Raw genomic sequence first — 274,028 nt, 5'->3', positions numbered from 1 at the left:
CATAGGCATGTAGTAAAAAATAGTTATGTCAATATTACAAACAGACGCTCGAATTTTATTTATATGTATAGATTGTATGTTAGTATTAAAATTAGTTGCAATAAGCAGTGAATGAACAATATATAACAAGACTTAAAAGTTTTATTTACATATAAATATTATATGAAATATTGAATTCATAATTCAATATATTGAATTGTGTTCATTCACTGTCCAATATAGTCTTCCGAATATTAAACGCAGATAGAAAAGACCTTGCTGTTATAAATATATAAATGGTATTATGAATAGAATAGAATAGAATAGATGTTTATTGCTGAGTGGCTACATTGATTTATTAGGTGATATAACAATATATATAAATACATAGTATAAAACAAGGTCGCCGTCGCTGTCTGTCCGTCCCTATGTATGCTTAAATCTTTAAAACTACGCAACGGATTTTGAAGCGGTTTTTTTAATGGATAGAGTGATTCAAGAGGAAGGTTTATATGTATAATACATATACCCTTGCAAAGTAGGCCCGGGTAGTTAGTTACATATATAACATTGGTGATTCAAGAGGAAAGTTTATATGTATAATACATATACCCTTGCAAAGCAGGCCCGGGTAGTTAGTTACATATATAACATTGGTGATTCAAGAGGAAAGTTTATATGTATAATACATATACCCTTGCAAAGCAGGCCCGGGTAGTTAGTTACATATAAAACATTGGTGATTCAAGAGGAAGGTTTATATGGGCGGATAGGCAGTTACATATAAAGCATCGTCCAGTATTTCTATCTGTGGTTTAAACCTATGTCTTCTTTGATAATATTTTTTATACAATATTTACTAGTATATAAGACTGAATATTAAGGATACAAGAAAATGTTAGTATAATAAAGTTGTGTTAGATAATTAATTAATCTAAAAAAAGACACGAATATAAGTTTAATATGAAATTTATTTGTAAAATTTCGGATATATACGTATTATAATTATATCGTAGGGACATATTGATGACAAACTAGTGGTGCAGAATTCAAGTTCAAAATCATTTATTGACATAGGATCTTTTGGCTAAATCAATTCAATTGGTATATTTACTAAAGTAGATATATTTTTTATAATCATTGAAGGTACATCGTCATATAAGCTTTAGTCTTATAGTCAGATAACAAATAATTAAAAAAAATATATATATAACTGTTTGGCTTTAGTTTCGATGTCATAACATTAAAAAAAAAACTATTAAAATTTCCTTTTAAAAAGTTAATTGTTTGTATTAATGTAATTGATTCTCTTTGGTAATAAATAATTAATATTTAAAGAAATTATAAAGGAAATAAAATTAAATTTTTAGCACCATCTAGTGACAGCTGAGAGGAAGTCATAAAGCAATTCGTTGATTAAATATAAAAATGTCATTTTTCAAAATTAGAAGCTAGAATTGCCGCCTTTTATATAAGTCAATTAAATTAACCACGACGTCTTAATCATTATATAAATACTTTTAAAATTATATATAATACTTAATTTTGTTAAAACTTGAAAGGAAAAGTAATTTAAATAAATTTAAAAATGTTTGTGTTGTAATAAATGTACATTTTGATTGTGCCATTTTTCTATTTAAACGACGTATTGTTTTATTATAATAGATCGTGACATTTGTAACTACGAATTTTTATTATAAGTTTTGCCAGTATGTGCCTTATATTGTAAGATTATATATTTATTTTTTAGATTGTTCGTCACATAACTTGGGTGCTGTCTATACAAATAACAATAATGTTTTAGGTTTTTTAATAATAAGTATTTGACGTTTTTGTGTCGTAGACCACATATTTTTCGGTTTTCGGTAGACCCAAGTGGGTCTACCTTGTCCGGTCCGGTACTTCCTGTATACCGGTCTTATCTGGTATTGATTTTTTCTAAATTTCTAACTGTAGTAAAGTTTAGTGTTAAAAACAAAGTAAAAACAACAAGATGACTTGATCTTGATCTTGTTGTTTTTAACATTAAACCTTTCTACTGTTATAAATTTTCAAAAAAAACAATATCAGATAAGAATGGAGGTCTACCAAAAACCGAAAAATATGGCAAAGGGTCTACTACACAAAAATGTCTGGTCTAGAGACTTATTGTTAAATTCAGCAGTCAAGTTAAGTGATATTATTATATATACTTTAATACATTTTAACAATTAAATAATTAGGATTGTTATACAAAAATATGAACTATTATATACATTGCCAAGTGATGTCTTCCAAAAGAACTATAAATATACATCAGTTTTATATTTTAACTGGCAACTTACACTGGCCATCGAATAAATAAAAATTGTTTCCTTCGATTTTTTTCCATTTCTACCTCGTATTATTTGAATATGGCAACAATTTTTCTCTCACAGCTTTCGTTTTTTAGTTACAGCTAACTTCCCTCATTTACTATGTTCAACTTAGATTTGCGTTTTTATTTTGGACACTGAAATATATTTTGCTGTTGTTTTCGATATGGCTTCGTCAACAAGATGTTGTGTAATTAATCCCGATATAAATTCACCACAAATATGTTTTTACTATATTTGTGGTGAATTTATATGTAGAATTTAAAAAAACTAGATCGCACTCGATATTTTTTCGTCAAAATGATATCCCAGTATTTTTTTCATACTCGGAGCCATAAAAACACTCAGAAACAGAAATAAAATTAAGGAAACAATACTTGTGTTGACCAGTGTAAGTACGTTTGTTACGCCAGTTTAGTATATAAACTATAAAACGCGTTTTTGTTCAGGTATTTTAGCATTACAAATATTAAGAAATAAAGTTTTATTATATGAGATTGTATTGTTTTATTTAGTTACATGTAAATGTAACATATAACCAATGACGTTGTCTGAAAAGATTCGAGGAGAGAGATATTGAACATATTTCCGTCAGTCTTTGTATGCAGATGGGTACCCTGTTGGTGATCGCCGAATGCTGTGTATATCAGGAGCGAGAAATATGTTCCAAACAGGGTGGGAGCCAGGACGCATCCCTGCCGCACACCTCTGCGAGCGTCAAACGATTTAGACGACTGACCGTTAAACTATGTTGCCCTCCATATCCTCGTGGAAAGATTTAATGAGGCTCAGGAGTTTAGGGAGGCCTTTGCTTCGCTTTAAGGATTGGGCCAAACGTGACATGACCACATTTCAAATAGACCACCGTGGCTGGGAAAAGCTCGCAACCAGTAGATCAGATTGGCCAAACGCGTAATGCAGGGTCGAAGGGTTTGCGATGATGCCTGGCTTCAAAGGCTTGCTGACAAGAGACGGAAGCGCCACCTAGGCGGCTCAGGACAGACTACTGCCGATAGTTTCCCTTGTCGGCCCTGTGGTAGGCCATGCCGTTCTAGTATCGATTTATACAGCCACGAAAAAAGCTGTTCACGGACCATTACGCTATAGGCCATTATATATGTCTGAAAAGACTAATGAAGAATAGACATACAAATTACATTGTTTTTTATTTACAACGTGATATGCAACCTTTAATGTCCTACCTTTATACACTGAAATAATGCCAAAAACAACACTCATGTGTACTTATGATAACATCTAAATATATATAACTTAAAGGTGACTGACATAGTGATCTATCAACGCACAGCCCAAACCACTGGATGGATCGGGCTGAAATTTGGCATGCAGGTAGATGTTATGACGTAGGCATCCGCTAAGAAAGGATTTTGATTAATTCTACCCCCAAGGGGATGAAAGTTTGTACGAAACTCAATTTTAAACCGATCGGGCTGAGACTTTGCATCCATAAAACTACTATGACGTAGACATGCCTTAAAAAAGGATTTTGATAAATTCCACCCCTAAGGGGATGAAAGTTTGTTATACAAACTCATCCTGTTGTCAACTTGTTATACAATCTTAGATGTTCGACTGATTGAACTGAAATTAAAGATTGGAGCTACTATGATGAAGACGTTCAGTTAAATAGGATTTTGATAAATTCAACCCCCATGAGGATATAATTAGGGATGATACAGAATGTAAATGTATTAGTTTGAACCTATCAGTACCTAATGGAACAAATAAATTAAGACGAACAAAATATTTTTTAGTTCTTTAGGCTACTTTTATTTTAGAAAAATAAAGTTAAATTCTACGCGGACAAAGTCGCAGGAACAGCTTGTTTAATTGTAGGATCCTACAGAATATCAGCGCTGCAGACTTATCTGTAGCTTCATGCTGAGTTGGTTGCCTCTTCATCATTGCGACACATAAAGCCACCTCCATTTTTTAATTTGTAATATTTATATTCCTGCATCTTTAATTTGTTAACTTTATTTATATTTATAAAATGTATGTCACGTATGCTATGTGTTTGTAATTGTTGAATAAAGTTATCTATCTAATAAACAAATAGTAATTATCTACTTTTCCACAATCTATAGTACAAATAACATTCAATGAATATTAGTCTTTATGTATACTTTATTGCATTCAAATTAGCAAATATTACACCGACATCTGATATACTTTCTAAATGATAAATTGCTATAGTCCAGGGGCGGATCGTGAATTTGGGGGCCCTGGGCTAAAAATAGAAATAGAAATAGAAATAATCTTTATTCAAATAAACTCATTACAAGCACTTTTGAATAGTCATATTTTGATTCTACCACTCATTCGGAATGCAGATTCATCACAAGAAGAATGAGCAAGAAACTTGTGTGTTGCTCTTTTTAATAGATGTTTTTTTTTATATAAATAATTACAGTATAACAAGTAAGAGGCATGCGACAATCAACATAGAAATCGCTACGCACTCATTATTAGTGTAATCAGATAATATTGTCAGAGCTAAGTATTTAAAATTTTTCTACAAAAACATTATTATCGTTAACGAATTCTTCAATTTTATAGTAATCTTTTTTTTTTTTTTAAACTTAGGGGCCTACCTAATTATATTACTCAACTAGCTGTACCTGCGACAACGTCCGCGTGAAATTAAACATTATTTTTCTAAAATAAAAGTAGCCTAAGTTACTCATTCTTACATCAGCTATTTCCCAATGAAGGTCCCGTCAAAATCGGTTCAGCCATTTCAGAGATTACCCGGAACAAACAGACAGACAGACAAAAATTGTAAAAAATGTTTTTTGGTGTTTTTTTTTCGGACTACTCTAATGCTGTTGGCCGTAGCTGGCCTTTACAGCTTCACCGTACGTTAGGGGCGAGTGCAGATGGCGCTCCAAACCCGCGGAAGGACTTATGGAGCGGCTTAAGGCCATCTCCTGCCTGACGGATATGACTTTAGTCTGAGGGCACCACTAGGGGTTCGAACCTCGGCTCAGGCCGTCGTAATTTCGATCCCCATTTGAATTGAACGGGGGATTGGTGTATGTGGTTGATTATTTTGGTGTATGTTCCGTATTTATATTCATATGCATGTAGTAAAACACGGTTATTTCAATATTACAAACAGACACTCCAATTTTATTTATATGCGTAGACCAGAAACAAGCGACAGGGAAATCCGCGTTCTGCTCGTTAGACACTCGCATCTAGGGGTTGATTAATCTCAGGGTTGTCAACCTTATGATAGATTTTTTAATATTATACATTTTATATTGTAAATATCGCCTATAGTTTTCATTGGGGGCTAAGGGCCCTTTATATCTACGGGGCCCTGGCCTGCAGCCCATAAAGGGCTATTCAAGTATTACGTAAGCAGATTCATTACATTTATTTACCTCTCCACCCCCCATCAGTCAGCAAAAGTAAGCAAAGCTCCCCTCCCCCTATGCTTACGTAAACATTTTTCAATTAATGCAATGATTTTTTAGCAAAGACAATGAGGGTTGCCATTCTTGTAAAAAAGTAAATAACTACCGATGACGTAATCATCATCTAGACTCCCCCACCCCCCATGCCATCCAAAATAAGCAAATAGAATAGAATACAAAATCATTTATTCAAATAAACTTACATTGAAACACTTTTGAATAGTCATTACATTTTTTTTAATCTACCGCTCATTCGGAAAGCTGTCTCATCACAAGAAGAACGATCAAGAAACTTGCGTGTTGCTCTTTTAAATAATTTTATTCTTACTTTACAATTTAAGTTTAAGTGTGTAAATACAAACTACCAATTAGCACTAATTCAATTAAATAATCAAATAGAAAAATATTGAATACACAACTGGTCAAACAATTAATAAGAGGAAATCAGTCATAGTGATTAGAGCAGACCAGTCCCTACAAGCAGCACCCGTCCACGAGTATGACGGATGAGCCAGCCATCACTGTGCTCGACTATATTTTAGGGAGCAAAGCATAGCCCCCGCCCCCCATATCAGGTTGACCTCCACGTGGTTCCCCCTGGAAATCATCGTGATAAATTCCTAGTGAATTTGTCACGATGAGCTAACTGACCTGACCTCATGCTCATCTTATCATCCTCCACTGGTGCCCCGCCAGCGTAAACCGTTAGCGCAGGCGGGTGCACCATACCATTATCATCCATAAAAAAAAAAAGCCCCCGCCCCCCCATAGTGCTTACGTAACACTCGAACGGCCCCAAAAACCCAATGTAGATCCGCTCCTGTTCTAGTGAATATCAGTTTTAAAATAAACATAAATGTATATATAATGACACAAACAAGAGCTGTCAGTTGCATAAGAAAATAACTACGGGGCTTAAATCTAAAATGGTTAACGAAATCGTGAACAGTTTGTCAAACATACAGGAGATTTTAAATGACAAACAATTGCATTCAGTTATAGATCTTTCATTAAATGGACAGACTGATTGGAAACTGACAGGTGCAGATGTACGACCGGCGTGTGAAGGACTCGCTGGGTTTCTTGGAGACCATCTCAGGGCTTCTTTGCAGGTGATGGTGAACGGGTCCATAGAGAAGATACACCTGTTCATAAAACGTGTACCGCCTGGGAACAAACCGAAAGCGGATTTTATTGAAGCCAATCATTATTTCAGACGGGAGCAACTGATGTTTCAATTAATTGATGAGATGAACGCTGGTAACGGTAAGTGATATCTATACATATAAACAAAGTTGGAGTCTGTTTGTAATGGCTGGACCGAATTTGACGGGACTTTTATGGGCAGGTTGTTGATGTAATAAGGAGTAATTTAGGCTACTTTCATTTTAGAAAAATTCTTTTATTTTAGAAAAATAAAGTTAAATTCCACGCTAGCGAAGCCGCGGGCAAAAGCTAGCACTTAATATTTTTTCTATTTGAGTATTTAATTGAATTAGTGCTAATTGGTAGTTTGTACAGTTAAACTTAAAAATGTAAAGTAAGAATAAAATTATTTAAAAGAGCAACACGTTTCTTGCTCGTTCTTCTTGTGATGAGATAGCTTTCCGAATAAGCGGTAGATTAAAAAAAATTCTATTCAAAAGTGCTTCAATGTAAGTTTATTTGAATAAATGATTTTCTATTCTAAAAATATATCACGAATGTGGTACAGCTGAAATACTAAGTCATAATTTGTAAATCGCGGCAACTTTTAAGAATGAAGGCGCCCCCGATCGCCCTTCGGATCGATCCCCCGTCCAATTCAAACAGGGACCGATGTTACGACGGCCTGAGCCGAGGTTCGAACCCCTAGCGGTGCCCTCAGACTAAAGTCGTATCCGTCAGGCGGGAGTTGGCCTTCATCCGCTCCATAAATCCTTCCTTGATTTGGAGTGCCATCTGCACTCGCCTATCGTCCGGTGAAGCTGTAAAGGCCAGCTGCGGCCAACAGCATCAGATTAGTCCGAAAAAAAACCATGCGCGCTGTACACATGGTATAATCAACAATTCATTGATTTCAGAACCAAATTCCTGGTGTGCAAAAGCATTATTATACAACAAATTAATACTCGTAATGCCAGACTTGGGTGTGCAGGGATACACCACTCGTCCCACATTGCAAACTTTTGATTTGCCACACGTACTGGTCACCACCACGACCATCGCTCGTTACCATGCCGACTTACTCAACTATCAGACCAAGAAACGCATCAATGGCAACAAAACATGGTCGTTTCTCACAGAATACGAACATGAACTATTGGAACCGACTTTTAAAGACTCTCCGTGGATTCGTTGCGCTGCTAAACTAACGTCAAACTTCCTGAGAGTGTTTTCAAAAAAATATAATAACTTAGCAAATATGGAGTCGAGGCTAACGGAGCTGTTTATCAAAGCTTGTAATAGCTTTAAAGAATATAATAACACCTTGAATGTGTTGAATCATAAGGATTTGTGGGCGAATAACATCATGTTTCGATACGAGAATAGTATTCCTTGCAATGCATTGCTCATAGATTTCCAATGCTTACGGTATGGCCCACCGGCTTTTGACGTCACTCTGTTATTATACTGCACTACTTCTAGAACCTTCCGGAAGCGATACGAAAGTAATATCTTCCATCATTACTACACAGTCTTCTCGGAGCGTCTTGAAGACTGTGCCAGAGAGGAAGTGACGCGTTTGGGATACGACGAGAAGGATTTTTTGAATTGGTGCGAGAAAAGTCGCATGTTTGGACTAGTGTTCGCGGTTACTGTGTTCCCGTATGTGTTAATGGAGCCGAGAACAGCTCAGAGGACGTTCGATGACCCGGAGACATATGACAGGTACTTGGGAGAAGACCGGACGGAGCCCGTCATGTCGCACTGCCATGAGTCCGCAGAATACATGTCGAGACAACTGGAAGTGTGCGAAGAGTTCGTTGAGAGATACGTCTTGAATAAGTATTGTAAATAATAATTGAAATCTCTTCATAAATATCATTTGCAGTGCAGTATTGAATAAAACAACGTTTGAATATGCTCCTTTCCTGAGAGCGGCTAACGATATTATACCTACACATTTACATTGAGTCTTGAATCGTCCCTAATGAGACACTTATGACAGTTACTACATTATCTATTATATATATATTGTATATACAGATGTCATGTAACAATTGACATCTATTTTCGTGCTTTGTTAGAACATATTAATATAATAACTGCTTCACATCTAGAGACATCTTAGCCTAGTCTTAAAATAGCACAAAGAATGTTTTAGGAAGGAACCATTTTCTTGTAATACATATCTGTAATACAATTTTAATAATACGGACTTAGTTACACGCGTGGCCAATTTGTACTGTATTTAAATAATAATAATAATATTTATTTCCACAAAAAACATTGTATAAACTATATAAAACAAAACAAATATTTTTCAGGTATACAGTTAAAAAGCAAGGTAAGAAACTCACACTATATGAATAGGGCTCATTTTTAAATGGCATATCAAACGGTTTTTATAATCGTCAGCCGGCAACATTTTTTTTAATGTAATGATAACTTATTACAGTATATGTTAACGATACAGATAATTTAAGTATTTTTTTAATGAATTTATGTTAAAAAAAGAACACATAAAGATAAAATTTCTAATTCATGCTCCATATATCAAGATTAGTATTTATCCTATACATTTATATTAGTATAAAAATGTACATTATATTATAATATACTACATCATATTGTAAATGTATGTATATATATGTAAATATATATGTATGATAGTTATTGTATTGTAATGTTAGTCTATTATGTAACTCCGAAAATATTGATTTAAATAAAAACTTAATTTGCATTTCACATTTAATTTGACAGTTCCCGCCATTTTACAATACAGACTCTGTCAACTGCACAGAGTACATTATAAACGTCAACATTAATTATACCAAAGACTATATATACAATAGATAGTGAATTTTCGAATATTTCTATTGTATATTACACTGGATATAATATTTAAAATCTGTAATTATTTGTTCTGTAAATAAATAATTTGATTCAATAATATCTCTGAACAATTCACAGAGTGCTATCTAGTCTCAAGCCACAGATAATGTAATATTACGTACACAGGCTAAGCAAAGAGAGCTTGTATTATGGGCACTACACAACCGATACAAATACATAGATAGTTTTTTTTTAATACATACGATACATAGAACACTTATACGAATATAAACAAGTACACAAATGACTACCACACCTACGTGTAGTTCTCGATTACGAACTGATTTAAGGGGAAAAAATACATAAAAATATAGATAACACTGTTTAAGTTTTTGTACCTACTATGACTATTAATAGAATCATGATTATTTACAGGGATTTTGGGGAGCTCCGTAATCGTAAACGAAACTCTCCGATATAAAAAAATATTCGTAACCGTAACCGAATCCGAAAAAAATTTTATTTATATATAATAGTTGTGTTTTCGGATAATATCGGATTCGTCAGCGTGGTATAATGAAATTGACCAAATAAAGGAAATATATTTAGATTATAACGGTTTATCTAATTTTTAAGAACCATTTAAAATGAAATTCCTTAAAAAAATAATATCCGTAACCGAAATTATCCGAAACTAACGGATAATCCGAAATAATTTAATATCCACATCCGTATCCGTATCCGGTATAATAATCATTCCTATATCCGAAACCTATCCGTATCCGAAATTGCATATCCATAACATCCCTGATTATTTACAACTATTATCTAAGTGGGTACTTACATTATATCTTGCAGTAGATATTTACATTTGCAGTTGATTTATTATACAAACGTTAAAACTGTCTGCTTAAATTGTAATAATCAATGTTCAAATATGCAGTTCTATATAAGTTTTGATCATCTCTTAATAATAATTATAGAAATAGAAATAATCTTTATTCAAATAAACCTAATATAAGCACTTTTGAATAGTCACATTTTTTTATTCTACCACCCATTCGGAATGCTGACTCATCACAAGAAGAATGAGAATGAAACTTGTGTATTGCATTTTAAATAAATATTTTTTTACATTAACAAGGATTAGGTATGCGACAATCAACATAGAAACCGCTACGCACTTAATCTCTGTTAAATCAGATAACTTTGTCAGCGCTATGAATTTTAAGTTAGATATTTTCTACAAAAACATTATTATAATTTATAAATTCTTCAATTATCAACATAATATCTTATTTAGTTCTACCGTCATATCAACAATGTTGAATCAGCAAAAGACTATCAGCATTGGTCAGCAACTTAGTGTCCATTTCAATTGCCAATTTGCCAGGTTTCTTTACTTAGCACAAAACAAAGTCTTTCCCGCATTGACTTATACGCAGAAGTCTTACCTTCCATAATAAATAAAATAAGATTTTTTTTGTATTGTTGCGGGTGAGTGATACTATGTTGTTGGTCGAGACGATGTATATTACAGATGATAATAAACTGACAATAAGAACATATAAATATTGATCTTATATACTAAATGACAATAGGAAAATGTAAGGTGGGGTGACACAGTTTAGACACGGCAGTGCTTAGTAGACAATATTGAATTTGTCTTACTAGACATTATTAAATGCAATTATTATTTTGATGTATCTAGGTGACTGTGTCCCATATCATCGTATAGTTTAATTATAAGTGGATATAGTCTAAATATAATTTGTAATAAATATTTTTTAAAATTAGATTTACAAACAAGAAATAAAATCAACATAGAAACCGCTTTTTTGTAATTTTAATTTAATTTTAATAGTCTAAATATATGTATATAACTCAAAGGTGACTGACATAGTGATCTATCAACGCACAGCCCAAACCACTGGACGGATCGGGCTGAAATTTGGCATGCAGGTAGATATTATGACGTAGGCATCCGCTAAGAAAGAACTTTGATTAATTCTACTCCCAAGCGGTTAAAATAGGGGATGAAAGTTTGTATATTTAACTTCTAAATATCAACGCATGAGTGTTATTAGTATTACGGATATCACAGTCATGATGACATATCCGTGGTTATATACACAGTAGTTACCACCTACCATCAGGTGGGCTATCACTGGGTCTCTATTTTATTTTACTCTCATCTTATACATTTCAATACTTATAAAGATAACATAATTAAAAGAGCAACACACAAGTTTCTTGCTTATTCTTCTTGTGATGAATCTGCATTCCGAATACGCGGTAGAATAAAAAAAAACTTGACTATTCAAAAGTGCTTATATTAAGTTTATTTGAATAAAGATTATTTCTATTTCTATTTTATTTCTATATCTCTCATTTCAGGCCAATTATTATAACGAAATAAAACATATTTCCCTTAAGCATCACACCCCAATGATGCAAGAGGCCATCTGTCGCTCGCCCGGTATGGTAACCACGATCTGTGTCACACACAGACACACAGACATTCCACGACAATGTCCACAAACAAACTTCACCATATTCAGAATGAAAAATATCCATTCTCAAAGCAACTAAGTCTGTTTTAGGCGCATAACATGTTGCAAAGTTCCTTGGTATTGATTTAATATATCACTGTAGTATATCTATACATATAAATAAAATTAGAGTATCTGTTTGTAATATTGAAATAACCGTTTTTTTATACGTATAATTAGTAAAAATCACGGGATCTTACCACGTTTTATATTTATTTGCTGAGTTTTTGAATTTTTATTTGGTTGAAACACTACCGAAATATCGGGAACTCAGCAAATAAATATAAAACGTGGTAAGATCCCGTGATTTTTACTAATTATATCTGTATAAATAATGACCGCGTCAAGTTTAAAACGGTATATAACCGTTTTTTACTACATGCATATGAATATAAATACGGTACATACACCAACATAACATTTTTTACAATTTTTGTCTATCTGTCTGTCTGTCTGTTTGTTCCGGCTAATCTCTGAAATGGCTTAACCGATTTTGACGGGACTTTTTTGGCAGGTAGCTGATATAATAAGGAGTAACTTAGGCTATTTATATTTTAGAAAAGTTCTTATATTTAAAAAATATAAAATTAAATTCCATGCGGACGTAGTCGCGGGAACAGCTAGTAATTAATATAATTAATCTAATGAAAGTGCTAATGGCAATAATGTGTTTTTATAGCAAGTATTAGATATATGGCATGATTTGTCATATCTGTCTGTATGTACTTTCATATCAACACTTTAGTTAGTTTTTTTAATCTCGGACACTAAATTGAAAGAAAGAAAGAAAATTGTTTATTTGTTACACTGAATATAATTTTTAAATTTTAATTTACATTTTTATATTAATTGATAGGTGTGAATGTTAAATTTTCAAATATTATCTGTAGCGGGGTACCTGCTATATATAGATATGTTCACTATATTCTCCCACATTTTAATTTAAATAATAATAATAATCTCAGGACAATTCACACAGCGCCATCTAGACCCAAGTTAAGCTAGCTAAAGCTTGTGTTATGAGTACTAGATAACTGATACAAATACATAGATATTTTTTTCTAAATATATACATATTATACATAAAAAACACCCAGACCGACATAAACAATCATACTCATGAATACAAATGTTTATGCCGTGCGAGGAATCGAACCCGCGACCATCGGAAGTAAGACAGTGTATTAAACAACTAGACTACCGAGGCCGTCAAATAAACATGTATTATTGTAAAGATGTACAACATTTATTTGAAAAGAATACGAGCTGAGTTTCTTGTCAGTTCTTCTCATCTCGAAATCATTCCGAACTGACGGTAGATTTGACATATCATAAGAGTCTGGTGACTTGTGACGGCGTGGTGGGCCGGGTCATTGGGCTCCCTAAAATATGGTCGAGCGCAGTGATGGCTGGCTCATCCGTCATACTCGTGAACGGGTGCTGCTTGTAGGGACTGGTCTGCTGTAATCGCTATGACTGATTTCCTCTTATTAATTGTTTAACCAGTTGGTTATATATTCAATATTTTTCTATTTGAGTATTTAATTGAATTAGTGCTAATTGGTGGTTTGTATTCACAAACTTAAACTTAAAAATGTAAAGTAACAATAAAATTATTTAAAAGAGCAACACGCAAGTTTCTTGCTCGTTCTTCTTGCGATGAGACAGCTTTCCGAATGAGCGGTATATTAAAAAAATGTAATGACTATTCAAAAGTGCTTCAATGTAAGTTTATTTGAATAAATTATTTTCTATTCTATTCTGTAATAGACCAACATGAATAAAGATATTTTGAATTTGATTACCGATTTGTTTAACTGTAATTTATCTTATTTTAGATGATTAATTTACAAGTTTATACGAAATTGTAACACACTTATGTTTTCATAATTTATGTAAATACACTGGTATTCTCATAACTGCCTTTATGTACACACTACACACCAACATTTTTTCTTTCAAAGAGATGTCTTAAATGGATGTTATATGCGGGTAAATATTTATCTTAATAATGTATCGATAAATCATCTTATTTGGGAGTTGTTGGCGTTGAGTGAATCGCTCTTAGTTATTATTTATATTTAATTTGTAAATGCATTGTTATATAGTATGTTGGGCATGTAATGTTGGGCCGTAAAGGGGATGGACGACAGGCGTGTGCATGTGGCAGAAATGCGAATGTTAAGATGGATGTGTGGGGTTACCAGGAATGACAGAATAAGGAATGTGTATATACGAGGAAGTCTGAAAGTAGCGCCGGTTATAGAAAAGTTGCGAGGTAACAGATTGAGCTGGTATGGGCATGTTATGCGGAGGAATGAGGACCATGTCTTATGGAAAGTATAATATGAATGTGGATGGATGTAAAGGGAGGGGACGCCCTAAGAAAAGATGGATAGATTGTGTGAAAGATGATATGAATAAAAGAAGAGTATGTTCAGATATGACGACCGATAGAGAGCAGTGGAAGAGAATGACATACTGCGCCGACCCCAAATAATGGGATAAAGGCAAGGCAATGATAATGAATGTTATATAGTACATGCATGTACCGCCCCTGGCTCGAATCTGCGAACGGTCACGGGCTGGCGGCCGCGGGGCTGCTGAGCCGGTCCAGTGAGATCCATCCGGCTGACCTTCATCACACCTACTGCTCCCAGCGTCTGACACCACAGTATCATAACACTGCATGTCCCGTCCCCACACAGAACGTGTTACTAGGAAAGTTTTCTACAATAACTAATTATATATATATTATGTGAAGAGTTCTGGACATTATCCATCGGCAAAGTTTGCATACCTGATGAAAAAAAGCAATTCACAAAATTGTGAAGTATGTGGTACAATAGAGGATAAAATACAATAGTCTAGCTATTCAAAGAGGGAACGCTGCCAGTATCTTCGGAACGTTGCCTAAAGGGACCCCTTTTAATAATATATTTTAGTCATCATATTATATTTTTTTTAAGCTTTTTAATTTTAGGTTCTTAGTTGTACAATTAGGTTATGTAAATACTAGTAATAAATAGAGGATGTATATCATTTGCTGATGGAGTGTGTGACGAACGAGAGTCTACGACATGGAATAACGTCAGACCATGAAATAAATATATTAGATGTTGGTGCCATACAAACTGGATTAGCCGATCCTTCGGGCGGTGCGGCAATTTGTTTTTTTTTTCGGACTACTCTAATGCTATTGGCCGCAGCTGGCCTTTACAGTTAGGGGGCGAGTGCAGATGGCACTCAAAACCCGCGGAAGGACTTATGGAGCGGCTGAAGGCCAACTCCTGCCTGACGGATACGACTTTAGTCTGAGGGTTTCGATTCCTACACCTTGGTTTCGATTCCTCGCACGGTGCAAACATTTGTATATTCATGAGTACAATTCTTTGTATCAGTCTGGGTGTTTTCTATATACATTAAATGTATGTATTTGTACATGAGAAAAATATCGGATAATCCGTATTTATATCAGCATCCGTCTATCCATAATCATTCCTGTATCCGAAACCTATCCGTATCCGAAATTTCATATCCATAACATCCCTACTATCTAATTAAACTCGAATTTAATTCAATATCTTATATATAAAATATTAACATCCATTAAAAGAATAGTCCGAGCACATTAAACCGAAGGTTGCAGCTCGTACAATAATATAAGAAATACATTGCAAACACAACTATAAATCTCCAAGTATTTGGCGAGATCATCTTAATTCTCAACTTACGTTTATATGGCGTAATTAAATGCATACTGTGATGTAGGGCTGAGAGAACGCGTTGTGAAATCCTTGATGCTGGATGCCACACCAATATGGATGTTCAGCTCTTAAAAAGTTTTATACATTCCTACACATAAAATTTTATATATAATATTAAATTCTATATGAAAGAATTTGTATTTAAAATATCATTAAATATTTTTTTATTGACTATCTCGATGGTCTAGCGGTTGAGTACACCGCTATCCAATGGTCGCGGGTTCGATTCCTCGCACGGTGCAAACATTTGTATTCATGAGTATGATTGTTTGTATCGGTCTGGGTGTTTTCTATATATAATATGTATGTATTTACAAAAAAAAAATATGTGTATTTGTATCAGTTATCTAGTACCCATAACACAAGCTTTAGCTGCTTAACTTGGGTCTAGATGGCGCTGTGTGAATTGTCCTGAGATTATTATTATTATTATTAATCATTTCTATATTCATAAGTATAATTATTTGTATTTAAGTATAATTATTGTATTTTGTTTTCTATATACATTAAATGTCTGTATTTACAGAAAAATATCTATGTATTGCATCATTTCATTATGTTTGACGGCCTCGATGGTCTAGCGGTTGAAAATTTATCCGATGGTCGTGTGTTCGATTCTTAATGAAAACATTTGTATAAATGAGATAAATATAAATAAAAATTTTGTTTTCTATATACAAAATGTATTTATATCAAAATATAACACAAGCTGTTAGTGAGATGGACCCTGTATTAATTGTCGAATTTAAATATATAACATCCATTAAAAGAATAGTCCGAGCATATTAAACCGAATTGCATGCATAATAAAATTTCAAACACAACTCTAAAATGTCCAAGTATTTGGCGTCATTCTCAACTTACGTTTATATGGCGTAATTAAATGCATACTGTGATGTAGGGCTGAGAGAACGCGTTTTATATATATATGTTCAGCTCTTAAAATATATATATAAAATTTTATATATAATATTAAATTCTATATGAAAGAATTTGTATTTAAAATATCATTAAATATTTTTTTATTGACGGTCTCTGTGGTGTAGTGGTTGAGCACACCGCTTTATTTTCGATGGTCGCGGGTTCGATTCCTCGCACGGCACAAACATTTGTATTTATGAGTATGTTTGTTTGTATCGGGTGTTTTCTATGTATATGTATGTATTTACATAAAAATATAGATAATATGAAATGTAATATATATATATATATTTGGCGCCATAATGATAAATGTTTTATAAAAAAAACTTGAATTTTCAAAAACAACTTCGTTTCTAACTAGGATTATATGAAAGAAAGAAAAAATATATATTTAGTGCTTTTTGGTTATTTAAAAAAAAAATAGACATAAAACAAAAAAGATAAAATGAAATATATTCTATAAAACATTTACCATTATGGCGCCAAAGCCCAAACTAAATTTGCACTTATTCTGCCTGCAACATATGTTATCTGTGGTTTGCAACTAAAGATATAATAAAATTATTTATGACAGTTCAGAGCAGTGAATGTCACGAAACTCTAAATAAAACGACTACAAAAATGTTAATTTAGAGCACAGACAATTACAACGGCGCCATACTGTTTTTGAGGTTAATAAAAAATAATTTTAATTTATTAATATTTCATTAATTTGATGCCTAATTTGGAGTCTGTGTATATTACAACATCATTGAACATGTCGTGGGTACATAATTGGGTTTGCATTTGAAGGGATTGCAGCAGAGGAGCCACGAATATTCTCGAAATCCTCCCGCGTACACTTAGATTGTGGAATGAACTACGTTTTTAGGAACCGAATGGTCTGAACATTGGCTGTTTATATTGACTAATTCATCCCCACACGCTAGAACCTAAGTGGTCTCGGACAGTGCGGTTTCAGAGGAGCTTCCTCCCGCGTACACTTAGATTGTGGAATGAACTACCTGTCGAGGTTTTCTCACGAGACTACAGCATGGGGTTTTTCAAGAAGGGTATATTAAGGTTTCTTAAGGGTCGGCAACGCGCACGTGACACCCCTGGTGTTTCAGGCTACATACAAGAAGAGCGACACGGAAACCATATGATGTCCGTAGAACCGTAGAATCTTATGAGTTGCCATTCCTGAAGAATATATGCTACCGGACCCTGTTACTAGCATATCACAACTTCTCAACCGAAATACAGCGGAAGCTATGGTGACCAAATTCAGGAGAATTTGGTCACATACACAGTGAACTTTTAAAATGCTTAAGGTAGTTGTATCATGGAACCTAGTGAACGTCAGCTGTGGCTCGACAGTGCGGTTGAGTAGCAGCACCCCTCGCAAAATTAAAAAATCTGATTAAAGTAGACCTGCACTATAACTTGGACAGGAAACGATTGACGATATTAGACTCTGGCTCGTGGACTACTAATTTGTGATATAGTGGGGTAACACTGAGGTTGGTACCTGGTTGGTAGAAGACTTTGTTAAAAACTTTAAATATAAAATTCCAGCGTTTTAGCGTTGATTTTCAATTGTTTATCAATTATTTCAGTTTAATAGTATAATAATAATAATTTATCTCAAGAATAGTTTATTTTGTTAGTGTCAATTACTTAATCTGTGTTAGTAAACAAATGTGAGGACAAATGTGGGAATATTATCCCCACCGTTAGAACCTAAGTGGTCTCGATGATGAGATCACTCATCTCACCCAGTCTCTCAGAATAGGACAGTCCATTTCACAAGTAATTTTTGTAATGCATCAAATAGACTATATCAACCAGGCGTTGAAATTAAATATGTTAGACATAAAGAAAGAAAGTAAGTAAAACATTTCTTTTAGAATAGAATAGAATAACATTTATTACATCACACATCACAACACAATAAAAACAATAAAATAAACGTAAATAAAAAACAATTCATTAAATTAGAGATGAAATCATTATATACAAAAAAAAGAACAAAATAGTAACAAACAAATAAATAACAATAATAATAATAATAATAAACCAATACTAAGTAATAATGATAAAGTAAAATGCATTTCCTATCCACCATTGCGGAGCAACGCCATATGCGCGTCACTGTACTGATGTGTGTATAATGAAATCTCAGCTGTTTCTGTTAATATAAAATATCAGATTTTTCGACAATATCCATGTGAATCCTAACACGAAGAGACAGCTTCTTATGAGAAGTTATTGTACTGGCTGGTAAAAAAAAAGCAATATTTTTTTATAGCACAAGGGACAAACGAATTTGCAGCCTTGCTGATGCAATATATAAAGAAAGTAATTAATAAAATAGTTTATAATGTTTGTGTATCAGCCCTGCCATTCACCCCCGGCTGAGCAGTTGAGCAGGTAGGTGACAGTGCAGTAGGACAAGGGCGGCCTGTCTACAACGGGTACACCCAATATGGACGCACGCTCGAGTCGCTCTCGTGTGTGACAGTGGATTCGTAATCTATACATTTATACATATAAATAAAATTGGAGTGTTTGTAATATTGAATAACCATATTTTACGACATGCATGTGAATATATACGGTACATACACCAAAATAACATTTTTTACAATTTTTGTCTGTCTGTCTTTTTGTTCCGGCTAATCTCTGAAATGGCTGGACCGATTTTGACGGGACTTTTATTGGCAGGTAGCTGATGTAATAAGAAGTAACTTAGGCTTTTATTTTATAAAAAGTCTTTTATTCAAGAAAAATAAAGTTAATGTCTACGCGGACGAAGTCGCGGGATCCGCTAGTAAGTAATAATAATAACCCAGGATTATTCGCACGACGCCATCTAGTTAAAAGATAAGCTTGTGTTATGTTGGTACTAGACCACTTATAGAGACCTACCATTCCAGGGTGGACGGGGTCGTCCATTAATCACGTGATCTTTTTTGCAGCATTTTGGCGTGAAAGCCCCTCCCGAGACAGACAGAGTTACTTTCGCATTTATAATATATAAATATAAATTAATGCTTTAATAAACATTTACCCTCCGTGGCAACTCAGCATCGTGTGTATTTTTAGTACCTGCAAAGAATCTTAAAACAAACAAAGTTTATTGTACCTGTAATTAATTTTATATTTTATAATCTTATTTTATTTTGTTGGTCGCTCAAATAAATAAATAAAAATATAAATGGATCACGATAAAAATTTCAAGAGGTCAGGTCAGAAAGGTCGTGCAGATTGTTTTTCAAGATTGGCATAAAATAAATACATTGCTAGCAATGGGGATTACTAGTGCCCATTACTACCAGTCCCCTTCGGGGCCATCCATTAATCACGTGAGGCTTGAAAGGGGGGGTTTGACAAAAATCACGAAATATCACAACGCTGGAGGGGGGGTCCAGTAAGACATCACGTGTATTTATTTTATGCCAATCAAAAACAATCTGCAACCTTTCTGTCTAGAAATTTTTATCGTGATCCTTAATTTCAAAATAAAATAAGATTATAAAATATAAAATAATATAATATAAAATAAATTAAGATTATACTTTGATTTTTACCTGTATTTAAAGATAATATTCTAAAAATTTTAAGATTCTTTGCAGGTACTAAAAATATATTTAAGCATATTAAACTTAGATAGTTTCAAGAAACTTAAAGACTGTACAAGTAGAAACTTACTAAAAATAAGCTCCTAAATGCCTCCACAAAGTTAGTAATTCATTTTATGGTAATTGCGTAAGATTCTATAATAAACTGCCAGAGTCTACGCGCGGGCAGAGAGGCAATTCAAATCTTATATTAAACAAATGTTTTAAAAAAGCCTATTATAAGATAGATGAATTTATAGATGATAGCAATATATAGCAACAATAAGTTTATTTGTGGACAACGTTATAATTTTAATTTTCATACTGCTTTCTTGATATATGATAGCGTAGCGTATATAGTGATTGATGCATCCTAATTAAAGGCAATAAGTAACTACCATAGTAATTTTTGTAGCTGTGACGTGGTCGTGTGGAATGAGTAGTCATGCTCACTAAAATGTCCAGACATGTGGTGGCGTGGTGGGCCGGGTCAATGGGCTCCCTAAAATATGGTCGAGCGCAGTGATGGCTGGCTCATCCGTCATAAAAAAAAACTGATCTGCTCTTATCACTACGACTGATTTAATCATAAAATTATATTTGACCCAAAAAATTAGTGCTTGTTGGTAGTTTGTATTCACACGTTTCGTCTTGTAAATGTAAACTTACAAGGATATTATAAAAGAGCAACACACAACTTGCTGTTCTTCTTGTGATGAGACAGTCTCCGAACGAGTGGTAGATAAAAAACAAATTGTTATGACTATTCAAAAGTGCTTAAATTAAGTTTATTTGAATAAATGATTTTCTATTCTATTCTATTCTATTAACCCCCCTCCCAAGGGGGAGAATATTACATATTACTAATAGTATAAATGCGAAAGTAACTCTGTCTGTCTGTCTGTCTCGCTTTCACGCCAAAACTACTGCACCGACTTAAATATGTTTTATTGAAGTATCGACATTTTTAAAGGTAAATGCTTGAAACTTATTTTTTAAGCTTTTGACTATAAATTTGACATTCAAAATTAGTACGAATTTTACCCTTAAGGGGGTAAAATAAAATAGGGGGTGAAATGGAACTTCCTCAGTCGTACTCTATGCCTTTTTTTTTTTATTGGTATGTTTGGGCTATTGTCAGATGTGTAGCACCTGTAGCACTGCGACCTACATAGATCTATTGTGTTCGCCCTTTTCAGAGTTCCTCTATGCCTTGCGAACTGTTGTGCCCGAATACAATATAAAGAAAATACTGAGCCTAAATAATTTCCGATTTACATCGTTATATAAAAACAGGCCTATGTCCAGCAGTGGACGTCTTCCGGGCTGCGATGATGATGATGATGATGATAAAAACAGTTTAGACAGTTAGTCAAATGAGTCCGCGTCGATAACTTATTTCACTTGCACCTACATACCTTGGGATAAGTTTGTTAATATAATAACTTGTGAAACCACATTTTCGAAATAAACTATCTGAAATTAAGTGACTTTTATGTTGTGTATTAAAAAGGTTTTTTTTTAAACCCAAACGGGGTCATTCGCCTAACAGATCCAATTTTCCTATTTACGGTGTTCTACGAACAGATGTTTTTATATGAACTTATGACTTGAGAAGGCAACAATATACTATTACTATTTTGTGCGTCCTTGTTGCTGATATGTTAATAACAAGCTTAATTAGTTTGTTAAGTAACTATAATAATTCATATTTCTTAATACTTACTAATATTATTAATGAAAGTAACTCTGTCTGTCTGTCACGCTTTCACGCCAAAACTACTGAACCAGTTTAAATGAAATTTGGTACACAGGAAAATTAGTATAAAGGACATAGGCTACTTTTAAATGCGAAAAAAGGGTCGTAAGGGGTTGAAATGGGAAACGAAAGGTTGTATGAAAATATCGACATCTTTAAAGCTGGAAACTTATTCTATAATTTGATTAAATATAAATTAAAGCTTGAAACTCTGTTTAAAAATAAAATGTTTAAATGAAAAATCTTGTTGTTTGGTCAAGTGTCAATAAAAATCATAGACAGCCTCGGTGGCCTAGTGGTTTAGCACACCGCTTTACTATCCGATGGTCGTGGGTTCGATTCCTCGCACGGTACAATTGTATTCATGAGTATGATTGTTTGTATCGGTCTGGGTGTTTTCTATGTATAATATGTAATTATTTACAAAAAAAATGTATCCATGTATTTATATCAGTTGTCTAGTACCCATAACACAAGGTCTCCTTAGCTTGGGACTAGATGGCGCTTTGTGAATTGTCCTGAGATATTATTATTATTATTATTACATATGAATTTTGACAGATTAAAAAATGACTTTTTTTCAATACTAACACAGAACAATACCAAAATAGGCTAAATGCAAGTAATAATTAAACAAGCTTATTGTTTAATTTGGTTAAATATAAATAATATATAAAATATGACATTAAAAGTTTGTAAACATTTTACCCTTAAGGGGGTACTGGGTAAAGTTTGTATGAAATTCGTTATCCGTCATCTTTTCTACCCGGACGAAGTCGCGGGCACGACTTGTTGATGTATAACTTTCAATGTGACATAAAATTGATTTCGTGATTTATTTTGATCAAAGCCAGCTGCCAGCTTGATGTCTAATGTAGTTGTCCAAATAAGGTGCACTAGTGTCACAAACAAGAATAATACTCAATGTGTAACAGAAGCGTAGTGCCTTGTCGGGGCCCCGTATAAAAACTTACGAAGGGTAAAGATTTCTCACAGAAGAAAAAAAATTGCATTGCAGATTAAAAGAAATATTTATTGATCATAATTACCATTAATAATGAGTGCTGTGATTCTATTTTGATTATCGCATGCCTCTTACTTGTTGTACTGTAATTATTTATATAAAAAAAAACATCTATTAAAAAGAGCAACACACAAGTTTCTTGCTCATTCTTCTTGTGATGAATCTGCATTCCGAATGAGTGGTAGAATCAAAATATAACTATTCAAAAGGGCTTGTAATGTGTTTATTTGAATAAAGATTATTTCTATTTCTATTTCACTCTGTCACTTTTTCAAAACTTTTTCAACCAATACAAATGAATAAATACACTCTCCTTGCATTTTTTTCGGTAAACTAATTTATTAAACCATATATTACTGACGCGTTAAAAAAAATGCTTTTTTTAATTTTGTCATTTGTGAATTAAATAAAAATTTGGGAAGTTAATTATTGGTTACGCGCGTTGGGGCCCCGTGGCCCGGGAGCCCCGTGTAATTGATACAGCAGATACTACGTCCCTGATGTGTAACCACGCTAGCAGGAAAATGGTTAATTTCTAGAATAACTGCATCGTCCGAGCGTCGTATGATCTCACCGGCCCTGGCCTATTTATAATCTTAAAAATATGTTTTTTGTTGTGACTTACTTCATCGAGTAATGTGAAGGTAAGAGAAATACCTACTACCGAGAAATATGTACGGTAAGGAAAAATATCTATCTATATATATATAAATGAATTGCTGTTCGTTAGTCATGCTAAAACTCGAGAACGGCTGAACCGATTTGGCTAAAATTAGTCTTGAAATATTCGTGCAAGTCCAGGAAAGGATTAGACGATTATGATATATGATGAAATTGCAAGTAAAATAGTAAAAACAACAATTTTTTTTTACCTAACAAACAGCTGATATCTGTCAAACAGGGTGCGTTTAGAAATTTATTGCGTAACTAAACTTAAAAAAATATTTGGCAGATTTAATTCTGAGGCGGAACACAGTTCGCGGGGTCAGCTAGTCTATACATATAAATAAAATTGGAGTGTCTGTATGAAATAACCGTTTTTTACTACTATATGAATGTAAATACGGTACATACACCTAAAAAACATTTTTTACAATTTTTACAAAGGTTTTTGATAAATTCCACCCCTAAGGGGATAAAATAGGGGATGAAAGTCTGTATAAATCTTCTTACATTTTTGACTGATTGAACTGAAATTAAAAATTGGAGCTACTATGACGAAGACTTAAATAGGATTTTGGTATATTCAACCCCCATGATGATAAAATAAGGGATGTAAATATATTAATGTGTAATTTAAACCTATCAGTACCTAATGGAACGAAAAAATGAAGATGAACAAAATAATCTTTAGTTCTTTAGGTTACTTTTATTTTAGAAAAATGATGTTAAATTCCACGCGGACGAAGTCGCGGGAACAGCTGTCGATTTTATTCTTGTGTTTTATTCTCAACTTAAATTATTATATGAACTAGAGTATTATATTAAGCATACGCTTTGCCACAAAATTTTTTAAATGTACTTTTTTTATTATTAATTTTATCATTTAACTTCTTAAATATTAAAAATAATTTAATTATCATTTTCAATTTTTTAAGTATTTAGTATTCAGAATACCTGCGTGGCCACAATGAACTACATTAAAATGTAGATTTTTATTTCTTTTTAATTTTATCATTTAACGTTTTAAATATTAAAAATAATTTAATTAACATTTTCAATTTTCTCAACATTTGCGAGGGAACCTTCAAGTGAGTGTTTAGTATTCAGAATACCTGCGTGGCCACATTTAACTACATTAAAATGTAGAATTTTTTTTTCTTATTAATATTATCATTTACCTTTTAACTTTTTAAATATTAAATTAAATTAATTAACATTTTCACTTTTTTGAACATTTGCGAGGGAACCTTCAAGTGAGTATTTAGTATTCAGAATACCTGTTTGGCCACAATTAACTACATTAAAATGTAGAATTTTTTTTTCTTTTTAATTTTATCATTTAACTTCTTAAATATTAAAAATAATTTAAATAACATTTTCAATTTTCTCAACATTTGCGAGGGAACCTTCAAGTGAGTATTTAGTATTCAGAATACCTGCGTGGCCACATTTAACTACATTAAAATGTAGAATTTTTTTTTCTTTATAATTTTATCATTTAACTTTTTAAATATTAAAAATAATTTAATTATCATTTTCAATTTTCTCAACATTTGCGAGGGAACCTTCAAGTGAGTATTTAGTATTCAGAATACCTGCGTGGCCACATTTAACTACATTAAAATGTAGAATTTTTTTTTCTTTTTAATTTTATCATTTAACTTCTTAAATATTAAAAATAATTTAAATAACATTTTCAATTTTCTCAACATTTGCGAGGGAACCTTCAAGTGAGTATTTAGTATTCAGAATACCTGCGTGGCCACATTTAACTACATTAAAATGTAGAATTTTTTTTTCTTTTTAATTTTATCATTTAACTTCTTAAATATTAAAAATAATTTAATTATCATTTTCAATTTTCTCAACATTTGCGAGGGAACCTTCGAGTAAGTATTTAGTATTCAGAATACCTGTTTGGCCACAATTAACTACATTAAAATGTAGATTTTTTTTTTCTTTTTAATTTTATCATTTAACTTCTTAAATATTAAAAATAATTTAATTATCATTTTCACTTTTCTCAACATTTGCGAGGGAACCTTCGAGTAAGTATTTAGTATTCAGAATACCTGCGTGGCCACATTTAACTACATTAAAATGTAGAATTTTTTTTCTTTTTAATTTTATCATTTAACTTTTTATATATTAAAAATAATTTAATTAACATTTTCACTTTTCTCAACATTTGCGAGGGAACCTTCGAGTAAGTATTTAGTATTCAGAATACTTGCGTCTGCGTGGCCACAATTAACTACATTACTGTGACGGTATGGTTAAACACAAGCATATAAATGTCTGTTTATTTGAGGAAGGACATTTTATATTTAGTCTTAAATAACAAACTTAGGTAACAAACCTTTTGTCTTTATATGCATTTTAATTGTCCCTTCAACTAGAGAAACAGAGAGAGAGAATAAGAAATTCCTTGTATCGCCTGTATTATCTATTTTTTTTGTATTTATTTACTAGCTGTACCCATGACTTCATCCGCGTGGAATTTCACTTTATTTTTCTAAAATTTTTATTTTAGAAAAATGAGTGATTTTAGAAAAAATTAGTAACTTAGGCTACTTTTGTAGCCTAAGTTACTCATTACATCAGTTACCTGCCAATAAAAGTCCCGTCAAAATTGGTCCAGTCAGTCAGGTCCATTTCAGAGATTAGTCAGAACAAACAGACAGATAGACAAAAATTGTAAAAAAAAAATATTTCGTTGTATGTACCCCATATTGTATGGTATTCATATGTATGTAATAAAAAACTTTTATTGTATAAAAAAAAATATATTATTTTATCTTATACATGTTAGTCTATAAGTTATTTATAATACATTGGACCCGCGGTAATCCGGCCCCTCTTGTAATCCGACATTGTCTATTATTTGTTATTGAATATTACTTTGACAATATACTTCAGAGTGCATATACATAAATACATATATAACATAGAATCTTATCACTGGATCTGTAATTTGTCGGATTACAAGATACTCTTTTGTAAAAATTCCGAACTATAAGCAGAGGACCCTTAAGCAGCACTCTATAATCCGACAAATACGATGGTCCGACACTGCCCTGTATGTATATAATATAAAGAATCATCATTGGATCTATAATTTGTCGGATTACAAGGTACTCTTTTGTAAAAAATTCCGGACTATAAGCAGAGGACCCTTAAGCAGCACTCTATAATCCGACAAATACGATGGTCCGACACTGCCCTGCAAAACGTTTGTCGGATAACCGGGGGTCCACTGTATATGTATATAACATAAAGAATCATCATTGGATCTATAATTTGTCGGATTACAAGGTACTCTTTTGTAAAAAAATTCGGACTATAAGGGGTCTTAGGCAGTACTCTATAATCCGACAAATTCGATAGTCCGACACTGCCCTGCAAAATGATTGTCGGACTACCGGGGGTCCACTGTATATGGGCATATATGGGTAGATATTTATAATATGTAGCCTGAGCGACATCTATACATATAAATAAAATTGGAGTGTCTGTTTGTAATATTAATTACAAACGGACACTACAATTTTAAAAATATCAATATTATAAATATCTTATAGACTAAATTGCATAAGATATAATAATAAAATTTAATTCAAATTGTCTGTGTGGTGATGGTACTGGAGACGGTAATCTGCCACGGTAGCGTCGATACACCAGTTCTTCGGCCAGTTCTTCTCAAGTTTCTTGCCAGTTCCTCTCAATTGGATCTATATACTGAACTGGACGGTAGGGAAAAAATATCTTATATATAAAATTTTCGTGTCCCAATGCTAGTTACCATACTCCTCTGAAACGGCTTCACCGATTTTCATGTAATTTTATATGTATGTGCAGTAGATCTGAGAATTGGTTACTATTTTTCATATCCCTAAGTGATAAGGGTTGTTCACCCCTAACATTTATTTTTTGGACCAAATTTTTATTTTTGTTTTATTTATATATATGGCATTAAAAATACATACAACCCTAAATTTTCACCCTTCTATCACCAACCCCTATTTTTTAATACCGATTTTAATTTATATGCCAAAACAACGTTTGCGGGATCAGCTAGTAATATATATAAACATTGACGTTCATAAGCGGCTAAAATGTCCTACATAAATAAATGATTTATGAATTTGAATTTTTTTTTTTAATCGATTATACTATCGAAATCAATCGATTAATTAATAACGGTTTTTTGACAAAGACTGTCACAGCCCTATGTAGAAGCACAGATAACATAATTAGTGAACAGACCCGGTTCGCAATTACCGTATCGTTTATCACGCATCGTGATCCGCCGCTGAGTGTGCGCCTTTTTTTGTCATTCAACCACTGTCACTTTCGTCCAGCTTTCTTAAAATCTATCATATGGAATGATAATATACTTAGAAAGTGATTTATTGTTCGTGTTAAAAGCTTTTATCTTTGCAAAACAGCGTTTAGTGTTATCGCGTCTTTACACTGATAGATCGGTGCTCGGTGTTTGACTAATTACACTCGTAGATTAAATTTATAGGTATATGTTTAATATATATATATTAAATGGCATTAATAAATTATTATTTCACTAGCTACTCCCCCCAACTTCGCACGAGTGTACATGTATTATTATATATATAAACCTTCCTCTTGAATCACTCTATCTATTAAAAAACCGCTTCAAAATCCGTTTCGTAGTTTTAAACATATAAGCTTAAATATGTATATAGGGATATAATACATAGGGACGGACAGATAGCGACAGCGACTTTGTTTTATATTATAAAGTCCCGTCAAAATCGGGCCAACCATTAGATAAACAGATAGATAGACAGACAGGCAAAAAAATTGTAAAAAAATGTTATTTTGGTGTATGTACCGTATTTATATTCATATGCATGTAGTAAAAACGATTATTTCAATATAACAAACAGACACTCCAATTTTATTTATATGTATTGATTAGTAAGTTTAGTAAGATTGATAAATATATTTCCTTTCATTTTTTTTTAATAAATAATATATTTTCCAATATTAATATTCTTTTGTATTAACTAAAAATAGGTTGTGATATTTGTGGTCGTAATTTGTAGTTCAACGTTGGATCTAGTTACAATGTTTGCAATAAGTTGCAACACAAGGAGACCGTGCGGCTGTGCTTGCGACACCGAAACTAATCCTTTTGGAGACTGCACTGATATATGGCCACATACCATACTCGTATTGTGATCTCAATGAAGGCAGAATTTCATAAAGATATATAAAACAACCTAGAACATCGCCATTTTGAAAAAATCGTTTTATCACTAAGTGGGAATGTAACGTGGGATTACAGAATTACTATATAATCACTACATCACTGAGGTCATCATAAACCAGGCATCGAAGAATAGAAATATAAGATGTTTATTGTAAACATGTACAACCTTATTTATAAAGAATATGAGCTGAGTTTCTTGAGTTTTTCTCTTCTTGTCAGTTCTTCTCGTATCGAAATCATTCCGAACTGACGGCAGATTTGAAATAGAAATAGAAATGATCTTTATTCATATAAACTTAATATAAGCACTTTTGAATATATCACATTTTTTTTATGCTACTCATTCGGAACGTATACTTCGCATACACAAGTTTCTTGCTTATTCTTCTTGTGAAGACAAGAAGAATAAGCAAGAAACTTGTGTGTTGCTCTTGCAAATTGCTACACACTTAATCTCTGTTCAATCAGATAACATTGTCAGCGTTATAAATTTTAAGTTAGATATTTTCTACAAAAACATTATTGTCATTTATAAATTACTCCTTATTACATCAGCTACCTGCCAAAAAAAGTCAATCAAAATCGGTCCAGCCATTTAAGAGATTACCCGGAACAAACAGACAGACAGAGAGACAAAAATGGTAATAAATGTTATTTTGGTGTATGTACCGTATTTATTCACATGCATGTAGTAAAAAAACGGTTATTTCAATATTACAAACAGACACTCCAATTTTATTTATATGTATAGATAAAGTTTTTTACAAAGAAAATATTTTATAAGACATTTAAATATTTTTTCTGGCAAATTGGGTACAGACTCTGGCAGTTTGTTTTACGAATATATATATATATATATATATATATATATATATATATGTATATTGACGACGAACGTTTAAATAGTTATTTATATACAAATATATATTTACATTCAAATGTTTGTGTCAGCCTGAAAAAAAACTGGCATTGCTACACAAATCATGTACATTCTTGATAAGGCATCGGTAAGGTACGTATTATTGAATGGGAGAAATCCGTCATAGACACGAACTTGTGTAATCGACAGATGGTCGAGCAGATACGAATTAGGAGATCTGAAAGTGGATGCTGTGTAATTGTAAAACAGGTAGAGTAATAATGATATCCCATCAAAAACATAAATGTGAAATGATAGCCGAGTTTAATATTATGATATATGCCTTGATTGTTGACTTCTACGACAAAAGAGGTGAGATCTAAATGGGTGCCAAGTTCAATGGTATGTCCTGAAATGTATTTATAACAATACACTCCTTATTACATCAGCTACCTGCCAAATAGAGTCCCGTCAAAATCCGTCCAGCCATTTCAGAGATTAGTCGGAACAAACAGACAGACAGACAGACAAAAATTGTAAAAAATGTTATTTTGGTGTATGTATCGTATTTATATTCATACGCATGTAGTAAAAAGCGGTTATTTCAATATTACAAACAGACACTCTAATTTTATTTATATATATAGATTTTCAAGATGTTCATTACGTGCTCCACCTACCCTTTTCTTATCTTAATATTACTTTCTCTGCGGACAACAGATTTCCTCCTGTGGAATGAACTACCTGCCGAGGTTCTCTCACGAGACTACAGCATGGGGTTTTTCAAGCAGGGTATATTAAGGTTTCTTAAGGGTCGGCAACGCGCACGTGACACCCCTGGTGTTTCTGGCGTCTATAGGCTTTTTTTTATTATATGACGCTCTTGCTTTCTATAGACCATAAAGTCTATACCCTTTTGCCTTTACTTTTAGAATCTTTTTTTTCTTCCTTTCACCTTCTTCACGAAAATATTATATTGTATATGTGTGTGGTAGTGTAAGTTTTCCTCTTTTCCTTTATACACTACTAGGTTTTGGCCGCGGCTTCGCTCGCGTTAATTTATTCCCTTAGGGATAGAATTTATCAAAATCGTTTCTAAGGGGATGCCTACGTGATAGTAGCTTTATGCATTCAAAATCTCAGCCCGATCGGTTTAAAATTGACAAAGTTTCATACAAACTTTCATCCCCTATTTTATCCCCTTGGGGGTAGAATTAATCAAAATCCTTTCTTAGCGGATACCTACGTCATAACATCTACCTGCATGCCAAATTTCAGCCCGATCCGTCCAGTAGTTTGGGCTGTGCGTTGATAGATCACTATGTCAGTCACCTTTGAGTTATATATATTTAGATTAATTGATGGTGTTCTGAGGCACACTTCAATCTGTCCGGTACTGTGACCATTTACCATCAGATGGGCCGTATGCTTCTTTGCCACCGTAATAGTATAAAAAAACTTTTGTTATCAATGATCCACCTGGCTGCGCTGCAAGGTCGCGCCCACACGCTCCAGTTGATTCATCCGAATCTTGTGCCCATAAATTATATGATAATTAATGTATTTATTCATTCTTGTAATATATTATTGCTTTTGGTTTTTAAATGAGACATTTGCAAATATTTCCGTCTGTGAAATATACTCGTATGTTTTTTAAATTTATGTTTACTACCTGACTCCTGCATCTTCGTCTGCATCCACTTTGGTGCTTGATATTTATCATTACATTTCGCTCAATTTATATAATATCTTTTTAAATTATAGACTATATGTTATTCTGATGTGTAAGCTATATTATTGTAAAGTTTCGTCAAACTCCGTTCAGTAGTTTTTGCGTGAAAGAGTAACAAATATTCATCTGTACTCACAAAGTTTCGCGTTTATAATATTACTCTAGCTGTGCCCGCGGTTTCACTCGCATTAAATTTCAATATAAAATATAGTCTATGTGTTATTTTGATGTATAATGTATATTACTGTAAAGTTTCATCAAAATCCGTTCAGTAGTTTTTGCGTGAAAGAGTAACAAACATACATACTTACAAACTAAACTTAAAACTAATATTACTAGGAGTAGCCGCGTTAAATTTCAATATAAAATATAGTTTATGTGTTATTCTGATGTATAACATATATTAATATACAGTTTAATTAAAATCCGGTCAGTAGATCTTACGTGAAAGAGTAACAAACATCCATCCAATTATACATCTATACTTAGAAACTTTCGTGGTTATAATATTAGATTTTTTTTATTGGGTTGTATGGGCTATTGTCAGGTGCATGGACCTGTAGCACTGCGACCTACATAGATCTATTGTGCTCGCCTTTTCAAAGTTCGCTACCTAGACCCGTCAGGGACAAGAATTGAAGGATATTCTTAGGAGCGATGGTTTTATCTCCTCGGGATAGAGTGTAAAATTTCCAAAAGAGATATTTTGTTTATGCATGAGTGGGCTACAACCACTTAGGATGTCATGTGAAAATCTGCATATATTATTAAGAAGTAAGAAAAGATGGTTATGACTATGACATATTCTTATAACAATTGTTATATAAAAGCGAGGTGTAACCAGCACGCACCAAAACAAACGGACGTGCGCGCGCGGAGGCGCCGGCGCGGGCACGTCGTGCGCACGCGCACACAGCGCCAGCACGCGACGCTGCGCGCGCATTCTATCCAAGTACAATAGACTAGCTACTCGCCCCGGCTTCGCCTGGATGTACATGTATTATATATATAAACCTTCCTCTTGAATCACTCTATGTATTAAAAAAAAGCTTCAAAATCCGTTGCGTAGTTTTAAAGATTTAGGCATACATAGGGACAGACAGCGACAGTGACTTTTTTTATACCATGGAATGACTAGCTACTCGCCCCGGCTTCGCCTGGATGTACATGTATTATATATATAAACCTTCCTTTTGAATTACTCTATCTATTAAAAAAAGACAATTGAAAATCCGTTGCGTAGTTTTAAAGATTTAAGCATACATAGGGACAGACAGCGACAGCGACTTTATATTATTACTATTACATCGTTTTCGGCGTACAATTTACATCCATAGACTCATATGGACGACTCTAGATTAATGTTGGTCATTTTTTACACCATATTATACATTTAAACATTTGAATTTCTATTGTGGTCCATAAAAGTTAATAACAGTAGTTAATGCTAGGTCGGTGCGGGGCGCGGGCGGGGCGAAACTGATGCGTGGGCGCCGGTGACGTCAGAACTGCCGCAACCCTTATATGGCAGCACTCTCGTACAGCCTGTCGAACCCTAGCGGTGCCCTCAGTCGTATCCGTCAGGCGGGAGTTGGCCTTCAGCCGCTCCATAGAATAGAATAGAATAGAATAGATAATCATTTATTCAAATAAACTTAATTTAAGCACTTTTGAATAGTCATAACAATTTGTTTTTTATCTACCATACCATACCATAAGTCCTTCCGCGGGTTGTAGTGCAATCTGCACTCGTCCTCTATCGTCCGGTGAAGCTGTAAAGGCCAGCTGCGGCCAACAGCGTTAGAGTAGTCGAAAAAAAAAATAAGTCTCCATACTGACAATATCTGAATAATGAATTGAATGATGCTGGGTATGAACACTAGAAATATACATGAACTAGCTGACCCGCCCAACTTCGTCTGCTCATCCTGCACTGAGCCGTAGTGCTGCATCACACTTACTTGACATTTATCATTATATTTCACTCAATTTACATAATTAATAATTTACATATTTTTAAATTATAGCCTATATGTTATTCTGATATATAAGCTATATTTCTGCAAAGTTTCATCAAAATCAGTTTAGTACTTTTTGCGTGAAAGAGTAACAAACATCCATCCATACTTCACAATTATTTCGTTTATAATATTAACTAGTTGACCCGCGCAACTTCGTCTGCGTTTCATTTTCCCACCTTTTGCAATATTTTTCATTGCAGCTCCGCTCCTATTGGTAGTAGCATAATGTTATATACATTAAAACCTTCCTAGACAAATGGACTATTCAACACAAAAAGAATTTTTCAATTCGAACCGGTAGTTCCTGAGATTAGCTCGAACAAACAAACAAACAAACTCTTCAGTATTATTAATATGGATTAGTATGGATAAGATTATTAATTATGTAAATAGAGAAATTAAAATAGAATTTACAACACAAGCGCATGACAATATTATAAAAAATAGATAAATAGCAATTTTTTATTTATTTTTTTATAAGAAAAGTACAATCTACAACCATTACGCCCGGTGATTTAACATGTTCTTTCACTGTCAGAGAGAAACATTATCATGACCTTTTGGCGTTTTTTTTTTACAGTAGATACCTGTTTAAGAATACTATTTTGATATTCTATATTAATATGACCTTGTTTCCTCAAAAGCTTATATAATCCTGACGACTCTATTCAGAGACGACAATCCTCTCGCAGAACAAGTTTTCGTGACAAAACAAAAAACATTTTTAGCATGAATTTATTGTTGATTGTCATCTCTCTGACAGTCTGTGTAAGTAGTGTGTCCGTATGTGTATTTATTATAATTGTTGAATAAAGAATTTATCTATCTATAATAATAATATAATAACATAATAGGCTGTTATCTTAGATATGTGCAATAGTCCGTTGCTTCCTAAACGCCATATAATGAACCATCAAGCAAAATAAAGTAATGAGAGACTTGACATGTACCGTCCTCGGTACTAATCACCAGCTTCAGCTGTGAAAAATAGATAATTAGAATCTCAGGACAATTCACACAGCGCCATCTGGACCCAAGTTAAGCTAGCTAAAGCTTGTGTTATGGGTACAAAACGAAAAAAATTTTAATATTTGTATCAGTTATCTAACTGATACAAATATTAAATTTTTTTTCGTAAATACATATTGTACATAGAAAACACCTAGACCGATACAAACAATCAAACTCATGAATACAAATGTTTGCGCCGTGCGAGGAATCGAACCCGCGACAATTGGACGTAAAGCGGTGTGCTAGACGCTAGACCACCGAGGTCGTCATATCTGTCTATCCTTGATCAAACATACAAAAGTAAATATATATTCTTTTATGAATGATAATGGAATGCGCCTGCGCTAACGGTATACGCTGGCGGGGCACCAGTGGAGGATGATAAGATGAGCATGAGGTCAGGTCAGTTAGCCCATCGTGACAAATTCACCAGGAATTTACCATGATGGTTGCAGGCGAACAGCGTGGAGGTCAACCTGACACGGTACATGGTACATCGCTGTATCTTCGCGAGTGTACATATATTATTCATATAAACCTTTCCCTTGAATCACTCTATCTATTGCTAAAAACTGCATTAAAATCTGATGCGTAATTTAAAAGATATAAATGAACAGACAGCGAAAGCTATTTCATTTTATACTATGTAAAAATATCAGAATCGAAGTATGTATCTTTATTCATGTAGGTCTATTACAGACTCTTACGATAGATATGTCAAATCTATAGTCAGGTCGGAGTGCTATCGAGCTGAGAACTGAGTTTCTTACTCAGCTCGTATTCTTTTCAAATAAATACATACATCTATATATCATTATCATTACACAGTATAAAACAAAGTCGCTGTCGCTGTCTGTCCGTTCCTATGTATGCTTAAATCTTTAAAACTACGCAATGGATTTTGAAGCGGTTTTCTTTAATAGATAGAGTGATTCAAGAGAAAGGTTTATATGTATATTATATGTACACCCAAGTAGCTAGTTATTCATATAAACCTTTCTCATGAACCACTTCTATATACAGCTAAAAACTTCATTAAAATCCGTTGTGTAATTTATAAGACAAAAACGAACAGACAGCGAAAGCTATTTCATTTTATACTATGCAAAAATATCAGACACAAAATATCTTTATTCATGTAAGTCTATTACAGACTCTTATGATATGTCAAATCTACCGTCAGCTCGGAGTGCTTTCGAGCTGAGAACTGACAAGAAACTCAGCTCGTATTCTTTTCAAATAAATACATAATGATATAAATACATACAACAGAGATTAAGTGCGTAGCGGTTTCTATGTTGATTGTCGCATGCCTAATCATTGTCATTACAAATATAATTAAATGAATATTTATTTAAAAGAGCAACACACAAGTTTCTTGCTTATTCTTCCTGTGATGAATCTGCATTCCGAATAATAATGATAATAATAATTTAATTTGCTCAAAAAAGGCAGTATAAAAGTTGGTAATTAAAACTTAGTATCATGTGTTTTGCCATAGTAGTGGCATGCAAAATAGTATTGTTTAAAATTATACATAATTAACTATACAGAGAGTTAAATAGGTAAATAGGTAGTAATAATAGGTAAATAGGTAGTCTCTCTAGTCAATATTTATATATTGTCAAAAATTTTCTTTAAACTGTAAAATTCCTTATTTTTTAACCATTCCCGTGATGTCTTATTAAATAATATTTTGTTATTCGTCTTCAATGTCTCAGGAATACAATTATAAATTCTTATACACATATTTTCACAGTTTTTTATGTACTGTGTCATTGTATTGGTTTTTGCAAGTACTATTAGGATTTCTGGTATTTCTAGGATAAATGTCCTGAGCTTTCGTAAATGAATTTAGAAAGAAGAAAGAAAGAAAATTTTGTTTTACAAAAACATCTACCTCCTATATATAAAGCGATGGAAGAGTCAATAGTCCAAGTTCTCTGAAACGTGCCCGACATGACTGAGCGGTAGAATAAAAAAACTTGACTATATTAAGTTTATTTGAATAAAGATTATTTCTATACATCTATATAGATATGTGATAATGACATTTCAATATTGGCAGCTTACAAGGCGTCAAGTTAAACGTTGGCGATTGTAGGAATAACTTGTGACTTCAACGCATGAATAAAGTCATTGCGTGGGCGCTGCCTGCCATGAACACTTCCCTTGTGCATAAGATTAAGTGATGTTTGCTTATTTTAGGATTTACGACTATAATGTTAGTCTAGGATAAGCCATTATGATTTATGACACAAGGTAACTGAGATGTTTTGTTTATAATAAACTAAACTAATCTACCCACCCCAGTTTCGCTATATAAATAAAATTGGGGTTTTTGTAACCGTTTTTTACTACATGCATATGAATATAAATACGGTACATATACCAAAATAATATTTTTTACAATTTTCGTCGCTCTGTCTGTTTGTTCCGGATAATCTCTGAAATGGCTGAACCGATTTTGACGCGACTTTTTTTGGCAGGTAGCTGGTGTAATAAGGAGTAACTTAGGCTATTTTTATTTTAATTCCACGCGGACGAAGTCGCAGGAACAGCTAGTTATTCATGTAAACCTTTCTCTTGAATCACTCTATTAAAAAGAACCGCTTCAAAACCATTGCGTAGTTTTGCATGCTTAAATCTTTTGAGCATACATAGGGACGTACAGATAGCGACTTTTTACTATGTAATGAAATAATGATGATACGTTTCGTCAATCGTTTGATATCATAATGAAGTATATTTTGCCTGATTTTACATCATAAAGAATGCTATTTATTTTTTCGAGTGGATTCACTGAAAATCAGCGCTGCAGTGACACGCTGCGGCACCAGCTGAGTGGAGGCCCTTTCAGCTCATAGCGCGATATTAGTTTTTAAGTTTTCTATATTTTTACTCTGTATTATAATGCTAAATATTTTTTTTTCATACATTTTGTATTCTCGAATTACTTCGATATTATTCATAATATTTTTTTTTTCTTCATACATTTATTATGTAGCGGTTATTATGTAGTGGTTCTGTACACAACCTTACTATCGAAAGGCTGGATCCATTTAGAAGGGACTTTCATTCGTAGTTAGCTAATATTATAAAGAGTAACTTAGGCGTAATTAATTTAAGAAATTTTAATAAAATAAATATTAAATTTCACGACGAACTCGCTAAGAGACATAGTCGGGATTCAAAATTGGGAGAATAGAGTGACCACCAGCATAATCATTGCGATACAAAGAACAAAAAATTTAATCAGTGTTCATAACCTGAACAGACAGACCCGTTCACGAGTATGACGTATGAGCCAGCCATCGTTGCACTCAACCATATTTGAGGGCCCACCACGCCGCCACAAGTTTGAACTTTATAGCGAGCATGACTGTTTCAGGTTAGTCCACTACGTCAATTATATTATTATATAGTAAATTTAAAACTTAAAAAAAAAAGTAATTCAATTGAAAATCTTGCCAGTTCTTCTCATTTGGATCTATATACTGAACTGGACGGTAGGAAAGAAAATATAATATTGTTCATATATGTGTGTGTATGGTATATTTTTGTATATATATATATATTTGTGTATATTTGTAGGAATATTTATGTATTTACATGTGTATATTTATATATTTATTCATGTATATTCTATAAAATATTATAATATTGTTTTGCACCGCAAAATTGGGAGAATAGAGTGACCACCAGCATAGGCAACTTACCTCTCCACAACTCATGGTTGACTGGTAGAAAATGCCATTAGGTGTTAAGTCCGCCATATGTACTTTTTACCTGTGTATGACGTGCATTAAAGTTATTAAAATAAAAAATAAATAAATAATATATAAAAAAATTACGTTCATAAGCGGCTAAAATGTCTTGCACGAATAAATGATTTTTGAATTTGAATTTGATTTACCTATTAAAAAAAACACTGTATAATTTAGAAGTAGGTACCTAATTACTTTTTGATGTCGTAATTAACTCGTGCTGGTGGTGTAACCAACAGCAGGTACGATGTTCCTGACAGTGACAATAGCTGGTCACCGTTATTGCGCACTGTCCAGTCGCAGTTCCGTCCAACAGCACCTTGTATAATTACCACACTATTGTCTAGTGGTATTTCTTCGTGGTAGTTTTTGACATTATTAGTAAATATAGCCTTTTATGGGAATTAAAGATATTAAAACTATATAACTCAAAGGTGACTGACGTAGTGATCTATCAACGCACAGCCCAAATCACTGGACGGATCGGGCTGAATTTTGGCATGCAGGTAGATGTTATGACGTAGGCATCCGCTAAGAAAGGATTTTGATTAATTCTACCCCCAAAGGGATGAAATAGGGGATGAAAGTTTATATGAAACTTTGTCAATTTTAAACCGATCGGGTTGAGATTTTGCATGCATAAAGCTACTATGACGTAGACAACCCCTAAGAAAGGATTTTAATAAATTCCATCCTTAAGGAGATAAATTAACGCGAGCAAAGCCGCGGGCAAAAGCTAGTTATTATTATATGACGGTACTTATATAACCCTTGAAGGAAGGAATTCTCAAAGTAATAAATATATTAAACAAAATATCTATTCCTATGTATATAGGTATCCTAAAAGTAATAAAGGATGTAGTAAAAAAAATAACATTTACTAAATAATAAATAAATTATTCTGTGATTAATCAATTTTAGAAAGACATAGGATGCCACTGTCCGATATTAGGCATGTTTTTAGACGACAACATATTGATATTGTTGTATGTATAGATTCGAAGTCTAATATAATAAAACATCAATGATTTAAACACTTTATTGCCATATCAATAAAGTGTTTTATCTAACATTTATGGACATTTTGTTACACCTATGCATTTTTGGATGCCATATTGACAAGACCCGTTCTCGAATCGGTGCATGCTTGGCCTTTATCGAATTGAAATAAATAACATACTTATACTAATTACGGTTATATGTGTCGACTCGCGTCGCTTTCTAAGAATGCGGCCGATAAATTTTATCTGTGGACCACGAAACCTGTGGGAGAGGGATGAGGGAGGAGTAGGTGCGCGGGCGCATCCCACGGTAGACTTCGACGGCGCTCCGGGGCCGACTCGCAGGCTCCACTCGAGTCAACGCTCAGTGATCGCTCGGACGCAACGAGTTACACACGTTCTATAACGCCTGTCCCCACCGCGAAACCGACCGACCCCGAGTGACCTGTACATACCGAGCGGTCGACACGAACGAAACGACTTCGCAAAGACGTTTAAACATTTTTATTAATACTAACACGCTTAACTTTAACAACGTGAGCTTATTTAACTGTTTATTATAAGTTATAATTAACATAAAGGTGAAAACGAAATCAGCGAACTGTGCACTGGGAAACGCTGGCGATTTTTAAATGGTCGACTGTTGGGACTGAGGGACAGGGGAACGACTCGCAGCCAGTGCCGGGCAGGCGACTCACAGGTGAGTGAACATACTGGTCTATTAACATTATATGAGTTTTTATGTCACCCAGCTGAGTGGCTGAGTACATAGTTGTTTGGTTTGTAATGCAGTTGCAGTTCATAATTCCATAGTTTTGATATTTATAAATTATTTGACACTTGCAATTGTGGCGTACCTAGTTCATATATGCAATTGTCAAAATGTTTTTTTTTCTCTTTTTTGGCTCCGGTGTCAAATTGTTAATCACAAATCTTAAATAGATAGAAATCTTAAAAAATAGATTCTATTTATAGTCTGAAACTTAATATTGATAGAATTCTTCAATATTTAGGTACTATTTATTAATTTCACGTTTAGTTTAGAAATATTAAAAAATTCTATTTGTAGCCTCAGTTGATAGGGTCAATGTTACTATTTATTAATTTAAAGTTAGTTATTGTCTTAAATCTACATACAATACACTCACTGAAATATTATGCAGTCATATTCGTGGAAATATTTAATTTTAATCCATACTATTTACGATTTTATTTTTACCTAGACTATTTTTTTTTCATTTTATTTAATATTTTACGGCTCTGGATATAAGTCCTTTTTAGCCCAACATAAAATACAATTTTTTTATTGTGTTGCCAGCTGTTAGTAGCTGAATAATATTTATTTAACTATATTATCTTAAGAAGTAATTATAATTGTAACCTACGTTAAATAAATCGTCTGATGTCGCGCCATCTTTACAATAATATCAGTTTCGTGTACGCGCATACATTATTCTTTTTCGTGCATTTCTCCATGTTTTCTTTGTGAGCCGTGTGTCGTATAGGGATGTGACAGTCTGTGTAAAAATCGATTATTATTTTACCGATTATTTTTGATAGCACAATCATTCAATTAATTCATAATCGATTATTATTCTGCATCCCTAATTTTTAGACACTAACTTGTGTGTTGGTGTAGTTTTTTTTTAGATCATTAGATTTTTTATAGATAACAACATAACAATGTTGAATTTTTAATTTTGAATAATTAGTTGTATAAAAAATTAATGTTTAAATGAAAAATCTTGATTTTGTTTTATCTAAGTGATCTTCTCAAAATCACATTTTAATTTGACATATTAAAAATTACTTTTTTTCTTAATACTGGCATATAACAATACCAAAAGAGATTATATATATATTGTTGCCGATACTATCCTTTTATATATATAGTTATTACTTTTTTATTACCTTTTTATAATTGACATCCTCTTCAAACATATAAATGCTATAACATCTGAACGTAAGTTTCGTTCCTAACACATATATCAATTAAACATAGTCGATTTTTAGAATATTAAAATCAAATCGATAAATCACATTTTTATTGGACAATAATCGATTTATTTTCTGTAATCGATTAATTTTCCACGTCCCTAGTGTGGGCTAATTAGATGCACGTATTCATTATTGTTATTGTGACTGGTTATGAATATCTTTCGAGTGGTTTTGGCTTTTGGTATTCGGATGCTTGTTTGCACACTAGCGTACGCGGCCGGCTTTGTTCGGCTACCGCTAAAACAAACACCATTGTCGACCGATAGCTGTTTACTCGTTTACTCATCTGTTTCTTGAATTCTTGTGATAATTGTTGTTATGTGTGTACGTACGATGCTATCTGTTGTCATTTTGATGTCAATTTAGTTATTATTTTATCAAATTCTCTAATAGATACTTAACTAATTTAATTAATGATAATCAAACAAACATTTATTTAATTAATAAGTAGGTATATAATCTACTAGATGTGCCCGCGACTTCGTCCGCGTAAATTATCGATACTTATATGTAACCTTTCATGTCCCCTTTCAACCCCTTACTACCCTTTTTTCGGATAAAATATTTTTTTAGACCTGAAGAACCTGAGAAGTACAAACGAAAGAAACCTGAGAAAGTACATAGGGTTATGTACTTTCTCAGGTTCTAGACTACCTATGTACCAAATATCATTTAAATCATTTAAATTAATCTATAGTTTTGGCGTGAAAGCGAGACAGACAGACAGAGTTACTTTCGCGTTTATATTATATATTAAGGATATATTATTACTGGTAGTCGTTTTTACGAAAATTAAAAAGTTGGTTGGTAATGTATATTAATAAGTAAGTAAAGCAATAACTGTACCCATTTGTATGAATTTGCGCGGACGGAGATGTATGACATTTGGCACATTATAGCAAAATACAATTTTTTTTTATTTGGATAGTCAGACGGCCTCGGTGATCTAGCGGTTTAGTACATCATACATAGTAGTGCGGTAGATTAAAAAAAATGTGATGACTATTCAAAAATGCTTCAATGTAAGTTTATTTGAATAAATTATTTTCTATTCTATTCTATTCTAATTTCTTTATATGTAAATCCATCAAAAACTACCGTCTCTCGGATTAAGTTGTGTTTGTTACCCGTAATTCCATCACCAGAGAGTCAGTATACCTATTAAACTACAGCAATATAGTCAACTTTTTTTATATGTAAATCCATCAAAAACTACCGTCTCTCGGATTAAGTTGTGTTTGTTACCCGTAATTCCATCACCAGAGAGTGTGTGTTTATTCAAAACATTAAACATATGATCGTGTGATGTATGGTTATTGTAACATTACGTGTTATATCAACAATTTGGAATCATCCGAGCAGAAATGTAAAATCCAAACTGAAACATATCCGGACGGCCTTCGTCTACCGGGTTAACATACCGCTTAGGGGAGAAGGGGGCTGTTTTTTTTTAAGGATGATAATGGAATGTTGCACCCGCCTGCGCTAACGGTTTACGCCGGCGGGCCATCAGTGGAGGATGATAAGATGAACATGAAGTCAGGTCAGTTAGCCCTACGTGACAAATTCACCAGGAATGTATCACGATAGTTTCCAGGGGGAACCGCGTGGAGGTCGATCTGACATGGTACATTGCTAGCAATGGGTTCATTAGTCCACATTACTAACAATGCCCTTCCCCCGGGGGCTGTTAGTAATGGAAACTAGTAATTCCCATTGCTACCAATATACCATGTTAGGTCGACCTCCACGCGGTTCCTCCTGGAAATCATCGTGATAAATTCCTAGTGAAAATCTCACGATGGGCCAACTGACCTGACCTCATGTTCATCTTATCATCCTCCACTGGTGCCCCGCCAGCGTAAACCGTTAGCGTAGACGGTGTACCATTTCATTATCATCAAAAAAAACACTCCGCTTTACTTCCTCGACCATATGGGTTCAATTCCTCGCATGGCACAAACATTTGTATTCATGAATATGATTGTTTGTATCGGTCTGGATGTTTTCTATGTATAATATGTATGTATTTACAAAAAATATATATCTATGTATATGTATCAGTTATCTAGTACCCATAACACAAGCTTTAGCTAGCTTAACTTGGGTCTAGAAACCGCTGTGTGAATTGTCCTGAGATTATTATTATTATAATGTCAAATTTCATTCAAACAACAAATAGACACTTTTCATTTAAATTACAGAATCAATAAGGTTTGGAAATCATATTGTATTGATTATTATCTTAACTGTATTTCACTGAGAAACGTAACAGAGAAAAAACGTGACGAACTGACGGAAAGTCACAGATTATTTGATAATAGCGTTGCATCCTTGTAAGCAATGAATTGTGAAACTGCATTCCATACGGCAGATAACAGTACAAATGTCAGGTTGGTCGAGTGGTCTAAGGCGCCAGATTCAAGCTCTGGTTCCCGAGAGGGAGCGTGGGTTTTTTTTTTATGGATGATAATGGAATGGTGCACCCGCCTGCACTAACGGTATACGCTGGCGGGGCATCAGTGGAGGATGATAAGATGAGCATGAGGTCAGGTCAGTTAGCCCATCATGACAAATTCACCAGGAATTTATCACGATGGTTTCCAGGGAGAACCGCGTGGAGGTCAACCTGACATGACATTGCTAGTAATGGGGTCATCAGTCCACATTACTAACAATCTTCTTTCCCCCCGAGAGCGTGGGTTTATTTTTTTTTTGTATATGATAATGAAATGGTGTACCCGCCTGCGCTAACGGATTACGCTGGCGGGGCACCAGTGGAGGATGATAAGATGAGCATGAGGTCAGGTCGTAACAAATCCACTAAGAATTTATCACGATGGTTTCCAGGGGGAACCACGTGGAGGTCAACCTGACATGGTACATTGCTAGCAATAAGATAATGAATCCACATTACTAACAATCCCCTTTCCCCCCGATGAGTCCGTTTTTTTTTTTATGTGATAATGAAATGGTGCACCCGCCTGCGCTAACGGTTTACGCTGGCGGGGCACCAGTGGAGGATGATAAGATGAGCATGAGGTCAGGTCAGTTAGCCCATCGTGACAAATTCACCGGGGATTTAACATGATGGTTTCCAGGGGAAACCGCGTGGAGGTCAACCTGACGTGGTACATTGCTAGTAATGGGGTCATGTGTCCACATTACTAACAAGTTATTTATTAGAGCGTGGTTTTTTTTTTATGGATGATAATGGAATGGTGCACCCGCCTGCGCTAACGGTTTACGCTGGCGGGGCACCAGTGGTGGATGATAAGATGAGCATGAGGTCAGGTCAGTTAGCCCATCGTGACAAATTCACCAGGAATTTATCACGATGGTTTCCAGGGGTAACCGCGTGGAGGTCAACCTGACGTGGTACATTGCTAGTAATGGGGTCATGTGTCCACATTACTAACAATCTTCTTTCCCCCCGAGAGCGTGGGTTTTTTTTTTTATTGATGATAATGGAATGGTGCACCCGCCTGCTCTAACGGTATACGCTGGCGGGGCACCAGTGGAGGATGATAAGATGAGCATGAGGTCAGGTCAGTTAGCCCATCATGACAAATTCGCCGGGGATTTAACATGATGGTTTCCAGGGAGAACCGCGTGGAGGTCAACCTGACGTGGTACATTGCTAGTAATGGGGTCATGAGTCCACATTACTAACAGTCTTCTTTCCCCCCGAGAGCGTGGGTTCGAACCCCACACCTGACAGTAGTCGTTTCTTTTGTTGCGGTTGACTGTCATCGATCCCGCGACTACGGCATAGGCTTTGGGTGAGGGACATCTTGGAGTTTTTAGTGAGTAGGAGTCTCACAGTACCTGCGGGCTTCCCCCGGGGCCGGCGGGTCTCCATGAGGGATTTTCTCCAAGTCAAAAAAAAAAATAACAGCACAAATGTTTATAAAAATAATCATTCTAAATGCTGGCTTTTTAAGGCAATGCAACATTTTAAGTGTGTTTAAATTTAAAATGACGACCTCGGTCTATCGGACTAGCACACCGCTTTGCGTCCGCGGTCGCGGGTTCGATTCCTCGCACGGCACACATTTGTATTCATGAGTATTGTTAACTATCGTGTGACGCATTAATTAAGAATGATAAAGTCAGTAATCATGTAACCTGAAACGGAACGTCAGACGCCAGAGCCAAAGTAATCTATGTGACATTGACAAGTGGATGACGGATGATTGAACTTAAGCAGCGTGAGTTTTGGAGCGAAAAAGTTAGAGTGTTTATATTATTATAAAAACAAGAGATAGGTAATTGTGAATATTGTAGGCATTGAGGTGTTTCTCTCCCTGACCAACCGGCATTACGCCTGAGTCATCAGGATACTAGTGATTTTTATAGTATGAAGTATGATTGTTTATTATAACCTTAGGACAATTCACACAGCGCCATCTATACCCAAATTAAGCTAGCTAAAGCTTGTGTTATGGGTACTAGACAACTGATACAAATACATAGATATGTTTGTAAATACATACATATTATACATAGAAAACACCCAGACCGATGCAATCATACTCATGAATACAAAAGTTATTGCCGTGCGAGGAATCGAACCCGCGACCAACTGACGTAATGGTGTGCTAAACCGCTAGAGCACCGAGGTCGTTATATTAAACCATCTCTTTTTACCAGTCAGTTTAAAACGGCATAACTAGATCTTAAGAATTGTGAAAGTTACATTTTACTATATCATATGCATTTGTGGTTTACGGTGAATGTATAAGCAAATCTTAATTAAGTAGGTAGGTACTGGGATGCTGCATAACTGCGTTTATAATTGTCTTATGTAATTGCAGTTAATCCGTTACAATTATAAATATATACGTAATGTAGATTTGATTTTGAAAAAATAATAAAATTTGTGTAAGTAAGTAAGTAAGTCCTTTATTCGCATTACAGACAGATATCTACATAACAAAAAAACACACACAATATCGCGCATTCAACCGGGCGCCTGCGCGCGCCCGGGTGCTCCACACCGGCGCCCCCGGGCGCCCCTCCGATCGATCCTCTGTCCAATTCAAACGGGAACCCCTAGTGGTGCCCTCAGACTAAAGTCGTATCCGTCAGGCAGGAGTTGGCCTTCAGCCGCTCCATAAGTCCTTCCGCGGGTTTGCAGTGCCATCTGCAGTCGCCCCCTAACGTCCGGTGAAGCTGTAAAGGCCAGCTGCGGCCAACAACATTAGCCTAGTCCGAAAAAAAAATAACAATAAAGCCCCAGTGACAGTAGCAGGCTGCGCTGTAATATGCCTTTTTTCAGTAGGCATGCAAATTTTATTAATAAACTTAATAATTACATATATTAATATCTACATTATAACAATTAGATTAATATTACATATTTAAAATTATAGATTATTAGCATTATTACAATTATTATTACTTTATTATTATTTATAATTGAAATAATCGTCCAAAGAGTAAGGAAGTTGTGTGTACATAAGAGAGAATAGAGTAGATCGAGAGAATAGCGTAGCATAGAGGAGTACAATAAAGTACTTTAGCATACTACAATAGAGTAAAACAGAATATATAAAATCCTGAACAACCACGTAGATTCTCCCTTCTTGTTGTCTAAAATTAATTTCTTAGCTAAAGTTCGTATTCCTGTTCGGACCTCTCGTACAATCGCTACGTTTGTACCAATCTTAAAAAGAATTATACACGTAACAATTTCTTTTTTATTATTATTATTATTAAAGCTTTATTGTCCATATATTACAATTATAACTAATATTTTAAGTTAGGATTAATTTATTTTCTTTATATATATGGTCCCATGTGGGTAAAAGCCTCCTCCAGCTTGTTCCATTGTCCTCTACTCACAGCCACGCTCATCCATTTTTACCCGGCCACTTCTTTAATGTCATCAGACCATCTCTCTCTCTTTCGACCTACTCGCCTTTTTCCTGTCGGTCCCCGCCACTTTGTTAGTTGGTAAGTCCACCTTTTGTCTTTGTACCTAGCTACGTGACCTGCCCATTTCCATTTCTATCTTAGGCCATGTTGAAGTGCATCTTTTATTTTTGTCTTCTCGCGAATGACTGTGTTCCTTATTTTATGTATTCTGCGTAGCTTTAGTACACTTCTGTCCATTGCGTGCTGACAGGACAGGACTTTGTTTTTTAATTTTTCCGTATATACCACAGATAACATAATATTACATACAGATACCCCATCCCATACAAGAAAATGGTTCCTTCCTAACTCGGGCTATTCTTCGGGCTATTTTATTTCGGCACGATCTGAAGCAGTTCGGAGTACAAGTGGGTGCTTAGTAATAAGTTATGAAAATAGATGGCAGGCAATTCAGCTTACATGACAGCTGTTTTGCAAAGATATGTATATAATAGATATGTAGGTTACTGTATCGTGTACCTCATTAGGGACGATTCAAGATTCAATGTAAATGTGTAGGTATAATATCGTTAGCCACACTCTGCAGATATACTTACAATGTATATACCTATTATTTTATGGTTTATAATTTACATTCAATGCCTATTTTTTTATATGTTGTAACGCGTTTATACGTTTTTTCTCTGTTTTGATACGTTTATACTCGTACGTATCAAAATCGGGCTTACGATTTTTTATTTCAATCGTTATATGTATGAGACTGATTTTAGCTACAATTAATTTACTGGTATATATATGTATTCTACGATGTATTTTTACCTAATGAGAATTCCGCTATATCTTATATTGTTGGATCGTCATAAAAATAATTAAAATAAGTTGAAGACTATTGCGCTGCGTGCGGTATTCAACGACCAACTGCCGCCGGCCTCCCGTTGCCCAACCGCTACCGGGGTATATTGCTTAGCAACGAGCCAACATACATAGATATGTTTGCAAAGCTATATATATATCTACTTAGAGGTATTATTACAATATATAAATTTTGTATCACAGTGTTAGTTGCCATACTCCCATGATGAAAATTGATATGTATACTTGCCAGGTCTGAGGTAGGGTTGTTATCTATTTTTTATACCCCAAGTCATAATGGTGGCCTACCCCGAAAAATATTTTTTTATATTATGGACAATTTTTTTTTATTTATAATGTTACATTGAAAATACATACGCGCCTAAATTTTCATTCTTTCACCAACCCCTATTTTTAATAGCGATATTCTTAAAAATATTATAAATGCTAAAGTAACAGTCTGTCTATTTGTCTCGCTTTCACGCCAAACATTCTGAATTACTCGTATATCTTTCAATATCTTTAGCGGTATAAACCAGGTTATGTATACTACTAGTATTGTTAGTGAGGGATAAAGTTGATGAACAAAAATAATTTACGTAATTATTCGTATTAAAAATATATTCATCTAATATTTTTGGCATTATTTTTAAGTTTCTTCCAAATACACACACAATATCGGTTTAACATGGGGTGTTATGTACGCTACATTAAAAGATACTTTTTGACATGTATGAAATGTATGTACCTACATTAAAATATAATTTTTGAAATGTATGAAATGTATGAAAGAGGTTCGAACCCCTAGTGTATGTATGTACCTACATTAGAAGATAATTTTTGACATTTATGAAATGTATCCACATTAAAATATAATTAAGTATAAAGTATGAGATGTATGAAAAAAATGTATGTACCTACATAAAAAGTTCATTTTTGAAATGTATGAAATGTATGAAATGTATGAAAGAAATGTATGTACCTACATTAAAAGATAATTTTTGACATGTATGAAATGTATGAAAGAAATGTATGTACCTACATTAAAAGATAATTTGTGACATGTATGAAATGTATGAAAGAAATGTATGTATACATTAAAATATAATTTTTGAAATGTATGAAAGTAATGTATGTACCTACATTAAAATATAATTTTTGAAATGTATGCACCGTAAATAACAATACACGTTAAACATCATACCACAGAGTCATACGCAAGTTAAAAACAAACTGCTATGATATTAATGAGAAAGGAAAATCAATTTATATAGGTATTCGAATTAGGATCGATTTCTCTCTTTTTTTTAAATACTAATTTATTCTTACCTGTTACCTGTTTTCGAAGACAACTACGATTCGTACTCGATATTTTAAATTATTAGAGAAATCGATTTTTCAGTACAAGATGCAAATAACCAACGACACTAATAATGTACTTTAGCATACTATATTCCGTTCTAAAACGGAATATATAATACAAAAACCATGTAAATTTACTTGTTCACAAAATTAAAAGCATCATCGAATAATGCGTAATAAAATCCTGTTATCGATTATTAAAAAAAATCGATAATACATGTATTTATTTATAATATGACAACACTTCATACATAAGTATTATTGGAAATATTATTACTTGCTTGTTCGGCTATTTTTAATTTACTTAAAAAAATTTTATATGTTTAATTTACAATAATTATATATTATGTGTCTTATTATTGGAAAATATAAAAAAGACATGTTAATTAGGCCGATACAAAGACGACAATCCAGTCTATGAAAGCATTTTTAAAACATCAGACCCATATTTCTCACTGATTAAAGTGTTTAAGTACTGGAAAATAACAAAATGAGTAAATATATGAAAATTACTTTTCTAAACGCATTATTTCATTTTAACATGTATATATAACTTTTTAAAAATCTGATTAAACATTTTTGAAAACACAGTTTTGTTTTTAAAACGTTTGCAAAACTGTCCTTAAGTATTCTCGATACCAATCACGCCATCTATATGCAACTTTTAGCAATAATAATGGCTACTTCCTCATTGAGTGCCACTGGTATATACCCATGTTTGGCTTGCATAAGTTTCTTTTATCGATGTTTAAATTTGTACAACAAGGAATACTCAGACCTTGACTTATTTAATAGCTCTCTGAGAGCATTCAAACACAAGATTATAAAAATACAAGAAACTGTTAATATGTAGGCATAACTTTTATTTTATTTTACTTTATTTTTATGTTTTTTTTTTATTGTCATCATTCTATTACAGGACTTTTAAATCTAACACACATATATATTTTCACACACATATCCACATATACAAACTCAACAACTGTATATATTGTATACTAAGATTTATATCCTTTCAACAAGTGTAATAATTACTTATTTGTTTAGTTTAAGTTTCGGCCCTGTTTGGTCTTTTCTATCAACATATTGTTGTATTATATTACTTGTATATTGAATGTTATGTGCCAAAATAAAATAAAAAAATATATATATAAAAATAATTGAAGCGGAGGTATCTAATGTGTCTGATGATTGAGAGGTGCTAAGGGTTTTAATAAGGAAATTACGGAGATAAAAAAAATGCGACTCATGCGACAGCGGTATATAATAGAATGTAACAAATAGAATATGTCAAAGAATATGATTAAAAAATTAAAAAATAGTATAAAAACTTATCAAGGAGTTCGCTACAATAATCTTTATTCAATTATAGTAATGTATGTTCACATAGGACATGTTAAATTAAGTTTAATTATATGTACATTTTAGTGATTATATGTATGTAAAAAATGATTATTTTTAATTATCTACATGTTAAATTAAGTTTAATTATATGTACATTTTATTTTTTCTTTTTTTTTTCGTTTGTTTATTATATTTAGTTAATTAAATAAAGCTTTACGTTTGATGGTCATTAATTACGATTAGTTTAGCACGGCACAAACATTTGTATTCATGAGTATGATTGTGTGTATCGGTCTGGGTGTTTTCTATATATATTGTGTATATATTTACGTAAAAATATTATATATGTATATGTATCAGTTAAATAGTTTATAACAAATATTGTCATTTTTAAAGCTAGAACTTGAATCTGACGACGTTGGATGACGTTGTGTGAATTGTCCAGAGATTTGTATCCCATCGAAAACATAAATATGAAATGATAGCCGAGTTTAATATTATGATATATGCCTTTATTGTTGACTAAAATATTCTGGTCAAGGTCACTATTTTACGCGGACGAAGTCGCGGGTACAGCTAGTATAATATAAGTATATAATTATATAATATGAGTATATAATTTAGCAGACCTTGTTCATGCAGCATCCATGCAACGCAAGGGCAGGTTGCTATAAACCGATCACACCCACGCCCTCCAAGATTGCACTCGCATTAAAACTTATGATGTGATAATACCTACTCATCTCACAGGGTCGGGCAATTATGCATCTTACAGATTTTTTTATGATAAAGGTGTCATGCCTCCGTACCTAGAGATTTCACTGCAAAATCTGATAGAAATAGAAATAATCTTTATTCAAATAAACTTAATATAAGCACTTTTGAATTGTCAAGTTTTTTTTTATTCTACCGCTTATTCGGAATGCAGATTCATCACAAGAAGAATAAGCAAGAAACTTGTGTGTTGCTCTTTTAAATAAATATAGTTTAGAATGTTTATAGGAAAGGATATTATGAATGTTTAAAGGAATATTGTTGTAATCTATATATTATACGTAGAGCAAAAACTTTGTAATTTTTTTTCAAAATAAAACTGCCGCTCTATGTGGTGACAGCCTCGGTGGTCTAGTGGTTTAGCACACCGCTTTAATATCCGTAGGTCGTGGGTTCGATTCCTCGCACGGTACAAACATTTGTATTCATGAGTATGATTGTTTGTAACAGTCTGGGTGTTTTCTATGTATATTATGTATTTATTAAAAAAAAAGTGTCCATATATTTATATCAGTTGTCTAGTACCCATAACACAAGGTCTGCTTAGCTTGGGACTAGATGGCGCTGTGTCAATTGTCCTGAGACATTATTATTATTATTTCGACGTTCCTTTTTCAAAATTATGCAGTTTTTTTAAGAAATGTATAGAATAGAAAATCATTTATTCAAGTCAACTTACATTGAAGCACTTTTTAATAGTATCCTTTTTTTTAATCTACCGCTCATTCGGAAGGCTGTCTCATCACAAGAAGAACGAGCAGGATACTTGGGTGTTGCTCTTTTAAATACCTATTATTATTTCTAAGTAAACATGACTCTTTACGTGTCTCAGCTATCCATAACTCGGTAACTTTGTAACTGACCATCTCAACCGTGTTCGAGTACAAGAAGACTGCTTATCCCCTCCTAGAGGGCGCTAGTGTGCCAACCAATCAGAGCGAACGATCTTATACTCGCTCACAGTTTAACAAATCTTTATAATTATAGATTTCTTAATTGCTACAATTCAGCTTGTTATAATTCTCTAAAATAATATCAAGAATGATAGTTATTAAATTGCATGTTTTTGCTGCAATATTTAATTAATTTTGTTGTTACTTTACATTTTTAAGTACACGTCTATATATATACAACTACCAACTAGAAATTTAATAGTTATTTGTGTTCGGTGAGATCTTTCAACGTATGTACTCTTGGACAGATGGACATACAGATCCTTAATGTGGCGACCTAGGATAGGAAGCAGAAGCGTAGGCAGACAACTGCCAGATGGTCTGATGATATCAGGACGACGACAGGACCGACCTGGACAAGACACGCCACAGACAGACTGAAGTGGAAAATTATGCAAGAGGTATGTCCAGCAGTGGACAAAGATATGCTGAAAGAAGAAGAATGTACTCCTTCCCAGCAAGAAGCAAGCAAACTTAAGAAGCAGCGAAAGGCGTCGGTTCTAAACATGATAAAGCTACAGTCAACAAACATTTAGGAGAGTGACAACCCTATTGCGTCTATGGACCACTAGATGCTGCGTTTGGTTTAACGAGATTATAATCGAAGCCGGTGGCGTCATTTGCACCGAGATGTACTCGAATGTAGTCAGGTGTGTGCAGCCGGCTCGGTTCACATGTCGCTTAGCATTTATTAAAGACTTTGTTTCAGAGATTAGCTGGAACAAACAGAACGACAGACAGACAGACAAAAATTATAAAAAGTGTTTTTTTGGTGTATGATCCGTATATATTCATATGCATGCAGTAAAAAACGGTTATTTCAATATTACAAACAGACACTTCAATTTTATTTATATGTATAGATTGTATTCACACGTTTCGACTTGTAAATATAAACTTACAAGGATTATTTAAAAGAGCAACACACAAGTTTCTCGCTCGTTCTTCTTGTGATGAGACAGCTTTCCGAACGAGCGGTAGATAAAAAAAAATTGTTATGACTATTCAAAAGTGCTTAAATTAAGTTTATTTGAATAAATGATTTTCTATTCTATTCTATTCTATCTACTACCTAAGAGTTACTGTTTTCTTCTGACCTTTTAACCAATACCTAGATGAGTCATAATTGGTTTTTCCATAAAACGTCACAAAGAAATCAAATCACGATTATAAATAGAAATGTTAAACGCTTCTACTTTTATTTGCGCATAGATTATAGAGTTGTATATGTATTTTTTTCTTTAATTTAACACACGCCTATAAATACATACATACTCTACTTTTGAAGAATTATTTATGCAGTAATAAATATTTTAATTTTTGACGACCTCGGTGGTCTAGCGGTCTAGTCTACCGCTTTACGACCGATGGTCGCGGGTTCGATTCCTCGCACGGCACAAACATTTGTATTAATGAGTATGATTGTTTGTATCGGTCTGGGTATTTTCTATGTATAATATGTATGTATTTACGAAAAAAAAAAATATATCTATGTATATGAATATTGTCTAGGACCCATAACACAAGCTTTAGCTAGCTTAACTTGGGTCTAGATGGCGCTGTGTGAATTGTCCTGACATTATTATTATTATTATTATTATTATTATTTTAAATCTATTGAATTATGGGAAAAATACATATGTTATCTATGGTTTCATTAAATTGGAATTGTGTCAATGAAATGTATATCTATACATGTATGTATAGAACATATAAATAAAATTGGAGTGTCTGTTTGTAATATTGAAATAAGCGTTTTTTACTACATGCTTATGAATATAAATACGGTACATATACCAAAATATCATTTATGTCTGTCAGTCTGTCTGTTTGTTCCGGCTAATCTCTGAAATGGTTGGACCGATTTTGACGGGACTTTTATTGGCAGGTCAGCTACCTGCCAATAAAAGTCCCGACAAAAGGAGAGGAAAAGACGAAGGAGTATGAAATTTCTGACACTTATAGCTTATATAGAAGAGGAGTGCAGAATATATATATATTTATTCACATAAAAAGCCTATTACTCACTAAACGATTACTTGAATGACGAGCGTGCATGGCAATAGTTGTTCATGCACGGGATTTTCATTTAATGTTATACATAGACACCTATACAAATATACATTGTAAATAAACTGGCTCTTAAAAAAAGTAATTCAATTGAGTTTCTTGCCAGTTCTTCTCAATTGGATCTGTACCGTACAATTAGTACTGAACTGGACGGTAGAGAAATTTGACGTTCATAAGCGGCTAAAATGTCCTACATGAATAAATGATTTCTGAATTTTAATTTGAACATAATTGTAATACTATAGTAGTATATAGACAACTGTTACAATCTACCATCAGGTTATCAATCTGTCAGTTAGCTTACCATTCAAATTGCATTAAAAAAAGGTAAGCAAGATATAAAATGCCGTTTAGTGCAATCAGAGCTGTTGTAAAAGAAATTGAGACGTAGAGCGGGGTTCCTCGAATCTTTATCGATTTCGTGGAAACGTTCGGCACCTAAATACGTCAACAACACGTAACTGTGGTAATAATAATAATAATAATAATAATAATAATAATAATAATAATAAACTCTTTATTGTGCACATATAAGAAATATAATAAGAAAAAAAAAAACAATAAATAGAAAATTATGAACAAAAGGCGGTCTTATCGCTATAAGCAATTTCTTACAGACAACCTGCAACCTGCTGCTGGACTAACATACACAGAAGAGGTAGATGGCACACACAAGACACTAGAATTATCAATCTAATTAATAGACATACATATATATATATATATATATATAAATAAATATACATACATATATTCAACATATTGGAAGATTTCAGAGTTAAATAGGAAAAAAAAATTGCTTTAGGGACAGACAATGAGACCTTAGACGATTTTTAAATATTGTATGAGGTTGAGCGGATCGAATGGAGAGTGGTAGAGAGTTCCAAAGGCGAATGGCTAATCAGTGAAAGAGTTGGAATAATATGTAGAGGAGTAAAATATTTTTAATTCTGGAGTAGAGGGATGGAAACTGTGGTACTGTTACCACTCTTAACATATTCTTGCAGCCTAACTAATATTATGAACTACCTGATCCCGCGAACTTCCTTCCTTAAAATTATATAAATCAAAAAATTTTTTAAGTTTACTTACGCAATAAATTTCTGAACGCTGTTTAACAGATATCAGCCATTTGTACATAATCTTCCATTTGTTTTTTTAGGGATATTTTTCTTTTTTTTTCTACGACCAGTAAATATTTAGAGCTTCAAATAACCATTTATTAACACATATTTGGACAGTAAAATATAAAATTTCATATTCAGTCAAACTAGAACAGCGCTCTGAACACCCCCGCCTCGAAAAAAAGAGCTAATAATTCCGGCTGATCGCCGATACAATTTGTAGGCTTAAAAGCACGGAATGACCTATAATCAAATAAATAAAAAAAAATTGGATTTTTGATAGACATTTGAAATAAAAAAGTTGCAAATTAGGCGTTTTTTTTTTTGTTTTTTCTATAAAAATCGAAGTTTTCTAAAATTTTCGATTGATAATAGTTCATTCCATGATTATTGAGTGTGACGTTCAAGTAATTCGGTCCAGCCGTTTTACAATGGAGGAAAGTTTGAAAAACAAGAAAAACGCGTTTAAAGTTTCAAGTCCGTTAAAAACTATTAAAATATCAACTTACTCTCAATCGGCGATGCCTGGTCCATAGAGTATTCCTTCCTCTTCCTCGTGAAACTCTTTTAAAGCAGATTGTTCAGCTCTTGAGTCAATCCTGGCTTGTTTAACGACATCACTTACGAGCGTAAGATTCGCTTTTCATCCCTTTTCTCAACATACGCTTGGGCTTCACGACCAACAGGGCATCCAATAATCGACATAACTTTTAAAATACCTTGAAAACCTTCATTAAAGATAATAACTGCTAAGTAGCTAGCAATTTCAACAACTTTGGAAAAAAATGTTTAGGAGCGAAAGTTCAAAGAATTCAAAGATTCGTTATTGTTTTGTGTCTCTGCTCCTTAACAACGAATTAATAATTCGTCTTTCGATAAATCTTCGAAAACCGGTTTGATAGCTTCTTGGACTTGCGGAATTAGAGGTGGTTTATCGTGTGAAATTGGTCCAGATTATTAGCTTCAGCCTTACGCCATTTACACCAACTGTCTAGCCTATGCTATCAGAAGAACATATGATAGTACGTTGCTACCTTTCTCATATCTTCAAGCGATAAATTGGAAACTAAAATATCTATAAACGTATAAACTTGTATAAACAAATATATTAATAAAAGGGAGGCCAGGTCGACGAACGGGTAACTGCCAACTCACCGCTTGTATCTTTAAAACGACTGGTCTGCTCTAATCACTATGACTGATTTCCTCTTATTAATTGTTTAACCAGTTTTTTATATATAATAAATACAATATTTTTCTATTTGAGTATTTAATTGAATTAGTGCTAATTGGTGGTTTGTATTCACACACTTAAACTTAAAAATGTAAAGTAAGAATAAAATTATTTAAAAAATCAACACGCAAGTTTCTTGCTCGTTCTTCTTGTGATGAGACAGCTTTCCGAACGAGCGGTAGATTAAAAAATGTTATGACTATTCAAAAGTGCTTCAATGTAAGTTTATTTGAATAAATGATTTTCTATTCTATTCTATTCTATTCTATAAATGATTTTCTATTCTATTCTAATTTAATTTACTTAAACTTAATTTTATTTCTCCATATTATGATGCAAGAAACTCAAAATGGCGATGCAGTGCCATCTAAAAAAGGGATTAATTAAAATAAACGTTTAATTAGTGCTGTCATCACTGACTTCTCGTAACCGTCCGCTGTCTGAAACATTAAAAATACCAGTTTGTTTACTTCGAACATTAATTATACAATAATATTCTTATTAAATAATATATTAGAAATAAAATATTGTTATATACACAGTTCAACTTAAAAATGTAAGTAACAATAAAATTATTCAAAAGATCAACACGCAAGTTTCTTTCTCGTTCTTGTTGTGACGAGACAGCTTTCCGAATGAATAGTAGATTAAAAAATAAGTTATGTAAGTTTATTTAAATAAATGATTTTCTATTCAATTCTATTCTATTGTTTTTACTTCAAGAAATAGGTTTCTTGAAGTAAAAACAATAGGTTTAATTCAAGAAAGAGGGACTACGAAACTTTAAAGGCAAAATACGAAACAAGTTTTAAACAGAGTCAGAGATATATTTGAAACTTTATTATAATTAAGTATTAGACGTAAGTATAGCTGATAAACAGTTCAGGTTATTAAGTTAAATTAATAAGTTTATGGTACGGTTTACTTAATAACAGAAATAGAAATAGAAATAGAAATAATCTTTATTCAAATAAACTCATTACAAGCACTTTTGAATAGTCACATTTTGATTCTACCACTCATTCGGAATGCAGATTCATCACAAGAAGAATGAGCAAGAAACTTGTGTGTTGCTCTTTTTAATAGATGTTTTTTTTATATAAATAATTACAGTATAACAAGTAAGAGGCATGCGATAATCAACATAAAGTCGCTACGCTCATTATTAATGTATATAATATTGTCAGTGCTAACTTTAAAGTTTTTCTATAAAAACATTATTATCGTTAACGAATTCTTTAATTTTGTAGTAAGCTTTTTTGCAAAGGCACTGTTTTATTTGACATTTAAATATTTTTTCTGGCAGATTTATAACAGACTTTGGTATTTTATTGTAAAACCTTACGCAATTGCCATAAAACGAATTACTAACTTTAGTAAACGATTTAGGTAAAATCAGATTGTTACGTAAGCTTTTATTAGTGCAATCACTAACTCTTTTGAAACTGTCTATATTCCTTCTGGCATACATGATATTTTAATAAATGTATTGAGAAGCGTAACATTTTATGAACGTCAAGTTTTCATTATTAATCATTTTTCCCTGCAGGAGAGTATTATAGATTCAATTGAGAGGAACTGGCAAGATACTCAACATTATTTTTTATTTAATGAAATTAGAATTTGACCAACTAATTACTTACTAGTTTTTGAAACTCGAAAATTTATACTTAATTTCATAAATAGATTAGATTCTTGGTTGTAGTGTTCACACCTAAACAATACACAACCGATTTATAGAAATAGAAATAATCTTTATTCAAATAAACTTAATATAAGCATTTTTGAATAGTCAAGTTTTTTTATTCTACCGCTCATTCGGAATGCAGATTCATCACAAGAAACTTGTGTGTTGCTCTTTTGAATAGATGTTTTTTCTTATATAAATAATTACAGTATAACAAGTAAGAGGCATGCGTTAATCAACATAGAAATCGCTACACACTCATTATTAGTGTAATTAGATAATATTGTCAGTGCTATGGATTTTAAGTTTTTCTATAAAAACATTATCGCTTTTTTGCAAAGGAAGTGTTTTATATGACATTTAAATCTTTTTTCATGCAGATTTATAACAGACTCTGGTATTTTGTTGTAAAACCTTACGCAATTACCATAAAGCGAATTACTAACTTTAGTTAAACGACATTTATGTAAAAAATTTATTTATATATTTTGTTTTGGTATGAGTTTTTGCGCGCCATGTCTGCTGCGAGCGCGGTGTAGGCGAACGATCAGCGATTGTTCCATCTTACCACCCCCGCTTGATTATCATTGCCTACACGATCTGAACTTGGTCACTCTGTGTTCTGTGCTCGTGCGCAGCTGTCTTCCTCATCACCTATTGGTGAGTAACTAACTGTATTCACTAGTGCTTGAAATTCCACCATAATCAATTTCAATTATAAATTTGAACATACTTTTGGCTTTTACCATATCAATATCCTTATTGCTTATGCAGTATGCAGTTTAATTACACAGTTAATCACATTAGAGTGGACCCCCGGTAGTCCGACAATCATTTTGCAGGGCAGTGTCGGACTATCGAATTTGTCGGATTATAGAGTACTGCCTAAGACCCCTTATAGTCCGAATTTTTTTACAAAAGAGTACCTTGTAATCCGACAAATTATAGATCCAATGATGATTCTTTATATTATATACATATACAGTGGACTCCCGGTTATCCGACAAACGTTTTGCAGGGCAGTGTCGGACCATCGTATTTGTCGGATTATAGAGTGCTGCTTAAGGGTCCTCTGCTTATAGTCCGGAATTTTTTACAAAAGAGTATTTTGTAATCCGACAAATTACAGATCCAGTGATAAGATTCTATGTTATATATATGCACTCTGAAGTATATTGTCAAAGTAATATTCAATAACAAATAATTTAGAATAGAATATTTACATTTTAGAATAGAATTTATTAACTCGTTTTTACAGTAATAACATAAGAAGTACAAGAATAATTTACACATTAAAAAAACAGAGTCAATGTGGACCACAACTCAGCATAATGCTGGAAATAGTTTCCAGCGCTGATTTTCAGTTTAGCCCTCAGTATTTTATTAATCTATACATCTATACATATAAATAAAATTAGAGTGTCTGTTTGTAATATTGAAATTACCGTTGTTTACTACATGCATATGAATATAAATACGGTAATCACACCAAAATAACATTTCTTACAATGCTTGTCTGTCTGTCTGTTTATTCCAGCTAATCTCTGAAATGGGTGTACCGATTTTGACGGGACCATTTTGGCAGGTAGCTGATGTGATAAGGAGTAACTACTTTTATTTTAGAAAACTTTCACTTTTTAAATTCCACGCGCGAAGTGATTGCAAGTACAGCTAGTATTTTATATTATTGTTTTGATAATATGCAATTAAATAGTTCGCTCATCGAGAGTGAGTCCACCCTCTCTTCTATTCTGTTATCGCCTTTACCAGTAAATTAATACAATAAGAGACTGACGACGATATCACTTAAGTTCAAAACTTATTAATTTAACTATTGTCATAAAACATGGTAAATCTTTCGAGGACATCAATTCCAAGGTTGTATGAGAGGTCAGAAATCATTGTATCTTTTGAATATTGGTCACGGCAGGCTCCGAATGATAGCCATACATGCAACATATTTGGTTGTATGGATACATCAAAATACCGTGGCTAAATATTTAATGTTCAAATATCCAAAATACTTGACATCATCCCGGTAACTTAACTAACTTAACTACTAAGTTACTTAAGTTAGTTAGTTACTAACTTAACCAACTTACTTAACTCTGAGTTAAGTTTAATACTAACAATAAGACATTTTCATGTCTATTTATATTTCTAGCTAAGTCTCTGGTGATGGTAGTACTGATGAATCAACCATAATTCAACCTCTTACGTAGTATGTGTCTAAATGTTGCTGTGTTGTATTAAAGTTATAAAAAAATGAAATAAAATCTATAATATGTCTAAAATATTTATGTCAATGCTAAAAATTTATCGTCCAAAAGCCGCATGCATTTTTAATTAAAATTAAAAAATATATTAATTAAGATTAAAATTAAAAAATATATAAATTAAAATTAAAATAAAAAAATAATAAATTAAAAAATATATTAATTAAAATTAAAAATGATATAAATTAAAATTTTATGGGAACCACCCCAGATCACCCCTGTTATTTAGGGTCATGAAAAACAGTTAACGTCCTATTCTCAGACCTGCCGAATATACACACAAAAATTAATAAGATTCGCTAAAGCCGTTTTAGAGTAGTTTTGTTACACGTTTTTCGTTACATGTTGTTGTTTGCCACGAGTATTTTCCTTGTAGATACTAAATGTAAAGCCGAGATGTTTATTTGGTTGAACGTTTTAATCTCAAGAACTACTGATTCGAATTGAAATATGATTTAAGTGATGGATCATTACATAGTATATAAGAAAGTCGCTGTCGCTGTCTGTCCGTCCCTATATATGCTTAAATCTTTAAAACTACGCAACGGATTTTGAAGCGGTTTTTTTAATAGATAGAGTGATTCTAGAGGAAGGCTTATAAGTATAATACATGTACACCCGTACGGAGCCGGGGCCAGTAGCTGGTTGGCCACAAAGTTTCTGCTTCACCTATTAATATAATGATAATGGGACATAAAAATCTTTGTGTTTGACATTTTATCATACATACTGCACTGGACGTGATGTTTATTGAATTATTTATCGTTTTGTAAACAGAAACCTTTCCTTATCTGTTGCATTAGAATAAATCTGTAATAATACTTACCTTGTTGCATTACTATCATTGAATGTTAAAAACATATTTTATTAGTAAATCTTGAATGGAAACTTTGTTCTAACAAGAGTTTAAAAATAAATAATTATACTGTATTTAAATTCAATATATCTTTATTCATGTAGGTCTATTACAGACTCTTATGATATGTTATATCTACCGTCAGTTCGGAATGATTTTGAGATGAGAAGAACTGATAAGAAACTCAGCTCGTATGCCTTCTCTATATGTTTCAAATTTCAAATTTAAATTCAATATATCTTTATTCATGTAGGTCTATTACAGACTAGATATACTCTCAGTATGATATGTTAAATCTACAAATTTCGTCAAAATATCTTTATTCATGAATGATTTATGAGAAATGAGAAGATTTCTGATGAGAAGAACTGACAAGAAACTCAGCTCGTATTCCTTCTCTATATGTTTCAAATTTCAAATTCAAAATATCTTTATTCATGTAGGTCTATTACAGACTCTTATGATATGCTAAATCTGCCGTCAGTTCGGAATGTTTTCAAGATGAGAACTGACAAGAAACTCAGCTCGTATTTCTTCTCTATATGAAATGGCTGGACCGATTTTGACGGGACTTTTTTTGACAGGTAGCTGATGTAATAAGGTGTAACTTAAGCTACTAATAATAAAAAAAAACTTAATTTTTATTTTAGAAAAAACGTTTTATTTTAGAAAAAAAAAAATTCCAGGTGGACGTACCATATACTTATATTTAAAATTTCTAGTAAGTAAACAATAGTTATTCCTTCCCTGGAATCTGTACAAGGAAAACGGTTTTACTTGAAACTGCACTTGCATAGGTGTTTTAATAACAGCGTAACGTGATTGTTTCTATAATAATTTAAAAGTTTTCCCTGTTGCGATTCAGTAATAATTTTGATGTCATTGATTCCGCAAAACATTAATCAACTTAACGGAATGATGTCATGAACTATATAAATATACTGACAGTCAGTCAGTTTGTTTACTAAACTTGGGCCTAACTTAAAGTGGTCACGTGGGGTCGGGTGACGCCACTGACGATCTCGACAAACATGCAGGACCTTGATGTAAAGTAGACAGAACCTGAGTGTTCTCTGACTAACATTTATATCTGTAATCTATACCTATATATGTATATTATGTTATTATAGAAATTTATATATATTTTTACATTACTCGTTAATATTAGTGCACTGCCAACAATCTTTCTCTGCACCACTCATGGTTGTCTGGTAGATAACGCCGCAAGGTGTTAAGTCCGCCATATGTACCTACACATTGTTTTGTGCATTGAAGTTAAATAAATAAAATGACTTACCTTACCCCCCGTACCCAAAACCGAAAAATATGGGTCTACCACACATAAAAGTTTGGGAACCTCTGATGTAGATACTGATACTGTTGTCAACATGTAGGACTAGTTTATCCGGTCCAGAGCTGGCGTCTCCAACCAGTAGTCACATTGTAATAACAACATCATTACTTGAACACTATTATATAACAAAATAACATATTTATTGCTATATTAGGATCCAACGCGTGACAACCCTGGTGGTTCAGGCGTCTATAGGGTACGGTAACTGTTTACCATCAGATGGGCCGTATGTTTGCTTGCCACCGTAGATTAATAAAAAAAAAGAGGTTTAGTACACATAAAAGCAATAAAACTATATAACTCAAAAGTGACTTAAGTGACAGTCATAGTGATCTATCAAAGCACAGCCCAAACCACTGGACGGATCGGGCTGAAATTTGGCATACAGGTAGATGTTATGACGTAGGCATCCGCTAAGAAAGGATTTTGATTAATTCTACCCTCAAGAGGATAAAAATTTATATGGAACTTGAGACTTTGCTTGCATAAAGCTACTATGACGTAGCCATCCCCTAAGAAAGGAGTTTGATATATTCCACCCCTAAAGGGATAAATTAACGCGAGCGAAGCCGCGAGCAAAAGCTAGTATATAAATAAAATTGGAGTATCTGTTTGTAATATTGAAATAACAGTTTTTTTACTACACGCATATGAATATAAATACGGTACATATACCAAAATAACATTTTTTACAATTTTTGTCTGTCTGTCAGTCTGTTTGTGCCGGCTAATCTCTGATATGGCTGGACCGATTTTGACGGGATTTTTTTGGCATGCAGTCTGATGTAATAAGGAATAACTTAGGCAACTTTTATTTTAGAAAAATAAAGTTAAAATCCACACGGACGAAGTCGCGGAAGCAGCTAGTCTGTACTAATATTATAAAGCTGAAGAGTTTGTTTGTTTAAACGCGCTAATCTCAGGAACTACTAGTTCGAATTGAATTTTTTTTATGTTGGATAATCCAATGGCGTTCTGTTAATTGTTCAGAGTTATTTATACGACCTCGGTGGTCTAGCGATCTAGCACGCCGCTTTACGACCGATGGTCGCGCGTTCGATTCCTCGTAACGCTCAAACATTTGTATTCATGAGTACGATTGTTTGTATCAGTCTGGTTGTTTTCTATGCATAATATGTATGGATTTACAAAAAAAACATCTATGTATATGTATCAGTTATGTAGTATTCATAACACAAGCTTTAGTTAGCTTAACTTGGGTCTAGATGGCGCTGTGTTAATTGTCCTGAGATTATTATTATTTTTTTCCAAAAATTCTACTACCCTCTTAAGGAGAGGAGATGGCAACATACCCTCGGTAGAAGCATATTATTATTATTATTATTTCAGATCTACCGTTAGTTAGGAATGATTTCGCGATGAGAAGAATAGCTAAGAAATACATCTTATTCTTTTCAAATGAGCTTGTACATGTTTATAAAATACAGACTCATTTTTAATTTTTTTTTTGTTGGTATTAAAAATACATTTATATGAAGAAAACTTTATCAGCCCTGTGTGTTTTAATACTGGCGCCGCCTCTGAGAGCCGATCGGACGAGTTGCAACTTGATACACTGCGTTGTAATTCTCAAAACACAAACCTAAACACAAAATGCAATGTTTAATTTCCACTAGGAAGCGATAATGCACCGAGTGAACTGTACTACACGGCTGTAAACTATGTTAATGTTTATGTTCAACGGATAGACAGAATAGAATAGAATAGAAAATCAAATATTCAAATAAACTTAATTTAAGCACTTTTGAATAGTCAAGAATTGGGGGAAAGAAGATTGTTAGTGATGTGGACCGATGCCCCCATTACTAGCAATGTCATGTCAGGTTGACCTCCACGCGGTTCTCCCTGGAAACCATCGTGATAAATTCCTGGTGAAATTGTCACGATGGGCTAACTGACCTGACCTCATGTTCATCTTATCATCCTCCACTGGTGCCCGCCAGCTTAAACCGTTAGCGCAGGCGGGTGGGCCATTCCATTATCATCCATAAAAAAACAATAGTCAACAATTTTTTTTTATATCTACCGCTCATTCGGATAGCTGTCTTATCACAAGAAGAATAAGCAAGAAACTTGTGTGTCGCTCTTTTAAACAATCCTTGTAAGTTCATATTTTACAAGTCGAAACGTGTGAATACAATCTACCAACCAGCACTAATTCATTTAGCCTCAAATATAAAAACACAATAAGATTAAATCAGTCATAGTCGAGCAGACCATCACAGCACTAGAAGAATATGAGCAACTGCGCTCGACCATATTTTAGAGAGCCCAATAGTGCAGAGAGTGGGCTCCAATGTCACAAATGATTAATGAAATCTGTGTTATATAGATATTCGTTTACATTTCTTAAGCCTTACTGAAATAATTTAATCGAATTAGTTGTTATTTTACGGAATTCCATTTCACTACTCGATGGATTTATATTATTTTGTTTAATTCCGCTACATTTAACATGTGTGAGACTACGAATATTACCAACCAGCACTAGTGGCGATCAAATTATTTATTGAGTCTACACCCATATCGCGATGAAAATCATCAGGCTGGCGGGGCACCAGTGGAGGATGATAAGATAATAATAATAATAATATCTCAGGACAATTCACATAGCGCCATCTAGTCCCAAGCTAAGCAGAGCTTGTGTTATGGGTACTAGACAACTGATATGAATACATGGACACATTTCTTTTGTAAATAAATACATATTATACATAGACACCAAAAACATCCAGACCGATACAAACAATCATACTCATGAATACAAATGTTTGTACCGTGCGAGGAATCGAACCCGCGACCATCGGATAGTAAAGTGGTGTGCTAAACCACTAGACCACCGAGGCTGTCAAGATAAGCATGAAGTCAGGTCAGTTAGCCCATCGTGACACATGCTAGTGATAGTTTTCATATTGTCAGATGTTTGTAGCACCTGTAGCACTGCGACCTACATAGATCTATTGTGCTCGCCCTTTTTCAAAGTCCGCTACCTAGACCCTTCAGGGACAAGAATTGAAGGATATTCTTAGGAGCGATGATTGTAGCTATAAAATCTAGTATATTCTTTAGCTGACTATAGTAAGAGATGTGGGTGTAGCCGTCGTGTCACAAATGGCTGTTGACTTACAATATTTGACCACGCATTTTTTTATTTGCACATCCTCATATATCCTCGCCAATTGTGGAAACTGAGCGCTTTTATTGAATTTCAAACTTTATTTTCAAATCTAGTAAGTTTCTTTTTGAATGGATTGTTAAGGCTAAGTTTAGGTATGTGTTGTTTAAATGTTAAAAAGAGGAATGGTGTGTTTTTTGTTTATAGAGGATTTGAACTCGAAAAATTCTTTACTTACAAAAATTTTCGCATCCTATGCCTAAATATCTGTTTTATTTATCTATACATATAAATAAAATTGGAGTGTCTGTTTGTAATATTGAAATAACCGTTTTTTACTACATGCATAGGAATGTAAATACGGTACATACACCAAAATAACATTTTTTACAATTTTTGTCTGTCGGCTTGTTCCGGATAATCTCTGGAAAGACTGGACCAATTTTGACGGGACTTTTATTGGCAGGTATCGGATGTAGTAAGGAGTAACTTAGGCTACTTTAATTGAAGAAAAATTCTCGAACTTTTTTTATTAAATTCCACGCGGACGAAGTCGCGAGTACAGCTAGTTTACAAATATAATGTACGATCAGTTAGTTAATCAAGAAATCTTCTTGTGAAGAATAAAATGAAATATTAGTTATTCGGTAAACATTCAACAAAGGTGACACACAACAACCAGAGACCTAATACGAACGAGCAATGATAATAAAATCAAAAACAAACCTTTAAAATAACGTAAGACCAAAATGCAGCTCAAAAAGAAACAATAAATAAATAAAAACATAAAAGAAACTTGTATACATAAACAGAAATAAAAAAAAGTTAGTAAGTAATGTTGAACTTTTAAATAGCTGTTGTTCAGAATTACATTTTAAATAATTGTGTGTTTATATATATATATAGCAACGACCTCGGTGGTCTAGTGGTCTAGCACACCGCTTTACGTCCGATGGTCGCGGGTTCGATTCCTCGCACGGCACAAACATTTGTATTCATGAGTATAATTGTTTGTATCGGTCTGGGTATTTTCTATGTAAAACATGTATGTATTTACGAAAAAAAATTATCTATGTATTTGTATCAGTGGTCTAGTACCCATAACACAAGCTTTAGCTAGCTTAACTTGGGTCTAGATGGCGCTGTGTGAATTGTCTAGAGATTATTATTATTATTATATATAAACTTACATAAATATAGATAGATACATAGGTCACTAGTCTACTTTACTAAATGGAGACAGACGCCATCTTTATAATTATTATTATTATTACACAACCAAAAACACGATCACGAGAATAACAAATTCGCGCCGCTGTGTTGCCAGGATTAGGTATAAAACAAATAAAGATCCGTCCACAAGCTCGTCCCGCGGCCGGTCCTCGTAAACCAGTTCTGCTATACATGATATACATGCATACAATAATATTATTTATATATATTTGCGTATTTGCGCAGTTTGCAGAATCTGACAGCGTTCAGTGCAATATTGCATCCAGTTTATAATATGTAAGACATATTTCGCGTGTAATGAAATGAAATGTTTTGTAATATTTTCGTAATTCGTGTGAGCATCTGTTTAATTACCTTAACTGTGTGTGGCTGGTAAAAAAAAATGAAATAGAACAGGAGGGAAGCTGATCCTGGTCCATAGGCCAGGATCACACAAGACAGAACAGAGTGGAAAAGACCAGAACCCTTTTCTTGGAAGCAAGCAGTCGACCAAGAACTAGATATAGTATAGAATAGAATAGAATAGAAAATCATTTATTCAAATAAACTTATATTGAAGCACTTTTGAATAGTCATTACATTTTTTTTAATCTACCGCTCGTTCGGAAAGCTGTCTCATCACAAGAAGAACCAGCAAAAAACTTGCGTGTTGCTCTTTTAAATAATTTTATTATTACTTTACATTTTTAAGTTTAAGTGGTTTGTATTCACACATACAAACCACCAATTAGCACTAATTCAATTTAGTACTCAAATAGAAAAAATAATAATATAAACATAAACATATATAAGTATAAACAGCAAGAAAAAAATAACTTAAATAAAAAAGTCTGATCAAAGGGCTATAATAAAAAAAAAACTATGTGGCAATTTTTTTGTACAATAATAATTTATGACTTGTATTTTAATTTATTGTGTCCAATAAAATGAAAATAATCCAATAAAATGAATAATTTTCCATAAATATTACAATGTATAGTAAATATTAATTTTTGATATAAGAATGTAATTTCAAATTGGTTATAATTTTGCATACAAGAAAGCAATGGAATTTTTCATTTGAAAATCTTTTTATACCTGATATGTTAGTAGGCTAGAGTCCTTTGAATTTTTCACTTTGAGGTTTTACTATTGTTTTGAAGTGAAATTGTTTAGTATTGTAGGTACTAAGGCTAACGTTTGTTGATTGACAGACCAGGGTGTTGCAAATAAAAGTTATATTTGTGAACGTTTGTGGGGATTATTTTCTTTTAACAAAATTGCAAAGGCATATGCTGGTGGTCACTCTATTCTCCCAAATTTGAATTTAAAAATGAGTCTGTATTTTGTAAACATGTACAAGCTCATTTGAAAAGAATAAGAGCTGTATTTCTTAGCAATTCTTCTCATCGCGAAATCATTCCTAACTAACGGTAGATCTGACATAATAATAATATAATAATAATAATAATAATAAGTGATTCTGCCGGGGGTATGTTGCCATCTCCTCTCCTTAAGAGGGTAGTAGAATTTTTGGAAAAAAAAAATAATTTCAGGACAATTCACACAGCGCCATCTAGTCCCAAGTTAAGCTACATCAAGCTTGAGTTATGGGTACTACTAGATAACTGACAGATACATAGATATTTTTTTTCGAAAACACATACATATTATACATAGAAAACACCCAGACCGACACAAACAATCATACTCATTAATACAAATGTTTGCGTCGTGCGAGGAATCGAACCCGCGACCATCGGGAGTAAAGCGGTGTGCTAAACCGCTAGACCACTGAAGCCGTCGAACATATGCAGTGACGGCTGGCTCATACGACATACTCGTGAACGAGTGCTGCTTGTAGGGACTGGTCTGCTCTTATCACTACACTGATTTAATCTTATTGTGTTTTTATATTTGAGCCTAAATGAATTAGTGCTGGTTGGTAGTTTGTATTCACACGTTTCGACTTGTAAAGTGTGAACTTACAAGGATTGTTTAAAAGAGCAACACACAAGTTTCTTGCTTATTCTTCTTGTGATGAGACAGCTTTCCGAATAAGCGGTAGATTTAAAAAAATGTTGACTATTCAAAAGTGCTTAAATTAAGTTTATTTGAATAAATGATTGTCTATTCTAATCTATCATAAGAGTCTGTAAGACCTGCATGGATAAAGATATTTTGATTGTATCATCGTTTTATTTGATTGATGATGATGACTACCGACGCTGTCAATGAATCAGTAGTAGCGACTTCAAGTCAAATTGGCGCATTTGATTTTTCTTTTTATGATAATGGAATCCCCTCCGTTCGATCCCCGTCCAAACGGGGTTCGATATTACGACGGCCTGAGCCGAGGTTCGAACCCCTAGTGGTGCTCGGACTAAAGTCGTATCCGTCAGGCAGGAGTTGGCCTTCAGCTTTCCATAAGTCCTTCGGGTTTGGAGTGCCATCTGCACTCGCCCCCTAACGTCCGGTGAAGCTGTAAAGGCCAGCTGCGGCCAACAGCATAAGAGTAGTCCGAAAAAAAAACATAATGGAATGATACACCCGCCTACGGTAACGATTTACGCTGGCGGGGCACCAGTAGAGGATGATAAGATGAACATGATGTCAGGTCAATGACATCGTGATAAATTTACATGAAATTTATCACAGTTTCCAGGGGGAACCACATAGAAGTCAACCTGACTTGGTGCATTGCTAGTAATGGGGCCATTAATCCACATTACTAACAATCTCGGTTCCCCCGTATTTGGTATTAGCGACTTCAATTCAAATTTATTTATTATTACATTACATCACACATCTCAACACAATAAAAAAAAACGTTGCCGACAGCTGCATATAAATTATTATATAAGAAAACCGTAAATAAAAATAATTCATTAAATTAGGGATGAAATCATTATATACAAAGAAAAAAAAAAATAAAATAATAATAATAAATAAAAGAACAACATAGTAACAAACCAATAATAATAATAAAGTAAAAAATGCATTTCCTATCAACCACTGCGGAGCATCGCCACCGCGTCACTGTGTAATGATGTGTGTGTAATGTGTGCATAATAATGTGCATATAATATAATTAATTTAATACAATATCATATATAATAGACTACATACATAGTTTAAAGGGTATTTAGAAATTGTCGCATTTGCTCGCATTACCACTTTCAATGTACTCGGCCAGGAAATCCTGCACCAAAAGAATATCAAAGTAATTATTCATTATAATTAGCATCCAATCAATCAATTGTAGCAGGTGACACAATGGCAGCAGTGCAGTGGGCGGGTGACTCAGCCATGTCCTCAGCTCCATTCAGTTGTTAACCGGTTGTGAGATCAGCTCTTGGAGCGGTCTAGGTCCCCAACGCTAGTTACGTCACCACACTTACATTGCATCCTGCTGTGTATATTTCAGAATTATACTTATTTCTTCTTTTATTACCTGTTCTTATACGTATAGGATTTGATAGGTTGATGCATGAAGCAGAATGGGTGAAAAGGAAAGACAGATAGATGTATAGATGTGAGAGAAATAGAAATAATCTTTATTCAAATAAACTCATTACAAGCACTTTTGGATAGTCATATTTTGATTCTACCATTCATTCGGAATGCAGATTCATCACAAGAAGAATGAGCAAGAAACTTGTGTGTTGCTCTTTTTAATAGATGTTTTTTTATATAAATAATTCAGTATAACAAGTAAGAGGCATGCGATAATCAACATAGAAATCGCTACGCACTCATTATTAGTGTAATCGGATAATATTGTCAGTGCTATGGATTTTAAGTTTTTCAATAAAAACATTATTGTCGTTAACGAATTCTTAAATTTTATAGTAAGCTTTTTCGCAAAGGAAGTGTTTTATTTGACATTTAAATCTTTTTTCTGGCAGATTTATAACAGACTGCAATACGCAATTGCCATAAAACGAATTATTAACTTTAGTAAGATAGAGATTTAGGTAAAGAGAACTCTGGACATGTACATGTAAGATTTGATAGGCTCATGCATGAATCAGAACGCGTGAAAGAGAAAGATAGATGTAAGAGAAAGCGAGAGCGAAAAAGAAAAGAAGGAAATAGAACGAAAAGCAATAGAATAAGTTATATTACCTGTTTATATGAGATTAGATAGGTTGATGCATGAACCAAAACGCGTGAAAAAGAAAGATATGTCAGGGATAAAGCGTGCGCAAAAAATAAATGGAAGTTTGGTAGGCAGTACAAACAATATATGCATCATGACTAGGGCCCTTGAAGGACCCTGCAAATTGAACAAACATGGCAAACCTAAGCCTGTGCACAAAAACTCTGAAGATTTTTCGAAACTAAAGTGGAAACGCCACTACACATCCTATGTGGTTATAGCCCACTCATGTATAAACGAAATATCTCCTTTGGAAAGTATACACTCTATCCTGAGATAAAAACAATTGCGCCTAAGATATCCTTCAATTCTTGTCCCTGACGGGTCTAGGTAGCGAACTCTGAAAAAGGGCGAGCACATTAGATCTATGTAGGTCGCAGTGCTACAGGTCCAAGCACCTGGTAGTCCAAACCCCCCAATAACAAAAATAATCGGTAGACAGAAGAAAAAGCTATTATTTGCTCAAGTTAAACTTAAACTTCTTATGTAAACATCACAAGTTGATGGTTCTTGTTACCATTTCAATTTATAAAAAAAAAATACACAAACGAATTGAAAATCTGTTTTTCTTTAAAACAAAAAGTAATTCAATTGAGTTTCTTGTCAGTTCTTCTCAATTGGATCTATATACCGAACTGGACGGTAGGGAAAAAAATTATAATCTAAAAAGTTTGACGTTCATAAGCGGCTAAAATGTTCTTTTTGAATTTGAATTTGAATTTGAAATCGGTTAATATATTCAGTAGCAAGCAGTTATGCAATATATAACTCAACAACGACGCGTCGCTCTGCGTAATATTTGCATGACCTCGACAGAGATGCATCTGATGCGTCGGCGCATGTAACAGCGCAGCCTCCCACTCAAGGTCACGGACTTGCTAATGTGAAGGTGTTCAGATATGTATAATTTCCGTCTGTTTGTATTTATATATATGTCTTTTTCTCCTTCGACATTTCCAAAATAGTATTCTTTGTTTTTATTTATTGGACAACTAGCTGTGCCAGCGATTACATCCGCATGGAAAAGTAACCTTGACTAAAGAATAAAAGTTAATAAACTAATCCAAAAAAAAAAACAAAAAAAAATTTCTACATTCTAACTTCAAAACTGCCGAATTTACATACAAATTTTCACCCCCTATTTTACTCTCTTAAGGGTATGAATTTATGTAATCAAAAGTCTAAAAATATAAGTTTTAAGATACTAGCTTAAAAAATCACTATACTTCCATACAACCTTGCATCACCCCTTTCAACCCCTTACAACCCCTTTTTCACATTAAAAAGTAGCCTATGTCCTTGATATAGGCTATAAATTTCACGATGAAACCGTAATTTTATATAACTAAAACTATTAATATAACTTATGATAATTATTATTCATTATTTGCGAACAAACGAAATCATGGCAATCGTACCACTCGATAATTACACATTCCACTAAGGTTGCCTTGAAAAGATTGCTTCTAGCAATAAGGCCGCCTTATTGTAACGATACATGTGTCCTTTGTTATATTGTTTGTGCTTGTTCTTTACTGTACGTTACAAATAAAGTATATGTGTATAGTGACAGTTAGTTCTTTCAAACATAAATTATTCACTCACCTCTTTAAAGAACAAAAATCATTGTAGCAGGGAACACATATAATATAATAAGCATCTAAAACATGTACCAACTACACCATTTATGTACGTTATATATTTAAATATTATTAATAAATTTTATTATAATAAATATCTCATTACATAGCAATATACCTACTTAAATAATATACAGAATATACTAAATACATACATTAATTAAAATTGCATTTATCTTTACATACATTTTCATACCTATTTATAAAATGGTCTTAATTTTAACATTTTTTTTTCTTTAGTAATCTTTACGTACGTGTGGTGGCCCCATGAAAATCAGCACTTGCAGTATAAATGCTGAGTGGGAGTCACATTCAGCGTTACTAGTATGTTTTAGCTTTTAGCTTTTAAGTTGTATAGTATATAAGATAGATAGCATCTAAGAATACTGTAATGCTGAATAAATGCTGAATAAATGTTATTATTATTATTATTATTATTATTATTATTATTATTATATTCTATCTATCTATCTATCTATATTCGAATCAAAACTATACCTACATTTAGAAGTCCATTGCTATACCACGCGCCATATGTCACGTCGTAATGACGTCATTATAAAAAAAAAGAAGTGGATAGGTAAAAGCTATACGCATTGCGAATAGCAACTCCGATTTGTGATGCTGAGTGGAATGACTATACCACCCGGTATTGTAGACAGTGAAAGCAGGATATTTGAAAATTAAACTTTTTAAATTTCTCTTTAAAATTTAACCGAGTCGCTAACTGGATTTCAATATTCATTGTTGTTATGTATGGATTGGAAGATGGGGTTGGAAGATCCATATGCTATTATGAATAATAATAATAATATCAGGACAATTCACACAGCGCCATCTAGTCCCAAGTTAAGCTAGCTAAAGCTTGTGTTATGGGTACTAGATAACTGATATATATACATAGATATTTTTTTTGTAAATACATTACATATTACACATACAAAACACCAATACAAACAATCGTAATCAAGAAAAAAATATTTGTATCATGCCAGGAATCGAATCCGCCACAATCGGAGGTGAAACCGTGCGCTAAACAACTAAACCACCAATTAAATTAAATATATAAATTAACTAGCTGTACCCGCGACTACGTCCGCATGGAATTTAACTTTATTTTTCTAAGATAAAAGTAGCTTAAGTTACTCCTTATTACATCAGCTACTTCCCAATAAAAGTCCCGTCAAAATCGGTCCAGCCTTTTCAGAGATTAGCCGGAACAGAGAGACAGACAAAAATTATAAAAAATGTTATTTTGGTGTATGTATCGTTATATTCATATGCATGTAGTAAAAAACGATAATTTCAATATTACAAACAGACACTCCAATTTTATTTATATGTATAGATGAGATAAAGAATCAATAGAAGTAACACGTAAGGAGATACGCTCTCCGATCGATCCCCCGTCCAATTCACGGGGATCGAAATTACGACGGCCTGATCCGAGGTTCAAACCCCTATAGTGCCCTCAGACTAAAGTCGTATCCGTCAGGCGGGAGTTGGCCTTCAGCCGCTCCATAAGTCCTTCCGCGGGTTTGGAGTGTCATCTGCACTCGCCCCATAACGTCCGGTGAAGCTGTAAAGGCCAGCTACGGCCAAAAGCATTAGAGTAGTCCGAAAAAAAAGTAAGGAGATACAATCAAACAAATAGACAGAATGAATTTCTCCCGACCTTCAACCATTGATCTACGCCAGCAAGAACATGGCGATATTAATGGTAAACATAACATCTTATTCGGTGCCCAATGTTTCGAATTTTTGAATTTTAATGGCTCATTATCAGTAATGTATAATTTATAACTTACGGTCAACTATGGTCAGCCATAGTTGACCGTAAGTTATAGATTATATAAAGCCAAGCAAGAATCTTGTACCACTATTTTTCAGTGCATTTCCAATTATATTAAAAAAACTGGCTGTACGCGCGACTTCATCCGCGTGGAATTTAACTTTATATTTCTAAAATAAAGGTAGCCTAAGTTACTCCTTATTACATCAGCTACCTGCTAATAAAAGTCCCGTCAAAATCGGTCCAGCCATTTCAGAGGTTATCCGGAATAAACAGACAGAGAAAAATTGTAAAAAAATGTCATTTTGGTGTATGTACCGTTATATTCATATCATCATCTGCTTCTTCCTTATCCCATTTATTTGTGGTCGGCGTAATGTTTTTCTCTTCCATTCATCTCTGTTCGCAGTCATCGCGTTATTTACTCCCTTTCTCACCATATCATCTTTCACACAGTCCATCCATCTCTTTTTCGGTCTTCCTCTACCCTTATAACCATCCACATTCATATGTACCGTTATATTCATATGCATGTAGTAAAAAACGGTTATTTCGATATTACAAACAGACACTCCAATTTTATTTATATGTATAGATATTATTATTATTATCAATCTAGCGATACTCACTAACTTTCGCGTTCACGATATTACTACAGTACGGTTTGAACTCAATAATCTAAATATATATAACTCTAAGATGACTGACTGACATAGTGATCTATCAACGCACAGCCCAAACCACTGGACGGATCGGGCTGAAATTTGGCATGCAGGTAGATATTATGACGTAGGCATCCGCTAAGAAAAGATTTTGATTAATTCTACCCCCAAAGGGATGAAATAGGGGATGAAAGTTTATATGGCACTTTGTCAATTTAAAACCGATCGGGCTGAGACTTTGCATGCATAAAGCTACTATGACGTAGGCATCCCCTAAGAAAGGATTTTGATAAATTCCACCCCTAAGGAGATAAATTAACACGAGTGAAACCGCGGCCAAAAGCTAGTTTCACTATAATCTTATTCTTTAAACCAAATACAGGTCACAAAGCAAGATGTCGGAGGTTGTGGTATGTGCTTTAGGGCTCGCACCATAAAGGACCACCCGCAAGTCCATTATCACAGCTGCTGTGACGTCATACTGATAACGCCCGACAGCCTGCCGAAAGTGGGACAGTAGACTGTAAATGGGCGATCCACTTTGAGTGCAAACAAAGGAGGATCTTAAGCTACTTATACCATACCATTATACCATATAGTAATTTTAAGTAGCTGTGACGTGGTCGAGTGGAATGAGTAGCCATGATCACTAAAATGTCCAGATATGTGGCGGCGTGGTGGGCCGGGTCTTTGGGCTCCCTAAAATATGGTCGAGTGCAGTGATGGCTGGCTCATCCGTCATACTCGTGAACGAGTGCTGCTTGTAGGGACTGGTCTGCTCTTATCACTATGACTGATTTAATCTTATTGTGTTTTTATATTTGAGCCTAAATAAATTAGTGCCGGTTGGTAGTTTGTATTCACACGTTTCTACTTGTAAATGTGAACTTACAAGGATTGTTTAAAAGAGCAACACACAAGTTTCTTGCTTGTGATGCGACAGCTTTCGGAATAAGCGGTAGATTTAAAAAAAATTGTTGACTATTCAAAAGTTTATTTGAATAAATCATTTTCTATTCTATTCTACTTTTATTTTAGAAAATTTCTCTAATTAGCTTTTTTGTTGAATTCCACGGACGAAGTCGCGTGTACAGCTAGTATATTATAAAATATTTTTATTACGTAACATTTGTCTACAGTTAAGTTAACCTTCGGAGGTGATCGTTCCGTTACTGTCTTATCATCCCATAAAAACAACTATAATATATTATAACCACAGTGCCGTTAATTTTCCCATAAACATATACAATACTAGCTATTCACGCGACTTCGTCCGCGTGGAATTTTACAACATTACTTTATTTTTCTAAAATAAAAGTAACCTAAGTTACTAATTATTACATCAGCTACCTGCCAATAAAAGTCCCGTCAAAATCGGTCCAGCCATTTCAGAGATTAGCCGGAACAAACAGACAGACAGACAACAATTGTAAAAAAATGTTATTTCGGTATATGTACCGTATTTATATTCATATGCATGTAGTAAAAAACGGTTATTTCAATATTTCAAACGGACAGTCCAATTTTATTTATATGTATAGATGTATAGATAAACATTATTTATTTGTATTGGTTTTTATTATATTTGAGACAAATAAAAATTATTAATATTATATTATTATTATTACTATAGTAATTGCAGTCGTGTAACACCGGAGGAAGTTACTAGTTACTAGTACTCTTAAGTACAACTATGTAATATTATATTATCTGTGGTACAACTATTGGTTCAGTGTCAATTTAAATACAAATCCATACAAACATTTCTCGTGGAGTAAAGGTGATACATGTAGACAATGACTTGACTGTGACGTCACACTGACTCAGAGATCAACGACCTTACGATACTTATATGAACCGCGGAATCTTTCAAAATATTTGAGGTGTCACAGGATATTGTTGTACACGGTTCAGAATTTTTTTTTTTTGATATCCGCCTAGATCTATGTAATATAAATAGAAATAGAAATAATCATTATTCAAATAAACTCATTAGAAGCACTTTTGAATAGTCATATTTTGATTCTACCACTCATTCGGAATGCAGATTCATCACAAGAATGAGCAAGAAACTTGTATGTTGCTCTTTTGAATACATGTTTTTTTTTATATAATAATTACAGTATAACAAGTAAGAGGCATGCGATAATCAACATAGAAATCGCTCCGCACTCATTATTAGTGTAATGAGATAATATTGTCAGTGCTATGGATTTAAAGTTTTACTATAAAAAACATTATTATCGTTAACGAATTGATTTATATGATTTATTTGACATTTAAATCTTTTTTCAGGCAGATTTATAACAGACTCTGGTATTTTATTGTAAAACCTTACGCAATTGCCATAAAACGAATTACTAACTTCAGCCAAACGACATTTAGGTAAAATCAGTTTGTTATTGTTACGTAAGCTTTTATTAGTGCAATCACTAACTGTTTTGTAACTGTCTATATTCTTCCTGGCATACATGATATTTTAATAAATATATTGAGAAGCAACGGTGAGGATATTTGATTCCTTAAAACACTATCGTAAAGACTCCCTGGAACCCATACTATAAATGGAGCGAATGACCCTCTTTTGTAAAATACATATTGTATCTATATCTGCTGCTTTGCCCCATAACAAAATACCATACGACATAATGCTATGGAAATAGCTAAAATAGACAAGTGTATGTGTATTATTATTTTATTATATTTATTATATATATGAAGGTATTCTTTTGAAATGAGCTTGTACATAATTACAAAAACCGATTTTTTTAAATTCTATCAAGGAGCATGTATGACCACCAGCATATGCTATTGCATTTTGTATCAGAAGCTCCTTCTGGTAAAAATGCCTGTCTGTCTGTCCATTTGTATGCTCAAATCTTTAAAACTACTCAACGGATTATGATGGATTTTTTTAATATATAGAGTGATTCGAGAGGAAGGTTTATACATGTAATATACTAGCTTTTGCTCGCGGCTTCGCTCGCGTTAATTTATCCCCTTAGGGATGGAATTTATCAAAATCCTTTCTTAAGGGATGCCTATGTTATAGTAGATTTATGCATGCAAAGTCTCAGCCCGATCGGTTTAAAATTGACAAAGTTTCATACAAACTTTCATCCCCTATTTTATCCCCTTGGGGGTACAATTAATCAAAATCCTTTCTTAGCGGATGCCTACGTCATAACATCTACCTGTATGCCAAATTTCAGCCCGATCCGTCCAGTGGTTTGCGCTGTGCGTTGATAGATCACTATGTCAGTCACCTTTGAGTTATATATATATATATATATATATATATAGAAGATGGACACCCGTACGAAGCCGGGCGAGTAGCTAGTTAAAAATAATCACTTTAGACAGATATGAATCTGCCACGACGGTACATAATTAAACAGATAGAAATAAAATAGAAATGTAGACAAAGTCGGGGACTGCGTTTAGTTAATATACAACAAAACCAATCCATTAGCATGTTTAGAAGTTCCTATTACAAATCGTTAAGTGTCAGGTGTGGCGCATAGTGTCACAATTGACTGTCTCATGCCAAAATCATTTGTCACGTCACATTGTGACAAGTGTGACCAATACAAGTCATTAGTGACACGCACGCACTAAATCTTCTGCAGATTACGCAATAGTTAGTAGTTTTGCTGTCATACATATTACCAGAGAATACGTACAAAATGTTTTTTTACTATCTGCACCCTAAACATTTAGGGGGATGAAAAATAGATGTTTTGCCGATTCTCAGACCTACTCAATACGCTCACAAAATTTCATGAGAATCGGTCGAGCCGTTTCGGAGGAGTATGGGAACGAAAACTGTGACACGAGAATTATATATATAAGATTAAGTTTACTTTAGTTATTATTACGTAACTAGCTGTACTTGCGAGTTCGTCCGCATGGAATTTAACTTTATTATTCTAAAATAAAAGAGTTTTCTTAAATTAAAGTAGCCTAAGTTACTCCTTATTACATGAGCTACTGGGGCTTCGCCAGCGTCAGCGCAGACGGGTGCACGCAGATATTAAAAAAAAACAACAACCGTCGATTGTAAGGTGAACCACTTACCATCAGGCGGGCCGTAAGCTTGCTGGCATTGCTACATCTATACATATTTATAAAATTGGTGTATCTGATTGTAATATTGAAATAACCGTTTTTTACTACATGGATATGAATATATATGCGGTATATACAAAATAACATTTTGTACAATTTTTGTCTGTCTGTCTGTCTGTCTGTTTGTTCAGGCTAATCTCTGAAATGGCTGAACCGATTTTGATGGGACTTTTATTGGCAGGTAATAAGGAGTAACTTAGGCTACTTTTATTGTAGAAAAATAAAGTTAAATTCCACGCGGACGACGTCGCTGGCACAGCTAGTAGAAAATATAACCTTTCTCGCCCGTCAAGCGTGGTGGGGAATAGAAAATATTAAAATGTGCTGAAAATCGAGTTTATCTCAATCTAAATATATATAACTCAAAGGTGACTGACATAGAGATCTATTAACGCACAGCCCAAACCACTGGACGGATCGGGCTGAAATTTGGCATGCAGGTAGATGGTATACCGTGGGCATCCGATAAGAAACGATTTTGATTAATTCTACCCCCAAGGGGATAAAATAGGGGATGAATGTTTGTATGAAACTTTGTCAATTTCAAACCGATCGGCCTGAGACTTTGCATGCATAAAGCTACTATGACGTAGGCATTCCCTAAGAAAGGATTTTTATGAATTCCACTGCTAAGAGGATACATTAACGCGAGCGAATCTGTGGGCAAAAGCTAGTATATTACATTCCTATTAATATCTACAGATAAATTCTAATTCTATCTAGTGTTATGAGTTGTTTACCGAGCACAAGTAATGACTTAATGAGTCACCGACACGTCTGTATCAGGCAAATGGAATAGACATAACGCCAAGTATGGAGCTACGTGGGCGGAGGTGTTTCACCATATTTGACACAGTCGTAAGGGGTGGACCGGTGTTGTTTTGCACTTTCCGAGCGATGCTGACGTGAGATGCAGCCATATTTACCTAAATCACCGGAAGGTTTGACCTTATAAGGAAGTATATGTAATTATCATTTTGCATTTCTTCAGTTTTTTTTTATTGTTCATGTGTGCGAAGATAATTGTTGTTCTGTTATATTCAAATTATAGCCATATTTAGTTTCAATACCAGAGAATTTATAAAATGTAAATATATATTGGATCAAAACACAAATTATGAATCTGGATTAAAAGAAGATATTATTCTATTCTATTGTAATTACACGCTAAACTAATTTTTGTACTATTGGTAATCAGTTTTTTGTGCTAAATAAATAGAAACTAACCTTCAGCGGTTTCTCAGGCACCTGATGGATGGTTCTCCAGTTGCGACGGTAGCTACACAATCTGTTTATTACCACAGATAGTGTAAGTAAGGTCAGTCCCATATTGGGCGTAGTACAGCATCCCGCCGCCCTTGTCCTGGTTTCAAGTGGTTAAGATTTTTCCATATATGGTTTACTTGTTCAGTTTTTATGACAATCACATATCATGAGCATATGGAGTTGTAAGTATTGCGTCAGTCTGAGCAGTAACACCTGTCGTCCATCTGGTGGGTTAGGCTTTAAAATGAGGTTATATATTTTATTTTATTTATTTATTTCAGGCTCCTAGACCTGTATTATAAATTGTATAGTTGATTTTTTGTAAATTTCTAATTGTAAAGCTTAGTGTTGAAAACATAAAGTAAAACAACATGGCCACATTTGACCGCTGTCGTAGAGTCCTTGCAATTTGTAATAAAGTCCTGGGGGTTGATATAGCACGAAATGCTAAGTAATCTGACTTCATACTCAGCTTTCATTACCACCCTGCCATCGTATGCACATGAAATCATCATTACATAGTATAAAACAAAGTCGCTGTCGCTGTCTGTCCGTCCCTATGTAGGCTTAAATCTTTAAAACTACGGAACGGATTTTGAAGCGGTTTCTTTTAATAGATAGAGTGATTCAATTATCTTTATGTATTGGAAGGTTTATAATGTGTAATACATGTATCACCAGAGAAGGTCCAAACCTATTTGTGGTCGATAATTGTAACTAAAATAAATCTACCAAGTGATATTATAAGAAGAATTGTTACACTACCAGCCCATCTTAGCATTCTCATTATGCTTGTTTGCCACCTACGTAGTATAAAAAAAATCTTTCTTCTTTTGCCTCACCTTGGTCCCATTTATTTGGGGTCGGCCCGTCTGGTCAGTCTTCGCAGGACGTTCTGTCCTGGATCGTCTGGGATGTTACTTTGGCGCTTTTTATATTCCTATCAATAATGGACATCCATGTGATACGGGGTCTGCCGCGTTTTCTGTGCTGGATACTTATGTCAAGCACTGTTCTTGTCATGTGGTCTGATGGTCGCCGCATGACATGTCCATACCACCTTAGGCGGCTCTCCAAAATCTTCTCCTGTCACCTTAAAACAACCTCGAACTTGGATGTTTTTGATGTGGCCCAGTATTGTTACACCACCAGCCCATCTTAGCATTCTCATTTCTGCGACATTGAGTTGTTTTCGGTTTTTTGGACTACTCTAATGCTGTTGTCCGCAGCTGGCCTTTACAGCTTCACCGGACGATAGACGAGTGCAGATGGCACTCCAAACCAAGGAAGGACTTATGGAGCGGCTGAAAGCCAACTGCCGCCTGACGGTACTTTAGTCTGAGGGCACTGCTAGGGGTTCGAACCTCGGCTCAGGCCGTCGTAAGATCGGTCCCCGTTTGAATTGGACAGGGGATCGATTGGAGGCGACATTGAGTTGATGATCTTGGTGCTTTTTTTAGCCCAGCATTCAAAGCCGTACGTCATGAACTGCCGCTTTGTATACTCTTATGCCTAATTTACACTCAGCCCGAGTGGGCAGGGAAGTGAGCATCGCGAGAGTGTAAACACGAGTGGAAACACTTCCAATGCCATTGGCGCTGCCACTCGCGCTGCCCGGCGCTCCCTCGATTGTCTGTTTTTCGTGCGCGAGTGGCAGCGTGTTTTTACATTCGGCCCTCTCGCTCAGTTGTCGCCCGGCAATATTTACGGCAGCGCGAGTGGCAGGGGAAGCGGCTGAATATAAACGTAGCATTACGGTCATTAAACTCCTGCTCCTCCTGCATTAGGATCCTGTTATCCTTGTAGTATTATTCCTCCATCCAACCACCTCTATGTATCTGAATTTCCTTGTTGATTTGTATAAATTTATAATTGTATGTGTATTTGTATGTATGTATGTATGTAGGTACGTACGTGTATGTAGTTATATTTATATATGTATAATTATTTATTCATATTATGTATTATAGTTTATATGTATATTCGCATATGTATTTATATTTAATCATATTAAAGTGATCTTCTTATTATTTTATTTTTTTTAGATTTGAATTTCATTTTCTTAATGCACCGCCAACATGGATCTCTGTTTGCCCAATGTTTGACTGGGAGAAAATGCCTCAAGGTGTTAAGTCCGCCATGTGTACCTTTATTTATGTATTTGTGCATTAAAGTTTTAATAAATAAATAAACTAGAGAGAGAATTAAACTCAAGTAGTAAAATTTTGACGGGCAGCGATACCAGCTGTCAAGGAAACTACTTAACAGAAAAACCATTAGCAATGACGTGATAAATAATGTGAATATAATGTTTGTATTGGCTGATAACAGACTGTATTGGCCAGGCAGGCCAATAAAACTTATCAATATAGAAACGTGCGTGCATGCACTTCAATTGAAGAAACTAGAAATAGGTATGTCTAGTGTTCCTAGTTTACAAGAAGTCAATTAATCGGTTAAATTATTACAATGTTCATTGAAGAAAATTATAGAAATACTAGCTACTCGGCCCGGCTTCGCACGGGTGTACATGTATTATACATATAAACCTTCCTCTTGAATCAGTCTATCTATTAAAAAAACCGCTTCAAAATCCGTTGCGTAGTTTTAAAGATTTAAGCATACATAGGGACAGACAGCGACAACGACTTTGTTTTATACTATGTAATGTTAAGGTTCCGGTTTTTTTTTATACATTCTTCAATTACTTTTTAATATATTGTGCCTACATCCATCGCCCCGATAACGCGTTATATAGCGCACGGGTGTACATTTTAGTATTATACATTTTTCATATATTGTTCGTAGTGTTACATATATATTATTGAGAGATTGAAGAAACTGAGTTTCCTAAATTGCTTGGTTCCTTATCTATTTCATGTTTGGGGAATGCAATAGCATGTCTGGCCTCGTGGGCTCTTGGGCTATAAAGTCAGTCCACGTTACGACTGCGCGTCGAATATACGCGTTACAAGTCATGTAGCGGACTACCAAATAAACTTACTAATGTACAATAAATAGTGTAGTTATTACACCTGTATACTCACTACCTACATTACAATAAACAATATATTATGTGGCGACCTCATCACATCTATATATAAATAAAATAGGAGTGTCTGTTTGTAATATTGAAATAACCGTTTTTTGCATGTAGTAAAAAACGGTTATTTCAATAGTTACATACAGCAAAATAACATTTTTTACTATTTTTGGTCTGTCTGTCTGTTTGTTCCGGCTAATCTCTGAAATGGCTGGACCGATTTTGAAGGGTCATTCTTTGGCAGGTAACTGATTTAATAAGGAATAACTTAGGCTACTTTTATTGTAGAAAAATTCTCTAATTAACTATTGCCTTTCACGGGACGAAGTCGCGTATACGACAATATAACGCTACAGCCCTGATACCACCCCGTTTCAATATAATTGGATAAACAAACAAACTGACAATCCACCTAACAGTACACGCTTACATTTGACGGTCTCAGTGGTCTAGCGGTGGACACCGCCGTTCTTATGATAGTCGCAGGTTTGATTCCTTGCACAGACAAAAATTAATTAATATCTATGTCTTAGTGGACTCTAGTGTAATTTGATTCATATTACAAATATGCCTATGATTGTTTGTAATAGTGTGTGTTTACTATATATATTATGTATGTATTTGCAAAATAAAATTATTTATATCAGGCCCTGATACAGTCTTTATCTTGGGACTAGATGGAGCTGTATTCACTTATATCTTTTAAATTATGCAACAAATTTTAATGCTGTTTTCAGCAATAGATAGAGTGATACAAGAGGAAGGTTTATATGTACAAAACATCCATGTTACGGTATACAATATGAGAGAAATTCAATGATTTTTCCTGCATCCGTGCGAAGTCGAGATAGGTCGCTATTGTTTCATAAAGTGATTTTTTTAATTTTCTATGACAATAGCTTTTTTCGTCACAGACCACGCGGTCCATTCTGGAAACCATCGTACAATTCTTGGTAAATCGTCAGCCCTGATACATGCTCATCTTATCATCCTCCACTGGTGCTAAACCGTTATGTAAGGACCCCATTGCTAGAACGTTCCATGTCAGGTTGACTTTCACGCGGTTCCTCCTGGAAACCATCGTGATAATCTTTTGGTGAATTTGTCACGATACAGTCTTATCGTCTTATCATCCTCCATGATGCACCAGGGGCCGAACAAGGTATTAGAGTATTGCATTACCTCGGGGACCCGACATGGTAAATCCGGCCCTGTTACAGTCTTAGGGCCCTATGTAATGCAATAGCATTGCCTAGGGGACCCGATACGGCAAATCCGGCCCTGATACAGTCTTAGGGCTCTATGTAATACAATAGCATTGTCTAGGGGACCCGACATGGTAAATCCGGCCCTGATACAGTCTTAGGGCTCTATGTAATGCAATAGCATTGCCTAGGGGACCCGACATGGTAAATCCGGCCCTGATACAGTCTTAGGGCTCTATGTAATACAATAGCATTGTCTAGGGGACCCGACATGGTAAATCCGGCCCTGATACAGTCTTAGGGCTCTATGTAATGCAATAGCATTGCCTAGGGGACCCGACATGGTAAATCCGGCCCTGATACAGTCTTAGGGCTCTATGTAATGCAATAGCATTGCCTAGGGGACCCGATACGGCAAATCCGGCCCTGATACAGTCTTAGGGCTCTATGTAATGCAATAGCATTGCCTAGGGGACCCGATACGGCAAATCCGGCCCTGATACAGTCTTAGGGCTCTATGTAATGCAATAGCATTACCTAGGAGACCCTACACGGCAAATCCGGCCCTGATACAGTTTTAGGGCTCTATGTAATGCAATAGCATTGCCTAGGGGACCCGATACGGCAAATCCGGCCCTGATACAGTCTTAGGGCTCTATGTAATGCAATAGCATTGCCTAGGGGACCCGATACGGCAAATCCGGCCCTGATACAGTCTTAGGGCTCTATTTAATGTATTGCCTAGAGGACCCGACATGGTAAATCCGGTATATACTCGGTTTACTCAACGAATCCCTTTTACGGTTAACACACCTTCAAACGTATATTATCACATATTACGCTCGTACTCACTGCGAACGAGTTCTCCACAACTACTTTAAGTGACATCGCCAAATACGTGGAGTAATTAACATCAAGTATACATAATTAAAATATTTTATCTTTAAAATTACTGAAACATCACATCTTTACCTAATTAAACGTACTAAATGTACGATAATGCTGTAAGACACAATTTAAAAGTAAAACATTATGACAGCCCCAATAGTCTAACGGTTTAATACATCGCCTTACATTTGATGGTCACGGGTTGAATTCCTCGCACGGACAAACATTTGTATTCATGAGTATGATTGCTTGTATCGGTCTGGGTGTTTTCTATGTATAAATAAAAAATATTTATGTTTTTATTTATATAAGTTGTCTAGTACTCTCTCTAGCAACTTGAGATTAGTCGGCGCTACGTAAATTTCAGCGATATATTTTTATTTTTCGGTTTTTCAACTAACATGTGTAATAATAATAATGATTAAAAAAAAGGGGGGGGGGTTGTTAGTTATGGGGAGTGATGACCTCATTGCTAGCAATGTACCATGTCAGGTTGACCTACACGCGGTTCCCCCTGGAAATCATCGTGATAAGTTCTTGAAAAGAAAGAAAGAAAATTGTTTATTTGGTACACTGAAAATAATTTTTAAATTTTAATTTTATATTAATTTTACAGTACCAAATAGGTCTCCGCTCAGCATATGTCGTGACGGGGTGTCACGACGCTGGTTTTCTGTGGACACCTTCATATATAATAAATATAATAAAATAATAATAATAATACACATACATACATAAATCTAGGCGGATAACAATATAGGAAATCTTGGTGACTTTGTCACGATGTGCTAACTGACATGACCTCATGTTCATCTTATCACCCTCCACTGGTGCCCCGCCAGCGTAAACCGTTAGCGCAGGCGGGTGCACCAAATCATTATTAAACATTAAAAAAAAATTTTTGTACGGCCAAATTAAACCAATATATTGCTTTCTCACAAGGTATGTATGAACATATAGTACAATATGCGACTGCAAACAATCAATCGGTTGGCCTCGTTTTGGTAATATATAGACGTGACTCATACATGTAATTCATCGTATCAATATTTTAATTGCTCCCGCAATATGCAACCTTGGACAGGTCCCTGTTTATTTATATGTCATACTATATTCTATATATATGTATCATCTGATAGCATAAAGATGGATTCTTTAGTTTAGCGGTTTATTAATAATAATAATAATAATCTCAGGACAATTCACACAGCGCCATCTAGACCCAAGTTAAGCTAGCTAAAGCTTGTGTTATGGGTACTAGATAACTGATACAAATACATAATATACATTGAAAACACCCAGACCGATACAAAGAATCATACTCATGAATACAAATGTTTGTCCGTGCGAGGAATCGAACCCGCGACCATCGGACGTAAAGCGGTGTGCTAGACCGCTAGACCATCGAGATTGTCGCATGCCTCCTCCTAATGAATCTATATTAAAAATCATATGAACATCTCGGTTAATGAATTAATTAAAACAACATTTTTTCTCTTTCTGCTTGTGATAAGTCTGCATTGTGAATGAGTGGTAGATAAAAAGAAAAAATGACTATTCTTACTTGAAATAAAGATTTAATTTAATTAATAGTGAATATCACCAGTTTTTTTTATTATATTATTGAAATGCTACCGGCCAGCCTTATGGCAAGTGGTAACTGTTGTCTATTATACATGATTCAATTTATCACGTAATCCCACTAATATTATATTATCTCGGTCTCAGTGGTTTAGTACACACCGTATCTCACTTCCGACGGTCGCGGGTTCGATACCTCTAAAAATAACATTTAAAATAGTAAAAGTATGTACTAGTGTAAGTTTAAAATAGTATTCAAGTAAAATATATTTTGTTTGTTTGTTCGCAGTATGTCCGAGGGGGACGTGTCGTTAATACACGACGAGGACGTGTTACGGCGTATGGTGAGTACACTACACTAAATTACACTATACTACACTACACTACACTGCACTAAAGTATGCTAAAATACAGTAAGTGGTACAGTACCACTTTAGTGTGCTTTAGTGTTAGTTCCAATTTTATTAATTCATTCTATTTTATTAATAGACATTCAAATGTATTACATTTAATGTAATATTTGAATGTAATGTGTAAACTTCGTATTTATATTTACTGATATGTCAAATTACCGTCAGTTCGGAGTGATTTCGAGATGAGAAGAACTGACAAGAAACTCATCTCGTATTCTTTTCCAATGAGATTGTACATGATTACAAGTGTTAGATTTATTTTAAATTCAATTAGAGATTATGTATGACCATCAGCATGTGCTATTGCATTTTTGTGAGGAGAAAATAATTCATTCACTGTTTGTAACTCGAACAGATCAGTTCCCACAAGCAGTTCATTAATAATTTATAAAGCTTTACATGCCGGTAAAGTTATTGCCACTTATCACGATCTTCTGTCATTTTCTTTACGTCATGATACGATACATGTGTTTGTAATATATAAATAATCATCATCACTACATAAATGTAAAACAAAGTCGCTGTCGCTGAGTGTCCGTCCGTACATAGGGACGGACACACAGCGACAGCTGTCTGTCCCTATGTATGCTTAAGTCTTTAAAACTACGTAACGGATTTTGAAGCGATTTTTTTTAATAGATAGAGTGATACTAGAGGAAGGTTTATATATATATATATATTACATGGGAGAAGCCGGGGCGAGAAGCTAGTAAGTTATATTATAAGAAGGGTCTGATAACGCCTGATTAAAGTTAGTTAGCAATAATGTTCAGATTTACACCTTTTCTAATGGTTTATTTAAGAAAATAAGAAATCCATATATACCTTCACGACTATTATCCAAGATGGTGTTAATAGAGACATTGTCAACTATTACCTACATATATGCATTACTTACTTTACTAGTAGCTTGTTTTACTCTTGGTGATCATACCTACCAAGTAATTAATAAATAAATAAACCTGACCAATTAACACAATGCCATCTAGTCCCACGGTAAGCAGAGATTGTGTTATAGGTACTATTAGACAACTGATATAAATATTTAGATATATTTATATATTTCAATACATACATAATATACATAGAAATCACCCAGGGAATTGTACTATATTAACATTATTCTCTTACATATCAAATGCATGATGCTATTACTGAGGGAACCCATTATCGTGTTACAATGGTCTAATTTAGCACTGAATTTACTCCGCTTTACTTCCGATGGTCGCGGGTTCGATCCTGGCATGGTAGAAACATTTGTATTCATGAGTGTAACCGGTCTGGGTATTATCTATGTATATCATGTACTAGCTGAATTTACTCCGCTTTACTTCCGATGGTCGCGGGTTCGATCCTGGCATGGTAGAAACATTTGTATTCATGAGTATACGTAGTTTGTATAGGTCTGGGTGTTATTTATGTATATCATGTACTAGCTTTTGTCCGCGGTTTCGCTCGCGTTAATTTATCCCCTTAGGGGTGAAATTTATCAAAATCTTTTCTTAGGGAATGCCTACGTCATAGTAGCTTTATGCATGCAAAGTCTCAGTCCGATCGGTTTAAAATTGACAAAGTTTCATACAAACTTTCATCCCCCATTTTATCCCCTTGGGGGTAGAATTAATCAAAATCCTTTCCTAGCGGTTGCCTACGTCATAACATCTACCTGCATGCCAAATTTCAGCCCGATCCGTCCAGTGGTTTGGGCTGTGTGTTGATAGATCACTATGTCAGGCACCTTTGAGTTATATCATCTTATATATAAAATTCTCGTGTCACAGTTTTCGTTCCCATACTCCTCCGAAACGGCTTGACCGATTCTCATGAAATTTTGTGAGCCTATTGAGTTGGTCTGAGAATCGGCCAACATCTATTTTTCATCCCCCTAAATGTTAGTGGTAGTCCACACCTAAATTTTATTTTTATATTTTTTGACAAAATTTTTAGTTTTTTTTTTATGATACAACATACAAAAATACATACAATCCTAAATTTTCACCCTTCTATCATCAACCCCTATTTTTTTATAGCGTTATTAATTTATATGACAAAACAACGTTTCCCGGGACAGCTATTATATATATAGATGTATTAAATGATGTAAAAAGTATCTATATATTTATATTAGTTGTCGATAACACATACACAAGATCTGCATAGAGTGGGACTAGATGGCGCTATATTGATATATTAATTGTCCAAGGATATAATACAATTAATTACAGTTTTTTTAATAAAATTGCAGTGGCAACAGACGGAAGACTTTTCACGCAAGAAAGAAATCCGTGCACACATGTACAAGCTACGGGAGGAGCGCCTGCGCAATCTTTACTCACCGGAGCCACAAGCTCGCTCCGATAATAAAGGTGAACTATCTTTTTTAGGACTACTCTAATGCTTTTGGCGGTGAAAGGACATTGTTAGTAATGTGGACTGATCTCATTGCTAGCAATGTATATCAGGTTGACCTCCACGCGGCTCCCCCTGGAAACCATCGTGATAAATTCTTGTTGAATTTGTCACGATGTGCTAACTGACCTGACCTCATGCTCATCTTATCCTCCACTGGTGCCCCGCCAGCGTAAACCGTTAGCGCAGGCGGGTGCATTATATCATTATCATCTATAAAAAAAAACGCTGTTGGCCGCAGCTGGCCTTTACAGCTTCACCGGATGATAGGAGTAAGGTTGCCAATATTATACTGTTTTTCAGTAAATTATACTTTTTACTGTTGAACAAAAATAAGGTATACAATATATATGTATATATTATTATTATATATTGTATGTATTATATTTATGTATATATATTTGCAAGTATTTTTAAATACCTTTATACGTTAGTCCTTTCCCACCACTGACCATCAACCGCTTTCTGTTCTTACCTAATGTTGCCATATGACATTAAGCTCGCCCAATTGTACAATTTTTAAGAGTGCAATAAAGAATAAATACTGTTTTCAGCAATAAAATCTCAACATTTACTGAAATAGTTTTTTCAGTAATGAATGCTAAGTGGCGGGTTGATAGAAATAGACCATCTATTAATTTAGTAAAAAACTGAGCATCTCATTTATTTTCATTTCAATTATATTTGTGGTGAGGCGTATGAAGTTTTTAAGAAGGATTGTAAATTAGTAAGTTGAGTTTTGGTAACCCTAAAACTATGTATTTAAAACAATAAATAAATAAAAAAGTTTTAAACAAAGTTCATTTTTCTAAAATACTATTTAATATTCTTCACACACCTGAATATACTTTATTTATTCTAAGTAAGTTGGTAAACCTGGATAGGGATCGAGTGCAGATGGCACTACAAACTGCGGAAGGACTTATGGAGCGGCTGAAGGCCAACTCCTGCCTGACGGATACGACTTTAGTCTGAGGGCATCGCTAATATAATGTATAGTTCTGATAATGGATGAATATCCAATGGACCCGCCTGCGACGTTTGCTTGCACCAAGCGAGGATAATAGGATGAGTATAAGGTCAAGTCAATTTGCAATCGTGGCCAACTCAATAGGAATTAACTACTATGATTTTCAAGAGGGCGTGCACTGCTTTGTTTTTATACCACATAGGTGGCAAACAAGCATACGGCCCATCTGATGGTAAACGGTTACTGTAACCTATAGACGCCTGAAACACCAGGGGTGTCTCGTGTACGTTGCCGACCCTTAAAAAACGTTGATATACCCTTTTTGAAAAACCCCATGCTGTGTAATCTCTCGATATATTTGATATTATTATTCGTCTAATTTTAGACTTAATATGAGATGTCATTCAATAGTAGGTTTATAATTTTTATTTATTCATTTATTACACTTTATTGCATCTAAAATGAAATGCAACGAATAACATTTATAGAAATGAAGGTACAAAAGGCGGTTGTAAAATCTCGAGCAAAACCTTCCAGATTTTACTGATTGTGAATGATTTTATTTGTGTATTGTTAATAATATTACATCAAAATTGCAAACGTTTTTGTGTTTAATATTGCCAGTACATTATTAGTTATTTTAGTGGCCATCACTTGATAGTATTATCGGAACTAAATCAATGTTTAAACAAGAAGGAGGCCAATCTGTAAATAATATATATACTTTAAGGTAAATTTATTAAATAATAGCTGTCCCCGCGGTTTGACCCGCGTGAATTTTATAGCCTATATGTAATTCTGATGTATAAGCTACATTACTGTAAAGTTTCATCAAAATCCGTTCAGTAGTTTGTGCGTGAAAGAGTAACAAACATCCATCAATACACACGAACCTTCCACGTTTATAATATTAAATATATTTGGTTGCCACCGGCCTTTGTTTGTCTTCTTAGTTATTAAAATGAGACAATAATTATCTGCTAGAGAATGTACTAGAGTAGTTGTGCACGAATTTGGCAGGTTGTGAGTTCACGGCACCGCAGGGGCATGTGAAATCCTTCGCGGACCAGACCTTCCAGTCCATGAAGAGTAAGGAGGTGCGCGACGCGGGCTCCCCGCCCAAGGAGTTCACGTACCACGGCCAAGGTGCCCAACACTACGTCCATATAATCCTAACAGAACTAACGCTTATTAACCGGTAACACTCGCAAATGAACCAATACCTTCTATTTCATGGGATATTTCCTTTTACAGATCTCAAGGCGCTCTCTAATGCCGGATGGAACGTAGAATCTGAGCAGAAGACCACTGACGATGGACACACTCACGTTAAATCTGTTAACGCCAATATCGAGGGAAAGTACGACGTGGAAGGCGGGAAAGGACAGTTCGCTGCCGTCGACCAACATAAGCATGCCGTTACTGAGTACCACGATGATAACACCAGCCTAAAGAGGAACGAAAGTTCGTCAAATACGGCTGCACGCGAGCACGTCGTGCGGCAGACAGATGATGGCACTCAGATCTCGTCGGTGACGAGCTCCTCTACTGCCACGTCCAAATATCAACAAACGTCGTCCACAAAACAAGAATCAGTGCCATATTTGACTAATGATGACTATGACCAATTTCGACAAACTTCATACGACACTAACCGTAACGAAAACTTGACTACTACAAAACAAGTTACACAGAATGACGATTATGAGCACAGTTTAAGAAAAAGTGATCGTGTAACTGGGGAATTAGAATCGAGGAAAGTAGAATATCCTGATGAGAATACGAAAATTGTGGTAGAAACAAGATGCTTACCAGATGGTACTAGAGTGACAAGCACTCGCCGCGAATTTAGAGGACCGGCAGTACAGAGTACTCGTTCAGAACAACGCTCACAGCAAACTAGGAGTGAAAACAGATCTACTTACTCCACTTCATCGCAACAAAACACCGATTACAAGGAATCTACGTCTAAAATTATTAATGACAACTTTGACAGTCGTGTTGCCGATATCGTCGATTCCCAAAAACAGGTTGATGATTATGATTTCAAAAATAATCATCAAACTGATATTTTACGTAATGACAAAGTACATAGTCATAATGTTACAAAATCAACTGCAACGCATACTGAGCACCATGAACACCATGAACCTAAAAATCGTGAGCGTACATCCCCTGTACCTGTTACATCACAGAACAAACAAAATATCCAATATATTAATAAAGATGTGGAAGAAAAAGTTCGTGACATATCCACAGAAAGGCGAGTTGAAGAAACAACTCAGAAAAAAAGCGATGAGTACCAAACAACGTACCAGGCTGAATTCACGCAAAAAAATAAAGTGAGTAATGACTGGAGTCCAACTCATCAAGCTTGGGCTAGTACTCTTCGAGCTGACACCCCTACTTCCACTCGTCCATCAACTAGAGCTTCATCACCCGGTGGTCGCAACTTTCAATCAAGCACTTCTTCTTTAAGAAGTAGCGTAAGTCCTGATAAAAATTATAGAAAACCTTCCAGTCGTGGTGGAAGTCCAAACAAATTTGATCGATATTCACCGACACGTAATACGTCTGATAAATATTCTAGTACTCACTCTACTTACCATGTTACTGATGCTAAGACGACTAGATATTCTAGCCCTGAAGAACGTCCACTAGAAAGTAATTTATCTTCAAGTCCTAATCAAAAACTTCATGATAATGGCCGTCAAAGGCCAAGTGTTAGTCCCGATAAATATCCCCGTAGTAGCAGACCAAGTGAGAGTCCTGATCGAAAACATACATATAGAACTAGTCCTGTTAAGGAAGTATCTAAAGTGAGTCCTTCTTCAGAACAGGAAGTTATATATAGATATAGCGCAAGTCCTGAGAGAAAACTGGCTAGTAATACAAGAAGTAATATCACAACGAAAAAAAGTACTTATACCAGCCCAGAAAGAAAGCCAAATGATAATTCTCCAAAGGCAAGCTCTCCTACAAGGACCTTAACTAGAGATGAAATCCCATTAAGATCTAGTCAAAGCCCTGATAAAAAATCTAGCCATCAACCATCTCTGAAAGATAAACCACACAATGATTCTAAAAATAAAACACCAATTGAAAATTATTCCAGGGCAACGTCACCAAAACGACCTTTAAAACAACATGAAAGTTCTGTGCGACCAAGTTTGAGTCCTGACAAAAATCAAACTGAATATCCCAAGGAGAGTTCATCACCAAGAACACAAAAACCTCCCGCAGGTGAAAAACATATAGAGAAATCTCCAACCAGATCTCAGCCTTCAAAACCAAGCCCAAGTCCTGAAAGAAAACTCACCTCTCAGAGTCCTGATCGCAAATCTACCGGAATAAGAATGATCAGTAAAATTAAAGATGATCATTATAAGTTTGTCGATGAAGAAACGAAAGTATATGATTATACGAAAAGTGATACGAGAGATGTAATGAAAGACACTTTCTCAACTCCGAAATACCCTGGTGTTCATCAAAAAAGTCCGTCTCCATCCAAGAAATTACCTCAAGATGTAACTGACTTCTGTCATCCTGATTCACCTCCTCGCTCAACACTTCGGAAACAATCTAGATCGCCATCTCCTTCTAAAGGTTCAGTTTCGTTCAAACAACATTTAGACCATGTTGAGAATACCGAAAAAACTTCGTCTATAACTAGTGTTTCTACAAATTATAATGAGAACTCCACTATAACAAAACATGAAGTAACAAAGAATAGTGGTGCGCCAACGCCAGTAAATGATTTTCCTAAAGAAATGTCTCCATCCAAATTTGGAACGTACGATAAAAAACAACGTCATTCTCAAGACTATCAAGATACAGAAAGTATAACAACTAACAATACAAAATATGATTCTTTAACACGTCGGAATAAATCAAATTCACCTACTAAAGTATATGATTCTCCTGTTTCTCCTAAAAAATCACCAAGAGGAAGTATTTCTCCAGTTAAATCTGTGAATAAAGACAGCCAATACAATCAGACAAATGATTTTATATCCACAGAAAAAATCAGAGAAGAAAGTACTAGGACTAATAAAAGTCATGCAAGACAGTTGGTCACACCATCCACTAGTCCTACTAGAAAGCCTAAACCCTCTGAACAAGAACCTTCCACTGGCCAAAGTTCACCTACAACATCAGTTAGTGGATTTGTTTACTTTAGCAGTCCCCAAATCGATACTGTTGTAACCGATATAGATGACAAAGAATTCTGCTCTAAAGCAGATAATATTGACGAGAGTACTATATCAAAAAGACCAGAAAGTCTACACATAAATAATAAACGTTCTCCATCACCATCTAAAATACCATGTAGATCTCCAACGCAAGACAAGCATTCTTCATCTAGAGATACGCTTCCTAGAAAAAGTTCACTAAAAAAGCCTGTAACAAATGATAATTTAATATCTCCAATAGAGAAGCCACCATCCAGTTTCCAGATATCTCCAACAGTTGAAGCACAGAACTTACCTGAACACAAAACTGTTAAAAAAGAACATCCAGGAAAGCCTGACTCTGAGTCACCAGCAAAGTCAAAACCTCCATTGAAAAGGCGAGAAACTTATGATGAACGATGTAGAAAGATTCTTGGCATGCTTGATGATCAAACAACATCAACCACGACTATCGTAAAAGAGACGATACAAACACCAGTATCTAACAAGAATACACCCAGCATGTCACCTTGCGGTAGTCCAAAACAGCAATCTCCCTATAGAGATGTTGAAGAGGATACTAATATCAAAACGAAGAATTTCATAACTCAGGAACAAGAAAATATTCTGAAGACTCGTCATAATGATATTATACCGGGAAAGAAATCTAAAATTCCCTCAAGGGAGAATTCCCCTACTAAGGTTCACGATGACATTATTCGTACTCGTACTACGACTACACAAGATGATAAATCAACTTCTGAGGATTTTTATGAAAATATTACAACAGTAAATAAAAATTCATCATCAAAACACAATATTGAACATACTACTAATAATATTAATATCGAGAAAAAGCAAGTAGAAAGCAATCCTAAGAATGAACTTTCATCAAGACCAGAGCGTTCTCCAGAGCGTCCTCGATCAGGTTCTCCTTCGAAAACTTTAAAACACAATGAAATAAAACCTACATCTAGGTCGGATCGTGATCAGCCACTGACTACAAATATAATTCCTGAGAGTGCTCATTTAATAGAAGATTCTGCTCCTGTTCATCCTAAATCTACAATTATATCTAAGACTGACAAATATGACACCACACATCTGGCACTAGAAGAAGAAAATATTTCAAATAAAATTACTATAAAGAAACATTCATCTACACAAGACACTGCTCATAATATATCTACCAAGCAATCTCAAGAACCTAAACATTCTCGGACTCCTTCTCCGAACAAAACAAATTATATTAATAATAATGAAAATAATACAAGTTTCATAACATCGGAGAGAGAACAAGAAATATTGAACAGAGTCCAACAATCTCTTAGAAAATTGTCACCAAAACGCAATGAAAGATCACCGAGTCGAGAAAACAGTCCAACTAAAACGACTACTAGTTTACAAGATTTAGACATAATGTCCACTCAGAAGACAAATACTGAAGACATTAATAAAGAGAAAATTAGTAGTGATTTGACTGTAACAGTAAAATCGACTGTAAACAACGATAAACCGAAAGAACAAAGATTATCCAATAAACCTTCAAGAAATATATCTCCAGTAAAGAAAGCTACAAACATAGCATCTCCAGCTAAAGTAGGCAAGTCTTCCGATTCTCCGACGAAATCTAGAAGCATATCGCCCAAAAAATCAGTTAGCGTTGAAAGACCTCAATCGCCACAATTATCTAAAATAAGTGGCATCAAACCAAAGGAGACTACTCCTTCTCAGTTGGCTCGAAAACCTGGATCATTATCACCAACAAAAATAGAGAAAACATCTAGTACTGATAATAAAAAAATTATAAAGCAAAATAGCTTCACAAAAGCTACCTGTAAAACAACAACAAATAAAGTTGTTCATTTGCCAACTAATAAATCTGTTGAACCTGATATCAAACGTACACCTGTAACCAAAGGAAATAAGGAAAATACTAGTCCTAAGGCAGATATTAATAATGTAGTAACAAGAAGTTCAAGTGATGTTGCCTTAAAATATAAGAAGCCTTCACCACAAAGAATAAAATCTAAACCAGAAATACAAGTAAATGATATATCAACCACCAAAACGAAACAAATAAATTCAAATGTTAATAAAACTCAAAAATTGTCGACTAAGGAAGCTCATACAAAATTACCAAATAAACCTAAATCTGCTACAGCGTTGAATACACCTATGGATGATGATGACTTTATTATTGATGTTCAACAAGCTAAATCATCTAGAGAAAATTCTCCAGACAGGATTTGTCCCACTCCGGTCGGTTTCAGTGAAGACATTGGAACACCGAGATTTCCTGATGAAGTAAGTGAACCAGATGATGATTTTCGTAAAAGAACTCACCACGTAATTCATGAAACGGAATCTATTGTAGATGATATTGTCGAAATATCTGAAGACGATGAACTCTTCGTTAAGAGGTTAAATGCTGATAACACTATAGAAACTGACGAATGTCTTTTAAGCGTTAATGATAAAGTTTCTAAATTCACAAACAAAATCGAAAATATAACTAAGCCTAAACAGTCAACTATGCAATTCAAAGAAACGGAATGCAGAGTCCATTCAGATTATACATCTGAAAAAGTTGGCTCTGATGAATGTTTACTTTCTGTTTCCGAAAAAGTCAATAAATTTGCTAAAGGTCCACGAGGTATACAAGATAATAGAAGTCCAACGCGTAGGATCGTTGACGAATATGACACAAATACAATTTACCAGGATGATTACACCAAACTTAGTGTCAATGATAAAGCTCATTTGTTTATAGAAACAGCTGAAAATTCTAAAACCTCCAAAATTAAACCAGCACTAAAAATCGAACGTCCAGATATAAGTGACGTTGACGAATCCTTAAAACGTGATGATTGTTTACTTAGTGTGTCTGATAAAGTAAACAAATTTGTGAAAACTGCTGAGCAATTTTTAAATGAAGCAATTGAAGTTGACGAAAAAGAGATAAAAATAAAAGAAAAACATGATAAAATCATGAAAAAAATTACTGATGAAGCATCTGAGTCAAGTAATGTTATTGTTACTGAAGATATCGATAGGGCTAATGAAGTTATTAGAAAACAGGATCAGCATATAAATAAATTAGGCTCATTTACAAAAGAAACTATGTCTTCTCAAGCAAAATCAAAAGATCATATTAGCAGTCACCTAAAACCGACTGAAGGAACGCCTCCTGTTAAAATAACAACTCGCAGCAATGTAGCTGTAAAACAAGCAAAGGCTTTATTTGAAAACATAGCATCAACAAATCAAAAAAATGCCGATATTAAAAATACAACAACAAAATTGACTGACATTGGTGTAATGAAAAAATCTCCAAAAACTGATTCGACAGTAGTTCTTCATCCTTCTTTGGACGACTCTCCTAATATCACTGACATTGATAGTGAAATAGATGGCGTACCACATTTACAGCCGGAGCCAAAAAAGCAGACTATCACTGCACCATCACCACAATTTTCAAATAAAGATCACGGACGCTTAGCCCAATCGCCTGAAGTACCAAGAAACAAATCTCCAATTAGACAAACAATTCAATCAACTAAAACAGTATTTTCAAAATATCCAGTCACGGATGGAGTTGAATCTCAAAAACATGTACAATCCGAAAACGACAAAAATGAGAAATTGCAAGATAAAGTGCCTGGTTATCTAAGACCCACTAAAACTAGTCAGTATAAGGAAGAAGTTAAAATAACTGAGGAATCTGAAGTTAGTAGTCGACGTGGTAGTGGGAAGTTTGGGGTCGAGCTTAGGCGTACTAGTGTGGAACGATCTAGTGCAAGTAGTGAACGACGTCGCAGTGTTGACCACCATCAGCCATGCATTGAAGATATTTTTGATTTGGACCTCCTTGAACAAATGGTCAGTAAAAATACAATTTTAGTTCTTATCAATATACTGTTTATTTTCTTAATTTACTTGTTATTTTACTGACTCTGTTCGAATTTTCAGTTGGAAAAGGTCGTGGGTTACGAGCAGCGGCGACGCATTAGAGCACAAATTCGAGTAGCAAGGAAAAAACATGAAATTGATACGAACATGAATACAACTAAGCGGACAACTATAAGTACCCCAAAAAACAAATCTCCTGAACGTCAAACGACAACGCATGATAAACCAAAATATATACTCCATAAAACACTATCGCCTGATCGCCACACAAAAATAGAAACAGTTACAGAAAATCATAAACAATCTAAGGAATCTCATCTCAGGGTTGTAAATGACTATTCTAAAGAGCAAGTTAAAGAAAACTATGAGAAACGTTCACGACCCTCAAGCCCGGAAAAAATTGCAAATAAATCCATTTCTAAGGCAAAAAGTCCTGTGCGTCATCCAAGTCCAGAAAAGAAAACTAGACCACTATCTCCAAGTAAAGCGGCTACACCTAAATCCAAGCAAAATCGCTTTAATGAATACGCGTCAGCTTACATGAAGAAAGTTGGCTTAAAAGACTCTGATAAAATAAAGATTACAGATGTTAATACGAAAAAATCCACTGAAATCCGTGACCATAAAACGATAAAACATGAAGAACATTTGACTCAATCAAAAGCAACTAAAGAGACGACTACGACAGTATCTCGCAATATAACTGAAAGAACAAGTTCCAAAGATTCTATAGAAATTGTACATGTCAATGGGAAGCGGGCTACTTCGCCAGAGAAAAAATCTAGTCCGGAACGAATAATCGAAATACAAGTTGAGAAAGAACCTCGTCGCTCTTTGAGTCCTATTCTAAAGAGACAGAGGTCAGACATAAAAAAGAAAGAGTCATCAGTAAAACAATTATCAGATTTGGGAAAGAAAATTCAATCAACAACTCACGAGGACAAACCTTCGTGGGTAACAAATAGGAATTTAAAGAAGGTCACTGAAACGCGAACGTACAGCACAAAGAAACTGGAACCTGAAAAGCCGAAGTACCGAGCACCGAGTCCTTCCAAAGTCATCTCGAAGCCCACAGATGTCATCACATCGAGCTACGGTCCAGGACCACTAGATGCCAATGGGAAACCACTATTCGGGATCAAAGCGTTGAGAAACGGAGCCTCTAATTACCAAGGTAGGTTATTACCACTAAAGTAAAACACTTGAGTCATAGGTGATCATATTTACTCAGCTGCAAACTACATATAAAATACACGTATTCATTTATCAACTAACTTAACTTTGAGATCGACGTTTAAAGGTTAGTTTAATTTTATTACTAAAAGATCCATAAATTATTTTGTGTTGTCTAGAATAATTTTTAAAATACATACAAAATTAAGTTTTTAGTTATAAATTGTTCAAATTACATAAAAAAATACTTCTAAATTAACATTATGAAAAGTAGTCTTGATTTTTTATTATAAACTCAAATATATACATTAGCAAGTGACATTTCCAAAAAAATTATGGAACTTTACAATAATTGAATAAAATCAAATACAAATATTTTTATGTAGGTCTATTACAGACTCTCATGATATGTCAAATCTACCGTCAGTTCGGAGTGCTTTCGAGATGAGAAGAACTGACAAGAAACTCAGCTCGTATTCTTTTCAAATAAGCTTATACATGTTTACAATAATACAGATTCATTTTAAGATAAAAATTTGGGAGAATAGAGTTACTACCAGCATAATTTATAACAAATTTATCGATACATATAAATAAAATTGGAGTGTCTGTAATATTGAAATAACCGTTTTTTACTACATGCATATGAATATAAATACGGTATATACACCAAAATAACATTTTTTACAATCAGCATAATTTATAACAAATTTATCTATACTTAAATATATAAATAAAGTTGGAGTGTCTGTTTGTAATATTAAAATAACCGTTTTTTACTACATGCATATGAATATAAATACGGTATATACACCAAAATAACATTTTTTACAATCATTTTATAACAAATTTATCTATACTTAAATATATAAATAAAGTTGTTCTGTTTGTAATATTGAAATAACCGTTTTTTACTACATGCATATGAATATAAATATGGTATGTACACCAAAATAACATTTTTTACCATTTTTGTCTGTCTCTCTATTTGTTCCGGCTAATGTCTGAAATGGTTGGACCGATTTTGACGGGACTTTTTTTTACTAAGGAGTAACTTAGGCTACTTTAATTTTAGAAAAATAAAGTTGAATTCCACGCGGACGAAGTCGCGGGAACAGCTAGTAATAAATAAATTGAGACAGGATAACACTATACATATAAAACATTTATATTCATGAGTATGAATGTTTGTATCAGTTTAGGTGTTTCTATGTACAATATGTATTTAGAAAAAAATCTATGTATATGTATCAGTTATCTAGTACCCACAACACAAGCTTTAGCTAGCTTAACTTGGGACTAGATGGCGCTGTGTGAATTGTCCTATAAGTTTGTGAGTGATGCCTAATGTATGACAATAAGATGTTAGAGACAATGACAGTACGATCTACCTTACACAAACTCCAAACATGAGTGAGTCATTCGACATATTCTAGTGAAAGGCACGGTGATCCGACAAGAGTTTCATTCGCGGAACGGCGGCGAGCCAGAAGGCACGGTGTCAGTGACAGCGTATTCCAACGAGCCTGAGGAACTGGAGCGGCTGCTGCAGGTGCAGGGCGAGCGACCTTCGAGGATGCACGGGCTTGCGGCCATCACGACCACCAAGAAATTCGGAGGCCACACCGGCACCACGATGCGGGAAGCTCACACTGTAAGTCAGTTTATTATTACTAGAAAGAAAAAAGATTTATTCATTGCTTTTTAACAATACATATAAATAAAATTTGGAGTGTCTGTTTGTAATGTTGAAATAAACGTTTTTTACTACACGCATATGAATATTAATAGGGTACATAGGTACACCAAAATAACATTTATAATTTTTGTCTGTCTGCTTTTTCCGGCTGATCTCTGAAATGGCAATAAAGAAGTAACTTAAGCTACTTTTATTTTTAAAAAATAAAGTTAAATTTCACGCGGACGAAGTCGCGGTTGCAGCTAGTCTATATATATAAAGAAAATTGGAGTATCTGTTTGTAATATTGAAATAACCGTTTCTTACTACATGCATATGAATAAATACGGTACATACACCAAAATAACATTTTTTACAATTTTTGTCTGTCTGTCTGTTCCGGTTGATCTCTGAAATGGCTAGTCCGATTTTGACAGGTAGCTGATATAAAGAGTAACTGAAGCTACTATTATTTTAGAAAAATAAAGTTAAATTTCAAGCGGACGAAATCGCGGGAACAGCTAGTATAAAATAAGAACAGTTACTTTAAAGACCGCCAGTATACGGCCTCGGTGGTGTAACGGTTTAGCACACCACTTTACTTCCGATTGTCGCGGGTTCGATTCCTCGCACGGCACAAACATTTGTATTCATGAGTATGATTGTTTGTGTCGGTCTGGGTGTGTTCTCTGTATATTATGTATGTTGTAAAAAATGTTCTAAGTATTTACATCAGTTATTTTGTACTCATAACACAAGCTCTACTTAGTTTGGGACTGGATGGCGCTGTGTAAATTGTTAGACAATTATATATTTCATAATTTTACTTTTTCAACTGTAATCTATACATATACCTAAATAAAATTATTTCTAAAAATAAAAGTAGACTAAGTTACTCCTTATTACGTCAGCTATCTGGCAGTAAAAGTCATGTCAAAATCGGTCCAGTCATTTCAGAGATAAGCCGGAACAAACAGACAGAAAAAATTGTAAAAAAAATTTGTGCTGGTTTATGTACCGTATTTATATGCATATGCAAGAATACGAGCTGAGTTTCATGTCAGTTCTTAGTTCGAAAGCACTCCGAGCTGTGGCTTAAAGATATTGTGATTTGATTTCATCTATACACATAAATAAAATTGGAGAGTCTGTTTGTAATATTGAAATAACCGTTTTTTACTACTTGCATATAAATGAGTACATACACCAAAATAACATTTTACAATTTTTGTCTGTCTGTCTGTCTGTTTGTTCCGGCTAATCTCTAAAATAACTGAACCGATTTTGACGGGACCTTTTTTGTCAGGTAGCTGATTTAATAAAGAGTAACTTAAGCTAATTTTATTTTAGAAAAATAAAGTTAAATTTCACACAGCTAGTAAATATTATAAAGCAAAGTAGTTAACATCGTCTGCCAGTTCATCCGCTTGCTTCTAAATCACGCAACTGTTTTCATACGGTTTTCCCTGTCATTATTATAATGACTTCCGGGATATGAGTCCGTCACACATTCTCTACAATCGTTGCTAAGTGGAAGTGAAAAATTACACGGCAAAAAAATACATACAAAAAGTTCATCAGTCTTATAAGATGACTAGCCGACACCGCAAACGTTATATATATATATTTATAAATTAAAATCACTATTTGAAAATAGGGGTTGGCGGTAGAAGGGTGAAACTTTAAGGGTGTATGTATAATTAATGTCACATGATAAAAAAATTTGTAGAAAAAATGACAAAAAAAATTTTTGGGGTGAGCAACAATATATATTTGTAAATTAGAATCGCTATTTGAAAATAGGGGTTGCTCGTAGAAGGGTGAAAATTTAAGGGTGTATGTATAATTAATGTCACATAATAAAAAAAATCGAAAAAATGAGGTGAGCTACACACCTCGGAGAATTAGTTAAAAAAACCTATTCTCGGACCTACTGAATATACATATAAAATTTCATCAAAATCGGTCAAGAGTATATGTTGAATTGGGAAATACCGAGTGAAATGATCTAGATTTTAAAGGATATTTTTAATAAAATACATGATAAACGTAACTTTTAATCTATCAATATATTTTTTTAACAATGACAGAATTTATTACTCAAATACAATTATGTATATTAACGGTCTATGTTCATTCAACAGTATATACATACACGAACTTGTGACACGAGTTGTGTGTGGTTTATATATTAGATAATAATAATAATAACAACACTGCACAATTCACACAGCGCCATCTAGTCTCAAGTTAAAAAAAGCTTGTGTTATGGGTACGAAACGACTGATACAAATTCTTACATACATTTTTTTTTCTAAATACATACATAATATACATAGTAAACAAACACCCTGATCGATACAAATAATTATACCATAATTGAATACAAATGTTTGCACCGTGCAAGGAATCGAACTCGCGACAATTGGAGGTAAAACGGTGTGCAAAACCGCTAGCTCATTTACTCACAAATTACGGAGGCCACAGACAGAGTTTCCAAAAAAATGCAAGTTCTAAATATATATTTAATTTAAATATATAAAACTCAAAGGTGACTGACATAGTGATCTATCAACGCACAGCCTAACCCACTGGACGGATCGGGCTGAAATTTGGCATGCAGGTAGATGTTATGACGTAGGCATCCGCTAAGAAAGGATTTTGATTAATTCTACCCCCAAGGGGAAAAATAGGGGATGAAAGTTTGTATTCAACTTTGTCAATTTTAAACCGATCGGGCTGAGACTTTGCATGCATAAAGCTACTATGACGTAGGCATCCACTAAGAAAGTATTTTGAGAAATTCCACCATTCCAAGGGGATAAATTAACGCGAGCGAAGCCGCGGTCAAAAGCTAGTTATAATATAAAATGGTTACATTTTATATTCTTATAATTAATTAAAACTATGCGATCCTTCCACGATAGATGAATCAAATCTGCTGTATTTCTGTGAGGTGCCCACCTGGGCGAGGGAGGTCAGGTGTTCACGGTGGTGCCTTTGATACGGCAACTTTCTTAGAACGATATTGATGAGGCAATATGACAGGGATGCCACTGTTTGCAGATTCAGGGTTGTCACTCTATATAACCCACATTTAAATTTGTTTTATTTTATATTTGATGACGCATACGTGTACTAAATAACAAAAATAAACTAAAAATAAGCTTAAAAAACTTAAACTTATGTCATACCACCCAGAACAACTTGGCTGCATCGGTAGCTTCTGCCAATGTTTCATGGAATACTCCAATGTCTAACACAGTGGTTCCTAAATAGTTTTTGCTGCGTACCACTTCAAAAGAGACCTCTAACCTTGTGTACCCCTTATTGTAGCAATCACACTAATATTATAAAATTGCTGCGCCCGCGATTTCATCCGCGTAAAATGACGATACTTACATATAACCATTCATCTCCGCTTGCAACCCCTTGCAACCCTTTTTTCGCATTAAACTAAGTAGTCTATGTCCTTTGTCAGGGGCTAGACTATCTGTGCACCAAATTTAATTTAAATCGGTTTAGTGGTTTCGTCGTGAAAACGAGACAGACAGACAGAGTTACTTTCGCATTTATAATATTAAGAAAGGTAGTAAGGATGAGAAAGTTAGTGTGTATGTTTGTTTCACTGATAGCCGCGCCCCTTGATGCAACTTCACGTACCTCTGGGGGTACGTGTACCACTGGGGGTACGCGTACCACTGGGTGTACGTGTACCACTGGGGGTACGCGTACCACTGGGGGTACGCATACCACTGGGGGTACGCGTACCACTAATTGAGAAACACCGGTATAACTTATTTAACTTTAAAGCTTGAATGGTATATTCTCTTTTAGACGCATTACGAACATATCCCATCAAATTGTGATGCAGATCTTCTAATTAAATTTATAGATAGATAGATGATAGATAATAGTTTTTATTTGTATCTTAGTACACACATATAGGCTTAATTATAACATCACATGACAAGTACCTAGAATATAACAATTCAATAAGGATAAACCTGCACGTGTGTGCTACAGCAATACAAAATTGGTACATAGCTCAGTGTGGAGAATCACTCAAGGAGCAAAACACAGATTTTCAGCTATGTCCTCGAGGGTGAATAATGTACCTTGTATTTTTTTTAATAAACTAAAATGTACTGAACGAAATAATGTGAAATAAATAAGTAATAAAAGAACTTGGAAAGTAGGAATTACAGTTAGAGTACCAGAACTTTATAAATACCGAGATATTATAATTTAATTTGATATATATGAATACTATGAATAGGAATATAATAAATGTATAAAAAAATAAACATGAAGGAGTGAAAAATGTATTATTGGAAATGAAAACAATTAGAATGTTACTGCGCTCTGTCACCAGAACAACTTAGTTTTTGTTGCTGTAATAGGTGTGTTTTTATATGTTTTTTTAATGTATATTGAGATGTAATATTTCTGATGCGTGGTGGAATATTTTTTTTTTTATTTATTTATTTAATTCAGGCTACATGGCCCATATTATAAATACCTTATAGACTAACATACATAAGAAATGATAATAAAATATGTAAAATAAAATTGTCTCTATGATCACGGCACTGATGACGGCAATCTGCTACGGTAGCGCCGATAGACCACCCCTTTGGGCCAGTAATCCTCCTTCATGAAGGTGGGCAGCATGTTGGTGGGGACCAGGGCCACGAACGCTTTGAAGCTCGCGTTGTGGCTCGATTCCAACTGCGTCACCCTCAATGTCAGGTTGCTTTTAGTCCGGATGTAGTCAACAATGTCCTGTTCCTTGGTAGAAAATTGTTCCAATATTTAGTAATAAATTCTTGTATCTATACAGAAAGAAGAACGAGCAGCTTTGGAACAGTTCACTCATTCTGATCGTCGTGTAACCAACCGGGTTGACAATGCAAGCAGAAGCTTTGACAAACACGACGACGCCTTAACAGAGTCCAGGAAAGTGGACAAACGGGGACAGAGAACTGAGGAGAGGAGGGAGAAATCTGAAGATAGACGGCAGAGAACTGAAGAGAAGCAGGAAAGAACTCATGATAGAAAAGAGAGGATAGAGAAGAGGGAAGACAGGAAGACAGTGCGGCAGAGCTCAGTTAAATCTCTTACTGAGAAGTTTATAAAAAACGCAAGTAAGTAGATTTATCTATACATATAAATAGTATTAGTAGAGTGTCTGTTTGTAATATCGAAATAACCATTTTTTATTACATGCATATGAATATAAATACGGTACATATACCAAAATAACATTTTTTATAATTTTTGTCTGTCTGTTTGTTCCGGCTAATCTATGAAATAGTTGAACCGATTTTGAAGGACTTTTTTTGGCAGGTAGGTGATGTAATAAGGAGTAACTTAGGCTACTTTTATTTTAGAAAGAATCTTTTAATTTTGAAAAATAGATTTAAATTCCACGCGGACGAACTCGCAAGTACAGCTAGTTACGTAATAATAACTAAAGTAAACTTAATCTTATATATATAATTCTCGTGTCGGAGTTTTCGTTCCCATACTCCTCCGAAACGGCTTGACCGATTCTTATGAAATTTTGTGAGCGTATTGAGTAGTTGAGTAGTTGTTGAGTAGTTGTAGTCGTTTATAGTAGGCTTTTTTGCAAAGGAAGTGTTTTATATGACATTTAAATATATTTTAAATTCAATTTAATTTAATAATTAAAATAAAATAATTAAATATAATTTAATTTAAATTCTTTTTTCAGGCAGATTTATTACGCAATTGCCATAAAACGAATTACTAGGTTTAATTAAACGACATTTAGGTAAAATCAGTTTGTTTTTATATGATTTTGTTTGATGAGCAATAAAGGCAAGAACTGTATTATATATGCACAGAGTAGTCACAGGCTCTCGAAGCTATCAAATTCAATATTCTTTATTCAGATAACAAAATTTTTACTAGTTACTATAGTTGTTCAAGACTCCACTTAAGCATAGAAATGGCCGTGCCAGGAGGCTCCACTATTCCACAGCTTAAATAAACTTACTATAAGTTGATTTGACCCTTTCACATGTCCATATGGAAGTACCGTCGATGGTAGAGATGGCATGTGACATTGGTAACCTGTAATATATATCAAGGTATACCTTGATATATATTATATCTATTATATCACGCTATAGCGTGAGTGGACTCAATTAACAATTACACAACAACTTTCATAAGTCGTGTTTTTAATAATGCATAAAAATGCATAAATCATTGCATATAATGAGTAATAAATTTGCAGTGCATGTGCTTATACCGATCACTACAGTTCAATATTAATATATCAAAAATCATATGTGTATATTTCCTTTGCTTTTCGATAGTATAATTGTTTGTTTAGTTGCAGATTTTATGATCTAAATACACGTAATGTGTAAGTAATTTGCCTATATAAATATACATTGTAAATAAACTGGCTTTTAAAAAACAAAGTAATGAATTGAGTTTCTTGACAGTTCTTCTCAATCGGATCTATACTGAACTGGACGGTAGGAAAAAAATTACGTTCATAAGCGGCTAAAATGTGCTACATGAATAAATGATTTTTTATTTTGAATTTGAATTTGATGGTTTCCAAGAGTGGTCCGCGTGGAGGTCAACCTGACTGGTACATTGCTAGCAATCATCTGTCCACATTACTAACAAATCTATACCCCGACTAATATGCATTGAACTTTGCAGATGAGACCTCGAAGACTGAGCGGATCTCGTACCCTAAAGCAGGTTTGATACTGCGCACCGCCAACATGAAGGACAACTTGTCCAGCGACTCCTCGGTGCACGCAGGTTTGTATGAAGTTCCATACATACATTATACACATCTCAACTGGTTGTATGTTAATTGCATTTTTTTTATTTTACTTATTTTTTATGCATTATTAAAAACACATTATTAGCAATAGTTAATTTTAAACTTTCGTGTTTAATATACATTATTTAAATTATTAACCGGGTCTTAACACGAATAATTTTATGATAAATAAAGGTATTTACCTCTCTCGACGTTTCGACTAGGTTGCACTAGCCGTGGTCATGAGCTGACTGGAGTAACAGCGATGTCAATGTAGATAGGTGACAGCAGTTTTATCATCTACCGTCACTAGATTGTTTAATGAAAGTTCGCGACACACACCACTCACGGTATCCGTACACTTATTGACTGTTGTTGCTACTGAACTTTGCTTGAATTTATTTATGACTGGATTCCACGCACCACCTATCTACATTAGATTAGTAAAAGTAATAAATGTATCATGACGGTCCTCACTAGGCACTGCTCAAAATCCAAAACTTGCCTCACTACCTCAAATACACTATATCACGCAATCAACCGGGCGCTCCATACTGCTGCCACCGGGCGCCCCTCCGATCGATCCCCCGTCCAATTCAAACGGGGATCGAAATTACGACGGCCCGAGCAGAGCTTCGAACCAAGCGGTGCCGTCAGACTAAAGTCGTATCCGTCAGCCGGGAGTTGGCCTTCAGCTGCTCCATAAGTCCTTCCTTTGGTTTGGAGTGCCATCTGCACTCGCCCCCCATCGTCCGGTGAAGCTGTAAAGGCCAGCTGCGACCAACAGCATTAGAGTAGTCCGAAAAAAATCATTAATATATTTGTACCACGTTTTCTGCAGGTCTAGCGCGTACGGACAGCGACCACAGCCTGGCCTCCGTTGAAGACGTAGTGACCACCAGCACTACAGAGCGTGGCGACGGCCGGACGGTGACCACCACCACCACAACCCGCCGCTCGCAGCACCACGCGGCGGCACACGAGAAGAGCTTCCTTGACAGCACCACCAAGGTGACGGGCGTGCAAGACATACTCACCAGGATGAAGAACGCTGACATTGGTATGTAGTTACTAGCTTTATTTACTGACCACATAACCTCACGCTTCATCATCGCAGCCAGGAAGACGTCCACTGCTGGACATAGGCCTCCCCCAAAGATCTCCACGACGATCGGTCCTGCGCTGCTCGCATCCAATGCCTTCCAGCGATCTTGACCAGATCGTCGGTCCACCTTGCTAGGAGTCTTCCCACGCTGCGTCTTTCGGTCCGTGGTCGCCACTCGAGGACTTTGAACCTCACGCTTAGATGTTAAACATTTTCGTATATATACAGATTCTTTACAGCACATGTAATTAATTTACAGATTTTTTATAATGATATCCCTGAACAGTTCATACAGCGCCATCTAGTCCCAAGCTAAGCGAAACTTGTGTTATGGGTACTAGACAACTGATATAAATACTTAGATACATTTTTTATAAATACAAACGTAATCATTACATAGTATAAAACAAAGTCGCTGTCGCTGTCTGTCCGTCCCTATATATGCTTAAATCTTGAAAACTACGCAACGGATTTTGAATGGTTTTTTTTCCATAGATAGAGTGATTCTAGAAGAAGGTTTATATCTATAATACATGTACACCCGTACGGAGCCGGGGCCAGTAGCTGGTTGGCCACAAAGTTTCTGCTTCACCTATTAATATAATGATAATGGGACATAAAAATCTTCGTGTTTGACATTTTATCATACATACTGCACTGGACGTTATGTTTATTGAATTTTTCATCGTTTTGTAAACAGAAACATTTCCTTATCTGTTGCATTAGAATAAATCTGTAATAATACTTACCTTGTACATACATTACTATCATTGAATGTTAAAAACATATGTATAATACATGTACACCCGTGCGAAGCCCGGGCGAGAAGCTAGTACACATATAAAACACCCAGATTGATACAAACAATTGTACTAGTAATATGAATTTAATTTATACATGAATTGTTTCACGGACATGATTCTTGGGACTCAACCCTAATAACATCATCCATCTATTCGTTCATACCCACAAACTCTCGCGTGTATATTATTAGTAATGTTGTATGGTGTTGCAGTAATCCAAGATGGCGACAGTGTGGAGGACAGCGAAGCACGCGCGCTGCTCAACAAGTTCCTCGGCGCCACCGTGCTCATGGCCGGCATGCAGAACTACGTCACAGAGAAACCCGGGGGAAAACTCACTGTCAAACAGGTACGGGCCATGCACATTGTATTAGAATAGAATAGTAAATCATTTATTCAAATTATTTATTTATTCATGAATAATGTATATTGTATTTGAATGTTGATATGATGGTTGATATATAATAGACTAGCTTTTGCCCGCGGCTTCGCTCGCTTTAACTTACCCCTTACGGATGAAATTTGTCAAAATCCTTTCTTAGGGAATGCCTACGTCATAGTAGCTTTATGCATGCAAAGTCTCAGCCCGATCGGTTTAAAATTGACAAAGTTTCATACAAACTTTCATCCCCCATTTTATCCCCTTGGGGGTAGAATTAAATAAAATCCTTTCGCCTACGTCATAACATCTACCTGCATGCCAAATTTCAGCCCGATCCGTCCAGTGGTTTGGGCTGTGTGTTGATAGATCACTATGTCAGTCACCTTTGAGTTATATACATATATTTAGATTGATAAAATTAATAAATTTACATATTGTCATAAGAATGTCATTAATAACAATAAATAAATAAAAAATCGTCAATTGAGTATAGGCATTTCTCTATTAGTAGTGACTTAAATTTTTTTTGTTAAGCAACACAATTTATTTAATAATTTAGGATCCTTCGGTAACTTATTATAAGGTATCATCGCTTGATTTCTTGGGCATTGTGTTACTATAAACTTACATTGAAGCACTTTTGAATAGTCATCACATTTTTTTAAATCTACCGCTCATTCGGAATGTTGTCTCATCACCGGAAGAATGAGCAAGAAACTTGTCTGTTGCTTGATATCATATTGTAACAAATATTGGACCATTATTATTGTCTTTTGACAGCAATTGCAGAATAACAACTTACGATACTCAGATCGATTCCACATCTTATGAAATAAATTTAAACTTTATTCAAATAAATTAAATATTAGCACATTTGATTTTGTTTAATAGATTAATCAACAGTACTTTTGTAATGAAAGCCAATAACAGATGTTCAATGACTTAAATAGACATATAATATTTTTTTTATTCTACCGCTCGGAAAGCTGACTCGTCACCAGAAATACGTGCAAGGAAATTGCTCTTTTTGTCAGATAGACTTTCAGCAGCTCCGACCAGTAGAATAGAATAGAAAATCATTTATTCAAATCAACTTAATTTAAGCACTTTTGAATTGTCATCCTTCTTTTATGAGTGGTAGACTCATTCGGAAAGCCGTATCATCACAAGAAGAATGAGCAAGTAACTTGTGTGTTGCTCTTTTAAATAATCCTTGTAAGTTCACATTTTACAAGTCGAAACGTGTGAATACAAACTACCGGCTAGCACCATTATTATGGCTAAATATTACATAGTATGTAATATTTAGCCATAATAAATTGGTGCTAGCTACTCGCCCCGGCTTCGCACGGGTATGTATTATATATATAAACCTTCCTCTTGAATCACTCTATCAATATAAAAAACCGCTTTAAAATCCATTGCGTAGTTTTAAAGATATAAGCATATATAGGGACGGACAGACAGCGACAGAGACTTTAGTTTATACTATATAATGATAAGATTAAATCAGTGCTTAATAAATCGAAAAGTTTCGCGTCGTTTCGCGCCATTTTATTCACTAGCATACATATTTCGCGCTCAATTAAACTAACTGTCATTTTTTTCAATCGGTTCAGGCTTTACGTTCAAAAGAACAGTTATTAATTGTAATTTGACTCCAAAATAGACGCGATGTTTTGAATTCGTTTCGGTGTTGCCAGCTGTTCCAACACTGATTGAAACAAATTAATTATTGTCTTTAAATTGAAAACAATGTTGTGAAATTTACGACAGTGGGTAATTGATGTTACATTTTGGCTCGTTTCATGTATCTGTAATGATTTAAGAGGAATAGCATCTTGAGATTGAATACGTATGGCTTTCATTGACCCCTGGACAGTTTTGTCCACTCGTATCTCTTATATTATTTGACAGCCTAGTGGTCTAGTGGTTTAGCACACCGCTTTACTATCCAATGGTCGTGGGTTCGATTCCTCGCACGGTACAAATATTTGTACTCATGAGTATGATTGTTTGTATCGGTCTGGGTGTTTTCTAGGTATAATATGTATTTATTTAGGAAAAAAATGTATCCATGTATTTATATCAGTTGTCTAGTACCCATAACACAAGCTCTGCTTAGCTTGGGACTAGATGGCGCTATGTGAATTGTCCTGAGATATTATTATTATTATTATATATAAAATAACTTAGCCCGCGGTTTCAACCGAGTTAAAGTTCAATGTAAAGTATAGCCTAAATGTTATTCTGATGCATAAGCTATATTAATATAAAGTTTCATCAAAATCCGTTCTGTAGTTTTTGCGTGAAAGAGTAACAAACATCCATACTGAGAAACTTTCGTGTTTATAATATTATTTGGATTCTCATGTCACAATGTTAGTTACCATACTCCTCCGTTTCGGTTTGACCGATTTTTATGAAATTTTATATGCATATTCAGTGGGTCTGAGAATCGTCTACTATCTATTTTTCATATCCATATAGTGTTAAGGGCTCTCCGCCCCTAACATTTATTTATTGTATAATATATTTTTTTTATTATGTGGCATTAAAAATACATTTATTGTTATGTAACAATAAATGTATTTTTATTTATACATTACACCTAAAATTTTCACCCTTTTACCATCAACCCCTATTTTTTAATACCGAATAAATAAATAAATAGGGAGGCATAACATCTTAGTCATCAGAGATGGCAACCCAATGCTACAACCATTTATGTTGGTCTAAAAAAGACTTGTATCCAGAGCCGTAAAACATATTAATAAAAAAAACCGTCACATGATAATATGATAACCGTAGTGCTGTCCACGTCTATATACATGAACGGCAACGGTTACCACTTACCACCTTATGGAAGTGGACATCGGCTTGTTTGCAATACCGGTTATGAATTAAAACCCTGTTGTATGTAACAGATATTCGTTATTTTTAATCTGTTTACATAAAAAATTATGAAAACATTGGAGCGGTATAAAAATATCAGTATTAAGAGCTTTCTTCCGTGTTTTAAAATAGGATTTAGGCGGTGATAGTGTGTGCAGATGCAATTATAGTATCTCAGGACAGAGATCTACTTAACGGCTTTTTGGACTGCAGCCCAGGGCCCCGTGGATAAAAGAGGCCTCAAGCCCAAACCATAGGCATTGTTTGGAATAAAAAAATGTAACATATCAAAAAACCTACCATAAGTTTTACAACCCTAAGATCAATCATAGGCATTGTTTGGAATAAAAAATGTAACATATCTAAAAACCTACCATAAGTTTTGCAACCCTAAGATCAATCATAGGCATTATTTGGAATAAAAAATGTAACATATCAAAAAACCTTTTTTTTTTTTTTTGACTTGGAGAAAATCCCTCATGGAGACCCGCCGGCCCCGGGGGAAGCCCGCGGGTACTGTGAGACTCCTACTCACTAAAAACTCCAAGATGTCCCTCACCCAACGCCTAAGCCGGAGTCGCGGGATCGATGACATTCTACCGCAACTCCGGCGGCGGTGGCCCACTCTAGTAGCAGGCCCCATCTCTGCGGGTTCCCTAAAGGAACCCACTACTTCCCCTCCTCTTCCATGGGGAAGGCGCGCGGGGACATGCGCGCGACTTCTTCGGGCCTAGTTCGGTGGGGTGGGACCGCCCCCGCGGTCTTCACCCCGGCCCGGTAGCGATCGAGAGACGGCTATGTTGCCGCCCCTACCTCCCTGATCGCCAGGAGGGGGACTGGGCTCACGGTCAGTCTCCATCCTCTCCTCCTGTTCGCTCCTTCGGCCTGGGGCCTGAGTGGCTGGCCTTTTCCCTTTCTTATTTTTGGGCGGGGTGCAAGATTTCGCACCCACCCAATGGTTCGCTGGGCGACCCAGTGTGGCACATATAACACACCGCGGATCGGCTGTACAGGTTGCCGCACGGTGGCCTGCTTCCCCACAACGGTAGCAAAGGCCGCTACGATCCTGGGTTTGTGAGCACTGAGTGCTCACATGTCCTTCTTCCAGGCACCGGAAGCATCGCAGCGGCCTTTGCCGCAGCAATTCCGTCCGTGCCGACACCCACCCGATGCGAATGTGTTTCGCAGTAGTCGCCTTCTTGATGGCCAGCAATGGGCCGCGAACCCAGCAGGTCCCCATTCCGAAGGAGTTGCGGCGAATCTCCCCGACCCGTACTGCGTCCGCTTGGCACTCTCCAGCTCGCGCGACTGCCGCTGCAACCTCGTCTGTAGTCGCAGAGTCGTCGAGGCCCATCACGCGCATTTCTGCGGTTTTGATGGGTCTTGCCACTTTTGCCATATTCTCCGGGATGAATTCCCGGAGCTTCGACGCCAAGGCGTCGGCTTTTTCGCCGCTGTCGGCCCCAGGAATCTCGAGGATCCTACCTCCGGTGATAGCTTGGCGCAGTTTAAGCGCCTCTATGCCTAGAGGTCGGAGGTCTACTCTACTTTTTGCCTCCAGCAAGATGTTTGCGTATGTAACGCCTTCTCTCTCGGCGGCCGGATCAATGGTTATTACCACCGCCGCAGAGCGGGGCGGTTTTAACTTCGACGGGGCCGGTGTGCTGGGCTTGGTCGGTTTCGACGAGCTCGGCTTAGTTCCCTGGCGGCTCGTTGAAGCTGCCGCCTGTCCTTCGGTGACATTCACCAATTTGCCCCGCTTTCCCTTGACAACAGTGGCCCAGGAGGCTTCTGTTGGCGGGGGTGGCTGTGTTGCCGGGGGTGGACTTCTTTCCGCCTGTTGGGAGGCCGTTTTGGCTGCCTTCTTGGGCTTCTTTTTGCTGCCCTTGGCCTGAGGTTGTAACCCCTGAGCGTCAGTCCGTGAGCCACCCGCTTTAGCCTGGGGGAATGAACCCCGGCTTCCGTCCTCGTTAGCGGGTGGACGTTCTTCGGTCGAGGCATGGGGAGCTGGGAGGAGACGATCTTCGATGCTCGCCAGTCGTCCATCGATTATCTCGCTCATCCGCCTCACCAGTCTCTCCTCCATGCTGTGGAACACCCGTGGAGATCCAACGGATGCCTCTGTCAGTGCCGGTTCTTGTCGGCCAGCCGTAGCTCGCGAACGGGCCACCTCCTCGCGGAGGGCTGCCATTTCGGCGTCGAGGCGCGCAAACTCCTGTCTGAAGCTGGCGATCTTCGCCTTTCCTTCTGTCACCTCTTTTTCGAGACGGGAGTTCGCTGCACGTAGTCGTGCGCACTCGACCGTGTCCGACCGCGCCTTGAGGACCTCCGCCGCCCTACAAATTGAGGCAACGGAGTCTTTCACGTCCTTTACCACCGTTCCTTTTAAATTGGCCGATTTCCGGATGGCATCCAACACCCGGCTCGCCTCCCTCTCTATTTGTGACCCAAGCTCGTCTGCAGCCCGTGTCTCCTCATTAAATGAGGGTCTGCGAGAAGCAGTACGTGCTGGGGCCTTTTTCGTCCGTTTGGCCGGTTCCACCACAGCCACTGTCTTTTGTGCCTCTTCTAGGGCCAATTGTGCCTCTCTGATTCCGTAATCGTGCACCGACTCTTCAACATGAGCCGCATTATTATCGGATTCGGTGGCCGTTATCCGCGCGAGGCAGATTCTGGCTTCCTTTAAACCCGAGGTGGTCTCCGTCCTTGTATCTGTTGCCGCCACAGGGGCAGGCTTCTTTTTCGGCGGCATCGCTACCGGCTCCGAAAATTTGCCCTCTCCGTGGAAGCGGTACCCGAACTTCTTCCGGGCATCTTCGCCTGCCACAGGGCTCTGGTCGTCCTTTTTAGGGACCGGGGTCGAGCGCCCGCTCCAGTCCGACTCTGACTCAGCATCGGTACGACGCCTTTTCCTTCTCGATGACCTGCGGGGAACCTCAACTGAGGATCTCCCGTCATCGTCCAACGACATACAGGAGCTGGAGAGGTAATCCGACCCCAGCGCCAGCTCCCGTTCCGCCAATTCCAGCTCGCGAGCGAACTCGCTGAACGCCGCCGCATCCTCCGCGCTCATTCCTCCAACCGATCTACCCATCTCCTCTACGTCCTTATCGGACACCCTCTTCTCTCCGTCCTTCGCGGACTTCCTCATCTCACCGTCCTTCTCGGACCTTTCATCAAAGGGTTTTTTGTTGCTGCAATCCATTTTTGTTCCCACGAGTGTGGGGGAAAGGTTGCACAGCCGGCGTTGCCCCCTGCTACCGACTGCGGCCTAATACACTTTGGGTGCGGCTGGTGCCCAAAGGTTGGTGCCCTTGCGGCCGGAGTTACTCCTCCGACCCGGCCGCCCCGGGGAACACGCTAACTGAAACGAATTCCAGCAGCGTGCTTCGCGGGACGACCTGTCCCTCGCCAGGCACCGAGCTTAGACAAGAGGTTTTTTATAGAGGTTGACTCCTCGTGGCCCCGGGCAATTAAGCCAAGGGCCCCCGCTCCCACACTGGGCCGATAGACGTGATCACCGACACCCAGTGCAGGTTTACGGTTTGAAGCCAGTTGCACCGAAGTGCTGTCCGGCTGCGCAGTTAAGCACCCACCGGACCTGACTTGCCAGTAGGCAAAGTAGAAAAACGAAAAGAAAACAGAAAGAGAGTAAAGAAAAAGACAAAGTAAAGAAAAGACGAAGACAGACAAGTAGAAGAGAAAGATTTGCCTACTCCTACTCGCCGGACTATCGGCCGACATAGTAGCAGTATCCCGAAGGAACGTCTACTATCCCGCCCGGGGCGTACCAGAACCAAACCATTGCTCGGCCACCGTTCCCCGCGGACGTATCCACGAGGATGGGGAAGCCTCCCAATGGATGGCCCATACTTGGAGGTTGCCCGACACACGCCCCAACATATCAAAAAACCTACCATAACTTTTGCAACCCTGAGATCAATCATAGGCATTGTTTGGAATAAAAAATGTAACATATCAAAAAACCTACCATAAGTTTTGCAACCCTGAGATCAATCAACCCCTGACCCCTCTCGAACGGAACGGGGTCAATTCCCCGTCGTTTGTTTTTGGTCGATGTATTTTTTTGGGCTTTTTGGACTTTTTGGACCGTGGATAAAAGGGGCCTCCAGAAGAAAGACTGAAAACCTTAGGCAATGTTTGGAATAAAAATATCTAACATATAAAAAACCTACCATATGTTTTGTAATCCTGAGATCAATCAACCCATACATGCGTCTTTGGAACTGCTCGGGGTCTTTGGTCAGTGTATTTTTTTACTTTAATAATATAATTAGGGGCCTACCCCTAACACTTAGGGGCCGGGGGTAAAATTATTACACTTAGGGGCCTACCCCTAAGTGTAATAATTTTACCCCTGGGCCCCACAATTTCCTGATCCACCTCTGTCTCAGACAATCCAAACAGCGCAATCTAGTACAAAACTTAGCAACTAAGTACTAGACAACTGATATAAATACATAGATATATAGCATTGAAGGTAATGATGTATAATAAATAGATTGCCAAAAGAAATGGCCTATTTACATATTTTGAAATTTAGAAGAACTTTAAAGTCATTTTTTTTATTAATCTTAAAATAAATTAAAAAAAAATTACTTTATAGTTCAATGAATCAAATTTTAATTTACTATGAATGTTATAATGGCAGAGGAAGACCGAAAAACAGATGGATGGACTGTGTTAAAGATGATATGGTAAGAATGGAAGTAAATAACGAGATGACTGCGAACAGGGATGAATGGAAGAGAAAAACATATTACGATGACTACAAATAAATGGGATAAGGAAGCAGCAGATGATGTTAATTGACTATTGACTAATGATTTTGTAACTGACGAGGTAAATGTAACTTGTATTACATGGCAAAGAGATATAAAGAAAGCGAAGCTTATTTTTTCAAAGTTAAAAATGCAGTTGACGACACTGTCTATTTGCATATAAGCGAACAGATTACATTTTAAATTACACAATAAATTTTAATGCAGTTTTTAGCAATAGATAGAGCGATTCGAGAGGAAGGTTTATGTTTTTTTTTCAGACTACTCTAATGCTTTTGGCCGTAGCTGGCCTTTACAGCTTTACCGGACGATAGGGGAGTGCAGATAGCACTCCAAACCAAAGGAAGGACTTATGGAGCGGCTGAAGGCCAACTCCCGCCTGACGGATACGACTTTAGTCTGAGGTCACCGCTAGGGGTTCGAACCTCAGCTCAGGCCGTCGTAATATCGATCCTCGTTTGAATTGGACAGGAGATCGATCGAAGGGGCGGTTTATATGTATAATACATGCGTGTTATATATATATATAGTATAGAGCAAGCCGAGAAATTCAAAGATTTGTCATGCGTCCGTGTAAAGCCGGGGCGAGTCGCTAGTTCAATGATAAAATGACCAGAAACGTTTCAGCAACACAATGATTTAACCTCGCAGTTCATAAAGCGGAAGATTAGTACTATTTGGTAGATTAAATGCGACGAAATATTGCATTTTTCCATCTGTCTCACTAATTATACACTGCGACCTCGTGGGACAGTGTATTTTGCGCAGAAACATTTTATTCGCACACTTCCTAGTTGTCAACAAAGCGTGTTGAACAAAAGCTGAAGTATACGCCGCAGAACGTACGTCCTACCTATTGCCGTTTAAAGTCAGGCGCGCGGTAGGCGGGAAGCGACGAAATTTGCCGGCGAAAATAACACGCGCACATTTCACTACACCCCAACTACAAAAAAGCGTAAGTCTATGTATCATACAAGCGAAAATATACCTTAAAAGTTTAGCGTGAAGTAGGGTTAATGAAAACATTTGCGTGTCGACATCTGGCCACTATATTTGGTGCGGTGACGTCAGAGTAGACGGCGCGCGCAGTCCGTCCCGCAAACCCGCGCTGAAAGTACGGTGCGCGCCAAAACATGACTTGATTTTTTTTGGAAAATAACCATTATTATGGTATAATATAAATTTAGACCTAAAGTAGATTATTAGTGCAGTACCCTTGTGTTTGTCCGTTTAGGATAGACGCGAAGCACCGTACCCTAATCTGTGATTGGATATTCAGGATTGCGGTTTTACCCTTACCTATTTTAAGGTAAGTTGTATGCATATACACAATATTCTTTTTTTAAATTCTGTATGTACTTTAAGAATAAATTCTACAAGCGGCCAATGAGTAAAATTATTTACCTATTCGCATTTCGAAAAAAGAATAAGAATTTATTTTTAAATCTTTTGTTCGTTTTTCGAATCGGTCGTTGAATAATTATTATTTTTTTAATTAGATATAGAAATAATCTTTATTCAAATAAACCATAAGCACTTAGTCATATTTTTTTCTTTTATTCTACCTCGTTTTAAATTAAAAACAGAAATAATCTTTGAATAAAGATAAACGTAATATAAGCTCTTATAGTCATATACATATACTTTTTTATTCTACGTTCGGAAAGCAGACTCATCACAAGAAGAACGTGCAAGAAAATGGCGTGTTACTCTTTTAAATAAATATTCTTCAACATTACATATAGGATTTTGAGTGTTGTGTTATTTTTAAATTTCTTATTGAATGTATGAATAAAAATACAGAAGCTTAAAATTATTTTTAAGTCTCCGACTTAAACATTAAAATTTTAAATATCTATGCAAGATTAAACGTACATTTTTTTATCGTTATATCATAACTGTTTACTGATACATTTATCTTTACACTCGGCCATATCCTCAAGCTTGACATTGTCTGTCCAGTGAGTCAATTATCACTTCTCATTATCAAACTGAACATGTATTAAATTTTAATACCCAGCCCAATACGAGAATTTTCACATTTCGTACTGACACCATTTCATTCTCGTACAGAATTGTACGAGATTTTGATCTATGAAAACGTTCAAAATTCATAGTATACAGTAAGACCCCAATATTAACGTCTAACGATGCTTTATTTGAACCCGGGTATTTGGAACATAAAGGAAAGACGTCGAGGATATTCAATTGGTCAAGAAACAGTAGCTAGTCTTTATGATGAGCACAAGGAATGAATGGAACAAGAAGAGAACAAAAACATTGATAGTAGTGATTCCGAAGGAAAGAAAGAAAATCGGGTTTAACGCTGGAACTTATTGGAAAGTATATAACGCGTTTAGCGGAATCTTACTGTACTCTGATCTAGCCATGATCGATGCAACGATAAGAAAAATAAATCTGTGTCGACCAGATTCGTAATCATAACCGTGTACATAGTAAGTCGGGGCATTAAACCACTGGGCCACACGGTCTCACACTAAACGAGACACTGTCACTATAAATAACGTAAAAACTATAAAATAAGCAAATAACGATTACTCAATAGTAAAATACATTCTCGTATTTTTACGACCCATACATTTAATGTCTGACAGGAATGCGAACAGAAACGAATTTATTTATACGCATCTAAAATATTGTCAAGATATTTTATTGGATGATAATGGTGCACCCGCCTGCGCTGACGGTATACCCTGGCGGATACCAGTGGAGGATCTTGGGTTGAGTATGAGGTTGGGTCAGTTTGATTTGATTCACTAGGATTTAACCATGATGGTGGACAACCTCTAGGGTTGACACAAGCTACTGACTGCAAAAAGTTATGCATTTTTTTTTAGCTAAAATAAGCTGTTCTGTGCTCGTGATCAGAATCATATATGGTTATGTTTTTAAGTATATTAACGTTAAAAACGTTTATTTACTATGTACAATGCGCAGAGTCAATATCTAAATCAAAAACATCTTTATTCATGTAGTTCTATTACAGACTCTTATGATATGTCAAATCTACCGTCAGTTCGGCGTGCTTTCGAACAGGACTCAGCACATTTCATATGAGCTTGTAGTACATCCTTATAAAAATATAAATTCATTTCTAAATTCCAATTAGGGAGAATAGAGTGACCACCAGCATATGCTATTGCAATTCTGTCAAAAGAAAATAGTCTAATCACTAATCGTATTCCGAACAGGTCGTCGTTAGATAAATGGGTTGAAGCTGAAAATCAGTGTTTTGTTCCCTGAACAATGTACCACGCTGAGCTTCGACCTTTTTGTATTGCTACAGATCACACATAATAACACAATTTTATAAATCTTATGTTGTATTATGTATTGTCTATTCTTATGAACATGTTGTGTGTGATTAGTAACAAACTAATAAACGATATATCTATCTATCTATCTATAATCCAATATATACGATTTCATTAAGATCCATTCAAGCGATTAGTTGTGAAAATAAAACAAACAGACACTTTTATAATTTTAGTACGGATGTCCATTAAGTCTATCTCCGTACAATACTATTACTAAATTTTATTAAGACGTAACAAAAGAATTAAGCAATTATTCCCGCGTGTTGCCGCCTATAACAATTTATTGTTTAACAATTGTTACAAACGTTCGTCGTCACAGTGCCGGCCCCCGGCTCAATGGCAATCAATTATACATCGTCACATTATATTAAATTGGCCAACTTTCTAACCACGAGTCGTAATGCAACTTCTGTTATAAAGTCAATGAAATTAGTTGGCTCATTCACTGTGAACGATTCCGACGACCGAGATGTAGAAAAACAAAACATTCCGTCGCGACTATTGTCAATGAAATGGCCGCAGCATGCCTTTACAGCTTCACCGGACGATAGAGGGCGAGTGCAGATGGCACTCCAAACCAAAGCGGCTGAAGGCCAACTCCCGCCTGACGGGATCGATCGGAGGGAGCTTATCCGCTACAAATAAAACATCTACTATTATTTCAGAATGACATTTTCAATACAATGTATTCTTTATATTATGTACTCTCAATATTAAACCTTAAAGTTCTTTGAAGTGATAAACATGTAAATTATTCATACAATGAATATAAGTGTTGTCCCACAAAAAAACCGTAAAACATCTCGTAAATATCCTTTTGAAAGAGATCCCGGGTTGTGTAGACGCGCTGAGTTTTGCGGCGGCGTACTCACATGATTTATATTTCCTGCTGCTGCGATGTTATGATTTTCATGTACTATAAAGATGTAATTATAATCATGAACATAATATACACAAGGAAATCAGAGCGTACTACATGCGTGCTAGAAATCTGGCCGCTCAGACAACAGATCTCAATTCTCGGGTACTGCTTGTAGGGTCTGGTCTGCTCTGATAACTAGCTACATGCGTGCTAGAAATCTGGTCACTCAGACAACACATCTCAATTCTCGGGTACTGCTTGTAGGGTCTGGTCTGCTCTGATAACTAAATACATGCGTGCTAGAAATCTGGACGCTCAGACAACACATCTCAGTTCTCGGGTACTGCTTGTAGGGTCTGGTCTGCTCTGATAACTAGCTACATGCGTGCTAGAAATCTGGACGCTCAGACAACACATCTCAATTCTCGGGTACTGCTTGTAGGGTCTGGTCTGCTCTGATAACTAGCTACATGCGTCCTAGAAATCTGGATGCTCAGACAGCACATCTCAATTCTCGGGTACTGCTTGTAGGGTCTGGTCTGCTCTGAAAACTAGCTACATGCGTGCTAGAAATCTGGACGCTCAGACAACACATCTCAGTTCTTGGGTACTACTTGTAGGGTCTGGTCTGCTCTGAAAACGAGGAATGATTTATTTCGTTACTTAAGTAGCTATTTATTTATTTGTCAACTTACTATTTGGCTGTTTGTATTTACACAAAATTTTTAAAAGAGCAACACGCAAGTTTCTTGCTCGTTCTTCTTGTGATGAGTCTTTCGTTCTGAATGAGCTTTAAATAAAAAATATGACTATTCAAATAGTTTTGTGGGGTCGGTAACAATAAATATACAAATAAAATAGACCCTCAACTAATAATGAGTATACTGAAAGGAATATAGTATTAACAATAGATTGTCTTAAAGAAAATGTATATATGGAACAGAGCTGTATAAGGCTAGTGACGGGTGACCTGAGAATATTTTATATGTGAACTGTGGAACGTTCTAGAACTCTTGTCTGTTATCGGCCAGTTGTCAAGAAAAGAGGTAATGATGTGAAATGATTATTATACAAATATATACAGTACACTATAGTTTTTTGTAAATGCGTACAAAATTCACAGATACAAATAGTCGAACATGAATACAAAAGTCGACGACTGAATTACATCTCTCAAAATAACTCTGCAATCAGCTTTATTTTCAACCGAGCGATGTCCAAAATAAACATAGATACAAAACAATCTGAGAATAGAGTAGATAATGCAAGTAATCCTCAGTATTAAGCAATTAAATGTTATTGGCGTCTGATTGAATGGATGTGAGATTGTCGCCACAGACAGACACAGCTACGATCTCTATTACGATAGTAGGGCTGCCAACATTTCACATTTCGTGCTGACCACTCAGCAATGGCGGTTGAAAGGTGGTGTTTAACACATTAGCCCACCGGTGGGTAACTCCGCAATGAAAGTAAATTTACACGTCGAGACCGAGTTATCACCGGTGGGTAACTCCGCAATGGAAGTAAATTTACACATCGAGACCGGGTTATCACCGGTGGGTAACTCCGCAATAAAAGTAAATTTACACGTCGAGACCGGGTTATCACCGGTGGGTAACTCCGCAATAAAAGTAAATTTACACGTCGAGACCGGGTTATCACCGGTGGGTAACTCCGCAATGGAAGTAAATTTACACGTTTTGACCGGGTATTCACCGGTGGGTAACTCCGCAACGAAAGTAAATTTACACGTTTTGACCGGGTATTCACCGGTGGGTAACTCCGCAATGAAAGTAAATTTACACGTTTTGACCGGGTATTCACCGGTGGGTAACTCCGCAATGGAAGTAAATTTACACGTTGGGACCGGGTGATCACCGGTGGGTAACTCCGCAATAAAAGTAAATTTACGTTGGGACCGGGTGATCACCCGTGGGCACTTTAATTCAAATAAATCTAGGGATCAAATTATTGTACACTAAAAACATATAAAAAAAAATATTATACGTAATCTATACATATAAAATTGGAGTGTCTGTTTGTAATATTAAAATCACCGTTTTTTACTACACGCAACTGCATATAAATACAGTATCAAAATAACATTGTTTACAATTTTTGTCTGTCTGTCTATCTGTTTGTTTGTTCCGGCTAATCTCTGAAATGACTGGACCGATTTTGACAGAACTTTTTTTGGCAGATAGCTGATTTAATAAGGAGTACCTTAGGCTACTTTTATTTTAGGAAAAACAAATCATTTTTGAAAAATTCGATGACGCAGGTTAACAATAAAAAAAATACCGGTCCCTATGGAAATAAGATTTTTCAATGCAGTCTTCAACGTGCTAATAAATAAAACACCCTCATCTGCCCCCTCTCCGACGGATGGATAGTCTGTGCTAGATTTACCACAAATTAAATAAAAAAAGGGTAGCTAATTGTAACCTCTCACTATGGAACGCTGACTCAACTCCAGCAATGAAGGTTTGGAGGTAGAAAGTTTATACTCGGCACAAATTCAAACACATCATATTTGTGTATCCTTCAGTAAATTGATGGCCTTTGCAAGGTTTTCCACGTGTCAAAATAAAGAATAAGTTTCGTATCGTTGGCAACCCTGCACGACAGATTAGAAAGAAAGTCGCAGATGACACTATATTTTATAGTATTGGCCACTTGTACTGAAGAGTTGAGTGTTCTGTAGACTTTCTTTCATGCTCATTCGAAGAAACTTAGTCATGTTATTGCCGTCATACAATCATTGTTTGTATGTATTTATACATTCTTTTTGTTTTAACGAAACTACATCTGGTTACGCCAAACGCGATGCGTACCTGGTTTGTCTTGTGCATTGACACCCCTCCCGGCTAATTCAATAATCAGTGATGTCATAGCTTTCGCCGCGCGCGCACGTCGCACTCATATCGCACGCATGTCTTAATAGTTGTAATCAACCTGAGTGAACTCCTGAGATTCCTGTAACCGTGTGGGCCCACTGAAGAACAAGCACATTGAAGTAGGGTAAGTCATTCATATACGACCAGCCAGTTTCCTATACAACAATATAGTCCATCGAAGAAGGCTAGATCATAGCCACCGCCGCACCATTTATTGGCCTTCCGTCGCCGGATCACAATAGGAATCGCAATTTATTTATTTAAAATTTGTTTTAATTTTTTTCCTATTGTGAAAGTCGAGTGAATGACTCGCATGTAATATTGAACCTTATTGCGCATGTAATAGGATCTATTCAAATTGCATACCACGGTTGCACAAATATAACGATACATTGGTATTTTCGTTAATAAATAACGGTGTTATTCATAAAACTTAAGAAGCCTTTATAAGCCCACTATAACAGAGCTATAAAGGCTTTATAAAAATCTCTATTTATAAACGCTCTATAAAGCTCTTATAACTGTTCATTAGCAATCAGTTCTATAAACCCTCTATAAACCTATGATAAACCTCTGATAGTGAAAAACGTTATTCATAAACGCTCTATAGCGGTCCGATAAAGTTAAAACGTCAAATAGCGAGCCTATAAAGTTAACAGAGCCGACTCCCTACTTTAGCGGCATTTTAACCTAAAAATTGTGAAATAATTATTCCGTTAATTAATAAAATGGAAGCAATTACGACCATTTCTACAATTAATTTAATTGATATATCAAGAATTCGTCAAAAAAAAACATTTAAAAAAAAAGTCAATCCATTTCTTTTACCAGATAAGTGCTTTAAATATAAATACCGATTCAATAAAAGTACTGCTCGATATATAATTTCCTTGGTGTACGATCAACTAAAACAAGATCCCAGAGGTGGTGCCGTTTCTCCAGAGTTGCAAGTATTAACTGCTTTGAGGTGTTGGGGACGAAGAGAGGTAAGTTTTTTTTACAATACATTCATCAATCATATATTTATATATATATAGGATAATGTAAGTTTTTATATGTAAGTTTTCATACAATTCAAACTCATAATTAATCTTGATATCTTTCATTTCATAGGTTCAGGATGATTGTGCTGATCTTCATGGACTCAGTCAACCCACAGTTAGTAGGATATGTAGTAGGGTGGCAAAGGCAATTGCTCAGCTTGCTTCCACTTTTATAAAAATGCCAGTAACTGTCACAGAGGAACGGTCTTGTATGACAAATTTTGAAAGTCTGGCTGGTTTTCCAGGGGTTACAGGGGCTATAGACTGTACCCATATTAAAATTAAAAAAACAGGTGGTGATGCAGCCCAATATTACATAAATAGGAAAGGATATTATTCTTTGAATGTGCAGGTGATAAAATTATGTATTATGTGTAAAACATATCTATATTGTTTGATTAACTAATTCTCATTACATAGTATAAAACAAAGTCACATTAAAACTATACAATGCTTGTTGAAGGGGGGTTACAATAGATTCAAGAGGAAGGTTTATATATATATATATATATTTACTAGTAATGTATAAAGTACTTAATTATTTTGATTTTAGGTTGTCTGTGATGCAAAACTTGTAATAAGAGATGTTGTAGCAAGATGGAGGGGCAGTACTCATGACAGTAGAATATTTACTGAGTCAATTATAAAAGAAAGGTTTAATAATGGTCACTTTAGAGGACGTTTACTTGGTGACTCAGGGTATCCACTTCTGCCCTACCTTTTTACACCAATTTTGCATCCTGTATGTAGAAAGGAAGAAGGGTATAACTCTGCCCATATCAAAACACGGAATAGTGTGGAAAGATGTTTTGGAGTGTGGAAACAGAGATTCCAATGTTTACTACATGGATTAAGTGTATCGCTGGAAAATGGAAAGGCAGTTATAGTGGCTTTAGCTGTGCTCCACAATATCGCTATGAGTAGGAATGACGATATATTAGGTAATTCTTTTAATGAAACACTACTTTATTTATTTCAATATTATTTAATAAACACAATTTTTACAAAAAAATTACAATACAAGTTTTTGTACAAACACTAATTTGTTTACTATGAAATGATTATCAACTTCAGTGCATTCATAATTTGCACTGTTACACAATTATTACAACTAGCGGTTGCCTGTGACTTCATATGAAAATGTATTTTTGTAAAAATCTTCCAGAATTAATTATTTTTGAAGCCTCACAGGTCTGTTATGAATATGTAACTTTCAAACTATTTATCCAGATTATGTGTAAAGGACAAAGTTTTAATGTAGTTTATACATTGTTGTTATTTATATCTTCTGATATATGATGCAGTCACAGTCATCCATTGAATATAGTTATACAGACATGTTTCTAATCCTTGTTGTTTAAGCTGTGTTTTGATAAGTATCAATACATTATATTTTTCAATAAATTATGGGCCTGTAAAGTAATAATATTATTAATTTCAGAATATGAGAATCTTGAAGAGGTTACCATTCAATCACAACATCAAATTGATGAAGGAATGGGCAATGGTGCTGTAAGAAGACACTCTTGATATATTTTGGATACATTTATACAAAATAATTTTTAATAAAATAAATTATGTTAATTTACTTTGTTTACTATATTTTATATTTAACTTGTTACAAGTTGTCTACATACTTGGATTGTTTTTCTTTCTAGAAAATATCAATTTTTGTTGGAGAATTTCATACTCCAAGTCTAAATTTCTTGCTTTCTTTCTTTCATTATCCATTTGTATATTATGTAATTCATTTTTGTTCTTGATCTCTGTATCAGCTATTTTTTGTATATAATTGTTTGTATTTGTGAGCTGTATAATAATAAAAAAACAATTTTTTAATTATAAAAAATATTTGTATTTTATTGTGTATAAATTTATTTGGGTACCTTTCTTTTTTTATTACATTTCTTTCCTTCATTTGAAATATATTCTTTGGTGCTGCCACTTTGAGACTACAAAAGAAATAACAAAATTTATGTATATTAAACACCATATTATACCAACCAATTTAATCAATCATATCAAACATCTCTTTATAATCTTTGTTCCCCGTCATTTAGCACACAAAAATATATTCAAAAGTTCTATATTACTTACATTTTCAATAATTTCATCAATCTCCAAAATAATTTCTGGCATCTCCGGTGCTTTTTCATTCAGTTTTGGTTCTCTAGGTTTGTCTGGAATCTTTTAATTACAACATGTACTTTTATAAAAATAATATATATATGTTATATAATATACATTATGCTGAGTTCATTGATGTCATGATATAATAGATACTACATATTATATATTACTTACAGCGCTAACAGGTACATTATCTGAAATATGAACACAATGATTAATGAACCTACACTTACTACCTTTACTTTTTATATTATATGCAATGAAAAAATAAAAAATAGGTTACATGATCATCTGGAATTCCTGTTTTAGCGTCAGAGTCATATAGATTGGTGTCCACGTAAAACTCCTGCGGTAACCATGCCAATATGTCTGTACTGTCCACTGGAACAGTCACAGTAGGTGGTCCTCCACCAGTTTTATTCAGAGATCGCCTCTGGTCTGCTAAATTTTTCTTTTTACTTATTTTGATGACTCCCCACTGAGTTTTTATTTGTTGCAATGTGCGTCTGCTACCTTTGCACATTGCATTAAAACTGAAAAATATATTGAAGTGTAAGTACATGAGCAATAACAATTCACATATAAAATTATACTAAGCATGCAAGTTACTCTAATCTACGGGCTAGCTTCTACAAATAATAAATAACCTATCCATAACTTCCAGCCATCCTTTCTTTTTACAGTTGTTGGTATTCGTATCCGTATTCTTATTCTCTAGTACGGCGACACGATCGCGGATCAATTCTAACAATAAATTCTATCAAAAATAAGGTATGCATTAAATGAATGTAATAAAAAGTTAAAACAAGTGAAATTCAAAGTCGTACATAAAAAATAATTTACTTGATCCAAAACTGGACAAATTAACAAATATTGATAAGTAAACACAATCTTACCTTGTCGTCTTCCAACCATTTTTCGCTTCGTGCTCTCTTTTGTTTATCCATTTTAAAATTTACTAGACAATGAAAATCCGTAATATGTAATAAATCCGTTAATTCTAATTCTAACGAATTGTAACTATATTAAAACAATCGTAAATTATAACATGCAATTTTAAATAAAACAATCGTTTTGACAGAACCAGTGTTGCCAACGATGTTTTATTGAATCCACTATATAGCAAAGAAACCTCGAGTTTTACAAAATATTTAAATCAATATTAATGAATTAATAAAACTACTTGAAACCATTATATTAAAAATTTGCATAAAAATACATGCATATTTAAACCAAAAATCATTGTAATATTTAAAAACTATGTAAAAATACTTCTATCTTCCCTTAACTTTATTAAATAGAAATACAATTACAATAATAAAATACAATTTTATATATATTCAATAGGAAAATGTATAAAAATGTATTAATTTACATAATTTGTTCAATACTGGAGGAGTTAATTCTGCTAGATTTAGTGGTGAAGCAACTAAAATAGCAACACTGATTACGTCACCTGCGTATATGGTAAAACAGTCCAACGTCAAGATTGCAACATAATGATAAAAACAGTCCTATAAACCTCTATTAGTTAGCGAGGCTTTATAATAGGTTTATGAATAACGCACTTCTATAAACCTTCAATAGCGCTAATGAATGTTTTAACTAATGAGCTCTATAAACCTTCAATAAGTTTTTTTATGAATAAGACCGTAAGTTTATATTTATGTCGCTTATGAATTGTTCATAACTCGCAGCTCAATTCTTCAATTTCGCTTTATATCTGTTTGCGTTGTTTCGTTCATTTAATTTCACATTCACCCGCATTATATCGATATTGTTCGATCGATCGAAGCTTCTAGAAATATTATAATTGTCGTTATACTATTTGACGAAACAATATTACCTGTCGAATATTATGTATGATGATTGTAGTGTTTGAATGTTAAGATTGTTAGTATTTTAGTGTATGCACTTTAGAATACTCCCGCGTAAAATAATAGTTGTGAACATAGTTATTTTATATCTTTTTAGTTATAGTTATAGATATATTATCTGATTTTCTATGACATCACTCACTTCGATTTCGCTTTATGTATAGTTTATGTTTCGCTCGCATATTTTTTTATATATAAATTTATTTGTCACGCGCTTTAGTGTTTAAAACGTTATTGTGATTTACTTCTCGCACCGCATATTTAAAATATTGCTTTTATGCATTATTTTATTTTTCTCGCATATAGGTATATATAGATAATAGTTGTACCTATTTTTCGCATTATTAATTAGTAGTTTTATAGCATAGTAAGCATATATTTTTTATGTATGCTAGTTTATATCGCGCATCATTTCTCGCATTTGTGTACTTATTTTCGCTACAAGTACATCTGTCTGTCTTGTAGGTATTTAGTACATTAAATACCTATTATACGTTATTATTGTTTATCGCTCGCACTTTTACGGTAGTACAGGTATAGTTGTACGTTATTACCGCACATAGTTTTATATATCGCATTTATTGGTTTTCCTTTGTTATTTTTTAAAAAGTATATATATAAATAATAATAATGGCTAACACAAACGCAAAATTAAAAATGTATGAAGCAAAACGTGCACAATATTTTTCGCAACTTCAGTCTATTTATGAATTATCTTCGAAAACTAAAATGGAGAAACATCGTAATGTTTTTATTGCAAAAGTTAGCCTGATCGATCAAATGCGCACCGAGTATGTTAAAATTGTCGATGAAATTATTCTCCTTAATTTGGAACTAAACCCTGATTATGTAGTTAATTATCAATCTCTCACCGCTTTTGACGAAATGTTTTATTCTATAAGGATGATGGCGGTCTCGTTACAACCTCAATCTTCGCGAACTCCAGCTCCCGCTTGTCAGTCTGCTTTACCAGACAACAAACAGGGATCAGTAAGGATCCCCCAAATTGTGTTACCAGTCTTCTCAGGTGATATTTTAGAATTTCCTTTCTTTTACGAAACATTCAAACAGGTTATTCATGACAATGAATCCTTTTCGGACTCAGAACGTTTTCATTATCTTATGAGTCACCTGTCAGGAAAGGCTAGAAATCTGTGTGCTGGCTTAGTACCAGCAGCCGAAAATTATCCTATATTGTGGCAAGCTTTAATCGACAAGTATCAAGATAAACGCTCTCTTGCAACGTCATATTTAGATAAATTATTTTCTTTAAAATCAATTAACGGTCCTTCGGCAATAAACTTAGAAAAATTTATTGATACTTTCTCGTCAACTATCGCAGCATTAAAGCAACTTAAAATTGAAAAGCTGGATGATTTTATATTTATTTATATGGGATTAAAGGCATTAGATCAGGCTACCGCGCAGTCGTATGAGTCATCAATTAGAGGAGAAGATGACATACCGCAGTTTGAAAATTTTATAAAATTTATACGTCAACACGTAAAAATATTACAACGCACGTGTAACCGCACCGCCGGCGCCGCTGCCGCTACCAAGTTGGACGGTCCCGCCGCCGCGTCCGCCAGTGGTCGTGCACAGTCGCATCAACGATCGATCGCTCGATCGCCACGTACATTTTTAGGTACTAATCCTACGCAACGCATTTATTGTTCCTTATGTAAAGGTGATTCACATTCTCAATTATATAAATGCAAACAATTTTCAACTTTCACAATTAATGATCGATTTAATTATATTAAAACTAACCGTATGTGTACTAGATGTCTAAGTAGTCAACATAACTCTTTCAGTTGTCAATCAACTTCCGCCTGTCGAAATTGTAACAATCCGAGACATCATACGTTGCTTTGTTTTAAAAATAATAATTCCGCACCTACGCAAGTATCTCAGGGTACGAAAAACGCACAGACATCTTCCACGCACGGTCGCCAATTACCACCATCTTCTTCGTCGCAATTGCCTCCGCTTGCGCACACACAACCCACACAACAGACACGATTAGAACCAACTCCCGTTCCTATTGGAACCACCACTGGTGGAGACAAGGAGTCGTTATGCACGCTTTCATCGTCCATTCATGAGCAGCCGTATGTGACTGAAGTACTTGCTACTGCCAAGGTATTTGCTACTGCTCGTAATGGGAGTGATGTTGTCATTCGCTGCTTATTGGACCCCGGGTCACAAAAGCATTATATTACTTCTAAGTGTTGTTTAAAATTGGGTTTAACCATGCAGCCGGACGCACATACCACCGTTAAGGGTATAGGTGGCGCCACTGAACCAGTTAAGGGTGCAGTTGATCTCTCTTTCCGATCGAGATTTAATCATGAGCAATATTATAATATTCGCGCTTTAGTTTTGAATAAAATAACAGGTAACTTACCAACATGTCAAATTGATGTTGGCGCGCTCAGTTACTTAACTAATATTCCACTCGCAGATGATACGTGGGGAACACCATCAGAAATTGACCTTTTGATTGGTGTCAACCTATTCGCGACCCTTTTGTCTGGAGGTAAAATTATAAATTCACCTGGTACTCCAAACGCGTTGGAGACTGTTCTCGGTTATCTTATTTTAGGTGAAGCTCCCACCTTAACTTCTACGTCTTCTTCATTCTCGTTCTGTTCCACCACTTCGTGCGAGGTTTCAGTATTAATTCGCAAATTTTGGGAGATTGAAGAAGTAGATCGCAAACCAATAACAAGTATAGACGATAAATACTGTGAAGATTTTTATACCACAACGACCACTCGTAACGAATCAGGTCACTACGAAGTCGCTTTACCATTTAAGTATAGTTCTAAGTCTTTAGGGAACTCTTTCGATATCGCTAAACGCAGATTTTATCATTTGGAACGTAAATTCGCATCGCAACCGCAACTGAAATACCTTTATGATGAGGTAATTCACGAATATATAAAAAACCAATATATTTCTCCCGTAGACGTAATTGAAAATAACAGCCCTAGTTATTTTATACCGCATCACGCAGTCTTACGTGAGGACAAAGTGTCCACGAAAATAAGGCCGGTACTAGACGCAAGCGCGAAGTCTAGTACTGGATTTTCGCTTAATGATATTCTACATACAGGTCCTTCCTTACAACAGGATTTATTTATCATTCTCTTGAATATGAGATTGTTCGCAGTCGCCATCTCAGCTGATGTGCGACAAATGTATTTACGAATAAAAGTTCGCCCGCAAGATCGTTGTTTTCAACGTATTGTATATAGATTTAGTCTTAATAAACCGCTCCAAGTCTTTGAATTTAATAAAGTTGCATTTGGCTTACGTTGCAGCCCGTACTTAGCGTTACGTACTGTAGCTCAGTTAGCTTCCGATGAAGGAAATAAAAACCCTATCGCACTGGTTACCATTGAAGATTCTATGGAACCTTATTTATATTCGCTCGCTCGCAAATTTTCGTCATGGATGAAATTACTTCGTGTAATTTGTTATATTTATAAGTTCGCTAACATTCTTCCACGCGGCGTCATATCCAGTTCCGATTTGGATTTCGCCGAACGTATAATTATTCGCGCTGTGCCCGCTGCACACACACATTTTAAAAACGATATTAGCAAGTTAAATAATAAAAAACCTTGTACCGCATCAATAATTAAATTAAATCCATTTTTATCAGACAATCTCTTACGAGTTGGCGGTCGTGGTATAACCACTCGCAAAGCATACGTTTGCTTATTCACGTGCTTAACCACTCGGGCTGTTCATATTGAGCTCGCAAGTGAATTGAGTACAGTTTGTTTTCTCGCCGCGTTAAAACGTTTTCTCGCTCGCCGCGGTCCTATTCAATGCATGTATACGGATCATGGTACTAATTTTATAGGGGCACGATCCTACCTACGTGAACTTTATTTGTTTTTATCGCAAGAATGTAGATCTGTTTGGGATAAGGAATTAGCTAACAATGGAATTAAATGGATCCTTATCCCTCCTAACGCACCGCATTTTGGAGGATGCTGGGAAAGTAATATAAAATGTGTCAAAAGCCATCTAAGTAAAGTCATTGGGCTACAAATTTTAACCTTTGAAGAACTTACGACTGTTCTTACACAAATAGAATCGCTATTAAACTCTCGCCCATTGACCGTCTTAAGTTCAGATCCGTCGGACCTGGAAGCATTGACACCTGCTCATTTTCTTAACACTATACCGCTAAAACACTTCCCAGCACATGACGTAAGTGACGCTATTCCTCATCCTTTGAAACGACACGAGCTTTTAGACCAACTCGTTCAATCGTTTTGGAAGAGGTGGCATCGGGAATATTTGCATACGTTGCAATTGAGACGCAAATGGAACACGCCGGCCTTTCCTGTCCAGGAAGGCACGATAGTAGTTGTTATGCAGGAGAATTTAACTCCATTACATTGGCCTCTTGGTCTTATAACACGAGTTTATAAGGGTAAGGACGGCATTATTCGCGTTGCCTCAGTCAAAACAAAGGCTGGTATTTTTCAAAGGCCAGTGGTAAAATTATGTCCATTGCCTTTGCAATAATATGTATTCTATAAGATAGGTAGTACGCATTTATAATAGGTTAATAAGTTAAGTTAAAATCCTTTGCATTTTTCTTATTTAGTAAATTCCGCATTTGATATTTTTTGTATTTTTTCTTTCTTGTTTTTTGCATTTGTCGCATTCGCAATAAGGTTCAATTATGTAGTTCCTTTATTTTTTTGTTAATTTTACTTTGACATTATGTCAAGGCGGGGGGCATGGTTACGCCAAACGCGATGCGTACCTGGTTTGTCTTGTGCATTGACACCCCTCCCGGCTAATTCAATAATCAGTGATGTCATAGCTTTCGCCGCGCGCGCACGTCGCACGCATATCGCACGCATGTCTTAATAGTTGTAATCAACCTGAGTGAATTCCTGAGATTCCCGTAACCGTGTGGGCCCACTGAAGAACAAGCACATTGAAGTAAGGGTAAGTCATTCATATTTGACCAGCCAGTTTCCTATACAATAATATAGTCCATCGAAGAAGGCTAGATCATAGCCACCGCCGCACCAACATCCGTATCATTACATAGTATAAAACAAAGTCGCTGCCGCTGTCTGTCCCTATGTATGCTTAAATCTTTAAAACTACGCAACGGATTTTGAAGCGGTTTTTTTTAATAGATAGAGTGATTCAAGAGGAAGGTTTATATGTATAATACATGTACACCTAGGCGAGTAGCAAGCTATATTATAAATGCGAGAGTATATCTGTTCATTTGCTTCATTTCCAATGTTACTAACAGTCCTCTTTCCTCCTAAAGAGTCCATCAATTTGGCAATTTTTTATTATCTGGTAAAGTTATTGTTACTTAACTTTTAGTATTATTTAATTCTTTAAATAACATTGAAATATTAAGTTTTGTTACGAAAGAAAATATTCAAATCAAATCAAAATATCTTTATTCATGTAGATCTATTACAGACTCTTATGATATGCAAACATACCGTCAGTTCCAAAGGATTTCTAAAGGAGAAGTACTGACAAGAAACTCAACTCGTATTCTTTTCAAACGAACTTGTACATGATTATGATGATGTAATTATTTTTTTAATACATTTAGAGAGAATATTTAGTGGTGCATATGCCATTGTATTTTTGTTAAAATAAAATAATTTAATCTGTAGCCGTAATCCGATCAGACAAGTCCCCATAAACAAATATTTAAAAACTCGTATCAAAAACAGAAAAAAAAAATTTAATAGAATAAAACAGAATAGAATAGAACATTATTTATTACAATAGGCTTACATTGAAGCACTTATGAATAGTGATCACACACTTTATGATTTTCCGCTTATTCGAAATGCTTTCTCGTCACACGAAGAGCAAGTAAGAAACTTGCGTGTTGCTCTTTTGAATAATTTAGTTGCAACTTTACATACGTTAAATGAATTGATATATATTGTCAAAACGGACAAATAGAAGGGAGTGCGAGGTCAGAACGAGTCGTTAGGTTCCAATATTAGTAAGGTTTTAACTACTAATGATAAAAACTCTTCCGTCTGAATGTCGGTCGCGTGCTGCAGGTCATGATGAACGTAACCCGAGGCGAATCAGTTCGTTCACTTGCTCGTGATCTAATTATATCTCGATACTTGCGCCAAATATATCCACAACTGAACTGGGTCGATTGTTCCACTAGCTCTATATAGTTCGCGGTTCCCATCACTACGCATTTAGATATTGCTTGTCTGAACTTAGAAATTGATAAATACTGCCTATTTTGGGAAGGATGGAAAGAATTTGCTGGAAAGATTAAATAAGGAATGAAGAAGTGTTTGAAGGGGTTAAAGAAAACAGACAGATTATAGATATTATTGAGAATAGGCGGGGAAAATGTTGTGGCACTTGATACGACACGACGAATAGAATAGAATAGAAAATCATTTATTCAAATAAACTTACATTGAAGCAGAATATTTGAGTGAGAATATTAATTCTTCCACAAATATTAGTGTCCCGTCATGTATATTAAATAGCGAGGATGATACGCATTTATAACTTTAATTATAACTTAAATAAAACTATATAAAACAACTTAAATCATTACATAGTATAAAACAAAGTCGCTGTCACTGTCTGTCCTTATATATGCTTAAATCTTTAAAACTATGCAACGGATTTTGAAGCGGTTTTTTTAATAGATAGAGTGATTCAAGAGGAAGGTTTATATATATAATACATGTACACCCATGCGAAGCCGAGCCGAGTAGTAAAACTGTATATAGTGATCAAAATCCCGGAATTACTTAATCTATCCATTGTTGTCGCCGCAAATATTTGCGTAGGTGAAACAAACTGTGTATGACGAGATGGTCGTCATATTACTGTGCTAATTTGAGATGACCATTGCCTAGTTAAAGGTTTTATTTACAAAACAAACAGTCAAATTATATAACTTCCTTAACGTTTCATATTGTGTGTGTATCGCGTCGCCCACTTATACATTCGAATAGTAGAATTTGGCAAAGAGAATAAGTGAGAATGTTTGTTATTTACTCTAGGATTACGCTAAAATTATTTTGTTTATTTTTATATAATAAAATTACACCTTTTTGCGTATTCATATGAAATTAAAACAAAATGTCTTTATTCATGTAGGTCTAATTACGAGAAGTTAGATCTGCCGTCAGTTTTAAAAGTAGTTCGAGCCAAGAGCAACTGTCAAGAAACTCTGGCCTCACTGTTTTCAATTATTATACATCATTATAGTCTTATCTTCTTAATATTTCTTAATATGTAAAATTCTCAAGTCATATGTTTGTAACAAAACTCCTCCGAAACGGCTTGACCCATTCGTATGAAATTTTGTAGCTAAGCATTCTTATCCTTAGCTACAAAATTTAGAGCTAAACAATTTCTCATGACCATACCCCTAAATGATAAGGGTGGTCCATACCAATTTTTTTTAATATTTTTTATCATTAAGAATTAAAATATCACAGTGTTTGTAACAAAACTCCTCCGAAACGGATTGACCGATTCTTATAAAATTTTGTAACTGTAGATCTGAGAATAAGACCTAAACAATTTTTTATACCCCAAAATTATAACCCCCAATAAAGAAACTTATTCTAAATTGACATATTAATGATATATTGTAATTTAAATAATGTAAATTAAATATTGTAATGGGTGAAAACTGTGATTGGTACAGTTTATGCTGTAAATAATATAAATGACGTAGTGGAGTCACTTGAAACAGTCATGCTCGCTATAAAGTTCAAACTTGTGGCGGCGTGGTGGGCCGGGTCGATGTGCTCCCTCTAATATGGTTGAGTGCAATGATGGCTGGCTCATCCGTCATACTCGTGTACGGGTGCTGCTTGTGGGGACTGGTCTGTTCAGGTTGCGAACACTGATTAGATTTTTTGATTTTTTTATATAGCATATGCTGGTGGTCACTCTATTCTCCCAAATTTGAATTTAAATAAAATAGTATTATTGTAAATATGTACAACATTAAAAAAAAAATACGAGCTGAGTTTCTTGTCAGTTCTTCTCATCTCGATATCATTCCGAACTGACGGTAGATTTGACATATCATAAGAGTCTGTAATAGACCTACATGAATAAAGATATTTTGAATTTGAATTTGAATTTGAATTTGATAGGGGTGGTCGTACCCAACTTTTTAATATTTTTTATCATTCAGATTTAAAAAAAATATATTTGTGATAGTTACCTCAGTCTCACTTATTGCAGCCGCTATTGCTTTATCTATGATAGTGTTAAAGGATGAACAAGTAAAATTATAAGATACGGAAGCATGATACCGTCCGTAATAACAACCTATAACTATCACATGATAACATGATGATCATTCCGCTTGCCACTTACCGCCAACTAGTCCATCAACTTGTTTCGCACTCCAGTTACATTAAAAATGGCGAACGAAGTCGTGCAAATAGTTAGGAAATAAATGTTTGCAACGAGAATGTTTATTCTGCTTCGTTGTACGTCATTATTTATAATACGGTTTGCGTCAATCATTTAATATTAATACATGAGTAGTGCTCATAGATAGATACCTACAGCAAGCCGAAACTCAATCGTTTTATATACATTACTAAATGTGGTGCTATAAAGAAGTAATCAGACTAATGTTTTATAAAATAATTAATTCCTCTTTATCTATACATTATTTACGTAAGTTAATATAATACCTACTTTTTACTGTCTATTGTTATCAAAATTAAATTATAAGTTCTTGACTTGACCACGACTATGTGACCTCCTCCTGGCGCCAAAACTGGATCCGCTCTTGATCCCAGGCACCTTGACTCCACACTAACATCACTGGTTAAACGGCCTTATGACCTGTGTGATAAGAAACAAATTAAAGAATAGAATATAATAGAATAGAAAATCATTTATTCAAATAAACTTACATTGAAGCACTTTTGAATAGTCATTACATTTTTTTTAATCTACCGCTCGTTCGGAAAGCTGTCTCATCACAAAAAGAACGAGCAAGAAACTTGCGTGTTGCTCTTTTAAATAATTTTATTCTTACTTTACATTTTTAAGTTTAAGTGTGTGAATACAAACTACCAATTAGCACTAATTCAAACCCTCAATAAAAAAAATAAATAGTGTCTCTGGTCGATCAAAGGTTGGGAACCAATAAGAATAAAATTATTTCAAAGAGCAACACACTGTTGCTCTTTTAAATAATTTTATTCTTACTTTACAATTTAAGTTTAAGTGTATAAATACAAACTACCGATTACCACTAATTCAATTAAATAATCAAATAGAAAAAATATTAAATACACAACAACTGGTTAAACAATTAATAAGAGGAAATCAGTCATAGTGATAAGAGCAGACCAGTCCGTACAAGCAGCACCCGTTCACGAGTATGACGGATGAGCCAGCCATCAGTGCGCTCGACCATATTTTAGGGAGCCCAATGACCCGGCCCACCAAAAAAGAACTTATACATGTAGAAGGTGTACTACAGAAATAATGGGTATAACATAGATATTGCTAGATGGCGCCGTAATAGCAGCAAAAGCAGTCGTCCCAAACCATGCAAGGTGGCACGTCAAAAGACCTTGCCATATTTTGACCTCGGTGGTCCAGCGGTCTAGCTTTACGTCCGGTGGTCGCGGGTTCAATTCCTCGCACGGCACAAACATTTGTATTCATGAGTATGATTGTTTGTATTAGTCTGGGTGTTTTCTATGTATAATATGTATGTATATACAAAAAAAATTGCTATGTATTTGTATCAGTTATCTAGTACCCATAACACAGGCTTTAGCTAGCTTAACTTGGGTCTAGATGGCGCTGTGTGAATTGTCCTGAGATTATTATTATATATTAGAGGAGTGACCGATAAAATAACTGCATACATTTTAGACTGAGTTAGGTTAGGTTAGTAAATGATATTATTATTAGAATTATTACTAGGAGTGAATATTATTTAAAAACATGACAAAATGTTTTTATCACTATTGTTTCATAATATTTTAATTATAATTTTAATAAGCAAATTTAAATAATTCTCAAAAAAATAAGATAAATATGAGATCTTCACAGATGACTTCTCAAATGAAGGCATCTCAGATGAAGACAGACAGATGGACGACAGTCATCATTGCCTTGCCTTTATCCCATTATTTGGGGTCGGCGCAGTATGTCATTCTCTTCCACTGCTCTCTATCAGTCGTCATATCTAAACATACTCTTCTTTTATTAATATCATCTTTCACACAATCCATCCATCTTTTCTTAGGGCGTCCCCTCCCTTTACATCCATCCACATTCATATTATACACTTTCCATAAGTACAGTGTCCATTTAATATAAATCAGGGAGTCCAAGATCTTCATCTGGGATGCCTTCATTTGAGAAGTCATCTGTGAAGAACATCCTCATATGAACAATCAAACTGAGCCAGAATTGCCCCTTTGTATGCGACGCAAAACTCATGCGCAGCGTCAGTAGGAAATCTTGTGGATCCCCAGCGGACTCCCCGCGAGCGTCGTTGGTCCAACGCCAAACTACGCATCTAGCGAGATGAACGACCTCACTACCCTCTTCCTTCACCGCTACATTTGGCAAGACTTCGCAAGGCAGATATTCCATGAACTCGCGCGCATGATGTGTACTTTAAAAAAAAGTACGCGTGGATTATATATAGTATACTGTATATATACACATATATTATGTACACATATACATATGTGTGTACTGTGTAGTCTTTCAAACAAAGAACGTTTGCTAAAAAATATACAGTACAAAATTAGTCTGTATATAAATGTCTATAGGACATGTTTTTGTTTGTTAACACACTAAGTGCATACTGTGGACTCTCCCGGGCTGCCACGAGTCCAAATATTGTGGGAGTATCTAATTTTTTTTTTAAATCTCTTGTTACTTTCTAATGTTGAAGCTTGCTGATGTGGAGGGGATGGTTCTTAATGAGAATTTGCTCCATTGATAGCTCCATTGATGAATCATAATATTATAACTACTAGCCCCGGCATCGCACGGGTGTATATGTATTATATATTTATTTATATATTTACAAAACTGATTACAATCAATATAATAATATAATTAGGAGCGTGTAATTCGGTACATAACTGGATTGTAATCCAACACTATATAAACCTAAAAGCTAAATTATATAGACGCATTCAATATACGCTAGATAGCTAGATAAGGATATATAATGAAAAGTAAACTAAACAGAAAATATATAACTACGTAATGCAATGAATTATTATGTTAAGAGAATTTTACTTATATTAAAGAAAAATTTATTATATCTAACTCAAAGGTGACTGACGTAGTGATCTATCAACGCACAGCCCAAACCACTGGACGGATCGGGCTGAAATTTGGCATGCAGGTAGATGTTATGACGTAGGCATCCGCTAAGAAACGATTTTGATTAATTCTACCCCCAAGGGGATAAAATAGGGGATGAAAGTTTGTATGAAACTTCAACTTTAAATCGATCGGACTGAGATTTTGCATGCATAAAGCTACTATGACGTAGGCATCCCCTAAGAAAGGATTTTGATAAATTCCACCCCTAAACGGATAATTTAACGAGCGAAGCCGCGAGCAAAAGCTAGTTATATATAAACCTTCCTCTTGAATCAATCTATCTATTAAAAACCGTTTGAAAATCCGTTGCGTAGTTTTAAAGATTTAAGCATACATAGGGACGGACAGATAGCAACTTTGTTTTATACTATGTAGTGATGATAATTTTTTTTTTTATTTTGAAAACCAACAGCGAAATACAAATAATAACAAATAATATGTACTTAAAAAAGGTTTTCTAACAATTACAATATTCAGTATTACAACACTAAAGTATTAACATATTATTGTTCTGTTTATCCACAAGTCTAATTTATACAATATAATGATTATACCATCTAATTTATGCAAATTTTACTAGTTTCTTACTACGAAGTGAGTAATGATTATAATGATTCACAAACATAATTATATCTCTTCGTGGTATAAAATTGAAATCGAGTACATATCGAAATGAACATCCATACAGAGAACATGAAATAAAAAACTATAATTAAATCATACACCGATTCGTCCGACTACACGACGTCACGACAACAAACATTTGTGGGTCTCTCGGTTTAATTACATATCGCAATTGCTAATGATTCATTTGAAACAGATTTTGGATTACAATCCAGTTTAGTAGCCATTTATTTATTACTAGCTGTTCCCGCGACTTCGTCCGCGTGGAATTTAACTTTATTTTCTAAAATAAAAGTAGCCTAAGTTACTCCTTACATCAGCTATCTGCCAAAAAAAGTCCCGTTAAAATCGGTCCAGCCATTTCAGAGATTAGCCGGAACAAACAGACCGACAGACAGACAGACAAAAATTGTACAAAATGGTTTTTTTGGTGTATGTGCCGTATTTATATTCATATGCATGTAGTAAAATATGGTTATTTCAATATTACAAACAGACACTCCAATTTTATTTATATGTATATAGATTTATTTATTTAATTCAGGCTACATGGCCCATATTATAAATACCTTATAGACTAACATACATAAGAAATAATAATAAAATGTGTAAAATAAAATTGTCTCTATGGTCTCGGCACCGACGATGGCAATCTGCCACGGTAGCGCCGGTACACCACACCCTTCGGCCAGTAGTCCTCCTTCATGAAGGTGGGCAGCATGTTGGGGACCCGGGCCACGAGCGCTTTGGAACCCTCGTTGTGACTCCATTACACGCTAAACAATAATAATAATAATAATAATAATATCAGGACACTTCACACAGCACCATCTAGACCCAAGATAAGCTAGCTAAAGCTTGTGTTATGGGTACTAGATAACTGATACATATACATAGATTATTTTTTTTTTGTAAATAAATACATATTATACATAGAAAACACCCAGACCGATACAAACAATCATACTCATGAATACAAATGTTTGTGCCGTGCGAGGAATCGAACCCGCGACCATCGGTCGTAAAGCGGTAGACTAGAACCGCTAGACCACCGAGGTCGTCAAATTCAAATTGCTTGTAAAGTGTGCTAAATCTATACATATAAATAAAATTGGAGTGTCTCATCATCTGCTTCATCCTTATCCCATTTATTTGTGGTCGTCGTAATATGTTTTTCGTTTCCATTCATCCCTGTTCGCAGTCATCGCGTTATTTACTTCCTTTCTTACCATATCATCTTTCAGTGTCTGTTTGTAATATAAAAATAAACATTTTTTACTACAGGCATATGAATATAAATACGGTACATATACCAAAATATCATTTTTTACCATTTTTGTCCGTCTGTCTGTTCGTTCCGGCTAATCTCTGTAGCTGGACCGATTTTGACGGGACTTTTATTAGCAGATAGCTGATATAAACCAAAATAATTTTTTTTACAATTTTTGTCTGTCTATTTGTTCCGGCTAATCTCTGAAATGGCTGGACCGATTTTGACGGGACTTTTATTGCCAGATAGCTGATATAATAAGGAGTAACTTAGGTTATTTTTATTTTAGAAAATAAAGATAAATTCCACGCGGACGTAGTCGCGGGAACAGCTAAGCTAAATAAATTGAGACTTAATAACTGAGTTACATAATACGACAGCAGGTCACCAGTGACTGCAACGTTTGGTCGAATGGTTTCTAACCACTGGAGGTAATCATGACATTTTCAAATCGTCATCTAATTGTAGCTATATTATGGTCATTGTCCACCTGTATTTGTCTATAATTATTTAAAGTGGAACCAGCTGTAGGCCGGCTTAAGGGAAAGTGTTTACCATGACATATCTATACATGTGAATAAAATTGGAGTGTCTGTTTATATATACTTTTGCTAAATTATCTTCTAGTTACTTATTGGTTTTCGTTAATATAATAGAAAATATTTCATCTCATTGGTTTTTAAGATTATATCTAGATACCGAATGTATATCTATACATATAAATAAAATTAGAGTGTCTGTTTGTAATATTGAAATAACCGTTTTTACTACATGCATATGAATATAAATACGGTACATACACCAAAATAACATTTTTTACTATTTTTGTCTGTTGCTCCGGCTAATCTCTGAAATGGCGGGGCCGATTTTGAAGGGACTTTTATTGGCAGGTAGCTGATGCAATAAAGAGTAACTTAGGCTTCTTTTATGCTAGAAAAATGAAGTTAAATTCCATGCGGACGTAGTCGCGGGTACAGCTAGTATAATAATAATAATCCTGGACAACTCCCACAGCGCCATCTAGTCCCAAGCTAAGCAGAGCTTGTGTTATGGGTATATATAGACAACTGATATAAATACATGCATACATTTTTTTTGTAAATAAATACATAATATACATAGAAAACACCCAGACCGATCCAAACAATCATACTCATGAATACAAATGTTTGTACCGTGCTAGGAATCGAACCCACGACCATCGGATAGTAAAGCGGTGTGCTAAACCACTAGACCACCGAGGCTGAAGTTACACCTTCAGCCTAGGCAGTTATTATGTGTAATATTCACTATTTCATGGGATAGTGATTATTTTTTGTCAATTATGTAGTTGCGTTGGAGATTACGCGCGTCCGGTCGAGACGCCACGCGCCGGACCGCTGGGTCATTTTTTGTCTTCAATTGCTTTCACTTTGTTGTGTATTTTACTTTATCTTTACATAAAATAAAATCGTACAATCAATAAAAACTGAATGGTTGTGTTTTGGTGTTCAAATTCTTTCAAAATCTTACGACCTCGGTGGTCCAAATCTTTATTTATTCACAAACATTTGCATTCATGATGATTGTTTGTATCGGTCTGGGTGTTTTCTATATATAATATGTATGTATTTACAAAAAAAAAATTATCTATGTATTTGTATCAGTTATCTAGTACCCATAACACAAGTTTAGTTAGCTTGCGTGTGAATTGTCCTGAGATTATTATTATTATATTATTATTATTTATTCATGTACGATTGTTACAGACTCTTATGATATGTCAAATTTACTGTTGTTGCGGGTAAACGATACGATGGTATTGGTCGAGACGATGGTAATAGACTGGCAATATGTAAATTTTTTTTCGGACTACTCTAATGCTGTTTGCCGCAGCTGGCATTTACAGCTTCACCGGACGTTAGGGGCGAGTGCAGATGGCACTCCAAACCCGCGGACGGACTTATGGAGCGGCTGAAGGCCAACTCCTGCGCGACGGATACGACTTTAGTCTGAGGGCACCACTAGGTGTTCGAAACTCGGCTCAGGCCGTCGTAATTTCGATCCCCGTTTGAATTGAACGGGGGATCGATCGGAGGGGTATATGTACATAGAAATAATGATCTTATATACTAAATAATAATAGGAAAATGTACGGTGGGGTGACACAGTTTAGACACGGCAGTTCTTAGTACACAATATTGGATTTGTCTTACTAGACATTTTAAATGCAATTATTATTTTGATGTATGTGTCTAACTGTGTCCCATAACTGACAAATTCAATTTCAAATTCAAAATATCTTTATTCATGTAGGTCCATTACAGACTCTTATGATATGTCAAATCTACAGTCAGTTCGGAATGACTTCGAGATGAGAAGAACTGACAAGAAACTCAGCTCGTATTCTTTTCAAATAAATATTGTACATGTTTACAATAATACAGATTCATTTAAAGTCAAATTTGGAAGTATAGAGCGATCACCAGCATATGCTATTGCAAAAGGAAAAAATCTAATCAGTGTTCACCACTTGATCAAAACCACACCACACCACAAACAGCACCCGTTCACGAGTATGACGGATGAGCCAGCCATCATTGCACTCAACCATATTAGATTAAAATATAACCAGTTACAAAACTAGCTCAATAAACACACAACGAGATATTAAGATATCACGTTAGGAAGATTCCGTCACGGATTTGTGAAATCCAGTGCTTTTGTGGATATTGCGCTCTGGTGATTACTGCGGCTTTATGTGACAAGTTTATGACTGTTTGTCACAGCGATAAGTACGAAACAGCGCGGGAAAACAAAGTAAACGACATATAGTGGAACATTGTGAAATTATACGAGTATGACCGTACCAAGACGATTCAGATTCAAATTAAAGAAACATTTATTCATGTAGGACATTTTAGCCGCTTATGAACGTCAAATTTTTTATACTCTAATTTTCTCCCTACCGTCCATTTAATAATAATAATAATAATAGAAACTTTATTGCCTCACAAATTATCAGCTTTTCATTATATACATATGAAAGTATATATTGTATTTACACCACAAAATAATTTTAGAAATTTTTGATCTCCTTGCTAATTCAAATTCAAATTAAAAAATCATGTAGGATATTTCAGCCGCTTATGAACGTCAAGTTTTTACATCATAATTTTTTTCCCTACCGTAATCTCTGAACAGAAACAACAGCTAGACCGATTTTGACGGGACTTTCACTTGCAAATAGCTAATGTTGTAAGGAGTAACATAGACCATTTTGAATTTACAATTCTTAGTTGCACGCAAACAAAATACGACTAACAGCTAGTTACAATACAGAACAAAAAACAGTATGTTGAAAGTGATTTACAAAAGGTCATAAAAGCAATCTCTTACAGACAACCTGCCAGTTTCATATTTATGATTATAAAATGGACATCTCGCTCGTAAATTAACTTAGAAGTTTGTTTAATATCCCATTATTAATTCACAAATAATAAAATTTAAAAATGTGTTAATATTTTTAATCAACATAGCTCTTGTATAATATTCCGTTGCCTGCAAAGCTTCTATTAAAAAAGTAAAACATATTTAACGCCAACACTCTGACAAGAAATAAAAAAAAAATTATTATAGATAGATTACACCATATAGGCGACAAAAAACGCCTATCTGTTACCTGCAAAGTTCTTATTAAAAAAGTAAAACATTTTTGGCGCCAACACGCAGACAAGTAATTTAAAAAAAGAAATTATTATAGATAGATTAGACCATATAGGCTACAATTAACGCTTATCCGTTGCCTGCATTATTAAAAAAGTAAAACATTTTGGCGCCAACACACTGACATGTAATTAAAAAAAGAAATTATTATTATAGACAGATTAGCAACGGTCACCGTTTACCAGCTTGTTTGCTATTACAATTACATAAAAAGTTAATAATTCAACACACTTGCTCGCAAAGTGGATCTAATTTCACCGATTTTCGTTATATGAAGCATGTCATAAAACACGCGTGCGTTATAAACGCAAATAGTGAAGTTATATTCCAAAACCACACTATTTGCTATTTTTTTTCAAATTTAGAACTTATCGCGGCGCGGCCTTAGCCATTAGTCAGCGCGCTGATTTAAAAAAGTAAAACGGCGGGAAAGCAACATTGTGCATCACAGTTTTATAGTTGAGTTTATATAATGAAGTGTGTTGAAAAACGTCGTACGTACTATAGTGCGTATATAAAACACTCGGCTCTATTACGCCCACGGTTCAAACTGAAATTCCGCCTCGTGTGTATATTCCATCATAACGCACTTATCGATACAAGTGTGCTATAATATACTATTATTTAAGTAGTAAAATAATTCAATGACATTTCCAGAAGTTTCTCACGCCTCTACCATTTTTATCCGGGTGCATTACCATTTAACTGCCGGCACTTGCACAGTCTGTGGTCGGGTGCGCGCGCGCATGGGGAGCTATTTTTACCCAACGGTTGATTATCGGTGACCTGCCAAAAATCTGGCCCACTGATCTTCTCAGCTTCGTCGAATCGACAACGTTTGCTATTAATATTAACTTGGTACCTGTCCATTTTTGTACGAATGTACAAGCAAGTGTTAGTAATATTATAAACTCGAAAGTTTGTCTGCATGGATGGATATATGTAATTTCAGCGCTTAATCTGGATTCTACAACTGAATCACATCTTACAACGCAAACTGTTTGGCAGCTGGAATAGGTGATACTAAGATACACACGCAAAAGACTTTTTACAGTCTATTTCTACCTACGCGATAAGGGATTATATATACATTAATATTATAAAAAAAGTTTGTGACTATGGATGGTTGTTTGTTACTCTTTCACGCAAAAACTACTGAACGGTTTTTTATGGTCATATAAATATGGGTATAATTTCATATATAGCATAAGAAAAAATGCACGTAAATATTAATTTAATTTAATAATTGTAGCAGAGACTGTGTTATGTGACGAAGTCACTGACTACTATGTATAAATAAATATTGATTTAATTTAGTAATTCAACAGTGGACTGTGTTGTGACGAAGTCATGAGTGCGAGTCAAATAAATATTAATTTAATTTAATAATTGAGCAGTAGACTGTGTTGTGACGAAGTCATGAATTGGAGTCAAATAAATATTGATTTAATTTAGTAATTCAACAGTGGACTGTGTTGTGACAATCATATTCATGAATAAATAAATATTGCATTTAATTTAATAATTCAGCAGTAAACTGTGTTGTGACGAAGTCATGAATGGGAGTCAAATAAATATTGGTTTAATTTAATAATTCAGCAGTGGACTGTGTTGTGACGAAGTCATGAATGGGAGTCAAATAAATATTGATTTAATTTAGTAATTCAGCAGTAGACTGTGTTGTGACGAAGTCATGAATGGGAGTCAAATAAATATTGATTTAATTTAGTAATTCAGCAGTGGACTGTGTTGTGACGAAGTCATGAGTGCCACTCAAATAAATATTGATTTAATTTAATAATTCAGCAGTGGACTGTATTGTGACGAAGTCATGAGGGCGAGTCAAATAAATATTTATTTAATTTAATAATTTACCAGTTGTGTTGTTGTTGTTGTGACGCAGTGCGAAGTAGGTGATGACCGACACCATCGATCATCGATACATATACCATGCTCTACACATGTATACACTATAATGTAAACATCGCCGCCTGTGCCAACACGCATCGTGAAGCACATGCGCTTCCTAAATTGTCTATTTTATAAAGGTTTAAGTTTATTTTTGCTCACAAAGAATTCTGTTACGATTTTTTTTTTTTGTTTCGAATTGTAATGAACGACAGAAAGGATGACTTTCGTTTTGATTTACATGATGACTCTAAACAATTGTTTTCGAGAAATGATTTTTGAGAATAGCATAAGTTATAATAATGATGTCCCAGGATATAAATTTTCCTCACACAGCACCATCAGCAGAGATTGTATCATAGGTACTAGACATCATCATCATCATCTGCTTCTTCCTTATCCCATTTATTTGTGGTCGTCGTAATATGTTTTTCTCTTCCATTCATCCCTGTTCGCAGTCATCTCGTCATTTACTCCCTTTCTTACCATATCTTTCACACAGTCCATCCATCTTTTTTTCGGTCTTCCTCTGCCCTAGTTACTAGACAATTGATAGAAATTTTATGTTATGTCTGCGGTTATTCTGATGTATAAGCTATATTACTGAAAACTTTCATCAAAATCCATTCAGTAGGTTTTGCGTGAAAGAGTAATAAATATCCCTCTAGACTGACAAACAGTCGTTAAGATTAAGATTTCTTAAGTAAAAGTAGCATATTTTTTTTGTAAATACATACATTAAATATATAGAAAATACCCAGACCATATACCACAAAATCAATTATACTCATCCGAAACAAACGTTTGTACCGTACGAGGAAGCGAACCCGCGACCATCGCGAGTAAGGCGGTGTGCTAAACCAATGATTTCAAAGTAAAGTCATATCAAACAAGAGTTGGCCTTCAGCTACTCCATAAGTTCTTCCTTGGTTTGGAGTGCCATCTGCACTCGCCCCCTATCATCCGGTGAAGATGTCCATACTGCGGCATTAGAGAAGTTAGATACAAATTCAACAAGATGGACCAGGTGCATAATAAATGCGCTATTTTGGTGCTTTCTTCCGCGCAAGTCTATATATGGATATACAAACCTTGTATATGGATGATCAAAATAAGAATAGATCGAAATGAGTAATGTACTATATACACCTGTCATGGTGACGACAGGATGTAATTGCGCATATTTTAGTGAACCATCTCATCTTCTGGCTGTGATAGGCAACTGACCTGATGGTATGCGCTCCCCTCGAATCTGTATTTATAGCAGCCGGAGATCGTGTGTTTATTAATAGAAATAAATTCATTAACACTAATTCCAAATTTTATTCGAAGTCGCAGCTGGCCTTCATCGGACTATAAGGGGTGAGTGCAGGTGGAACTCCAAACCAAGGAAGGACTTATGGAACGGCTGAAACCCATTCATGGATAAGACTTTTGCCTGAAAGAGCATCGCTAAATATCCATCTAGACCGTCAAACAGATCGTAAAGAAATATCGAAATATTTATATCAGTAAAGTACCCATAACACAAACTTTTTTGTAAGATTATGTTGGATGATATATATAGAAAAAAACACCTATCCATATACCTACAATATCAATTAGTACTACAAATATACTCGTTACGGATTCACATAGTCCTGGTATTCACCTGCTATTTCCCTGGTATTGCAGGTGCTCATGAGTAACGGTAATCACTTATCACCTTGTTGTTTGACAATTTATATTCACACAAAATCCTAAATATGTATTATTGGACCATATTTATTTAAAAGAGCAACACTCAAGTTTTTGGCTCCTTCTTGAGATAAGTCTGCTTTTCGAATGAGTGGTAGAGTAAAAAAGAAAATTATATGACTATCTAAAATGTTTGTATTATTTGAATAAAGGTTATTTCTATTTCTTATCAGACATGACCCAAACTTCTTTACCACATATGTAGTACCGTACTGAATAGGAACGCTAAGGTTTTGAAGCGGAATTAACCAGCCACCTTTTTGAGTCTTTTAACATTTGGCCCTAGCGGAGAATTTAATGAATAACCCTTCTATCGCCCAGTAAACGTTGTTTTCTTCCGCGCAACTCCGATCTAATCTATGGATTATACACCTTAAGCCTTTTATTTTTTGATGATCAAAATAAGAAAACCCCTCTAGCGTCAAGTTCTATTTAAACGTTGTTTTCTCGTCTTTAAATGGGTACTCCGATCTAACCTGTCATTAGCCACGACCTTGAGTAATTTGGCCATAATTTAATGAAAAATCCAGTTCTCTCTAAAATGTTGTTTTCTAGTCTTTAAATAAGTACTCCGATCTAACCTGTGGAATTAGCCAGCCACCTGGAGTCTTTTAACATTTGGCCGGAGATCGTGTGTTTATTAATGAAAAAATTCCATTAACACTCCAAATTTTATTCGAAAATGTTGTTTTCTAGTCTTTAAATAAGTACTCCGATCTAACCTGTGGAATTAGCCAGCCACCTTGAGTCTTTTAACATTTGGCCCTAGTGGGGAATTTAATGAAAAACACTTACATTGTCCAGTTCTATTTAAAATGTTGTTTTCTAGTCTTTAAATAAGTACTCCGATCTAACCTGTGGAATTAGCCAGCCACCTTGAGTCTTTTAACATTTGGCCCTAGTGGGGAATTTAATGAAAAACACTTCCATCGTCCAGTTCTATTTAAACGTTGTTTTCTCATCTTTAAATGAGTACTCCGATCTAATCTGTGGAATTAGCCAGCCATCTTAAGCCTTTTTGAGTCTTTTAACATTTGGCCCTAGTGGAGAATTTAATGAAAACCCCTTCCATCGTCCAGTTCTATTTAAAATGTTTTCTCGTACTTTAAATGAGTACTCCGATCTAACCTGTCCACATTACGACCATTAACGACCATGAGAAACTGATGCAGTTTTCACTACCAAGTTTTAATGTTGCACCGGTTTTAGTAATATTGCAGCAGTAGAGTTACCACAGTTATGTGTTCATTAAATATTAAAGTTAATAATAGCATCATGGCTTGGTAGTTTAGTAACGTAACTACAAAAAGGAGAGTACTAAGTTCGAATTTAAAAAATTGTGTTACTGGTGATGGAATTGCAACCTTGACAACCTTGTTATAGCCTAGTGTTTGGTTCAATAACTTAACTCCGAAAAAGAGAGTCCTAAGTTCAAATTTGGCTGACGTAAAAAATTGTGTTACTGGTGATGGAATTGCAACCTTGACAACCTTGTTATAGCCTAGTGGTTTGGTTCAATAACTTAACTCCGAAAAAGGGTGTCCTAAGTTCGAATTTGGGTGACGCAAAAAATTGTGTTACGGGTAATGGAATTGCAACCTTGATAACCATGGCAATGACACACCCCTTCTTTCTAAATTTGTCGTTCTTTAAGAACCTCTTTTATATTGTAATTTGGGTCCGTGTTGTGGGCTCAACAGAAAATCAGCTCTGGAAACTATGTTTCTAGTATCGTAATATTGAATAGTGAATTGTGGTCTACATTGTAAGGTCGTATTGTAAGATCTATAAACCGCCAATTCCGATCTGACGGTAGATTTGACATATCATAAGAGTCTGTAATAGACCTACATGAATAAAGACATTTTGCACTAGCTGTACCCACGACTTCGTCCACGTGGTTATTAACTTTATTTTTCTAAAATAAAAGTAGCCTAAGTTACTCCTTATTACATCAGCTACTTGCCAAAAAAAGTCCCGTCAAAATCGGTCCAGCCATTTCAGAGATTAGCCGGATCAAACAGACAGACAGACAAAAATTGTAAAAAATGTTATTTTGGGTGTATTTACCGTATTTATATCCATATGCATGTAGTAAAAAACGGTTATTTCAATATTACAAACAGATACTCCAATTTTATTTATATGTATAGAAGTCTCTTTAGTCTCCAGCGTGGACTGGGCGTGGATCCAACCCGGAATGACAAATACATTCTACCTGTTTCCTTATAATACGTGTGAGCAGTTTGTAGCAACTTATTACTATATCATCAACGTAAATAGATTGGCTCTAGAACATGCACTTTATTAACTACTAGCTGTTACCCGCTACTTTGTCCGCGTAGAGTCAAAATAAACAATTTTTTTTAAATAAAATGACCTACATGACTTCTTATAGCATAAACGCCTTTGTTCGCGGAGAATCTAATAGTGATTTTTTTAATAAAATAACCTAAATTACTTCTTATGACATTAGTTTATGGCTCTACCCAAGTCGCCGCCGCTATCTGTTCGTTTATATCTTTTAAATTAACTCATTTTAATGCAGTTTTCAGCAATAGATAGAGTGAATCAAGAGGAAGGTTTATATCTTAATAATATTATAAACGCGAAAGTTTGTGAATATGGATGTTTGTTACTCTTTCACGCAAAAACTACTGTATGTATTTGGATGAAATATTACAGGAATATAGCTTCTGCATTAGAATAACATATAGGCTATATTTTATATTGAAATATGACGCGGGTGAAACCGAGGGGATGGCTAGTGTATTAATTTATAATACATGCATGTTATAGTCTAGAATAAGCCGATAAATTCAAAGATTTGTAATGCATTCGTCCGAAGCCGGGACGGATCGCTAGTATAGTATTACCACCAAACAGACTAGCTGTATGTTTGTTTTTATCTTATTGTTAATTCACTATAACCATCCATCTACCACTTTCGATCTTCTCTCCTCTACCTTTTCTACCTCTACCTCTACAACTCTACAAAAAGTTGTCGGAAAAGATTGCGTACTCGATAAGACCGCCTTTTGTACCTTATTACTTACTCTCTGTTTATGTTCTTTGTATTATCTCTGGTGCAATAAAAAGCAAATAAATAAATATAATAAATCTATTTCTTTATTATAATAATCAAAATGAAACGTCAAAAATGTATATAGTTTTTTATTGTAGCTATATTACTCGTATATATAGATACTAGCTGATCCCGCAAATATTGTTTTGCCATATAAATTAAAATCGCTATTAAAAAAAGGGGTTGCTAATAGAAGGGTGAAAATTTAGGGTAGTATGTAATTTTTAATGTCACATAAAAACAATAAAAAAAATGTGGTCATAATATTAAAAATAAAATTTTTGGTGTTGAGCGACCCTTAACACTTATGGGTATAAAAATTAGTTATAAACCTATTCTCAGACCTACTGAATATACAGATAAAATTTCGTCAAAACCGGTCAAGCCGTTTCAGAGGAGTATAAGTATATACACGAAATCTGTGACACGAGAATTTTATATATTTGTACATATATATATATATATATCGAATCCACCCAATAGCAATATCCTCCACTAAAAACACATTAAAATGCTGATGTAGAGCTCACTAAATAGTGCTATCAACAGCTTGTAATATTGCAACTGAATAACACTATCCAATATACACAATTAACCCAGTTCTGACCACACCAGCCGCAGGGTTGCGAAGTATCCCACATATTTAGTTCACCACGAACTACACAATAGGGATGGGGAAACATAATCGATCCTGAAAATATCGATTAATCTATCGATCTTTACGGCTTTCATTTCAATAAAGAATATCTAGCTTATCGATTCTCGTATCTCACATAAACTAAAATCGTTTCTTTTCACACACGATTTTTTTATTTAATCTGTCTAAAAGATCAAAATCAAGTCGTGATGTAAAATAAACAAGAAGGTAAAAAAATGTGATTACACTTGAAAATGCATTATTAAAATAAACTTAAATTTCTTCACTTATGTACAGTATACTATTCTATCGCTCATTCGGGAAGCTGTCTCGTCACAAGAAAAAGAAGGAACAAGAAACTCGCGTGTTGCTCTTTTAAATAATCGTTGTAACTTTACATTTTTAAGTTTTAATGTGTGAATACAAACCAACAACTAGCACTAATACCGTAGAGTCAACAATAAACTGGTTAACTATTATAAACTGGTTTATTAACTAAATAAGATTTAATCTTATTAACCAGTTCATTGTGTATTTGATAATTAAAAATTAAATTATTGAAAAGTATTTTTATATGTAATATAGATTTTTATTTATTCGAATGTTAATTTATCGATATATTTTCATATTATATATGAAAATTTATCGATAAATTTTCATTTTCGTATTATATATGAAAATGTATCGATAAATTAACAATCGATATATTTTATACAGTATGTCACATCCCTAGTATAGAATTGTTTATAACGTTTTTAACTATTGAGTTCAGATTGCTGTTGCGTTAAGAATGTGAAATAAAAATAGAAGTACGAAGGGCGCCCTCTGCCATTTCCGCAAGGTCTTTTTCACTACGATAGTTTTTCAGTACCAGAATAGAACTGAACGATCCGGTGAACGGTCTTTGATCGTTTTTCAGTGTAGTTGTAACACTGTTCACCCAGATCGTAACGGTATTTTTTTATACTACTATGGTGGGTAACAGGCATACGGCCCATCTGATGGTAAATGGTTACCGTAGCCTATGGACGCCTGAAACACCAGGGGTGTTACGTGCGCGTTGCCGACTCTTAAGAAACCTTAACCCTTCTCCAAAAACCCCATGCTGTAGTCTCGTGAGAAAACCTCGGCAGGTAGTTCATTCCACAACCTAAGTGTACGCGGGAGGAAGCTCCTCTGAAACCGCACTGTTCGAGTGTAGTGATGTGATTTTAAATGGAGTTACTAATTTTTATGAGAGATATTGAAATGTTGCTCCAGCCTGACGCTGACGGTATACGCTGTCAGGGCACCAGTCGAGGATGATATCAAGTGATGTCAGTATACTGATCGTGGCTAATTCACTAGGAATTAACTACGACAGTTTCCCCGTGGACTGGAGATCAACCTGATATGGTACCTACATTGTTAGTCATAATAATGGGGTCACTGGTCCCCTTTGTAAATAAATCGTAACTGTAGAATAGAATAGAAAATCATTTATTCAAATAAACTTAATTTAAGCACTTTTGAATAGTCATAACAATTTTTTGTAATCTACCACTCGTTCGGAAAGCTGTCTCATCACAAGAAGAACGAGCGAGAAACTTGTGTGTACCTCTTTTAAATAATCCTTGTATGTTCACATATTACAAGTCCAAACGTGTGAATACAAACTACCAACCAGCACTAATTTATTAGGGTTGTTGCGGGTGAATATTACGATGTTGCTGGTCGAGACGATGTATTATTACAGATGATAATAAACTGACAATATATACATAGAAATAATGATCTTATATACTAAATAAAAATAGGAAAATGTAAGGTGGGGTGACACAGTTTAGATACAGCAGTGCCTAGTAGACAATATTGAATTTGTCTTACTAGACATTATTAAATGCAATTATTATTTTGATGTATCTAGGTGACTGTGTCCCATAGATATTCCCCCCTTGAGAGAAAAAAATATATATATTACACACAAAAAAATTATAAAAGTTAATTATGAACAATATAAATTCATAAAATATTTTTTTTTTACAAATTAAATCTCACTGTAGGATAAGATGTGCGTCCATAACGTGTCACTTTCAAAGGTTGGATGTCAGCTGTTGACGAGCGGTGTCCTGTTTCTGCCTCGCCAGCAATTGCTTCGTTGTTTATTATGAATGCTGGCTTGAGTCTATCTATTGACACATTTGTTTCTTTTTCGTCACGCTTGATTGTGAATACTTTTCCTTTGCGTTTGACAACCAAAAAGTCCTTCGTATTATTATTTTGATGTATCTAGGTGACTGTGTCCCATAAGGGTCAAATATATATACAATAAGATTAAATGAGTCGTAGTGATAAGTCTGTATTGTGTATTGCGCAGGAGACAGTCTGCAGCGGCGGTGGTAAGGTGACCAGTGAGCGCAGCGTGCAGCACATCGACCTAGACCAGTGCTGGGACGAGCGCGTGCTCCGGAAACTTGTAAGTCCATCTGTAGTAGCCCACTCATGTATAAACGAAATATCTCCTTTGTAAAGTTTACACTTTTTCCCGAGGAGATAAAAACCATCGCTCCTAAGAATATCCTTCAATTCTTGTCCCTGACGGGTCTTGGTAGCGAACTTTGAAAAGGGCGAGCACAATAGATCTATGTAGGTCGCAGCGCTACAGGTCCATGCACCTGACAATAGCCAATACAAGCCAATAAGAAAAAGTCTATTTGTAATACATACAAATATTAAAACATTCAAATAGACTTAATTATAATAATAATAATAATCTAAACACCTAGACACGTTGCACATCCCCTCCTCTACAATAGACCTATTACAAAAAGCCGTCATACTAAACACATGCCGAATAGTCAGAAAATTTCTATCTTCATCACATAACTCATCCATGCTTGGCTAAGGCCCGCGTGTTTGACTATATTACCCCCGTAAAAAGGGAGATATAATAAATATATATATATGTAATAATAATCTTAGGACAATTCACACAGCGCCATCTAGACCCAAGTTAAGCTAGCTAAAGCTTGTGTTATGGGTACTAGATAACTGATACAAATACATAGATATTTTTTTTTAATTTTAAATACATACATACATATTATATATAGAAAACACCCAGACCGATACAAACAATCATACTCAGGAATACAAATGTTTGTGCCATGCGAGGAATCGAACCCGCGACCATCGGTCGTAAAGCGGTGTACTAGACCGCTGGACCACCAAGGTCGTTAATTTTATGTACATATTAATATATAATATTATAAATACGAAAGTGTGTGAGTATGAATGTTTATTATTCTTTCATGCAAAAACTACTGAACGGATTGTGATGAAACTTTACAGGAATATAGCTTCCGCATCAGATTAACACATAGTCTATGTTTTTTATTGAAATTTAACGCGGGTGAAATCGCGGCACAGTTAGTATATTTTTCAGAACCCTATCTAAATAACGCTATTGGCCGGTTGATGCAGATAGTACTCGCCCCTATCGGATTTCAAACCAGCGGAAGGACTTATGGAGCGGCTGAAGGCCAACTCCCGTCTGACGGATACGACTTTAGTCTGAGGGCACCACTAGGGGTTCGAACCTCGGCTCAGACTGTCGTAATTTCGATCCCCGTTTGGATTGGACGGGGGATCGATCAGAGGGGTGCTGTTATGGAATATAACTTCACTATTCGGGTTTATAACGCACGTGTGTTTTATTTTATAAGCTACTTTGTATAATGAAAACCCGTGCAATTATATAGAATTTACGAGCAAATGTGCAGAATATTCTATTATTCCATAATAGCTTTTTAAACTACTTGTATTACGCTATACTCGTAAAGCACATATCATTCTCGTTATGCAATTTACACATACATAATTATAATCCTCGCCCGGCATACAAAGCAAACATCCGGCTTGACAGAAGGCTGAATAATGTATTACTAATTATAAAACCGCTTTTTTGTCAAATATTAATCTAGACAATTCACACAATGCTATCTAGTGACAAGTTAAGCAGAACTTGTGTTTTTGGGTACAAGACAACTGATATAAATACATACATATATATTTTTTGTAAATATCTACATTATATATATATATATAAAATTCTCGTGTCACAATGTTAGTTACCGTACTCCTCCGAAACGGCTTGACCGATTTTTATGAAATTTTAAATGCATATACAGTAGGTCTGAGAATCGGCTACTATCTATTTTTATACCCCTAAGTGGTAAGGGCTTTCCACCCCTAACATTATATTTTTATTTTTTGGCCAAAAATTTTTGTTTTATATTTTTTTTTGTTATGTGTCATTAAAAATACTTACAACCCTATATTTTCACCTTCTATCACCAACCCCTATTTTTATAGCGTTATTAATTTATATGGCAAAACAACGTTTGCCGGGACAGCTTTAAAAATACGCCTATAATAGGGCTGTAAAAAAAATTTCACCCTTCTATCACCAACCTCTATTTTTAAATAGCGATTTTAGTTTATATGGCAAAACAAAAATCAATCATACTAATATATACAAATGTTAATACCATGCGAGTAATTGAACCCACAACCAACGAAAGTAAACCGGTGTGCTAAACCACTACACCACCGAGTCCGACACACTGTTTGTCACACCATTTTCAATAATTCCTAATGATGCAATATGCAGAAAATATCTTATAAATTAACAAGCGCACCCGCGGGGCACAACCAGTCATCGGTCTGTGTCTAAACCGCTAATTATTTGCTATTACGTCGCCGAGACTTATTATCAAAGAAAGCTTCGCTAAGCTCTCACTTTCGTTGCCACTCGGACGGCGGACGGCGGACGGCGGACGGCGGACGGCGGACGGCGGACGGTGAAACTGGTCGAAATTGGCCGACTCATGCGCAGGGATCATCGACCATTGCGTAAGTCCTCGACAAGTCGCATGATTACATACTATTATTAGAAAAAATTGCGCGCAAACACTGTCTCTAATCATAGGTTTTAAACAACTTATCTTACACTCAACTTCGTCTGCGTTTCATCTCTCCACCTAGACGACCTCGGTAGTCTAGTGGTCTAGCACACCGCTTTACGACCGATGGTCGCGGGTTCGATTCCTCGCACGGCACACATTTGCATTCATAAGTATGATTGTTTGTATCGATCTGGATGTTTTCTATTTATAATATGTATGTATTTACAAAAAATATATATCTATGTATATGTATCAGTTATCTAGTACCCATAATACAAGCTTTAGCTAGTTTAACTTGGGTATAGATGGCGCTGTGTGAATTGTCCTGAGATTATTATTATTACCTTTTACAATAATTATCACTGCAACTCCGCTCCTATTGGTCGTAGCGTAATGTTATATAGCTTAACTAGCTACTCGCCCCGCCTTTGCACGGGTGTACATGTAATATATATATAAACATTCCTCTTGAATCACTCTATCTATTAAATACATACATAGGGCCGACAGACAGCGACAGCGACTTTGTTTTATACTATATAAGGAAACCTTCCTCGACAAATGGTCTGTCCAAAAAAGGAATTTTTCAATTCGACCCAGTAGTTTCCTGAGATTAGCGCGTTCAAACAAACAAACTCTTCAGCTTTATAATATTAGCATAGATTGAGAGACATCAATTGAATCTGTCAGTACACAGAACTGGACGGTAGAAAAAAATTGTTAATAGAAAAAAAAATTACGGCTCAAATGTCCTATATGAATAAATTATTTTTGATTTCATTTGATATGATAATTGTATACAAATTTTACTTATCATCCTTTACCAGCATTTTATGAGCAGTCTACACGACTGCTCATAAAATGCTCGTAAATGGCGAACCCTTTTTACCCGACTGCTCATGTGAAGCAGGGTACTGTGTTTATCAGCATATGTACAAGTATGTTTGTGGACCCTAACCAATCAATTGATCTAGTCAATCGATTTGTTAGGCTCCTGGAAATGTCTCAGATGCTTTATAGTACTCATAAATACTAATATTTGTACCGTGCGAGGACTCGAACCGAGCCCATGCGGTAACGCGTCTATCTTAATCCTGCGAGTCTCTACGGTATACACAGTAATTAAAATAAGTTCACAGGACACTTTGTACGAAGTCAGGTTTTATATTTAGTTTGTCGTTTGATTTTATATTTGCTTGTTAGTCGGCGTTTGTTTCACTGCAGAATCGGTCACAAAGTTTAATGTCGAATTTAAACTTGCGACATAAATTACAAGACTTATAACTAGTAATCTACGATGCACTTATGGATATATACAAACATTTCAAAAGTGTATCTGTATGTTCGTATAGTTGGTACCTGTTCACCACTTTTTATTTTTAAAGGACGATAATGTTATGCCTGCACTAAGGAATTGCGCTGGTGGGGCTCTAGTAGGATAATAGGATGAGCATGAGGTTAGGCCAGTCAGTCCATTGTGGCAAATTCACCAGAAATTTATCATGATGGTTTCCAGGGGAACTCGCGTGGAGGTCAGCCTGACATTGCTAGCAATGGGGTCAACAGTCCACATTACTGACAATCCCGTTTCTTGCCTACCTTTTCACCCCTGCAATATTGAACAGTTTCTATGAAATTTCCTAAGAATGTATCACGAGGATGTACATAGGCTATTTCTTATTCAGAAATTGTTATAGTAACATTTAAAAAAACATCCAAACGAATAGGAACATAAACTCAGAATTTAGGGAACATTCCAGTCTTTGATCAAAGTGTATTCTATACTCGCAAACAAGATAAACCATAAACAAATCATAAAATCTGTAATCAAACATAGATAACTGACGTATCTGTAACTCTGCATTGAGATCAATAGAGCTATTCTGTAAGCCTCACTTAGAAATTCTAAAGCGAGATCTATGGTGAGATTTCATTACTCACTTTATAAATGATAATAATGTTTTTGTAGAAAATATCTAACTTAAAATTCATAGCGCTGACAATGTTATCTGATTGAACAGAGATTAAGTGCGTAGCGGTTTCTATGTTGATTGTCGCATGCCTAATCCTTGTTGTTAATTAAATATAAGTAAATCAATATTTATTTAAAAGAGCAACACACAAGTTTCTTGCTTATTCTTCTTGTGATGAATCTGCATTCCGAATAAGCGGTAGATTAAAAAAACTTGACTATTCAAAAGTGCTTATATTAAGTTCGTTTGAATAAAGATTATTTGTATTTTGTATTTGTACTAAACGATTACTTGAATGACGAGCGTGCATGGCTATAGTTGTTCATGCACGGGATTTTCATTTAATCTTAGACATAGACACCTATATATATATTGTAAATTAACTGGCTTTAAAAAAAACTAATTCAATTGAGTTTCTTGCCAGTTCAATTGGATCTATATACTGAACTGGACGGTAGAGAAACAATATAATATAAAAAATTTTACGTTCGCTGCTAAAATGTCCTACATGAATAAATGATTTTGAATTTTGAATTTATAAAACTTGATAGCGACTGCAGCGCCACACGCTCGAGAGCGGGATGGAAGTAAAACAGGCAATAGTGATTTTTTTAGAAATATAGCTAAACTCGATAGCTCTGTAGGAACTTTATATTTGACAAATGGATACGAGTGAGTGTAAGTGAAGCTATGAGTGAAGTGAAATGAGTGGATAAAACACTTCAGAATGCCAATACAGGTCGTGTAGAACTGTAATGAGTAATTAGGGCAGACCCACTTCCGCTTTCCACTCCCGGCCCCTTCCGGTGCGTGGACAATGCGAACGTTGGACAGTTACAGTTTCCGGCAGGGTTGCCAACCTTAAAATTAACTATCTATAATATAAAAATGAATCGCTAAATGTGTTGGTAAGCGCTAATCTCGAGAACTACTTAACCGATTTCGATAATTCTTTTTTTAGAATATTCCTGGAGGTACGAGGATGGTTCTTACGGAGAGAAAAATTTTAAAAATTACCTAAAAATGCCTAAAAACAACGCTTTTCTGTAATCCCATACAAACGATTCTTAATGATACTTAGAAGTCAATTTGAACTTTAATACCATACCATATAGTTCAAGTGTAAGTAGAGAGGTTCCGGGAAGGCATGTCACTTGAAATGTACATATCTCATTGATGTGCATCTATATAATATTACTACAAATCCCGGCGCTCTTAATAGCAGAATAAGTATTAAATAAATTAAAAAATTAAAGAATCTGTTAGGCGTTACGAAGTACGCCGGATCCGCTAGTTTCTTATAAAACTAAATTCATATTTTTATGATCTCCGTAAAATCTCCGGTCGAGCGCAGTGATGGCTGGCTCATCCGTCATACTCGTGAACGGGTGCTGCTTGTAGGGACTGGTCTGCTCTAATCACTATGACTGATTTCCTCTTATTAATTGTTTAACCAGTTGGTTATGTATTCAATACTTTTTCTTTTTGAGTATTTAATTGAATTAGTGCTAATTGGTGGTTTGTATTCACACACTTAAACTTAAAAATGTAAAGTAATAATAAAATTATTTAAAAGAGCAACACGCAAGTTTCTTGCTCGTTTTTCTTGTGATGAGACAGCTTTCCGAACGAGCGGTAGTTTAAAAAAAATGTAATGACTATTCAAAAGTGCTTCAATGTAAGTTTATTTGAATAAATGATTTTCTATTCTATTCTATTCTAATTGACAAGTGTTGATAAAAAAAAAACGGACGTAGCTAGAGTCATTGCTATTCTAACACAACTAGGGTTCTTACTCGTTAGGCAGCGACTCAACCAAATAGACCCGGAGGTTAAGCGTGTAGGTCTTCAGCCTAAATAGGGCGGAATAGGTCGCCCTACACCGTTTACAAGGCTAAAGGGCCAGACCGCGGTAGAATGCTAATGCAACCTCGCGACTTTGGCAGTGGCGGTCTTAGGTAAACTGTGTGGATTTTTAGTGGGTAAGAATCCCACAAACCCCTCATTACCCCTCTGGCGAGGGGGAAAGTATTTTAAAAATTTGTAGACATGATAAAATAAAAAAAAACATTACTTATTTTTTAAATTTCGCGAATTTTAAATGATAACAAATTTAGATTAATTTACCTAAAGTATATTTTATGTACATTTGGTCGGGGGCCTGGTGATCTGTATTACAGGTCATATCTATTTCAAACACCACCTTGTCACAACAATTGATTGTAATCTATACATCTATACATATAAATAAAATTGGAGTGTCAGTTTGTCATATTGAAATAACAGTTTTTTACTACATGCATATGAATATAAATACGGTATATACACCAAAATAACATTTTTTACCATTTTTGTCTGTCTGTCTCTTTGTTCCGGCTAATCTCTGTAATGGCTGGACCGATTATGACAGGACTTTTTTTGGCAGGTAGCTGATGTAATAAGGAGTAACTTAGGCTACTTTTATTTTAGAAATATAAAGTTAAATTCCACACAGACGAAATCGGGTACAGCTAGTTATTAATATAATTAAACAGATTAAAACACAAATAATTTTATGGTAAATAAAGGTATATAAATAAAATTGAATTGTCTGTTTGTAATATTAAAGCTAAAGATAAAAATAAAAAGATAATATTAAAAAAAAGTCAACTCCACGCGGACGAAGTCGAGGAAACAACTAGTAAATAAATAAACGGATATTATTATGACAGACAGTCCTACAACAGATATTCGTAGTGACAACCCTGGTTTCCAAGCGTGATCCGTGGACCGTAGAGATGGAAGCTGCGCAGGCGCGAGTCACTGTACCACAGCCGCTCGCGACAATCACACGCGATCTCATCTCAAATTACATACATACTAATAAAAAGTGAATAAGTGATAATAATCAACATAGTGCTAAGATGTTGACGAGTCTACAGTCGCTACATGTAAGTTAAGGATTCCAATGAATTCGTTTTATAAATAAACTAGTTACCAACCCCGGCTTCGCATAGGTACATATATTATACATATAAACCTTCCTCTTGAATCACTCTATCTATATACTGTTTTAAACTTGACGCGGTCATTATTTATACATATAATTAGTAAAAATCACGGGATCTTACCACGTTTTATATCTATTTGCTGAGTTCCCGATATTTCGGTAGTGTTTCAACCACCATGATCACGGGTAAACTGAAGAGCAGCGGGTAGATGGAAAATGAAATCTTTTTATGGGCAGACATATGCCTCTACCTTTACACTTCGTTTGTTGCTACTACTGGAACTCAGCAAATAAATATAAAACGTGGTAAGATCCCGTGATTTTTACTAATTACACTCTATCTATAAAAGAAAACCGCTTCAAACTCCGTTGCGTAGTTTTATAGATTTAAGCATACATAGGGAACGGACAGACAGCGACAGCGACTTTGTTTTATACTATGTAATGATGTATAATTAGTTTCATATATAAATTGTGACTTTTTGACGAGAAATCCAGGAGCATTTTATTGTATAATAGTTGTATAATAGCAGTTTTCTATTTATACATATAAATAAAATTGGAGTGTCTGTTTGTAATATTGAAATAACAGTTTTTTACTACATGCATATGAATATAATTACGGTAGCAAAATAACATTTTTTACAATTTTTGTCTGTCTATTTTTTTTTAAACCCTAAATTTTCAACCTTCTGTCATGAACCCCTATTTTTAATATTATTTATTTCATTTATATACCAAAACAACGTTTGCATGGTCAGCTAGTATTGTTATATATGTTTACGACCATTAATAATTACTCTGCTTATTAAATAAATTAAATCAAATTTATATATTTGCAAAATACCATAGTAATTTACAAAATAGATAAACAGAAAGGTCACTTACCGGACCACAGACAATCTAGTGATACTGATACCAGTATCTACGTCATGTGAAATCAGATCTCTTATCATAAATGCTAATCCAGCATCAGATAGGATGCAGTCGAGTGCACGTATATATTATCTCTATTTAGATATAACTCTCATATCAGATAGACTTCATTTCTCATATCAGTTACATCACATTGCATTTGTATATATGACAATATTGCTGCTACCAATAACAATACATCAGATCAGTTTTATTTCTAACAATAGATTGGTTTTATTTCAGAAATTCAGAAACAATTGACTTTGTGTTTGAAATTATTATATGTGTTTATTTTTGTTTGAAAGGATTATTATATACTAGCTGTGCTCTCGACTTCATCTGCGTGGAATAGTGACCTTGACCAAATATAGAAAAAATATTTAATAATCTAACCCAAAAAAGGCAAAAAAAAAGATACCTCGTTACATCTTCAAAAGTAACAATTTTCTATACAAATTTTCATCCCCTGTTTTTTACCCCTTTATGGGTAACAATTTTAGAAACTTAGTCATATTTATTTATATTTAATGAACAGCCTAAAAAATAAGTTTCAAGATCCTAGTTTTAAAAATGACGATACTTCTATAGAACCCTTCATCTTCCCTTTCAACCCCTTACGGGTTGTAAGGGGTTGAAAGTTTATTCGCATTAAAAAGTAGCCTATGTCCTTTCTACCTATGTACCAACTTTCATTTAAATCGGTTGAGTAGTTTTGGCGTGAAAGCGAGACAGACAGACAGAGATACTTTCGCATTTATAATATGATGTTACACAATTTTTACTGGTCTAAAATAAATCAATATTATAAAACACTCTTCCAACAGAAAAGAACCTACCCTTCAAGAGTCAAATTTTATAAACTGTATCTCGGGTTTCACTTTTTTTAGTATTAACATTATTTGGCTGTAATGGAATTTCCAGGGCCATAAAACTACTTAGTAAACATCAGTTGATAGTATTAATATGTATAGGCGTGGTGTCAAAATTCTATATTCTTTCATTCATTCATAACTTATGAGCGACGCTCTTGTCGGTGGAGCTCTTGCCACGTTCCACGATCTTCCATCATGCTCTTTAAATACGACACGACTCCAATTTTGTCTTTATTTTGCTCGACGAATCTCTGCCTTGGTCTTTCTCTGTATTCTTTATAATTGTATTTTTAAATGTGATGTATTTAATACCATCATTTTGTTTGATGTTTCCACCATCTAAATTAAATCATCAGTTAATTTATTACTATAGCATCTATAGGTCTAACTTCCTTTTTTCTTTTTTTTTACTACGTTTGTGGCAAACAAGCATCTGCTGGTAAACGGTTACCATAGCCTATGGACGCCGGAAAAACCAGGGGATTCACGTGCTGTTGCTGACCCTTAAGAAACCTTAATATACCCTTCTTGGAAATCCCCATGCTGTCTCCCAAGAAAATCTTGGCAGGTAGTTCGTAACACAATCTAAGTGTACGAGGGGGAAAGGGGATTGGAAATCCCCATGCTGTCTCCCAAGAAAATCTTGGCAGGTAGTTCGTAACACAATCTAAGTGTACGTAGTAAATAAGTAATTAAGGTAACAAGCCTGGAATGTAATATCGAGGTATATTGTATTATTCTCTATTGCCAATCAACAATATTTTTTTTTTCAGTTGGACGAGTGCAGTGATTACGAGCAGCGTCGTCGTCTGCGCGCGCGTCTCCGCACACTGATGGCTGAGCAAGAAGGTGAGTCTATTTATGTTAGGATGAAGAAGGAGAATAACGACTTAGGAGTTTGCTTGCTGAATTACATTTTTACCAATTTGTGTGAATACAAACTGCCAAATGCCAAATGTTACATAAATATATAGAAACTTAAGTAACAAAATAAATCAGTCGTAGTTATTAAGAAATCGTGTCAATTTAATAGCAATATTCTCTACATTTAAAGTCATTACACTATGTCCATAGCATGCGCGAGCGCCGTAACGGAGGCGTTGGCGGCGGCCGGCGAGGAGGGCGACAGCGCGGAGAGCAGCTCGGCACGCGGTGAGTCTCTCCTCCTCCCGCTGCTGCAGGGGCTGCTGGGCAGCGGCGGCGAGCGCCTGCTGGCCGGGCTCGGGGCCGCCGGCGCTGACGTGGTCGCCGACGTGCGCCGCTCGCTGGCGCGCCTCCGAGCCGCCCTGGCGCCCCCGGCCGACCATCCCCAGGCGCGGGCGCTCCTCACGCTGGCAGACCGTCTCGAGGACGCCCTCGACACGGCCGACCGACTCGACGGCTGCCGCAGAAAACCACGCCGTCGCAATCGAGCCAACCGTCATACTGTTGGTGTCACGCACGAGGAGCTAGCCGAAGCACGGCGACTGGTGGACCGGGACCAGCTATCGATGAACGCTGAGAACGTAGAACCACCGACGTCTTCGTCCGGCGCACCATCTGTTGTGTCCACAGCCAATAGTATCGAGGAGCCTTCTACGCCCGAGCGTAAACCTAGCATAGATGAGGAAATGGTCAGTTACCATAATGCAGTGACTCCGCGACAGAAGCAGGCACCAATTCAGCACTCTGCCAGTTTTGTGGCTCCCAAAGTGAACCATGATGCACACATAGTGGAGAGACGAGCTTCGGGGCCCAAAAGACCTGACTTTTTCCGTCACTCGCTTGCTGACGGAGTACAGCCCCCGCAGGCCCGTGAGGCACCGACCCGACGACCGCACGACTCTAGGAGTGGGATAGCTGCCATAGCTAATAAGTTCGATGCCAAAGCAAAAGATGCACGAGAAATAATGCCGACGAGACGCGCTCCTATCGCTCGATCTCCTCCACCAGTTAGTGCTCCAACTGTACCAAAGAAGCAAATAATACGCGAAGAACCTAAACGAGCACCGCTATATAAACCACTACCGCCAACATACAATTTTGCTGCACCTCCGACAGTAGAAGATTTCTCTAAACCTCTTAATCGCTTCAATAACAACAAACGTAGTCGCATGAAACGCGCAAATACTATAGACATAGGACGGCCTCTCGGAGGTTATAAAATAGACAGCGACACTGACGACGAAGGTGGAAATCGTCACGCGCCACTTGTGCCCGAGTTCACTCCGCAAACGGAGAACGATAGGAAGTTTGTAGCTTTTATGCGTAAAAATCAGGAAAATGATCGCACCATCGTTAACGGGCAATCAAATTGGAGTAATCGATTTGGTAACATAAAACATACATTTGAAACCCGTGAACGTGACGATCAAAGTAGGTCTTCTAGTGCTTCGTCAGCTAAAAGATTTTGGCGTACAACGGAGGAAACTCCGGTTTCTGCTCCTCGTCCGCGCAAGTTCCTTGCGGATGTTAGTAATACGGAGGTAGTCAAGCCGCCGTGGGTCAACGAACGCCGGGAACCACCTCGTGTGACCATTCCTCCGCAGGCACAATTTCCACCACAAGTGCAGTTACAATCACCACAAATACAGCTACCGCCTACTCTACCATCTACGCCTTTGTCGCCCCACACTCACCCGCCAGTGCCGCAATCACCAACAAGGCCGATAGCTGTAAAACAATTCGTCGCTAAACCAATTCCAGTGAATCAGTTTTCACATGCACCGATGTCAGCATTCAAACCACCGGCGAAAATTGTATCTCCCACAAGTGCACCATCTCACGTTTGGAGCCCCCCATCACTCAGTAGTGCAGTATCTCCAACGACAGAGATTCCCCCTACTTATCCTGTTGCTCCGAAGCCTATCGCTCCCAGTTCTCCAGTTCCTAGTGTACCATGGGCGACTGCTGATTTTGATAAACCTAGACGAGTGGTCGGCCTCGCAGCTGCAAGGTTTGAAAATGCAAATATTGAACCTCCACAACCGCCTGCAGCATTGCCATTTAGAGAGCGACCATTCGTTTCTAACCCTCCCACTCCACCGACTCACGCGCCAGCACATATACAAAATTACCCAGTAAAATCAATACCGAGTCAAAATAATCTCTCTGCTCCAGAATTGGTCAAAAAAGTCGACGGCGAAAACCAAAATTATAATCCTGAGCAGTTTTCTCAAAAAATGGATTCACAAAATTACGGGTCCACTCCGTTCCCGGGAAAAGTGGATGCGCAGAAACTGCAAATTGAATTTTATGAGAAACAGATTCGTCAGCGAAGTAGACCCGAGCTACTAACGAACGGACATCGTTCGGTTAAAGAGCGCAAGCCACCTGCGCCTCCGTCTTATACGGTCACTGACTACACGCCAAATAACGTAGTATCGACTTTCGTACCTCTCCAACAGACGCCAGATATCGAGAAAGCTCGAGCCCATAAAGTAGATTATCTTCCGGATGTGGTCATGAATGAGAACGATCGAAACAATTATACACATTCGCCAAATAATCATACACACACGCGGACACCCAACCACTCATATTCCCCTAGAAATAAAGGTCCGCACGTACACCAGAACGGGGACTCGTACGTAAACGGTAGTGACGACGGACCGACTACGGAGCACGGAAGCGTCGTAACTAAAGTGATGCGGGGCCCCGTGCGGGGAGCGGCCACCATCACCGCCGGCGTCCGCACGCGGCACGACGACGAGCGCCGCGGCGCGGACAACCTCAAGGGAGTACTCGACAAGCTGTCGCTGCCGAAGCGCGAGGCGGGCGCGCACGGCGACCGCAAGAAGAACGTCGCGCGGAACCAGGTACGGGCCCCCGCACAGAACGGCCCCTCTCCCCTCTCCCCGCTCGAACCCCTGCACGCCCGCGCGGCCCCGCCCCCGGGCGGGCGCAGCCCCGCGCTCGCCGCGTCCCGCGAGTCCGTGTCGTCGAGCGAGTCCCCCGCCAGCGGCTCCAGCCCGCTCAGCAGATCCGGATCCTGGCACCAGATCGCGGACCGAGCGCCCAAGTCGTCGTCTCCGAGACGCGTGGTGTCGCGCGCCAAGTCGATGCACCTGCTGGCCGTGCCCAAGCTTTACGAGGGCGGCATCGCCCGGGACGACGTCGGCGAGAAAAAGAGGACTGTGGAAGCTTACTTCGGCGGGCAGACGGCGGCGAACAAGTCGCAGGCGGCGCACGTGCGCGCGCGGGCCGGGCGCGCGTCTCACGGCCAGCCGTACTCGCTGGGCCGCAGCCGCACCATGCCCGCGGTGTCGGAGCTGCAGTTCCTCGACGAGAGCAACGCGGACGACGCGTTCGAGGACCTGGTGTCGGCGCTCGCGTAGCGCCGCGCGCACATTCCACTAGTTAGGAGCGGGAGACGAGCGAGACGCGCGTGAGTCGTGTGTGTGTGGGCTGCCTGCCGCTTGCCTGCGCCCGTGTCCGCCGCATGACCCCCACCCTGACCCCCGACCCCCGACCCCCGACCCCCGACCCCCGACCCCCGTGACCCCGGCACCGACACCCGCCTCACGTCGTTGTATATACTCGTTGTAATTGTAACATCTGCAATAATCTGAATTCATTTCATCTAGCCCTGTAACCGTGTTATTTTGACTAATAGCTTATAAGTATCTCTGTACTGTCTTGCTGATTGTGTTGAAGTGTTTCGACTTAGTGTTAGACTGTGTAGCGGGGGCGGCCGACGAACTAAAGAGGTGTTTGTTTTAATTTCCAGAGGAAGAAAAAGTAACCACTGTGACATCGAGCGTGAGGAGGAACTCATCCGAGAAAACCGTTAGCAGTAGCACCACCACTAAAACATCCAAAGGTAATACAAAACTTAGGTGCTACAGCAGAATCAATACCTTTCCACTCGCGATAAAACTGATAACCGGTCAGAATCGGTTACCACTCACTATCAGGCTATGTAGAGAATGGTAACCGACGCCTATATACACAGACAGTAGCACGCACATTATTATATGGTAACCATGATACCACTCATGCGTTGCCATTCCAGACTGCTAAGAAGTCATGCCTTCAAATCCTATAATATCACTTCGTTATATTACCTGTGGACGGCTCGTTTTAGGAAAAGAAAATACTAATAGAAAAGCTGAATAGAAAAAATATGTTTATTGCAAAAATTTCTAAATATTTAATTTGACACAAAAAAATACGACATTCTCTCTTTTTTAAAATATTGACATAAAAAAGAATTGTACATAAAACCTCAACATTACCCTTCAACTCAACATATCTTACTTTCCTTGGTAGCCACAGTTGGAGAAATAGAAGTTTTCACGTAGACGACTTTTTACAAAGTCTATCTAAATCTAAATACAAATCCTAGTCTTGTAAAGAGATAGGTTTGTTATATATTATTTTTAACAATGATAATGGAATAGTGCACCTATGTACGCTAAAGAACCACCAGTGGAGGATGATAAGGTAAGCATGAAGTCCAGACAGCTTATCGTGACAAATTCGCCAGGAATCAAACATTACGTGTCACGTTGTTTGTCCACGATGGACTCCTAAACTACAGAACCGCTTCCAAATATGATTTGCACATTGTGTCCAATTTGATCCAACTTGAAAGTTTGGGTAACTTACATCTCAATTTATAGTCGCAATGTACTTAACCTTAGTCACATCACGCGTGGCCTAGTCTACTAGTTTAATATATAAAATGTTGTAATAATTTAGTACATTTGTTATTATTTATTTGGCCCTATTCAAAACTGATTTTGATGCCTCTGCCTTATGGTGTTGTATATGGGACACAGTCACCTAGATACATCAAAATAATAATTGCATTTAATAATGTCTAGTAAGACAAATCCAATATTGTCTACTAGGCACTGCTGTGTCTAAACTGTGTCACCCCACCTTACATTTTCCTATTGTTATTTCGTATATAAGGTCATTATTTCTATGTACATATTGTCAGTTTATTATCATCTGTAATATACATCGCCTCGACCAACAACATCGTATCATTCACCCGCAACATTGTACACCAGAACTACATGACTTTATTGTTCTCCGCAGTGCTGGAGAACGTGAGCCGGCCGGCGCCCAAGGTGTCCCCCTTTGCCAAATTCCGCCAGCTCGAGAAACAAAATTCAGTTAACAGTCCCAGGTGAGTACCACACCAGACCCCTCATCCTGACCACGGAACAACATCTCCGTACATACAGACCTATTTATTATCTATAACTTATTATGAAAAATATATAAGAGACGTTTATCTGTATATTTAGTATAAAATCTATTCGCTTGGTATTTATTTAATATATTTATTTATGTTGGCAGCCATATCTGTGGATACCAATAAGGAACACGTAAATATTCAATATGATATATGAATTAACATTTTACCTACAGTAGCCGCTTTATTACAAATTATACCTTATATAATCATGACAAGCATCATTTTAGAATAAGTACATAATACATAAAAAACAATCGTGTGTACTTATCCCATTAATTGGTTAATTCAATCGGCAATCGCTTAACATAGTAGATAATGAATCACACGCGATAAACATGTAAATAACATGCGATTCGCTAGCTAATGGCACAGCGCGTTCGAGCACGTGATTGTCAACGCACGGTCTGGGGTTGCCAGATAGAAAATAAAATCCTGGACAATTCTACGACAATGATGTCGGCTCGTGGCCGTAGTAAACAGTATCTTAGTTTTTTTTTTATTTCGAAACGATTTATATTTGTATTTGAAAAGGTAATTAACGCCAGTTATAATTTTAAGATATTAAAACTTTGTTAGTAAATCAACATATTAAATTTAAATAAAATTGAACAAGCTAAGTGCTTATCAATAAATTTAAACTTAGGTAGAAAATGAAAACTGTAAATAAACTGAAAAAAATAACAATATCTTCCTTTCATGAATTTAGTTTTGTTGGTGCGTAAAATAAAAACAAATCGAGCACATTTGTATTCTACCTATCTAAATCTAAATTTGTCGTTAGTTATTGTTTGGTTACAAATCAAGTAGGTTTTCTGATTCGGGACAGTAAAATCTAAGGACACGGGACAAGACGCAAAATTCCGGGACAATCTCAGATTTCCCGGCCATCTGGCAACCCCGGCACAGACTAATACCGATCGGCAGTACGTCGAGCGCCGCGAACTAGAGTCGCGAGCGAGACTAACGTGAGCCCCCGTTGTAGCTCGCCCAAGACGCCGCAGAGCCCGGGCTCTCCGTCGCAGCCTTACTTCAAGTTCACGGACCCCACGGTGGCCTGCAGCGCGCTCACGATTAAAGAGCGGCTGCTGCAATGGTGTCGCGACAAGACTCGAGACTACGAGGTACACCCCGCACCGACCCCCCGCCCCACGACCCACGACCCACGCCCACGACCCACTACGTTTCGCAACCACTTGCCTGATCCCCACTAAGTGTCTGTTTCTTATACGTGGCATGTTTAGTAAACAATTTTGGCGTTTGTTTCCATAGAAATAACAGTGCGTAATATAATATAAACAAATAGACGAAAATAATTTTATTTACTCATTAAAAATTAATTTTGAATTAAGTATTTTTTATAGGATACGCTAAAATTGTTTACTAAATATAAAACAATAAAATATCTAACTCAGAGTTGTAAGTTGTCACATTAAAAGTAGATAGATTGTGTTGTAATGTTTCAATGTAACTCTTAAATAAAACGTACTGGGACGTTACCACGTAACGGATGTATATTTAACAGATTATATTAAAAAGAATATATACAGGGTGTCCCAGAACTCAACGTCAAGCCGAAACGAGGTAATAGGATTGATTGTAAAGATCATGAAAAAAATCCAATGCAGTTTGGAAATTATGGACATTTACAATCCACCCTATAACCACATTTCGGCTTGATGTTGAGTTCTGGAACACCCTGTATATATATAATTTGGGAAATTGCATCTATGATGAGCGAGGGCGTAAGGGCGCACGTAACGGTACCATCTACCGCGTGATGTTTTTACCCTGTGGCATGCCGCGATTAGCACACTTAACACCCGCGACACCGACCTACCACCAACAATTACCACCGACTACCGTCCACCACAGTGGAAACTAACGTCAGTATGTTCAAATCCAACCAAATTATTTTATAGCTGTATACGCATAAACATCAGTGCCAGATTTATATTTTTTACTAGCTGTTCCCGCGACTTCGTCCGCGTGGAATTTAACTTTTAGATAATAAAAGAATTTCAATTTTATACTCCTTATTACATCAGCTACCTGCCAAATAAAGTCCCGTCAATATCGGCCCAGTCATTCCAGAGATTAGCCGAAACAAACAAACAGACAGACAAAAATTGTAAAAAATATTATTTTGATGTCTGTACCGTATTTATATATATATATGTGTAACCGTTTTTTCTTACAATGAATATATTATTTATATTCATTGTAAGAAAAAACGGTTATTTCAATATTACAAACAGACACTCCAATTTTATTTATATGTATAGATAGGCAAAATTAATTTAATAATGACTATATAAAACGCTATACAGCATTTCAACTTGTTCGTTGATAAATTGGTTTTGAACTACTGCGTGAGTTACACTGTGTCACCGCTCACTACACGACTCATGCTTCTTCTGATGCTTCGTGTTCGCTGTACTTCTGTTATGTACATATATATATGTTTATACTTAATTAATGTATGTACTATACTTCAATACTATAAACTACCAAATAATACGACTTTGGTTACATATAATATACATTTAACTTACATATATAGTGAAATTATTATATAATATAAAAATGTGTGAAAAAAAGTTAACAATAAAAATTAAAAACTAACAAATTTTGAATATTATGAGCATGGTTTTAAACTTTCCGTGTTTATTATACATTATTTATATTATTAACCGGGTCTTAACACAAATAATTTTATGGTAAATAAAAGGTATTACCTCTCGACGTTTCGACTAGGTTGCACTAGCCGTGGTGACGAGCTGTCTGAGCTGAAGAAATACCTTTATTTGCCATAAAATTATTCAAGTTAAGACCTGGTTAATAATAGGTAAATAAAGGTATTTACCTCTCTCGACGTTTCGACTAGGTTGCACTAGCCGTGGTCACGAGCTGTCTAAGCTGAATAAATACCTTTATTTGCCATAAAATTATTCATGTCAAGATCTGGTTAATGCTAGGTAAACAAAGGTATTTACCTCTATCGACGTTTCAATGAGCCGTGGTCACGAGCTGACTAAGCTAAATATCTTTAATTGCCATATAATTATTCAAGTCAAGACCTAGTTAATAATAGGTAAATAAAGGTATTTACCTCTATCGACGTTTCGACGAGCCGTGGTCACGAGCTGACTAAGCTAAATATCTTTATTTGCCATAAAATTATTCAAGTCAAGACCTGGTTAATAATAGGTAAATAAAGGTATTTACCTCTCTCGACGTTTGGACTAGGTTGCACTAGCCGTGGTCACGAGCTGTCTAAGCTAAATAAATACCTTTATTTACCATAAAATTATTCAAGTAAGACACGGTTAATAATATAAATAATGTATTATGAGCATGACTTGAATATTATTATAAATTGTGTGCAGAAAATAGAGACATTTGCATGGAATGTGTTGATTAAAATAATTCTTGAAGGTGAAATTAACGAGACTATTTCCACTTGAGTCAATATTAAATATAGACACTTCGCACACTTATTATAATACTGGCTTAACTCAAAAATTACAAATTTTGGAAAGTCCACTTTATAACTGTGGTATTTAAGACTAATTTCTAAAATTTCTAATTTCTGAATTACGCCATTATTGTACTAGACATGCGATTTGTATAATGATATCTACTGCATACATTTTGTAGATATCACTAATTTCTAGAATACTAGCGCATTCTGATTTGAGCTAGAAATGCAGTGGCGTAACTACAGGATAACAAGTCGGCAAAATACCGCGTACCCCCAGCCGAAAAGGGAAATTAGTGGAGAATTCTAACTCCCAACTTTTTTCATTACAGTCTAGCTGTTCCCGAATTTATATTCATATGCATGTAGTAAAAAACGGTTATTTCTATATTACAAACAGACACTCCAATTTTATTTATATGTATAAAAAATAATTATTTTTAACACAAACTTCGTTTTTTTTAACTTTATTTTTCTAAAATAAAAGTAACCTAAGTTACATCAGCTTCCTGCCAATAAAAGTCCCGTCAAAATCGGTCCAGCCATTTCAGAGATTAGCCGGAACAAACAGACAGACAGACAAAAATTGTAAAAAATGTTATTTTGGTATATGTACCGTATTTATATTCATATGCATGTAGTAAAAAACTGTTATTTCAATATTACAAACAGACGCTCCAATTTTATTTATATAGTGTGTACAGATTACGTGTATTATTTTTTAAATATGTTTTTAGTGTACAATAATTTGAGGTAGACATTACTTAATCCCTAGATTTATTTCATTTTTCAATTATTTAAAGTGCCCACGGGTGATAACCCGATCGCAACGTGTAAATCACTTTCGTTGCGGAGTGATCCACCGGCGGGCATGCGGTCCTTAACGTTTTAAGTGCTTCTTAATATTAGGAGAAGGGGTTCCGGTGAATTCGCCACGGGCCCAACGATATAGTTACGCCACTGTACACACAAATTCTTCGAAAGCATTATTTAATTAATATTGTTTTCAAATGTTTTTATTTCAATAACTTTCACAATTGTAAATGCAATATAAACTATTATTATACAATATAAGAAAATGTATAAAATCTAAGATTCATACAAGTCTGTTTACACAGGAAATTCGTAACTACCAACATATAAAATTGAACTGTATAATACTTACATTAGAGCTGTTATTGGATAACCAGTCAGTTAAAAAATCACGAATGTCAATCACAATCAGTATAGTCAGTGTTGCCTGTCCAAAAATGAACAAAACGGTTTAATAATATAAGATTCCTTCCGGTCTGTTTATACAGGAAATTCGTTACAAATAAAGACCATGTAACTACCAACATATGATTTGAACTGTATATTACTTACATTAGAACTGTTATCCAAAAATATAAAATAAAATCACTGTCATTCACAATCAGTATAGTAGTGTTGTCTGTTCGAAAAATGGACAAAACGGTTTAATAATCTAAGATTCCTTCAGGTCTGTTTACACAGGAAATTCGTTACAAATAAAGACCATGTAACTACCAAGATATAATTTGAACTGTATATTACTTACATTAGAGCTGATATCCAAAAATATAAAATAAAATCACTGTCATTCACAATCAGTATAGTAGTGTTGCCTGTTCGAAAAATGTACAAAACTGTTTAATAATCTAAGATTCCTTCAGGTCTGTTTACACAGGAAATTCGTTACAAATAAAGACCATGTAACAACCAACATATAAAATTGAACTGCATATTACTTACATTAGAGCTGTTATCCAAATGTATAAATAAAAAAAAATCACAACTGTCATTCACAATCAGTATAGTCAGTGTTGCCTGTCCGAAAAATGTACAAAACGGTTTCATAACTAAAATATGTTTAGCTTTTCATGAAGAACTCTTTACATAGTACAAAATGAAGTTGCGTCACTTAGATCTTTTATACTACACGATAGATTTTAATACAGTTTTCAGCAATAGATAGAGTGATTCAAGAGGAAGGTTTATATGTATAAAACTTGCGTGTTATAGTATAGAACAGAGCTTCCCAAACTTTTTTGTGTTGTAACACCTTACCATATTTTTAGGTTTTGGATACACCCTCCATTTTTACCTGATATTGTTTTTTTTTTTGTAAATTTCTAACTGTAGTAAAGTTTAGTGTTAAAAACATAAAGTAAAAACAACAAGATGACCTCTGTCGTAGACCCGTCGCAGTTTATCATAGACCACTGCTCGATATAGACTACTTTAGGTATAACTGGTATAGAACAAGCCGATAAATTTAAAGATTTGTAACGCATCCGTGCTAAGCCGGAAATTAAATCACTAGATACATCATTTAATAATGTTGTTTACCGTTCGGATAATAAAAATGTTTCCGTAATGACAAGTAGTTACACTTTAGATTATATAATTTCCACATTACCTATCAACACTGAGAGACAATGTTAAGGAGATCTAGATAACAAACACGTAAACGGTAATCTAATAAAAAATCTCGTATTTTTCTCACAAGAGATAATTCAAGTGCATTAGGAAATAGATTAAAAATGTATGACTATTCAAAAGTGCTTAAAATTTTTGTTATTTGAATAAAAAAAAAATGTATTCTATTCTATTCTAAAACTTTATAATTTACTAGACCAGTCCTTACTGTCTGATAAAACAATATTATATGCTAAATATATCTATAGGTGTTTTTTTAATTAGATCATTTTTTTTATTAAATATCTTTATTGCATCATTAAAAGTATATTTCAAATTCAAAGTCTTTATTAATCGACACAAAATTATACAATCTAACAAAAATTTTTAATTAAAAGTTTAAAATATAAAAGAAATATTAATGTGAAGGATGGAGATCAAGATGACGAGCAAAAAGTAAAACGGCACCGTTGTAGTTGATAGAATATTTTTGTATTAAATTGACTTATGTCATATAAAAACAATATAATATTATAAAAAATCAAACAATAAAAAAGGTATAAAAATAGTTTGCAACAATTAATGTAGGATATATAGTATTTGGCATCATTAATATTGTTCATAACGTACTCTGTGCAGTTGACAGAGCCTGATTGTAGAAATGGCGGGAACGGCCTAATTAAATGTGAAACGCAATGTAGCATTTTATTTATTTAAATATTTAAATACAGTACAATTAGTTATGTTACTTTCAATTCTGCACGTCAATCTCTGAGTCAACAAGTCCTTTAGACACAAAGGCCTCCTCCAGCGTTTAATTTATAAATAAAAGATTATAAAAAACTAAAGGCCCTCTTATCTCTAATGCAATCTCTTCTAGATAACGTTTGGAAAGAGAAAATATTAAATTTCGTAATATTTCCGTACACTTTTCTTTTCTGGACAGCATAAAATCACCTTAAAAAGAACGCTAGTCAGTCGCTCTTGTCGTCAAAACCATATAATAATTATTTGTGATTAAAGTAAGTAAATTTAAGCTTAATAGAAGTACTTTTGAATGATTAATTTTTTATTCATTCGAAATAGAAAATCAACTAAGAATGAGCTACTTACAGTTTTATGATTTTTATGACTAGTGGGCCCGGCAAATGTTGTTTAGCCCACTAGTCATATAAGTCATGATTAGCTATCAGAGCTATCTGCAAACAACTTTGTAGCCAAATGTTGTGTCTTTGAATGCACGTGCGGATTGTATGTTTGTATGACACTTGTATGTGTGTATGAACAGAATGTGAAGTTGGAGAACTTCTCGACGAGCTGGGCGGACGGGCTGGCGTTCTGCGCGCTGGTGCACCACTTCCTGCCAAACACGTTTGACTACTCCAAGCTGACGCCGGAGCGGCGCCGCGCCAACTTCACGCTCGCCTTCAAAGTTGCTGAGTAAGATCTATACCATCTACCTACATATATACATTTGTGGCTAATTTACTATCATCGTGCGGCAACACCGTTAGCCGCTAAACATTTTATATTTATCTACTAGCTGTACACGCTACTTCGTCCGCGTGGAATTTAACTGTATTTTTCTAAAATAAAGGTAGTCTAATTTACTCCTTATTACATCAGCTACCTGCTAATAAAAGTCCCGTCAAAATCGGTCCAGCCATTTCAGAGATTAGTCGAAACAGACAGACAAAAATTGTAAAAAATGTTATATTGGTGTATGTACCGTTATTCATATGCATCTAGAAAAAAAACGGTTATTTCAATATTACAAACAGACACTCCAATTTTATTTATATGTACAGATATGTTCCAAAGTTAGTGTGATTAATGATAATTCTGTTGCTATTTAGTTATAAAATGGAAATTTGTTCTTTATTCTTGAATGAAATTTGGTAACTATACACGGATTTTTTTCTGTTACTAAAATATTTTTTATTCCTATCAACCTCGGATTGATTCTTTGGTCCTTCGAGCCGGATCGACTTTGTGCAAAGTTGTGTTTTTTTAGTTCCTCTCAAACATCTGTGTCCAGACTTTAAGAATAGCTTAAAATTCAGGCTTTGCTGTTATTGATGCAACTTGTTTATACTGTTACAGTGAGAAGGCGGGCATCTACCCACTACTGGACGTGGACGACATGGTGGCCATGCGCAAGCCCGACTGGAAGTGCGTGTTCACGTACGTGCAGTCCATACACCGCAGGTTCAAGGACCAGGACTGACCGCCGCCGCCCACCCACACCTGCTCTGTTCAGCTCTCTCAACGACACTAGCAAAACCCAGTGGTAGCACTCATATACTATACTGATTCTAAATGTTTCGAGTTCAAAATTAAATTAACAGTTTGAAATATTAATACAAAAACTTGCAAAATTTATATTCAAACCAAAACCAAGTCTAGAGAAACCAATCGCAGTCTAATTTAAAAGAAATGGATCTAGTTTTTGGACCTAGATCTAATGCAATTTTATTTAATTCGGATTACATCCATATTGTGTTAGTACCTAAACAACTTATAAACTGTGTTAGTAAACTATAATATACAGATATACTTAATTCATATATCTGTGTCCACGTCCAGAAGCACTAGGTCCGCAATGCAACGATATCCAGTGCCTCTAGAGCGGACAATCAGATATATTCGCAATAGTTGTTAGGATGCTGTTTGCGCTCCCCCGAATTCTAGACATCAGTGATGCAGCTCTTTTTCGCATTATGACTTTGAAACCTGTCTACCCTCGCTGCTGCAAACATCTCTGATGCGCTACAGACGATTCTGTAGCGCATCAGAGATGTCAAATATGTTCATCGGATTCATCAGATGATCAGAGATGTTCCTCGATAGGTACCCCAATAAGTCTCACACCATCTGCTATTGTTTGCTTGACATATCGTCAGCTTTGTTATTTTGCTCAGCTCCTAAAAGTCTTAGCGTGATGTTAAATAAAGTATAACCTTCTTTATGAATTAGGTCAAATAGAAAAGTCATTTAATCCAGTAGTTCTTAGGGTTCCCTTTCTAACAAACTCTTCAGCTATTTTATAGCTATCTATACTAATATATATATCTGAAGAGTTTGGTTATTTAAACGCGCTAATATCAGGAACTACTGGATGGAATTGTAAAATTTTAGTGTCAGATAGCCCATAATCAAGGTTATACAATATCACGCTACAATGAATAGGACCGGAGCAATTAATATTGTTGTAAAAGTTGGGAAAATTTAACGCAGAAAACTTAGTAATAGACAACTTCGTATAATCTATAGCAGTATGAACGTTATCACTGAGTTTTCCTTAGCCTTAACCTGTTCTATCAGTTAAGAAGTCTAGTGTATAGTTTGCTGAACATAGCAAGTTCACGACCAAAAATGGCATCGGATCGAAGTAGTCAAACGCCGAAGTCACAAAAATTGTGTGTTGTTTCTATAATTGTTGAGTCCAAAGAGAGGATGTTGTTGATTTGTTTTATTATTATGTTTTGTCAGATGTTTATTGTCCGCCCAACTCGTTTCTCCAAGCGCTGTCTCGAGCAGTCCTCCTATTTATTATATAATCTCAAGATACATGTGATTTTTTATATTAGCCACGTAAGTTTCACTAACATTTATATTACGTTAGGTCATAGTCATTAGCTCTTGTAATTGTTTATCGAGAGTCGCGGATCGCGAGGATCGCTTTGCCTTATTCATTTACATAAGACAGTTGAATCCTTGTGCCTTAGTGTACGGTCGGATGAACCATACCCCCGCACTTAAATTTTAACCGTATATGCTATACATTTTGACATTAACTATATAACGGCGGCTTGAAATAATCGCGTACTGATATTATCAAATTATAATTAAATATATTTATGTTATTTTATATTGATAATTAAATAAATATTATTAACAATTAAACTGTATTTATTATTTCAAGTGTAACTTTATCCATTTTGGAACTGTCGTGTTAGGACTACGATGAATAATATGAAAATGATAGCGCAAGTGCTGGCGACCAGGTACACAGAGATTATGGACATCTTAATTGCTTCATCTGATCTGTATTCTCCTTCTGAAATGCAGATGTTAGTTACATGTACAATATAATGTTAGGAAATTTGTGTATATGGATGGCTGGATGTTTATTACTCTTTCACGCAAAAACTACTGAGTGGATTTTGATGAAACTTTACAGTAATATAGCTTATACACCAGAATAACACATAGGCTATTATTTAAATAGATATTCTGTAAATTGGGCGATATAGTAAGAAAGTATGATGCAGACAAAATTGCGCAAGTCAGATAGCCTGAAAGTACTTTTTTTATGTGGATCTGAATGGTAAACCAGTTGAGTAAACAGCCCATTTTACAGTTAATGGTAACTGTCGCTTACCTTATAGTTAATGGTAACCGTTGCATATACATGTACATGTTTGGAACCATGATAACGTGATGTCCATCATCACGTCATCACGTGACATCCGCGATACTACATACATTGTCAATGTCATAGCGTTTATAATTCTGATGCTGTCGATGTGGTGATGATGTCAGTGATAGTGATTTTGATGAGATATCATCATCATCATCGATGCTCATAATCAATCATACAGGACCATAAATTAATTTTAATCAAGTCTTAATAAGCGAATGAATTAATTATTAGATTAGAAGCCAATTCCACTACTACACTATAGGATTATTTAAATGACGAGCGTGCATGTCAATAGTTGTTCATGCACAGGATTTTCATTTACTGTTAGACATAGACACCTACATAAGTATAACATGTAAATTAACTGACTTTTAAAACAAAAGAAATTCATCACGAGTGGAATGAGTAGTCATGCTCACTAAAATGTCCAGACGTGGCGGCGTGGTGGGCCGGGTCATTGGCCTCCCTAAAATATGGTCGAGCGCAGTGATGGCTGGCTCATCCGTCATACTCGTGAACAAGCTTGTAGGAACTGGTCTGCTCTTATTAAGAACTGATTTAATCTTATAGTATATTTATATTTGACCCAAAAAATTTGTGCTGGTTGGTAGTTTGTATTCACACGTTTCGACTTGTAAATGTAAATTTACAAGGATTATTTAAAAGAACAACACATAAGTTTCTTGCTCGTTCTTCTTGTGATGTGACAGCTTTCCGAACGAGTGGTAGATAAAAAACTAATTGTTATGACTATTCAAAAGTGTTTAAATGAAGTTTATTTGAATAAATGATTTTCTATTCTGTTCTAATCAGGTGAGTTTCTTGGCTTCTTCTGAATTGAATCTGTATACTGAACTGGACGGTAGGGAAAAAAATCACTAGGAATTCTACTATGACAGTTTTCAAAACATACTCGACCTTCTATATGTTATATAATACCATTAATAGTAATAGAGCACTCGTAGCATGTCATTTGATGCCCTCGGTAGTCCAGGGGATTAGCACTCACTACCTATGGTCACGGGTTCGATTCCTCGCACGCTAACATTTTGGTTAACGTAACGTCTGGGTGCTTTCAACGCCTTATTGATGATCATGGAATGGTGCACCCGCCTAAGCTGACGCTTGCGGAGCACTAGTGGAGGATGATAAAATGAATATGTAGTCAGGTCAGTTAGCCCATCGTGAGAAATTCACCACAAATTTATCACGACGATTACCAGGGGGAACCGCGTGAAGATCAATCTGACATGGTACATTGTTAGCAATGAGATCATCGGTCCATATTACCAATAATACCCCCAATTACGATCTGGGTGTTTTCCATGTATTTATAAAAAATGTATGTATTTATATCAGTTGTCTAGTACTCATAACACAAGCTCTGCTTAGCTTGGGACTAGATGGCGCTGTGGGAACTGTCCTGGGTTATTATTATTATTATGTCAATAACGAAATTAAACTGCCTCGCATGTTTAGTGGTTTAGCACACCGCCTTACTTCCGATGGTCGCGGGTTCGATTCCTCGCGCGGCACAATCATTTGTATTCATGAGTATGATTGTTTCTATCGGTCTGGGTGTTTTCTATGCATATATATGTATTTACAAAAAAAAATATCTATGTATATGTATATCAGTTATCTAGTACCCACAACACAAGCTAACCAAAGCTTAACTTGGGTCTAGATGGCGCTGTGTGATTAAAAAAAATATGATCTCTGTGTGAATAACTTACGGTTTACTTTCTAATAACTGTTCTGCTCTCTTCCAATTTAACAAACCGTCCCACCTTGACTTCATGGATCTGTTAAACTAAATGGCAGTGCCACCATAAAAGGATCAGCTATGTTGGTACTCCGGTCTGCGGTATCACTGTCTCCAGCCACGATGGTCACGTCCGAAGAGCGCGGCGTGAGGGTCTGCTCCTCCTCAGCGAGAGTCACGTGTACATTGAGGGTGCTATCTCTCCAAGCCTGCCACGACAGCTGGTGCTCTTGTATCTTGAGCAGCATCCATGTGGTCAGCAGCCCGTTGAGAGCACCTCCAGTGGCGTAAAGTAGCAAAATTATTATTACAATTAAATATCTATCTAAATATATATTACTCAAAGGTGACTGACATAGTGATCTATCAACGCACCACCCAAACCACTGGACGGATCGGGCTGAAATTTGGCATGCAGGTAGATGTTATGACGTAGGCATCCGCTAAGAAAGGATTTTGATTAATTCTACCCCTAAGGGGATAAAATAGAGAATGAAAGTTTGTATGAAACTTTGTCAATTTTAAACCGATCGTGCTGAGACTACTGAATACATAAAGCTACTATGACGTAGGCACCCCCTAAGAAAGGATTTTGTTACTTCGACCCCTAAGGGGATAAAATAGGTGATGAAAGTTTGTATGAAAGTACTGTAAAGCAGCAAAAACTATACCTAATAATAATACTTCTAAACGCGAGCGAAGCCGCGGGCAAAAGCTAGTGTCTAATAAGACAAACTCAATATTATGTAGTAAGCACTGCCGTGTCTAAACTGTGTCACCCCACCTTACATTTTCCTATTGTTATTTAGTATATAAGATCAATATTTTTATGTACATACATATTGTTAGTCTATTATCATCTGTAATACACATCATCTCAACCAACAACATCCATATACCGTTACCCCGCAACAGTGCACCCGCCTACGGTATACGCTGGCGGGACACCAGTGGAGGATGATAAGACAACGTGAGTATTGGATTGGATTGGATTGGATTGGATTGGATTGGATTGGATTGGATTGGATTGGATTGGATTGGATTGGATTGGATTGGATTGGATTGGATTGGATTGGATTGGATTGGATTGGATTGGATTGGATTGGATTGGATTGGATTGGATTGGATTGGATTGGATTGGATTGGATTGGATTGGATTGGATTGGATTGGGTTGGGTTGGGTTGGGTTGGGTTGGGTTGGGTTGGGTTGGGTTGGGTTGGGGCGTGGCAGAAACCTCTTGGGCCACCGTCGTTAAGGGGAAACGGGGAAAATGGTGAACGTCACGGAGGGCCAGGCGACACCATCAACGAGCCGTCAGGGGCCAAAGCCAGGCACATCAAAGCCGGCGAAGGCCACTGCGCCAGTCCCGTCGAAGTTAAAACCGCCCCGCTCTGCGGCGGTGGTAATAACCATCGACCCGGCTGCGGAAAAGGAAGGCGTGACGTACGCCAACATCTTGTTGGAGGCGAAAAACCGAGTCGATCTTCGGCCACTCGGTATTGAAGCGCTCAGATTGCGCCAGGCCATTACCGGAGCCAGAATTCTGGAAATCCCTGGCGCAGAGAGTAGTGGGAAAGCCGACGCCCTGGCGTCGAAGCTCCGGGAATTTATCCCGGAGAATATGGCAAAGGTGGCCAGGCCCGTCAAAACTGCGGAAATGCGCGTGATGGGCCTGGACGACTCTGCTACGACAGAGGAGGTGGCGGCGGCAGTTGCCCAAGCTGGGGATTGCCAGCCGGAAGCGGTGAGAGTGGGTGACATCCGCCGCAACTCCTTCGGGATGGGGACCTGCTGGGTTCGCGGCCCAGTAACGGCCATTAAGAAGGCGACCACCGCGAAGCACATTCGCATCGGGTGGGTGTCAGCACGGACGGAGCTCCTGCGGCAAAGGCCGCTGCGATGCTTCCGATGCCTGGAAGGAGGACATGTGAGCAATCAGTGCTCACACACCCAGGATCGCAGCGGTCTTTGCTACCGTTGCGGGGAAGAAGGTCACCGTGCGGCAACCTGCACAGCTGATCCGCGGTGCGTCGTCTGTGCCGCGCTGGGTCGTCCGGCGAACCATTGGGTGGGTGCGAAATCATGCACCCCGCCCAAAAACAAGAAGGCGAAACGGCCAGCCACTCAGGCCCCAGGCCGAAGGAGCGTTCAGGAGGAGGGGATGGAGACGGGCCACGAGCCCAGTCCCCCTCCTGGCGATCAGAGAGGTAGGGGCGGTAACTAGCCGCTCCTCGATCGCTACCGGGCCGGGGTGACGACCGCGGGGGCGGTCCCACCCCACCACACTAGGCCCGAAGAAGTCGCGCGCATGTCCCCGCGCGCCTTCCCCAGGGAAGAGGAGGGGAAGTAGTGGGTTCCGCTATGGAACCCGCAGAGATGGGGCCCGCTGCTAGAGTGGGCCACCGCCGCCGGAGTTGCGGTAGAATGTCATCGATCCCGCGACTCCGGCTTAGGCGTTGGGTGAGGGACATCTTGGAGTTTAGTGAGTAGGAGTCTCACAGTACCCGCGGGCTTCCCCCGGGGCCGGCGGGTCTCCATGACGGATTTTCTCCAAGTGAAAAAAAAAAAAAAAAAAAAAAAAAAAAAAAAGGGTTAGGTGGGGCGTGAGTCGGGCAACCTCCAAGTATGGGCCTGCCATTGGGAGGCTTCCCCATCCTCGTGGATACTTCCTCGGGGAACGGTGGCCGAGCAATGGTTTGGTTCTGGTACGCCCTGGGCGGGATAGTAGACGTTCCTTCGGGATACTGCTACTATGTCGGCCGATAGTCCGGCGAGTAGGTAGGAGTGTATATAGTGTATATAGTTAGGTTAAGTTATTTATTTGTAAATAGTTAGGTTTAGTTTGTATATTTGTAAATAGTTTTCTTCTTCGTTTTGTGTTCTCTTCGTTTTTATATTTTGTTCTTTTTGTTGTTTTTGTCTGTCCTTTTCTGTCCTTTCTTCCTTTCTATAGTTTTGTTTTGTTCTTCTTTTTCCTTTTCTGTTTTGATGCGGGACCAAACCCGGGTAAAAAAGGAACAAAGATGAGTATGGCCAGCAGAAAAAACTTAATACTCCAGGGAGGTACCACCCGTAAATCGGGTGGAGAATCCTCCACCGTCGCACCGGGCAAGCCGGGGGCGGTCAGCCCCATGTATCTGGAGGGGGCAACTGAGGCCAGAGGAAGGAGAGTTGTGGAGGGAGAGATGAAAGTGGTGGTCGTGAGGGATTTGGAGTTGGATAGGAGAAGTAGGAGTGAGTGCGACGAGGAGGAGTACTACATGGAGCGCTCCGACTCGTCGCTCTCACTATACTCGGAAGATGGCGCTGCAGGAGGAAGCGGGCCCAGCACATCTCGGGCTTCGCTGCGCAAAAGAAGGATGGTCGAAGTCGAATCAGACCCCGATTTGGAGTTTGACAAGGAGGTAGATGTTGTCGAAGTCATTGCGACTCCAACTGGTAAAAAAGGAAAGACGCCCACAAAGGGCAAATTCACGGATTTGACGCAGGCGAAGGCCGAATTGGCAGCCGCCACGGAACGCGATATGAAGATGGCAACAGCTGCAGTAGCTGTACCGAAACCGGCGGCGCGCCCTACCACCCGCAGGCCCTCTACTGAGGACTCGAAGCGCGCCGACGTGTTAGGATCGGACATTCGGGAGAGTGCCCTTAAAGTCCTCGAAGCCGTGAGGAAATCCGGCCACTTGAAGGGCACAGTTGTCAAAGAGATTAAGGACGCCGTCGCTACCATCCGCGCGGCGTCTGAATCACTGGTAGATAGGACCGCATCGTCAGAATGTGCAGCGTTGCGCCGGGAAAATTCCCGTTTGGCCAACGAACTGGCGGACATGCGGGAAATGCTGACGGGTATGAGGCAAGAAACCGCCAAATACTATTTAGAGCTTAAGACCCTCAAGAACACCATGGGGGCTTCCGCCAAGGGCATGGATGAGCTGGCAATGCTCAAGGCGGAAAGGGCGGAATGGGAGAAGGAAATGGCCGCGACACGGAGTTCCTTCCAAGACCTCCTAAAGAGGAGTACGGAAGATCGCTTAGCGCTTGCCACAGCGCAAAGGGAGTTGGCAGATGCCAAAGCCGCATTGGCGAAATCGCCGGAATGTGTGGCCATGGAAATGGCGCCCGATACTCAAGCTACTGGTCCGAGTGAAACACCGACCAATAGTGAGAGCGTCGAGGCACGAATTGTCAGGCAAATCGGGGACATATTTAATGCCCGTTTTGAAAAGATTGAGGAGCTCGTGGGTAGGCAAAACATCGCGCCACTTAAACGAGCCACGGCCGCACCCCGAACACCTGGAGCGGCTAAACAAGGAGGTTCCTCGGCGCCTGTAGCCAGCACTAGTGGGGCGGGATTGAGTGTTTCTCAGCCGCTTCCCACTACCAAGGAGCAATGGACGACAGTCGTCCGGCGTGGAAAGCGCGCCAAGGGGGCGAAGGGCAAGGAGTCAGCCCCAGCCACCCAGGCACCCACTGGAGGGGCGAGATCAGCCCAAAAAGAGGCCACACAGACGGCGCCTAACGAGGCCGCCAAGAAAAGGAATGCGAGAAGGAGGCAGTTCCGACCTCCGCGATCCTCGGCGATAGTGCTGACGCTACAGCCGGGGGCCGCGGAGGCAGGATCAAGTTACAGCTCGGTGCTCCGAGAGGCGCAACAAAACATCCGGTTGGATGCCCTCGGAATCACCGAGCTGGGCTTTAGACTGGCGGTCACAGGGTCCCGCATACTTGAAGTGCCGGGACCAGTGGAGGAAAGCGGCGGAAAGGCGGATGCCCTCGCCGCCAAGCTGTCGGAGATCCTGCCGGCAGATGTAGTTGCCGTCACCAGGCCGGTCAAGTCCGCGGAGTTCCGTGTCTTGGACCTGGACGACGCCACTGCCACAGCAGACGTGGTGGCAGCCGTAGTGCGTGAGGGAGACTGCGCCGAGGCCTCCGTAAAAACGGGGGAGATCCGGCGCTCTCCCTCAGGGAGTGGCTCCGTCTGGGTCCGAGCCCCGATAGGAGCGGTGAAGCGGCTGGTGGATGCCGGCAAACTCAAGGTGGGGTGGACGATGGCACGGGTGCGGTCCTTGGATCCCCGGCCGATGCGGTGCTACCGCTGCCTGCTCACGGGTCACGTGGGCCAGCGGTGCACCGCCAAGGAGAACCGCGGCGGAGCTTGCTTCCGTTGCGGACAAGACGGCCATAAGGCCGCAACGTGCACCGCCCCTTCGCCGCATTGCCCGTATTGTGCAGCGGCGAAGAGGAAAGCGGACCACAAAATTGGGAGCACCAAAGGGTGCCGTCCGCCCAAACAAGCGGCGAGAGTGGAGGTGATGGAGGCCGAGTCCGGCCCGTCACCTCCCACCACGGGCCTCGCGGCAGCTGATGCGGGGGCGTCGGCTGTCACCTAAGGCGGGATGAGGCCAGGAGTAGGCGTGCGTGGTGTCCGCGCGCGCCACTCAGGAGTTGGGCTGAAGAGCCCGCGCTGCCGGGGTTTACGGTTGAATGTCTCGATCCCGTAACCCCGGCACCATAGCGCTCGGAGGACACCAAGGGGTTTTAGCCGGTAGGAGTCCGGCAGTACCCCCACGCTTCCCCAGGGCGTGCGGGTCTCCATGATGGATTTCCCCTTGTAAAAAAAAAAAAAAAGGGTTGGGTTGGGTTGGATTGGATTGGATTGGATTGGATTGGATTGGATTGGATTGGATTGGATTGGATTGGATTGGATTGGATTGGATTGGATTGGATTGGATTGGATTGGATTGGATTGGATTGGATTGGATTGGATTGGATTGGATTGGATTGGATTGGATTGGATTGGATTGGATTGGATTGGGTTGGGTTGGGTTGGGTTGGGTTGGGTTGGGTTGGGTTGGGTTGGGTTGGGTTCAATCCGAAGCTCACCGGGGAGGCATTAGGGTCTGGAGGTGGCGTGCAGAGACTGTTCCCTGCACGCCTAGATGGAGGTCCCTTCGATGGGAACCATGCCGGTGGTCTTGGTGAATGCTTATGCGTATCCCATGGCCACGGCGATTATGTCGAGGAGGAACAGTCGTCAGGTTTTTAGCAGGTAGGAGTCCGGCAGTATCCATTCTTCCCTAAGGGAATGGTTCTCCATGATGGATTTTCCTGACGTGAAAAAAAAAAAAAAAAAAAAAAAAAAAGGGTTGGTTAGGTTGGGGCGTGGGTCGGGCAACCTCCTAGTATGGGCCTGCCATTGGGAGGCTTCCCCATCCTCGTGGATACGTCCGCGGGGAACGGTGGCCGAGCAATGGTTTGGTTCTGGTACGCCCCGGGCGGGATAGTAGTCGTTCCTTCGGGATACGGCTACTATGTCGGCCGATAGTCCGGCGAGTAGGAGTAGGCACTTCTTTTGTCTTTTTCTGTTTTCATCTTTTTCTTTTCTTTCTCTTTCAATCTTTTCTGTTATTCTGTTTTCTTTTCTTCTTTTTCTTCTTTGTCTACTGGCAAGTCAGGTCCGGTGGGTGCTTAACTGCGCAGCCGGACAGCACTTCGGTGCAACTGACTTCAAACCGTAAACTTGCACTGGGTGTCGGTGATCACGTCTATCGGCCCAGTGTAGGAGCGGGGCTCTTGGCTTAATTGCCCGGGGCCGCGAGGAGTCAACCTCTATAAAAAACCTCTTGTCTAAGCTCGGTGCCTGGCGAGGGACAGGTCGTCACGCGGAGCACGCTGCTGGAATTCGTTTCAGTTAGCGTGTTCTCCGGGGCGGCCGGGTCGGAGGAGTAACTCCGGCCGCAAGGGCACCAACCTTTGGGCACCAGCCGCACCCAAAGAGTATTAGGCCGCAGTCGGTAGCAGGGGGCAACGCCGGCTGTGCAACCTTTCCCCCATACTCGTGGGAACAAATATGGAAAGACAACACAAAAAATCCGATGTTGGGTCCGTGAAGGACGGCGAACGAAGTGGGTCCGCGAAGGACGGCGAACGAAGAGTGTCCGCGAAGGACGGAGCACCGAGTGGGTCCGCGAAGGACGTAGTGATGAAAGAGTGCGCAGTCAGGCTGACTCGCAACAGGAGTGCGTCGATAGGTGGCGCCACAGGGACAGGACAAAGCGCCAAAGGGCCGGGACCTAGTGTCCCTCGGTCGTTAAGCGCATACCCGGACACGGAATTCGACTCTGAGCTCACGGCTTCATCTCTGTCGCTGTACTCAGAGCTCGAAGCGGCACTAAGTGTGGAGACGCCGAAACACGGCCAAAGGAAGCGGAAGCGGGCCACGCCCGTAAACGCGAAGACGGATTCGGACGACGGTTCGGATGTGTCGGCGAAGAAACCGGCGGCGCGCCCGGTATTCCGTCGGCCATCGCAGGAGGAGGAGTTGCGCCATGCAGAAGACCTAGGGAAGCAGGTCGATGTGGAAGCGCATCAGATATTGGAGGCGGTTCGCCGATCCGGCAACCTTAAAGGGAGTGTCATCCGGGAGATAAAGGACGCTGTTGCCTCGATCCGTCGGGCTTCAGACGTCCTAGTGACAAGGTCAGCAACGGCGGAATGCGCTCGTCTTAGGGCGGCCAATTCCCGCCTGGAAAAGGAGGTCTTTGACCTGAAAGAAATGATGGCCGGATTCCGCGTCGAGTTCGCCCAAATGGATAAGGAGATGGCCGAACTCCGCGGAATCAAGAAAAGAGGGTTAACACCTGGGCCGGATCCGACAGAAGTCGCCCGGCTCAAGCAGGAAAACGCCGAACTGGAGGCACAGCTTGACCGATACGTCAAGGACAACGTGGAGCTACGACAGAAAGTCCTGGCGGGTAATGTGGCGCTGCGGAAGGCACAACGGAGTGCTTCCCAGAACTCCGCGGAGCCGAGTCCTGCACCCGCACCGCCGATCCCGGAAAAGATGGAGGTGACGTCATGCGACCCACCGGTGCTCCCGACACCGAGTGACGACATGGAGGGTCGCATAGTGAGGCAAATCGGGGAGATGTTCAACGCCCGATTTGCCAAACTAGAGGAGGCACTTCCCCAAAAAGGGAAAAAGAAGGAGAAGAAGAAGACGCCTCCCAAGCAAGACGTCCAGAAGACTGTGCAGCCGCCGCCCAAAACTCCAGCAGCTAGGGCCGCGGCGAACAAAAAGGAGGCCACGGATCGACCAGGTCCGGTTGCCAAAATGAGCCCTGGCCTCTCCCAGCAACCGTCGACAAGCACAGCAGAGGAGGGGTGGTCGACGGTCGTACGGCGGGGCAAGAAGGGCTCTGCGGCGACAAAAACCCAGAAGGCGCCGGCTGCACAGGCGGCCCCCACACAGGCGGAAAAAGAATCGGCCAAGCCGAAGAAGAGAAGGCTGCGTCCCCCCCGCTCATCGGCGATTGTTCTTACAATTCAGCCGGAAGCCGAAAAGGGGGGGATGACATATAGTTCGGTGCTCCGCGAGGCGAAAGATAAGATTTCCCTCGCGGAGCTCGGGATAACCGAGCTAAAATTCAAGCCGGCCATCACCGGAGCGCGCATCCTTGAGGTGCCAGGCGACTCCGGTGAGAAAGCAGACTTGCTGGCCGATAAGCTGGCCTCCGTACTGCCAGATGGGTCCGTCCGGGTCTCCAGGCCGACGAAATCGGCCGAATTACGAATCGGAGACCTGGACGACTCGGCCACAGTGGCCGAAGTTGTTGCCGCGGTCGCGCGGGAGGGGAAGTGCGCGGTGGAAACCGTTAAGTCGGGAGAAATCCGTCGCACTTCCTCAGGAGCGGGCACCCTGTGGGTGCGCTGCCCAGTAGCGGCGGCGAAGGCCCTCACCGAAACCGGTAAGGTAAAGATAGGGTGGACCATGGCGCGGGTGTTCGCACTAGACCCGAGGCCACTGCGGTGCTACCGCTGCCTTCTCACGGGGCATGTGGGACAGCGGTGCACCGCGAGAGAGGACTGCGGCGGCATGTGCTTCCGCTGCGGACAGGCCGGTCACAAGGCCGCGTCGTGCGTCGCGCCAAAGCCGCATTGTCGGTACTGCGCGGCGGCTGGTCGTGACGCCGACCACCGGATAGGCAGCGGCAAGCAATGCCGCGCTCCTAAGGCCCGTGCACCTGCGCCGGCCGGCGGAAGTGGAGGGGAGAGGATGGACACGTAGTCCGTCCAATCCAACTTGGGTCACAGAGCGGCGGATGGGTAGGGCCATCCAAAGCTCCATGAAGGTTAGTGGCCCGAGCGGAGGCGCCCGGCGTATACCCCGCGGCGCCTTCCGGGAGTGTCCATCCGAGCCCAGGGCGGGGAAGCGGAAGAATGTGACTCTGTTCCCGCGACCTCGCTCGACACGGGCTGAGAGGTATACCATCAGGTTTTTAGCCGGTAGGAGTCCGGCAGTACCCATTCGCTCCCTATGGCGAATGGGTCTCCATGACGGATTTTCCTGATGTAAAAAAAAAAAAAAAAAAAAAAAAAAAAAAAAAAAAAAAAAAAAAAGGGTTGGGTTGGGTTTGGGTTGGGTTGGGTTGGAGTAGACGTTCCTTCGGGATACTGCTACTATGTCGGCCGATAGTCCGGCGAGTAGGTAGGAGTGTAAATAGTGTGTGTATATAGTTAGGTTAAGTTATTTATTTGTAAATAGTTAGGTTTAGGTTGTAAATATGTACATAGTTTCTTCTTGGTTTTTGTTTTTGTTTTCTTCGTTTTGTTTTATGTTTTGTTTCCTTTCCTGTCCTATATCCTTTCTGTCCCCTTATTCTTCGTTTTCGTTTTCTTCTTCTGCGGGACCTCACCCGGGTAAAAAAGGAAACACAGCGACATGGCAGAAGCTAAAAAAGACGTAGTACCCCAGGAAGGTACCAGCCGTGCTGGAGAATCCTTCCCCACCGCACCGGATTCGCCGGGGGTGGGCTGTCCCACGTATTCTGGGGGGGACAACTTAGGCCATGAGTGGGAGGATGAGGAGGAGGTAGATGCAGCGAGGAGGGAGTTTGTGGAGAGGCTGCTGGACCAAATGGAGGCAGAAGCAATGGAGGGATTAGATTCGGATTTCTCCGGATCGAGTCTCTCCTTGGATTCTGAAGTAGGAAGCGATGTTGCCGGCACATCAACACCTTTGCCGCAACGAAGATCTCAGCGCAAGAGGCGGATCGTTGAGAAGTCGAAACCGGAAGATGACGCACCCGAGATCGTTTTTAAAACACCGGTGCAAAAACCCGCAACACCATCTGCGGCAAGGAGGACGCCCGTCACAAAAGTGGGTGGCAGTAGGGGGCTGACAAAAAAGACGACAGGAGGAGAAAGTGACCCCGATTTGGTGCAGGCGAAGGCCGACTTGGCTGCCGCTACCCAGAGAGATATGGAGTTGGAGGCGGCAGCTGCAGTAAAAGTGGCTACCCCGAAACCGGCGAAGCGCCCTACCACCCGCAGACCCTCAGACGAGGATGCGAAGCGCTCCGACGTCCTGGTTTCGGACATCCAGGATTGTGCCCTGAAGGTGCTTGATGCCGTGAAGAAGTCCGGCCACTTGAAGGGCACAATAGTGAAGGAAATTAAAGACGCCGTCGCTACCATCCGCGCGGCGTCTGAATCTCTGGCGGGAAGGACCGCATCAACCGAGTGCGCTGCGCTGCGCCGGGAGAATTCCCGGTTGGCACGCGACATGGCGGATATGCGCGAATTGATGACGGGCATCAGAGAGGAATCCGCAAAATATTATGTGGAGCTAAGGGACCTCAAGAAGAAGACCATGGGGTCCGCCGGCCAGGACATGAACGAGCTAGCGATGCTCAAGGCCGAGAGGGCGGAGTGGGAGCGGGAGATTGCCGCGACCCGAAACTCCTACCAGGAGGCACTAAAAAGGAGTAACGAGGACCGCCTGGCGCTCACTACAGCGCTTGATGAATTGGCGGCAGCCAAAGCTGCACTGGCGAATCAGCCACATAGTGCGGCCATGGATATGACATCCGGCGCCCAAAGTGCTGAGCCGTGCGAAACGCCGGTAATCACCGAGGGTGTCGAAGCGAGAATAGTCCGCCAAATCGGGGACATTTTTAATGCCCGGTTTGAGCGGATTGAGGAGCTTGTCGGCAGGTCTCAAAACCCGCCGCCAAAAAGGACCACGGCTGCACCCCGAACACCTGGGGCAGCCAAGAAAGGAGTAAGTACGGCCCCTGTAGCCAGTACTAGTAGAGCAGGGGTGAGCGCTTCTCAGCCGGCGCCATCTACATCGGAGCAATGGACGACCGTAGTCCGGCGAGGAAAACGGGCCAGTGCAGCGAAGGGTCAGAAGTCGGCCCCAGCTACACAGGCAACCACAGGCGGGGCTAATACAGGCCAGAAGAAGGCCACCACGGAGGCCCAGAGTGAGGCCACCAGGAGGAAAAGGGCACGGAAGCGTCAATTCCGTTCCCCGCGATCCTCGGCGGTAGTTCTGACACTGCAGCCGGGAGCTGCGGAGGCGGGATCGAGCTACAGCTCGGTGCTCCGAGAGGCCCAACAGAAGATCAAGTTGGACGCCCTCGGAATCACCGAGCTGGGCTTTAGGCTGGCCATAACGGGGTCCCGCATACTCGAAGTGCCGGGACCAGTGGAGGAGAGTGGCGGGAAGGCTGATGCTCTTGCCGCTAAACTGGCCGAAGTCATACCGGCGGGTGTGGTCAGCGTGTCCAGACCAGTGAAGTCTGCGGAAATCCGCATCCTGGATCTGGACGACGCCACAACGGCAGCTGAAGTGGTGGCAGCTGTTGCGCGCGAGGGAGACTGCGCCGAGGCCTCTGTGAAAACGGGGGAGATCCGGCGCTCTCCCTCAGGAAGTGGCTCCATCTGGGCGCGGTGCCCTATTGGAGCTGTCAAGCGGCTGGTTGACGCCGTCAAGCTGAGAGTGGGGTGGACAATGGCACGGGTGCGGTCTTTGGACCCCCGGCCGATGCGGTGTTACCGCTGCCTGCTCACAGGTCATGTGGGCCAGCGGTGCACCGCCAAGGAGGACCGCGGCGGAGCTTGTTTCCGCTGCGGACAAGACGGCCACAAGGCCGCATCGTGCACCGCCCCCTCGCCGCACTGCCCCTATTGCGCGGCGGCGAAGAAGAAGGCGGACCACCGTATGGGCAGCACCAAAGGGTGTCGCCCGCCGAAAATGGCGAGAGTGGAGGAGATGGAGGCCGAGACCGGCCCGTCACCTCCCACCACGGGCCTTGCGGCAGCTGACGCGGGGGCGTCAGCTGTCACCTAAGGAGGTATGAGGCCAGGAGTAGGCGCGCGTGGTGTCCGCGCGTGCCACTCAGGAGTTGGGCTGAAGAGCCCGCGCTGCCGGGGTTTACGGTTGAATATCATTTGATCCCGTAACCCCGGCACCAAAGCGCTCGGAGGACACCAAGGGGTTTTAGCCGGTAGGAGTCCGGCAGTACCCCCACGCTTCCCCCGGGGCGTGCGGGTCTCCATGACGGATTTCCCCTTGTAAAAAAAAAAAAAAAAAAAAAGGGTTAGGTTAGGTTAGGTTAGGTTAGGTTGAGTCGCGTTCGAGCCGCCGTGGCGTGCGGACGTGCGCACGGTGGCTCCGGAGCGGTGCCGGGTCGCTCCGCGGCCGCTGCCGTCCGCTCCGCGGGCGCCCGGCGTCCGTCGGCGGGGCCCGGCGCCGCTCTGGCGGCTCCGGGAGTCGCGCTGCGAACACGTCGAGACTTGTTCTCCGTGTTTCGTACGCCATCGCGAGTGAGGTCACGGAAGTAGGTCAAGTGATGTGTCATTTGGCGGTCGTGTCTCAGTCAGTCGAGGTCGTCCGCTGGTCCTTACGGACCGCCGGGTGCGGGCCTCGAGCATAAGCTCTTTGCCCGGGCGTACTGCTGGGGTGTGCCACCCCAGCGTCGTTCGTTTACCGGCCGGCCTGCCGGCCGGCCGGAAGCCGGCTGCTTCCCAGCAGCCGGCTGAGGGAGTCATGTGGGAGGACTTTTTAAGTCGCTCGCCGAGCCGGCTTAACGCCGCCACGTCACGTAAATGACGTGATCACTCGGTGGAGAGTAAGTCGCGCGGGAGCGCGCGAGTGGCGTCCGGTGGGCGCGCGTGGAGAGGGGCGAGGTCGCGCAGGTGCGCTTCGCGCCCGCTGTCCGCGCGCGAGAACATCGCGCGCGTCAACCGGACGACGAACTGCTCCACCGATGGGACCTTGAGGTCTCGGGCGATCACGTCATTACGGACGTACCGTCCGGCATTTGTGCACAGACGGAGGGCGGCGTTCTGTTGGACCTGCAGTCTCCGCCGCTGTGAGGCCGAGCACAGTGCGTACCATGCGGGGGCGGCATATGTGAGCCGCGAACGAATGTAGGTCTTATAAATGCCTACCTTCGTCCGCAGCTGCAGCCTGGATTGCAAGACCGGTCGCAGCATAGCGCGCGCAGCCTTGGCTTGGGTAACGGCCCGGTCTACCTGCGGCGTCATACGCAGCGACCGGTCGATTTCCACCCCTAGGTAACGCACTGTGCGTTCCCACTGGATGGGCTGGCCTCTCAAAACGAGGGGCGGCGGATATTTGCCCCCGGGGCGGGTAAGCAGCGCCACCGTTTTACCCACGTTAACGGTGGTACGCCACTTATCCAGCCACTCGGGGAGCAGGTCCAACAGCCGCTGCATTTTGCGAGCGGCTGCGTAGGCTCGGCGAGACGACGTGAGGAAGGCACTGTCGTCGGCAAATAGAGCGAGGACGACATCCCTCTCTCCCTCTCGGAGCTCATCCCTCAAGGTGGGGATGTCGTCTGTGTACGTCGCGTAGAGCGCTGGCGAGATGCAGCTGCCCTGCGGGACTCCGGCGGCGATTGGGCGTGTGGTAGAGTCACAGTTCTCGACCGAAACGTAAAAGCTCCGGCCCGAGAGGAAAGCGTCCACTACTCGCACGTATGCTGACGGCGTGTTGGTGTCGAGCAATTTCGACACCAAACCGTCGTGCCACACACGGTCGAACGCCTTCTCTATATCGAGAAATACGCCGACCGTGTAGTGGCCGCGGTTGTGCTCGACAGCCATGTGGTGGAGCACGCGCGTCAGCTGCAAAGTCGTCGAGTGTCCGCCTCTGAAACCGAACTGTTCGTCGCGAGGCGACAGGGTCGGTTTCAAGCGGCGGAGCAGAAGGCGCTCGAACGACTTTGCTACATGCGAGAGCAGAGTGATGGGCCGGTAGCTTGCCGGCAGACGTTTGTCCTTGCCGGCTTTCGGGAGGACTATGACTCTACCCAACTTCCAGCTGTTGGGGAAGTGGCCGGTCCGGAGTATGCCGTTGTAGAGCCTCACTAGACATACTAGGGCTCTACGGGGCAGCTGTGCGAGCGCTGCGGTGCTGATCCCGTCCGCTCCGGGCGCTTTGCGCTTCGGCAGGCGGCTGACGAGCCGCCTTACCTCGCCGGGCGAAACGAAGCTCACCTCGTTTACGTCCGGCGACGGAGCGGTACGGAACTCGCATACGCGACGTACGACTCGCTCGTGGTGCTCGACGACAGTGCGTGGTGCGTCGGCGGCGACGGGATTGGCCGTAAATTGCCTCTCCAGGTGCTGTGCCAGGATTTCTGCCCGGTCCTGAGCTGCGTAACAACGTCTGCCCGTCTCGTCCAGCAACGGGCAGACGGGGGGTCGTGCGTTGGTGAGCTGTCGGTTGAGTGCGTGCAGGGTGGTGGCGTGTTCGTCCGCCCGGGAGATGACGGCCTCCCAGGAGGAGCCACGCCAGTCCCGCATCCCTTCCGACAGCTCCGCAGCCAGGCAGTTGAGCTCACGCTTGACCCGCGGGCAGCGGGTGCGAGCCCATAGGCGGCGGAGATCTCTCTTTCGCGCCAGTTTTTCGCGCAGATGGTATGGCAGCTCCTCTCGACGGCGAGAAGCCACGTTTACGGTGGTAGTGGCCGCCTCAGTGGCGGAGCGAATTCGCTCCGTCATGAAGACGGAGGCGGCCTCTATGCCCTCGGGCGTTGATAGGTCGCCGTCGAGGTGCAAGTGCTCCAGTTCTGCGCGAAAAACGCGCCAATCCATCCGCCGCCTCGACGGTCTCGTCGATGTGGTGGTGGTGGAGAGGTCAAGCGTGGCTAGGACAGGGAGGTGCTGCGTATCGAGGTCGTACAGCACCTCCAATGTCACCGGGCAGGGCACAGCCTGTACCAGGGCTATATCCAGAACGTCTGGGTTGTGTCTCGGGTTCGTGGGTACGTGGGTGGGGTGTGCAGGGCCCAACACCTCGTACCCGTGGATTTGGGAATCCTGGAGGAGCCTTCGACCTACCCGCGAAACAAGACGGGAACCCCAAGCCGTGTGTTTCGCGTTGAGGTCGCCCATTAGCAGGGTAGGGCTCCTCCCATCCAGTACGTTCCGGATATCGGAGGGGCAAAATTCAGGCACCGGGGGGCGATACGCTGCCAGGACCTTCAGTTCCGCGCCGTCGACATTGATGCGCACGCCTATGGTGCGCATGACGCGGAACTCGGGGCGCTCTAATTCCACGTGTACTACGTCGCGGCGGACTAGTACCGCTGTGCCGCGGTACCCCTTGCCCGCCGGTGACCTTTCGTCGCGTCTGTACACGTGGTAATTAGGCACCCTCAACGTCTCCTTTTCTGTCAGCTTCGTTTCACCCAGGAGTATAATGTGTACGTCCTGGGTGTGAGCTAGGAGACGGAGGTCCTGGATCTTGTCTCTCACTCCCCCGGGGTTCCAATACACGATGCGTAGCTCCCTACTGGCCATTCGTGTATTGGTTTATTTTGGCCAATCCTTTTGTCGCCGCCGACTTTATGTCCACGCCGGCTGCGAGCGCGAGCAGCAGCTCCGTCAACAGGCTAATAAGCATATCTAATGCACTGTTGACGGGCGCTTGTGTGTTGGGCGCGGGCGCAGGCACTCTACGTGCCGGTCGCGTCACAGAGGGTGCGGGGGGCGCATTTCGCGCGTCCACCGCTCGCGAATCGGCGGCTACTGTCGGCACTGTTTGTGCCGGTAGCGCCGCCTGACGGCGGCGCGGTGCAGCTCGCGGGCCCCTTGTTTGTACCGTGGGTGCGGGTGGGGGGGGAGGCGCTTTGTCCGCCTCTGGGATGCGGTGGGAAGGGACCGGCGTCGATGCCAAGACAGGCTCATCCCCGGTCCTCTTCTTACCACGCCTACGGCGGCGACGCTTCTTGGTGCCGGCTCCGACGCCGCGTTGCGTCGGTTCGTTTGCCGGCGCCATTAGGTTGGCGTCTGTGGCTTCCTCGACCGTAATAACGGGAGGGGGGGCCTGGGCGACAAATGTGCGCGGTTTCGCGGAGGGCTTGCCGCGCCGCTGTTGCGCCCTAGGCACAATTGTATTCGTCTGGGGGAGCGGGGGGCGGGGTTTGATACCCCTCTGCCTGGCCTCTCTTTTGTAGACCGCACACTTGCGGTCATTGGCAGTGTGCGGCTTGGCACAGTTGGCGCAGGTCGGTTTGTGGTCCCGCGGGCGGTCGCAGTCCGCTGCCAGGTGGTCACCCGCGCAGCGGACGCATTTGAGTGGACGGTGGCAATTTGTCGAGGCGTGCCCGAACGCCTGGCATCGGTGGCATTGCGCGAGCACCGATGCCGGCTTCCACGCCTCGATGACCACACCTCGCATGCAGAGGAGCTCTGTGACGGCATATAGCCGAGCGAGCTCCTCTTTCGCCATGGGGTCCAGCTGTGCGTGGAATATGCATCCGGGTCGGCCGCGGCGCGCCGGAATGCCGCGCACCAAACGCACGCCGAACCCCCTGTGCTCCAGGGCCTCCACTATGCTATCAATTGGGGTGTCCGCTGGGAGGCCCCTTATGGCTACCTTGGTCGGTAGCTCCGAGGCCAAGCTGTAGTAGTACCAGCTTATGGTGGGGTCCCTCTCGCTAGCCTCCACCAGGTACTTTTGTATAGCACGGAATTCCGCATCCGACTTAGGGAGAAATCGGAATCCCGTGCTGAAGGGGCGGGCGTTGGGTGCCTCGCCCAGGACTCTCGCCAGATTCGCAAAGTGGCGGGTCCAGTTCGGCAACCTCTCAGCCACTATAGGCGGATATTTAGCCGCCGCAGTGGCTGGCCCTTCGCTTCCCGAGAGTTGGGGGGGGGGGGGCTGGCACGACCGGTGCTGCCGCCGGTGTGGCGGTTGAGGACGACGGTCCTGCTGCTATCGCCGCAAACGACGAAGGAGTCCTCGTCCTTGGTGAGGGGACGGGCGGCGGGACTGACTCCATTGTCGGGTCACTGGCAATGCCCGCGTATGACGTTACGTCAAAGTCACCCCGGTTCAATGTGAACGAGCGGGGTGAGGCGCGGGGCGAGGCGCGGGGTGTGGGGACAGGGGACTGCGGTGACGAGTGGGCGTCGCCGTAGTAGCACCCGTCTGTCTCTTCTTCCCCGCTTCCAGATGAGGGAGAAGATGAGCGCGGGGGCAGCAGCGGCGATCGCCGCATTGCACCTGTCTGGGGGAGGGGCTGGTTGCTCCTGTCCACCAGACGGAACTGGGGCCTCGGAGGCGACCTCTCTAGGTCGATGTCGGACGGGGGGACTCCTCCATGTCCCTCCTCTTGTCACCTCGAGCCGGCGACGACGGCGACGGCGGCGTGCGCCTTTTCGAGGGGCCAGGTTGTGCTCCCGTTACCCCCCCGCCTTGTTCCCGGTCGGCGGCATCATTGCCGCTTCCCGCGAGGGCAGGGGGGTACCTTTGGTTCCCGGGCGAGCGTGGAATGTCCCCAACTCGGTGGTGGGGACGAGCTTGGTCGGGTCCGAGAGCTCCCGACGCACTACTGTGCGTGGGTTACCCCTATCGGGGGGTTTCCTAGGGGCTTTTCCCCGTTGGGACATGCTCTTGGGTCTGCTCCTGCGTTGGGGACACGACACGACCTGAAAAATCCAGGCCGCGCCCTAACCAATCTAACGCAGGTGCACTTGTCCTCCCCGTGAGGCGACACCTGCGGGATTGGAGAGGGTTGTGTGGGGGTTGGAACCCCACTGCGAACCTTCTAAGAAGAAGGTGGGTTGTGGCCCTGAAGGGCAGCAGTCACTTTGGTGACAATCGCAGTTGGATTGCAGCGACGAATTTGCACCAACAAATTCGGTCTACAATCCTAGCGCGTTCTCTCACTAAACAAAGTACACTTTGTGTAGTTGGATTACGCACTGTATCGCTCTCGACAATTTGCGCAAGTGGGCACCAGTTGCGGGGCTCACTCTGGAGACTCGACGGCGAACCGGAGTCTCACAGAGGATCACACGACCAACGGTAGACTCAACAAGCAACAAACTGGAAAGCGACCTATCGTGTCTGTGACCCTGTCAGATGGCACACCGTGTGACTGAAAAAGTGACTTTGTGCGAAGTGACAGTGACACTATAGCAACAGCGGGCAGGCGGCCCCTGTTGCTATCGGAGTGGACCTTTCTGTGTGGACTGCGGGTGTGGCTTGCCCCCGCCTCCGCGCAGTAAACGGACTAGAGGTGAGTCGTATAGCAACAGCGAGGCGGTGCCCTGTTGCTATGCGAGACGGACTGTCGCGGCGCGGCCGGTGCCGCCTCGGTGGCGCCTCGGTGTCGCCGCGGGGCCGCTCGGTGCCCGCGGGGCCGCTCGGTGCCGCTCGGCGGGTCGGTGTGTCGCGGCGGACTGTGTGTGGTGGCGCCGGCGGGCGTGGCTCGTCCCCCGCCGGTGCGGGACCGCGGGACCCGGCGGAGCCGCGTGGGCACCGCCGGGTAAAAAAGGAACAAAAGATGATGGCCGAAAGTAAAAAACTAATACTCCAGGGAGGTACCACCCGGAAATCGGGTGGAGAATCCTCCACCGTCGCACCGGGCAAGCCGGGGGCGGTCAGCCCCATGTATCTGGAGGGGGCAACTGAGGCCAGAGTAGGGGGTGATGCTCGAAGTGGAAGAGAGGCAATGGTGGTTTTACTGAGGGACGTTGAGCTGGATAGGAGGACTAGGAGTGAGTGTGACGAGGCGGAGTACTACATGGAGCGCTCCGACTCGTCGCTCTCACTGTATTCTGAGGATGGCGCTGCAGGAGGAAGCGAGCCCAGCACATCTAGGGCTTCGCTGCGCAAAAGAAGATTAGTAGAGGTAGGCAAGACTCGGACTTGGAATTCGATAAGGAGGTGGAGGTCGTGGAAGTGGTCGCGACTCCAAGGCCTAAACAGAGGCCGTCACAGATTGACACATACTCGGATTTGGAACAGGCGAAGGCTGATTTGGCCGCCGCCACTAGACGGGATATGAAATGGAGGCAGCAGCCCCAACTAAGAAGGCGAGTGCTCCGAAACCGCCGGCGCGCCCTACCACCCGCAGACCCTCAGCTGAGGATGCGCAGCGCGCCGACGTGTTGGTATCGGATATACAGGAGAGTGCCCTCAAGGTATTAGATGCCGTGAGGAAGTCCGGCCACTTGAAGGGCACTGTCGTAAAGGAGATTAAGGACGCCATCGCTACCATCCGCGCGGCGTCCGAATCACTGGAGGGTCGGACCTCGACAACCGAGTGCGCAGCTTTGCGCCGGGAGAATTCTCGGTTGTCGCGTGACTTGGCGGACATGCGGGAGATGATGACCGCAATGAGGGAAGAGTCCGCCAAGTATTACGTGGAACTGAGGGACCTGAAAAGGAAGACCATGGGGTCTGCCGCCCAGAGCTCAGACGAACTGGCGATGCTCAAGGCGGAGAGGGCGGAGTGGGAGCGCGAGATTGCCGCAACCCGCAACTCCTTCCAGGAGTTACTGAAAAAGAGTTCGGAGGACCGCTTGGCGTTGTCCAAGGCGCAAAGCGAATTGGCGGCAGCCAAAGCCGCGCTGGCGAACCAGTCACAAAGTGCGGCCATGGACGTGACATCCGGCGCTCAAAGTGTTGGGTCGAGCGAAACGCCACCCATCACCGAGAGCGCCGAGGCAAGAATAGTCCGTCAAATCGGGGACATTTTTAATGCCCGGTTTGAGAGGATAGAGGAGCTCGTGGGCAGGCCACATCAACCGCCGCCTAGAAAGACAACGGCTGCACCCCGAACACCTGGGGCAGCCAAGAAAGGAGGAGCAAGTACGGCCCCTGTAGCCAGTACTAGCAGAGCAGGGGTGAGCGCCTCTCAGCCGCCGCCCTCGACACAGGAGCAGTGGACGACGGTCGTCCGTCGTGGGAATCGCGCCAGGGGGGCGAAGGGCAAGGAGTCGGCCCCAGCCACCCAGATGCCCACTGGAGGGACGGGACCATCCCAGAAGGAGGCCCAAAGTGAGGACGCCCGGAAGAAGGCACGCAGGAGGCAGTTCCGCCCACCGCGCTCCTCGGCGATAGTGTTAACACTAAAGCCGGGAGCTGCGGAGGCGGGAACTAGCTACAGCTCGGTGCTTCGAGAGGCCCAACAGAAGATCCAGTTGGGGGCCCTCGGAATCACCGAGCTGGGCTTCAGGCTGGGAGTAACGGGGTCCCGTATCCTCGAGGTGCCGGGCCCAGTGGAGGAGAGCGGCGGAAAGGCAGATGCCCTCGCCGCGAAACTTGCCGAGGTCCTACCGGCAGGAGTAGTCGGCGTAACCAGGCCAGTAAAGTGCGCGGAAATCCGCATACTGGACCTGGACGACGCTACAACCGTAGCTGACGTGGTGGCAGCCATAACGCGAGAGGGAGACTGCGCCGAGGCCTCCGTGAAAACGGGGGAGATCCGGCGCTCTCCCTCAGGGAGCGGTTCGGTTTGGGCCCGATGCCCGGTCGGGACTGTGAAGCGGCTGGTCGACGCCGGCCGTCTCAAAGTGGGGTGGACGATGGCGCGGGTGCGGTCCTTAGACCCCCGGCCGATGCGGTGCTACCGCTGCCTGCTCACGGGTCACGTGGGCCAGCGGTGCACCGCCAAGGAGGACCGCGGCGGAGTCTGTTTCCGCTGCGGTCAAGACGGCCATAAGGCCGCATCGTGCACCGCCCCTTCGCCGCACTGCCCATACTGTGCAGCGGCCAAGAAGAAGGCGGACCACAGGATGGGCAGCACCAAGGGGTGCCGTCCGCCCAAACAGGCGGCGAGAGTGGAGGCGATGGAGGCCGAGTCCGGCCCGTCACCTCCCACCACGGGCCTCGCGGCAGCCGATGCGGGGGCGTCGGCTGTCACCTAAGACGGAATGAGGCCAGGAGTTGGCGCGCGTGGTGTCCGCGCGCGCCACTCAGGAGTTGGGCTGAAGAGCCCGCGCTGCCGGGGTCTACGGTTGAATATCATCATGATCCCGTAACCCCGGCACCAAAGCGCTCGGAGGACACCAAGGGGTTTTAGCCGGTAGGAGTCCGGCAGTACCCCCACGCTTCCCCCGGGGCGTGCGGGTCTCCATGATGGATTTCCCCTTGTAAAAAAAAAAAAAAAAAAAAGGGTTGGGTTGGGTTGGATTGGATTGGATTGGATTGGATTGGATTGGATTGGATTGGATTGGATTGGATTGGATTGGATTGGATTGGATTGGATTGGATTGGATTGGATTGGATTGGATTGGATTGGATTGGATTGGAATGGATTGGATTGGATTGGATTGGATTGGATTGGATTGGATTGGATTGGATTGGATTGGATTGGATTGGATTGGATTGGATTGGTTTGGATTGGATTGGATTGGATTGGATTGGATTGGATTGGATTGGATTGGATTGGATTGGATTGGATTGGATTGGATTGGATTGGATTGGATTGGATTGGATTGGATTGGATTGGATTGGATTGGATTGGATTGGATTGGATTGGATTGGATTGGATTGGATTGGATTGGATTGGATTGGATTGGATTGGATTGGATTGGATTGGATTGGATTGGATTGGATTGGATTGGATTGGATTGGATTGGATTGGATTGGATTGGATTGGATTGGATTGGATTGGATTGGATTGGATTGGATTGGATTGGATTGGATTGGATTGGATTGGATTGGATTGGATTGGATTGGATTGGATTGGATTGGATTGGATTGGATTGGATTGGATTGGATTGGATTGGATTGGATTGGATTGGATTGGATTGGATTGGATTGGATTGGATTGGATTGGATTGGATTGGATTGGATTGGATTGGATTGGATTGGATTGGATTGGATTGGATTGGATTGGATTGGATTGGATTGGATTGGATTGGATTGGATTGGATTGGATTGGATTGGATTGGATTGGATTGGATTGGATTGGATTGGATTGGATTGGATTGGATTGGATTGGATTGGATTGGATTGGATTGGATTGGATTGGATTGGATTGGATTGGATTGGATTGGATTGGATTGGATTGGATTGGATTGGATTGGATACCTGGACATATTATATTATATCCGCAGGGGTGGAAAATAAAAAAACAAATTGTTATCACTGTTCAAAAGTGCCTAACTAAGTTTATTTGAATAAATGATTTTCTATTCTATTCTATTGAATATCCCAAACCATCGATGGGAGCCGATAGGACGGATGGGATTGGATGTGGATATTCGATAATATGTCCAGGTAATAATATTATTGGCAACTGTCTCATTGCCCCAATTTACGGGCAGAATTGAAAGAATTAATAAAATCGGTTTGGTATTTTTTGAGTTTACCAAATAAGAAACAATAGGCAACAAGATATCTACAATACATGCCAGAACTTGCAGCAACACTGCACTGTGTTGTATGGGTAACGCTATGTCCATTAGGCAATAGGCAAGAGATATCTTCCTTTCTTTTTCACATATCAAAGCTCAGAATGGGCACACATAGATTGACGAAATAAATTTATATTAAACCGAATCATGTCACTCTATGTACATTGACAATGTTCGAATAATAGTTTCGAATCGAAATGATATCCAATAAGTGCTTTATTGGATATCATTTCGATATAATGTCTAATTTTGGGACTAAATAGACATGCAAACAACATGTACTTGCTAACTCTGTCTGTATTCAATCTTTGATGAGCACTCACCAATTACTCCGATGAGCAATGAAGAGAACAGGTTGGCAGCAAGCGCTGCGCTGCCTCCGCGTCGTGCTCCGGCCTGCAGCACGGCGTCGCACGCGTGCAGCGCACGTGCAGTGCCGAGCACGCTGGCTGCGCCCAGCGCTGCCCCGCGCCATACGTCTGCTGCCAGCGCTGCGCCGCGCCCCGACACCGCCCACTCCGCCACCGAGCGCACCCACGACCACCTGTGACCACCACCATCACCATCATCATCACCACGACCACACAGTGCACGTGCCATGCCACAACCACCTGCATACGGCACTACGCAGCACCTTCCCGTCACGTCTAACAATTCCTGATCTACTAGTCCTCATGACAATACAGTTTGCATATTAATTGTAAAGATAATTATGGAATGAGAGGGGGAGAGGGCGGGGGGCATTGTTAATCGTACTTCTTGTTAGTCATGTAGACCTTCACGCGGTAGTCAACCATTGTAGTTAAATTCTAGTAAATTCGCCACCATGGGCAAACTGACCTGACTTTACGCTCATTCTGTTATCTGCTATACTCCACTGGTGCCCTGCCAGTGGCGCAAGCCCGTGTACCATTCCATTATCATCCCTTACAAAAAAAAATGGAACAACAACATTTTTTTTGCAAACCATCGTTCATCTAAATTTCTAAATAAACGAACAAGTGGCCCGTGGTAGCCCCAATGTTTGCCATTCCATATCATATCTCTATACTCTGTAATTTCACTACCTTATACCATCTATCAAATGAACAGTTTAAAAAACTTGGCAGATATAATAGTATTAAAATCAACGACGTCCACCAAACATTATAGCACTCACTTGTGACTCCTGGTGACGATGTAGTGGTGCCGACACAGCTCGCAGTATGACGTGGCAGCTTGGAGCAGCCACCGCTCTAAACACGAGCGGTGAACGGCAGCGATGGTACCTCGGCAGGAACACGGCCGCACCAGCCGTTCTGCAGACTCACCGCCGAAGCAAATCCGGCAAATGTTGTCTGAGTGAATGCTAGCGCTAAAACTTAACACCTCTTTCGGAGCGACACCTCTTGACGAGCCCTGAGTGGAAGAGAAATGGATATAACAATAGATTTGTATTTTCGAATAAACTGAGGGTTTGAATAAACTTGACTTGCCCTGTGGGCGGAGGCAGGGGAACTGGGAAGAGTTCCCCCACGCGTTAAGTAGAACTCGTTTGCGGGAAACCGCCGCTGGGGTCACGGTGGATTGCGAACTCGATCCCGCGACCCCGGCACTGGCGGCGAGGAGGAATGCCGTGGCGTTTTTGGTGAGTAGGAATCTCACAGTACCCGTCCGTCCAACCCCTAAGACGGCCGGGTCTCCATAAAGGAATTCCCCCACGTAAAAAAAAGTAAGCCCAAAATGACAAATTCATTGAGAATTTTTCGAGATGTTTTCCAGGGGTAACCCTGTGAAGGTCAACCTGGCCTGGTACAATAGTCCATATTATTAACAATCCCTATCACAGCGTTACATGATGACGTAAGTTATATGGTGCTGTTCTGATTGTTATATATCTTATATATAAAATTCTCGTGTCACAGTTTTCGTTCCCATACTCCTCCGAAACAGCTTGACCGATTCTCATGAAATTTTGTGAGCGTATTGAGTAGGTCTGAGAATAGGCCAACATCTATTTTTCATCCCCCTAAATGTTAGGGGTAGTCCACCCCTACATTTTTTTTTTATTTTAAGGTAACACAACGTTTGCCCTGACAGCTAGTGCCACTGTAAGCGAACTGACTTAATGCTAACATTATACACACGAAAGTGTGTGTGTTGATGTTTAGATGGATGGATGGATGGATGTTTGTTACTCTTTCACGCAAAAACTACTGGACGCATTTTAATGAAACTTTACAATAATATAGTTTATACATCAGATTAACGACATAGGCTATAAAATTTATGCGGTAAAAACCGCGGGTAGAGCTAGTACGTAATATAAATATATATTACACTAGCTGACCCCCGCGACTTCGACCGCGTGGAATTTAACATTATTGTTCTAAAATAAAAGTAGCCTAAGTTACTCCTGATTACATCAGCTACCTGCCAAAAAAAGGTCCTGTTAAAATCGGTCCAGCCATTTCAGAGATTAGCCGGAACAAACAAACCGACAGACAGACAGACAGACAGACAGACAAAAATGATAAAAAATGTTATTTTGGTATATGTACCGTATATATTCATATGCGTGTAGTAAAAAACGGTTATTTCAATATTACAAACAGACACTCCAATTTTATTCGTCTAGTACTCATAACACAAGTTCTACTTATGGTGACACTAGATGGCGCTGTGTTAATTGTCCAATTATATTTAAAATGAAAGAAACCCACTTGTTTGTTGAGCAGCAGTGCGCATACAGAGCCTAATATGGACATGGAGCGACCTGCGGGCTGCAGCAGCGAGGACGCCGGCGATGAGAACGTCAAGGAGTCAGCTATACGGGCACGCAGCATACGCTGCTCCTCAGACTCTGGTGTGCTCACTGATAACAAATTGTGACTTACTATTTTTTGATTATATTTACTGAGCAAAGCCTATTACTCACTAAACGATTACTTGAATCACAGTTGTTCATGCACGGGATTTTCATTTAATGTTAGACATAGACACCTATATAAATACCTATACTTCACTTCACTTCACTTCACTTCACTTCACTTCACTTCACTTCACTTCACTTCACTTCACTTCACTTCACTTCACTTCACTTCACTTCACTTCACTTCACTTCACTTCACTTCACTTCACTTCACTTCACTTCACTTCACTTCACTTCACTTCACTTCACTTCACTTCACTTCACTTCACTTCACTTCACTTCACTTCACTTCACTTCACTGCACTTCACTTCACTTCACTTCACTTCGCTTCGCTTCGCTTCGCTTCACTTCACTTCACTTCACTTCGCTTCGCTTCGCTTCGCTTCGCTTCGCTTCGCTTCACTTCACTTCACTTCACTTCACTTCACTTCACTTCACTTCACTTCACTTCACTTCACTTCACTTCACTTCACTTCACTTCACTTCACTTCACTTCACTTCACTTCACTTCACTTCACTTCACTTCACTTCACTTCACTTCACTTCACTTCACTTTACTAAATCAGTCGTAGTGATAAGAGCAGACCAGTCAAGCCATAAGTCAATGACTGGACTGGTGGAGCCCATTGCTAGCAATGTAACATGTCAGGTTGACCTCCACGCGGTTCCCCCTGGAAACCATCGGGATAAATTCCTGGTGAATATGTCACGATGGGCTAACCTGACACCTGACTGGTGCCACGCCAGCGTATACCGATAGCGCAGGCGGGAGCACCATTCCATTATCATCCTAAAAGGAATCCTCCTATCTATGGTAGGTAAAACTATAAAAACCCTCACAAAATATCACGTGTATTACGCACCAGGTGAGGACGGCAGCGACCTGCAGCTAATATCAGTCTGCTGGCCGATGGTACGCAATTCCTTCTCCCGCTGGGTATTCCCACTTGGCTGCATCAAACAACATAATACTATACACTGACGTACACAAACCAGAGGGAGACTTCGAACAAAGATTGAACTGGAGTTTTATTTTATTTATATATTTTTTTTATTTAATTTTTCGGAAAATTAAGGCTATACAAAGATAGTTATAAACATAATTAAATGTGAACGGCCACTTATAGGTTTTCACGGATAGAAACGTAATATAAAATAAATTACAGTACTAACACGAGAGGCGTGTTTGTGTCATAAATACTCATAAAATCATATATCAAACAATAACAATCTACTAAATTAAAACATATGCTGAAATTAACAAACAAACATTTTTAAATAATAGTAATGCATATAAGTAACATTAAATTCGATACTTAAAACTCAAAGAATTGCCTGCTCATCACGGCCCTCGCTAAAGATATTCTATCGGAAAACAAATCAATATCTACTACCCTGCTTAATCTATTGAATATATAACTGTTTTGGCTATAGTTAGATGACAGTTTTGACATAGATTTGTTTCAAGTGTATACGAGACGAATGTACATTAAATAGAATGGAATAAAATTAAAGAGTACAGAAGTCATGACTTTGTAATTCTTTGTAACATCTCTCATTTCTAACTTCGGTCGATCTCCATTCCTATTCATAATTGATCGAAATTACGACTGCTTGAACTGAGGATTGAACTCCTAGCTGTGCCCTCGTACTAAAGTCATATGCGTTAGGCAGAAGTTGGCATTCAACCGCTCCAAAGTCCCTTCGCGGGTTTGGAGTGCCATCTGCACTCGCCCTCTATCGTTCAATGAAGCTTTAAAGGCCAACTGCAGCATTAAATAATTCGAAAAATACTATTTAATAATAATAATAATAATCTCAGGACAATTCACACAGCGCCATCTAGACCCAAGTTAAGCTAGCTAAATCTTGTGTTATGGGCACTAAATAACTGATACAAATACATAGATAATTTTTTTTCGTAAATACATACATAATATAAATAGAAAACATTCAGACCGATACAAACAATCATACTCATGAATACAAATGTTTATGCCGTGCGAGAAATCGAACCCGCGACCATCGGACGTAAAACGGTGTGCTAGACCGCTAGACCACCGAGGTCGTCTATTTACATATTCTATACTTAAAAATGTTTTATAAAAGCCATTAATATAAATCAGTCCTTCACGATTCAAATTACTCCTTGTAATTGAACGCCTTACCAAACTCTGATGGCAAATTCATCAGCCTGCGTGATTAGTCTTGTATTACAAACGCAAAAGATTGTGAGTGTGGATGTAATTAGATAGATAAAATTTTTATTCACGTTTAAGGCACACACACAAAACACTGTATAATTCAAATTCAAATTCAAAATATCTTTATTCATGTAGGTCTATTACAGACTCTTATGATATGTCAAATCTACCGTCAGTTCGGAATGATATCGAGATGAGAAGAACTGACAAGAAACTCAACTATTTTTTTTTTTTTAATAAAAACAGATATACAATTACATCAGTAAAGTCAAACAAAATACAATACACAACACATATACAGATAAAATAAAATGCAATACAGATAACAAAAAACGGTATGAGTAACGTAGTGTGTGCATAGCCCATACGCAAAAAGGCAGCACCTCAGTGTATTGTTTGCTGCATACAAGCAGCAAACCACTGATATTCAGGCACTGCCCAGAGACATACGCGAGGACGCATGTAACAAGACCACAGCTTCTAATCAGCCCTATTACATTATAATAAATAGTAATAATTATAAAAAAAATATTATTTAATTACGGTTGGTGGTTATTCTTTTACGCAAAATCTGAATGGATTTTAATGAAACTTTACAATAGTATAGCTTATATATCAGACTAACGTATAGACTATAAAGGTCACGAAGGTGAAACCGCAAGCGCACCTAGTGAATCATAAACATGAATGAATTACATTTATTTATGTATAAGTATAGATACTCATATAATTTTACCGGCATATGTATGGATGAACAACTTGATGACGTCATATTTATAGTGAGCCTACTATCTGATCGTTCGCAGCCCCAGAACATCAGCAGTGTTTCGCTTTCGCAAGCATTACATTCCTGTACCAAAGAAACAAATTTAATTAAATCTGGACATATCTCCCAGTGGGTCCCACAGGAGGGCAAATTGTTATTCGAAAATAGACTCTTTATTAAAATTATATAGAATGTGAATTTCAATTAACCTTACCGATTTGAAAATTATACTTACTGTTTCATTAACAATTTCCTAGAGTTTTCTTCCTAAAACCTACTGTTTAAGTTTATTAAGTGAAGAACAATCCAATTTTTGTTGTTATAGGTAAATTACGAATGTTATGGGGAATTTTAGAAAGGTTAAGGTGGCACTAAATAGGTTGGGAAACATACAGGTTGTATTAGACAATCAATAGAAATACTTAAATATATGTTTTCTCAAATCGTTCTTAATAAAGAGTAGAATAAGCATTCTGCAATAAGCTTGCTTTGTTATCTGAGTTACAGCTAGAAGGAAGCCAAAACAGCTTAGTCCTCAGATATAGTAACTTACTTAATAGCATGATCGTTACCTAATTACGAATACCATATTCCATCAGGTGGGCCCCCAGTTTGAGAACCATTGTAATTACATAAATTAAATATTCTGAGAACACACCCATACCTATAGCACCTATGTATACACGTGAATAAATTTGTATTTCGCTAGAAAAAGATGTAGAATTCAATTACCCGTAGTATATTGGTGTAGCTACAAGTTCTATGAAATCTGAAATTAATGCTCTCTAACGCTTGTGGTATATGGGGCCTGTAGATCGCGGGGGCAAGTACTGCCTGCCTCAAGTTTTGTATGGCATCACTGGGAAACTGCTCAATATCAGTGAAGTCTATCAGACGCTGAATTAGCGTTACAAATTTTCGCATTTTTCATTTTGTTTTCATGTACAAATTATGATATTTTTATATTTGTAATACATTTTGTAAATTTTTATTTGTACGACATTTTAGTTGACGTTAAATTTTTATGTCAATTTATGACATAAAAATTTACAATCTATATGCATAAATTGTATAATCTATACTTTAACGAATTTATTTGTTTTTTAATAAACTGTCAATATACAGTTTAATTATATCTTCCCATTTCAACGCAATAAAATATAAGAGACGCGAACGCATCCTAACAACACGCCAGATACATTTTTTTAGTTTTATTTATCCTTATTGGAAAGATAAAGAGCACGCCAACGAGAAAGAGACAAACATAAAGAAACATGACAGTGACATTAAAAGATTTTTAGTGCTGTCTGTATTTAATGTCGATATAAAATCATGTATCGATGAATATGCAAATTTACGAAGTATAATTGCTCTTTAGCCCAAACCGTATATTAAATGATGCTGATTTTCATTTATGTTGAGTAACATATGTATTAGAAATCTCACTCAATATTTTGCTTATATTTAATAGATTGTTTGCGATAGGGTGTTGCCCGATACATAATACATGATATATTTGCCCATGACTATTTGACGAAATCTGTCATTTGATCGCTGAACCAACATTCATTGATATACCTAAGAGTTTGGTTATCTATCAATTGGTTATTATTGTGAAATAGTTGGAAATTAAATAAAGGTTTGAATTTTTAATAAAATCATGGCGGTTCGCGTACAATTCGAGAATAATAATGAAGTAGGGGTGTTTAGTAAATTGACGAACGCGTACTGCCTAGTTGCTATCGGTGGGTCTGAGAACTTCTACAGCGTGTTCGAGGCGGAGCTGGCGGAGACGATTCCTGTAGTGCATGTGAGCATCGCCGGGTGCCGCATCATCGGCCGCATGACCGTCGCTAACAAAAACGGCCTACTGGTACCTTCGTCCACAACAGACACAGAACTGCAACACATTAGAAACAGTTTGCCGGACAACGTCAAAGTGCAGCGCGTAGAGGAGCGTTTGAGTGCGCTGGGTAACGTCATCACATGTAACGACTACATAGCTCTTGTGCATCCTGATTTGGATCGGGACACTGAAGAAATTCTAGCCGACACATTGAATGTGGAAGTGTTCAGGCAGACAGTCGCGGGAAACACTCTAGTTGGCACGTACGCGGCACTCAGCAATCGCGGCGGCTTGGTGCATCCCAAAACGAGCATACAGGATCAGGATGAGCTGTCGTCGCTGTTACAAGTACCGTTAGTGGCGGGCACAGTGAACAGAGGCAGTGACGTCATTGGCGCAGGACTGGTGGTGAATGACTGGTGTGCTTTTTGTGGAATGGACACTACATCGACAGAAATTTCAGTTATAGAGAGTGTATTCAAATTAAACGATGCTAAACCCACAGCGATCACATCCACAATGCGTGCATCACTCATTGACAGCATGTCATAACGTTGGTTCGGCCAAATTTGTACCTAAATGTGATATAATAAAGATGTCGTTTAATTGCACCTTGTACTTTTAAATTGTTAATATGTAAGTGCGTCTGTTGGACAGACTGCATAATGACAACCAATGAGTCTTTGATCTAATGTTTTATTATAAATATAGATTAAAACCATTACCATGTATTTTAATTATCACTAGTAAATTGTCAGCCTTGCTTGTGAAGATTTAGTTATATACAACTGTCTCTTGTGAAGGGACAGACTTCCAGACTTCCAAGGAAAATAATGTTGATATAATATTACAAAGTATAGAAATTTCTCAAACCTCTATCATTATATGCAATACAGATGTGTATAAGCTTAGACATCAACAGCACTTGGTACTCACTGCATACCCCTTAAAGAAACTGGCATGAATATACCATCGGTTAAATAGAAAAATGGCAGTATTCAAAATGTACATTTTTGTCTTGTCTTGTATTGCATTTAAAGTTTTTAAATTTATTTTAATTAGTTTTTACATTCAAAGTTTTAAATTTACACTATATCATTTTAAAAGTATCTAGATAATGATTAAGACGGCGTGGTTAATTTAATTGACTTATTAAAAGGAGGCAATTCTAGCTTCTAATTTTGATAAATGTCATTTTTCTATTTAATCAACGATATACAAATATATCATTTTCAGTACATCCACAGTCATACCCAAAAAGTATTCCTGAAGAATCCTGAAGAAGAAACCTTTTGATTGAATCAAATCAGGTTCAAGAGCATCAAGAAGAACCTATTTACTTGATATTGAGTGTGTATTTCAGATGCATGAAGATACTACTGAATGTGATGGAATGTTATGTGTCGCAAAGGTTTGGTGCAAATATGTTTAAGTCTCCATTGACTCAGAATAAGATTGTTTATACACCATTTTGTGTTTATCTCCATAAATGTAAAACAGATATTCAGTCAATTTTTCTTTTTTAATGCACATAATTCTACAATAGAGAAATTACCAAATGTTTAATATTACATATACAATATACTTTATTAATTTATTTTACATTAACTTTATTTATATTCTGTAATATTTACACATTTTAGATTACAGTTTATTTTTTTTGTATTCAATAATGCAGATTTTTTATAACACAGAAATTAAACTGAAATCTGAATATCTACTCTTGCATAAGAGGTCTGCAATCTGAAAAATCATACTTGTGGTCAAATAATACCTTAAAATGTAGGTAACTGTAAGGGTAACACGAAATAAATAGAAACAATTATCTTACTTAATAATACTTTATTTATAATAATTATAAACACATTTGTTATAACACAAACAATCTATCTACAATTGCCACATGCGTTGCTCTGGAAGTACGTACTTTTGCCATTCAACCATGGATCAGAGAGACTATGTCCACATCCAACCTATATTAATTCTCAAAGCAATATATTCATTATAATTACACAACATATACCTAATGACTAATAAGAAATCGTTGCAATTAGTAAAACAAATAAACATTGTGTACAATTATCTTTACTAATGAAGAAGTTTAAACGTAGACTAGGCTGTACGGTTTGAGGATCTTTGCTTGTTCCATCATTGAAAAGGAGACGGACGAATATGGGAAAAAAATCTCTTTACTACGAGGGACCTTAGAAGAGTCCTTTGCATAAAAAATTAATTACTTAATCTAGTTTTAAAAAATGCTGGTAAGATATTAATATAATCTGTCGCTACTCGGTGCATATTTTTGTATGTAACATGCAAATAAGTCGACGGTAAATGGTAATTCGACCACATTATGTGAAGGCAAAAACAAAACTCATGCGTTATCGTCCTGGTGCACAGAGTAATTTTACTACTTTATAAAATCTTGACAGATGAATAGGTGAAACAGAGATGCCAATGCAGATTACTTTATACAAAGTCTATCTCGGAATATCGTACCCCAGCCTAAAAGAAATTGATTGTATAACTAAATTTTAAAGGCTTCATCCCCATCCTTCGTTCTTGCGATGAGTCTGCTTTCCAAATGAGTGGTAGATTCAACAAATATATAATTTCAAAACTGCTTATATTAAGTTTATTTGAATAAATATTATTTCTATTAATAAGCTGACCAATATTCAGATATATAAAACAATTTGTTTACACACTTTTTTATAATAATTAAAACAGCATTAATGCAGTGTCTGACTTAAAATATTTTTACATGAATTGTGTACAAGCTCTGAAACATAATAGTATCTTAAAATAACGTCAACTGAAGCCTGTATGGTCATCACAGCAACTAGTCCACGGAATAGTAAAACTTGTTAAAAAAATTGCGCAACCTACTTTTAAACAATGTAATACAGTAAACAGTGACGGTTTTAGGGGGTGGCGAACGGGGCGCCCGTGGCCTCGCACTTCCAGGGCCCTCGCGTAACAACCAAAGCAAATTCCAAACAACCAGTGAATAACATTATGCCTAATGACAAGTTGCGAAAACTTCCTCATTAGGTATTTAATCGCCAATTAATAAATTACCAACACTAAAATATACAATTAAAAGAATATAAAATACGGCATAATCATTTTGAATCAGCGGAAAATTTTCGCATCATTTTTCACAAAGGGGCTCGTAAAGCACAGGGCCTTGCAATGGGTAAGGCTGCTGACTGTGAACATAGTTATTCTTTGCTCCGTAGCTGTACCCAAGTCCCCAACAAGCCCATCCTTTACTACATTATGACATAATGATTCATATGTAGAATGATTTTTATCATATCAGTGAGTACTCGTAATTACTATTACCTAATCGACACAATTGTTAGTTGCATAAAATAATGAAATAAATTGATTTAGTATATCCTTGTAGTACTGAATAAAATACACATTGATAACGTAAGTGAATACTTAAAACACTAGTTGACCCGCGCAACTTCGTCTGCGTTTCATTTCCTCACCTTTTGCAATATTTTTCATTGCAGCTCCGCTCCTATTGGTCGTAGCGTAATGTTATATAGATTATAGCCTTCCTCGACGAATGGACTATCCAATACAAAAAGAATTATTCAATTCGAACCAGTAGTTCCCGAGATTAGCGGGTTCAAACAAACAAACAAACTCTTCAGGTTTATAATATTAATATAGATTAAATCTTGTCCCTGAATGGGCTGAACCGAGGTTAAAACCTTAAGGTTAAAAGCCTCGGATTAAATTCGTATTGTCGGACAGGATTTGGACCCCAGACGCTCGACAAGACCACGGGTTTTAAAGCCCTCAACATTTCACCCCACTTTCATCCGACATATAACCTATAAAAGCCAGCTGCTGCAAGAAACTAGAAGCCCCCTCCGATCGATCCCCCGTCCAATTCAAACGGGGATCGATAATACGTCGGCCCGAGGTTCGAAGCCTTAGCGGTGCCCTCAGACTAAAGTCGTATCCGTCAGGCGGGAGTTGGCCTTCAGCCGCTCCATAAGTCCTTCCGCTGATTTGGAGTGCCATCTGCACACGCCCCGGTTTTGTCCGGTGAACCAGTAGAGGCCAGCCGCGGCCAACAGCATTAGAGTAGTTCGAGAAAAAAAGAAACTATAGGTGGCTGACATAGTGATCTATGGACGCACAGCCCAAACCACTGGACGGATCGGGCTGAAATTTGGCATGCAGGTAGATGATATGACATAGGCATCCGCTAAGAAAGGATTTTGATTAATTCTACCCCCAAGGGGATAAAATAGGAGATGAAAGTTTGTATGAAATTTTGTCAGTTTTAAACCGATCGGGCTGAGACTTTGCATGCATAAAGCTACTATGACGTAGGCATCCCCGAAGAAAGGATTTTGATTAAATCTACCCCCAAGGGAAAAATTAACGCGAGCGAAGCCGCGGGCAAAAGCTAGTCGTATATATATAACTACTGTATTTTTACTGTTCACACAAAATTGATCGAGATATCGTGGACGTTGATTATTATTTTTAATTATATCATATGGTCCTATCCTATAAGTGTGCGTTTTCATAATACAACATACATATATGGTGATGGAAACACCGATAACAAATCTAATTCATGCGTGAGACGTCAGTTAGTTTTTAGAAAGACTTAGTTTGCTATTATAGTACGTTTGACATACAAATTTGACAGTTAAATTACATACAAGTGTGTCCAGGGGCGGACTAAGGTCTAGGCACTCTATACGTGCCTAAGTTCTGTAGTTTTTAAAACTACCAACCGCATAGTTATTATTATGACTGAAAAATAGGCCTGGAATGTTGCCTAGGGCCCGCTTTAGCCTTAGTCCGCCACTGAGTTTGTCTTATCTATTTATATAAATATCGGACTCTTAAAATGAAGAGCCAGCATATGGCACATACATTCATTGACCTTAAAAATCTACAATACAGTTTTCGCAATTTTTATGCTTAAGATATGTACTTCTAGAAATGGGATAAGAAAATATTTACTGTATTAAAATAGTGCAATTATTACACATTTCGTCAGTTAAATAGAAAAATGACATTATTCGAAAAGTACATTTTTTACAAGACAAGCTCGTATCATAATCGTAATGATTTAAAGTTTTTAAATGTATTTAAATTATTATAAAAGTTTTAAATTTACACACAAGTATTATATATCATTAAAAAGTATTTCGATAATGATTAAGACGGCGTGGTTAATTTAATTGACTTATATAAAAAGCGGCAATTCTAGTTTCTAATTTTGGAAATGTGATTTTTCTATTTAATCGACGATTTGTATTAATAGTATATTACGATATAAGTGCGTTATAGGTTATAACACACGAGGCCGAATTTCAGCCGAAAGCGAGAGCGTAATAGAGTCCAGTGTGTTATACAGTAACGTACGACGTTTTTCAACACTTAAAATGAAGTCATTTTAAATAAACTCTAGAGCCGAGTGTGTTATATCGTACGACGTTTTTCAACACACTTGATTTTAAACTCAACTTATAAAACTGTGATTACACACTGTTTCCTTCCCGCTGTTTTACTTTTTTAAATCAGAGCGCTGCCTATTGGCTATGGCCGCGCGGTAGTGACTTCGAAAATTGTTAAATAAATAGCAAATAGTGCTCTGTTATGGAATATAACATCACTATTTGCGTTTATAAAACCCATGCGTGTTTTATGAGCTACTTTATTATATCGAAATCCGGTGAAATTAGATTCACTTTACAAGCAAATGTGTTGAAATGAAACTTCATCATACTCGTGAACGTGAAGTATATAGATAAATAGAGACAGCTCAAGAGTAATACACACTGTTAGTATTTTATTAAATACATATTATATTATTTAGTAAAACTTTAATTTGTCAATCTGTTGGTATACTATATACACCATGTCACTTAATATTTGTAATATACAGGAAAAAAATAATTATAGCGAGTTTTAGAACACCATAAAGTTACAGATAAATATTTACAACGCCATCTAGTGAGTTTGTAAATAAATTAATGTGTCATGTAACAGTCGATGAAGTGACAGTTTGTTCTAATTTAAATAATATAGTTTTTAAGTACAAATAAATATTAATATTATTATATTGTGCGTATTAACGTTGTGTATATTTAAAATATATATTTTACATATTATTTTATTATTCAATGTAATTATATCTTATATATAAAATTCTCGTGTCACAATGTTAGTTACCATACTCCACCGAAACGGCCTGACCGATTCTTTTAAATTTTATATGCCTATTCAGCAGATCTAAAAATCGGCTACTATCTATTTTTCATACCCCTAACTGATAAGGGTTGTCCACCCCTAACATTTTATTTTATTCTTTGGACAATTTTTTATAATTTTTATAATGTGGCATTAAAAATACATACAACCCTACATTTTCACCCTTCTATCACCAACCCCCATATTTTTTAACAGCGATTTTAATTTATATGGCAAAACAACATTTGCTAGATCAGCTCTACATATATAAAATATTATATACATAAATCAAAATATATCAATTAGTTAACTTAATAATAAAAATCATATTATATATATATGCTAGCTGTGCCTGCGACTTCGTTCGCAAGGAATAGAGGACGAATGAGGAATTTCATCCCCTATTTTATTTTAGCCCCTTAAGGGTAAAATTCGTACAAACTTGGATGTCATATTGATAGTCAAAAGCTTAAAAAATAAGTTGGAAGCTTCTAGCTTTAAAAACGATGATACTTCAATAGACCGTTTCATCTCCTCTTTCAACCCTTTACAACCCTTACATCGCGTTTAAAAGTAGCCTATGTCCTTTCTCAGGTTCTAGACCGATGATGATATGATGATAGATGATGATGACTATTCAGACTTCTATCAGTGTTATAATCGTGTAAACAAACACACAAACCAACCAATGAGCAATAAATGGACAGACATAAATGCAAGTATCTTACTAATATTATAAACGCGGAAGTTTGTGAGTAAATATATAATAAATATATATATCTTTACATATAAATAAAATTTGTGTGTCTGTTTGTAATATTGAAATAACAGTTTTTTACTACATGCATATGAATATAAATACGGTACATACACCAAAATAATATTGATCTCAGGGTTGCCAACCCTATGATAGGTTTTTTCACTTTGGACATTCTAGATATTTTTTTATATTCAAAATATCGTTTCAGTGGGGACTGACAGCCCTTTATATCCTCGGGGCCCTGGGCTGCAGCCCCAAAAGCCCTTATGTAGTTCCGCGCCTGCGCAGATAGCTAATATTATATGGCGTGACTTAGACTAGTTTTATTTTTAGATGTTTTCATTTATTTTAATTCCACGCGAACGAAGTCGCTATTTATATATATATTTACCCACAGCCAAGGTACAACTACATTAAGAAAGAAAAAAATCTGAATTTACAACAGGAAACATACAGAATGAATTAAAACAGTATAAAGACAAATATGTAGCCGTTCCGGCTGAAAATGCAGCGGACGGAAACAACAAAGTACATACGACGGGACATATGCTAAAAAATACCAAAATAATAATATATCAATTAGGATCACATGCCAACGTTGAAGGTAGCCTCTTTTAGAATCTTAATAATAATAACTACAGTTCGGTCGCTCAGTTTCTTTCCCAGAAGATTTCGCGTGTCGCCTTTAAAATATTAATTTTTTCATCATCACATCATCATCGCAGCCCGGAAGACGTCCACTGCTGGACATAGGCCTCATCCAAAGATATCCACGACGATCGGTCCTGCGCTGCTCGCATCCAATGCTTTCCAGCGATCGTGACCAGATCGTCGGTCCACCTTGCTGGAGGCCCACGCTTCGTCTTCGTCTTTTTTATTGCTACATATTTCACAATGTGCCGCACCCATCCTTCCACCCCTCGCCTTCACCCCTTGCCAGACCATACCCAAAACAAGAGAATTTATACAGACGTGTACGCCTATTTTAAGCTAAAGTGGTTAGTTTTCTTCAATGTTTGACACAGGGAGACATTTGTTATCCTTACTTCTTTGCTAATATTGTAAATGCGAAAATAACTCTGTCTGTCTGTCTGTCTCGCTTCCACGCCTAAACTACTGAACCGATATAATTGAAATTTGGTACACAGATAGTCTAGATCTTGAGAAAGGACATAGGCTACTTATTGAAGCGAAAAAAGGGTTGTAAGGGGTTGAAAGAGGAGATGAAAGATTGTATCGAAGTATCGCCATTTTTAGAAGTTTGAAAATTATTATTTGAGCTGTTGATTAAATATAAGTAAATATGACAGTGTGTAAAAATTTTACTCTTAAATAAAATAGGGGATGAAAATTTGTATGAAAATTCGTTATTTTTGTAGGTAGAACGATGGAACTTTTTTCTTTAGCTTTTCTGGGTTAGATTATGAAACATTTTTTGGCCAAGGTCGTTATTTCACGCGGATGAAGTCGCGGGCACAGCTATACTAGCTGTACAGCTGTGCCCCCTATATAAATGTCGCTTTAAACTCACAATATTAATATAGCTTCAATTATCAAAATAATATTCACATTACTAAATTCTCCCTCTAAACATATATTATGTACATGCTAACAAAATTTAATATATATAATAAATATTACAATAACTCCAAACGATTTTTTTAACTACTGTGATTTGATTTAAAACCGTTTAACAATACCATCTTTCAACTAATTGCAATACAATAATGACTCTTATATTGTAGTTGCTAAAAGTACATTTTACAACGAAACTATTTCCCACCAAAACCTCAAAATCAGTCAGCCATTAATATATTATTATATAATATAAATATGAGAATGGTTTCTCGCCTGTAAAACTGCCTTTACACGACACGTTCTTTCATGGGTAATCAAGAGCGCATATGATTTAGCGCGGGAAAGTCAGCGCGCGCAATCGCCAGTGATTGCATTAAAAAAAATATATGTTCATTATTACGGACTGTTAAATATAATTTTATATGGCAACATTTATTTCACTAGATCAATTTCAAAAATTCATATTCAAATTCAAAATATCTTTAGTCTATTACAGACTCTTATGATATGTCAAATCTACCGTCAATTTAGTTTTCTTATAATGACCATACTTAAAACTGTATAACAGAGATGGCACTATATAAGTCTCTCTACTGCACTCGGCCGATCGATCCTCCGTCCAATTCAAACGGGGATCGATATTACGACGGCCTGAGCCGTGGTTCGAACTCCTAGTGGTGCCATCAGACTAAAGTCGTATACGTCAGGCGGGAGTTGGCCTTCAGCCGCTCCATAAGTCCTTCCTTTGGTTTGGAGTGCCATCTGCTCTCGCCCCCTATCGTCCGGTGAAGCTATAAAGGCCAGCTGTGGCCAACAGCATTAGAGTAGTCCGAAAAAAAAACAAAACTGCTTCGCTATAGAAAGATATCCTTATATTCTATCACGCTGTAATTAAAAATAAACAACGTCTTATTTACCAACCCAGACTTATATTTTCTTATAAAAAATCCCTTTACGGGTGTGATAACTAGTATCTTTCATGTCATTTCACTTTCTTTTAAAACATTATTTTTTTATTCACAGATTTTATTTTCCAGAGACACGTTTAAGATTTATAAATTATCTATAACTCTATAATTATACTCTGTAGTCAGATATCCGCCATTTTGGAATGATAATTAACTATTACAAAATGGCGCTAAACACGCACTAACACGGGGGTGCGGTTCTCTATTTGCGCGCGCGGTTTTCCTCGTTCTCTTTCTCTACATTTACATATACATTCTTCCTTGCGTGAAAGAAAGAGAGTACGTATAAAGGCAGCTATATACTATAATAGAACAACTCTATTTCTAACCGATCATGACATGAAAATGCAACACAATTGAGCAATGAAAGAATCCTTTCAACCATCTATAAATATATTACAAGTATTACTTGGACGAAGAAGGAAGGATCAGCTCAACTTGTACCTTCAGCAGCTGAAGAGGAGTTTAGAAGAGTTGCACGTACTACTTGGACGAAGAGGGAATGATCAGCTCAACTTGTGCCTTCAGCAGCTGGAAAGGAGTTTATAAGAATTACCAGTGCTACTTGGACGAAGAAGGAAGGATCAGCTCAACTGGTATCTTCAGCAGCTGAAGAGGAGTTTATAAGAATTACCAGTGCTACTTGGACGAAGAAGGAAGGATCAGCTCAACTGGTATCTTCAGCAGCTGAAGAGGAGTTTAGAAGAGTTGCACGTACTACTTGGACGAAGAGGGAAGGATCAGCTCAACTGGTATCTTCAGCAGCTGAAGAGGAGTTTAGAAGAATTACCAATGCTACTTGGACGAAGAAGGAAGGATCAGCTCAACTGGTATCTTCAGCAGCTGAAGAGGAGTTTAGAAGAATTACCAGTGCTACTTGGACGTAGAAGGAAGGATCAGCTCAACTGGTGTCTTCAGCAGCTGAAGAGGAGTTTAGAAGAATTACCAGTGCTACTTGGACGTAGAAGGAAGGATCAGCTCAACTGGTATCTTCAGCAGCTGAAGAGGACTTTACGAGAGTTGCACGTACTTCTTGGACGAAGAAGGAAGGATCAGCTCAACTGGTATCTTCAGCAGCTGAAGAGGAGTTTAGAAGAATTACCAGTGCTATTTGGACGAAGAAGGAAGGATCAGCTCAACTGGTATCTTCAGCAGGTGAAGAGGAGTTTAGAAGAGTTGCACGTACTACTTGGCGAAGAGGGAAGGATCAGCTCAACTGGTATCTTCAGCAGCTGAAGAGGTGGGGATTAGAAGAGTTATATGTACTACTTGGACGAAGAAGGCAAGATCAGCTCAACTGGTAGTACCTTCAGCAGCTGAAGTATTTAGAAGAGTTGCGAGTGCGCGGGCGAGTGTCCGACGGAGAGGTCCGGCCGGGCGCGCTCGTAGAACAGCATGTAGGCGGAACACCGTAACACTTCCTGCAGGGACACCTCGTGCACCAGGGTGTCTGATGTGTACCACCATCTGTGCATCAACCAATATTTAGGTCACAAATACAAGTAGTTTTTATGGTATACTAGCAGACCCGACCACGCGTTGCTGTGGCTCAATTTTTTTATATATAATATAAAAACTTTAATTGAAATAAATCTAGAAGTTAGTAATATATATAACTAGCTGTACGCTCGACTTCGTCTGCGTGGAATTTTACAACATTACTTTATTTTTCTAAAATAAAAGTAGCCTAAGTTACTCCTTATTATATCAGCTATCTGCCAATAAAAGTCCCGTCAAAATCGGTCCAACCATTTCTGAGATTAGCCGAAACAAACAGACAGCTAGACAGACAAAAATTCTAGACAATGTTATTTTGGTGTGTGTACTGTATTTATATTCATATAAATGTAGTAAAAACGGTTATTTCAATATTACAAACAGACACTCCAATTTTATTTATATGTATAGTATTTACAGATAAAATATATCTAAATATTTATATCAGTTGTCTAGTACCTATAACATAAATAATATACATAGAAAACACACATACCGATACAAACAATCATACTCATGAATAATTACAAATGTTTGTACCATGCAAAGAATCGAACCCGCGACAATAGCAAGTGAAGCGGTGTGCTGAACCGCTAGACCACAGGCCGTAACGGCATCAGTTTTAAGTATGTGATGAATAATAATAATATAATCGTCACATATTAACATATTTACAACATAAATAGAATAAAAAAATTACCTTTTAGCCTCAAATCCGTTCCCCCTGCGGTAGGTAGCGAAGTGTCCGGACCTGGGGCCGCCCACGTGCACCACGACGGCCACCAGCCGGTACAGCGCGCGGTCCTCGCCGCCTGCTGCTGCACCAGCTCCAGGGTTGCCAGCATTCAATGCTGACAGACCACTGCGCAGACGCCCGTCGACCAGCGACACTAACTCCGGCTGCACACGAACATGTCTTAATCATTACATAGTATAAAAAAAAGTCGCTGTCGCTGTCGCTGTCTGTCCCCATGTATGCTTAAATCTTTAAAAACTACGCAACGGATTCTTAGTACTCTGATTCAAGAGTAAGGATTATCATCATCATCATCTGCTTCTTCCTTATCCCATTTATTTGAGGTCGGCGTAATATGTTTTTCGCTTCCATTCATCCCTGTTCGCAGTCATCGCGTTATTTACTCCCTTTCTTACCAAGAGTAAGGATTATATATATAATAAATGTACACCCGTGCGAAGCCGGGGCGAATAGCTAATAAAATATAAATTAAAGAAAGTAAAATGACGCGGGAAAGAGTGGAGACAAATGTGTATCACTCACGATTGCGCGATGTCTTTCCTGCGCTAAAAAGCGCACACTGATAGCGCGAGAGAGAACGTGTCGTATGATGACAGCTATAGGAGTCAGGCAGTATTCGAAAGGGTTTCTATACAAAAGGCGTGTGACCTTGTTTGGGATATTTGTGAAGGTACAAAAGGCGTGTGACCTTGTCCGGGATGTTTGTGAAGGTACAAAAGACGTGTGACCTTGTCCGGCATGTTTGTGAGGATACAAAAGGCGTGTGACCTTGTCCGGGATATTTGTGAAGATACAAAAGGCGTGTGACCTTGTCCGGGATGTTTGTGAAGATACCAAAGGAGTGTGACCTTGTTTGGGACATTTGTGAAGATACAAAGGCGTGTGACCTTGTCCGGCATGTTTGTGAGGATACAAAAGGCGTGTGACCTTGTCCGGCATGTTTGTGAATATACAAAAGGCGTGTAACCTTGTCCGGGATATTTGTGAATATACAAAAGGCGTGTGACCTTGTTCTGCGGCAGGGCGGCGTAGGGCGCCATGGAGAGCGTCTCCGGGAAGGCCACGTGGTCTGGTCGCTTGGTGAGGGCGCCGCCCGCCCACTCCACGCGCGACACGTGCACGCACAGGCAGCACGGCAACTACCACACACACACAGTTACCACACTCATATATTTCATAGTTATTTCATAGTCATCATAACATATCGGGAAAAACATCATATATATTTTTAAGGGATGATAATGGAACGGTGACTGAAGACAGTGTTCAATGGAGATCGCTGGTGGAAGCCTAAAAGGCACACCGAGTTGCAGGTGACTTTATAAACCACACAATGTTCTCCAACTTTGGGAGAAAAGGCTATATTATTATTAATGGAATGGTACACTGACCTGCGCTAACGGTACACACGAGGCACCGGTAGGATATGAGGTCAGGTCAGTTGGACCATCGTGATAAATTCACCAGGAATTTAATAATAATAATAATAATAATTTGTTTGAATATATTAGCCCCTAAGAAGGGAGATATAATATATATATATAATAATATCTCAGGACAATTCACACAGCGCCATCTAGTCCCAAGCTAAGCAGAGCTTGTGTTATGGGTACTAGACAACTGATATAAATACATGGATACATTTTTTTTGTAAATACATACATATTATACATAGAAAACATCAAGACCGATACAAACAAGCATACTCATGAATACAATGTTTGTATACCTCGCACGGTACAATGTTTGTACCGTGCGAGGAGTCGACGACCATCGGATATTAAAGCGGTGTGCTAAACCACTAGACCACCGAGTTTGTCAATTTAACATGATGGTTCCCAGGAGGAACCTGGAAATGGTGATCAACTTGACATGGTTCATTGCTAGCTATGGGGGTTATTAATCCACAGTACTAACCATCACCTTTCCTATAAAATATCACATAAGCCCTCACTAAATGGATACAATAAAATAGATTAAACTCTTGTGAGTTTTAACTACATATTACGTCAGCACTTTTATATACTAACATTAATTTTTTATTTTGTTTTCTAAATTGTATTTCAAATATATCATTTGAAACGCACTAGACTATGGGGCTGTCATTCATGCACGGAATTTTCATTTAATTTTTTATTTTTATAACACAGGAGACCAACGAGCATGCGGCTCACCTGATGATAAGTGATTACCGCCGCCCATGAGCACCCGCAACACCAGGGGAATTGCAAGTACGTACGATACGATTCCACAATGTGGTTGTGCGAGGCAAAAAGTTTCTAGAAAACCGCACTGTGGAGGACCGCCATTCATCCAGATGATCAGGATGGTATTTCAGTTTCTGACTGGTACGGTGGTGAAACTCAGCAGCTGGTATTAATCCGAACCTCACCGAACCGAAGTCCTCAGAACACCGTGATATTTAATGTTAGACATAGATACTTATATAAGTGAATAATGTAAATAAACAGACTTTTACAAACAAAAGAAATTCAGTTGAATTTGTTGCCAGTTCTTCTCAATTGAATCTGTATACTGAACTGGACGGTAGGGAAAAAATATTAATAACAAATCTTGACGTTCATAAGCTGCTAAAATGTCCTACTTGAATAAATGATTTGATACAATTATTGCCATTTTAGGTAATGTTAATTTTTATACCTTTCCAAAGCTGAGCGTGCGGATGTGCTTGGTGGGGAGCCCGGTGGTGGCGGCCGCGGTGGGGTCGTCGGGGGGTCGCTCGGGACAACATTTGCTGCAGCGGACGCCCTTCACCATCTCAGGCGCAGTGAACGCTCGCAACAGACCTATAAAGACATCACATTATATAGATATATAGAAATCGAGAGTTGGAAAATAAGTAAAGTAACACTGTACTCTTATGAGTTTTCATATTACGCGACAAACCCCCGTATAACAAGGGTATTCCCCCATGTGACGCGGGGATACCCCACATTATATTTCTGTACTGTGAAATTTATAATGATTTGTACAGTTTATAATTACTTAGGTGCGCGCGTGTGTCTGTGTGTGTACATGTGTCAATTGTGTTATTATATATAATATAAAATGATTTTGTCAAATTGTTTGTATTAAAAGGCGTAGACATACATTTTCGTTTACAATATAATAATATCGCACCTCTAGATCTAAAGGGAACTAAATCAAAACTCTTAATTTTTGTGTTCTGGACATCTTCGACTTTGTCATTTCAATACCTATCGACCAATAAAGCAGGTACAAAATTATTTCCCATATTCAACGTTAGGTGACGTTGTATACCTATTTTGTTGAACGAGCGATCCCACCTCCCACGCATCGAAAACAGCGACAATATACACTCATTGATATGCTATAAAGAAACAACTATAAAAATTCAATATTAAGCTGCAACCCTTTATTAAAACCCAAGAATCTTGATATTTATCATATCCAACTGTAACTAACGTTCACACATCTATACAAAAAAACTTCTGCAAAGCACAGGGACTTGGCAATCAGTTTTTTGCCTTTCCTGTAAAATGAGTTTTTTTGAGTTTATACCTGTTTAGATCTAGAGGTGCGATATTGCCCTTTTTCCCAAAGTTGTGGTAGATGTGGTCTTTTGGCATAGGCCTCCTCCAGCTCTCTCCATTGAACTCTGTTTCTGCAACCCTATACCAGAACGGTCCCAGAGTCTGGTTGACGTCGACTTTCCAACGTATTCTTTGACGACTCTGTCTTCTGGTCCCGTCTCTGGGATACCGGACACTCACTTGCTTGCTCCATTTATTTATTTTGCACCTTTAGCATATGTCCAACTCCATTTTAAACTTTTGTTCTCTGTCAGATAACAAAGTTCGTGATTTTGCCACTTAGTCTGATCCCATCATACTCACACGCTCACATAACTCACAATAAAGTTTTTTCTTAATATTAAATTTAAACCCCCTATAGAGAGAAAAATTAAACATTAATAATTTCTACGTAACGCGTTATATGTATAAGAAATCAGGTGGCAATAATAAAAACAGTGAATCTATATGCAAGCCGTTTATTCAAAGTTTCTCTTTGTTCTAACTCCAGCGCGTAACTAACCAACTTTCTGAACCGATTACCCCTTTTTAAGAAGAAGGGTAGTCGTTTCATTCCTTTCCTCTATCTATCATTACACTACAATTATACAAAATAGTGGAACATATAATACTTAAAATAGTTTTAGAAAATAACATAATTAATTATCATTTCCTTGCTGTTTTTTTTGTATCATTATTCGATTTTTATTATATAAATAAGTTATGAAATAAACACGAATGTCTCTAATCTAACTAATTGTAAGATGGCGGTGTATAGTCAGTACAATACTTGATAGTTTCCTATTTAATCAATTCATAAAGATATTATATAGACATATAAATTATTTCTTACATATGGGTCGTAAAATCGCGTTATACGGGACTTTTTTTTTACAAGAGGAAATCCATCATGGAGATCCGCACGTCTCCCCCAAGACGTGCGGATCTCCATACTGCCGGACTCCTGCCGGCTAAAACACCTTGGTGTCCTCCGGCGCCTTGGTGCCGGGGATGCGGGGGCAGATGCTATTCAACCGCAAACCCGGCACCGCGGGCTCTTCAGCCGCTTACTCCTGGCCTCATTCATTAGGTGACGCGGGGGCGTCGGCTGATACTGGATTACCCCTACAACGCATTTTCCTATAATATTATAGGAATATCAATCTACCGTGTTATAGGGGAATATTACTATATAATCTTAGATAAATAATTATCAGCACTGACCAGGTAAACTGTAGGAGCCGGTGAGTCCAACGCTGGCGTTAGACATCGACAGTGAGATGCTGTCGAACTTGTCGTACCGGACCGGGCTCTGTCAAAGTAACCAGCGATCATTATAATTTTACATTTTCAAGTATTTGTTCAAGACAGTGGAAATTGGTACTTAACACCTACACGCGGGGATGACCCAATCCAAGTTTGTTTTTTGATTCCCTTTTTTACACAACAAAATTTGTATACAAAAAACGTATTAAGTATAATGAACTCATATTGAGTATGGTATTGTAATTTGATACTGGTTTTCATCCTCTAGGGGGTGAAGGTTGGGTCTCGGTGCGAGCCCCTTTTGCCCCGGTATCAACTCCAGGGGTAATAGCCCTCAGGTAACTGGATGGCCAGCCTTTTGCGGCGGGTTCTTAAAACTAACTTAAATTCTAATATCTAAGCTAGGGATTTGTTATACTTAAAAATATTTACATTAACTTAGTTACTCCTAAGTTATAACCAGCCCCAAGTCACTTACTATCTTTGAGCGAGTACCACACTTGGGGACTGGTGTTATTTCTTTATGTTTTGTTTTTTTTTATTGTAGCCCTCCAAGTATAGCACAGTACATATTTACTAAATCTACTTAGGTCTCCTCTATCGTTAACTGTCGACGTCGTCCCGAACGCATCGCTTGGTGTTGGTTACCTTGGCGTTGCAGACTGTGCAGTGGAGGCGCGAGGCGAGCGTGCCGCGGAAGGGGGCGGCGGGGGGCGGCGGGGGCCGCGCGGGGGGCAGCCCCCAGCGCCGCCCCACGGAGCTCAGGTGGCAGAACGAGCGAGACACGCCCTTCGTGAGCCGCGCCGGCTCGGGGGGGTCTGCGATATATATCACATATTTGACCATACCTAGTCTATTTTTTCTCTTTTTTTTCTTTTTTTTCATTCTGGTCTTTATTTTACATGACTGTCACCAACTTTGATCGGTGATTTCGCCAGCGTCTGACTGTTTTTTAATCACAGAGACTGAATTGACAGGTGTAAATGTAAAATTTTCAGTGTTACCAGCTGTAATGAGGTAATGGTATGATATTGATTTGTTGAATCATAATTTTTTTGTCATTTAGCTAGTTTTTAAATCATCACAATATATTTAAATAAAATTAATTATTTTTAATTAAATAACATTACACTTTTGTGGTTTTGGTGGATGTAGTAAGTTTTGCTGTATTAAACTGATTATTTTTTTTTTCAAGCAAGTACCTATGAGTATATTTTATGAAATATTTATTTCATATGTATGTATATCTAAAAAAATCTGTTTTGAAAATCGTATATTTATTAATATCTATTCTTTCATTTATAAAACATACCTGGATCGACAAGGTCTGGCTCGTCGGGCGGCGCGGCGGACGCCGGGCGCGCGACTAGCGCGGAGGGCGTGGGCGGCGTGGAGCCGGCGCGGGCGGCGCCCCCGGGGGCGGGGCCCGCGGGGCCCGCGGGGCCCGGGGGCGCGGGGCCCGGGGGCGCGGGGCCCGCGGGGGGAGACGCGGGGGACGCCAGCGCCGACCACGCGCGCGCACCGTTCAGCCCCAACGCATCCGACAGGCAACCCGGCTGTAATAATTGGTATTCAATATATACTTTCCTAATCCTTTTAGTTTGTTTTATTTCTAATTCTATACTCTTTTGTGTTTCTCTTTGACAAAAAGATACATTTGTTGTATAAACTTGCAATTTAAAATATTTAATTTTAAATAACACTGAAGCTTATTTTCCTTTCTCAACTATTAAAGCTCTATTGGAGTTTGGACATGTTAAAATTATTTTTTTCTTGAATCTCGCAATCAGTCAATGACTATGAGCAGATGTGGTAAAAATTACATCATAGGTAGAGTGATATTCTATAGAATAACTGTCTCTTCAGACAGTTCTGAACCCATAACTTCTAAGAATATCCTTAAATTCTTGTCCCTGATGGGTCTATTTTAGTAAACTTTGAAACAAGGCAAGCACAATAGATCTATGTAGACCACCTGACAATAGCCCAAACCCCCAAAAAAACCCATTGATCGTTCTGTTTACCAAGAGACAGTTTTCTAAATGAGCTTAAAGAAAATTAGACAGTTAAATAATAGTAATGACTATTAAAAAAATACTTCAATGTAAATTATTAAATAAATAATTTTTATTCAATTCAAATACCTTACGAGCCATAGCAGTAGTCTCCTCCTCAATGCAGGAGAGCAGCACATGCATCAGTTCATGTGCATCTTGCTGGTCGGCAGGCACCACCCAGCCTGCTGCCCTCAGGGCCTGCAACACTCCCAGGGGACACACAGGAGTGCCGCGTGCAGACTCATGTGTACCATTCACAACTGTAAACAAAATTATAACTTTGGTATGAATTATATTGCATTTACTAGGTGTACTTGTGACCTCATCCACATGGAATTTAACTTTATTTTTCTAAAATAAAAGTAGCCTAAGTTAAGTACTCCTTATTACATCAGCTACCTGCCAAAAAAGTCCCATCAAAATTGATCCATCCATTTCAATGGTTAGCCAGAACAAAAGAACAGTCAAACAAAAATTATAAAAATTGTTATTTTGGTGTATGTAAGATAAAGAAGCCTTTATTTCTGTACACACATTTTTTTTTTTTTACATTCCTGTTCATTCATATAATATAGTAATATTATACTATAAATTTATTATTTTTATATATATTTTTTGCTATTATTGTTTGTTAAGTAGTTTAATTTTTATTTTTTTTTCTAATGTTTAATTATTAATTCCATTTTCTATATTATGCCTAGAGTGCCTTATGGCAAAGGCCTCCTCTAATTCCTTCCAGTGTACTCTATTTTGGGCTGCTCTTCTCCAGTAGGGGCCTGCTGTCAGCTTGATTTCATCCTCCCAGCGTCTCTGTGGTCTACCTCTTTTTCTTTTTGTTTCCCTTGGATACCATTCAGTTACATAAGTATTCCATTTTTCAGGTTTGCTTCGAATCATGTGCCCAGTCCATCTCCATTTTTGTTGGTCTATCTGCACAAGAATGTCTGTCAAGTTAGTTTTTGCTCTTATATCCTCACATCTGTGTCTGTCTTTTCTGTTTATCCCTAACATACTTCTCTCCATGGCTCTTTGACATCTTTGCAATTTGTCCCGCTGTTCTTTGTTTAAGGCCCATGTTTCGCATCCGTATGTCAGACACGGCAGAATGCAAGTATTAAATGTCTTTCTTTTTGTTGACAGTTGTATGTTCTTGTTTTTCATTGTCTCTCTCAGAGACCAGTATCTCTTCCATCCACTGGCTATTCTTTTGTTTATTTCTTTATCTGTCTGATCTCTAAAAGACACCACTTGTCCCAGGTAAACATACTCTTCCACATACTCCAAGCACCCACCGTCCAAACCAACGTCAATCTCCATTGAGTTGGTTTGGATCTTGGTTTTTGCAGTATTCATTGACAGACCCACTGTTTTGCTTTCGTTTGACAGACTTTGAATCATAGTTTCAAGGTGTATAGGACTTTCTTCGAAGAGTACAATGTCGTCTGCAAAACGTAGGTGAGTCAAATAGGATCCATTTATATTGAGTCCAAAGCCTTCCCAGTTCAGTTTACGGCAAATGCTTTCCAACACAGCTGAGAATAGTTTGGGAGATAATGGGTCTCCCTGTCGTACTCCTTTATTTATTGGGAATGAACCACCCAAGGTTTCTAATTTTATTTTGGCTTTGCTTTCTGAATATATATTTAGTATTATTTGTATATAAGAGTAGTGTATGCCTTGTTGTTGTAGAGCTTTCCATATATAGCTATGTTTCAGACTATCAAATGCCTTTCTGTAATCAATAAAAGCGATATACAGAGGTTTGTTATATTCATTGTATTTTTTCCGTAGCCATATTTTCCAATTGTAAATTCTTCCTCTGTTTGTTTTTCTCCTACTTGAGCATTAAAATCTCCCATTACTACAATATGATTGTTAGAGTACATTCCAATTGTTTCTGAGAGGTCATTATAAAAGGAGTCCACTACTAACTGTTCGGCCTGTTCGGTAGGTGCATATACTTGTATTATTACCCATTCTTTCAAATATGTAGGAATTTTGAGGCGAACGACAGCTATTCTATCTGTGACACCAATAAATTCGATTATGTCTCTCTTATAATTATTTTTAATGAGAAATCCTACTCCCCTATGGCCACTGACTTCGCCTTTGTAGTACATGACATAATCTGAATTTTCTACTATTCCTTCCCCCACGCGTCGCATTTCACTGATACCCAATAAATCCCAGTTGAGATCTTCTAATGCTAGTTCCAATTCTTGTAAGCTTTCTATTGTCCTCAAAGTTCTAGTATTTAGAGTACATATGTTGAACTTTAAGCTACTTTGTTGAAGAATTAGAGGGTGTTGGTCGCACACCCCACGGTGACCAGCCGGAGTGGGGTTTTTGTATTTTTTATTTATTTTTATGTTTGTTTTATTTTGAAATCTTGCACTTTGGTAGGGATCTTTTACTAATTGCTATTGCTTGTTTTCTGATATTGATTTTGGTTTCTTGTTAAAATAATCCATGACTTTATTTATTTTTTTTGAGGATTATGGGAAATACTGGTAGATGGAGCATTTGGTGAGCATGATTCTGAACGTTTCCGCTTGTCTTTCTGTGTCTCGTTTACGACAAGTTTATCGTAAGATATATATGCTTTCTTTCCTTTGGCAATTTCTTCTTTCATTTTGATTTTTAACTCTTTACGTTTTAACAAGATATCCTTTGGGAAGTCTTCTGTTACATATATGTTTTTCGGGAACTTACTTTTATTTTTAAGAATTTCAGTTCTTCTCCATGTGAGGGTTAATGTTATCAAGATAGGTCTAATTTTTGACTCCTTCTTTTTACCCAGCCTCTGTACTCTGCTTAGCTCCCACTTGTCCCATTCCTGTAGGGCTGTTTCTACGCTCAGCTTGTTAAGAGTTTCCACAACTAATTCTTGAAGCTCTGTATAGTTCTCTTCCTTTTCAGTAACGCCATGCAGTATTATATTGTTTTTTCTAGTTTGTTTTTCCATTTCAAGAATCTTCACCATCAATGATTGTACCTCCTGCTTCAATTCTTTATTTTCTATTATCAATGGTTGTATTTTTTCATCAATTGTTTTTGATATTTCAGTGGTCTGTTTATGTAGTTCTTCTCTCAGTTGGTCTAATGTGATCACCGCGGTATTTTGGCTGGCCATTATGGATTTCTACTATTTGGTAGTTTAGCTTTTATGTTGGAAACACTATGACGTATTTCGGACTAATAGTTTGACGTTTAATGTCTCTTTCAATGTCAGTTGTCAGACTGGTCAGTGATCGTTTCCTTGTGATAGTTGTCAATTTATGAATTTTGGTCGTTAAATATTTTGTTTTCGTATATGTGTTGTTATATATATATTTAGTCGTCTTACTTGATTTTGAAGTTTTTTGCTTGGTCGCAGTGTTTATTCTTTTGTTTTAACCACAATAGAGTTGGAGTAGTTTCAAGCTTCTATTTTGCACCACAATAAACCACTAATTTGCGCGATAAATCACTATATTTTGGTGTATGTACATACTTATATTCATATGCATGTAGTAAAAACTGGTGATTTCAATATTACAAACAGACACTGCAATTGATGATGATGATGATGATGTCGGTTGGACTCCATTTTCCGCAATTAGCCTCTCATTCGGGCCGTTGTGCGTGTAGTGATGATGATGATATTGGATGATGAATGCGGAAAAAACCATGGGCATAGCTAGTAAACTGTAAGTGTGTGAAATTTCATACTACTCAGTCCATATAAATTATATAATAAGAGGTTTAAATCATAACCAATGCACCTTGGTACATAAAAAACAAGAAGGTACATGACTACACAGAGATTTAACGTCACACAAAGACATAAAATGCTCCTGTAAGGCTTACTGGCAAAGATTCAACACCATACCAACCCTTTAGCAGCAACTCTCTTGGACTGTAGGAATTATGTATTCAGGCCGAAAGGTCACATCTGACTACGATTTAAAACAGCAATGTATATAAAAGGAGGATCACATTACTGGATGTGGTAACTCAAAGTGACAGATAATGAAAGCTATAAAATCTGATAAAAGATAATTGGCTGATCCCAGATAAGGAAAACAAAGGAAAAAAAGGGTTTAAATTAAAAAAGTTAGGCATGACATATTAATATAATAATAACAAAAATACTTATGTACAACTTTGGAAGATATTTGTTATGTTGGCCAACATACATTTACATACATTTACATTTACATATTCTGTAAAAATTTCATCCCAATTCCTACAACCATATTTAATATACAATTTTAATAGACTGTTTTTGATTCATTACAATGTTATTTGTGGTTTTTTCTTATAACACAGGGGACAAAGGAGCATGCGGCTCATCTGATGGTATGTGATTAACATTGCTCATGAGCACCCACAACAACAGGGGAATTACAAGTATATTGTCGGCCTTTTATATAAGAATGAGCTCTCTTCTTGAACGTGTCAATATTGTATTGGTTTAACCAATACCATTGCTGGAAGGTGATTCCACAATGTAGTTGTGTGTGGCAAAAAGTTTCTAGAAAACAGCACTGTGGAGGACCGCCATTCATCCAGATGATCAAGATGGTATTTTATTTTTATTTGTAAAGAAAGTATAAAAACTACACTATTTTATATTCCTGACTTTGTCTTTTTTGAGATTATGCATAGGCTATATCTGTTTCTACGATACAATTTATCTTAATGTCAAATTTCATTAAATATTGTACAGCTATTTAGTCAAGAAAAAGTCACAGACAAGACTCTTTTTAATTAATAATACTTTTATGGAAAAATCGATAATAAATGTACGACAAACCTTCAATAACTGTGTATAATGTAGTGATCATACTGTTGTGAGCATCCATTTTTGCGTACTTCTTCAACCATTCTATGAAAGTGGGACAAGCGGCCAGTGCTTGTAGGAGTGTGTTGAGAAAACACGTTCGACCCAAGTTCTGCAAGCCTGCAATCTGTCCCCGGCGCTTGCGGACGCGAGGCGCACCCCCAGGACCCCACAGAACGAAGGCACCGACCACCACTGCGGCGGTAAGTCCTGCAGCCACCAAAATTCTGTCGCCACTTTCCATTGTCTTAAAATAGTAATAACGGGTTAATATCAAGGAACTTTGTTAGACATATTAACTGTAACCCAATCTATTTTTCACTTTAATTCGAATAAATAATATATTATGTTTTACTATTTCTTCAAAGATTTAAATGAAAAAATGGAAATGTACAATATATATTCGGATTTGACGTTTAAACTGACGTTTCACGCAGTGTTGCAAGATTTGATTTCAATTTTTCATTGCTTTAAGTGCGTTTCCCTCTGTGACACCCAATATATTATTTTACGAAATATAAGTGTACATCGCCTATAGCACTTTATAATGCTTTGTAATATAGCCATTTACATTTTTTTAATTATTTTAATGTTATGTCGGTCATAGAATATACTTTATACACCTCTTACATAAACTTCAACGGTGAAAATTCGTCTAAGGTTTCCAATATTAAACGTCAAAAATGTCAAAACAACAATAACAACAACAATTCACAAATGTCAAATTCATTCGAATCGGTATCGTGAAATAAATTCATTCATAACAAAATTTCTGACTGTCGTTTCGATATTGTAATAATTGTATTCTATTTTGCTTTGTGCTACAAATTAAAAATAAACATTTTACGTAATGAAGTTTTGATTCGAATTGTGTGTATTTATTTTAAACAATGATTCCGTCTAACACTATCTGCGTCTCACAAGAGGGCCCGGCGAATGCTCTAGCCCTCAACAAGGATTGTACCCAAGTGGTAATTGCTGGAAGAAATGGTAATATATCTATATTACATTACTTCTAAGTTTTTATCTTACTACGCTCTTTTATTTATATAATTTAAATATCTATTCAAACAGCTTCAAAACCTCTTTGCTTATATACTACTATAATTTATTTTATTTTTATAAATATCTATATATGAGGTTTATAATATGATGTAAAAATAAATTATTTTTCAGTATTCAAAGTATTTTCAATTGGTGATAATGAATTTGCTGAGCTGTGCAATCTACGAGTCGGCAAAAACTTGAATCTTAATTTTTCATCGATTGATGTCGCCTGGAGCACCATTGAAGGTATATAATATTCTTCGATTCAGTAATTTATATTTTTTATGCATAGGCATTTAATACATATTAAAAATACTTTACAAATCAATATTAATAAATAAATGTATACTCAAAATTCCAACAATTTGGAAGTATGTACTTTTATATAGTACTTTTTGTTAATTATATTCCTAATATTTGTTTTTATTAGTAAATATAAAATGACTAAGGGCAGTGTGGGTGAGTGTTATTTTATTTTACAGCAAATAAAAGAAGAAAAAAGAGTTGTTAAAATATAATAATACTATTATTATAGTCTATTACTATTAGTATATGTTACACCCGATGCACTGGTGGCCGGTCCACGTTGAGATTCCATAGATTGGGTATTAGGTTGAAGCATGTTTGCCCATAACCAGTAAAAATTAATGAAAATAGTTAGATGTTTTAACAGACGTCCTTTATTGCAGAGCGCAGTGACAGAAGTATTATAAAATAAAAATTATATAAAGATCATCATATTTTGAATATGGATAAAAGAATATAAAAACTGCCAGTGACTCTCATTGTAGGTCTAACAGTTAAAATATAATAATACTATTATTATAGTCTATTACTATTAGTATATGTTTATTTACCAAATATTAATAATGTTTATATTTATTACAAATAGCTTTTATTTAGATCAGTGTTTCCCAATTAATTGTATGTGAAGATGCATTAAGGGGTATGTGCGGCTATCAGTAAAACAAACATACACACACACTCACAAACTTTCACATTTAGAATATTAGTGTGATTGCTACAATAAGAGGTACGCAAGGTTTCGGGTCTTTTTTGAAGTGGTATGCAGCAAAAACTATTTGGGAACTGGTCTAGATTAAATTGGCAGAATGTATATATGTATATACACATACATAAACATACAGATAACTACAAATTAATATACATGTTTACAATAATACAGATTAATTTTTAAATTCAAACTTGGGAGAATAGAGTGATCATCAGCATATGCTATTGCAAAAGCAAATAGTCTAATCAGTGTTCGCAACCCAAACAAACCTTTGTTAGTGGAGTTCTTGCCAGTTTCCATGATCTTCTATCATAATCTTTAAATGTTGATACATTTAAAGAGTATGATAGAAGATTGTGGAAAATGTTGATACTACTCCAATTCCACCTTCAATTTGTTTGATGTAGCTGTTAGCCAATTCATCTTTAATTTGCGTGAGGTGCGCACACAAATAAACTAATTAATTTCTAATGTAGTTCATATACAGTTACATAGAAATTCAAGTGAATAAAAAATATAATAATTTTTTTATGTTTTAGAGAACACATTAGCAACAGCAGCTACAAATGGAGCAGTGGTTGTGTGGAACCTCGGCCGCTCTGGTCGATCCAAACAGGAACATGTATTCTCAGACCACAAGAGGACAGTCAATAAGGTGCAATATAGATAGATAAATGGCAACAGCACAAACATTTGTATTCTTGAGTATGATTGTTTGTCGGTCTGGGTGTTTTTTTATGTATAATATGTATATATTTTAAAAAAAAATATCTACGTATTTGTATTAGTTCTCTAGTATCTACAATATAAACTTTAGCTAGCTTAACATGGTTCTTGATGGCGCTGTATGAATTGCCCTGAGATTATTATTAATATTTGTTGGAAATTGTAAATGCCAAATCAACATGTAACATGTTAGAAAGTGACAGTGTGTATATCTGTACTGCTTATACAACTCACAAAGCTGAGAGAGAAAATCTATGAGATTTTCTCTATACCAGAAAGAATGGTTGAATTGAAGTGATTTTTTTCTTTGTTCACTCCCTCACTTCTCATATGAATATATATGAATGTGGATGGATGTAAAGGGAGGAGACGCCCTAAGAAAAGATAGATGGATTGTGCGAAAGATGATATGAATAAAATAAGAGTATGCTCAGATATGACGACCGATAGAGAGCAGTGGAAGAGAATGACATACTGCGCCGACCACAAATAATGGGTTAAGGCAAGGCAATGATGACTCCCTCATTTCTAAATAAGCTGATACTATGTTAATTTTATGGCAGGTCAGCTTCCACCTCACAGAGCCAGCGCTGCTCATCTCCGGCTCGCAGGATGGTATGATGAAATGCTTCGACCTGCGTATGAAGGAGGTGGCGCGTACATTTATCAGGTCAGATGGGTTCAGCTTCTATTAGTTGGCTTCTATACTTGTTTGTTAGTAGTAGTGTTAATACTTTATGTGGTCATGACTAGCTATAATAATGTAAACCGATAGATAGATAAATTCTTTATTCACAATTACAGACACATAACATACATGAGATACAGAAAAACACGAATTAATAAAAGAAATGTAGGTGGCTGTACGACATTTGATAGGAACGCAAATATTAGTTACAGTGCGTTTTTTTTTGTTGTCATTTGTATTGTATGGAGTTATGTTATACTGTTTTAAAGTCAGATGAAATATATATAGTTGTCTAATTGTTAGTATCTGACATTTTTCGTATAAGGCCTTTGTAGGGAATCTATAGTGACTGAAAGTCATTGTCTTTAGAAGAGATCTTTGAGCTCGCTCTAATGATATCATATGTGTTTTACAAGCTCCACCCCAAACTGTAACACAGTAACCGAATACTGACTGAGCCAGGGAGTAATATATTGTTCAAATCATATTATATATAGCTATATATAATCATATTATATATGTGAGCTATAGTATCTCAAAAAAATTAATACAGCTCTCAAAACAAGCTAGTTAACGGCTGACATATCATGAATCTTTGTCAATTAATATCCAGCAACACGGAGTCCATCCGCGACGTGCAGTTCAGCCCGCACCAGGCCCACACCTTCGCGGCCGTCTCTGAGAATGGCAACGTCCAACTGTGGGATGTACGCAAGCACGAGCGGTGCCTGCAGCAGTTCACCGCTCACTCCGGACCTGTGTTCGCCTGCGACTGGCACCCGGAGATACCCTGGTTAGCCACCGCCTCCAGGGACAAGACTATTAAGGTATGGTTAAACTTGTATAATATTTATTAACTAGCTGTTCACGCGTGGAATTTAACTTTATTTTTCTAAAATAAAAGTTACTTAGGCTAAGTTACTCCTTATTATATCAGCTACCTGCCAGTAAAAGTCACGTCAAAATCGGTCCAGCCATTTCAGAGATTTGCCGGAACAAACAGACAGACAAAAATGGTAAAAAATGTTATTTTGGTGTATGTACCGTATTTATATATATATATGCATGTAGTAAAAAACGGTCATTTCAATATTACAAACAGACACTGCAATTTTATTTATATGTATAGATCAGTTTGATGGTGTAGTGGTTTGGTACTGCGCTTTATTTTCGATGCTTGCGGGTTCAAATCGTCGCATGGTGCAAATATTTCTATTCTTGAGCATCATACTGTTTGTATCAGTCTGAGTGTTTTGTATGTATATTATATATGTATTTACAAAGAAAAATTATTTATATCAGTTGTCTAGTATCCATAATTCAAACTCAGCTTAGCTTTGAATTAGATGTTGTTGAGTAAATCGTCATGGTATAAAATTAAGTAATTTTTACCGCCTCTTCGAATGCAGTGATTACTTGAATATCCGTAACGTTTGTATGTGGGTCAGCTGATAACACTGTCCGTCTGTCTAGACGTGCGTGCAGTCGTGTTTTCCTTATCACGACAATTAGATAAATATTAAATACCAGCTGACCAGCGATTGCTCCATATTTTCCCTGTTTTTCCAATATTTTTAACTTTATAGCTTCGCTCCTATTGGTCGTAGCGCAATGTTACAGCCTATAGTCTGTAAATTGGGTACCCAACACTAAATTACCACTTTATAATATTAGTATAGACTAGTTTCTCGCGAGTTCGTCTGTTTGTTTTGGGATGGAAGGTAGACCAGTATCTGTCCTGGTGATACGATATATCTTTAAATTTCATTATGATCCGTCGTTTAGTTAGTTAGGTTACAAACAGCTTTGACCTTTCTAATTTATAATATTAGTATAGGTAGATAGTATGATGCCTAAAGATGGGCTATCTCATACTCATAACAAAAGCAGTAAACCCTAAACCACTGTCAGAAAATGCAAGAATACAAAAGCTCTAATAATATTCAACTATCGCAATTCAACTATTCGATATCACATCAATCGCAAAAAGCAAGAGCTACAGCTAAAGTACAATAGTCTATATTGGATGCTAGGAAGGAACTCTAGACTGTCCATGGACAACAAACTCCTCATCTATAAAGTTATTTTGAAACCTGTTTGGACGTATGGTCTGCAACTATGGGGCAGCGCAAGTGATACCAACATAAATATTCTCCAGCGCCAATAAAACAAAATCTTAAGAACCATTGCACAAATACCATGGTACATAACCAACACTGAAGTCCATGATCACCTTCAAATAAGAACAGTGAAGGAGGAAATTCGGAATTTGGCAGCCAAATATAAAGAACGGTTGATTCATCACCCCAACAAACTTGCTCGACAACTCACCATAGAACAACATGTGAGACGACTAAAACGCTATCATATCCTGGAGCTAGAAGATCGGCAGTAGCTCTGGGATGCAGATGAGTAAGGTTTCCAATGGGAAGCCGCTCTACATGATAGCATCACAGAACATATTCGCTTATAGTCCTGGGACTGATCGCAAATGTACTCGGAGAAAAAAAAAAATTCAACTAGAATCAATACTACAATGGACTACATCAATTTTTCATCCCCCTATTTAGGGGGATGAAAAATAGATGTTGGCCGATTCTCAAACCTACTCAATACGCTCGCAAAATTTCATGAGAATCGGTCAAGCTGTTTCGGAGGAGTATGGGAACGAAAACTGTGACACGAGAATTTTATATATAAGATTTATCTATTTCTATGGCTTTAAATAAACAGTTCATCAATGCATTTGTTTGTTAGGTGTGGGACGTCCATGCAAAACCAAATCTGGAGCACACAATATACACCATAGCATCAGTGGGGCACGTGAAATGGAGACCGCAGAGGAAGTAAGTTCAGTTCTGTTCAAAAGTTATTTGATCGCATACTACAGTTTTATTTAAATTAACATCCAAGAGTTCATAATAGACCTAATTATCGATTTGTATCTTTAGTCGAATATCCGCCATTTTGCCTTGATAGTTATTGGAAAAAAACACATTCGATTTATGTACGCGAGAAGACAGCACACGTATCTTCTTCGTTCTCTTTGTGTACTCACTCTTTCCCGAATATTCCAATTGAATGATCAACGCCATTGCGTACGAATATATTCTTTTAATTCTAAATATTGTTTTACGGCTTCATGCAGCGATACATTCACTCACACGATTTATGTACGCTGGAGTGCGCGAGAAGACACAAAGAGAACGAGTAAGAAGACAAGCACGCGTGTCTTCTTACTCGTTCTCTTTGTGTACTCACTCTTTCCCGAATATTCCAATTGAATGATCAACGCCATTGCGTACGAATATATTCTTTTAATTCTAAATATTGTTTTACGGCTTCATGCAGCGATACATTCACTCACACGATTTATGTACGCTGGAGTGCGCGAGAAGACACAAAGAGAACGAGTAAGAAGACAAGCACGCGTGTCTTCTTACTCGTTCTCTTTGTGTACTCACTTTTTCTCGAATATTCCAATTGAATGATCAACGTCATTGCGTACGAATATATTCTTTTAATTCTAAATATTGTTTTACGGCTTCATGCAGCGATACATTCACTCACACGATTTATGTACGCTGGAGTGCGCGAGAAGACACAAAGAGAACGAGTAAGAAGACAAGCACGCGTGTCTTCTTACTCGTTCTCTTTGTGTACTCACTCTTTCCCGAATATTCCAATTGAATGATCAACGCCATTGCGTACGAATATATTCTTTTAATTCTAAATATTGTTTTACGGCTTCATGCAGCGATACATTCACTCACACGATTTATGTACGCTGGAGTGCCATGCAAACCAAAGAGAACGAGTAAGAAGACAAGCACGCGTGTCTTCTTACTCGTTCTCTTTTTGTACTCACTCTTTCCCGAATATTCCAATTGAATGATCAACGCCATTGCGTACGAATATATTCTTTTAATTCTAAATATTGTTTTACGGCTTCATGCAGCGATACATTCACTCACACGATTTATGTACGCTGGAGTGCGCGAGAAGACACAAAGAGAACGAGTAAGAAGACATGCGTGCTTGTCTTCTTACTCGTTCTCTTTGTGTACTCACTTTTTCTCGAATATTCCAATTGAATGATCAACGTCATTGCGTACGAATATATTCTTTCCATTCTAAATATTGTTTTACGGCTTCATGCAGCGATACATTCACTCACACGATTTATGTACGCTGGAGTGCGCGAGAAGACACAAAGAGAACGAGTAAGAAGACACGCGTGCTTGTCTTCTTACTCGTTCTCTTTGTGTACTCACTTTTTCTCGAATATTCCAATTGAATGATCAACGTCATTGCGTACGATTATATTCTTTTCATTTAAATATTGCTTTACGGGTTCATACAGCGACACATTCACGCAACAATCTTAATCACACCAAATAAAAAAATGTAAAGAATCGATAATGATAATAAAAAAAAATCTTATAATTATATTATATTGTAGCAGCGTACTTTCTATACGTGCCACCTTTAGCTCCTTAACCTGTATCATCACAAGCTCCCAAGTTCTTGACGAAGTAGCTCATAGACCTAAACCTTTAAAGGGACGTGTACACACTCCCGCTCTAAAATGTCATAGACACTTCATGTATATTGTACGTAAGTCCGTTTAGCTTGTTTGATGTTCTGATTTCTGTACGTGTGCGGGTGCTTGTGCAGGTACCAGGTGGCGTCGTGCGCGCTGGTGCTGGACTGCGCGGTGCACGTGTGGGACGTGCGCCGCCCGCACGTGCCGCTGGCCACCTTCGCAGAGCACCGGGACGTCACCACCGCCATCGCCTGGCTCGCCTCGCCGCACGCCTTCCTCTCCACCAGCAGGGTACTACACTCATGATGTATATAGTGATGGTTATGGTAGTGATGATGAGTTATTGTGACAGGACGTCAAAATTTATTTAATATTTAGTTTCTTCTTTTTATATTTGAGAAACAATTGATAGTAGCGTAAAAACGTGTCGTTAAAGGATTGCAGCCTGTACCGGCATCGGTTCACGGAGGCGGCGCATCCAGTGTTGTGGGCGAACCCGCAGGGCGTGTGTGTGTCGGCGCGGGGAGAAGTAGCGCATGCAGCGCCCGAAAGGCCATTGCCGCCGCCGCTACTGCATGCGCGCCCACCCGCGCCGCCCGGACTGGGGTGAGTGAGGGGGGAGAGGGGGGCTGATGGGGGAACATGGGGGCTTTTTTTATGGATGATAATGGAATGATGCTTCCGCCTACGCTAATGGTTTGCGCTGGCGGGGTACCAGTGGAGGATGATAAGATGAACATGAGGTCAGGTTAGTTAGCTCATCGTGACAAATTCACAAAGAATTTATTATGATGGTGGTTCTAGGGGGAACCGCGTGGAGGTCAAACTGACATGGTATATTGCTAGCAATGGAGTCAGGAGTTTACATTACTAACAATTCCTTTTCTCCCGGAACATGGGGGCTAGGTGGTGCCCGAGCGGTATTTGTCGCCGTTCGGTTTGGGATGAGCGGTGAGGGGGTGTGGGGGGGTGTAGGTGGGTGTAGGTGGTTGGGGACGGGGGCGGATACACGCGGGGCGAGATGGTGTACGCTGCGCCCGAGCGGTTTTTGCCGCCGCCGCTGTAGCACGCGCGAGGCCTGGGCTGAGCGGTGGGGGGATGAAGCGAGTAAACGCAGAACGACGTGGCCGTACGCGGCGCTCGCCGCTACCCGCGTCGAGAGTGGCGGTGTGGGGGAGTAGTAGAAGAGTGAGCTGAGGGGTGAGGGAAGGGGGCGAGTACACGCGGGACGACATGGTCGTACGCGGCGCCCGCCGCTACCCGCGTCGAGGGTGGCGGTGTGAGGGGGGTACCGTAGCGGAGGCGGGGCGGTGACGCGCGGCGCGTTGCAGGCGCAAGCAGCCGACGGCGGGCGCGCTGGGCGGCGCGGCGCAGGCGGAGCTGGAGGCGGCGTTCCCGGGCGGCGCGGCGTCGGGCGTGGCGCGGCACGCGGCGGCGCGCGCGCACGGCCCGCTGGTGGGCTGCGCGCGCGGCTACCGGCTGCGGGGCCGCGCGCCGCACGCGCTCGCCGCGCACAACGCGCTCGTCGCGCGCGCGCACCGCCGCCCGCTGGCCGCGCTCGTGTGGGACGTGGCGCGCGCCGCCTGCAGGCCGGCGCCGCACGTGCCCGCACGACGGTACGTACCACCCACCGCGCGCCGCACGCGCTCGCCGCGCACAACGCGCTCGTCGCGCGCGCGCACCGCCGCCCGCTGGCCGCGCTCGTGTGGGACGTGGCGCGCGCCGCCTGCAGGCCGGCGCCGCACGTGCCCGCACGACGGTACGTACCACCCACCGCGCGCCGCACGCGCTCGCCGCGCACAACGCGCTCGTCGCGCGCGCGCACCGCCGCCCGCTGGCCGCGCTCGTGTGGGACGTGGCGCGCGCCGCCTGCAGGCCGGCGCCGCACGTGCCCGCACGACGGTACGTACCACCCACCGCGCGCCGCACGTGCCCGCACGACGGTACGTACCACCCACCGCGCGCCGCACGTGCCCGCACGACGGTACGTACCACCCACCGCGCGCCGCACGTGCCCGCACGACGGTACGTACCACCCACCGCGCGCCGCACGCGCCCGCACGACGGTACGTACCACCCACCGCGCGCCGCACGCGCCCGCACGACGGTACGTACACACCGACTCGCATCTCACATAAACTAACCCACCGAACCGCCTGGAGGACTGGACGAACCGCTGGGCCTTTTGGAGGTGCGGGAGTTCGCGCATCGGTAGCACCGGAGGCGGAGCGAGTACGAGAAGACGGAGTACTACCCGGCACCGAAACTGTCAATGTTTCGTCCGCTACCCTAGAAGGGAGAGAGACGAGGGACAGGAGTGGAAATTATTTGTAGAGGTCAAGAGAATACATGCTTTTCAGCGCACATTCCCTTAAGATTCGGCCAGTATAACCGAGAAGTTGAAATGGTCATAGGTCATCACCATCATGATAATCATCGTCGTCATCATCGTAATCATTAGCATAATCATTATCCCCATCCACATCCACAAAAGTTACTTTCAATTAAATGATACTGATTACTGATTAAGATTTCCAATTAAAATAATTTCAACTTTTAATTATCTGATAAAAGCTAATTGGCTGATTGCAGATAGATATGAAAAAAAGAAAAAACCTTTCAATATGATTAATTGTTAAACAAACTTGATAATGATTTAGAATCATTAATGTTTCAATCGTGAATGTAACTAAGTTTCGGCCGCTTACTAAGAGTGTCGTGTGGGTGTATGTGGGCAGTGCGGCGGCGGCGGAGCCTGCGCCCGTGGTGGAGGAGGCGGGCGCGGAGGAGGCGGAGGAGGAGGCGGAGGCGGAGGAGTGGGCGGGCGCGCAGTTCCACAACTCGGGCGTGCTGGGCGTGCCCACGCTCACCGTCTACATCCCGCCCGCGCGCCGCCTCCGTGCTGCTGACGGTCTCTATACGTTCTCTTTGATTCTTAATTATCTTTTTATAACTTAGGTAATAAATGAGTTTAAAACTCACACCGCCACCCATGAGCAGAAGAACACCAGAAGATTTGCAAGTGCGTTGCCGGCCTTTTAAAGAAGGAATTAGCATTTTTTTTAATGAATTCATCTATGACAGAGATTCCCAAACTTCATTCGTCGTTAAACTCCTTGTCATATTTTGCCCCATTCTTACCTGGTATTGATTTTTTGTAAATTTATAACTGTAAAGTTTAGTGTTAAAAACATGAAGTAAAAACAACAAGACGACCGCTGTCGTTTATCATAAACCCCTAGAAGTCGATAGACCACTTTAGGAATTACTGATCTAGGATGTATTAATCACTATGGCAAATAAAAATGACATCCGTATATCCATATAGTGGCAATTAAATTAGGATGGATTCAGCCAAGTAAGCACAATTGAGTGGCAATTAAATTGGGATGGATACATCCATGTAAGCACAATAGAGTGGTTATTAAATTGGGATCCGTACAGCCATTTCATTGCAATTGAGTAATAATTAAATTGAGACACTTGATCGAAATCCCCTGTGTGTTCACGTGCGCAGAGAGCGCGGGCTGGGTGTCGGCCGCGTCCGCGCACTACGTGGACGTGGAGGCGGCCGACTGGACGCTGCCCGAGGAGGCGTTCCCGCTGCGCGCCGCGCATCCGCAACATCCGCCGCATCCGCAGCATCCGCAACATCCGCACCATCCGCACCACCCCCCGCCGCCGCCCGCCCGCGCCCCGCACCTCCCGCGCGACGACCGCGACCTGTGTGACGGTGAGTGTGTCTGATATCTTGTATTCATAGCAATCTACTTATGATGGAAACCTTAAATTTCTTTAATTTTATTAGAGTTGTTAGTACTCATAAATATAGATTTCCATGTATATATGAGGCGATGTTAGCATGTTTAATAGTTAGTGAGGTAGCTGTATGTGCAGGGTGGAGCGCGGGCACTATTTGCGAGCCCGGCTGCGGGCCGGGCTGCGGGCCGGGCTGCGGGCCGGGTTGCGGGCCGAGCTGCGGGCCGGGCTGCGGGCCGAGCTGCGGGCCCGGCTACGGACCAAGCTCGCCTGTCGCGGGCTCGTCCCCGGGCTCGTCGTCGCCGGGCAGCGAACCCGCACCGCCGCCCGCCCACCACTCATCCCTCAACATGGCAAGTTTATACCACACATATATTTTGTCGTTCATAAGCGGCTGAAATGTTCTACATGAATAAATTATTTTTTAATTTGAATTTGTACCGTGTATTAATTTAAACATACAGACCTATCTTTACCAATTGAATCGTTACGTAGAGAACTTGCAAATATGTACGCGTACTCAAAATTAAATAATATGAATACGTACATAAATTTTACTTGTCGTTTCTCAGGGATCGATGTTAGGTCCCGTTCTCGTAACTCTTATGGATACAGATGGAGGAGTCGTCGGAGGGCTCGTCGTCGGCGGCGGAGGCGGGGGTGGGTGCGGCGGGTGGTGCGGGTGGTGCGGGTGGTGCGGGGGGTGCGGGCGGTGCGGGGGGCGCGGGGCGCGTGCCGCTGGACGTGGCGCCGCTGCTGGCGGCGGCGCTGCGCCACCACGCCGACCTGGGGGACGTGCAGACCGCCGCCGCCGTCATGATCGTGCTGCAGGAGTACAGGTCCTGTCACACCTCCACTTAATACTACTTTACAGCAGACATTCATTACTAAATCATTTCCAGATGAGATATTTTGTAGAAATGTAAATGTTAGTGGAAGGTAAAGAAAAGGCGTGTATGAGACAGAAACATGGCAGTGCCGAAATATTGGATTTGAAATCGAAAGTATATTTGAATTGCAGAAGTGACTTGTTCCCGTACATCGACGAGAGTCTTCAGGAACAGTGGCTATTAGGATACATAGAGCTGTTACAACGGCATAAGCTGTGGAATGTCGCTACAGAGGTTAGTGATCATCAAATACTGTATGTCGTATTCGCTTTAAAGTTATGGAGAACACGATTTTAGTCTAATGTGAGCAAATGCTGCAACCAACAGACAGTTTCTCATGACAGTATTTTGATTTCTGTGACAGATACTTACTTTGGACATTTTCATTACCTCTTCTATCTCTGTCACTTTAACTCGGCGGTCGTCTAACATTATTTGGTGAACTTTGGCAATGTTATCGATGAACTTTCGGGAAGTCCAAAAACTGCAGATAGTATAGTTAATAACTATCAGTAGGTACAGTTTTTGGATGTCCCGAACGGTAATCGTCTCCTAAGCTATTACGGCCACGTTTAAATTCCGCTGCCCAAGATTTTACTGTAAATGATGGTGCAGAGTCTCCATAGAGAGAGTCCAAGTTATCTTTGATTTAAGGAGGCGTATAGCCTTTCAAAAACATAAATTTAATATAGTCGTTACTCAATTTTTCCAATTTTACAAAAACACATCGTCTCGTTCAAACGACTGTCAACTAAAAACTGCGCGTACAAAATAGCCGAAACTTTGGTTAGTAATAAAACTCTTTAGGTTGAAGTTTGAATTTTTAGATTATTCAAGTCTATGCTGAATTTTCTGGGTCTCGCCATCATTTCCCATCAGATAAGGTAAGACCAGGAGCAAACCCGTTAATAATACTAAAAAAGACCACCCAGGTATAAGGATTCTCATTTTTGTCGTTGGGAGGCAGGTGTGGGTCACCATGAATCGCAGTTGGGGGTTCATAATCCTCATATATGGCACCCGTAGATTACACATGTGTCTGTTTGCAGGTGATCCGGTGCGCGTGGCTGAGCAGCGTGTGGTCGATGTCGCAGCAGTCCACCAGCGTGGCCACGTGCTGCGGGGGCTGCGGACGACGCACGCGCCCCCGCCAGCCCTGCGACCGGTGCGCCCCCGGCGCCTCCCCCGACCTGTGCGCCGTCTGCCGCCAGGTACCGCCCCCCGCCCCCCGCCAGCCCTGCGACCGGTGCGCCCCCCGCGCCTCCCCCGACCTGTGCGCCGTCTGCCGCCAGGTTCCGCCCCCGCCCCCCGCCAGCCCTGCGACCGGTGCGCCCCCCGCGCCTCCCCCGACCTGTGCGCCGTCTGCCGCCAGGTACCGCCCCCCGCCCCCCGCCAGCCCTGCGACCGGTGCGCCCCCCGCGCCTCCCCCGACCTGTGCGCCGTCTGCCGCCAGGTACCGCCCCCCGCCCCCCGCCAGCCCTGCGACCGGTGCGCCCCCCGCGCCTCCCCCGACCTGTGCGCCGTCTGCCGCCAGGTACCGCCCCCCGCCCCCCGCCAGCCCTGCGACCGGTGCGCCCCCCGCGCCTCCCCCGACCTGTGCGCCGTCTGCCGCCAGGTACCGCCCCCCGACTTGGGCCCTGCGACCGGTGCGCCCCCCGCGCCTGCGTCGTCGTGGTCGGGTTCTGCGTCGTGGTATCGACCGCCGCCCCCCGCCAGCCCTGCGACCGGTGCGCCCCCCGCGCCTCCCCCGACCTGTGCGCCGTCTGCCGCCAGGTACCGCCCCTGGAGGTCAGCCCTGCGACCGGTGCGCCCCCCGCGCCTCCCCCGACCTGTGCGCCGTCTGCCGCCAGGTACCGCCCCCCGCCCCCCGCCAGCCCTGCGACCGGTGCGCCCCCCGCGCCTCCCCCGACCTGTGCGCCGTCTGCCGCCAGGTACCGCCCCCCGCCCCCCGCCAGCCCTGCGACCGGTGCGCCCCCCGCGCCTCCCCCGACCTGTGCGCCGTCTGCCGCCCGCCAAACAAGTCGCGACTTGTTTACACAAACGAGACGTCACAGCATGGAGCGAGGCAGGTAGTAGTCTGACTTCCAGACCAGGCACCGTACGCACGTCCGGACACCACCGCGACTCGGACGCGTCTCCACCACGACCATTACCTGCCATCACACCAAGCACGACGTTCTTTCACCATCATCTGTTGACAGGTGGTCCGCGGTCTGTACGCGTGGTGCCAGGGCTGCTCCCACGGCGGTCACCTGCAGCACATGAAGACCTGGCTCGAGCAGCACCAGCTCTGTCCAGCCGGCTGCGGCCACCAGTGCCAACTCGGCTGATTCCAAGACACGCTCCCACAAATATATGTGTAAGTACCAAGCGGGACCTTCGCTGCTCCATCATAAGAAGTACTGTTTATAAGACCTACCTGGAACAGCACCAGCTGAGTCCAGCTGTCTACGGCCACTAGTGTCAACTTGGCCGATTCCAAGACTCGCTTCTAGTACTACATGTGTAAATACCAGGACCTTCGCTGCTCCATCAAGAGATATTGTACTCTTTGAGTACTCGAGAGTGTCAAGAATTTTGTTAAAGTAATATATTCGTATTTTTAAAGGACAATTTTTACCACGTACGTACGATTTTTTTTGACACTGTACCGTCCGAGTTATGACATTGAAAGAAACAAAAATCTAAATATATTAAACTCAAAAGTGACTGACATAGTGATCTATCAACGCACAGCCCAAACCACTGGACGGATCGGGCTGAAATTTGGCATGCAGGTAGATGTTATGACGTAGGCATCCGCTAAGAAAGGATTTTGATTAATTCTACCCCCAAAGGGATAAAATAGGGGATGAAAGTTTATATGAAACTTTATCAATTTTAAACCGATCGGACTGACACTTTGCATGCATAAAGCTACTATGACGTAGACATCCCCTAAGAAAGGATTTTGCTAAATTCCACCCCTAAGGGGATAAATTAACGCGAGCGAAGCCGCGGGTAAAAGCTAGTAAAGGTATATATGTCTACACCGATTTGTACAAAAAAGCTATTTTGTATTGTAAATTTGTAATACAAATTATTTCTTATATGACCAATAGTGGATAACTGTTCTAGCGCCATATAGTTTTAATTTAAAAACTCGTATTTGGGTTCAATTGATGGATATACTTTTTTTATATAAATATACGCAGTCATGAATAAATAAATAATCAGGGATGTTATGGATATGAAATTACGGATACAGATAGGTTTCGGATATAGGAATGATTATTATACCGGATACGGATACGGATGCGGATATGAAATTATTTCGGATCATCCATTAGTTTCAGATAATTTCGGTTACTGATATTTGCCTTTTAAGGAATTTCAAAAGTAAAATAGAATGGTTTTATTTATATGTCATCATTTATTAGGAACTAGCTGTGACCCGGGACTGCGTCCGCGTGGAATTTAATTTTATTTGTCTGTCTGTCTGAAACAAGATTTTTTCTAAAATAAAAGTATAAGCCTAAGTTACTCCTTATTATATCAGCTACCTGCGAAAAATAGTCCCGTCAAAATCGGTCCAAACAGACAGACAGACAAAAACTGTTTTGTAAAAATGTGACTGGACTGTAAAATTATAGGATGTTTTTTATCTTGTGAAAAATTTGAATTATCAATACGACCTCCGACGCGCATTAATTTATTTTCGTCCATAAAGACGTTCAGTTTTAATAGTTGACTGTTTTTTGGCAAATTATCATTATTTAACAGTAACTTGTACTCGGGAAAGGATTCATATTGACTATTTGAAATAATTAAAACTAAGGCGTCGCGTAAGTCTACCTCTTCTAAAAAATTTGATACTACAAGTACCTTTTTACAATATTTGATAAATTTTAAAACATAGGCAACTGATCGCAATAGTCTTAAATAATTAGAAAAGCGACTAAATTCAATGAGCCCACAGGAATTGTTATTGTTAATAACAATAGCATTTAGAGATATGTCTGGTTTAATTTCTGGGAGAACTTCAACACACTTCAGTTGCGTAGGCCACTTCGACAAGTCATTCATGAGAAATTGCGGACCAGACCACCATAAGTTTAAACCTTGCAGATTACTAATATCCACACCACGAGATATTAGATCTGCTGAGTTTTCATCAGTTGGTACGTGTCGCCATGTACAATTTTCTGTCCTTTCTAAGACTTCAGCAACACGATTACGTACAAAAGGCTGAAGTCTAGAAGGCAGCATACGTAACCAACCTAAAACTATGGTGGAATCTGTCCAGCAGTAAGCTTGATCTATTCCCGATCTAAGCGACGTGATGACCTTATCATATAGCCGCGCTCCCATCAACGCACCGCACAGTTCCAACCTAGGTATTGTGGTAGGCTTAATAGGAGCTACTCGGCTCTTAGCCGTTAACAATCGAACCATAACTTCACCAGAAGTACTGACGCTACGCAAATAAATGCAAGCTCCATATGCACGCTCTGAAGCGTCCGAAAAAACATGCAACTCTAACGACTTACAGGAGTCGCAAATAACAATCCTCGGTACACGAAGATCGTTCAAAAGAGGCAAAGTTTTACGAATGTAATTCCAATGACGATTAATATCATCAGTTAATGGTTCGTCCCAAGCTAATTTTTAATCCAAAGCTGCTGTAACAATATTTTCATATTAATTATGCATGGAGCCAAAAGTCCCAATGGGTCAAAAATTCGAGCAATCATCGAAAGAATATCACGTTTTGTATTACCATTAGGAACTAGAGAACTTATTGGGAAACAGAGTTCATCAGAATCTGTGTGCCAACTAAGACCTAATAACTTATTTGGCTCATCACTCCCAATATTCAAATCGAATGATGATGCTTGAACGTCCTGAGGATCAATCATCAAAAGAGGATTATTCGATTTCCATTTTCTTAATGGCATACATGCAGAAGCAAGTACATTAGTAACTTGCTTACGTATAGCTTGAACTTCAGCCAAATCGTTACCGCCGTTAATAGATCATCAACGTAAAAATCATGTTGAATGATCTCGGAAATTTTATCATCCTTGCAGTCGATTCCTAACTGCTTTAGACAGCGTGTAGCCAGAAATGGAGCACTGGATGTTCCATATGTGACCGTGTTCAATATGAATTTTGTAATTGGCTCAGCTACATTACTACGCCACAGTATTTGCTGCAGATGTCTATCAGACGGGTGGACAATTATTTGTCTGTACATTTTTTCAACATCTGCAGACAAAACATATTTATGCTGCCTAAATCGAAGCAATATGGATATCAAATCATCTTGGACGGTGGGACCAATCATTTGAATGTCATTGTAAGAAACACCTGAGGTCGTAGGAGAACTGGCATTAAATACAACACGGAGTTTGGTGCTCGTGCTACTATCTCGCATAACACCGTGATGAGGAATGAAATATTCCTTTTCATCTACCTCAGGCTGTTTATATTCTGACATATGGCCAAGCGATTTATACTCTGTCATGAAGTTGCTATACATATCTCTCAATTCAAGATTGCTCGTCAACCTACGCTCTAAAGAAAATAAACAGTGTTCCGCTCGATGAAACGAATTACCTAAAACAGAAGAATCATGTTTAAGCGGTATACGGACGCAGAAACGACCGTCATCGAGGCGCGTTGTGTTCGCAACAAAATGTTCCTCACACATTCTTTCTTCCGGAAAATAATTTGATTTGGAGCATATCTCTTCCAGCTGCCAGAATCGTGTCAAGTCAGCTCGAATGTCGTCCAAATCATGACTTGCACTAGAATCAATTTTATTAAAATTACATTTTATATCATTTAAATGCATAATTGTGTCATGATGACTAAAGATAGGACCTGAAATTATCCACCCTAATCTGGTTTCGCACAATACAGGCTTTTTCTTACCTAATATTATTCTCCGCGTCCCTACCAAATCCCAAAAGAGATCGGCACCAATCAAGATATCAACATCTGCTGGTACAAAGAACGTAGGATCCGCCAAACTAATGTCAGTAGGGATGTCAATATTAGAAATATTAATTTCGTGACCGGGTACATTACTTGTGATTGATGGCAAAACATAACATTGAAGCTCAGAAGAGAAACTGTTATTCAACGACGTCATGTGCACATGACAAGTTTTGCCTACGCGTAAAGTTGCGTTATTTACACCCATGATTGACTTATCTACCTGACAGGTTTCCAAATTTAATTGTCGACACAATCTCTCAGTCATTAGACTTGATGTACTACCACTGTCTAATATTGCACGTACTATATGTTCGTGATTATTCTTGTCATATAATTTTACCAACGCAGTAGATAATAATACATCACATTGAATTTTATTATAACTAGACATATTTGCTGCTAAAGTTACATTGTCAGAAGCAGCAGTCGTTGAAGACGACGCTAAAGGTGTAGTTTCAGATACGACTCTATTTTCATTACGAATATGATGATCATTGGCTGCATGAATCAGAGTGTTGTGTCGACGCTTGCATATTTTGCAACCTGGCCTTTTGCATAGATTAGCAAAATGACCTACACGAAAGCAATTGAAACATACCTTAAAACTGGCTAGTACCTTTAGGCGCGCTTCAACGCTCAACGCAAGAAACTGGGGGCAACCGGTTAGACTATGGTCACCCTTACACTTAGGGCAGATTCGATTATGTGATTCTGCTGTATTGGAATTCTGATGTGGATGACTGCCATGAACTGAAACCATAGATTTTAATTTCATAGTCGATTTATGATTTAAATTGCCCTGATTGACACGTGAAAGCTCTAATGTTTCAATCAAATCTGCACGATTTCGGATAAATTCTAGAAAGGTGTCAAAGGTAATTGAAGTATCTTTATGTGAATGCCCCTTAAATTCCTCCCACTCTCTATAAGTTTTACTATCTAATTTATGGGTAATAATATGGATTAAAAGGGTATCCCAATGTTTGACAGGTTCACCTAATGATTCAAGTGCCCGCAAGTTTTTATTTACCTGATCAATTAACCGCTTTAAATTTGCTGATGACTCCCTTGTTATTGCTTCCACATTGAACAAGGAAGACACATGATTTTGTATCAACAGACGTTTGTTGTCAAATCTATCGCACAAAAGTTTCCACGCAACAGCATAATTACTAGATGAAAACTCAACTGATTGAATTACCACGGCAGCAGAACCCTCTAACGATGCACGCAAATAGTGAAATTTATTCACTTCGTCTATTTCATCATTGTTGTGTATAAGGCTAGTAAAGGTATCTCTAAATTCCAAATAATCATCGTATGAACCACTGAATCGCGGTAGCTGGATGGTCGGAAGACGCACCAGCTTATGATTATTGCTCGCTCGAGTACCTCCATCACTACCCATATTGCTCATAGTCTCAACATTAACATTTTGTAAACCTTGGGCTTTCGCGATTGCCTTGAAATATTGTGATTCAAAGTCGGAGCGCTCTTTAAATTGCTCTTCACTATTATCAACTATACATTCAAGGCGCAACTGTACCTGATCATACTGTTCATACAACGACTCAATTTTACCCATACGTAATTGTAATTCTCTGGCATCCGAGAGACTTAACGGTTCATCAGTTAGTGTATGCAAATAATTAATAAATGCAGTTAAACGGCCTTTAAAACTGCCTCGCTTTTTTATTAACTCCTTTTCTTCGGTCATTATGGGATTCGAGTGTTGTCGACCTGGAATTTATACAATTAAAAAATTAATTCTAATTAATGAAATAAAGATCTACGATCAATAGGTATGAATACAAAATATTAAGCTAACAATATGTTAATTCGATAAAGAAATATATTTATATGTATATTATATAAATCTAGTAAATGTACTGTAAATGTTGTGACATTACATATATTACATATGCACAAGCATAAGTACCGATTCAAATTGACATTAATAGAGAAAATACTAGATTGTTTCTTAACTTGCTGTCGTACATACGGCAAATTATTTGTTTAACATAAATGTACAGATTCCTTAAGTACCTAAATTTATAATATAATATAGAACCTGACAATAAAATTAAACACCAAACACCAAAGTAACATTTAACACAAAAGAATTAGTTATACCTACTTTACTTACATACAACTGACGTGAATAACTATTGAAATTTGCAATTATAAGGCATATATTTTGATAATTAACTCAAACAATGTAGCATTAGTGCTTACTATACTTAATTAAGTAGATTTGTAGTTAATTTTAGCAAATTATGAAAAAGTACTAATATTATTCACAATGCAGTAGGTAGGAAACCAATGAAGTTAAAATAATGTGATACAGATAAATAACGTAATTATCGTTTACTAACCTTAATAAAGTTTTTGATTTACTTATAACATTACCTGTAGAGTGTTGGGATAAATTTATTATATAGTAATTTATACTTAACACCACTATAAATTACACTCGATTCACATCCAATGGTAGGTAGTTCTGCCGGTCAACTTGCATCCAATTAATTTCTCTTTTATTTCTTGTATTTCTATTTAATTCCACAAAATAATAACTGATCCGCATTTAATTCACATCCGGCTTCGATATAGGACCATGTTCTGGAGTAATCACAGCGGATTTTCGGGAATAATGAAATTAAAGACGCAGAGTAACTTGTACGACTTCTATATTTTTAACTTAATAAAAACTACAAAATTGTATGAGCACAAATCGCAAAAGTGTAGTATTTGCGTAAATAAAATAAGTAAGCGCTTTGACTTCACAACAATAGGTACACTACCAACTAGGGCCATTCTACTTTTGTTCATTCTCGTGAAAAAACTAGTATACATATAAGTTACACGTACAATTTCAAAGGCTTATTTCTTCAAAACTACTGGCCATTCTGAAATAAAACTTTAGGGTTTGTATATGTAATGTTTGCATATAAAATATGATTAAAGGTTACCAGTGTATTTACACTTTTACTGAACAAACAGAGTTGTTTAGTACTGAAAATATTGTGTGGATATCAATCAATCAATCCATCCATCAATTACTTTCAGTGCACTTATAGCTTTGATCTTTTCCTAATTATTATTATTAAGTTTTAAAGTGGTTGAATTTTGTGTAGAGTGTTTTTATACGTTATTTCTAATTTACCATTTATTTTAAGTTTTTTAAACTCTATTCATCGAGACCAATCTAATGAGTCCAAACACGATATTTCTGCTGTAAGTTTTCGAAGAGTATGTTCATCATCTGATAATACTGGTGCCAGCATGAAGTCAATGTTAACAGATAACTAATTACTTTTATTTCGTCAAAATCTTTAGATTACGTATAATAAATTCATAATATCGCTACCTATTCGAATCAAAACAAGTATTTTAGGTACTTCATGTACTAGTATATAAATTCATCAACACACAAGTAAATAATTTTCTAAATATATTCAGAGCCAAAAAGTTCTTGCATTTAAAAAATTTTGCTGATACGGAGTCACTATTGCAGGAAATTGTTGAAAAAATATATATCGAGTACAGGTACTATCGACGAATACTTTATCTAGGGAACACGCGGGAACGCGGAACGGCAACAAGTTGCCGTTCCGCCACGATACCGTTATAGTGGTAGAAAGAGAGAGACAGTGGAGTCAGCAAATGTATCTACGGGTCGTGGCTGGATCAACATAAGTGTGCAACTATGTGCGCGTATATATATATATATATATATATATACACACTTGTCTTTAATTCAAAGGAAATTTAAATAATGAACGCATCACATTTAAAACAGTAATAAGTACGTAATATTATCACATTATCAAACAGTAAGTACGTAATATTATTACATGGTAACAGCACGTATTATGGCAAAAATAAACATCGGCTGATTTGAAAAGATTTATTATAGTAATAATAGTAATCTCAGGACAATTCACACAACTTCATCTAAACCCAAGTTAAGCTAGCTAAAGCTTGTGTTATGGGTACCAGACAACTGATACAAATACAAAGATTTTTTTCGTAAATTAATATATATTATCTATACATAGAAAACACCCAGACCGTTACAAACAATCATACTCATGAATACAAATGTTTGCAGCGTGCGAGGAATCGAACCCTCGACCATCAAGCTGGAATCAAAGCGGTAGGTGTCTCTAATATATTATGCACTAGCTATTCCGGCGACTTCGTCCACGTGGTTTTTAACTTTATTTTTTCTAAAATAAAAGTAGCCTAAGTTACTCCTTATTACATCAGCTATTTGTCAAAAAAGGTCCCATCAAAATCGGTCCAGCCATTTCAGAGATTAGCCGGAACAAACAGACAGACAGACAGACAAAAATTGTATAAAAATAAATTTTAGTATATGTACCGTATTTATATTCATATGCTCGTAGTCAAAAACTATTATTGCAATATTATAAACAACAGGCTTCAACATCCTCAAGTACCACAAAAAAGATGTTTTTTCTATCGAATAAACCGTTTTTATTAAAAACAAGCTGTTCCCGCGATTTCGTCCGCGTGGAATTTAACTTTCTTTTTCTAAAATAAAAGTAGCCTAAGTTACTCCTTATAAATCAGCTACCTGCCAAAAAAAGTACCGTCAAAATCGGTCCAGCCATTTCAGAGATTAGCCGGAACAAACAGACAGACAGACAGACAGACAAAAATTATAAAAATAGTTATTTTGGTATATGTACCTTATATATATTCATATGCATGTAGTAAAAAACGGTTATTTCAATATTACAAACAGACACTCCAATTTTATTTATATGTATAGATTATTATTTATTTATTTATTTATTCATCCAAAATAATACAAATTGTGTAGGATAGCGTAATAGTAACATTACAGTAAAATTTACATAATGGTAACTTAAACATTAAATCTCGGTATATCTATAGACTAGCTGGCCCCAGCGACTTCGTCCGCGTGAAATTTTATTTTATTTTTCTAAAATAACAGTAGCGTAAGTTACTCCTTATTACATCAGCTACTTGCCAAAAAAAGTCCCGTCAAAATCGGTCCAGCTATTTCAGAGATTAGCCGGAACAAACAGACAGACAGACAGACAAAACTTGTAAAATATGTTATTTTGGTGTATGTACCGTATTTATATTTATATGCAAGTAGTAAAAAACGGTTATTTCAATATTACAAACAGACACTCCAATTTTATTTACATGTATAGATGTACAGATTTAAAAAAGTAACAGTCATAAGGCTAGTCGTATGCCTAATATATATAATAATGTAATAAATTCATTTAAACAGAAATTGCGGCAACATTATTTAAATTTGTAACTTTTTTACTGTTCTTCTCCTTTTTCACATCTTTCTGTTATATCCCTATAGTTCTCTCTATATTTTCTGTTTTTCTTACTGTCAATTTGAGACTGTACTTATAATTTGATTATCGGATCATTATGTATTTACTTATATATAATATTTATACATTTATGGGTTATATTTACATATATATTTATGTATGTATATTGTTATTTTTTTATAGAAATGTATATTTTGCTTATCTTTATAAATCTTTTTTGACATTTCTTATTTATATTAGTGCACCGCCAATAATCTTTCTCTGCACCACTCATAGTTGCCTGGTAATTAACGCGGCAAGATATTAAGTCCGCCACATGTACAATTTTTTTTGTGCATTAAAGTTAAATAAATAAATAAAAATACACTACTGTTTAATGAAAATGCGTATTGTCTAGTGCTTTGAGATGTATCAATATAAGGTCAACAAAAAAGTCCGTGATGATATATGTCTATCTCTTAAGGATAACCAACAATAACCATTTTTTATCTTTTACATTTTACGGGAATTTTTTTTATCGTATGTTACCTTAACATCATGTAAACTATGTTATTACGTCATAATCTAAAGAAATAATAATATTTTATAGTGAAATATCCACTATAAAATACCAAAAAGTAGCAATGTAATTCGTTACGCGCGAATCAGCTATTATAAGGTCAAAGGTCGGTGCACCCCGCGTATTTAATAAATAGTGCTTCTCAGGATGTCTTTAAGAGAAAATAGCAGTATGTACGTGTATATGTACAAGTCCTTAAGTGTTAAGTTTTTCAAATGTACAATAAAGAATAAATATTTTTAAGTACAGTACTTACGTACATTAATATAATACCTACTTTTTACTTGTATCTATTGTTATCAAAATTAAATTATAAGTTCTTAACTTGACCACGACTATGTGACCCTCTCTTGGCGCCAAAACGAGTGAAAAAATGAACAGCATACGACGACGACGCAGTACCTATAGAGTGGAGCAACTGCTTATTCAGTTTTATTCAACTATTTAGTCCCTCCACCGTTACAATGAATGGAGGCGGATATTACAATGTATGTAGCATTGCGAATATAAAATATCTAGATTAGGTATAATAAATTCATAATTGATAGGCCGTTACGGTATCAGAGCCAAAAAGTCTTCTTTCTTTGTTTATGTACTGTTAGATGCGACAGCGACTTTGTTTTATACTACACTATGTAATGATTGATATACCTAAAATAAATAAAATATCTGAGGTTTGGACAAAAATTCAAAAGGTACTTTATTTTGAAAAAGTATTTTGAAAATACCTATTTTGCATTTAGTATTTGAAATACAAAACACAAAACTATTTTTGTTATTAGAGTGACATTTCTATGAATTCACTGTCGATAGCGAGCGGTGCGATGGAAAAAGATAACCGTTTATAAAAATATAATAAATAGCCCTGGACAATTAACACAGACTGATACTAAACTGATATAAATAGATATTTTTATTTTGTAAATACATATAAAACACCCAGACCGATGAAAACAATCGATGACCGATGAGTACAAATGTTTGCACCGTGCGAGAAATCGAACCCGCGACCATCGGATGTAAAGCGGTGTGACCACCGAGGCAGTCGAAATATATGAATAATCTTATGAATTTAATTTATTCTAATTTGTTTGTGTGCGCGGGGTGCGGTGTACGGTGCTCCCCCCTGCCTCCACCGTTGCTGGAGCTTGCATGTATGGAGCATTGCGAATATAAAATATCTAGATTAGTAAATTCATAATTGATAGACCGTTACGGTATCTATATATATTCGGATTAAAATAAGTATCGCAGTAAGGACCAGTATATAAAGTGATCAACACAATTAATTGATTTTGAAATATATACAGAGCCAAAAAGTCTTTGTGTATTCAAAAAATATCTAATTTGTTTGTGTGCGCGGGTGCGGTGTACGGTGCTCCCCCTGCTACGGTGGAGTTACTATGTATGGAGCATTGCGAATATAAAATATCTAGATTAGTAAATTAATAAATTCATAATTGATAGACCGTTACGGTATCTATATATATTCGGATGAAAATAAGTATCGCAGTAAGGACGAGTATATAAAGTGATCAACATAATTAATTGATTTTTGAAATATATTCAGAGCCAAAAAGTCTTTGTGTATACCAAAAATTTAGCCGTTCGGAGCCAGTCATGCACGAATTATTAGTAAAAAATGTGTCGAGTATATCGTACTATCGACGAATATATATGGCCACATCGCAAAATAGAATGCGACGTTGCCATACCGCCTGAGATATACGCGATAGGAGTCAAGTTATAGTAGTTTATATATATATATATATATATATATATATGTATATATATATATATATAAACACCTCTTTGGGCACTTTACATCCGATGGTCGCGGTGCAAACATTTGTACTCATCGGTCATCGATTGTTTTCATCGGTCTGGGTGTTTTATATGTATTTACAAAATAAAAATATCTATTTATATCAGTTCAGTATCAATCTGTGTTAATTGTCCAGGGCTATTTATTATATTTTTATAAACGGTTATCTTTTTCCATCGCACCGCTCGCTATCGACAGTGAATTCATAGAAATGTCACTCTAAAAACAAAAATAGTTTTGTGTTTTGTATTTCAAATACTAAATGCAAAATAGGTATTTTCAAAATACTTTTTCAAAATAAAGTACCTTTTGAATTTTTGTCCAAACCACAGATATTTTAGGTATATCAATCATTACATTTTTTTTTTTTTTTTTTTATTGGGTTGTTTGGGCTATTGTCAGATGTGTAGCACCTGTAGCACTGCGACCTACAAAGATCTATTGTGCTCGCCCTTTTCAGAGTTCGCTACCTAGACCCGTCAGGGACAAGAATTGAAGGATATTCTTAGGAGCGATCGTTTTTATCTCCTCGGGAAAGAGTGTAAACTTTCCAAAGGAGATATTTCGTTTATGCATGAGTGGGCTACAACCACATAGGATGTGAAGCGGCGTTTCCTCTTCAGTTTGGCAGAATCTGCAGATACTAGTCGTGCATAGGCCTAGCTTAGCCATATGCTTGTTCAATTTGCAGTGTCCTGTGAGGGCCCTAGTCATCATGCATATGTTGTTTTTACTCAATAGCAGTAATCGATTGGAGTATTTGGTCGAGAAGCCCGATATAAGGTCTTTTGAATGTATTAATCCTGGCATTTCTTGCCAGTGATTCAGTGCTTCTCGTTTGGTTATTAATTTGAGATGTCCCAGTTTTAGGTAACGAGGCACACCACAGAAGGGTTCGGGGCCCAGTTGGACGGTTTTTGCCCCTAACTTTGCCAGATGGTCGGCATTCTCATTGCCTTCAATATTTGAATGCCCGGGGACCCATCTCAGAATAATATTATTTCTGCTTCCTACTTCATTTAGTAGCAGGATACAGTTTCTAATAAGTTTAGAACGGATTTCGTACGAGTTAAGTGCTAGTAGAGCAGCTTGACTGTCCGAATAAATGTATATGTTCTGATTGATGTAGTTGAGGCTTAGGATTACTTCCAGACATCTAATTAAGGCGTAAGTCTCTGCCTGAAAGATTGAGGCGTATTTTCCTAAGCCTATATAGTTGCAGATTTTGGGTTTTACACCACATATTCCACATCCTACATCATCTCCTATTTTGGACCCGTCTGTAAACCAGACTAGGTCATGCTCTGAGTGAGACGGTGTATGGTTATTTTGCCATTCGTCTCTTCCAGATATTTCGATTTTGTAATATTGTACAAAGTTACACTCTGGTGCCATGTTGTCTTCAGGCATTCCCAGAATAGGATCACTCATAATCGAGTCTTGTATAGTTTTTATGGCCAGGGAATGCCAAGATATCCTCCTTTGGGAACTTATTCTGAGCATATTGGCTTTCGCCTTTTCCTGTATGAATAAAGGAAGGGGCGTCAAGTCCAATAATGCGTCTAGAGCTGCTCCCGGCGTGGTGCTCATGGCTCCTGTAATAATCAGACAAGCAATTCTCTGTAGGCTGTTTAGCTTGGTGGCGGCTGTGGATTGGAGGGTTTTCCTCCACCAGATAGCGCAGGCATAGGTGGTAAGCGGTCTCACCACTGCTGTGTAAAGCCATAGGGCAATTTTGGGGTTGATTCCCCATCTGGGCCCCGCTACCCGTCGGCTTATACCTAGGGATGTTTTCGCCTTTTGAGTTATGTTGTCTATGTGTGTGTTCCATGTCAGTTTTTGGTCGAAGGTTACGCCCAGGTACTTGACTTCTTTGAGCACTCTAATATTCTTCCATTTACTTTAGGCATGACAAGTTTGTCAAGTTTCTTCCTTTTTGTAAACGGAACAATTACTGTTTTATCAGGATTTACTGATAATTCATTTTCCTTACACCATTTAACTATGATGTTTAGTGCTCTTTGGATGCGGTCTGATATTGTTGTTGCACAGAACCCTCTGATCATGACTACTAAATCGTCTGCGTAGCCTTGTACCTCAAATTGGTTTTTGGTCATAACATCTAAGAGCTGGTCTACCGTTAGTAGCCACAGCAGTGGCGATAAAACGCCTCCTTGAGGGCATCCTTTGGTAGGTCGGATTTCTAACGTACTATTGTGAAGAGTAGTTTTAATGGTTCGATTTGAGAACATTGCTTTAATCCATTGAGTGGTGGTTTCATCCACTTTCTTGCGGATGAGTCCCTGTGAGATGGTCTCTATGGGCGTGTTATCAAAAGCACCCTCAATATCGAGAAATGCACATAGAGCTATTTGTTTGTCCTCAAAGGCCTTCTCGACCTTGTCGGTGAGTTCGAGCAAGGCGGTCTCTGTGGAATGTCCCTTGCGGTAGGCATGTTGATTCCTGTGCAGGGGAGCATTTTCGAGGATTGTAGCTCTAATGTGTTGGTCCAGAACCTTTTCCATGGTTTTTATTATGAAAGAGGTTAGGCTTATAGGTCTGTGAGACTTTGGCTGCGAGTAGTCTCTTCGACCGGTTTTCGGTACGTAGGTAACTTTGACCTTCGTTAATGGTTCTGGTATAAAACCCCAGGCAAAGCTGGCTCTAAATATTCTTACCAGATAGGGAGATAGGATGTCAAGCCCTTGTTGTAACAGGGCCGGGAAAATTCCATCTTCTCCCGATGATTTATATGGCTTGAAAGATTTTATAGCCCATCTAATTTGTTTTGGTCGAAATTCCTCGCAGCTCTGTTCCACGCCTCATGGTTGGGCTTTTGTAGATGTGAGCTTGGAGGATTCTCCTTATCTCTTGAGATATGAACCGAACCAGGGAAGTGGGTTGTAGATAGCAGCTGTAGAGTTTCTTCCTCTGATGTCGTATAGGTACCATTGGGCCTTTTCATAAGTCCAATTTGGTTATTTGGCGCCTTGGCAAGCATTTTGTGTAATCTGGATCCTTGGGGAGTCTGAGTTATCTCCTCGCAGAAAGCACGCCATGATGCTCTTTTGGCTTTCCTAATTTCGCAGTAGTATTCCGTTTGGGCTTTACTATATTGGGCCCATTCGAAAGGTCCCTTTTTAGCCCTGTTGGATAATTTGCGAGTTTTCTTCCTCAGCTTTTCTAGACTCTTATTCCACCAGGGTGTTTTACATTTGGCGGTTTTGGTTTTGATGGGACAGTTGTTCTGGTAGGCACTTATTATGCCACTTAGAAGTATGTCCACAGCGATTTCTAGTTCTAGAGGAGATTCGATACTCTTCGGAAGGTCCGCAATTAGGCTTGTAAGACTGTCTCTGTATTTAGGCCAATCTGTAGCCTTTGGGTTTCTGTAGAGTATGGGGTTTGAGTCTGTTGCAGCCTCAATTGTGAATCTGATGTGCTTGTGATCAGACATGGAGTTCTCATTGCTGACATGCCAATGAGTGATATATTCGGCCAGTTTGTCGGTCGCGAGTGTTATATCTAGTACCTCTTGTCTTGTGGCAGTGACGAACGTCGGTGTGCACCCTGTATTTAGGATTTGAAGACAGTTGGTTAGTATAAAATCATCAAGTGACTTACCTCTGGTGTTGATGTCAGAGCTTCCCCAGTTTGTGTGATGGGCGTTTGCATCGCAGCCCACGAGGAGTTCGGCCTTGTGCTTACGGGCGTATTCCACCACAGGCTGTAGGCCGGTTGTCGGGTCTTTGATGATTTTGTTGTTTTCATCATGTCCAGGTAGGTATGCAGAGCAGACCAGTACTTTTGACCCTGTGCATCCAGGGAAATTGACGAAGGCTGTCACTAGGTCATCTGTACATAGTTCTGGAACAGTCAGAAAATCTAGTTTCTTATTAAAAAGAATGCATGCTCTAGGTTTAGTGCCAGTGGTATTAAAAAGAATATTACCTGAGGCATTGAGGCCTAAAGGCGTGGCTTTGTTGAGCCATGGCTCTTGTATCAGAGCAAGGTCCAGGTCGTTTTGCGGAAGAGGTTTTCTATGACCGCTGTTGCTGCCATAGCATGATGTAAGTTGACCTGGACAATGTTGGCTCTGATACATTTCTTGCGTGTGGGCGTGTTAGCAGCTTCCTTTCGCCTTCCCTGTGGGACGTGGGCGTCCCTTTGGGTTGCGATTGGAAGCTGTGGCGCTCCTGCCGCGATCTTTCCGTCCCGTCTTGAAACTGGGGATCCTCGTCTGCGAGGTCCCCTTTGGCTGGGGAAAGCTGCCTCTGGCGGGTTTGGCGTTGGTGTCTACGCCCTTCACCGCTTCGGATGGTGTGGGTATTTCTGTGGCAGATCTTCCATTACCGTCCGAAGTAGGCTGCTGTGTAGGCGTGGAGATCCCATTGACCCGGAACAGGACCTTTTTAAAGCCAAGGTTGACTTTATAGTCCTGTGTTTTGAGGAAGTCAACCGAAGGCTCGTCCAGAGATACGGTCAGGACTGTACCGTTCTCTTCAGCCTTACGGTTGAGTATTCTCCACAGTTCGGAATTTAGGCAGTCATTTTGGGACTTCAGCATTCTGAGTGCCTCATCGACCGACCTTGTCTCCGAACTGGGGATGAAGGCCGTTCCAATGGCTGGTTTGGGCATCGCTCTCTCGTCCAACACAGAGAGTTCTGCGTCGGCCCAGGGTTTTAGGGAGGGCGTTATGCTCTCCAGCCATATTTTGGTCGGCTCATTCTGGCAGGTGATTAGCAGCCAACCAGGTTTGAAACTGCAACCTACAAATCGAGGGCCCTTCCCAGCTTCCGTGATCTTGCCAACTTCCCGGAGAACTGAGGAGCGCACCATGCTCATCATTTCGTCCGTCATTGGGGCCGTGTGTCGGATCCCCACTCGGAACGATTTGAGAGCGTCCTTATAGGTTGCAGTTTCCTCCTTTGCGTTTACGTTCGTCCCTGTAGTCGTTACGCGCTGCTTGGGTGCAGGCGTTCGCAACTGGTGGGCCGTATTCGTAGAGCGCTTAGTTGAGCTACTAGTGACACTTGTTGGTGCAAACACCATTGGGCTTGAAGAGCCACCTGGTGTCGCAAGTGCCTGGTATGTGACTCTAGGTGTCTGAGGTACAGTAGGCGCTGGTGACTTTGCAGTCTCCGCTGCCTGGGTACCTTTCCCGGTGGGCGTCGGCTGCGCCACGCGAGGCGCTTTGTGCGTATGCTCCTTTGGGGACACCTCCTCTGACCGTGGGCGCTTGATGGATCTTACCTCTGAGGGCTGGTCTCGCATTGGCTTCCGGCAGAGTTCTAAGGCTTCATCAGCCTTGATGTTGGCGGCTATTAACAGTTTTAGGCGTTTCCGCGCTGCTCCTGTTAACCTCCTTCGTTTTGGTTTTGGCTTTGAGTCCTTTTTGGGCGTTAGACCTAGGTCATCCGTCCCTGTAGGCTCAACAACCATCTCCAAACAGTTTCCGTCATCGGATGAAAGTTCTTGGCGTTCATTTTCGTCCAAGGTACTTCCTTCAAGCAGTTTCTCAATGTCATCGATGATGTCCATATTGTGAGAATATTTAAAAGTCGTCCACTCGATGTCCCACCCTCCTCGGAGCCCGCAAATGGGGATGCCGCAATGGCACCAGGATCTTCTCGAGTGGATCTAGGAGCAGAAAGGTGGCGTCTTTGCGCGACATCGGGAGTTCGGACAACTGCGGCTAGAGAACTTCCACAGTGCCTTACCCCGTCAGCATGGCCGACTACCTTCTCCGAAGAGACCTTCCCACTCCTCGCCGTGCTCCTGTGACGGTAAAGCACTGGACCATTTCCTGAGCAGTGGCTGGCTGCTCAGGCGACCGTTTCGCCAGAAATATGGGCCAAAGGAGGCGTGTTGTCGCCCGGAAGTAACTGCTCCGACCTCCGATTGACTCAACCTCCCAGGATCCCGTCTTCCCCGCTTACGGCGCTCAACTGCGCAGGCCTTAGCGCAGGTAGGTGCAGGAAGCTATTTAAATTTAATAGTATATAGGTAAATATATATAAGAAGGCTATAATTAGTTCTGGTGCTTGCCCAGGCACATTTTATTTATAAATACACTATTGATACAATATATATACATATGTGCTGCAGACTCACCTACTAGGTGCAGCTGATTGAAATAAATATGATAGTTTGAAAGAGAAGAAGGATATATTAATATAAATATGACACTACTTGTAAGTTATTTTATAATATACATACATATACTGTATACAAAGACCCTCGCTATTTATCCGGGCTTGGGAACGGCAACTTTGGAGGAGCGGATTTTGTGGTCCTCTCCAGCCGAAAGCAGGCTAGGTTAATCATTACATAGTGTAGTATAAAACAAAGTCGATGTCGCATCTAACAGTACATAAATAAAGAAAGAAGACTTTTTGGCTCTGATACCGTAACGGTCTATCAATTATGAACTAAATAGTTGAATAAAACTGAATAAGCAGTTGCTCCACTCTATAGGTACTGCGTCGTCGTCGTATGGTGTTCATTTTTTCACTCGTTTTGGCGCCAAGAGAGGGCCACATAGTCGTGGTCAAGTTAAGAACTTATAATTTAATTTTGATAACAATAGATACAAGTAAAAAGTATAATACCTACTTACTATGATACATTAATATATACATATTAATGTACGTAAGTACTGTACTTAAAAATATTTATTCTTTATTGTACATTTGAAAAACTTAACACTTAACACTAGTACACGTACATACTGCCATTTTCTCTTAAAGACATCCAGAGAAGCACTATTTATCAAATACGCGGGGTGCACCGACCTTTGACCTTATAACAGCCGATTCGCGCGTAACGAATTACATTGCTACTTTTTAGTATTTTATAGTGGATATTTCACTATAAAATATTATTATTTCTTTAGATTATGACATAATAACATAGTTTACATGATTTTAAGGGAAACATACGATAAAAAAAATTCCCGTTAAATGTAAAAGATAAAACATGGTTATTGTGGGTTATCCTTAAGAGATAGACATATACCATCACAGACTTCTTTGTTGACCTTATATTGATACATCTCAAAGCACTAGACAATACGCATTTTCATTAAACAGTAGTGTATTTTTATTTATTTATTTAACTTTAATGCACAAAAAAATTTGTACACGTGGCGGACTCAATATCTTGCCGCGTTAATTACTAGGCAACCATGAGTGGTGCAGAGAAAGATTATTGGCGGCGCACTAATATAAATAAGAAATGTCAAAAAAAGATATATAAATACAAAGCAAAATATAAATTTTTATAAAAAAGTAACAATATACATACATAAATATATATATATAAATATAACCCATAAATGTATAAATATTCTATATAAATAAATACATAATGATCCGATAATCAAATTATAAGTACAGTCTCAAATTGAAAGTAAGAAAAACAGAAAATATAGAGAGAACTATAGGGATATATCAGAAAGATGTGAAAAAAGGAGAAGGACAGTAAAAAAGTTAGAAATTTAAATAATGTTCCCGCAATTTCTGTTTAAATGAATTTATTACATTATTATATATATTAGGCATACGACTAGCCTTATGACTGTTACTTTTTTTTAATCTATACATTTATACATGTAAATAAAATTGGAGTGTCTGTTTGTAATATTGAAATAACCGTTTTTTACTACTTGCATATGAATATAAATACGGTACATACACCAAAATAACATATTTTACAAGTTTTGTATGTCTGTCTGTCTGTCTGTATGTTCCGGCTAATC

The 274,028-nt window shown here is 38.2% G+C and overlaps 11 protein-coding genes across 12 annotated transcripts; 5 read left to right on the top strand and 6 right to left on the bottom strand.

Annotated features, from left to right (window-relative positions):
- Positions 1 to 6,702: 6,702 nt before the first annotated feature.
- Positions 6,703 to 8,777, top strand: LOC131845157 (uncharacterized). Its single transcript, XM_059194194.1, has 2 exons — positions 6,703 to 7,042; positions 7,840 to 8,777. The coding sequence occupies exons 1-2, from the start codon at positions 6,703 to 6,705 to the stop codon at positions 8,775 to 8,777; spliced, it is 1,278 nt and encodes a 425-aa protein (XP_059050177.1).
- Positions 8,778 to 88,453: 79,676 nt separating this feature from the next.
- On the top strand, positions 88,454 to 182,332 carry LOC131845151 (microtubule-associated protein futsch). Of its 2 annotated transcripts, XM_059194186.1 has the most exons (18): positions 88,454 to 88,507; positions 90,822 to 90,942; positions 92,976 to 93,101; positions 93,210 to 100,009; positions 100,100 to 101,213; positions 102,649 to 102,866; positions 107,734 to 108,037; positions 109,596 to 109,700; positions 110,546 to 110,764; positions 111,825 to 111,961; positions 158,567 to 158,665; positions 168,679 to 168,754; positions 168,980 to 169,057; positions 172,614 to 172,706; positions 173,933 to 174,023; positions 175,078 to 175,216; positions 181,280 to 181,431; positions 182,095 to 182,332. In XM_059194186.1, exons 1-18 carry the CDS (start codon positions 88,454 to 88,456, stop codon positions 182,216 to 182,218), a joined length of 10,050 nt encoding a protein of 3,349 aa, XP_059050169.1. In that variant the 3' UTR covers positions 182,219 to 182,332. The 2 variants fall into 2 exon arrangements, with proteins under 2 accessions (XP_059050169.1, XP_059050170.1); XM_059194187.1 differs by lacking the exons at positions 175,078 to 175,216; positions 182,095 to 182,332 and having other exon boundaries at positions 181,280 to 181,373.
- Positions 127,211 to 129,465, top strand: LOC131845152 (putative nuclease HARBI1). The gene is made up of 4 exons (XM_059194188.1): positions 127,211 to 127,777; positions 127,905 to 128,186; positions 128,388 to 128,775; positions 129,276 to 129,465. Exons 1-4 carry the CDS (start codon positions 127,520 to 127,522, stop codon positions 129,362 to 129,364), a joined length of 1,017 nt encoding a protein of 338 aa, XP_059050171.1. The 5' UTR covers positions 127,211 to 127,519; the 3' UTR covers positions 129,365 to 129,465.
- Positions 182,333 to 183,909: 1,577 nt separating the features above from the next.
- Positions 183,910 to 215,540, bottom strand: LOC131845149 (probable E3 ubiquitin-protein ligase MARCHF10). The gene is made up of 8 exons (XM_059194185.1): positions 215,271 to 215,540; positions 214,509 to 214,622; positions 212,432 to 212,519; positions 211,359 to 211,510; positions 209,816 to 210,054; positions 208,980 to 209,200; positions 186,154 to 186,459; positions 183,910 to 184,051 (listed from the first exon to the last, which is right to left on the bottom strand). Exons 1-7 carry the CDS (start codon positions 215,460 to 215,462, stop codon positions 186,215 to 186,217), a joined length of 1,251 nt encoding a protein of 416 aa, XP_059050168.1. The 5' UTR covers positions 215,463 to 215,540; the 3' UTR covers positions 183,910 to 184,051; positions 186,154 to 186,214.
- A 536-nt stretch (positions 215,541 to 216,076) lies between these two features.
- On the top strand, positions 216,077 to 217,095 carry LOC131845153 (eukaryotic translation initiation factor 6). Its single transcript, XM_059194190.1, has one exon. It carries the CDS (start codon positions 216,199 to 216,201, stop codon positions 216,934 to 216,936), a length of 738 nt encoding a protein of 245 aa, XP_059050173.1. The 5' UTR covers positions 216,077 to 216,198; the 3' UTR covers positions 216,937 to 217,095.
- A 10,055-nt stretch (positions 217,096 to 227,150) lies between these two features.
- LOC131845147 (ubiquitin carboxyl-terminal hydrolase 30 homolog) lies at positions 227,151 to 240,199 on the bottom strand. The gene is made up of 9 exons (XM_059194183.1): positions 239,857 to 240,199; positions 235,146 to 235,318; positions 234,314 to 234,557; positions 233,650 to 233,819; positions 232,960 to 233,047; positions 230,843 to 230,988; positions 229,189 to 229,320; positions 228,125 to 228,324; positions 227,151 to 227,394 (listed from the first exon to the last, which is right to left on the bottom strand). The coding sequence occupies exons 1-9, from the start codon at positions 240,125 to 240,127 to the stop codon at positions 227,253 to 227,255; spliced, it is 1,566 nt and encodes a 521-aa protein (XP_059050166.1). The 5' UTR covers positions 240,128 to 240,199; the 3' UTR covers positions 227,151 to 227,252.
- Positions 237,345 to 238,520, bottom strand: LOC131845148 (uncharacterized). The gene has a single exon (XM_059194184.1). The coding sequence runs from the start codon at positions 238,189 to 238,191 to the stop codon at positions 237,538 to 237,540; it is 654 nt and encodes a 217-aa protein (XP_059050167.1). The 5' UTR covers positions 238,192 to 238,520; the 3' UTR covers positions 237,345 to 237,537.
- A 433-nt stretch (positions 240,200 to 240,632) lies between the features above and the next one.
- On the top strand, positions 240,633 to 254,884 carry LOC131845156 (GATOR complex protein WDR24-like). The gene is made up of 16 exons (XM_059194193.1): positions 240,633 to 240,873; positions 241,060 to 241,176; positions 242,485 to 242,600; positions 243,235 to 243,341; positions 243,973 to 244,186; positions 246,117 to 246,205; positions 248,037 to 248,196; positions 248,342 to 248,511; positions 249,237 to 249,537; positions 250,660 to 250,816; positions 251,423 to 251,638; positions 251,803 to 252,017; positions 252,280 to 252,503; positions 252,686 to 252,788; positions 253,604 to 253,765; positions 254,756 to 254,884. Exons 1-16 carry the CDS (start codon positions 240,774 to 240,776, stop codon positions 254,882 to 254,884), a joined length of 2,580 nt encoding a protein of 859 aa, XP_059050176.1. The 5' UTR covers positions 240,633 to 240,773.
- A 2,597-nt stretch (positions 254,885 to 257,481) lies between these two features.
- LOC131845155 (uncharacterized) lies at positions 257,482 to 261,042 on the bottom strand. The gene is made up of 2 exons (XM_059194192.1): positions 260,993 to 261,042; positions 257,482 to 260,276 (listed from the first exon to the last, which is right to left on the bottom strand). The coding sequence occupies exon 2, from the start codon at positions 260,251 to 260,253 to the stop codon at positions 257,482 to 257,484; it is 2,772 nt and encodes a 923-aa protein (XP_059050175.1). The 5' UTR covers positions 260,254 to 260,276; positions 260,993 to 261,042.
- Positions 261,043 to 269,035: 7,993 nt separating this feature from the next.
- LOC131845154 (uncharacterized) lies at positions 269,036 to 270,373 on the bottom strand. Its single transcript, XM_059194191.1, has one exon. It carries the CDS (start codon positions 270,371 to 270,373, stop codon positions 269,036 to 269,038), a length of 1,338 nt encoding a protein of 445 aa, XP_059050174.1.
- An 18-nt stretch (positions 270,374 to 270,391) lies between these two features.
- On the bottom strand, positions 270,392 to 272,520 carry LOC131845146 (uncharacterized). The gene has a single exon (XM_059194182.1). The coding sequence runs from the start codon at positions 271,808 to 271,810 to the stop codon at positions 270,392 to 270,394; it is 1,419 nt and encodes a 472-aa protein (XP_059050165.1). The 5' UTR covers positions 271,811 to 272,520.
- Positions 272,521 to 274,028: the final 1,508 nt, after the last annotated feature.

This window comes from Achroia grisella, unplaced genomic scaffold, assembly GCF_030625045.1.
Source record: "Achroia grisella isolate CSIRO2021 unplaced genomic scaffold, CSIRO_AGI_Agris_v1 utg454, whole genome shotgun sequence".
NCBI classification, from domain to species: Eukaryota; Metazoa; Arthropoda; class Insecta; order Lepidoptera; family Pyralidae; genus Achroia; species Achroia grisella.
Note: the sequence above shows the minus strand (reverse complement) of the source record. Positions and strands in the feature narration are given on the sequence as shown.

Bases quoted from the DNA above. Each gene is read 5' to 3' on its own strand.
- LOC131845157 (XM_059194194.1), top strand. From the start codon at position 6,703: ATGGTTAACGAAATCGTGAACAGTTTGTCAAACATACAGGAGATTTTA. The intron at 7,043-7,839 runs GTAAGTGATATC...CATTGATTTCAG, and splicing joins TGAGATGAACGCTGGTAACG to AACCAAATTCCTGGTGTGCA.
- LOC131845151 (XM_059194186.1), top strand. From the start codon at position 88,454: ATGTCCGAGGGGGACGTGTCGTTAATACACGACGAGGACGTGTTACGG. The intron at 101,214-102,648 runs GTAGGTTATTAC...GACATATTCTAG, and splicing joins CGGAGCCTCTAATTACCAAG to TGAAAGGCACGGTGATCCGA. The intron at 158,666-168,678 runs GTAAGTCCATCT...TTTTTTTTTCAG, and splicing joins AGCGCGTGCTCCGGAAACTT to TTGGACGAGTGCAGTGATTA.
- LOC131845152 (XM_059194188.1), top strand. From the start codon at position 127,520: ATGGAAGCAATTACGACCATTTCTACAATTAATTTAATTGATATATCA. The intron at 127,778-127,904 runs GTAAGTTTTTTT...TTCATTTCATAG, and splicing joins GGTGTTGGGGACGAAGAGAG to GTTCAGGATGATTGTGCTGA. The intron at 128,776-129,275 runs GTAATTCTTTTA...TATTAATTTCAG, and splicing joins TAGGAATGACGATATATTAG to AATATGAGAATCTTGAAGAG.
- LOC131845149 (XM_059194185.1), bottom strand. From the start codon at position 215,462: ATGCGAAAATTTGTAACGCTAATTCAGCGTCTGATAGACTTCACTGAT. The intron at 209,201-209,815 runs GTGAGTGCTATA...TGGTGGTCACAG, and splicing joins ATCGTCACCAGGAGTCACAA to GTGGTCGTGGGTGCGCTCGG. The intron at 186,460-208,979 runs GTGAGTGCTCAT...ACGCCACTGGAG, and splicing joins ATTGCTCATCGGAGTAATTG to GTGCTCTCAACGGGCTGCTG.
- LOC131845153 (XM_059194190.1), top strand. From the start codon at position 216,199: ATGGCGGTTCGCGTACAATTCGAGAATAATAATGAAGTAGGGGTGTTT.
- LOC131845148 (XM_059194184.1), bottom strand. From the start codon at position 238,191: ATGGCCAGCCAAAATACCGCGGTGATCACATTAGACCAACTGAGAGAA.
- LOC131845147 (XM_059194183.1), bottom strand. From the start codon at position 240,127: ATGGAAAGTGGCGACAGAATTTTGGTGGCTGCAGGACTTACCGCCGCA. The intron at 233,048-233,649 runs GTAACCAACACC...TTACTTTGACAG, and splicing joins GCACAGTCTGCAACGCCAAG to AGCCCGGTCCGGTACGACAA. The intron at 230,989-232,959 runs GTCAGTGCTGAT...ATGTCTTTATAG, and splicing joins CGGCTCCTACAGTTTACCTG to GTCTGTTGCGAGCGTTCACT.
- LOC131845156 (XM_059194193.1), top strand. From the start codon at position 240,774: ATGATTCCGTCTAACACTATCTGCGTCTCACAAGAGGGCCCGGCGAAT. The intron at 248,197-248,341 runs GTACTACACTCA...GTGTCGTTAAAG, and splicing joins CCTTCCTCTCCACCAGCAGG to GATTGCAGCCTGTACCGGCA. The intron at 250,817-251,422 runs GTCTCTATACGT...TCACGTGCGCAG, and splicing joins CCGCCTCCGTGCTGCTGACG to AGAGCGCGGGCTGGGTGTCG.
- LOC131845155 (XM_059194192.1), bottom strand. From the start codon at position 260,253: ATGACCGAAGAAAAGGAGTTAATAAAAAAGCGAGGCAGTTTTAAAGGC.
- LOC131845154 (XM_059194191.1), bottom strand. From the start codon at position 270,373: ATGTATCAGAGCCAACATTGTCCAGGTCAACTTACATCATGCTATGGC.
- LOC131845146 (XM_059194182.1), bottom strand. From the start codon at position 271,810: ATGGACATCATCGATGACATTGAGAAACTGCTTGAAGGAAGTACCTTG.